At 39.0% G+C, this 240273-nt stretch overlaps 22 protein-coding genes across 63 annotated transcripts; 13 read left to right on the top strand and 9 right to left on the bottom strand.

Annotated features, from left to right (window-relative positions):
- Positions 1-210: 210 nt before the first annotated feature.
- Positions 211-7656, bottom strand: LOC117208337 (Na(+)/H(+) exchange regulatory cofactor NHE-RF1). The gene is made up of 2 exons (XM_033449440.1): positions 6685-7656; positions 211-889 (listed from the first exon to the last, which is right to left on the bottom strand). Exons 1-2 carry the CDS (start codon positions 7108-7110, stop codon positions 545-547), a joined length of 771 nt encoding a protein of 256 aa, XP_033305331.1. The 5' UTR covers positions 7111-7656; the 3' UTR covers positions 211-544.
- Positions 7657-9702: 2046 nt separating this feature from the next.
- Positions 9703-16255, top strand: LOC117208335 (rab11 family-interacting protein 2). Its single transcript, XM_033449437.1, has 7 exons — positions 9703-10015; positions 12768-12806; positions 13814-14060; positions 14217-14595; positions 14672-14946; positions 15026-15470; positions 15580-16255. Exons 1-7 carry the CDS (start codon positions 9985-9987, stop codon positions 15754-15756), a joined length of 1593 nt encoding a protein of 530 aa, XP_033305328.1. The 5' UTR covers positions 9703-9984; the 3' UTR covers positions 15757-16255.
- Positions 16256-16567: 312 nt separating this feature from the next.
- On the top strand, positions 16568-20047 carry LOC117208333 (dnaJ homolog subfamily C member 2). 2 transcript variants are annotated; one of them, XM_033449436.1, is made up of 5 exons: positions 16568-16757; positions 17130-17438; positions 17517-17901; positions 17981-19085; positions 19164-20047. In XM_033449436.1, the coding sequence occupies exons 3-5, from the start codon at positions 17561-17563 to the stop codon at positions 19212-19214; spliced, it is 1497 nt and encodes a 498-aa protein (XP_033305327.1). In that variant the 5' UTR covers positions 16568-16757; positions 17130-17438; positions 17517-17560; the 3' UTR covers positions 19215-20047. The 2 variants fall into 2 exon arrangements, with proteins under 2 accessions (XP_033305327.1, XP_033305326.1); XM_033449435.1 differs by having other exon boundaries at positions 16572-16757; positions 17130-17399.
- A 452-nt stretch (positions 20048-20499) lies between these two features.
- On the bottom strand, positions 20500-81129 carry LOC117208331 (muscle calcium channel subunit alpha-1). Of its 20 annotated transcripts, none has more exons than XM_033449415.1 (44): positions 80627-81129; positions 62146-62772; positions 60676-60781; positions 58111-58250; positions 56079-56185; positions 55814-55966; positions 54116-54312; positions 53928-54031; positions 51550-51713; positions 50952-51054; positions 50669-50814; positions 50454-50527; positions 50232-50383; positions 50014-50131; positions 49838-49930; positions 49626-49746; positions 49359-49450; positions 45839-46011; positions 45655-45761; positions 45433-45553; positions 44880-45009; positions 44652-44818; positions 44230-44317; positions 43495-43602; positions 38908-39015; positions 35294-35346; positions 34940-35086; positions 34468-34669; positions 33729-33998; positions 33545-33628; positions 33261-33449; positions 32862-32964; positions 32365-32519; positions 32045-32269; positions 31764-31968; positions 31552-31685; positions 31288-31389; positions 31112-31210; positions 30831-30949; positions 30582-30728; positions 29496-29824; positions 28390-28905; positions 27064-27191; positions 20500-26784 (listed from the first exon to the last, which is right to left on the bottom strand). In XM_033449415.1, exons 2-44 carry the CDS (start codon positions 62454-62456, stop codon positions 26419-26421), a joined length of 6756 nt encoding a protein of 2251 aa, XP_033305306.1. In that variant the 5' UTR covers positions 62457-62772; positions 80627-81129; the 3' UTR covers positions 20500-26418. The 20 variants fall into 20 exon arrangements, 19 of the variants coding, with proteins under 19 accessions (XP_033305306.1, XP_033305307.1, XP_033305325.1 ...); XM_033449416.1 differs by lacking the exon at positions 80627-81129 and adding an exon at positions 79435-80243; XM_033449434.1 differs by lacking the exon at positions 43495-43602 and having other exon boundaries at positions 29496-29761.
- A 1963-nt stretch (positions 81130-83092) lies between these two features.
- On the top strand, positions 83093-86705 carry LOC117208336 (RNA-binding protein squid-like). The gene is made up of 2 exons (XM_033449438.1): positions 83093-84190; positions 84298-86705. The coding sequence occupies exons 1-2, from the start codon at positions 83819-83821 to the stop codon at positions 84802-84804; spliced, it is 879 nt and encodes a 292-aa protein (XP_033305329.1). The 5' UTR covers positions 83093-83818; the 3' UTR covers positions 84805-86705.
- A 759-nt stretch (positions 86706-87464) lies between these two features.
- Positions 87465-92417, top strand: LOC117208328 (E3 ubiquitin-protein ligase SIAH1-like). Of its 2 annotated transcripts, XR_004487671.1 has the most exons (6): positions 87465-88009; positions 89180-89531; positions 89624-89863; positions 89937-90129; positions 90221-91524; positions 91617-92417. XR_004487671.1 is itself a non-coding variant. In XM_033449410.1 (5 exons), exons 2-5 carry the CDS (start codon positions 89303-89305, stop codon positions 90396-90398), a joined length of 840 nt encoding a protein of 279 aa, XP_033305301.1. In that variant the 5' UTR covers positions 87465-88009; positions 89180-89302; the 3' UTR covers positions 90399-92417. The 2 variants fall into 2 exon arrangements, 1 of the variants encoding a protein (XP_033305301.1); XM_033449410.1 differs by having other exon boundaries at positions 90221-92417.
- A 1108-nt stretch (positions 92418-93525) lies between these two features.
- LOC117208324 (transketolase-like protein 2) lies at positions 93526-98894 on the top strand. Of its 2 annotated transcripts, none has more exons than XM_033449405.1 (8): positions 93526-93751; positions 96115-96260; positions 96349-96538; positions 96655-96889; positions 96974-97117; positions 97193-97366; positions 97449-97664; positions 97727-98894. In XM_033449405.1, the coding sequence occupies exons 1-8, from the start codon at positions 93645-93647 to the stop codon at positions 98396-98398; spliced, it is 1884 nt and encodes a 627-aa protein (XP_033305296.1). In that variant the 5' UTR covers positions 93526-93644; the 3' UTR covers positions 98399-98894. The 2 variants fall into 2 exon arrangements, with proteins under 2 accessions (XP_033305296.1, XP_033305297.1); XM_033449406.1 differs by lacking the exon at positions 93526-93751 and adding an exon at positions 95087-95307.
- A 319-nt stretch (positions 98895-99213) lies between these two features.
- Positions 99214-155910, top strand: LOC117208322. 7 transcript variants are annotated; one of them, XM_033449397.1, is made up of 8 exons: positions 99215-100556; positions 136389-136998; positions 141457-141599; positions 141808-142025; positions 142722-142948; positions 143135-143461; positions 143578-149287; positions 150016-155910. In XM_033449397.1, the coding sequence occupies exons 2-8, from the start codon at positions 136957-136959 to the stop codon at positions 151842-151844; spliced, it is 8496 nt and encodes a 2831-aa protein (XP_033305288.1). In that variant the 5' UTR covers positions 99215-100556; positions 136389-136956; the 3' UTR covers positions 151845-155910. The 7 variants fall into 7 exon arrangements, with proteins under 7 accessions (XP_033305292.1, XP_033305288.1, XP_033305291.1 ...); XM_033449400.1 differs by having other exon boundaries at positions 136389-136986; XM_033449403.1 differs by having other exon boundaries at positions 136389-136986; positions 143578-149194.
- Positions 155911-157002: 1092 nt separating this feature from the next.
- On the bottom strand, positions 157003-158725 carry LOC117208327 (cell division cycle protein 123 homolog). 2 transcript variants are annotated; one of them, XM_033449409.1, is made up of 7 exons: positions 158575-158725; positions 158272-158488; positions 158110-158217; positions 157827-158049; positions 157620-157742; positions 157262-157521; positions 157003-157163 (listed from the first exon to the last, which is right to left on the bottom strand). In XM_033449409.1, exons 2-7 carry the CDS (start codon positions 158476-158478, stop codon positions 157101-157103), a joined length of 984 nt encoding a protein of 327 aa, XP_033305300.1. In that variant the 5' UTR covers positions 158479-158488; positions 158575-158725; the 3' UTR covers positions 157003-157100. The 2 variants fall into 2 exon arrangements, with proteins under 2 accessions (XP_033305300.1, XP_033305299.1); XM_033449408.1 differs by having other exon boundaries at positions 158272-158491; positions 158578-158720.
- A 155-nt stretch (positions 158726-158880) lies between these two features.
- On the top strand, positions 158881-162880 carry LOC117208323. Its single transcript, XM_033449404.1, has 4 exons — positions 158881-159366; positions 159467-159747; positions 159837-160143; positions 160218-162880. The coding sequence occupies exons 1-4, from the start codon at positions 159363-159365 to the stop codon at positions 161852-161854; spliced, it is 2229 nt and encodes a 742-aa protein (XP_033305295.1). The 5' UTR covers positions 158881-159362; the 3' UTR covers positions 161855-162880.
- Positions 162881-163555: 675 nt separating this feature from the next.
- On the bottom strand, positions 163556-169282 carry LOC117208325 (probable E3 ubiquitin-protein ligase makorin-1). Its single transcript, XM_033449407.1, has 6 exons — positions 168828-169282; positions 168061-168348; positions 167526-167850; positions 167122-167444; positions 166905-167061; positions 163556-166809 (listed from the first exon to the last, which is right to left on the bottom strand). The coding sequence occupies exons 1-6, from the start codon at positions 168860-168862 to the stop codon at positions 166675-166677; spliced, it is 1263 nt and encodes a 420-aa protein (XP_033305298.1). The 5' UTR covers positions 168863-169282; the 3' UTR covers positions 163556-166674.
- Positions 169283-169929: 647 nt separating this feature from the next.
- LOC117208398 (zinc finger MYM-type protein 3) lies at positions 169930-177740 on the top strand. Of its 3 annotated transcripts, XM_033449579.1 has the most exons (13): positions 169930-170084; positions 170789-171150; positions 171211-173006; positions 173091-173444; positions 173527-174362; positions 174430-174653; positions 174734-174969; positions 175053-175239; positions 175309-175434; positions 175505-175626; positions 175704-175851; positions 177199-177298; positions 177389-177563. In XM_033449579.1, the coding sequence occupies exons 2-13, from the start codon at positions 170811-170813 to the stop codon at positions 177561-177563; spliced, it is 4644 nt and encodes a 1547-aa protein (XP_033305470.1). In that variant the 5' UTR covers positions 169930-170084; positions 170789-170810. The 3 variants fall into 3 exon arrangements, with proteins under 3 accessions (XP_033305470.1, XP_033305468.1, XP_033305469.1); XM_033449577.1 differs by having other exon boundaries at positions 170789-173006; positions 177389-177740; XM_033449578.1 differs by having other exon boundaries at positions 170789-173006; positions 177202-177298; positions 177389-177740.
- Positions 176207-177204, bottom strand: LOC117208405 (histone-lysine N-methyltransferase SETMAR-like). Its single transcript, XM_033449590.1, has one exon. It carries the CDS (start codon positions 176970-176972, stop codon positions 176370-176372), a length of 603 nt encoding a protein of 200 aa, XP_033305481.1. The 5' UTR covers positions 176973-177204; the 3' UTR covers positions 176207-176369.
- A 68-nt stretch (positions 177741-177808) lies between the features above and the next one.
- Positions 177809-179279, bottom strand: LOC117208403 (39S ribosomal protein L19, mitochondrial). Its single transcript, XM_033449588.1, has 4 exons — positions 179083-179279; positions 178495-178936; positions 178158-178433; positions 177809-178080 (listed from the first exon to the last, which is right to left on the bottom strand). Exons 1-4 carry the CDS (start codon positions 179147-179149, stop codon positions 177951-177953), a joined length of 915 nt encoding a protein of 304 aa, XP_033305479.1. The 5' UTR covers positions 179150-179279; the 3' UTR covers positions 177809-177950.
- A 7-nt stretch (positions 179280-179286) lies between these two features.
- Positions 179287-181244, top strand: LOC117208402. 2 transcript variants are annotated; one of them, XM_033449586.1, is made up of 3 exons: positions 179287-179480; positions 179759-179856; positions 179935-181244. In XM_033449586.1, the coding sequence occupies exon 3, from the start codon at positions 180084-180086 to the stop codon at positions 181188-181190; it is 1107 nt and encodes a 368-aa protein (XP_033305477.1). In that variant the 5' UTR covers positions 179287-179480; positions 179759-179856; positions 179935-180083; the 3' UTR covers positions 181191-181244. The 2 variants fall into 2 exon arrangements, with proteins under 2 accessions (XP_033305477.1, XP_033305478.1); XM_033449587.1 differs by lacking the exon at positions 179287-179480 and adding an exon at positions 179498-179654.
- Positions 181245-182084: 840 nt separating this feature from the next.
- LOC117208401 (oxysterol-binding protein-related protein 9) lies at positions 182085-187034 on the bottom strand. 3 transcript variants are annotated; one of them, XM_033449583.1, is made up of 13 exons: positions 186867-187034; positions 186116-186331; positions 185812-186042; positions 185622-185697; positions 185466-185555; positions 185202-185322; positions 185026-185129; positions 184017-184046; positions 183781-183943; positions 183427-183692; positions 182955-183349; positions 182650-182877; positions 182085-182580 (listed from the first exon to the last, which is right to left on the bottom strand). In XM_033449583.1, exons 1-13 carry the CDS (start codon positions 187017-187019, stop codon positions 182488-182490), a joined length of 2166 nt encoding a protein of 721 aa, XP_033305474.1. In that variant the 5' UTR covers positions 187020-187034; the 3' UTR covers positions 182085-182487. The 3 variants fall into 3 exon arrangements, with proteins under 3 accessions (XP_033305474.1, XP_033305475.1, XP_033305476.1); XM_033449584.1 differs by having other exon boundaries at positions 185026-185126; positions 186867-187022; XM_033449585.1 differs by lacking the exons at positions 185026-185129; positions 185202-185322; positions 185466-185555; ... (2 more) ...; positions 186116-186331; positions 186867-187034 and adding an exon at positions 184300-184722.
- A 236-nt stretch (positions 187035-187270) lies between these two features.
- Positions 187271-190701, top strand: LOC117208404 (protein sarah). The gene is made up of 6 exons (XM_033449589.1): positions 187271-187575; positions 188238-188507; positions 188580-188769; positions 188854-189006; positions 189741-190065; positions 190133-190701. The coding sequence occupies exons 2-5, from the start codon at positions 188250-188252 to the stop codon at positions 189866-189868; spliced, it is 729 nt and encodes a 242-aa protein (XP_033305480.1). The 5' UTR covers positions 187271-187575; positions 188238-188249; the 3' UTR covers positions 189869-190065; positions 190133-190701.
- Positions 190702-191231: 530 nt separating this feature from the next.
- LOC117208400 (cullin-5) lies at positions 191232-196398 on the bottom strand. Of its 2 annotated transcripts, none has more exons than XM_033449580.1 (11): positions 196316-196398; positions 195360-195569; positions 195103-195282; positions 194894-195035; positions 194499-194813; positions 193951-194423; positions 193596-193859; positions 193355-193510; positions 192795-193075; positions 192592-192715; positions 191232-192501 (listed from the first exon to the last, which is right to left on the bottom strand). In XM_033449580.1, exons 1-11 carry the CDS (start codon positions 196346-196348, stop codon positions 192307-192309), a joined length of 2373 nt encoding a protein of 790 aa, XP_033305471.1. In that variant the 5' UTR covers positions 196349-196398; the 3' UTR covers positions 191232-192306. The 2 variants fall into 2 exon arrangements, with proteins under 2 accessions (XP_033305471.1, XP_033305472.1); XM_033449581.1 differs by lacking the exon at positions 196316-196398 and adding an exon at positions 196087-196287 and having other exon boundaries at positions 192307-192501.
- A 905-nt stretch (positions 196399-197303) lies between these two features.
- On the top strand, positions 197304-200245 carry LOC117208314 (ero1-like protein). Of its 5 annotated transcripts, none has more exons than XM_033449378.1 (9): positions 197304-197411; positions 197915-198176; positions 198349-198552; positions 198659-198816; positions 198901-199086; positions 199172-199218; positions 199302-199650; positions 199735-200028; positions 200187-200245. In XM_033449378.1, the coding sequence occupies exons 2-9, from the start codon at positions 198051-198053 to the stop codon at positions 200236-200238; spliced, it is 1416 nt and encodes a 471-aa protein (XP_033305269.1). In that variant the 5' UTR covers positions 197304-197411; positions 197915-198050; the 3' UTR covers positions 200239-200245. The 5 variants fall into 5 exon arrangements, with proteins under 5 accessions (XP_033305269.1, XP_033305271.1, XP_033305267.1 ...); XM_033449380.1 differs by having other exon boundaries at positions 197305-197411; positions 197915-197974; XM_033449376.1 differs by lacking the exon at positions 197304-197411 and adding an exon at positions 197633-197814.
- Positions 200246-203187: 2942 nt separating this feature from the next.
- On the top strand, positions 203188-209906 carry LOC117208386 (tubulin polyglutamylase TTLL13). The gene is made up of 18 exons (XM_033449560.1): positions 203188-203476; positions 203854-204066; positions 204136-204361; positions 204426-204493; positions 204588-204705; positions 204784-204885; positions 204962-205069; positions 205695-205980; positions 206042-206123; positions 206214-206504; positions 206585-206741; positions 206809-206909; positions 207060-207188; positions 207261-207486; positions 207590-207771; positions 207849-208080; positions 208163-208324; positions 208399-209906. Exons 1-18 carry the CDS (start codon positions 203292-203294, stop codon positions 208765-208767), a joined length of 3237 nt encoding a protein of 1078 aa, XP_033305451.1. The 5' UTR covers positions 203188-203291; the 3' UTR covers positions 208768-209906.
- A 783-nt stretch (positions 209907-210689) lies between these two features.
- On the bottom strand, positions 210690-216631 carry LOC117208312 (protein pygopus). Of its 3 annotated transcripts, none has more exons than XM_033449374.1 (5): positions 216313-216631; positions 215320-215552; positions 214215-215234; positions 213986-214131; positions 210690-213906 (listed from the first exon to the last, which is right to left on the bottom strand). In XM_033449374.1, the coding sequence occupies exons 2-5, from the start codon at positions 215533-215535 to the stop codon at positions 213786-213788; spliced, it is 1503 nt and encodes a 500-aa protein (XP_033305265.1). In that variant the 5' UTR covers positions 215536-215552; positions 216313-216631; the 3' UTR covers positions 210690-213785. The 3 variants fall into 3 exon arrangements, with proteins under 3 accessions (XP_033305265.1, XP_033305264.1, XP_033305263.1); XM_033449373.1 differs by having other exon boundaries at positions 215320-215567; XM_033449372.1 differs by having other exon boundaries at positions 215320-215617.
- A 6148-nt stretch (positions 216632-222779) lies between these two features.
- LOC117208361 (allergen Tha p 1) lies at positions 222780-228612 on the top strand. Its single transcript, XM_033449509.1, has 3 exons — positions 222780-223129; positions 227509-227698; positions 228126-228612. Exons 1-3 carry the CDS (start codon positions 223112-223114, stop codon positions 228269-228271), a joined length of 354 nt encoding a protein of 117 aa, XP_033305400.1. The 5' UTR covers positions 222780-223111; the 3' UTR covers positions 228272-228612.
- Positions 228613-240273: the final 11661 nt, after the last annotated feature.

Raw genomic sequence — 240273 nt, forward strand, 5'->3', positions numbered from 1 at the left:
GATACGTTAAATTTGATAAGGAATAATGAAAATTGCCGATGACGCGCGCGCGCGTTACGCGTCGTACGTCGCGCAACGTTCTACACTTTCTCCCGCGTCGTCGTGAACGTCCTTGGTGCGCGCAATTCTCGCTGTAGTTAGCGGGACAGCTGTATATCTAATGTAACAAGAAACTATTTTAGCGTTCGATCGATTCGCAATACGTTATTACGTTCAGACTTTTCAGCAATTTAGAAACGTTGTAATTCGTTCTTCGTCCTATCTGTAGCAAACCATCGGATTTTAATGGACTCGCAGGTACAAGCAAATACACACAAAGATACGTATATCCGCACGCGTGTATATGCCCGGTTAGAATTTCAAAAATGTCTATTGCCTCGAGCTATTTCTGTCTATACAGTAACTCAGAAAAATATCCGACAGTGTTTTGCGTTCATCCGGATCAGTCAGGACACAAGCATCCTGACTACTAATAGCGAGACAAGAAACAGCACCGCGCAGCATAGCCGACAAGACTATCGAACGAGACGGACAAGAGCAACGGTTATAATTTTTGTACGATGTCAAACTTGTCCTTGAAGCCGATCGATTCTTTCTTCGGATCGTATTTCTTGCGCGCAGCCAGCTGAGCTCTAAGTTCTTTGGCGCTCATCTTCAGGTTCAGGCCCTGTCGTGGCTCGTTACCGGTGACGCTGCCGTTTCCGGTATCGTGCACGTGCGCCATCGTCGTCTCGTTCCTGATGTTCCCGTTCCCGTTCTCTCGGCCAGACTCCTCACGTTCGCTCTCGTTCTCGTTCTCGCTCCTGTTCGAAGTTCTCGTTGCACTTGCCGTCAGCGTGCTGCTCTCGCTGTGCGAAGTGTCGTTCGATCCACTTGACTTATGCGCGTTCTGAAAAGAGACATTTCCTTTTATAATTTCCTCGTCTATAAGCGCAATATATATTTTTAGACACACGCGCGCATTTCTACTTGCATATTAGCTACGCTATATGCACGAGGAGAGACAAAGACGTATAGACGAGTACAAGGCGGAACAAAGAAAAAGCGTGTAAATGGTAGGAGGAACTCTTGTCACGTATCAAGGCCGGTGGTCGGCGGCGCGCTACTTTTTTCCGAAATATGCGCTTCGAAGAGGTTGAAAATCGGTCGCTTCGAAGGAAATCAGCAACGCAAGCCTGGAGAAACTGTTTCTCTATTTACCAGTTTATCTGTTATTCCGAAACTTCTATGATTATTCGACTTTGGATGTTTACGCGAAATCATAATTTGATGAACGCGACCGAAGAAGCGACATCTAGGCTGACATTCCTGTCACCTGGAAAATATATTACAATGAGTAGTGAGCTTTGGATATTTTACACATTTTTGTATATCTCTGGTTAAATTTCCTATAAATGCATGCAAATTTACGACGCGATACGATTATTTATAAATGAAACGAATTTACATTGTTTCTAATTATTTATCTTCTATAAATAGAGAAATTATCGTTGGAACGAAGAGTCGACACATTCTGCCGGTTAACGCTGCGACTAAATTTTTCACATGAAAGAAAATTTACGTTAACGGGGTGCGGTCGAGCGAAACGCTTCAATTTTCCGTTATACAACAGAAAGTGTTTCTCCTTAACGCCCGCCGATAGAAAGTAAGAGCGTGGACGCGGCAATTAATAGACGCGTTACATCGGTCGCAGCATTGTTCTCTTTTTCCTGGGTAATGAAGAGATACGCGCGATTCAGACAAGTTTCACACGGGTCAAAAACGATGGACAAATTCGTGGAAGGAACTCATAATGACCTTGGCTCCTGATGCAATATTCCGAACGGTACTTAAAGGAATTCCATCGGCAAAAGGCAAGCGCGATGGAAAACCGGTTCCCAACCACAGGCCGTTTAAATCTCTTCGAAATAATGTTAGTCGGTTTGTCCTGCTGCGGTTCGCTGTTATCGCCGCCGCAATTGAAAAAACTCGCTTCTATCGAAATTCCCTTCGATTACGATTCGAACGATCCTCGAATCTTCGTCCCAGAACTTTGCGAATTCTTACTACGCTCTGAATTGTGCTACTTGGCATTTGTTTATAGCAGCCAAGTTACTGGAACTCGTGCGACTTGGTTTAAGCTTCGTTCGAACAAAGTTGAGATTCTTTCAACTCGAGATTTCTCTAACTCGAAACGAACAGCACGGTCGTTAGATAATTTCCAATTTACTAACATCAATGCTTTAAACCGATTTGACCTTTCTTGAAATTTATATTTAGTATTAAATTATATGTCAGATTTATAATTATGATTAATGTCGTGATTAACATTTATATACCAGCAGATATCCTCTTGAAATCAGGTTATTCAAATTCAAACAGTTTGGATTCACGTAACTTGGCTGATTTAAACGGGACTATAAGCCAAGTTCGTTAGATCACTTGAATTCGCACGACTCGTACCTACCTTCAAGCAAGTCATTACATTTTTCAACCACTTAATAAGTTAAATAACTTCGCTAATCCGAGGGCGATTTCAATAAAAACGAGCGTAGAAATACGAAAGAATATTTCGAGTGAAGTAAAAAAACAGGTGCACGTTGAACAAACGGTCTCAACTTGTTTGTCATCCTCGAGTGATTTGAATTCGGATAACCTAACTAATACGAACGAGGCTTTGGTAACGTCGAAGGACTGATCGTGATGATGCAACGAACGAAAACGTTCGATATAAACATGTGAGTCCAATAATGCTATGAATACCTAATACCAGCATAAATCAAGCTGAAGTAACTTTCCATAAAACATCGAGAATCTATGTCGTGGCATTGTTGCGTCGACACCGGCATCCCGCGATTCAATTAATTCCAGCAACCACGAGCTTATATCGTATGCAATCGACTAGAATCGCGACTAATCGTAACTACGATCTTTACAGCGAACGACTAATTTCTTACGTCGAGTATCCCGTTCGAAGTACAACGGAAGCGACGTCCTTGTTAAAAAGGTGCGCGCGCGCGTTTCAAGAACGCACAAAAAAGTATGTGATTATTATCGGAGGGCAAGAAAGGAAAAAAGGATACGTAGCCGGGATTGAATGGCGCGTAGTCGCCGGACTGGAAATCATCGATTCGTCCTGTGTTGTTTAGTCGCGCGTATATTTAATTATTGCTGAGCAGAGAAACACTATGCGCGACCACTGTCCCGATTCCTTTCGGGAGGGGAATCCCCGTTATCTGTATATGCATTCGGCCTGGCTTTTTGGCACGCTTTCTTTGAAAATCGCTGCACACGGAAACCGAATAAGAGCAAATAACGGGCGTTCAAAGCTAGTCGTTGCTACGAAAGTATTTCACCGATTTGACCGTCGCGTCGTTACTCCGCTGCATTCTGCCACGTTCGTGAAAATCTTCGAAGATCAGACTCGCACGACAAACGGTTTTCCCTCTCATTCGTGTACCGTGCATGCTACACGGTTTGCTCTATTGCGCAATTGAAAATGGTGACAGGAAGTTTGACCAGCAGTCTGCACGGAGGCAATTAATTATTTACTATACGTATGATCAGGCTTGTGACAACGCAACCTTTTAGCTCGTAAATTACGATGGACGATCGATTAAATTGATCGTGGGTCGCGTAAAAGTGTAAAATTAGCATTCGTGGAAACACGTTAATCGATTTGAGTCCCGATATCCTTTTTTTTCCCCCCGATGCGCATACACCGTATCTCATAACTATGAAAATGGCCTAAGAGTTTCAACTATTGCGCGCCGTACCACGCAATTACGGAATTTAATGGCTTTAAAATTTGCAATTCTTAGAGAAATATGAGAAAGAAACGCGTACTATGCGTGTAATATGCGAAAGTATATAAAATATCGAAAGTATCGTTGCAATTAGTCCGTAAATGCAAACAGATATTTTTACAGATACATCTAGACAGACGAAACGTATTTAGAGATTCGTTTCACCTACTAAATATCACAAAGAGTATTATATTTTGGATTTGTTTGTTTTACATATTGAAATTCCTTATAAATGCATAAACAACTGCAATCCGATTATAATATTTGACAGGTAAGAACAATTCTCTGTGCATAGTTTCAGTTTACCAACTATATTCGTGAAAACGTGAATTTAGACAAAAGTCCGACTTTATCGACAGGTTCGATTATCTCGCGTACTTCCAACTTGGTCGTGCCGTCTCTCGTATCTGGTACTCGTAGAAGAACATTTTATGGTGGTTTTATAGCGTACGAGACAGCATGTGCAACACGATCGCGGATACGCGTGCGTCTTCGATTACGTAGCTCGCTAGAACGCGAAATTTACGTAATTTTATGCCGCAAAAATGACCGGATATCCGGTGAGTCCTATCGACGGAGGACGAATCTTCCGATCGCGAGATAGTTGCCGTGATCGGATTCGTGGCGCGAGCGTATCGCGGTAAGACGATCGAACGCGCGGATCCCATGAAGACGAATTAAGGCCAGTGACGTGCCATTTTGTAAAGGAGCAACTTCCGTCGATTAGCACCGTAATTGTTACATCCGAGAATGCTGACGGTGATATCGTTCAACGATAGCACCCCATTTCTACTCGATAACCGAGCAAACACGGTTGAAACATTCGTCCGATAAAATCCAATCGGGCGTCTTGGAATTTCTTCGCGAGAACCTATCGTATAATATAACGAGCAAGAAACGAATCTCGTGATACGCTTTCCTACGTGTCTTATCGCTCGGGAACAAAACGAATGAGTCATTCGGTGCTCGTGAACGCTCACCTTCTAGCAGCAGTGAATCAACCGACGGAAACAAGGAAACTAAAGCCGAAACAGGAAAATTGGTTTTTCTAATAATTCCGCGTCTCGAGAGAAGGAGCTGAAATCGTTAGGAAGGAAACGAGATGGAACATGACTCAGAGACCTTGAGAAAAAATCCCCGAGTATTTGATTTTGCTTCGTACCAAGCTGAAATTCGCGGACGTGACGCGATGAAATAAATAACGTACAAACGAAACGTTCCATCGCGTGTTAAATTTCAATCCGCTCGTTTACCACTAGGTGTGGCAAAAGTGGATCAACGGATAGATAATTGCGATTCGCTTGATTCGTTCTTTTCCATGATCGAATGGGTTATGTTTTGCGTTTTAATTATGTTTCTACATATATTATCAATATGCGATCTAATTCTTCTTAACGTTGGAAGAAAATTTCTGGCGAAAAATTTCAAGAAAATATCGCACGTATCGATAATTTCTCTTCGTACTTAAGAAATTTGTGAACGATAAATATACGACTGGTGTAATAATACGCGCATGTCGAAAATGACTAAAACAACGGAGCGATGTTAAAAATTAGAGAATAAGTTTTATCGAGTGAGAACAGTACACTGGTTGCACGTAGGAGGCATCCCGCGAGGAAGATGAGTTCGTATTCATTGAGGCTGCGATAATGGTATCAAAATCTAACGTGTTATCGTTCGACGGCGCTTTACTGGAAAGAAACTAGCGAAAACACGAGATACTGTATCATAGTAGCCTTTTTTAATGTAAAACATTCACCGTATCGAAACAATACGAACAAGTTCATAAACACTTGCGAGCATGTTCATACATATGTATCTGATGCGCCAATTGTACTATATTATATCGTAACATCTGTTCGCCAAACGTTATATTTTTAGCGTAGACAATCTTTTCACGACGTTGGACAAAGTCGATTTTCGAGCGAGTTATCAAACAGAAACGATGACTCGATAAACGTATCGACGAATGCTAGTTCCGTATTGACGATATTACCTACACGCGTTACACAAATAATCTCGTGCAATTCGTCGGTATTAATTTTCCGAGTATGGAACAAAAAATCGAAATTCCCCGTTTCTACTTATTTGTTCATGCGTTCGCGTATTATACGGCGAGACGACGAGGCAGCGTTCCACGTATGGCGTGCTAACTTTTTCTCTCGCTTCTACTGGCCAACTGTGGTAAACACAGATGTTCAAGACCGCAACCTGGTGAAACACTTATCTCTAAATATGTAATAAAAGAAGACTGTTATTTTACTGCCTTGAAAAAACAATGATCCTAGTGCATGTCGCTAAGATGTTGATAAGACGAATCACGATCCAGATATTATGCCAAGATTATTTGTAAAATCAAAATCTATCTTCCTACCAAATTGGATGTTCGCAAAGTGAGAAGCGGGCAACACATCACGCGAAACACGGTTTATTATTTTGGCCAAATCGACACGTTCCTGTGACTCACGTTTAAAGATATTATTGTAGAAAAAACAGTACGCTAATTCTTAACTAAACTGTACCATTACATACTAATCGGCGTTTAATAAAAAAAAAAAAAACTCGTACGTTTTCAAATTGTCGAAGAGCGTTTTAAAACTCCTTAAATTACAAGCTTTATCGCGACTTTTACGACGTTGATAACAACAGATAATTTTTTAAAACGTTCTTGAGAAAAATTCGCAAAGATGCATAGAAAACGATCGCCTACCTCTTGAAGGTGTGATTCTACGTGAGGGGTCACGACAAATAGTCGAACAACCGATACACGTACCGAAGCAACAGGTGGATCGACCGACTCGCTCGACTCAGTGAAGATTTCGCTGCGTCGGGCAACAGGTAACTTCCAGAAGGTAATTGGGATTTGGAGAACTGTGTTCGCGAACTAAACTGTACGCACCTCATCCGTGGAGACATTGCTGCCGTTGAGCTCTTCTTGTTCGATACTATTCGGGTTCTTCTCTGGGGTCTTGTTCACCTTGACGTTCGCCATGGTGCCCTTGATAACGATGTTGTTGGCCCTGAAATATTCGTCGGCCTCTTGGTCGACCACCAGAAGTTTCGTCTCATTGGGGAAGGCCTTTATGCGTTCAACAACCTGCTTGTGGGTCTCGTTCGCGATGTTGATCTCGTTAACTTCGATGATTCGATCACCTTGTCGCAAACCAGCAGCCTGACTAGGAGAACCATCGTCCACCTTACCGATAAATTGACCGTTCTTGCCCTTTTCCGCGTGTAGATTGAACCCATAGCCGTCAAAATCATCCCACTTGATGATATGGCAAAGTCGTGCACACGGAATCTTATCACCCTTGAAGGAAGACATGCTTCACCCTCGTAGCGCACTAAACGAAACAAAAAGCGACCGAAACGAGGGGAATCGAAGCCGACTAACAACTAGGCGAGGAAAGAAGACGAGGAAAAGTAACGCGTTACACGGATCGCTACGAGAAAGTTTGCACGCCGTGTCGAACCGCAATCGGTAACAAAATTTTCTGTGCAAGATCGACGATCGAGGCGCGGTCTCACGGCTCGTCCGTACCTCATACGGCGGCTGGTTGACTAGGTGATTGGATAGCTGGCAGGCTCGGCTTCGCCGATTTTCGTCTTCACCTGCCACGAGGCGATTATTCGAACCGACTGGCGGTATGCACTGTCGTGAATCCAAGTGAATCGGTGACCACTAGCGTGGGGGATTCGAAACTTAAAGGTTGGTTTACGCACACGCCAGGTCACGTGACCAGTAGCCGCGAACGAATTGACAGCTGGAACTTGGAAATATCAAGAATTTAAGAGCAATCGATCAAAAACGACGCAGTAATCGACATAACCAAGAAGCAATCCGTGCGAGACGCTGTCGCTGACTTCGGCTAAAAACTAAGGTAAGTAAGCGAGGAGGAGAGAGAAAGATCGAAAATCTTAGGAGAAGGGGAACTAGGAGAACGAAGGTGAACGCAACTAACTGATTGGACTAACGTAGTGGGGCGGCTCGGTGATATTGTTGCTTGCGTGACAACTAATATAGCACCATCTATCGGTAGATTAACAAAATCCAGATGAATCAACGGGCAAAATGGGAAACATCAAAATTTATCGAATTTTATCTTATTATAACGAATACATATTGTTTCTTCGATTATATTGCTTCAATGAACACGTTTCCTTATAGAAATGTCACATTATCAACCAGAGTTATTCGTTATAATTGTCACTTTATGAGAAAAGATACTGAACACCTGTTGCAAGTACATGTTTGACGAATTAAGAGTCGTATTAAGACATAAAATAAATCACAAAATAGAATTATCTTTCCACGATAAAATATAGGTAAAAATATCGTCAATATGATAAAAAAATAACAAACAAAGAAATTACTAACGATTAAGAAAGAAAGAATTATGTATTACAACTTTTGATATTCGTAGAAGAACCTTTTTATGTCGTAGTTTGTATCCGATATAACTGTTAGATGACCTTTATTACCCATCAAACTTGTACTGGTATGATTTGAAATTTTATAAACATTCAAGAAACAATTGATTGCATGAAATATTACATTATGACATATACGATATTCGACGCTTGTTTCTGAGTGGAAAAATTTTTGAAACTCGACATATTTACTGTTGTTTGAGAAATGACGTTGTAGTAAACGGTTTTATAGTTCCAAATACTTGAATGCTGTACGTGCATGTTTTATACATATAAGTAAGTATTTATACATATGTAATAAAGTAAACGGATCCACATTTTAGTAGTCACAAAAAATATCTTTCTTAATTTTTGCATTTTAATTGAATCTCAAAGAGATAAAAGTTCGTAACGCGATATGCTTCAGTATGTTACAAACATACACACGTGATGTATAAGATTCTTTTTATATTAGAATTTGCACATATAAATTATAAATTATAAGTTATAGAATCTATTTTTATTTAAATACAATAATGGATGTTCAAAGTCAATAAATAAATCGTTATTATAGTAATTATCAATAGTAAATAACCTACGATACGTGAACATAATGTGAAGGAACAATCGCCTTAATTTCAATCTAACAAATAAAATACATATGTGTATCGTGAATGATGATAAAAGGAGGTAAATCACGCGATAACATAACGGTGACAAATCTGTGATAAAGTGGGCGTGAAGCAATTCGATCTACAATAAAGAATTTTCCGAATACTTGACGCATTAATTACCCAAGTAAAATGTCTTTTCCCAAAATAGCCGCTTTATCTTCTGTAAAGGACTTACCTGTATAACTTGAATGTAAAACTATTTTATCTTTGTCGATACGCGAACCATCTAATTATTTAAGTATAAAAATATCAGTTTTGTCAAGATAGTATAAACATCATGACTAATTAATTAGAAGCACGTATACCGTTTACTTATTCATCGTTACAGCATTGTTACAGTACTGTACATATGTTTGCATATTCAGATGTCTAATTTCTACTTCTGTATCTTCGTATTTTGCCGATGACTAATCGCGATGATTGTACGATGCATGGACATATATTGTTTTTCTGTCCTCTACCAACTCCATGCTTTTGTTAAATATGCGTATTTTATGTTTTTTTTTTTTTTTTAATGAAACCTTAGACAGAATAATTTCGCTATCCAACATAGACAAGAAGAATGGAATAGCTTACTCACTGAGAAAATTTATTTATTGTTAAAATTAATAGCTCATAGCAGGGAAGTATTTATAAAATCTATATCAATTTTAGACAATACTATATTCTTAACTTTGCTTTGTAGATAATATTTAATATAAATAATTCCTCAAACAAATTAATTTTCTATTTGTTTTCAAGTTCAACTAGCAATAAAGAATCAGCTATATTTATTATGGTGCAGGGCTATTGAAATGCATCGTACGAACTTGAAGCACGAGCGTAGTGGATGCGCGAAACTGGATGCGCGATGGTTACCGTAATGGTGCGCGATGCGCGAGGCAGACGTAGCGGTTGTTCGAACAGTAGTCAAGTATAGTTGTCGTTGATACGTTGGGACGCGGTTAGTTTGTTGTTGACGTGGTTTGTTTCTGTAACGCCTACGGTTGTGCAAATGAAAACGCGTAATGCCAGTAGCCGGCATTAGAATAGTGATAGATACGTAGATCGGTTTCTCGATAGGAGGAACAACAGATGAATTATCGTAACCGTACGCTGTAACCGAATCGAACAAAATGTGGAGTCCGACGCACGTTCAAGTGACAGGTAAGTACATACGAACCTGGAAGCAAATTCCTTGACGTAGCGGATAAGAAGGTTATTTGTGCGGCAGGTGGTTCGTATCGAAACAGATGTACCGTAAACCAATTACCGCTTACACGTAGGCTAGGTTACGTAGGTATCCTTCGTCGAATGTAGGCAATCGAAACCTTGCAATCTCGTTAATACGTTCCAGAAATTTATTTACCGGGACTCTACTAGGTGTTTCTCGTGCTGTCGTCTACCAATGTATATCTTTATAGTCAACGACGCATGTCTTACTCAAGCGACCTCAATTGTCACGGTATTTTTAAATGGTTAATGCGGATCATGTTGCGACGGTGTAATTTTTCTTAGCCAACGTGTGCCATCGCAAACGTTGGCAAAAGCGAATGTCGAAGAAAATTTTCATCGCATTCGAGTGCAGCGTCGCGTAACGCGATAGACAGATTGGGAAGAGACGGTGAAAACTCGAATACTTTAAAAACACGAACGCTGCTCCAATCGAAAAGATAATAATCTTACATGTGCACTTGCATGGTTTATCACATATATGCACGAACTTGCGCATTCTAGTTCCTTGGTGGATGTAAATATTTTCACTCTAGACTTTAGACGGACGTCTCGTATGAAAATCGTCTGCCACGATTTTGCGACGTCTCCGAATCGTGCCAAATTAAGGACGATGTACATATTTAAACCGCGCGCGGCTATCCATGGCTTAAATATACGATGAGTCAACTTCTGAAAACTGGTCGGCTTATTTTGTTTGTTAAAATTCGACAAATTAGCACGATAAATACACGTCGATACAACTAATTCGATAAAGTATCATTACTGATATTAGACTATATTTTCGACGTGATTTCGTTTGAACGTTTAATGAGATTGTTTCTCTTAGCAATTTTAACGCATAGAGCATTTATATGCGAGTTGACAAGCATTTAATACTTTCGTTTCGATGCAAAATAGGTAGAGTGTGAAAGCATATGTAGGAGCAGCTGATGATGTTCCCCCTTCTTATTCGTATATTCGAGTCCTCTTTCCAGGATCGTAGTTATATCCTTGAGTGCCCTTTAGTTTTCTATCCTGACTCCTCATTTTCCTTTATCTAACGTAAGCGACATTTTAAGTTATACTTTCTACTTTATCACAGCAGATAATCGCAGCTTCTAAAAAACGGTTAATGAAGAACTTTATCTCCTTTATTTACAAAGATAGAAAGATATTTCCAACGGTCAATTTAAGGATTTGCCCTATGTCGTGTGATAAATCATTGCGGAATTTTTCACTCGTAGAAAAAAGAAGTATACCAGCTTAATTAGCTGTGATCTCGAACCGTTAAGAATGTTCCTTTCCGAGTAAACGGTATTCGGCTGCAGCTGTAACGAACGCCTCGCTTCGTCTAATCGAGTCGTGGAAGCATGCAGCGAGAGAGTTGATTTTCCCATCCAATTGGCTTTGTTCGGCGAGAAATCGAGGAAAACGATACATTTTATGCGATTGTAGAAAGAATTCTAGTCATCGAGTGCATTTTATGCATCGTTGTCTCGTGACTACGGTACAAAGCAAATATTATTATAGCAGGCTCGAATCTAAAATTCTCTCTAAACGTTAATATTTATTTTTGTAAACCATTGCCAGAGTATACCATTGTTTAAAATATACAATCAGACTGTGAATGTTTATGCATTTGCGGGAAATTTAAAACTGTAAAAATGCACACAACCCGCGTGATATGCAAAAGTACATAAAATATGTAAAGTGAAGCGTTCGCATCGATTAGCAGTTTAGTACAGTGCGTAATAACTACGAAAACGGAATCTATATATAAAAATTCTGTACGGAATTTCAATGTAGAAATAAATCCCTAATAGATCGTAATTTAATAAGTTGGTATGATATTTAAAAAAAAAAAAAGAAAAAAACTAAAGCAATAGAATCTGTATAGAAAGTTATTTTTATTCTTAACGCTAGCGGCGCTAAACATTAAAATATGAACTTTACTTCAGACATTTCATGTATTTTTATCTTCATCTATAATTTATACCTATGTTTACGTAGAAACAAATTTTTATATAGCTCCCTTTTACTTGCTGTCTCACTTAGCTGTCTTTGCTTACGTACGTACATTAAAATATAGAATTGCATAAAAATTCGAAATTTCCACACGGTGCACACAACCAAAAGAAGAAGATATATCAAACGTAAGTTTACGTGCCAGCGTTACGATATACGTATTGAGCGTAGAATTTATTTCTGACGTTGTACATATCCTCCATAAAAAGAAGTACGTAGCGCGGGATAGTCAAAAATAGCAGAATAGCAATGCTATACAAGCAAGATTTCGCGGTAAGAATGCAATAGAATAATGGAACAATAGGGAAGCGATACGTTCACGCTTTTACCGTGATAGGAAGCTATGTTGTGCTCGTCAGTCATGATGCGTTTTTACAAAATGCATATTATCTCAGATATTCTAACGATGGCTCTGTACTCTGGCCAGATGCCATTTCGTTTTATCGCGCATAATAAAATATGCGGCTGATTTGTCCGCAGCTACGCCTCTTTCTCTTTATCGTATTTTTACAAATACGCACAAATACTTTCGCGGACAAAAGACTGTGAAATTTTAGCATTTATGTATGTTTTATTCGAACAGCTGAAATATAATAGAACTTTCTGTCATCAAGGAATAAATCATTCTTTACTTTTCCCTTTTCCCTAGAATTTAACAAAATGTTTTCTTTGTTTGCAGTTCAAAGAGCGAAGAACTTATTAACCAAAGGAAAACACAGTGAGTATCCTGATTGATCGTTACGACAACAATGGTACAACAACAATATTATTAGCGAAATGTTATAATACAAGAGTTACGTCGTGAACTTTGAATTATTTTCTTTTTTTCTTTTTTTCCTTAAGCATTTGAATTTTCTTATTTTAGCTGTACAATATCTGCATACAGACGAAATGCGCATAACTAGAGTAGAGTATACTCGTATAGATATACAGCGTGTAACTAGGGTACAATATCTGTATACAGACAAAATGCACATAACTAGAGTAGAGTATACTCGTATAGATATACAGCGTGTAACTAGGGTACAATATTCGTATAATTGAAGGGTATATGAATATTTTTAATAGCGTTTACAATTTTTGAGGAGAGATTGCAGGTTTTTAGAAGGTTGTAAACATATAAAGCAAGCGAATATATTTGGTTGCACGATTACAGTTTCTATCGTCGGAGGCAAGTAAGGAGGAAGTCCCGGTAATCTGAGATTTCCTGAGTTAAGAGGTTAAGATTATCGAGCCTTTGTACGTTGCTTTATACATATGTTGTGCAGTTTAAACGGTTTTGCATGGTTCGCGAAATTCGATTCGAATTTAGCACAATGACGAAACACCGGTAAAATTTCGTCTTCCATTGTTTTGAAACTAGACACGCTTTAATAAAAAAAAAGATACTGACATCAACGAATTGTTACGTTTCCCTGCGCAATCTGACATATATGACGTAAAAAGACGGCTAAAACGACTACAATTTCAAAGACACTTAATATTAGGTCATTTCACGAGTAATGTCACGTTCGACGTATTGCGACAAATTAAATATAAATAAAAGAACGATTAGGGCTGTCTGGACGGGAGAAGAGAATATCGCGAATGTAATTTATACGGTCAATAAGTAGACAATAAACGTGGCCTGTGCGACATTTTTAATATTCGTCGCGCGGCTTGTTAATCCTAACCTTGCGGTTAACCGTCACCACCCACGTTAAATGCTTCGATCTAACAACGCAGAGACCAACGATTGTTTCGTGACGATCGCGCTTGGCAAGGAAAAATACCAAACGTCTGTGAAGGAGAAAGCGTCGAAGGATGTGGAATGGCACGAAGAATGCGAGCTACTCATACCGGAACAAGGGAACACCGCAGAGATTATCCTTACGGCCCTTCATCGCAACTTCTTGGGTGTCGACGAATTCCTCGGCACTATCAGCATACCTCTCTCCAGTTTCGATGTTTACGAGAGACCAAAGAATAGATGGTACGTTGTTTGATATTACATAATCATTTTCCATCATTGCATGAACATTTTTGATCTATTTATGACACGGAGTAAATGAAACGCTGAGAACGTTGATAAAGTTACACGAGAATTAAAAAGCAAGATTTCGTCTGAAAAGTTTCTAATTATATGTAGGTACACTCTTGGGAGTAAACCAGGCAAGGAAAATACGAAAGAGAGAGGAGAACTTGAAGTGAAGATAGGTTTCATCGTGAAAGCTGGTAGTTTGACCGATCTGAGCCACAAGGAACGTCACAAAAGTTCCCTTGGACAGTTATCCACGGCTGCCCATTCGATCGGTGGAAGTTTACTCAGTATAGGCAGCTTCGAGAAGCGTAAAGGTTTAAAAAAATTAGCCAAATCGATCGGGAATCGCGTGAAAGGAAAGAGCAAGCATAATTTGGACAAAGGAGATGACCTGAACGAAAAAGACGAGCGCAAGTTCCGCACCACGAGACAAGAACCTGGAGAAGCTGACCCTGGTGTTATTAGCGAGGACGAGGACGAATTTACGGTAACTATGAATCTATCGATTTGTTGTTATTTAAATTTCCTGTATAATAATTCACAGTTACAACTGTATATTTCAGTTTGACGATTTGTCCCACAAGAGCTCGGCATCGTCTTTAAATGCTCCGGTTGTCGCCAACAGTAACAGTGTAGCTTCGATCGCTTCGAGTAACTCGTCCAGTAACAATTTCGAGGCACATCATGTACCACCAGCGCCAACGAACGCAGCACCCAACAAACCACCACGATTCTCTATGAGCGCTTCCACTACCTCCTTATCCAAAGTGGACAATATCAAAGAAGATGAATGGGGTTTGAAGCTTTATGGCAAACAAGTTAATAATAATGTTAAAAGGTGAATAAAATTGTTCTTACCGTGTGAAATCTCAATCTGAATGGAAACGATTGTATTAATACGCCGTTGATATATTTAGATGGGATAGCAAAGCAAGTCCAAAAATTGTGATAGACGAACCAAAGGATGAATATCGCGAATCGTCGCCCATAAATTCACCTTCTTCGACTTTGAAACGTCAAGAACTTCCAGAGATTCCGAGCCCTGCACCGCGTGAGGTACTGCTAACAAAGAACAAACTTGAAGATAAGTTTGCATCGACGAAAGAGAAGAACGTAAAAGAAGAGAAACTCAAAGAAAAGAAAGAAGATAAGTACAGTTGTTGGAGTCCTAAAGATGAAAAGCAATCGAGAAAAGACAAGAAGAAAGAAAAAGAGAATAAATTTAAAGACTTTAATGACGATAATAATTTGTCCGGGGAGAGAATTATCATCGGAGGTGAAGACGCGATTAAAACTACAGCATCGGTGAAAAGCCACCTACCGCATGAAATTCTCGCACAATTCGAAGGGAAATCGAGAGAGGTAAATACGCTGTGGTATTACCATTACTATTATTATAATAAATCGTCGGTTTTTAAATTATAAAAAAGAGATCTGCATAATATGCGACGATTAAATTTTTTCAATACAGGATCTCATCGAATTGACGCTACAGCTGCAAGCGGAAGTAACAGATAAGAAGAAACGTCTAAACGACTTGGAAGATTATATAGATGCGCTACTACTACGAGTAATTGAATGCTCGCCACGCTTACTGCAAAACCCATATCAATCACAGAGACGTTTGTCATCACCTGGTCATCAGTAGATAATTAAACAATCTTCCGTTCTGGTATTTTCAAATGTTGATGTTGAGATTAATTATGTGTTCGAAATAATTGGTGATAATTGCATACTGCTCGTTTAACCTATTTCGACCATTTCATACATTTAACTGCAGCTACTTTGTAGTTCGCGGGCTTTAATTTATTTTCAACTAACATTTATAATTTTTAATTTGCACGTACTTCGCAATGACATCGCTTCTTAAAATGTATAAACATTTGTTGAATTTTTAATGTTTTTTTATCGTTTCAACAAAAAATGTTTTATTAAAGTTTATATATATTATATATATTTACACATATGTATAGTATATTTTAGAGCGCGGCGAAAAAGAGCGGTGTTTGTGCCAACCGTTGTAAAATGAGAACGAAAAATAACAAATACCCCTAGTCTTCCCAACAAAAATGATTGATCCAAAAATGTTATTTCCGTCCAAAGTACGATCCCAACAAGTATGATTAAAATATTTGTATTTTTGAATATTTACAAGAATATTTCTTCGTACAATATGTATCATATTTTCACAAATATATTTAAAATAAACATTAAACTATTTCACAATCTAATTACTCGTGTTAAGTTATTTCTAATCTACACGTATATATACATATGTCTGTACAATCAGATAACCTTGAATTACGTAACATTTCTCAAAAGTACAATAATTGCATTATGTACTAATAGTACAATAATAGTATGTACTATAATAAACATACAGATAGTATAGTTACATAGTCGAATGAATATTTGTACGTGGTCGATGTTTACAGGTTGTATAGTCGTTATTTATTCTAACGTACCCGTGGAGCGCCAAATAACGTGGTCGTTTCGTATTGAGATGTCCGTAGTACGATAGTCTGTTCGCTTATGTTTTCATTGGAGTTCCTCTAGTAATTTGTTTGTAAAAGTTAATATCCTATCAACGACTAATGATGAGGAACGATATAAATGATGACAATTCAACTAATTTAAACACAGTATCCGGTAAGTTTCAGCAGTTTTGTTAATATTTGCCTTTTGACATCGACCATGTGAGGTTAGATTTCTCGAAATAGGGTCGTTTCAAGGGGCACATAGAGGCATTGCAGAATTTTAAAGATACTCTTTTTAATGTTCACACTGTATATACATCAGTCAGTTCTATAATTTATGAATGATTAGAGATATTTTAGTTGTAACAATGATGCTGTTTGGAATAATTAAATTATGAATATTTCGCTGCCCTTATATATGTACCATGTGGTCGAAAAATATAATTTATTTTCACATATAGGTTAAATGAAAAGTCTTTCAACTTTTAAGTTTGAGTAGAGTGAAGAAGTAAGAAGTTTAACAACTGCAAAATATGATTTATAGATTCATCCATGGAAACATGTACAGCAGGTCCCTTAGTCCTATATTCCACCGCACAAGCATGGGCAGCTCAGTTTCATCGCAGCCTTATGCCTGCCAGGATATCCGACGAATCATCTGACGAAGAAGATCTTTCACAGTACCAATTCGAAGATGACTTGGAGTATCTTAGGTCATTGGACCCAAAGGAATGGAAAGATCAAGACCATTATGCAGTGTTAGGCTTGAAAAAGCTTAGACACAAAGCAACCGAAGATATTATAAAAAGGGCTTGTACGTAAAGAAAGTTCAAAGTATACTCTGTAAAGGAATGTAGGTGTTATATCGTTCACTGTCGTGCCTAATACAATGATTAACCCGGTTGAGGAGTATTTGATGTGTGAATTACAGATAAGCAGAAAATTCTCAAACATCATCCCGATAAGCGGAAGGCAATGGGCGAGGAAATCCGGCCAGATGACGATTATTTCACCTGCATAACAAGGGCCTGGGAAATCTTGGGAAACCCTATGAAGCGGCGGAGTTACGACAGTGTGGACCCGTATTTTAGCGACGACTTGCCAGATGAAAAAGATTGTAAAAATAACTTTTACGTGCTAATGGGTAAAGCGTTCAAAGAGAATGCTAGATGGTCTACGAAGAAGCCGGTACCGCGCCTGGGTGGATCAGATACACCTAGGGATAAAGTAGAAAAATTTTATTCGTTTTGGTATGACTTTGATTCGTGGCGCGAATATTCTTATTTAGACGAGGAAGACAAAGAAAGCGGTCAAGAGTAAGTATACCACGATTAAATTTTTTCTGTATTTCTTTACCTTCTAACATATTTATAATCTGTGTAATTATTTTCCTAGTCGAGATATGCGTAAGTGGATCGAGAAAAAAAACAAAGCGACACGAGCAAAACGAAAGAAGGAGGAAATGGCACGTATACGTACGTTGGTCGATATGGCTTACAATATAGATCCCAGAATAAAGAAGTTCCAGCAAGAAGATAAGGATAAAAAGACAGCAGCAAAAAAAGCAAAACAGAAAGCTGCAAAAGAGAGACAGCAAGAAGAAGAGAGAATAGCGAGAGACGCGGCAGAAAAGGAAAGATTAGAAAGAGAAAAACGGGAGATTGAAGAAAAAGCAAAATTAGATGCGCTTAAACAAGAAAGAGAAGCACAGAAGAAGGCGCTTCGTAAGGAAAGAAAGGCATTGAGAGATTTTTGTAAAGCCAATAATTACTTTGCTCAAAATTTAGAGGAAATTATTAGACACATGGAAAGCGTTGAAAAAATTTGTGAACTTTTTAAACTGGTTCAATTGGAGGAGGCGATGAAAAAATTACAGAGTGATGGTAGAACCGCGTTTATCAGTATCATGGAAGAAACTGAGAAGAAAATAGAAGCAGAACGTAGAGCCGGTGTTATCTCTAGTGATATGCGAAATACACCGGAAAAGCAAGTAAAATCTTACACCGCACCATGGAGTGAAAATGATTTACAGCTTCTTATAAAAGCCGTAAATTTATTCCCAGCAGGAACGAATCAACGTTGGGAAGTAGTAGCAAATTTTATCAATCAACATAGTACTTCCTCCACTGGTGTTACACGCGATGCAAAGGAAGTTCTTGCAAAAGCTAAAGATTTGCAATCGACTGATTTCAGTAAATCTAGTTTAAAGGAGCAAGCAAATAAGAAAGCGTACGATAATTTTATTGCCGAGAAGAAAACCAAGGAATCGGTTGAGGACCGAATGCCAGCTGTTACTGAACGTCTGGATCATCCTGTTTCTAACGGTGTTAGTTCCGAACAAAAAGATTCTAAAAAAGAGGCACAGCCTTGGACTCCAGCGGAACAAAAACTGCTGGAACAAGCGTTGAAGACTTACCCTACAAGCGTGCCTGATAGATGGGATCAGATAGCAGCATGTATTCCAACTAGGACGAAAAAAGAATGCATGAGGAGGTATAAGGTACGTTTCGAAAAAGATATATTTGCAAATTTATTGTTTTTCTATATTTCTAAATTTCTATATTTCGATTGTTTGCAGGAGCTGGTCGAACTCGTCAAAGCGAAAAAGGCGGCACAAGTGATGAAATAATATTAGTCTGTCCTTAACATGAAAATTGTTTTTAACTTATTAAATTACAAACAAATTCATAATTGAGTTTGGAAGAAGAATGAATGTTAGCTTTTACCGAACGTCGGCTGTTGTATATACTTGTGCCTTGGTTTAATTTGTACATGCACAGTTTGCAACGGTTCTAGGAATTTTCTGCCACTTATACGCAAGAAAGCAATTACTGCACCTAGTGACTACATTAATCGCAATTGTTAACTGCATGGAAAATCGTGGTCCCAAGGTTCGAATTGACGCTCCCGAAAATTAACCTTTTTTTTTTTATATATAACAATTCTTCTGCAATCGTGCGATCGAAATGTCTTGTAAGTAATGTAAAATATGATACTAGAAAGCAATCGTCGTTTAGGTCGAAGCATACATACTTTATAAATAAAGACGATCGATATTTCGAAAACGCGTGTTTCCTCGATCTCCATTCGAACACAGAACTAGAACATGGGATGTTTGAAATTCTTATATTTTTAATTTGACACATTTTTTGACAACATTAACAACAACAATTGTTTGTGTTAGTTCCTTTCTATGCAGCGAATACTGTCCATGCAGTTCCTTCGTCGTTCTCGCCAGTCTCGTTTACACAATGTCGGAACCACATGCACGTATTTAGCATTCGAATGCATCTGCGCTCAACATTTCGCTTTACCCAAAACCGGTTTAAAATCTCAGTTAATTATCTTGGAAATCACATTGGACGAAAGGGTCGATTTGTTTCGAGTAAACGAAGCAAAGTATCGAGCGTAGAGGTTCATCGTAGATAAATCTTCGCGTGTTTGAAGAATAGAGAAAAAAAATATGAATACCGTAAAGCGTAAGCCTAATGGCTAAGTGAGTTTCGGATTTTTAACTTGCTTGGTTACGTGCCTTTCGACACTTTCTTCGAAAGAAATGTAAACGCAGAGTGACCGATGATTCTTTACGATCACGGAGACGCTTGTTTCTTCATTTTTACTCATTCATATGACAAATAAGTTGCGTTGTCTAGCTTCTCGCAAACGCAAGTGTCGCATTTCTTTTCCTATAAGTGTCACTGGTGCAAAAGGAAACTTGGATTCCCGTTTCGAGTTGCACCATTTTTTTCTCCTCTTTCCCTTTTTTCTTTTTTCTTTTTTTCTTTTTTCGAAGACACGGACAGTTTTGTAGCGTGCGATAAAAATCAACATATATTCCCAAACTATGCTCCGCCATCGCGTGTAATTTGTATGGTTTTGTTCCGACAGCGAAATGGAAAATCATTTTTTTTTTAAACGATGTCTTTGTTCATCGTGCGCTACAAATCATCGAGGACTGTTTACGGAAATAGGTGTAAAAAAGGAACGTTTCTTGACACGAGTAGGAAGCTGAAGAGGAGCCAAAATGGAAAAAAAACGGCAGTATTATCGTGTGCGTGTCTGTTGGTTGTGCATCTTAAGGTTGTGGGTCTTAACTCTGTAAAATTCCTACTGGACTAACGAGAGTCACAAATGCGCAAGTATTAGTTCCTACCCGTTTCTTTTTTTTCAACGAGATACATAGGTCGCCAGATCTGGCATAGGAGCATGTTTCCTCGACTTGAACGTTTGCGAACAGAGCTTCGGAAAATGTAAAAGTTACGACCCTATCGGTTCTAACATCGAAACATACAAATAATATCGTTACAGAAGATACACTTATGAACTAAGCAACAAAGAGAAATGATCGAATCGAAGATGGTTAAATTTAGCTAGATAGAAGTAGCCACATAAATTTGCATGATGTATTTCATTAAATTTTACTTTATTTTTAGTATTGTGAACTCTATCATTGCATTAGTAGTTAAAACACATTTAATTGTATTGTACGTATTATTTGTGTATCGTAATGTAACTGTATTATTCGTATAACCGGTTACTGATAGTTCGTAGATCGCCACCTGATTTACAGAATTCCGAATGTTTGCTTCTCAAGACCGTTATTTCTAATAATAATAGTCGTTAAATAAGAAAAGAAAGTGAAACTAAGTAGTAATAGGGAATCGATCTGAGAATCGAATGACGTTTGGCGCAATCGAAACATCTAGTCACGTTTTCGATATAACTAGCATTGAAAGATTCCACTTAACCAACATAAATTTGAATAAAATTATAAATCTGAGTTTTGAAGCGTTAAATTTTGAAAATTAAAACAGAGAAATTCGCAAGTTGACATTTAGAGAATGTTATTACATAACGGATGTAGACAAACAAAACGAGGGAGAAATCACGTCATCCTTCATTATCGAAAATCGATGATCGAGAAGCGTCTTTGTCAACGTGCGTCGAGTGTGTTTCCTAAAAACCGATGATAAGTTTACGCGAGCATCGTTCGTTACCGTGCCGATATAAGAACGTTTAGTAAAAATAAACGGTGCAAGTAGCGTGTGTGAGTGCCAAAGCTGTGCCACGAGATCGGTAGCACGGGTAAGAACGCGTCGAAGTGCAAGATTCAATTTTTTGGAAAGCTCGATCGATTGTTTATTTTATCTTGGGTTTCTTCTGAATTTCAGTTATTCCATTCTTCGGTGTATATTAACGAGCTAGGACAGTAAAATACGATTCTAATTACAACCGTTCGATACACGGTTTGTTATACGGTTCGTTACACGAATTGGATTTTTCGACAACGAAGCGATCGTAAGTAAGTATTTACTTAGGTGTAGGATAACGAGTGATCGTACTTGCGTCGTTAGAAACGCGAATCTTGCGCGTCGAACGTTTTATCCGATCGCTGACCGTTTCGATCATAAAAGATGGTCAATACCGGTTGTGTATGGTGCATGTAAAGTGTTTAGTAGTGGCACGATGAACGAGTAAGTTGGGTTCACTGGGCCGCAAAGGCTAGCGAGACCGAAGAGGAAGGCATTAAAAGGACTGGTTTCCCGCGAGTTTCGCGTCGCTTGCCTCTCGTTCAGTATATAGTGTATAGTATATACATACGTCATACGCTTCAATGATCGTCAGTCTCGTAACATAGAAAATGTTGGTCTTCCTAAACGCGTCTATCAAACACTTAAGCGACAACGGGTTATCGCGCGCCGCTATTAATCCGACATTACGATTTAAAGGTAAGAATTTTTTTTCTTCTACGCGTATATTCTACGGATCGGTGTAAACGCCACTTTACAACAGTATAAAAAGATCGCTATAGACAAATACATAATTGTTAAAAAGACGCTGGAAAAAACGAATACGAAAGGTCGACTATATATAACGCGAGTAGCATCCTTAGGACGATTAGTAATATCGTGCGCGACTCATCGTGGCAGATGTCGCTTCGTACGAATATTCGAGATCTTCGATATCCGTTTTTACCGTCTGTTCGATTTTTCTCGATCGGATACACACGGAAGTTGCTCTCTTTTATTCCCTCGCTCGAAATTACCGATTCGACGAAGCCGCGCGCGTTATTACACCGACTTGTCTCGGCTCCTCACACACACCACGTACCTATATTATCGTACTCCTAAGAAAATGTCCAAAGACGTGTCCTTCGGTTTGTTTGTTTGTTTGCTTGTTTCATTTTAAATATCGTTTTAGTTTTCTTTGGTTCCCTTGTCGACGAAGGGCTCGCGTCGGCCGCGGCTCTTCGAACGTATTCTTATGTCTTACTCGAATGCGTACATGAATATACAATACCATTTACTATACATATACGTAAAAAGATCGGCCGTAAATATCGACATCTAATAAACGAACGTAAACGAACGAAAGATATAAGAAGAAACGAGATGGTCTCCGTTTTTCGAATCGGACGAGCGGAAAAGAAACGCAACACGGAGAAACGTAAAGCGCGATAAAGTGGGTAACGCGTTTGCGACGAGTCGAAGGTAGGACGCTTAGAATCGAAATGGTGTCGAGAGGAGTTCCAGAGAACGTGGTTCTGAGAAATATCATCGATGAAGATTATTGTCGAAGTCATTTCAAGGTACACGAGAGATTGAACGACGTTGATCGTTTCGGGCTTCCTCGATGATTCCGATACGTTCTCGACAACCACATCCGCCACGCTTTTCTACTTTAACCTTCTCGAGGATGCATTCAAACGAAGAACGGTGGATTCAGATCGTACTTTTGTCTTCGATCAAAAATCCGTGACATCGCTTCGCACGATCTACGTACCAAGCGTTCACGATGAAGTATTCCAAGTTGTATCACGATCGTTTTCGAATCAAGTTCTCGCGTCGACTCCCGAATCGGACGTACCCGGGCGACGGTCGGCGCGGAACACTTTCGCTACGTTATGGCGTTTTCGTAAACAAGCTACACGCACAGTCGATCCGAAATATTGATCGGAAATTGCTCGGCGCGTATAGGATTTTCGATGCGCAAAATGGCGTAATTAGTCGGTGGAATATCCGCAGAACCACGTGTCTATTGGATGTCTTCCACTTTCTTTCCTTTCCTTTTTTGTTTCGTTTACTCGGTTCTAGAGGTCGCGGTTTTCAACGTGTAACTAACATACACGTGCTTTAATCCGTGTAGCTTTTAATACATGGGCGCACACGTATCGAAATATTTTATTTCGCGCGATTATTAACGAAGCACAAAATAGCCGAATATTCAAGTACATCGATGTCAGCGGTTTAGAGTTTCTTGTATCAAAATACGATTACTCGATTATACTTTGCGAACCGAAAATGCTCGTTATTGTAACCAGCAATCTAGAAAACCGTATGCTCGTTTCGCGAATTAATCGCACAAATGTGATCAAACGTATTTTCATACGCATCGATGCTCGAATGAAATAAAATACGACTGTACGTCGAGAGTTACTCGGATCAAAACACGGATATAATAATTACACGTGGGATGCAGACCCAATCTCTTTACTCGGTACCCAATCTTTCCTCCGATCGAATCCGATACTCTTCACGCTCGTCGTCCAAGCGCCTGCCCCTGGCTTCGGATGTCGCGTTTTCGCGAGGAACTCGAGCACACGAAATTTGCCGATAATCGCTTGGCCAACTATCGAACGAAAGATCGACGATCACGCGACACGTCGTTGCACGACTTCGTGCGTGTAAGGGAACGACTGCCACTCTTCACCGATTCGTTACTCGACCATGCCATATACCTAATTAATACGTAAACTATAGCCAACTATGCATACTGCGACAGATCTGCAGAGGCAGCTGTATAATTAGTGGAAACAAAAAACGTTAAATAATCGAGAGGCTCGTGCGACAGAAACGATCCTTATTAATAATTTAAATTTTTTAAATAATGCGTTCCAATGGTCGCACGCGTTACTCCTAACGTTATGCGATTGGTATCGTAAAAAAAGCGACTCGCGTGTTGATTTATCGCCGAATGAAAATGAACCGGTTCTGTGGAAGAAAGGTTTTGCCACGAGGTTCGTAACTTGGCGATTCGATTACACGCGTTTCGGTTTGTCCGTTCGGGCAGGCCCTCCCTAGCACACGCACACGCGTCAGTGTGTAGATACGCGCGTGCGTCTACGACGATATACGCGCGCGGCTGGAAATTTCGTTGGGACGTAATTCGTAAAAATTGGGAATTTTAGAGGAGAAGAGCACAGGCTGGAATTGTATGCAATAATTGTAGACGATACGCGTGAGTTATGGACATTTGGAGATCTGAACGATCGGGAGCAGGGGGATGAGAAGATTACGCGGACGCGAGACGTGACAGCGAGCTGCGAAAACGAAACTCGAGTCTAGCTGCTGCGTTCGAGTCGCGTGCTACCGTAAGTAGAAATATCGGCATCGGTGCGTAAGTGTAAATATAGAAGCATCGTTCGATCGTCCGGCGATCGTTCGGCTGTTGCCTGGTGATCGCGCCGTATTTAAAGCAATTTAAAGTTGTTCTTTACGGATCGTGCGCGTACACCGGTTCACCCTCCGACGTACAAACGAATATCGCGGCAGTCGCGTTTATCGGCCATTCATCCTCGCGCATCAATTATTATACCCGCAACGTATATGTACAAGTACGTACGAATAATAATGGTAGTAATAATAGTAATGATAATAATAATAATAATAATAATAATAATAATAATAATAATAATAATAATAATAGTAATAATAATAATAGCAATAATAATAACAATGACTTTATGTGTGTGTACGTGTGTAATGTTTTAACGTGTATGCTTGTGCGTGTGTATGCGTGTGATGTGGCGTGTGCGTGAATGTGTGTGTGCGTGTGTAAAATATATATAACGATATATATGTATGCGTATATACATATATCGTTACAATACCGTAGCATACACACTCGCAACATGTTTTCGTAATTCGCGGTAATAGTACTTTGTCTAAGTTGATAAAAGTCTTCTCTGGTCCGAAAGAAGTTACAGATACTTAGGCACTTGTTATCTCATCTAGTAATCCATCGTACGAAGAGCAATAATGAGTTCAATTATATCCTAAACAACGGTAATCGAAGGAATAAGTGTTTTACGATAAGAACGAGAGCAATAAGGATTTTAATCGTTCGCGTCTCGCTTCGCGCCAGTTCTTTTCTCATCTGTTTCCGCGCCGTCTCGTTTTACCAACGAAGCTCGAAACGCGACACGCTCGCTCGAATCGAGAGGATCGCGCGCTATTCATTCGGCAACATCGTCTTCGCTAACGTTCCCAATTGTTCGATTCGCGATCGTGTCGGAAGCCTGGCTATCCCGATGGAAGCGTTCGTTGCCTCCACCCTTCGAGCGTTTTCGCCGCTTTTCGCAGTCAGCGTTCCAGCCCCGATGCTTTTCCTATCGACGCGCGATCGGTCGTTGCTCTCGTTGCTTTATTGCTTGCGTCGGCCGATCCTCTTTCGACCGCGTCGGAAGCCTTCTTGCCACACTTTTTTACCACAGTCACCCGCCACGTCTCTTGACCCGCTTCACGCCGCAAATCCTACAACGGCAGAAACATGGAACCCTCGTTTCCGCGGCAAAAGCTGCCAAACGAATCGAGGAGGTTCATCGCGTCTGCGACGAACGTATCGATCGACGAAACGTGCTTCACCGTTTCGTTTCGCTCCTCGTTTCGCTCCTCGTTCCGCTTCTCCATCCACTTCCAATTCCACCACCTACAGAGGCATCGAACTGCCTCGTATTTTCGGCGAAACGATAGACGATACCTGGGACGAGAGTGGTTCTCGTTCGACTAGATGAACGAGTTGGGAACACGATCTACGGGATGGTCGTCGCGTCGCTAAGACGGCGGCGGTTGTTGCTGTTGCGTCGACTGGTCGGAAGTGGTGCCCGTTGGCCCTCTACCTTGATAGTACGATCGATACTGTCGCGGGCCGGACGGTTGTTGCTCCTGCAGCGGCTGGTACCCGATGCCTGTCGCCTGTTGGCTCTGCTGGATCGGCTGATAGGCCGGCGTCCATTGCTGGTCTGCGCCCTGTTGTAGCTGATACGACAGCGGTTGTCCACGACGCTCTTGCAGAAGAAGCTGATGCGCCGCCCGGTCCATCTCCTCGCGCGTCATGTCCAGCGCTTCCTGCATCTCTCGCGACGTGTATCTGACAAAGTCCGGGTCGCAGTACTTGCCTAGCCCTTGCTCCACGAGAACCTACGGATAACGAAAGATCTCGTAGCGTCGATTGACGTGTAATCGCCTGCTGACTCGAGTAACGTCACGAAGATTATTTGAGTCGTACGATTCTTCGTATTTTTCCTTATCGCGGCTGAAAAACGTCACACGCTTCCTTCCTCTCGCCGTTAGGTCGAAGGCTAACAACCAACGCACCAAGTATACGGCGAGTTTGATCGTTTCTACGAAAAGTCGAGGATCGAAGCTCTGGCGACTCAAATAATTCAACGTTACTATTGTAACTGGAGTAACGCTTACCCGGCCAACCAAGCTTTCCGCGCTTCCGATGACCTCGAAGTTCGGCTTCCGATCGGCAGGACTGCCGGGTAAACTGTGGGACAGGCGCTCTGCGCCGATGCTTCCGTTACTCTCACCGGCCCAGGAAACTGACGAACGAGGACAGTCGTCAAGGAATTAAGCTCGCCGCGGTACGCTCTGCCTCTACGATCTCAACAGCGATTCGTGCCATACCGAGCAGTTGCGTGGTTAGTCGCGACAAGCGAATCACATCGCAAACGGTTACACGTTCAAACTGTTTGGCAGAACGCATGCTCCGAGCGAGAATCTCGTCGTGCGATACACACGCCATACAACGACCGCGTGTATCTTCGTGTCTGTGTGTTGCAGCGTCGCTGGTGTATCGCTGGTGCATCGTTGGTGTGTCGTTGGTGCATGGACGGTGCATCGTTGGTGCATGGTTGGTGCATCGTTGGTGTGCAATGATCGGGTAGGGAAGAAAATGCAAACTGTTTGGGTGCAAGTCGGAAACGCGCGTGCGTGCGAGCAGAGGATTACGACCGCGTTTCTCTTAACAATTAAATCCGATGGCTGTCGCTGACGAGCCATATTAGACCAACATCGATACGTTCACACCTATGGTCCCGCTATGGTGGCTTCTAACGCAGCAACTAACACGACAACGTTCGGTTGTTCAAGCGCCCGGATGCTATGTTCGTTCGAATAGACAAGTTTCAGAAAGCGAGGATCGATCAACGACAGATCCACCAACATTTTCCAGCAACTTTTCCTTATCTTCCTCGAACATGCATCGACGCGTACGCGTACGAACGGCATGCGATTGTCGCCCGATCAACGAGACAGTTCATGCTGCTACGAAGCAATGCGGAGGAGTGTCGATGCCGTGCTATCGTCGTTAACCCTTTCGCGTCTACTTTGACGATCCGTCTAACGATTAATCGCACGAAATGCAACGCGTACACGCGTTTACTCGTACATCCGATTCTCAGAGGAACGTTTCCATCGTGCATAGTAGAGAGAGAACGATTTTTCGCGAGATGAAGAGAAATTCGGTGGCGGAAGGGTTAAGCGGACGCACCTCCGACACACGCGCAACGAATACGTCGATGCTGATCCGACGTCGTTCATGCATTAACGTAGGTAAAAATGGCAAGTGACAAGCACGTTGGCGTCGATCGGAAGCAAAACTCGACAGAGCCGGAGTTTTCTTCCGGATCGAGCGGAAGGCAGTCTGGAGGCGAGCGTATGAGTTTGGAAGGCGGGCAGACAGATGGGAGCCTTGGCGATAGGCGTGTGGATCGCGTGTATTAGTCGAGGATTAGTCACCTCTGCCGTGGTAAGAGGCCCGATGCGATAGACAGGAGACGCAGACGCGGTCGTGTCGCGAGTCGACGTCGGCGAGGAAGCCGGCGACAGCGATCGCCTGGGTCTGGGCGAGCTTGAGGCCGTTGGCGACGCTACGCGCAAATCCGGTACTCGCCGACGTTGTCGAGCTGCTCGACTGTCCACCACCACCGCCGCCGCTGGTCTCGCGTTTCCGGAAACTGGACGGCGCCGATTTAGCGACCGGCGGATCGCGTCGACCCCGAACACGGCACCGAGACGCTACCGTTAACTCCTGCCTCAGCGACCCTCCGCGAAGTTCTCCGACCTTCTCCGAGTTGCTCCAACTAGACCCTCCGGAACCACCGGATCCTCCTGAATCTCCCGAACCTCCCGAACCTCCTGAACATCCTGAACCTCCTGAACCTTCTGAATCTCCCGAACCTTCTGAACCTCCTGACCCGCCGGACTCGCTATACTCGCTCGTCGCCGACGAATCTCCGTCCTCGCGATCTATGGCTGTCGTGTGTTCGGACGACACCGTGTTTTTTTTATTATTCCCGCGAACTCTCGATCCCATCGACTCTGAATTTCAACAGGGTTGAAGCGCGTCGTAACGCAACGATCGCCACGATTTCTCGGGCCGTTTCTCCTAATTTTACTAAACGATACGTGTACGATTGCTCTCGGCGTATTCAAATCCGTCTAATAAGTCGAAATCCACCTCTCGTTTCGAATCGGCTGAGAAGCTAGTCTCGATGTTTTTAATACAAAGCAGACTCGCGCCAGCGAGATACCACGGCGAACTCTTGAAACTCCTTTAACTTCCTTCAGATTTCTCATCCGTCCACAACTCTGGCTGAAACTCGCGTACCGTAAATCTACCGACTTATTCCTCTTTTCAACTACCTTGGTCTTATGAGAAACGCCTGAACAATCGTGGCGACTATTACCACTAAAACCCTGTTGTACACCATCGTTCTATCGTTTCAATCGATCGATGGGAGACGAGATCACTTTTTCATAGAGAAAATAGAGAAAGAGAGAGACAGGAAGGAAGAGAGAGAGAGAGAAGAGAGAGACAGAGAGAATGAGAGTGTAAATCGTACCGTGATTACTCCAGACGGCACAATCGACGCAGCAGCCTCTAGTCGCGTAAGACCGTGTCCCGTTGGAGGATGAACCGAGGCTCGGGCTGGTCGTAGCGGTGGACGTGTTCGTGTACGTGGCGATCGACGTCGTTGCACTGGCGGACTTGCCGGATGAGATTTGCACGGAGTGCAGGGTGCCGGTGCTCGGATCAATGGACGGGGGTGGGTTCCTTCGGGGTGGTGGCGTCGGTGGCGTCAGCTGCCGCTCGATTCCGTCCTGAAGACTGCTTCGAGCAGCCGCGACGAGGTCGACGCGCGTTGGACGCACCGCGCGACACGGGCAACACCAAAGAACGGGCAAAAACCACTCTCTTAGTTAGTTACTGGCTTTCGACGTGTCGGCGAACCCTTGTCGCCGCGTCCTCGAGAACCCTTTCATCCAGGCACTCGACGATATCGCAGAGTCGGCGAAATTATTGCACCGTACGTGTACATATATATATATATATATGTATATATATGTATACAAACATATACATTAATATATATAGAGAAAATATTATCGATCAGGCGCGAGAACATGCAGTTGGTTGAGCAACGTAACGAAAAAAAAAAAAGAACCGAGCTATCGAGAGTCGATCTCTTCGGTACCTGGGCTAACCTGGCCGATCCCTTGTCGATTCTCGGATCCATCGGCGCGCGTGGTCAGACGCCATACTCGGACACGGTGGAACAAACTCGGCGATAATCGTCGAGGTCCGGTGGTTAGTGGTTACGCATGCAAGCGCGCAAGCGAAAAATGCTATTCGATCAAGTAAAAGCAAACTATCGACTCCCATAACCCTAACGTCTCTTACCATATTCGCTATTCGGATGAAGGTAATTACCGCTACCTGGACCGCTGAAACGTATAATTCACCGATCACTAGGACGATCATGCCGTTCCTTTTCTTCCCAGTTTTCTCTACTTTCGACACGACGCGATCTCTCATGCGGCCCGTAAACCAGAAACTCTAACCGCCGATCATTTAGCAACCGATCGCGCGTTCATCGACCATAATCGGCGCCAATCAGGCGCGTTTCTAACGATTCTTATCTACTTACTCGAATACTTTGTAAGGTGTGTGATGATAGGATTGCTGCTGGACGGGATTTCCGAACACGGCCAATGGTCTCAGTGGTATGTTCTCCTCGATACCCGTGAGCTTAGGATCCATTCCCATTTGGTTCATCGCACTGTCGCTCAAACCGCTAAATCACGTTTCGTATGATTTTTAATCGTCGCTTCGACATTCCGTCGCTCTCGTTTATCGTTCGTCACGCGTATCGTCCTTTACGTATATCGATACTAACCCTGCTACGTTTGGCACAACTTGATGAGATCTCGCGGTAATCTGATTCGGCGGGTCGTGTCCGCTTCCTCTCTGAAGCGACGAGTACGGCAGGAAGTCTATGGAGTTTGTCGGGGAAGCCTGCGGATCCAAACGAACGACATTTTAACGAATCTTCCGTATCTGCGCCTCTTTCCTCTCCAATTCTTGCAATTCTTTCGATGGAGGAAATTGTGGAAATCGCGCTTTACGTACATATATTTTACTTACTTTTACGACTTGTACAGTCCTCTGGATATTTACCTTAGTCGTGGAGTTCACTTTGAGCGACCTGGCTCGGTTAAAATTGTGATGTCCCTTCCTCATACTCGACCAAACGCTGCCGAACAACGAGTGGTTCCTCTGTAAAGCGACAAAGAGTCACGTTAGTTCGTGTTCGAGAAAACGAAATTTACTATCGCGTATGCGAGCATCGATACCCTGTGCATAGGTTCCGGATTGTCGTCGAGCAGTTCTTCCAAGTTTCCGGAAATGGCTCTCTTCAGTTCGGGCCCGGCTTCGTGCAACGTTCTCAGACCAGCCTTTAACGAAACGATAAGGCGATTAGACTACGACGCCGAACTGACACGCGTTTATCCTTCTTTCTCAAACGTACAACGTAGAAATTGTACGTTCGCGTTTCCGTCGTTACTTTTCGACAATCGTACGTCGCCCAGAGAATATACGTTTGCCACAAGTATTACCTGAAGCGTGACGGTGTTGTGGCTCTCCTTATTACCGTCCTTCAATTCTTGCTCCTTGCGCTTCTTGAATCTTCTGAAGTAATCCTGGATCAGGAAGGTGGCGTAGAATTTGCCCACGGTCACTTCGTCGTCGCCTAGAAGATTCGCGATCGATCAACTGATCCTCGATGAAACACAGTGGCTAACTGAACTAAAGAGCAGCGAGAAAATACCTCCGGGTGGCGGCACCACCTGATCCAGAAGCTTCGGGCTGGTCCTCTTCCAAATTTTCTTGATCACGGCTCTCAATTCTGCGTTAGCGTCGTCGATGTTTCCCTCGGTTTTAATTCGCAACGACGTCCTCACCACGGCGAACAGAGTCGCGTTAAACAGCACCGTACCGTCGCTGTTCAACGGCATATTCATCGAAACCAGCCTCTGCAGAATTTGACAAGAACGAGTTTCGTGTAGAAGGACGAAACGATTTAACGCCAAACGATATCGAGACACTAACTTTACAGGCGACGCGATGAGGGCAGAGTTTACCGAAACCCAAGGGCGGAGATATCTTTCTGAGGAGAGTGACCACGTCCAGATGCTTGATACGACCTTTCGCATCGGGATCGTACTCGGACCACAAACGAATAAACTCGTCCAAATGGTGAGGACCCAGGATCGACCAATCCCTCGTCAGGTAATCGAAATTGTCCATAATTACAGCGACGAATAGATTGATGATCTGCGAAACAAGTTGCTCGTCAATGTCGAAACGAAAAGAAGTACGAGCGACCTGAGACTTTCGCGCGATACCGTAAAACGTTGCAGGTTACTTACGAGGAACGAGCATAAAACGTAGAAAGATATAAAGTAGGGAAATGCAATGTCGGATCCACAACCATTGTGATTATTCACCTCGTCGCTGTTCGGGTCGCATTTCACTTTACCGGGCTGCGCCGAACAGTCCAACATGATGTCTTGCCAAGCTTCGCCTGCGTCGTGTAAACGTCGATTTAACGTCGATTTAACGTCGAAACGTTTAACTCTTAACGCTCCAAGTTTGCCTCTCAAGCACCACCGATGTGCGGTGTTAGAAATATTGTAATGAAAATGATGTTACTTCTGGGACGAATGAAGATTGTCTTTCAATGACTCTGATATTATTATTTACACGTCACTGTAGCATCTAAAATCCGACACTTAAAAACTTCGAAAAGTCGAAGTACGATGAGAATAAGTTGGAGTTGCCGTAAGTTAATTGACAATTAAAAATCGGAGCGTTAAGGGTTAACAGACTCGTAATTATTCGATTGGAAGTTTCGACGAACACGTACCCGTAGCCGATCGAAACAAGACCAGCACCGCTTGTGGGAACGACTGGAAATTGTTGTTCCGGTCTATCGACGTATCGTCGTCGATCGCGATTTTTCCAAATACCTGAAAAAACGCACGAGCTCTTTCTCTCTAAACGTACACTGCGTTTTTGCCGCTAATCATTCGGGATACGATGGTATACGTGGGCGATTTCGCTAGACTCGAGATACGGTGACTGGTGAAAAGGCGTACCACGGCAGATTTTTGCGAACTCGTTACACGTGTCGTAGAAACGATGATCGTGATAGAAAGTTCCTATAAATATCGGATTACTTTCGCGATATATGTAAAGCGTATTCACGAGTCTTGGAAATTGGCGCGCCATTCCGAGTAATTGCTTTCACCTCGTCGTGTCTTACCTGCATACCTATCACGGCGTAAATGAAAAATAGCATTATAATTAGCAGAGCTACGTATGGCAGAGCTTGGAAAGATTTGATGAACGTCCAGAGAAGCGTTCTGATGCCTTCGCCTCTGCTCAGCAATTTCACCAGCCGCATCACTCGAAACAGCCGGAAGAAGTTGATGGAAATGATGGTGGAGCCAGGCTGAAAGTATAAGATTTTAACGTTGGCCGTTTAACCGTCTGATCGGATAAAACAGTGATACTCAGTGCGAGCAGAGCTGTCGCCGAACAACGTACATTGACCTCGGAGTAAACGATGTCGATGAAACTTCCAAGCACGATAATGAAGTCGAAAACGTTCCAAGCGTCGCCAAAGTAGTTCTGTAATTAATCGGTTCGCGTTAATTGGTACGATTTGTCCGACTGTAGAGCGACGGAACATCCATTATAATCGCGTTGTTTGTTTCGTTTGACTTTCTACCTTAAATCGAAAGGCCGCCAACTTAAAGATAAACTCCAGGGCAAAGACCGCGGTGAAGATCATGTTAAGAACGTCTAACGCTTCCGTGTAGATTTCCGGTTGTCGATAAAACTTCATCGCTAAGGTCACCGTGTTAATCATGATCAGAGTGAAAATGGTGTACTCGAACGGCTGAGATGTGACGAACCACCACACTTTGTACTGTATTCGATGCTTCGGTATGTATCGTCGCACTGGTTTCGCCTTTAACGCGAACTCGATGCAATTCCGCTATGCAATCACGTGAAAAGTTTCTACATGTATACGACACGTACACGAGATGTACACTCCCTCCCGTTCATAAGTATGCGTTAGGACACCCGATGGTCTCGTGCATTCGATTAATTTCGAAAAGACCAGCGTGGCACTGCTTTCAACTTAACTTCAGCTTTAACTTTTAACTTAAACTGCCTTTGCATCGATCGCAGATAAACAACGGATCGATCGAGAGTGTCGTTCTACGTCGTTGTATCTGTAAATCCCTGGAAACGTTCCAAGATTATCGGATAGAGACGATGCTGGAAGTATAGGCCGTGTACAGTGCGAATCGATGAAATTTTGATCGCAACGTGAAACGTACAGGCTCTGTGTAATGGAAACGAGAGAAAAAGTGTCCTGATATTTATGAACGGTGGTGTATACGAGACGTAGGTATACGAGATATCGTGGTTGGTAGCCGGTTGGTATTCGGCAAACTTACCTGATTCTTATCGAGCTCGCAGTTTTTGTACTCTTGCTCACCCTCGTTCTGGAAAGTGACAATAACGAAACCAACGAAGATGTTCACCATGAAGAATGCTATGATAATGATGTAAATGATGTAGTACGCGGCCACTATCGGCCGAAAATTATGAATTGGTCCATGATCCTCCTTGTTAGAGTCGATCGACACGTCTAGTAATCTGTTGGGAGAGAAAATGCTAAGCGGTGTGCACCGTGGCTGGTGGCATCGAGCTTGTTCGTTTATCTTTTCTTTTCGTATACCGCTGTTAGCAATGGCGCAACGAACGATTCGATATTGCGAGAAGAAAGAAAAGAAACCTGTGTGTCCCGCTGGAAATACACTGGTTTTGTCGATTACGAAATTCGAAGAGGAGCGGAAGGAAGAAAGAGAGGAAAGTAGAAGAAGTAGTGGTGCGGGTGAACGCGGTAGACGACGCTTGGTTACTTACGACGGCCAGCCTTCGAACGTGGACACGGTGAAAAGCGTAAGCATCGCTTTCGCAACGTCGTCGAAATGGAAACGTTGCTGAATCCAACTTCTCTCCTTCATCACCGGCTTATTGATATCGCCGTTGTCGTACTCCAGGTACGTACCCCTGAAATTATCAACGCGACCACCAATGTTATTCGTTGTGGCTGTTTCGCTTGACCGATCCGATTTGCGGGAATCGTCGATGTCGCCGTTACTGGGAACGATAAACCGCGGACAAAAGGAAAACCTTCGTTTTACCTCGATGTACGTAGCGACGACACTGAACGATATCCCACGTTTGGGGCTTGCGTTTGTTTGCGAGATAACTTACTGGCATTCGTCCTTCGTCATTTTCGATGCATCGGAACAATAGAAAAATTTGCCCTATACAACATAAAAATTCCATTAATGCGAAGCAGATCGCTGTCAATTAGAGGCTTCGCGCAACCTTTTTCAAAACTGTCGAACGTATCGATACTCTTGATATACTTTTACTCCTACGTTTCTTTTTTTTTTTTTTTTTTCTAGAATTTTTAACGCGTTTCCAATGTATCTATGGTCGTCACGGAGATCGTGGAAAATCCGACAAATCGGTCATTCTTTCCATACGATATCACGAGTGTCGATAAAGTGGACATAGCGTATCGTTAATTGGCCATTCTCTGAAGCAAAGTCAGTAAGTAGCTAGTGATCGAGCAAAGTAAAAGGAAAGAACAAAGAAAAATTGAGAACTGGTAGAATGAAATAATAATAAAAAAAAAAAAGATTAGAAAATGAAAAAATATATACATATACATGTATATATACATATATATATACACATGTATGTCATTCCGTTAAGCGTGCACGATAATACGAGTCTATACGTGTGAAATATATACAAAATGTAGGCCGTGGTGCAGGCTGTCTCGTTTGGCCTACGTCGATCGAGCGACGTGGCACGTGCGCGAGTAAAATCGAGAGTCCAGAAAATAGTTGTCGCAGGTTCTTCCGATCAACACGATCGACGATCCGATCGTTTCGATCGTTTTCGACGGAGTATCAGCCGTCGAGCAATTGGGAACAAAGCTCGTCGAAGCATCGCGACGTGTTTAATTATCAATGGGGCAACTGTTGACGTTTCTTCGCAGGAGTTTCGTTCGCGAACAGACTTTAACCCGTTAACCGGACAAGACGAGATCGTTTGCGATTCCTGGCCTCTGCTAGACGCAACAACTGCTTCTTTATTCGTAGATATTTTATTTTTCAACGTTAGAACATTAGAACGTGGACTTTTAACCTCCGCCTAAATATACACCGTAGGTAGACAATTATAATCGGACGATTGGTAAAAATAAATAAATATACAGGGTGAGTCGATAGGAAGTACGGACCGTTTAAAATAAGCGGTTGTATTTAATATCTGTTGTATTTGTCGTGATATCTCTTAGAACGTCCGAAGGCCCAAAGCTAGTTAGTTTGGCAGATATTTTAACTTTAGTTTGTCAAATTTCACGCTAATTTGACGAGTTAAAGCTAATAAATTGTTCGCCAAACTAATGGTTCTTCGGTATAAACGGAACAATGCTCTTTTGCGTTATCGTCCGACCGACGTTGGAAAAGCATATACGGTGTTTAAAAAAAACCAGCGTGTTGTCTCGATATCTCAGAAAACAAGATGTTGGAAAAAGCATCTGAAGATCCAACGTGATTCGTTAGAGACTTTTCTCTACGAAACCAATAGGAAATAAAATAACGTAAATTTCGATAGTGCTACTTACCGACTCACCCTGTACATAAAACGATGTTTCTCCGTCTGAAGAAACTAAAATTCGAAAACGTGCATCTTCAAAAATCCTGAAGAATCTACGTGTTTTTGGCGATAGACGCTTGGGCCAGTGGCAGTTGCAGCGTCAACGAGTCGTTTCGTTTCCATGGGAAATAAACGTACTTTGACAGAGACTGGGATCGACACTCGACTCGATTCGTTCGTCTTAGCTTTAGCTTTCTCGATCGTAGAAGCTTTCGGTTAACGTGTTAAAGAATGAAATTTCGTATTCGATGGAAGCCCTACGCGCGATAGCTACGATTTCGACTTTCTGGTTGAGTGTTTTCGAAAAGAACCCTGCTCGAGATCCACGCGGTTTAATCGCCTAGAACCAGACTCGTTGCAACGACTGTTGCAGCACGACGAATCGTACGTTTCGAAACGACGAAGCTGCGCATTGCGATTCGTTCGATTTTCCGGATAAGCCGTGGAAAGAACACCGAGTGCAGCGTGGGTTTCTTGATCGTTCGTTTCGTTGCCCCTTTAAGAGCATCTAATAATTGGATCGTACGAAACGTTTGGATCGAGGAGTCTCGTTTCCTGATTTCGTGAAACCACGTTCGCCTTCGATGCGAACCACGATCGTTACGATAGAAAACGAGTTCACATGCATTCGTAGGTTTTCGTTGGCCGTTGTCCCGAACGGCAACCACGAGATTTCCAGGTTGGCTGGCGCTACACTTGCTTCTAAGCCGCTTCTACTGACAATCTACGACTATATATCTGTGCATCTAGACGGGCTGCTCTGTTTCGAGCTTCGTTATCACGCGACGCGATACTCGTCTACTCGTAAGGTTCGAGCGATAGCGGCGAGTGTCTTCCAAGGCGATAACTAAAGGCGAGAGAAAGGCTGTTTGCAAGTGTGCAACTCGATAACGAACGGAGTTGAAATTTTGTTGGGACGGAGAGCAGTGGAGCTTGGCGATGGCGTAGATGGACCAGGCTAGGTTTGACTCGTGGTTCCGGTATATTTGCGCGTTCGATCAGCATGCACTACGATCAAAGCTTCATTCTCACATTTACAGCGAAACTTGCATGCCGATATGTTAAACGTGTTGTCTATCCGATATGTTCGATAGCTACGTATTCGTTAAAGCGTTCGTTAAGCGACGGTGACGAGTAAGAACGTTACTCTCGGTGGATGTTACAGCCCCGGCTGGTTTTCTCGGTGAAGCGTTCGATCGTTTAACAGCGTGTGTTACCGTGCTCGAGGGTGTTATCGTGAACGCAGAGAGCGTGTCTCTGCAAAGGGTAATATTGGCAGCAACGAGGTATCCTCGAATAGGTTGATCGATCAACGTGCCAGTTTCGTGCTCCACCTTACCACGATCCTGTCCAACGTTCCGATAGAGCATTATCGATTCGTAAGGAGGACACCGACTAACGCGCACGAGGAGCAACCGATCCTTTCACCGTGTACACGAATTGGCCGTGATAGCGGAACGTTGCAAGGCGATAGAGTTCCATCGATCTTATTTACGCTCGACGATTGCCTCGTTTGCCGATATTCTCCTTTGTAGAGTCGAAGAAGGATCGAGAAAAAGTAGTCGGATCGAACGAGTTTCGATGGGCCGATCGGAGTGTGCAGCGCGTCGCGAAATTCGGGGTTCGCCGAGAAGGTAAGTTAAATCGTGCGAAAGAGGAGAGACGCGAAATTTTCCACGGCGACTAAACGGATGGCGATCGGACGGCGGCAATTTCCGTCAACGCGAATGGCACCCCGTATTTCGCGAAGGAAATTTCCATTTCCGTGACGCGTCCAAAACTTCCGGTTGTAACGCGAGGCCGTCCGCGTCGCCGAACAACCGACGGCCAAATAAATCAAACGGAGTAAAGAAAACAAGAATAACGAAAAGCAAAAAGAGAGAGCTGAAGAGAAGAAGTAGTAGTAGTAGTAGTAGTAGTAGTAGTAGTAGTAGTAGTAGCAGTAGTAGTAGTAGTAGTAGTAGTAGTAGTAATCAAAGAGTAGAAGTAAAAGATAGAGGTAGAGGTAGGAGAAGAAGAAGGAAGCGAAAGACGAAGACGTAGAAGAAGAAGTAGAAGAAGAAAGAGAAACGAGATAGACGTGGTAGAGAGAAGAAGAGAAAAGTTCTCGTTGGCTTAGTATAAACTTTCTAAGTGGTGGTGGTTGGCTTTACCTTAAACAGCTGTACCCCGATAACAGCGAACATGAACTGTAGGAGATAGGTGACCAACATAATGTTGCCGATCGTTTTAATGGCGACAATCACACACTTCACTACGTACTTTATACGTAGTTGGTTGAGGGCAGGCGAGCAGGGCGAACGAGCACAGCGGGGAACACGGGATCGTGAGACAGACAGACAGAAAGAGAAAACAAAGAAAATACAAAGTAGCATTAATCAAGGGTTTGGCTAGTTTCGCTCGTGGAGCTAGGTATCTTAATTACGAGGGGCTTTAGGGCTGGGGCAACGGGAATTTCGCTATTTGCCAACGTATCGTCGTATCATTTCGATCGTTGCACGCTTTTCCTTCCGCGTTTTCTCTTTTTCATTCAAAAACTTTCTTTCTTTCTTTCTTTCTTTCATTTCAATTTCGTTGCTCGCGTTCGTCTTCCCTTAATCTCTCTGCAACGCATCCCTTTCGTTTTCCTACCCTGTTTTCTCACCACCTCTCGGATCGCGTACGAACGGGCGTGCGTTTCCTATTACATTTTCGCATCGTAGCATCGACTTGCATCGAGACGTCGCTTTCGTCGGCTTTTCCCTCCGCGAATTCGTTTCGTTCTCGCGACACGGCGTTTCTCGACCACCCTCGTTCATCGTCAACGATAGTCCCGTCTTTCAGCCAGTCTTTTCGTCCCCCTTTTCCGTTTTCCTGGCTTTCGTTTCTCCTCTTTTTATGCTCTCTCTCTCTCTCTCTCTATATATATATATAGTTTCCTGTTTTATCTATTCCGCTTTTTCTCTTAAAATTTCTCTTTTCGTGAATCGTGAACTAAGCCCTCGCCATCCATCCAACCCACTAGTGCTCGATGTTTTTCCTCGGCAATGCACCTATGGGGCCTCGTACGGGATAACGTATGTTCTCGTCGAATCTAATCTTCGGAAACCTTCGATCGTAATTGTTTCGCTTTCGATCGTCGTCGGCTAGGCAAAACTTTCGTCGCTGTTCGTCGCCGAATCGCTTCGCGGATCTCGATCGCGATCTTCTTCCTTCGGCCGTACGTTGCCGTCATGTACGCTGGCGTCGGCACGCCGATAACACGATCGACTCGACGTTACGTTCGACCGCGCGCAAAATAAAAGAAAAGTCGAATTTTCTGACGACAGAGTAGATAACGGTGTACGTATCGTAAAAACTTGTTGTTCCTTTAAGCGCTTGGTTTCTTTAGTCGATGGAAGCGCTGTGTCTGAGATACACGAGCAAATCAAACTACAAGAACGTTCTTCCGGTTCTGACGACGGATCTGTTCGATCGTGAAGAAAAGTGACTGGCATCGCAGACGCGTTATGCGTAACTAACACCTTCTGGGATATTTCATTCGCGATCTACGTTTCACAGTGTTTCTTTGTAAAAACCTCTCGAGTTTCATCGACCGAAGCAGGACTTTTCCGACTGCCAACCCATGTAATTTTCACCCTCTCGCACTCTTTCCAGGCACCAAGGACACGTTTGTCACTCGCCTTTCGCCTCTCGTTTCGTCGACGGAACGCAACCGACGCAAATCGTCGGAGGCTCGGCGATCGAACCAAAGGAAACTGCATCCTTGCAGCTTGAACAATCGCTCGTGAATCGAAGGAAACGGCGAACTAAAGCGTCTGGCTACAACTATCGGGTCGTTGACGATGCATCGACGCGTGAGAGACGCGTCGAGGCTCGTGCGTGTGATCGTCGATATCGTCGATATCGTGGAGGAGCGCGTAACGACGAGGGATCGATACGCGGCGAAACTACGTGGTCCGCTTCTGTCTAACCATTCTAAAGCTAATCAAACGAAGCAACCAAGGTACACTATGCTACGACTCGTCTAAGTTTGCTCGCTAAGCGTTTCCTCCGCTGTCGAACTTTATTTCTAGCGATCGCGACAAACACCAGCTACGTTCTAATCGTAGCGCGCGAAAATATTCGAACGCGTGGATAATTCTTTCGGAATATACGCGAAATTGTCCAACTTGGTGGAAATTATGCTCATCGGTATCGCGACGAAACAGCGTGGCGATTCTCTCGTTGAAATTCGAAAGCGATCGTCCTTCGTCTTCTTTTCATTTCGATGGAAAAGATAGAGACGCGACTCGAGGCAATTCTCGCGACGCGTATATTTTTGTCTACGTATTTTCGTAAAACGTTCAGCAACGAGCGTTCGAATATCTCGGCGAGCCTTGCGTAGCTAAACGAAGAAAATGTAGAATCGTTTTGTGTTCGAGCGACGATTATACGTACAGTCGATACGATGAAATTCCGATCGAGGACGGGACGAAAAAAATTCTGCGAGTAGACCGGACAGAGAAGTGCCGTGATGCTTCGTTTCGAGGCAATTGCGGAAATCGACGAGACAAAAGGATAACGCGTTGTTCGACTCTCTGCTTTTTCTACGATTCTGTCTGGAATCTCGAGCTCGAGACCGATGCTTGCGAAAAGAGTGGCGGAACACCGAGTCCTTTCCTTCTTTCCCTTTCCTTTCTCTCGTGTTAATATAGCGGCACACCACTGCAACGCTCAGCCGGCACAAGCATGCAATTTTCAAACAATCCTCTACTATCGGTTTTAACCACGCAGCCTGTAAACGTGAGTCTCTCGGTGTCGTGTCGTGTCGTATCGTGTCGTATCGTGTCGTACCGTGTCGTACCGCGTCGTATCGTGTCGGTGTATCGAAACACGCGTACGATCTGGACCAACCATCGTCGTCGGTAACATCGCCGGTATACATCGGATCGATAGATATCCTTCAATCACGCGGCCTTTCGTTTCACCACTCGATTTACCCGTTTGCGCGCGATATTCTTCCGCGGCCTTTTTGTCATCGCGTCCGACAACGGTTGTCCGTTTCGTATCCGCGTGTCTTTGATATTTAGTCTTCCAGCTACGGAGTCTCGAACGACCAAGTAAAGGCAAAAATAAAAAAAAAAAAAGAAGACAAGGGAAGAAAGAGGAAGAGAAACAGAGACAAAGACAGAAGTAGAAGAAAGAAAGAGAGGAAAAGAGAGACAAAGAAAGTCGTAGGTGTCCAGACAAAGGAGAAATAAACGAAGATACGAAAGCCAAAGTCGAAAGACCAAAGACCATATAATAGATCTTGCGAAAAGCCGCTTTCTGTAAAATTGTTTCCTCCGAAAAGTGGTGACGTACACGCATACACATATATAGATAGTATGTAGATGTATGTGCGCGACAGCGAACTTCCATCCCGTCTCTATCTACGTTCTTTTTTCTTTTTTCTTTTTTCTTGTCTTTTTTCTTTTTCAGCTACCATCTCATCTCCCCCCGGTCACTCGTCTATTACGTGAATCGTTCGATACGTAAGTATACGTTATAGTACGTATAGATATGTTTGTTGCTCGAAACGTAACAAAAGGACAAGAAAATGAAAAGAATCGGCCGCTTCCCGGCCAGCTGTCGATTACGATCGTCTTTCCTATGCTAGCACGATAGTTTAGTAGAAACAGTGTTCCATCAACGATCTCGCGAGAAACGATCCGCTATCGATCGTCAGCAACGATCGCGACAACTCTCGCATCATTCGGCTGATTCGCGTACGCAAAGAAAAATAAAGCCTCGCCGCGCGCTTCGCGTTTTCTATTATTTGCAACGAGTTGCCACATCGTTGTGCCACGAACGACGCGTAAACACAGTGGACGATCGTTCGTAAAACTACGACAAACGATTTTACTTTCCTGTTAAAGTGATCGCGATACAAGCCAACGGTCTTTCACGCAACGGTAACAGTCTTTTAAGGACAAAGAAAGTGCGACTGTTTACGCGGCAACGTTCGAATCGATGGTAAACGCTCGTGGAAAGATCGCGAATGTAAATGAACGAGTTGGACGCGTTCGCGTAAAAGCGATCATCTCGCTTGAAACGAAATTCGTTTACAAAGAGCGTAAAAGTGTCGCGAACAGGGGCAGTCGTTCGATCGTTAGGCTACACGTAATATCGATGGAAAGAAAGAAAAACGTTCGAGGGAAAGAAGAAATCAGGGTAATCCCAGTGAGAGGTTTCGGGGAGAGAGTGTCGAGACAAGAAACCCAATGAACAAGTTACACGCAAAACAGTTCGTTTCACAGGGAAGGTACCCAGAGGTGCATCTGTCGGAAAAAACAACGTTTGCTTCGTGCCCGCGCCTCTCGACGATTATTTCTCCCAGTCTTTCTTCTCCGTTCTTTCTTTTCTCTTTGTTCTATCTATTTTCTTTGACTCGAAACGACGATACGCAATGCACAGAAAACGGAGAAAGTGGCGAATAATCGTCGAAGAAGGCTGTCGGGATGTCGAGCAAAGGCGTACCGAGGTGGTAGACGAATTGGTAGTAGTGAGTTTGGTGATGGTGAATTATCTCGGCGTTGCATCAAACGTATGTGAAGTAATGGATGAACGAGAATGACGATAATATATGCATATAATATCGGATCGTAAGAGAGGGCTGAGGGGTCAATGAGAGGGGGGTATCGAAGGTTTTGGTTGTATATTATGCCACTCTAGTGTACTACGAGAGGTTGGAAGGAATGTCCCAGGACCGTTTAGTGTGCGGGGCCTGGCAATCCTACCTTGAACAGTTGTACGCCAATGACGGCGAACACGAACTGCAGGAGGCTGGTGACGAGGACTATGTTTCCGATAGTCTTTACCGCTACGATGACGCACTGTACTACGTGCTGGGTTCAACATTAATTATAATGTAGATTCGCTCCTTTACAAATGAGATTACGTGTGCCGACTAATTTATTACGTCGGATGTCACTCGTTTTTTTTTTTTAATCAGTCTTTTTTTTACTTCTTACTTTGTTTTTTTTTTCTCAGAATCGTTTACGTTTCTTTTTCTTTTTTTCTTTTCTTTTTTCTTTTTTTTTTCTTTTTTTTTGATACTACTCTCCGAATCGCAATAGGAAACTATGGACGTAGAAGAATGGAAACAAGATAAATTACACATGGACGCGAAGTAAGTTATATCGGTTCGTTGATCGAATTTATGAATTCGTTGGAAAGAGTTTCCCTTGCAATACGGAAGATTCGAAATGTTTCACCAAAGTATCGGTAAAAGTATCGACTTTGAAAAGCAATCGCGAACAGTCTGATACCGTGCAGACTCGATGGATCGGCTTTGCTAGCTTCGAAAGAACAATTGCTTGAATTTTCACGTAACTCGAATCTAAGATCGCAACTGAAAGCTACTTTGGTATCAAACGTTATTCGTACGTCTACTTCGGGGCATGTGCTATATCATCCGGGACCGATTTGGCAAGTTCGCTAATTGTTCGTGGCTAACGAGCGAAGAAAGATACCTTTAATCCCTTGGCACGATTGATGGCGCGTAGAGGTCTCAACACGCGTAATACACGCAGTACTTTCACCACTGAAAACGCGCCGGAACTGAAACAGAAATGGTGAAATAAACGTCTGGTTTTACAGGCTGTCGCAGAAAGTCGATGGTGAAAAGTGGCGGTCAAACTTCAGGAGCAGACGGTAGTATCGACCGAAACGATTAAAAGAATTCTTTGTGAATTCTAACGTGAAAAACGTACTCGAAACGTTAGGAACAGATATTACGTTTTTCTTCAGAAATTCGTTTCTTCAACGCCAAGTCGATGAAGATAAACGCGACGTAAGAGCAAAGCGCGCTCGTGAAATTTGCCGCAGAAAGCTTTTTGAAACGTCGAAAAGTAAACGTTATTTTACGGAGAAGGAAACGTCGTATAATTCTTACCTGAAAGACATAGAGATGAGAGAAGAGCACACGACCAAAAGGTCGAGCAAATTGAACGCCGACCGGCAGAATGCACCGTCGTGTATAATAAAACCGAACGAGATCATCTTTAAACAGATCTCGATCGTAAATACCGTGGTGAAAAAATAGTCAAAATTCAGTAAAATCTACAACCACGAACAGCATGGTTACGGTGGAATTTAAACGAATATTCGTCGGTCGTCTTACCTGATTTCTATAAGAGGACGCGCGTAAAGGATCTTCGGCCGCTAACATGGCCGAAGATATCATGATACATACGAGGATCATGTTGCTGAAGTAGCTGTGGTTAGACAGCCAGTGGCAAAACACTCGAAATCTGAAACACGAACGACGGAAGTCGTTGGAATAGAAAAGTATCGCGACCAACTACGATTTTTGTATACAGGGTGGCTGGTAACTGGTGGTACAAACGGAAAGGGGGCGATTCTACGCGAAAAAGGAAGTCGAAAATATACAGTAAAAATTTTCCGTTCGAGGCTTTGTTTTCGAGAAAATCGACTTTGAATTTTCGCTCGGTACGCGTGCACTTTATCACGTTATAACGTACCGCACGCGTACCGAACGAAAATTCAAAGTCGATTTTCTCGAAAACAAAGCCTCGAACGAAAAATTTTTACTCTATATTTTCGATTTCTTTTTTCGCGTAGAATCACCCCCTTTCCGCTTGTACCACCAGTTACCAACCACCCTGCGTATAAAAAATATGTTTTCGAAGAAGCACGGTAAACGTCGTTGGTACCTGTTCGTTTGCGAGAAGAGGAAGAAAGACGAACCGGCTGGAATCGGTTCTGTCTTCGTAGCCATGTTGAATTCGGACATTCTTCGTGGTCTAGCCGATACCTCGTGATCCGCACCGTCATCTGGATAAATGAAACAGCAGGTAATTGTCATCGACGACGAACAAAGTACAAAGAGTGAATTTCCGAGACGTTTGACAAACGAAAGAAGAAAGCGTAGATACCGTGCATCTCGTTGTGTTCGACTTCCTCCTCTTCCTCCACTTCCTCGTCGGATTCTATGTTCAGTCGCACCTTGGCGTGATTGTTCGTATCGTCGCTTTTCTCCGACCTGAGGACACGTTAATCGAATGAATCTTAAATCGTATTTATCTATCGATTTGCATATTATACAGGAAGATCGCTTACGTTTCCGTGTCCACGGCTGCCTCGTAATCCTCCATCGTTTCGTTAGGATCGTGCTCGAGGTCGGTTCCACCGCCTTCGTCCTCTGCACCGGTTCCTTCGCCACCGTCATCACCCTGTTCCCCGCTCACTTCGTCTCTACTCGCCGAGGCACTGTGCTGTTTATTCTTCTCCCCCTGAGAAATCCACGAATTCGTCTGTTACTCGCCATCTATTTGTCACTAGTTGGATAGGCGAGTGAATCTTTGAGCAAAGATTAGGATTCGTTTTGAAAAATCGTAGGGTACCGTGGCGGCGCGACGAACGTCCAAGGCCGGCGGAAACATATGCCGATCGAGAACGGTTAATTAATACGGCAGGAAAATCTAGCGTTCGTTTCGCGCGAGATAGTTTGTCTATTAATAAGCAAAGAGAGACGTTGACTCGACGTCCTATTTAAAGTAGAAGAAACTCGAGCCGTGGATCTCGTCGAATTTCATGAAGCATCGAAGCGGAATCAACCCTCGCCCTCGGGTTAATACTCGAGAGCGATCGATTTTTCATTAGCTTATCGAAAAATCACGAACGATTAAACCTTCTAACGCGAAGCTGTACACGGTAGACGCGATGATACTTCGCCGTGAGGGTTCGTTTGTTCGATAACGAAGACGACACCGATAGCTCTCTTTCCTCCACCTTTGCCACCGCTTTTCACGCTCGAGTTACTTCGCGTATTTACTTCGAAACCGTTATAGAATTTCGTTATATACGAAATGTGGTCAAAAAGGCGGACGAACGAATAGAAAACGATAGCGAACAATAATGGAGCGAATGTTTCTGGATAACGGTTTTAATTTCGGAGTATCGGTATTCGATCGGGATGACCCCGATTTCGCGTGCGTCCTTTGTACGCGGTACGTAGTTCGCAGCAACAGTTGGAGCAAACGAGGCGTTCGGTTTAAAGGAGATGGCATAGTTGTGGGCGATTTAGCGTCGTATTAAAAATCATTTGCACAGCGACGTTCAACCTGCTCATAAAAATATATCGCGGTAGATCTAGCTCCCTCCAAGGTCGCACGGAAATGTCTTATCCGTTAAATCTTTCAGCTCGTAAAACGGTTGACCGAAGATTCGTATCTGCTTGGTAAAAATACCAGCAAATAAATATACGCGAAAATGTACGTTTCGTTAGTCGTGTGCCAATGCGGTACCCGGCGTCAGGTAGAAAAAGTGTTCTATAGAAAATGAATATTAAATAAATAATTGCGTTTCGTACGTTGATATTTCTCGCGTTACGCTATGAAAAGATTCGAATCTCGGACCAAGTGCAACAATTAAATCTGCTTTCACGTTGCCGCGAAATATCTTTGGAAACCATTCATCGGCATTCGGATTTATGCTGCGCGTTAATTGCAAACATCAAGCAGGTCAGCAGCAGGTTGAATATCAACAACTATGGTTTTATGGCGCGCAATTAAAAATTTGTTACGACCAGAAAACAGCGATATTTCTATCGGGAATTCGTGGCCGCCCTAGATACGCGGTCGGATGAATTACGGCGCGTCGAATATTCGCAAGGTACGCGCTTTAAGACGCGTAACGGGCAATAAAAAGTCGGTCGAACGGCGTCGAAGCCGGCGTCAACGCTGGCGTCGCGACGCCTTCTGTCGAGGCAGTCGTGATTACCAGCGCGTCGGCAAACGAGCCTTCCCACTCGATGCTCTTTGAGAACGATAAAACGGCTGGCATTCTAATTTTCTTCGCCCTTGCAACTATGTAAACGCGACGACCAAACGTTTATTCGCGCGACACCGTGACGCTCGCTTTTTCCAAATGCGTCGAACGTTTCAACGTACTTACCAGTGCTCGTTTAATCCTTGGCATACCGTGGAAGATGATCGACGTTTTTTTACCAAAAAAAAAAAAAAAAAAAATAAAGAAAAAGAGATTTTTAAAAGATTCCGAGGATCTTTCGTCCTTGTCACGTAGTTTTTAGTTATTTTGCAAAAATGACCGCGATCAGTCTTTTTACGTGTCCGTTTCTACGAGTCGGAACCAACGACGTGACGCGTAGAAAAGACGTTTGACACAGCTTTGGAGAAAGATATTAGGTTGTCGGAAAAGTTTCTTTCGTTTCCATAATAGATGAACAACAATTTCTGTTTTATATTGTTTTATTGAATTAGGCATGATCCATTTCGTTATATTTGTAGTCGCGGCAAAGTTTCTGATCGGGCAGTGTCACCCGTATTCGGGTGACGCTTATTCGACTACTTGCGAAGGATCGTCGTAAGTGTTTGAAAAGATATTCCACAGAAAGTTATAGAAGTAATACGGAGATGGTTTATTAAGAAAATTATTTAGAACGTAAAACTTTGAAGCATTCTATACAAAGCTGAGGTTGGTCTGGACAATTTGGACAATAAGTTGTTGTTTTCTTTAAATTCCCTCGTGTGTTTGATCGGTCCGTTCGACGTCTTTATCCGCATAACATAGTTTGCATGCGCGTCTAATGCTTCTTCCGGAATCATTTTTCCGAACGATGATATTATACCGACTCCGTCGAAGACAAGGATTTTCTGTATTTTCAGACAACCCTAATAATTTTGCAGCTAATAATTCTCTAAATCTTCTAATAGTTACATCCTTCCTTGTTGCAATTTTGTAAACCGTCAAAGCGTTTACAACAGAAATTCCCAGAAGGAGTTGAATGCCAAGTTTTCGATACTATTTGATTCCTTTTCTAATTGTGGCGATGTAGCTGCACATGCGCTAGAGGACAATTCGAATCATGTTGTTTTGCCTCGGAGTATCAACACCGTTAGGACATACGTAACGTAATAATAAATAAACTCTGTTAAACAAAGAGGAACTTAAACTTTCCGCTACTCCCTTGACCAGTAAATAAATAAACGCGATCCTAAAGTGAACAGTTTTTCAGTCTCGGTCTCGAGCGATTTTAATAGCGATCAATAACAGTTTTTAGCGAATCAGTTAGTACCGAGCTTCTCAGCGAACATTCTCCGTATTTATTCATTATTTTCAAACACATTTGACGGTTTTAATATCGAGTCATCTCGTCGTTTAAACCGACCAACCATCCTCTACATATTTCTATCATTACGTTCGCGCATAATTCAATAACCCAATATAAAACAAAAGACATTGTGCGTCTATTTTATTATTATCATAACTTTTCGGACAACCTAATAGATAATTGAGAGACCAATCGATATTTTACGAACGTGATAGGATAAAACGGAACATCGAATAGACGATCGTTCGACTCACTGGATATCGCAAAAGATACTGTTACGCTCGTACGCTAGATACGGGCGTCCTGTGCATTTTTGCACCGCGAGATTTGCCGCAAATGCGTCAAACTACCTACGAGTTTCGCGATATACTGTTTCGATTCGTATGAAAAGAGTCTACGCGATTGCATCGATGGCGGATGACGAGCCAGCCGTTTGAATTTAGACGAAACGATCTCCATGGAAATTTATGAGAGCGCGAGCGTATTTTAAAATTGAGAAAAGCTCACCCCCTCTTCGGCTTCTTTCTCGATGGCAGTTAACGATTCGGCATCGGCGAGGTTGTCGACAGCGATGGCCAAGAAGACGTTCAGTAGGATATCTGCAATTGTCTTGGTCAAGGAACGTTAAACGAGGATAAAAATGTGTTTGTCGCGCGTAATATGTACCCTATGGTCCGTAAATATTGTCGGATGGCGTATCGAATGGAGGATGGAAAATTACGTAATTGGACGAGGCTCGTCGCTGTTTGCGTATTTTCACGGTAAAAAGGATACAGTTACCGCATATAAAGAGAATGATGAAATAGAAACAGGCGAGCATGCCAAAGCTTGAAACACCGCCATAGGCTCTAATTCCATCGTACATAACGGCGTTCCAATCTTCGCCGGTTAATATCTATAAATTGTACGACGACGTTCGATAGTCGGATATAATCGATTTAAGCTTCGACGACGCGTTCAAAGCGTTAAAAAACGTACAAGCTTACCTGAAAGACGGTTAACAAACTTTGCCAAAAGCTGTCGAAATTGTGACGGGGCTTGTTCTGTAAATCGCTAAAATTGAATTTTCCACCAAACACCTGTGAAAAAAATGGAGAATGTTAGAGCCTCGTTATCCATCGACGATGGACGCGGAGAGACGAGAAAGAGCGACGAACCGTACCTGCATGCCCAGCAGGGCGAAGATCACGATAAAAAGGAAGAGCAGAAGCAACAAAGACGCGATCGATTGTATGGAGTTTAAAAGGGAAGCCACCAAATTCGACAACGACCTCCAATATCTGTAAAATTGCATCGCGTTCGTTTAAGGTAAATGCGTGTAGAAATGCGCAGCGTGTTCCTTGTAGCGGGTGGCCGACAGACCTCTCCGTGTAAACTTACTTTGTCACTTTAAATACCCTGAGCAACCGGACGCAACGGAGAACGGAAACGCCGAGCGGTGGCATCACGTGAGTATTCGTGAGGATCATCTCGGTGATGGAACCGATCACGACGAAACAATCGAACCGATTGAAGAGCGAGACGAAGTAACCCTGTTCGGATAACAAACGTTTTTATCGAGAGAAATTTTCCTTGAGAAACATCGTTTGCCGTGAAACTTACTTGAAATCCTAAGCTATACATCTTCAGCATCATCTCCATGGAAAACAACGCGATGAAAAACATGTTTGTGATCTCTGCGTAACCGAGAAGCAACGGTATTTTAAATGGAAAAGTAAGGTGCAATGGAACGGTAAGGTGCAGTAAGGCATAATGAATCTGCATATTGGAGAGAATCGAATGTTGGAATATTAAATAGCAGCGAGAGGATCGCGTACCTTGAAAGTCATCCAACCAATGAGGTTGATTGTAGTGTTCGGTGGCCAGAACGCCGGTATTCAGGAAAACCAATACTATGATCAACCAGTAGAAAACCTGCGACTTGACTGCTTTTCTGCACGCCCTCCTCATTCTTCTGTTTACCCTGTGAATTTCCATTGCAAATTCGTGCGATCAAAGGCAAGCTAAGTAGCGAGGCTCGCTTTTCCACCTTCCGCTTTCCCCTTTATTATAACTCGCTTCAACGAAATAAAACAAGAAAGCGCGTCTCCACCCTCCTACCTGTCGAAATCCAGCTTTTTCCTTCTCCACAACGATTCCTGTTGAACCCCTTCCTCGTCGCCCTCTAACTGATCCGTGCTTTCCATCTCGTTCTGTTGTTTCGCTGCGAAAGTCGTTTTATTCTTATTATCCGTTTGCTTCGTACACGAGACAAACATCCCTATACCGTACAAAGCATCAGCGGAAAGTAAAGAAAGAAAGACGGGTAGATTTTGCAGAAGTTTGCGAGTGGAAATTCGTGGAACCAACAAGCTGTTTAAATAACATCGTCGTTCCTAAGTAACGGAATATATCGATAGATTTGTCGCTAAAAGCTAACGATCAGTCTGCATTACGAAATTAACCGTCGATCGACAATTAGACGAACAACGTAGAATTTTAACGATTTTGGCGCGTTTAAAGTTTTGCAAAGTCGTTCGCGATCTACGTCGTCCTCTGTCTCGTTAAACGTAAATCGAAATCTCTTGTATCTTTAGGGACACGTTATCGAAGGTATCGAGGGAACAGAATCGAAACTGAGATTCGTTTGGCTTCTTAAAAATCGTAATCCTCGAGTTTTGCATAGATGCGTTTAATAAACCGCTCGTAGGTAACTCACTTTTGCCGTCCTGCATCTTCGGCTCGTCGGTTTCCGGTTCGATATCCTCGGCCTGGGTGATCCAGTCCAGATAGCCCCTCAGGTCGTCCTCGATCTGCTGCTTCTCTCTGAGTTTGTGGAAGTCGCCTCTCGCTTTTGCTTTCTCTCTCTCCTTGGAGAATTCGCTGCACCGGGCAAAGGTACGTTGGTCGCAACGCGATATCAGAGACGCCGACGAGAAGTGTAATTGAAACGCGCGCGAATGAAACGGAAATCGAGAGTTGCGTGCGAGTTTCGCGTAAATAACAAAAGGAACGAGAGCAACAGCGAGTTGCTGGTACAAAGCGAGGGGACTTGACTCGCAGTCCCTTGTCCCGTGATGCGACACAAGCTGACAATCTTCCAGATTATCCGCTCTATTTTTCTCCCCGGGGCATTCGAGCCGTTTTATCGTTTAAAGCGGAACGACGACGAATTCGCTGTGCACTTTGATAAGACGCGCTTTTACGGCTCGGTCGTCTAAGCCACCGCTACGTAACGTAGACAACAAAAGGGATGTTTATATTTAAATCTTTCTTAGGAGACTGCGACACTCGAGGATCGATATATCAACCATACATATAATACATACGTCGGAGATGAAAAGATATCGGGGCTTTTCTTTTGGAATTTTTGGGAACACCCGTAATACTCTAGTCTAGACTCTTCATTATAGCTGCGCTTAAATAATAAAACTTAGAAGTGGTTGTTTATGATTTAATCGGATTATGTGCGCCCGAGAATTATGACAATAGGCTTGGGCTCGAAGTGACACAACGGGTCGCTGAACGTAGCCACGGTCACGGGATGGACGTTTTTACCTAAAAGAGGTATCAAATAGTTGTACAGCTCTCCTTAAAAATACAGTTGACCCGAGGGATACAGAGAGGGACGGAGAAGAGTACATAAGCGCAGTTTGACTTGGACTGGAGAAGTTAGTTGAGTTCTACTTGTACTGTGGGCAAATTAGTTGAGTTCTACTTGTGGACGAGTAAGTTGAGTTACACTTGAATTGTGCGCCAGTGAGTTCAGTTCGACTTGCACTTTGGAAGAAAGCACATTTGCTACCCCGTTGACCGTGGATTCGTTATTGAGCCTAAGATCATTGCCATTTGCGTCTCGAGTATCTAATTACCACGGTTATTTGTCAAATTCTGTGATGATCATATTTGTACTAGTCAACATCTTCTCTATTGCATAACAACAATGTCTAATCCAAATGAAGATTCGTTACACGCCCCTAACCCTAATGAGAACTCGACACACATATATATCAACTATATATACAAGGTGGTTGGTAACTGGTGGTACAAGCGGAAAGGGGGTGATTCTACGCGAAAAAAGAAGTCGAAAATGTAGAATACAAATTTTTCATTTGAGGCTTTGTTTTCGAGAAAATCGACTTTGAATTTTCGCTCGGTACGCGTGCACTTTATCGCGTTATAACGTACCGCGCGCGTACCAAGCGAAAATTCAAAGTCGATTTTCTCGAAAACAAAGGCTCGAACGAAAAATTTTTATTCTATATTTTCGACTTCCTTTTTCGCGTAGAATCGCCCCCTTTCCGCTTGTACCACCAGTTACCAGCCACCCTGTATATGTATGTATGTATATATGTATAAGAATAAACTCGGTTTTACGAACTTCACGTGTGGCGAGGCCGAGTAAGAGTTTCAGAAAATATCGTAAAACCGAGTGGGGTTTCGAACCGTAACGTGGAAATTAGATAAAACGAAGATACGTTAACCGTGGATAATTGAAAGGAGAGACAGACACGGCCGGAAATGGAACAATTCCGTTGGTTATTTCGGTAGCGTAAAAGTCGAAAAAGACGTAACCCGAGGCAGCTGTAGCGTACGTACGCGCATTGTACGCGTACGAATACGTTGTATTACGAGCCCGAGGAGAAGTAATTTTAGTAGCGAACAATGAATCCGTTATGCGACCAGCCCCTAACGATTGATGTACGTGTATTTATACGACTATTTGTCGCGTAGTTTTAAGAGGTAGAAACACGCTTTATAAAAATAAACCGACCGTATCGTATGGCCGTGTTACGTTCGCGTAATTCGAAAGAAGATGGAAATGCGAACAAAATTAGAAAAGAAACGGGACTCTGTCGTAGAAATTGCGTTTCGCGTCTTAAAATATACCTGGCGAGCAAAATGAAATCGTAATCTTATCGTAATTAACGTCGCGTTGCCGATCAACCGTTTCGCCAGTCGCTTTAAACCCGTTTCTTTCTATCTACTTGAAGAGAAAGCTTGTTTACTTCTCGTTCTTATCTTCCCTCGCGTTACAATGACTTCTCCGACCAATTGACTCGGCCAACTCAATTTTCCTGGTCGCTTAATACTCACCCGGACAGTACACCGAGAATTAGATTCATCACGAAGAAAGCTCCCAGTATGACCATGGAGATGAAATAGATCCATTGCCACGAGCTTCCCATCGCGTCTTCGATCTAAGCCAGCAAACAGACAGAAAGAAAGTATGAGATCGAGGATCGTTCGCGAATCGTATCCACGTTCCACGAAATCGATCTTACGTTGTAGAGCACGTCGGTCCAGCCCTCGAGCGTAACGCATTGGAAGACCGTCAACATGGCCAAGCCGAAGTTGTCGAAATTTGTAATACCCCAATTCGGACCTTCCCAGAATCGCCTGCTACAGTAGTACTCGGGTCCCACGTTATCGCACTGGAAACCGCCGGACCCACACGGAATTGGGTTGTCCATGATCGCGTCTGTGAATCCATTTCAAGAGGATATTTTCTTTCTCTACTCTTGCTCCGCTGCCTTGCCATCTTCCACACCGTATACAACTGAATCGCGATTATACAAATGGAATCCAAGTAGAAAGCTGATTCGACAGTCGAATATTTTAACAGCTGCTATTTTTTCTACGGTTTATATGGTTTAATTATCGTTATACATATTACGCTGTGTATTCTGTACTTTTTATACACCGTCGCAAATTTCCCATAAACGAACGAAGATCCGCGAGTTGGGTCAGTTTAGACCCGCGGTGAAGCTAGTCGCGACGCTAGAGCGAGACGTTCGAACCGAAAACCTGAGACGACGCTAGCGAACCAGGTCGTGCGACAGCTTTCAGACTTTGAAAAGTATCATTCTTTAGTCGAAAATATGGTCGACGAAAGACGATGATCGATACAGAGCGATGGTCTCGTAATTTCTCACGTTTTGGCGTCCTACGCTATCGTCACCGGTTCTTGCAACTCGGATCACCCAGCGAAATTGACTCGTACTGCTATGTTACAAAGCTTGCAAAAAGTATTCCGATCGTTCTATTCGTTGTAGCATTTGTACGCTGATTCGTTAAATGTTCGAGGCTTTTTAATTCCTTTTAAAGTTTATTGCTTTACAAAGCACAGTCTTTCGGTCTTTTCGCTAAGCCAGACAAAGTACAAAACGTAGACTTTGGCGGGTGAATTATCGCACGGAACCAACAGGTGTCCTGATATTTACGAAGCGTGCTCGATGAAACTTTGAAACGCTATTTTCTCAAAAAACGAGAAGCGTCTTGGTTTTGCGTGGAGCCCGTGGTAGCATCGGCCCGACTACGATCGTACCAGGAATCTGCGCGCGTATCCGGCTCTCGCGCCTGACCTGTCAGGCAAGTACAGGAATTCGCAGATTCTCGTGAATCAGCTGTTTACCGTGAGATACGCGCGGGCCACGCAGATCGCGTACCACGCGCTAAGAATAATTAGACGTTAGTTGCGCCGCGGCTGAATCATATCTAAAATAGCGCCGGTGCAAACTGTGTTTCGGGGTTAGGACGGGAACTCCCGCACCAACTTTGCCAGCTTCACCGCGATATTTCACGTTTCGAGAAATTCTGTCCGGTCCGAGTCCCTGTCCACGGATCATCGTCCTTTGCCTTGCACGTAATTTCGGTCTCTTCGAGAAACATTCTCCCGTCGAATCTCGAGGAAATAACACGCCGTTGCGTGGTCGTCGATGCCGATCTGTCGCGTATTTGTACGATACTTCGCGAAGTTTCGTCTTTCGAGAAATTCCTTCCGGTCTAATTCTATCGGTGGATCGTCTTACTTTTCCGCGTTATTTCCATCCCTTCGGAAAGATTTTCTCGAACAAGATCGAAGAAAGTCACCGAGTGCAGATTTTGCTGCGGTACATCGCGTACGCTGTCGTTGATGCAACGAATACCCACCTTCACGTTACGTGCGTGTCCCAAGCGCGTCGTAAGCGAACGATACTCACCGGTGACATTGTGCCTGCAGGTTTTATGCATTTTGCCGGAGAACAGCTCGAGGCCGATGATAGCGTAAATAATGATGACGAATAGAACCAGCAGAGCGATATGGAGAAGGGGTATCATCGCTCTCAAAATAGAGTTTAGGACTACTTGCAGACCTGCACAGATCGACAGAGACATTCGTCACGTCCCGTTTCTTTCGCTGGGCTCGATCAACTGGTATCGAGAAACAATCGGAGTAAAGACACTTGTTTGACATGAAAATCTTACTTGGTACGCCGGAAACCAGCCTGAGAGGTCGTAGCACCCGAAAAGCCCTCAACGCTTTCACATCGAAGCCTTCTTTCATAAGTATCGACAATACCGTGCTCACCATTCTGCAAGGAGACGATGTTACGACATCGAACGTCAAAAATCATCTCGTCGTGGAATACGTTGCTGTATATCGAAACGTGCTCCGTCAGAGACAGAGACAGGCCACCGAGTAATTTCAAATCAAATTTCAGACGAAATTATTTTCTTGTATTTGCGACACAAAACTGAGCGACAGAAAGAAAAATGGAATCGACCGTGACGCGTGTGCACACTCAGCTGCGAAGAAACCTACCAACGTCGGTTTACGGCCACGAAATCGAGCGGGCACGAAGCGCATCTTTCTATCGTCTATCGTCGAAAGCGAGAGAATTATTTAGATTGGCATAGTTTTAAATCGTCTATTTTTATCCAAACGAAATATTCACCGTCTCTGGACGAGTAATTCCGTACGTTTCGCCGAATTCCCTCAACGAGAAACTTCCATTTCTCTGCTTTGAATTTCGCCTCGTTTCCCCTCGATTATTCCATCGTGGGTGCTCGTCGCTGCAAGATTTCGCGTACGGTCGGTCGACGATAGACGATGCGAAGTGGAACGATGCTTGGGAGAGACGACGACTCCAGTCGAAATTAAAACTATCTTAATTCGCAAAGCGCAGCTCACTCGGTGAAGCGGAGAAGGAATCTCTCTCGTTTCGCCAAGTAAGCAGAACTTATTGAATCAAAGTGGAATGCGCGACAGAGAACAAAGGAAGTCGCGTGCCGATTCGATGTCATCGTGCCCAAGAGACGACGCGAACTCGCGACACGCTTTTGTACGACGATGGAGGATGCAGGGGTAGGGCATTCTCGAGAAATAGAATAGGACGGAACAGCGCGATGAAAGTGTAGTCATGGGATTGGCAGGTTGATCGGGAAATCTGCGCGCAGTAAAATTTCCGTTATTGGCTCTAGCGATTCCCATAATCGTCGATTTACGAGCTACGCGTGTTCTCCCTTCGGACAGATAAACTCGCGCAACATAGCAATCGACTCTGCGTAAATCTGTTTTTCTTGCGAAGGAGATCGTCGTCGACAGCGGACGATTTTCGATGAATCGATGGGATGGGAAAGTCGCGCGACGCACGAAACCGCGTGTTTCGTGTTTAACGTATTACAGGTACTGACGCGAATGTTTGTTACGCGGTGAAAAATGATAATTAAAATGAAAATGTACACTACCGTACGATTAACACTAGAACTACCAGTCGAATTGACTGGTTTTACAATTTTATTTTGAAATTCCTACTTCGTGTTATATATTATTTTTCCGCAATGATGTAACGACTTTCGCAACGATAACTAAAAGGATAATATGATGAATTTTATTTTGTCTTTTATGTGTTCAAACTGAAAATAATTTCGTATCAAGGCTACTTATACCAATACCAGAGTCAAAGTGTAAAAGGGTCCTGCAATCTGTTTATCGAACCTCAATTAACCAGTTTCCTCGTTTTATACAACTTGCCACATGCTTTTCAAATTTTTACCGCGTATCATTCGATATGACGATATGAGTTATCAGGAAAATTCCAGATCGATCGCTAGATCGCTAGATGCTAACACTGGAAATACCACATCAATAAATGACTGGTTCTACAATCTTATAAATGTGTCAACCCTCGTTTAGAGATGATTGTCCTGGATGGATTAACAATACCAAAAATGTACTACATAACATGGAATTCCCTCTGTAAAAAAGTAATAAATCAATAAATATAAAAATATTCTATTATTACGTATTTTTTAAAGACCAGTCATTTTCACTGGTTTTGGTAGAAATAGCTTCGCGTTAACTATCGGTGGTTCTAGCGTTAACAGCGTTCGAATTTCATCGACGAGTATGGTGACAAATTAATAACTGGAAACAGTGGTAACGATCGGTAGGGTTTTACGACCGTATATCACTATGTGCAGCTGTGGGCGCAAAATGAAACGCAATTGTACTCACCCTATCACTACTATCGAGAAGTCTAATATGTTCCAGCCGTTTCGAAGATAAGCGCCGGGATGAGCCACGAAGCCGTAAGCGATGATCTTCATGACGCACTCGAGCGTAAAAATCACAAGAAATATATACTCTATTTTTTCCTGAAACATAGTGAAAGAAAGTGCGACATGAGTCGTCGACGGAGCGTCCGAGCTTCCTCGAGCGACATCGTCGATCGAGAACAAATCGCAAAGGAAGCGCTCGTCCATTCGAAGGTAAAGTTCACGCGTTCGAAAGTCAAACGCGTCGTACGTTGTTTCTTGTCGCGTTTAACAGCAACACACAGGATAAGTCGATGAGAAGTATGCGCTATCCAACGTATTTTCCAAGCATCGAGATTCTCTCGAAAAGCAACGCGATTCGTTTAAAACGTTTTTCGATGAAATCGAAATAGACGACGAGTTACTTTATACAGCACGTACCTCTCGTTGACTCATCCTGCCTACGTACAAGAATGAAAGGTTTCTGGCTGGTTTTATCGTCGCGAGAGAACACAGTCTATCGCTGTTATCTAAAACCGCCAATACTTTTGCATTCGATTAATACGTATAGGCAAGGTGCAATGTTGGAAGCAATTTCTCAACTTTCGAAAACTCGTTCAGACCAGCTACCCGCTTTAATCTGTAAACTCGTCGCTATTTTGGCTAACAGGTTCTCGTGACAAGAAATCACGCGTGACACTGAAAATTCATTTAGCAAAGAGTGGAAAACCTTTGATCGTTTCGACACGTCGATCGATAACCGATCAAGTTTGTTCGACGTTTGCCAGAATGTAACTAAAATGTAAACGCTTATACCGCGTGTACATTGTCGATCGAAACTGTCCACAACAACTTGCGCTACGCTCTTCTTGGCACACATCGGCACGGAGAGGATTCCGTGACGTAAACGTTCCATCCGGAAGGAAAATGGTCGGTGACGAGCTACGACGACGAGCGTCGCGTTCCACGTTCGCCATGAACCCCAGCAAAGGTCAGATCGGAAAGAAAATTTACGACACGCGATTATCATGTCCCGTGCATCGAAACGGCGCTCTTCAAACTCCGATTACTCGATCTCTATCGAAATTGAAATTGTTAGAACTGAAATATCGATAACGATACGTAACTTTGGAAGAAAACGCTTTTATCGTATTCTTTCGCCAACGATGTATCGTCCGTCGTTTCTTGCGCGTAATTCGTAAAATAAATCGAAGAATTTTTAAGATTCCGACGCAAAATACTCGTTTATCGCCTAAAGTTTCTCGTTGGCTAAAACTCGTTACGTTTAACGGTATTTTATTGAGGTGGAAGCAAAGGAAAATTTGTAATTGAAAATGCTATGAAGGACGACGAATTAAAATCGAAAGAACGTAGAAATTTGTTCGACGTAGAAATCGAGCGAATCGCGAGCAATTTTTTCTTATTTTTGTGCTCCGAGTGCAGCCTTGAAACGGAACTCGCGCGTCAATGTACGCTCTTTACGTAGCCAAATGCTTTTTGCCAAAGTTTCCGGTCTGACGCGGCGCACAAGCGTTTACCCTACCGGCAGCGGTAAACCCGTGGAAAAAGGCCAACCTTTGATAGAAGGTTTTATACTTCGTCTCGAAGGTTAGGTCTTAGCGTATTATCTAGGAAAACCTTTTATCCATTTTCCGGAACACGGGTTCGCTAGTTTCGATTCTATGCAAGCTCAAATTCACCTCGACCCTCGTACGTAGCTCTTTCCAACTATCCTCGATCGCTTTTCTTTCATCGGCAAATATTTACCGTGACCGCTCCTTATTTTCTTTTTCTCGTCTTCCTTTATCGCGCTCGTCTTAAATAGCACGCGCAACGTTCCATTTAAAAAACAGAGCGCTGCCAATAACCACGAAATTATTCGCGATTCTGAAATTCTAGAATTCAAATCGGCGATTCGTTAAACAGCGAAATTTATCGGCTCGGCCTCCCAGTGACTCACAAAACCGTCGTCTTTCCGTTCGACCCGTATACACTGGCCTATATATGAATCATATTTTCCAATAATAGCGAGGAACGATGGGTGCCGATGTTAGCAAGATTGAGCAATTATCGAAGTTTCACCTCGAATAAGTTCCATGCCATCAACCCTATCTCTTGGACGTAGCGTTTATTTATCGATAACCCAGCCGGATCGCGTGGTTCGACGAACGGAGCTTGTTATTCCTATTATCTTCTCTATTATTAGCTTAATCGAAATTCCTTGGTCGGAATTCGTCGTTCGAACGATATTTCTGTTGAACTTCGATCCGGGGGTCTGGCATCGATCAATTCGTTCTCCGTAAAATGTACGAGAATAAGAGACAGGGAAGAGGTCCTGCGAGTTGTTTATCCGAGGCGTTCGACTTCTCGATCGTTGAAGCGCTTGGCACGTGGCGTAAAATTTTTACCAAAGAAGCACAAAAATAGCCGTGCGAGGCCTTGCGAGTGTGCTGATCGTATTAAGGGAACACGAAAAGGAGGAGGGGGAGGGAAAAGGATTCTCGAAGCGGAGTAAAAAGCGCTAAGAACAAAAGTAGGTACTTACCAAATACTGGTTGGTCAAATTAGAATCGCCAAATGGGTACGGTGTGTAGACTGCCAGGGCGATGCAATTCGCGAATATCGTCATGAGAATAAGCCACTCGAAAGGTCTGAAAAGTTGCGTCGAGGGATCCGGCTAAGGAAAATGAAAAGAATCTCGGTAACGCGGTCGATGGTTCGCCATGCTGGCTCGCTATGCCGCAACTCTCGTTTTACTATTTTCCGGTCTTCACCGGGTAGCTGCAGCGCCGATACTTTTTTTTTTTTCTCTCCAACATCTTGATAGCTTCTAACCGGAAACGAAGTACGAAAAGCTGTAAAATTTCTCGTCGCGTTCCCACGGTTATACTATCGTTACGAAGAATATCGTAGCGTTTCTCGCGTAAAACTTTCCCTCGTTCGTTTCCTTCGTCTAATCAGTAGCATCGACGAGAGCGAGAAAACGAACATTGGCCTGAATTGATAGAGGCAAACTTCTTTTCACTGCACGTTGTATCGAGCGTACAGACAACACGGCGTATGTATACGTTTTACGTAACAATGGAAAAGCGGGGGTAGGTAGGCTCTGAACAATATACTCTAGAATGGGTTTGTCAACAAGGGTTGACGTTCCCCGGCAAGTTCCCCGGCATACGTTTCCACCCGCCTCCATTGGCCTATTTCGCTCTCGAACAAACACGGTACGTTTCCCGCGACAGGTTAGACGTTACGAGAGGAAAACGAGTGGAAACGAATAAGCAGAGACGAAACTTTGAAAGATAAGGCTGTGTGCAGTTACAGCGGTGCGTGCTGCGACCAACTGTCGCGTCACTCTGACATGCGGTGGGATACTTTTGCGAGTATCTCGAAAACTAAATTCTCGGAACTTGCCGAAGGAATTGCTGCGAACGTTAACCTTGACAACGCGTATATCAAGGCCGATCTATATATGCGAGGGGAACCTATACAAAATTACCCCTGTTACTTCATTTTCGTTGCGAAGACATTTAACAGATACAATTTTGATTATACAATTCGTTTCGTAAATCGATTTTTACGCTCCAATTTCTCCCTCGCGTTTTTACTAATTTATCGTTTATTTATTCGGACAGAATTATTCGGACGGAAAGAGAGGAAATAAAAAAGAAAAGAAATGAAAAGAAGCGAAAAATACGTACGTAGAAAAGGCGCAAGGATATAAAAGACAAGTTTCGATGTAACGCTGTCGTAAAACACGGTCAGGAGAGTATCTCAAAGACGTTACAGACCGGCCGAAGATTTCCATGCTCGCGCCACAAGATTCTTAACGCGGAATCGAAACGAGAAACCGTACGCATCGACGAGATCTCTCTCGTATTTTTCCCGAGACCAAGATACATCCTAATATCGGAGAAACCTGACTGAACCAAAAATAACCGGAAGAACGTGGCAGGATGAAGCCAGGTCTTGCTCCTGTAACGATAGGAAAAAAGTAAAAGTTTCGTAAAAAGGATACTTCCATTCGATAACGTCGATGCACATTTTGCGCACGGGATTTTTCAGGGGTAAACAAAAGAGAGCCCTGAGTGGTCTGTCGGGTACCGCTTTGCCACCCCTTCGAGCCGGCCTTTTGGTGGCAGATTTGGCGGCACCGGTGCTGGTCCCGTGTGTCTGGCCCGTTTGAGACTGCGCGGTAGCTGGCTGTCCGTCCTGGGCAGTTTGGGAGTTCCGGTGCTGCCCGAGGATGGGGGGGGTCGCGGCAGTCGGCTGGGCCCCCGGCAGCTCAGGGGGGCCCAACCCCGAGCCCCCATCCCCCCCCGCGCTCATCGGTCCCTCCTCCTCGCCTCGATCACCGCCGTGCTTTCTCTTCTTCTTCTTCTTCTGATCCTTCTCCTTCGCTTCCTCTTGCTTCCTCCGCCTCCTCTTCCGCCGCCTCCTCCTCCTCCTCCTCCTCCTCCGCCTCCGCCTCCTCTTCCTGTTATACTCGCGTATGCACGCTTCTCCGGCCCCTGCCTGACCACGCAGACGCCCAAGTAGACGCCTGACGACGCCGATCGACGCGCTCTCTCAGAGACGCCCCACCACCCGCTGCAGCTCGCCGGCATGCTACGGCACTGAGCTCTTTCGAACCTCCCTCCGTGACCTAAACGTTAAACGTAAACTGTTAGTGTGCTTTCTTCTCTCGTATCGCCGCTTTTCACTATACGTATGCGCTATATATATATGCACGTGCATATCCAATTGTTTTACTCCAACTTTGTTTCACGTCGCATCGAATATCCGACTTGTTACAACACGCGACTGATCCTGACGAGTAGAACCTTCGGAAACGCGTAGCAGTTTCAAGGCGTGCAGACCGATTGTTTCGAAAGACGCGCTTATATCGAGTGTGCGCGTATCGCGTGATTTATTTGCTACGCGTATTACGACACATCCGCGTCCTGATTAAATTCTCAGCAGCGCGATTAACGCAGCAAACTGGTATAGCTTTGGATTAGGTTTAATCAACCCTGTTACCGCTGGCTCCAAAATCTCTAAACACTCTGCACGTAGACCAACGAGATCGATGGATCGACCGGTGGTAGTTTTCGCGCATACACCCAGAGTCGATATATCGACCGGCTGGCGGTAAAAGGGTTTTAATAACGTCAAGAAACACTTTGTCGTCAATACGTACAGCGACTAGATATACAGGGTGGTTGGTAACTGGTGGTACAAGCGGAAACGGGGTGATTCTACGCGAAAAAAGAAGTCGAAAATATAGATCAAAAATTTTTCGTTCGGCGCTTTGTTTTCGAGAAAATCGACTTTGAATTTTCGCTCGGTACGCGTGCACTTTATCACGTTATAACGTACCGCGCGCGTACCGAGCGAAAATTCAAAGTCGATTTTCTCGAATGCAAAGCCTCAAACGAAAAATTTGTATTCTATATTTTCGACTTCTTTTTTCGCGTAGAATCACCCCCTTTCCGCTTGTACCACCAGTTACCAACCACCCTGTATAGAGTTGCAAAATCCACGCCCCGCAACAGACTGCATATGTTACGTAGCTTTATCATTTCTTGCGTTTGGGGGAAAACGCGCAGCTTCGCTGCTACTACCATCGCGCTATTCCTCGAGAAACACCTTTCCACTTTGTTTCTCGAACAGAATTGTTGGCAAATCTGCACGGTGTTCGCATTCGAAAGCAGCGAACGCTATACGCGATGATCGTCTCGTAGGTATCGTCCGTCTGCCATTGAATTGATCGAGATATTCGCGAAAATGGGAAAAAGTGGCGATAGCTGTATAGATTGTTCCTCGAGAGTTCACAGCGGGCGCGATAAATATTTACGAGCGTAAGACGAAGTAGTTTCGCTGCTTGTCTCGCGCCTCGTTAACGTTCGAGGCTGTGTTCGTGGATGGGGCGATTTGATGTTGCCAGGCTCTCGCCAACGAGTTATGGGATGACGGAAAAGGGATCGAGCGTAAAAGCCATTCGTTGTTCTCTTCTTTGTGTTCGGGTTCAAGCCTGACATCGGTCTTTCTTCTCCGGTTGAACTAGAATTGCCGTTTTGCGTTAGCATTTCCACGTTACACGGCCGATTCTCTGAAAAACAGCTCCGCTAAAATGGGTTAAATCGTAACAATGGAGAGGAGATTTCTCGCCGCTCGAAAATAAGCTCTCGATCGAGCGACGTAATTAATTCGACGACGGATTGTAAGCAGAAAATATTCGAACGATAACCTGGAAAAATATTTCGAAATTCACTGTACAAGCCTCGAACGATACGATATATCGTGCGCATTGTACAGAACATTCCAAACGATCGTCGTAATTACGTTGATAAAGTTTCAAACGAATCCAAAAATGGACACGCGAGTTACGAGATATTTAACACGAGCGTGTACTCGCGTACATCACAAATAACGTTCGAAGACTCAAGTATTCGCTGTCAATTAATCTAGCGAGATCGTCTTTGGTCTGACGCATCGACTATGCATTTAGGACGCCTATTCGCATTGCGTTATATAAATACCTTTTTCGTCTCTGCAAAACGTACGACGACGACGTTGGTAATGCGAGAAGACGAAAAGTATGAAAATGAAAAGTTTCCTAATTCGCGTTCGAGTAAGTTTATTGGTGAACGGTACTCGATTTCGTCGACTTGACGAATCTTCTCTCGAAACGGTCTACGCAGATGGAATCGGATGGAGACACCGAGCTCGCGAACGCGCAAATTCGTCTTTCCGATGGCATCGATCGGATAAAAAATGGAACGGTTCGGCGATAAAAGCCATGGGAGGAGAAACGGTTGAGTTTCGACAAGTCCGGGAGTCTGGGATTTATAATGGACTCGCGCGCGCTATATTTAGTGAGCCTAAATACTAGAAAGCTCTACCTACGAGCGAGTTTCTCGTGCGCGTGCTTGTTTCAATCTCGTCGCGTGAACTTGTCTGAAATCGTTTGCCCCGACTGATCCACTGCTCCCTTTAAACTAACGCTACGTACGTACGTTTATAGTCGTTCGTAGTGCCGCCACGAGCATGTGTAGCGTGTACCTTAGGTGCGTTTAATCGATCGTAAATTTCGAGTCTCGTTATCGATCGGTCGCGTCGAAACGTTACGGTAATTTTGAATAATTGTCAACAATTTTAATATCATTTGATATTAATATTTTATTTGATAATAATAGATATACTAAGATTACTAATAAGCTGTTTCTCGTAACAAATTCGCCGTCAAGAAAGACGAAACTCTGGAAATAAATTTTACCAATTGCCGATCGTTCTACGCGACGTAAGACTTTTACAAAGTTGTAAGCTAGAAAATTAGAATGTACGATCCGTATCTATGGTGGCGATTCGCGTTAAAATAAATCCTCGTTTGGAAAACGCGAGAAACTATTTACGAGAGGAAACGAGTGGAAGAACGTTTCTTCCAGAAATCGAATTTTCCTCCTTTCATCGGGATGACTCGACAGTTTCTCTCTAACTACAACGCGCAATTTTCGGTTTTCCATTCGCGTATTCCATTATGCAGGTTCCAGGATCGAACAGGAGCACGATGTACGTATATCGAATATTCGTACGATCGAGTTTCGCGCTGTATGTAGGTTATCGGATAATTAATGAAAGCAGCGAGTATAACTCGTTCGACCATCGAAAAAGTTGATGTCAACGAATTGTTCGTTCGTTAGGAAGGGACAGCTTAATGAAATTTATCGGATAACGAGTTTACGAGAAAAGATATTAGCATCTATTCAGAGGCGGTAATTGTCGAGAAATTAAAGAGGCGAATGATCGGTGCGCCTGACGAAACGAACGTTTCTATTAATTGATCACATATACCTATGGTTTCCCGGGTTTCCATCGAGTTTCTAATAACGCGTTGCACTTTGGAACCACGTCCTGTGAACGTTCGCTCTTTCCAGCCAGACTTTCGTTTCTTCGCGCTTTCCAGTGACACGTTTATAGTTTCCCAGCTTTCGATCCTACTTTTAACGATGCATTGGCAATTGCGAATCCGTGGTATCCACGAAACGTCGTACAAAGTGCAACGCGCTATTAAAAACACCGATGGAAACCGCGAAAACGTGGTCTGATGATCAACGTGGAACGTTAAAGTGTAAAATTCTCGTCGATCGTTTGCTCGGCGTTAAACGTTTCGCAACGAGAAGATAAGTTCGCATGCCAAAATACAGCAACGGAAGAATCTTATGTCTTTCCTCTTCTTTGTAGCCTTTCGATCGAATATCGGTCGGCGCTAACAAAGTTTCCTCGTGTCGAACGGATATAAAGACACGCTCGTTCGTAAGATAGTAGCCGACTGGTGCTAACGAGTTAAATTTAGTTCGCCACTTTGCTGCCACGGAAGCATCGGGCAAGCTGGGCCGCTTACCCGTTTACCTCCTGGCATGAGCTTCGCTCCGGCCTCCTAGCAATCCCTTTTCGTTCGACAGATTCCAGCCCTTTTCTCTCGGTGAATGTCCCCCTCGAATGGCGCTCTTACTTCCTTGCTTCGACTCGTCGCTCATACGGCCAGATCGTTTTGTCAATCAGGATACAATCAGAAATATATTGTACGTATAAAAGGCAGCGTAGTGAGTTACACTGCTCTCCCTTGATTAAAAGATATCCTATATGACGCTTTGGCGGTCTGCTAAACGTGATTTCGATCTGCTACCTGTAGACAGCCGTTTACGTAACATCAGCTTCTTTTTTTTTTTTTAATTTAATTTAATCGGCACTTACACGCGAGACAAATGATCGTTGCATTTGACAGTGTTGTATAGAAGCGAAACGATTTACAGATACACCGGGAAGAGCGACGATTTGCGAGTGCAACGATTCGAACGAGTGAAAGCGAATGCTCGCTGAACGTAGATTATAATCGCGATTGCTGTGCCTGTATGGCACGATGATCACGGGAAACAAACGAACGCAAAGCGAATCGAGATAGTACGATGATGGATTCGGTAGAATTTTCTGAAAAGGCGCGTCGTAATTTGGTACGAGAAGTGCCGGCGATTGATTTCCACCGAAATCTACTGCAGTCGAAGAGTCGACGCTGGGACATGGGACCGTCTAACGATGCAATTTATTAAGCGATAATTATTTGCCAAATTAACGAAAGTAAAAGCTCGCTAGAGTTTCGTCGCTTCGCTCCGTGAATCATGTATGTAAGGTTCAATTCTAGGATAATTCAGGGATCGATTCTGAAAATCGAGTTTATTGTGAAAATACTTGAATGAAATACAGGAGTAAACAACAACGAATAACAGTAATAATTAAATAAACAACAACCAATTAATAACGGTAAACAATAAATAGCAAGTTCTGTCTACCTGAAAATCGAGAATCGATTTTCAACGTCCTCAGCTACCGATCTTTCTCCGTCAATCTTCAATGTTTTAAATAATTACTCTTTCTTCTGTGATCTTGTCTATCTCCGATGTTGATCTCTGTCCGTCCGTTTGGGAAATACGCGTCTCTCAAAATGGCTCTCCGTAAAACAAAGAAAGCCGCTCTGTCCGTGAAACAAAAGGAGTCGTGCTGTCCGTAAAACAGAGAAAGTCCCCTTGTTTATCAGCATTTGTACTCTTAGAGAGTTTACATATATATTTATAATTATAAATTATTTGTTAGAAACATCGCGACACCCCAACGTGACGCCATAGAGTCAACCTACGCGTGATAAACAGGGAAGAAATCGATATCACCGTAATAATAGGCGTTATCAGGCTTTTCTTTTTCGCGCGAACCTTGCTATATGGGCTACCTAATGGAAATAAGCGTAAAAGTAGGTGCGACGTCGAGGTACTTGGATATTTAATCAGCCTCGTCCGAGGTGATACTTTACGATCAAGACCGGTGCCAATAATCTAGTAATGGAGAATCGATCGTATCGGTTAAGCACCTAGCTTGATTGATGTTTACATTAATGGAGAAACTAATTGCCAACTGGTACTAACAAGGATTCGCGCGGCCGAGCTCATTTGGCTTCCATTAATTACAATTTTATAGGTTAACGATATAGAAATCGATAATCACGAAAGAAGGTAGAAAGCATCGCTCTTAAGAAAAGACACGCTGCTAAGCCCGTGTCGCTAATGTTCTATTTGTTTATTTGCTTATTCATTGGTATTGACACGTTGTTGACCGGTTACGAGTTAACTCGCGTTTCCATGGCCAAACGTTGCCGATCGGCTACGAGAAAATTCGTGATGCGCTTTCCTTTCGCATCAGCGTCGTTTAACTCTGAAATGGTCTAAAAAATTAGCATTTTTTCCGATAAACTACACCTTGTTCGATGCGTATAAAACGTACTGTACCTATCTGCCAGAAAATAAAACGAGATACGACAAATTTCTACTGGAAGTAGCCAGGGAATGGATAACTGTGGATTCCAAAAAACGCAGCATTGCACCTGACGCTTCTCGAATTTCTAAAACAGCTCCTTATGACGATGCACCTTTCGGACTTCTCGGACAACCAAGAGGCCACGTCTTAGAAAAAATAGTCACTGGCAGAGAAACAAATCTGACTAGAGCGTGTAGAGTATGCTGTTCGAGAGGAAAACGCAGCGAAAAACTAGATATATTTGCAAAAGCTGTTGTGTACCATTACACGTAGATGACTGTTACGCTGTTTATCGTAGGGAAAAGAAATATTAAAAGTTTAAATAGGAAATAAAATTTATTAAAATTTATTCATATCGTTTTACTTGCACATGCAATTACGAAATAATAGCCAGTGATATGAGATAAATTCTCGGTAAAATTGCCGCTCAACAATGTGTTAACAGATTCCGGCTTGGTATTATTGTACATAGACCGGATCGAGAATTCTACGAATGTAATTTGCACAAGTTAATGTTGATGAATGTCGATTCTAAGAACTCTCTGATTCTATTCTAGTTCCGAGAAAGTGGAAAAACAGCTGCTGTTTAACTGCAACAGTTCTATATGTTATCACATACTTATACAGGATGCGTCATTTAAATGGAAATACTTAAATATCTGCGTTATTTATGCTCGCCGATACTAGACACTAGTATGAATGCTATTCATTTTCTCACGAAACTTTGTTCGCTGTTTCTAACCGCGTTATATCGAAGGGTAAACTGACTATTAAATAAATACGAAATCAGAGAATCAAGAAAACCGCGCTTGTCGTATTTCTGCCCTGTGGTCTTCGTATTCTAAAGGACGCAATGGTACGAGAGAATCGTGCAGAGTATTTAATGCACAAGGCTTCTTAAAATCTTTACAGAATGGGAATACGCGCGTGTACGTTGTTGCAACGATACAAGAATTCCAAACGCAAAACGTTTGTCGATCGATTCGACTAATTACAGTCTCCTGATGAATATATTTTTGGCTCGATAGATGTCGATTTTCCTTGAACGAAAGAGCGATTTTGAAAAAGAACGGGCCGATACGGTCGTGTGTCATGACATTGGCTCGCTTTATGTTTTCCAAAGTGCCACGTGTGCCATTTCATCGACGTGTTTCGTGTTACGAACGATCGCAGTTTTCGACAGAATGTTTACGTAACTCGTCGAAACGGATTTTGGCAGCAAGGGCTAGAGGGGAAAAAAAAATAAGAACATCGTGCATCGTAGAAAACGTGCCGCTGGAAAAAATTGGCCCTCTTTGAGAAGAAGATGGGAGGAATGACGCGCGAGGAAAAAACGAGGTAAAAGTTGGAAAGGGTATTTATGGAGGAGGAACAGAAAGGAGACACGGATGAGAAAGGAAAAACACGGAGGAGCATCGATTCCGGTGCAATGCGTCCTACGTGATTCTATTGTCCGTTAACCGGAGCCGAGTTTTCCGGCCTGATATCAATATTTCAGCATCACAAAGTCGTCCCTCGACTTTCGTGAAAGAAGGCCGATTGTTCGTGAAATATGTAACTGCCATTCTATGTCACTCGTCCCTTTTGTTTCTTCGTCCTCGTCTTCTGCGAACTATTCGAGATATAATACACGATATACCAATGCAACGAATCTAGAAAGGAGAACGATCGAATCACATTTCATGTCGTCATCAATGAACTCGGTTACAACGCCAAGTACTCCGAATAGAGAGAGAGGGAGAGAGAGAGAGAGAGAGAGAGAGAGAGAGAAATATGCTAATTGAGGATCTACTTGAAAAAGGACCTATGGTCAATGGCAAGTAAACAGCGTGGACCTAAATTTGTGACACGAGCGAACTGCCCAAATTTATGTGCACGATGTATAGATGCCAGGTGTATTCGTTTGATCAAATAGCTAAATTACATATTACGAAATTGTCGTTTATTTCGCTATCGTAATTATCGATCGGAGTACGCAATGTCAGACAACTAAAATTAAAAGGTTCGTCGCAATTTTGTCTTATGGACGCGTTTTCCCAGAAGCTCTTTAATTGGCGGAATATCAATCGTAAGGTACACGAACACGGTTCGTTTGATTTCTATTAAATCGACCAATTTGCTAATGAGATACAACGGACGCGACTGTGAAACAAACTGGATGGAAATTTATTCGCTCAGCGCGTAATAACGTCATCAAAATACTATTGCCATTTCCATGCAAATTTTTCTCCATATTTCTAACGTTATCGACGCGCGTTTCGTCTGGCGGCCGTAAACAACCTAACTGTCAGAAAACTAAAAATTGCTCGATTCTGATAGATCGCACCTTACCAGTTACACCAGTGAAATGGGAATAATGTCGCAAGTACTCGAGATCGAGCATTTGGCTAGAATATCCCGCTCATCCTGCGATCCGAGCTTCTCAAAATCGTACTCGAGATATTTTTACTCCTAGACACATGTCCGGGCAGCCATCGAGATCGTCGAACTTTTTCTTGCCTTTCGTTCGAAATAGCGTTAACTCGAATTTTACGTTCCCTCGATCTATAGCGAACTTTTGTCCTTTCGCGAGGTCTCGCTGCCGCGGCGAAAAAGAAAAAAGAAACAGGCCTTTAAAAATAGTTGACACTTTGAATGACGAACAGCCGAGAACATTCCGGATGATATCCAAACAGCGAATCTGCAGAATTGACGTTTCTACCCTGCAAGAGACACTTGTAATACATCGATGACTCGCCATCTATCTTCCGTTCCTCCGCATCGAGTGGATGATGCCCTTGCGGCTCAGGCGAAACGCTCGATATTCGTGCGCCCAAGTTCGTGGTTAAAATCATAAATCACAGCAGGCAAACACGATATTCGTATTCAAGGATATTTGTTTCGATTTTCTGATTTTAACGCCGGTCCGTGATCGGCTAGGAGAATTTCGATACGACGTAATTGAAAACGAGGGCAACCTGTTAGATTCGAAGATGCAGATCATTTCGAAATAAGAGGAAAACCGGCGAGATTTCACGGAGGTCGAAGATACAGCTATTAAGACGAACGATATTTGAATGTTGAATCTCATCGCGAGAGAAATTTCGTCTACTAGTTTCGAAACTAGCAAATTGCTCCGCTCGTACTTGGCTCGTACGTTTCAAAATTGATGAAAACAAGCCGATGGATATCGAAGATACGAAAGTGTACCGTGTTCACTCGGCTCGCGTCGAACGTATTAAAATGTAAAAGCCAAGAGGAAAGAATTTCAAGCGATGCAACTTGAAGGACGCTTGGAATTTCTAATCGGCCGAGTTTAAGAAGTACGTATTATTCGTATTATTGCAGCCATAATCTATTCCTTTTAACTCTCGGCTCTTTCATGCCGGAACTCGATATACGATCGCTGTCTCGTTCTCTTCTTTTATTCACCCTGCCGTTTATTCTCGCGGAGATAGATGGTCGTGTTTTCTTCGACCATCAAAAGCGAATCGTACGTCGAAACTGTCAAATTTTACCGGTCAAAGAGTTTCGAAGTATGTTTCGAATGATGAAATCGCGTTTATCGGAAGAGAAGGAACGATGTAAATTTCATATTCAAAGGCGCAAACGTTTGTTACTACGAATATTAGTTGACCATGAATTTACAGCGCACTTCAGAAACTGCTCCGATTTTGATAGACTCTGAACTGATATTTGCCGGTTTATTCAAATTACCAGAGCGTGCATATTTTTCAAAATTCGTATCTTTATAGACACAAGCGGAAAAATTGTCTCGTGTAGCGCTGTTACGACAAGTACCGTTGCTTGCAACGCTCGACGTATTTTTACGCGTTACGCGCGTCGTATGCTTTTTTCGCGTCTCAACACTTTGCACTCCGAATTTTATTTCAATTTCGCTACCAGCAGCTTTTAAGTGTTTTATTTGAAATTTACTTTGACCAAAAAATAAAACAATTTAAAAAAATAAAGGAAGAAACGAATTCGCTTAAATACCAGTATTGAGATACGTATAATTTTGTGCGCTAGACTAGATTGGCCGCGTAGTAGTGACACACGTATGTTAATATGAGTGTGTGGAAGTATGTGTGTGCGCGGTGTCTCGAAAAACAGATGAATGTAACTGTTTCGTTGACAGTGTGATATGGAAGATGGTGAGACAGAGAGAGTGCTGAAACGCGTGCAAATGTATATCGACGAAGATCCTGGAAATCGTTTATTCAATAAATCTAAAACTATTTTAATATGAATTCTAAGTGTAACCTTAGTGTTCCTTTACTTTTATTTCGCCGATTAAGATCCACAATTCTCAACAACCAGTTTTATTCACACTATTGTTGTATTTTGTAACGTTTAAGTGTATGGTATACCTTGAAACAATTTCCTGGATCCAATGTTGCTTTTCTTTCGCACGTTTCACAAAAAAGGTGGGACTCTAAGTGTAGCCTTAGTGTTCCTTTACTTTTATTTCGCCGATTAAGATCCACAATTCTCAACAACCAGTTTTATTCACACTATTGTTGTATTTTGTAACGTTTAAGTGTATGGTATACCTTGAAACAATTTCCAGGATCCAGTGTTGCTTTTCTTTCGCACGTTTCACAAAAAAGGTGGGACTCTAAGTGTAGCCTTAGTGTTCCTTTACTTTTATTTCGCCGATTAAGATCCACAATTCTCAACAACCAGTTTTATTCACACTATTGTTGTATTTTGTAACGTTTAAGTGTATGGTATACCTTGAAACAATTTCCTGGATCCAATGTTGCTTTTCTTTCGCACGTTTCACAAAAACAGGTGGGACTCTAAGTGTAACCTTAGTGTTCCTTTACTTTTATTTCGCCGATTAAGATCCACAATTCTCAACAACCAGTTTTATTCACACTATTGTTGTATTTTGTAACGTTTAAGTGTATGGTATACCTTGAAACAATTTCCTGGATCCAATGTTGCTTTTCTTTCGCACGTTTCACAAAAAAGGTGGGACTCTAAGTGTAGCCTTAGTGTTCCTTTACTTTTATTTCGCCGATTAAGATCCACAATTCTCAACAACCAGTTTTATTCACACTATTGTTGTATTTTGTAACGTTTAAGTGTATGGTATACCTTGAAACAATTTCCTGGATCCAATGTTGCTTTTCTTTCGCACGTTTCACAAAAACAGTGGGATTCTAAGTGTAACCTTAGTGTTCCTTTACTTTTATTTCGCCGATTAAGATCCACAATTCCCAACAGCCAGTTTTATTCACACTATTGTTGTATTTTGTAACGTTTAAGTGTATGATATACCTTGAAACAATTTTCAGGATCCAGTGCTGCTTTTCTTTCGCACGTTTCACAAAAACGGTGGGACTCTAAGTGTAACCTTAGTGTTCCTTTACTTTTATTTCGCCGATTAAGATCCACAATTCTCAACAACCAGTTTTATTCACACTATTGTTGTATTTTGTAACGTTTAAGTGTATGGTATACCTTGAAACAATTTCCTGGATCCAATGTTGCTTTTCTTTCGCACGTTTCACAAAAACAGTGGGATTCTAAGTGTAACCTTAGTGTTCCTTTACTTTTATTTCGCCGATTAAGATCCACAATTCCCAACAGCCAGTTTTATTCACACTATTGTTGTATTTTGTAACGTTTAAGTGTATGATATACCTTGAAACAATTTTCAGGATCCAGTGCTGCTTTTCTTTCGCACGTTTCACAAAAACGGTGGGACTCTAAGTGTAACCTTAGTGTTCCTTTACTTTTATTTCGCCGATTAAGATCCACAATTCTCAACAACCAGTTTTATTCACACTATTGTTGTATTTTGTAACGTTTAAGTGAATGATATACCTTGAAACGATTTTCAGGATCCAGTGCTGCTTTTCTTTCGCACAAAAAAAGGTGAGAATCGACAAAGAAGCTCCTGAGATATAAACTGATGTCGACGTAGGAGTGCAAAGGGTTAAAATTGTCCATAAACGAACAAAAATCCGCAAGCTGATAATTACTCGTCGTCGAGTTGAATAAAAAATGACGAGAATGTGAGAATCGTGGTCGTCTATGGATCGGGATTGGATTAGAACAGATCGATATCGTTAAAGCGAAACTTGGAACGTTTCAACGGTAACAAACTATCCAGACAGAAAAGGAAACGATATTTCCTTGCTGCTGAGGCAATCCGTCGGCGGAAGCGTAGCGAAACGGAAACCCGATGCAATTGCAATTCGAACGTCATCGCGCTAATCCTGCACCGGCAAAGAACGTCGTATCGTTGTATGCCACGGTATTACCCCGAATCTTCTTATCGCCGCTTAGCAGACTGTATCAACGGATTTACGTCTACAAAAGAAAATCACAAAAGATGGACAATTTTTTATTTTATTTCTCATTGCTGTTACTCTTGCATAATGCGATCCGACCAAATTCTACTACGTTCGTTCTTCTACGTTCGCATCCTTCTTGTTCATTTCGTTTTTATCGTGCATCAAAGTTTTACGAATCTCAGGATCGAGTTTATTCCCCGTCTCTTTTATGTAAAGAAACTTGACCACTGTCTGCAGCTTTGCATATACATACAACGTACATGCGAAGGAAAATCTTCCGCCTTGGAGCGATGTAACTCGACTTTGATTAATTTATACGACGGTGCTACGTATACAAATGTATTAGACCAACGATATACGACTCCAAAGTGCAACAAACGACGATTAATCTAGACACGTTGCTGTATAGTAAAAATCGTGCTACTTTTGTCTTGATACCTCCGCGTTATCGTAAACTTGACGACGTTGGAAGATAGGTGATCAAATCTCGAAGGGAATATCGCTTGAATAAATATGGAAAAAAATATGGTTGATCGAAAGTGACAGAGAACGTGGAAAGAAAGAAACGCGAGAGTAAGCTGCGGATGAAATGGAAACGAAGACGCGTTCCGGTATCTGCGGCGCGTTAATAAAGTTTCTTAACGGCGTGGCGCAACTTTCATTAGGGAAATGACAAAGTAAGGGTGGCGGCGACGGTGACTGGCGGCCTTTCGAAGAAAATCAAAGTCGGTCTCTCTTATACCTCGGCCTGTTTAGCTTGCGTGACTCTAGTTGCGACGATACCGAATATCATTAGCCTGAATATCGAGCGAACACGCCCGAACCGAGCTTTTGTTTTTCGTCGCCGGGATCAGACGCTCCTTCGTCGAACTGCACCGTCCTCGTAAAACCGTAGGACGACGTTCTTCCCTCCTGTTCGCTGGCGCCACTCTCCTAATAATGGATCGGAGTATCTTTTCAAGGTTTCCCGTTTTCCTCCGCTTTGCCCATCCACCCGACCATCTTCTATTTCTTGTGCCGTGTGTGTACGTTCAAGCAGCATTATTTATCTCTATTCCGTTCGCTATTCCTGTTCGCCTCGCAAAACAAGATCCAGATTTATTTATGGTGCGTTAAGCTTCGCCGGCCGTGGAAAACCTTCGCTGTGGAACAACTTGTCACCGGTTCGTATCTAACCCACTAACGCAAACAGAAAAGCGACGAATGCTACGCGCGTCATAGCGCGATTCTCCGTGTGTCGAAGTTGACACGATTGACGTTTCAGCGATATACAATAGCCAGCCGACGAGCTGCCGCGTCTCTGTGAATTATGTTCTAATGGCGCTACTTCGAGGCACACGCTCCACGCTCTGTCTCGTACGAAAGCGCCTTGTTTCACGGTGTCGTGTGCAATTACTAGACGTTCCTCGTGTCTCGCGCCAGATAGGAAAGCGCCGTTGAAGAATTTTCCAGTTTGTTCGACGTACGCTGTCTTTGGTGATAAAAGGATCGCATTCGTGCGAGGATCGTGGCAGCAGCAACGTGAAAGCGCGGAGTTTGTCGACGAAATGGCAAACGGTCCACTCGAATCGAAGAGCCGGTACCTGGGCAAACGCTCCAAGTTCCGGGCACAGGAATTCGCTGCTGTGATCCGAACCCACGTCGAATCGTTCGAACGAGCAAATTTTATTTTCGTCGAAGGCTGACGATAAGAGACGTTACTCTTAGAGAAGAGAGGAAGAATTTTTGCGGGCAAACGAGGACACCTCGTATTTACAGCGAACATTTTCGAAATCTGAATTATCAGCAAGACGAATATCTCTGACGTCTGACCGATCGATCGAACTGTTCGCGTCAGAATTGAAAGTGGCGCAATTAGAAATTCATCGATGGAGAGATACGCCGGCTATTACGCGCGTAAATACGTAAAACTGCATCTTCGCATCCCGTTTGATCCCATGCGTGGTGAACCTTCCTCGATTTCAGCTTGTCAGCCGTTCCTTCTAAGAGTACGGAAGTTTGCATCGAGCAAAGCAAAGTGGATCTACGCTTTAACGCGCTCGCTGTTATTTTAATGTTGCGTCGGATCGCAACAACGATTGTCGCTTAAGATAGAGACAGTCGCGTGATTGAGAACAGTACGCAACTCCAGCGGTACGTCCGTAGATGGTTTGGCATTTTAGCATCGTTGCAATTTACTCTCACTGCGTTCGCTTTATGAGCAAAACCTTGCGTTTCACGCGACTTATAAGATAAATTACGATCATTCTGCTGGTACGTACACGTTCGTTTCGTTCGAACGACATTTTCAGGATAATCAGTTTATCGTCCGCGAAGGGAACCTTCTTCCTAGTACGTGACTTCGCGTTCCTGATGATGTAAGTACTTACGTCATTCAGTAGCCTCTAATATTGCGAACTATCAACCCCAGGGAAAGATAAACATGCGCTAACGTTTCCCACAGGATAATATTGTCACGCAAGTTGGCCCACTCGTTACCATGCGTCACGACATCCGCGATAATATCGTTTGGTAAGAGCAGCTCGAAACGACTATTTTATCGAAGCTATTACGACAATAAGTTCCGATGCATGAACGGTGAAGACACGGCTGATTGTTAGCGAGCGAGTTCACAAAAGATATCGTTCGTGAAAGTCGACGAACCTTGGCTCTTTCGAATACGATCGTCCTGATTATTACGTATTATCTCTGAAACGTGCGTTGAAAGTCATAAAATCATACAAATACGAATAAACGTCCGTGATCCAATTGCAACGACCCAGTGATTTTTCGAAAAGTTACGTCCGAGCTTACCGTGTCGTTAATCTCGCGAGGATTAAATTTCCTCTGTAAAAACTCGTAAATATCCACGTACCGGACAATTTCGCTGGATTTGAACGTGGAAAAAAGGAAGAAACGTTGGTCCACGTTGCTTCGAAACGACCGCGAATGACGAACAGATAGATAGAGAGAGAGAGAGAGAGAGAGGAGAAGGAGGAATTCATTTCTTAACGCAATGACGTCCGTCTGAGTAATCTACGCTTCAGTAAGGAAGGCAACGTTCCTGGCGGAATGCCTTGGAATGCCGACCGGGAATCCAAGGTGGAACCTCATTATGCATCGACCCGAATTTCCTTGAGATTAGTCCGCGAGTATGAACCGCGACAAATCGGACCGACCTTAACAACAACTTGCCCGAGAAACTTGGCGTCGCCTTCTCCGACGGATTCGCGGCCCAACGACCCGATCGTTTCTGTTCAACCTCGAAATACCTATGTGACCGGCAACTTTTCTTCCAAACGCAGAGTCACGGGAATCCGAGAACAAGGAAAATCGATGAGGAGCGACGCGCGCCAGCTGGATTTTCATCGTTCGGAAACGAAATTCCGTCGAAATGGAAACGTTTAATTTCTGGTGAACTTCGAACGAATTAACGACGTGGGTCGAAGTTACACGCTTGAGAATCGATTATTGTAAATGTCAGTGTGGAAGAGGGTGTGCCGTGGGTCGAGTAATAAAGAAGATAGCTGGCATTTTTACGACACGTGTTTGCAGGCTGTCCGAACGAAACGAGGCTACAAAAGTTCATGGTGGATTACGAAGAAGAAGCTACGCGCAACAGTCTTTCTACGTTTTACGAATATTTCGCATCGCCAAAGATTTCTTCAGCCTGTTAACAGGCTTATTTTTCCGTCGTGCAAGGACTTGCGCCATTTCAACCCTTGCGTTAATAGATCGAGGAAAAACTCGTAGCCAAAGAAATTGGACGATTTACGTGGCTCGATACTTAGGGAGAAAGATTTATTCTTACTCGTCCGCGAAAGATGGTCGATGAAACGAACGATGCGTCGATACGAAAGCTCGTTTTGGTATCTTCTATGAAAACAACTTCGCAGAAAGGTCGTACGGAAGAGATGGCTGACGGTGATACTCGGGGTGCCGGTACTAAAGAAAAAACACGTTGGCCTTTTAGTGGCATTTAGGTATTATCCTTTTTAACTCGAATTAACGATCGAGCTTTTACGACAGTTGCAACACGAAGGCTTTTCTAATTAATAACAGACATTGCACGAAGCGTTCACAAATTTTTTTATCGATTTTCCATTAGCCGGACTATCCGCGCTAACAACTCGTTAACATCGTTCTCGAAAATTGGAGCGATCAAAGGTGTAAAAACGCGAGAAAAGGAATCGCGTAACGAAGAAATTAAGAGAATGGTATCCGAAGCTCGTCGATTCTGTTAAAGGTTAGGCTTCCTCACACCAACTATCCGCTAGAAGCGCGTGTTTCTTGTTTGTTTACGAATCAAACGCATCGTCCACGTCCACCGTCCAAACCGAGAAACTTCGATCGGATCCGTATATAAACCCTACTATATAGTCTATCGTGATAAAGAATAAGCTGCTCCGTCGACACGAAGAAAACACAACGACGATATCGAAACGACACGACTCTTGCAAGAGCACGTGTTTACGGAATCGGAACCGATTCGTTCTCTAGTTACCTGGTTGACTTTAAAGAAGATTCGAGCCACGTACGCGCGTATATTTTATTGGAAGGAAAAAAGCGATGCACGGTAACGGGGATGAAGAATGGAAAGCGCGTAGTCGGGCAGAGACTGAACGACGAGCAACAGAGATGTTGCTCGTTCGAGAGGGAGAATCTCGCGGTCGATCGTTAGAAATTCGACGACTTACCACATTTTTTGAAACAGAGGAAATATCGGTGAAGCGATTGTGTCGCGTATCACGTGAGCCGGGCGTATCCGCTAGTCATATCCGCGTTGACGCACTCGCGGCGACCACGATCCCTCAACGCCAGCACTTCTTCCACTCTTTTCGCTTCCTATACTCAGCACTCTTGTCCTCCTTCCTCGACGACTTCTTCTTCTTCTTCCTCTTCTTCTACTTCAGAAGCTTTACTCGCCTCTGTTCGCGCTACGCGACAAAGGACCGACCACGACGAAAATGCCGCTTAATACGCGCGCTAACCTTCCATCCAATGGGAAGCCAGCCGCCTTTTTGGTCCCCTGGTCGGTACAGTCGGTCGTAATAGTCGTTTGCACCGAAGCGGGAAAACGAAAAGCGGGCTTTTAAATCGGTTTCCACCTCTTCCGTATTACGTTGCCTGGTACACTGTCGCTACCACTAGGATCGCTAGGATCATCAGCACACGAGTAGCAGCATCACCGTGGCATCACTAGCGGAGAACACCACTACCAGCAGCCGCTTGACACGCACACGTATCTACCAGCGAACGAGCATCGCTACCACCGCTACGGATTTCCACCACTCCTTCTTCTCGCCCTGTGTTTAAACTTATAAATAGATATCTGGGTGCGTTCGATTATATTTATATGTACGCGAATATACGCGTATATACGCGATACATCGGTGTATACGTTTCTCTACACCCTCACGCTTCCACGAACGCAGAATCGTACCAGCGTGTACCTGTTCGCGAGCTGCGCGTATTATTCATGATGCACCTAGTTACGCGTTCGCTCGTTCGTCTCTCTTTCTCTCGCTCCTCCTTCGCCTCGTCTGCGAACCACCACCACCTCCACCACCTTCTTTTCCTCCGCCTCCACCGCCTCTTCCAACCCCTCCCCTCCCTACCGTTCTGAGAAAGCTTTCCCTAACCCTCGTCGATCGCGTTCACGGCGCACACCGATCGGATGGATCGTCCGGTCTTGCCGAAAGAAACTCGCCAACTATAACCGAGCGAACAGCTCGAGGAACAGGCGCGAGAAACGCGATCGGTCGAACCGATTCTTCGACTCGACCCTCCTCTCCTTTCATCGTCACGAATATATCCGACAACGGATCGGAGAACTAGGTGGAAAAAAGGCGTCGTCTACGTCGACGACAAATCAATCGAGTACCTTACCTTCTCGCTGCGTGCCGCTCTTCTCTCATACTACGGTTATCGTCCAGCTCGCACCCTGGCCAATCTTCTCGGCGATCTTTCGTGCAAATGGATCAACGCAATTCTGATGGCTCGGTGTCGTATCGTAAACGATACTCCAGGATCCAGACGCTCTTCTCTTCCGGGTTTCTCTCTCTCTCTCTCTCTCTCTCTTTCTCTCTCTCACTCAGTCTCTCTCTTTCGCCCTCCCTCGGTCTGCTCGCGTTCTCTGCCTAGCTCGCCTTCCCTTCTTCAGCTTTCCTCCTGCTCGCACTCGCGAAACATTGGCTTTTCCGTTGCGAGCATGGCCGTACACAAACTCTCGTCAAACCCCACTCGTTCCAGTTCGCCGTAACGCGTAGCCGTGGCCCCTTGTACTCGCGCACTTGCTTCTCGACTAGATCGTTCCGTGACCGTTCTACGACCGGGAGTTGCTCGGGCGTTGATTCGATCGGGGGGAAACTGCACGCAAACGTTAAAAACAATTTTACCAAAAATATTCACCCCCCGACCGGCGACGGGAAACCACCGAGCTTCGGCTTTCTCTAGGGTTTTCGAAAATCCGCTCGATGAAAAACGGCGACGATGACGACAACGACCACGGTGGCGATAGCGACGGCACACGACACGTTCGACTCAACGATATGCTGCCGGTTCGACACCAGCGACGCCTGGCGTCGCGACGCCCCGCTACCCTTCCTCTCTGCCTATGCGTCCCCTCCACCGTTCCGTCAGAACGGCTACGAGCACGGCGTCGAACAGCTCCGCGCCGCGTCCCTTCGTCGCCGCTCTTCGGCCACCAGGATCGAGCGAGATCCATCGAAGGACGAACAGAGAAAGCCGAGAATCACAAGGGAACGTACTTGACAAAACCACCGACGAGAAATAAACGCGTTACGAATGGTGAAAGAGGATCCACCTAGCCACTGGATGCGTTTCGATCAGAATCAGCTACGAGAATATAATTATTATGTTTTAATCGGTCGTAACAGATATCGGAAGACTACGACGATTCGTGAGCAAATGAATTTATCTCTTTGATATTAAGGTTATAGCATTTAGGCAATAACACGTACAAGTATCCACGTTTAAATGTAAGTGTAAATGTGGTCATCGAGAGGGTAGAAATTTCGTTTTAATCGCAGAAACATTAGCAATTTGTCTTTGTATATGGGTATACGCATCGAATAAATCGTATGTTTTCTATTGCGCGATTCGGGTGTCTATTTATACGATCGATTACGGACAAGATTGTTGCTATTTCAACAACATACGACAAAGCGTTAACGCATCCTAGAAAAGGTGATGAACGCAAGAAGTACGGTACAACTGTCGTAATAAATATAATGCCGCATCACGCGCAAGGTAAGCGTAACATAATATGAATGATATTAATCTGTAATTAAAAACTAGATTTGGAATAAATCCTTTTCGAGATAGTCTAGTATAAATCATACTTAACGAAGAAACGTAGAATTTTACCTGTCGTTAATATTTCATTGCCAATCTATACCTCTACCTTTTATCTTGATAATCTTTAGTATTAATATTGATTTTATTGAAATTTACAATGCGAATCGAATCGGAAAGGGAAAACTGGGAGAAATCTGATATTTGATAAAGTCTTCCCTAATTGCTAAATCAAGTGGCGCCATCGAGTGAGTTTACCGGCACTTATTTTTGTTACTGGATCTGCGATAAAACAGTGCAAGAGGAGGAACGTTTTTTCGATATATGTACGTATGGAGACGTTAGTAAACACTTTTATTTTCTAATAGAAGGAAATTACATGCCCACCGTTCCGTAGTCAAGTTTTTATATGACAATTTTTGTACCTTTTTTATGTACGTACAAATAAGTGTGTTCTATAATTAACAACGAGTCAGTCTACCCGTAGAACCTTATTCTATTCTTAAACTGTTCCGACTGAAGAGAAAAGATAAGCCGGGGTTGCCGAGGGTCTGTGTTTTATTTATACAACCTTCTCTGTCTGACTATATTTATATACGTATATTGAGAAAGCAACGACTTTAAACGGTGCACAAACAAGTAAGAACACCACGTGTTCCTAAATTTTTAAATAAAAATTCGAAATGCATAAACGCTACGTCTTTTAACATTTGCAATAAAAAAATTTCGATTAGGCAATCGAAATCGAAAACAATTCGAGTTAATGCATTATATATGAACACTTAATACGTTACTATTTTCATTTTCATTTCTTATTCGTTACATACGTTTATATGCTGATAAAATTAAAAAATTACACAAATCTTATACGCATTACTGTTACATGTACCATGTAAATGTAAAGATTAAATGAATTACACATCGAATTTAATTAAAATGTGTGCTTATAGTGATTTGAGTTTTACAGCTTCATGGATATATTAAGCAATTTTTCCTGTGTGCATCGATTATGCATGTTACGATAATTTGCAGTAATTTGCAATAATAGAATAAATGGTATCATGTAAATTTGATATCATTGACAAAAATCAATTTGACAACCTATATAAATGTTAACCTAACCTGAATCGATCTTTATGCGAAAAATGCAGGGAAAAGTTATTGAAGCACGAACAAAGTTACGATAGAATTTTCGTGATGTCAACTGGAAATATGCAATTTTCAGCTTTCAGCGAATAAAGACCCTGATCTCACGGTTAGGAACAAAGGTGTTCATGTATTGTTCAGGTTCAGCAATGTTCAAGGACTTTCGGTAATCGTCCACTACGTGAATATGAAATCGATTAAAAAATAAGTCGAAAATTTAAGCAACAAATAAGTATACTAGCCTGTCAATTTTCCAGCTTGTTGGAAAATTGATTAAAGTTAGTAATGAAACGACCACCGGAAATACACTGGAATTTCCGGCGTTGTCTGTTGGATCTGTCGTTGTGATTGGAGAGATGAATTGCGTCTGAGTAGAAAGAACGAATAGCGTCGTGTTAATAGAGGCTTAGAGGGAATCGGAAACTGTTGCTGACTCTCTTTCTTTCGGTCGTAAGCCGGCACCGGTTCACCATAAGAACCGACTGTGACGCGTGCCAACTGTTCCGAAATTATTCTGGTGCGCAGTACACCGTTGCATTTACTGATCTCATCGGTTCCACCAGCCTACCTTGTATCTTCTGACGTGCTTTTAACGCGGTAAGCTCTAAACAGTACGCGATGGCGGCGGTTGACTGTTACCAGAATCAAGCCCAGACCGAGGGTACCGGCCAACAGACACAACAGCAGTCTCAACAGCAGCAGCAACAACAATCACAGTCACAGCAACAACAACCCCAGCAACAACAAGCCACTGCCGGAATCCCAGGGAAAGATGACGAACGCAAACTTTTCGTCGGTGGCCTATCGCGTAATACCACCGACAAGGAATTACGGGATCATTTTAGTAAATTCGGAGAGATCGAAAGCATCTCCGTTAAAATCGACCCCTACACCGGTGTTTCAAGAGGTTTTGCGTTTATGGTATTCGCCAATCCTAAGACAATCGACAAACTTCTGGCTTCTGGCGAGCATTACATCAATAAGAGAAAGGTTGGTTATACTGCCAAAATTAAAATCTATTGCTAAAGCTTAAGAACTACTTTCTAATTATTTTTGTATCTTATTCCTTCAATGAGATTTCCTTTGTTTTGGTGTAGGTGGATCCCAAACGGGTGAGTAAAAAGCCCCAACATGGTAAAATTTTTGTGGGTGGCCTTACTCCTGAAATTACCGATGAAGATATCAAAACATATTTTGGACAATATGGTACAATTGTCGAATTACAAGCACCATTCGATAAGGTAAAAAATCAGAGAAAGGGATTTTGTTTCATAACATTTGACTCGAAAGAAGTAGTGTACAAATTACTTAAAACACCTAAACAAACGATAAATGGTAAAGAAGTGGATGTCAAGAAAGTGAAAGTTAATCCAGACCCAAGGAATCAAGGATTTTGGGGTCCAGGCTATGGTTATGGATATGGCGGAGGCTATGGTTACATTCCTGAATACTGCAATGGCTATCAAGGAGGATATGACGATATGTATGCAAACTATGATTATGCTGGTTATGATGGGTATGACAACATGGGATATGGGGTTCAAGGTAAGCCAAGAGGAAATGGTCAGGGACCACGTCAATTTCAGAGACATCAGCCGTATTAAAAACAGATTTATAAATCCTACATACTCAAAATTTGGTGATAAAGCAAGAATATAGCAAGGAGTAGACCAACTTTGTCTGAATGCAGGCTAAGACTGAGATAGGGAAATTTGGGATAAAAGAGCTTGTAAGTAGAGTCATTGGGAAACTCTTATAGAAGCACCAAATTCCCTGATCTTTGTACATTGGGTCTGTAAAATACTAGATAGCTCTATGTACATTTACTAAAAGAGAGGAAATGAATTTTCAATTGATTTACGATTGGTATAATTTAACGAGTCAAAAGAATCATGTCTTTTTCTATCTATGCACATTTTATCACTTACTACATAAACAAGCTATTCATGAAACTATTAAAATAGATGTCCAAGTATTTTTATTAAAACCCAATACTTTATATATGAAGCTGTTTCTCTTACATAGGAACCATACATAAGCTAAAAATTGAAACGATTGATTTACTCCTATTTTCTTGTTATTCATGATTCATAATACTAACATGTATATCTTATAATTTAATACTCTAATTATTCTTTAGCATCTTAAGTTGCATTACTAAAGTATTGTTTATTATATGCTTGGTGTTAATCTTATTAGAGAACACAATGCTGTGTTGTTCACGATAGGACTTTATGTTGATAAACAGTTTCAGTTCAGAAAGCATGTGTCAGTTAGAGGTAATTGATAGAAGTAAAACAAAATACCATTCATGGACCAATGGTTCGTACTCCTAATTAAATGTACTTCTTCCTCATAAATTTATAACCTATACGTATTATCTAGTATCATCCATAATTGTTTGTACACTAAAGTAAGTTCTGTAACTTATACGAATCATAAGGTATTGTAAGAAACATACGTATCCTCGTATGTTAATATGTATATACGTGTACACATACATATGTTGTACACGTGTGCGAATTAGCATATAATGCAGTAGGAATTAAGAAAAAGATAAAAATATTTCAAAATGAATATAATTAAAATATGAACGTCCTGGGTAGATACGCGAAGAGTGCGCGAGTGGTAGAAGATGGTTACAAAATATTCTAAAACAATATTTGAAATCACATCAGAAGAGCAATAAATATACCGTAATGTACACAGAATTTTATAATGAGTTATTTAGTATCTTTCTTTCTTTTTTTCCCTGTTTTCTTTTTGTTTTTGTTGATATTTTAATGATATTTTAATTGTCATGAAAACTACAGCTCCAGAAGTACCTTTAATACAATTAATGATTTCCGAATGTTGCTACACTCGTGTACTCCTATGTCTCATAAAACTCAAGTATAAATATAACAAAACTGATCATGGCTTGTTATATGAAAAATGTTTTGAAGACCCTGAATCAACAGAATGTTTAAGGCATTGAAACTAGCAGAAATATAACTTTTGTATAATTTAGGCTACTATGACATTTTTTGCATTTGCATCAAACAGTTGTTCCTGTCTGGTGTACAAAGACTGCTCTTCATATCGCAAGAAGACTGTTAATGTGTAGAGTATCATTTGAAATGATACAAATACTAGAGAATTTGACAGCCAATACATCTTGTGATCTTCTGGACTAAAAAAAATGTTTAAAGATGACAAAATAAATACATATAGCAAATGTAAATATGGCATTGTGAGGATTACATTTAGGTACATCGAAATTATATTACACACAAGGCTGATAAGGCTTTAAACATTCAAGTTTTTCTCAGATGTTACAAAAGTAACGACAGTTTGGCTTAAATAAATTTCATAATACACATATACACGGAAAATAAACCGTTTTCTAAAAAAAAAAAAAAAAAAGAAAAGAAAATATTTTAAGCCAAGCTAATTGTGCTTTTGGAAAGTGAATCTGTATACTATGTATACCATATTTGCTGCGTGTGGAAAAAATATATATATATATAAAAAAGAGATCAGATTGTGAAATTAAAGCAAATAACACAAATATTTTGTTACTATTGATTACTATTCGCCTGTTTCACCCATGACACAGTGTATATTTTAATTATAACAAAAAATAAAATATTCATTACTTGAAAAGTATTTTGTGATATTCTTCTTTCAATGAAAGCTTATAAATAAATAGAAAAGTACTCTTCTAAAAAAATTTATACAATTATCTTGAAAATGGTAATTTGATACAAATCCTTTCTCATCCTGACTTCGAATTAATTTTAATAAAAATATGAATTTCAGTTTTGTAGGTTATTATTATAGCTTTATATTGCTATAATTAGTATCATCAACATTATTTTCTATATATATGTACCCTTATATATCCCTATATAATATATATATATATATATATATATATATATATAGGAAGATTGCATAATCATAATAAATATAAATAAATATATATCTGAGCAAATAAAATTAATAGTGATACTTAAGATATGAATCATCGATTAATTTGAACAAGTTTTCCGATCATTTAATCCTATAGTGCTTTATCTGTAAAAAAAAATTAATAGAGGGAAAATATGAAAATATAATATAACGTAATACAAATGTTAGAAATACTTTGTCACATATGTAGTATTTTATATAAAATATTTCTATAAAAAAGAAAAACAAAATATTGCTATTTATTATTTTTGAAAATGAATGTTACAGCATGAACAAAAGTGTACATTAAAAACGCGGCTTAATACTCGTTGATGGCAGTTGCATGCGTTGCATGGGTGTAAACGGACGGACGTACAGTCGGACAGACAGCTGCAGTGTCATCATCTTGCTCTGTGCGTCTTATTGTACGGAACGAGCTTGAAGTGTCGGAAGTTCGAAAAGGAGCAAGTTGCTACTATGCCTCAGCGAAAACTAACCAAAGTCACGTTACTATTAATGTTGCCTGTTTGGCCAAGAGAATTCGCGATGTAGCCTCTTATACAGTCGATCTCATCGCGTTCGCGTTTATTCCTCATCCGATGTACCGAGAAGTATCGGGAGCATTTCGTGCAACATTTTCAAAGCCAAGTCGCATGAAATCTCCTGTTGTTGTTCTCGTAAAAACATTTGTCTATTGTCGTGTCACCCTTTGTCGTTATTCTCGACCTTTTCATCTACGTTCATATCTCCGTTGTCATCATTCTCAAGTGCCTTCTCTTTCCCTCTTTCACACTTTTAACTCACTATTTTCTGATTTCAACCACGCGAAAAGCCAGTGTATGCATCGAGTGACGTACTAATATATTTGTTATTTCGGTAAGTTTAAACATATATTTTCCATAAAATTACAAATTCATATGCTTTATCGTATTTCTTACGTAGAATTTTCCGCGAGAGAATCATCCGCTTTCTTATTTCTTGCGCATTGTTTATTTGTTGATCGCTGATTCGTCGTGACTCGTGATTTGTGACTCTCTTCACAATACTATTCCGCAAAATTTTCCCCTGATTGCTACTCTTCGGATTAAACAATCCGCGAACAAGATACCATTTGAAAATTGCTTAAGTTGCTCGAGAAAAATTTGTCAAGCTTTTTCCTGTGACGGTATACCGAAAAGACAACGATAATTGACGCAAACGCGATAAATGGTTTTGCGATCGATGCAGCATAATCCTCGTTACTTATTCTGCTTTATTGATTCATAATTATAAACAGCGTTTCTTTTATTAAAATGTTGATAAGAAGTTTAGCTTTTTCTTTGAATTAATTGATGCAAAAAATGCAAATTGTACGTATATAAAACGTATATTGAATTATCTTGTTTTTGCATAAAATTAAGTAGGTAAATGAAAGTGTTTTAAAAGAAATTGTAAATGTTTCGATTAAATGTATATTCATATAACATGACAATATTATGAGTATTATGATCCTAGTATTTTTTGACAATAAATTTCATAACATTACTTAAGTAAAAATTGATTGAGTAAAAATAATAAAAGGATTGCACTGACCAAAATTTTTATTGCATCATTTCAATGTCGAATAAACATCAATATATGTAATGCCTTATAACACATTGTTTTCTTTCTTTTTTTTTGAGTTGAAAGGTAGAATATAGTATATCGTATAAGTGATAAAAATATAGAAGCCAGATATATTCTGTAAAGTTCATTTTATCCTTACATAATTGTAAATAATGTATTAACTGAATTAATTATAAAGTTTAATAATTAAAATTATCATGAATACCCCATTATGTAGAATGATATATATAACAAAAAGTTCGTTATTTTTTATAGAGATAAAGTATAATAACACTGACAACAGCCAGATTATACACATTGCAAGATAATTATATATGTGTTAAATATACATTTCAATATATTAAAATAATTTTATATAAAATCATAATAATAAAATCATAAAATTTTTTTATTTATAAATATAACACTCTGTAATATCTCTGAAATTCTAATAATTTGCAGATATGAGGTGGATGACTCATTCCAAAATGCATCGCATTTATTAGACATCTTCAAAATAAATGGATTTTTTTGCCAACTAAAAGGCAAAGTGTTCTTATTTGATATATAGAATAAAAGAAAAAGATGTCCCAATTAAGTATTAGTACTGGGAAGAGAGGGAGGAGTGTTGCAAGCTCCTCCGCATCTACTGTATCATCTCTAAGCAGCTCAACTGACCTAGCAAGCCTATTTGAATGTCCAGTTTGCTTTGATTACGTTCTTCCACCAATTTTACAATGCCAGAGTGGACATCTTGTTTGTAGTAATTGCAGACCAAAACTTAACTGCTGTCCTACCTGTAGAGGTCCATTAGGTATGTAGATAGCAATAAACTGGAACTTGTACAAATAAAAGTAGTTTTTAATATTGTTTTGATGAGAAATTCTTTATGAATCTGTAATGCAGGTAATATCCGCAATCTGGCAATGGAAAAAGTGGCAGGTAACGTGATGTTTCCCTGCAAATATTCAACAAGTGGATGCACAGTGTCGCTAGTGCATACTGAAAAGGCAGATCACGAAGATGCATGTGAATTCCGTCCATACAGTTGTCCTTGTCCAGGAGCTTCTTGTAAATGGCAAGGATCTCTCGAGCAAGTAATGCCACATCTTGTTATGAGTCACAAAAGCATTACAACTCTTCAAGGTAATTTTACCAAATAAGACACGCATTTGTGTTTCCTTTTATTACACAAATGTCTAAATCACTTTCGTTACAGGGGAAGACATTGTTTTTTTAGCAACAGATATTAATCTTCCTGGTGCAGTGGATTGGGTAATGATGCAGTCTTGCTTTGGTCATCATTTTATGTTAGTGCTTGAAAAACAAGAAAAGTATGATGGACATCAACAATTTTTTGCAATTGTTCAATTGATTGGTTCAAGAAAACAAGCAGAAAATTTTGCTTACAGGTATGTATGTATTATAGCGTAGACAGCAGTTAAAATAACGATTGTCAATTGGAACACGTAATGATAATATGTAAATGCTTATGTTCAACAGACTAGAATTGAATGGGCATAAAAGGCGCCTAACATGGGAAGCTATGCCACGTTCTATTCACGAAGGTGTTTCATCTGCAATTTTAAATTCAGACTGCCTTGTATTTGACACCTCCATCGCGCAATTATTTGCCGATAATGGAAATCTAGGAATTAATGTTACAATTTCTATGGCATGAGGAAAGCTGGAAAAAGCAGTGTAAAATATTTTAAATGTATCAAGCAGTCTTTTGATTGTAATTCAGTCTTTGCACTGAGGATTGCCCGTTATGTACATATAGCATTTTTTTACGTTACCACAGATAAATATTAGCAATATGGATGTTAGGATATGTTTGGAATGTGTTGATAAAGCACAGCAATCAAACGCTCAGTTACAGGACCTCTCTTTAGAAGCTTTAAAGTGTACTTGTATGTGATATTAACATTACACATGGAAACAATAAACAATCATTCAGTATACTTATGCTGACTTTAAAGCTTTAGCACTGAGTATAACATCAATTCCAAAATGTACCTGACACCTATTGCACACTGTTATCATGTTCTTTTAGTCACTTCTTACTGAGCCAATTTAAAAAAAAAAAACAATTTCTTTAATTTTGATGCTTACCAATTTAATTCTTTATAGAAATAACGTTATATTCTATAAAAAAAAGTAGTTTTCGTCGATAGATCAATAATGATCTGTTGATATACAGCATGGCATTATAAGTAAAAATTGATGGTACATACCTGAAGAAATCCTCTATACGTAATTTTTTACTATGTAGTAATATGTACTAAGCTGCATCAGTCATTATTTATTTTCATTTAGAAATTTTGCGTGGTCGCATATTTATTGTAACCTCATCTTTGTCTATAATTATAGTTAAAAAATAAGTTCATTTTAATAAATTTACTTTCTTTTTAATTAAGACACATATTATAATTATTATCTATACTTGATACTTTGTATTTAACTTTTCATTATTTTTCAAAACTTTCATTAAGAAACTACAGTTTGAGACCATACAAGAACTCATATAAAATCAAAAGTTAGTTATAAGTTTGCAAATATACTGCTGAGAATTTATGATTATTAAGATATGCTCAAAGATATTCAGAAAAAGTTGTTATTACTTTATTACAGGAAATCTTCAAACTTACGCTAATACACAGTGCATTGAATTATTTCTTTTGGTGAGCATTACAAAGATTGATAACATTATTCCATCTACTTTAATTTTATGAAGAAAAAGTATTAGAGTATATGTATCAGCAATATATACGGGAACACGAAAGTAGTTGGTATACGATAAACAGGTGCAAAATAATAGAATAAAATTGCGCAATTTCATCCTTTTTTACTGACATAAAAATGAACAAACTTATATAAGGAGAAATTATAATTTCAGAAATACATAGTTTCACTAAATTGGTGCATAGTAGTTTTATAAATAATAAGTGACATTGTAAATAATTTTCAAACTATCGTCCGTATAAATTTTTCGAGTGTCGTGTATCAAATTTGAGGAAATTCGATGATGATTATACAGTTAAACAAAGTTGATTAACGTTTGTGCATTAAGAACAAAAGAGATTTGTGCAAAAGAAATTAAAATTGCATGAGCTTGATCCTAATCAAATTTGAAATTCTCAGGTCAAACCAAAATGTGGAAGACAACCGTTTTTACATCACCATGAATAAAGGCATATAAATTGCTTAACATTCCAGATGTAAGTGAAAAGTTATTGTAAATAGAACAAATTTGACATGTGTGATAAAATTATTAATTGGTAATTAAATTAACATGTAAACATGCATATGTATGAAGTTCGAAGGAATATGGGAACCAATTGCATGTTATGCATATGTATAAGTATATATAAATATATAAGCGTGACACACACACATGATATATAACTATATGAAAGTGTATTTATATATATGTATATATATGCGCATATTAAACTTATACAATTACTTTTAAGTTTACATAAGTGTACTGCAAAATGAAATACTTAATTTTGATGGTTTTAAAGTTTCTGCAGTTTTGGCGGTTACTAAAAAAAAAAAAGACATTCGAATGTAACATTCACGTTAATTGTTATACTATCAGACGATATCAGAATATCCCTCTCCCCTATAGTCGTAATGCATCAATGGAACCGCATATTTTGCACATTTAGATGTAATTAAAAATATCTGTTGGAGAGCTATTATATTAAAAAGCTTGATGATAGATCTAGAACAGAACTGACCGGATAAAATATTACTGAAAAACAAAGTACGCTAGTAATTAAATACGATCTTAAATACGGTCAATAACGATCGTTCCGAGTATTGAAGTGCGAATTTCGTTAAAAGGATGATATGTGTATTATTAAGATGTATATACATATAATTTAATGATATTATTTAAATATTTATATATAGATATAAATCTAAAATTCATCACAATGTAAGGTTTAATTGTTCATTATAGCAATTTATTCTTACAGATAATGAAGGTATATACATATTTGTACCAATACAATCACTAAAAATAGTTAATTCACTCCTTAATTGCATACGTTTTCGAAATGTTGTAAGAATACGTTAAATTCTTAAATAACATATTCGCTATAAATATCAAGCATTAATTAATATTGAAATTTTTATAACGATTTAGTAATTTTCATTACGATGTGAAAAAAGAAACAATGTGTTGAAAGTAATGTTACATTAAGCATTAAATTATATGTAGACATTGTAGACTCGTATATTATATTATAATCTGTAATTTGGTTCTACATACAACATAAACTTTTATGGACGACGATTTTTTTATAATATAACGATAAAATTTCTATATATTCCCCTAATTTTAATTGAATAATTTATTCTCAGTTACGTATAAGATTATAAATGAATACTTCGATATTGGTAGTATTAAATATGATTAAATATAATACTACAGATCCTGTTCCTAAACGTCGAATAAATTTGTTATTACATTAATATTGTATGTGAAAGTTTGTCAAGGTACCTCTTCCATATTTGTATTATATATAAGTTACGTAATTTACCGCGTATACGTTAAACTATTTGAGAAAACAAGACCTCAAGATAATTATGTCAAAATGCTCTTTTAAATTTATAAGTAGCACAAAAACTTATTAACAATACACGCATTCTGATCTTTTTTATAATAAAAAAGAATTATGACTGTTATACGTACTATCAAAATCGATACAGTGCCATCTAGGAACAATACGAGAATATGCTTGAAACAAATCGCGCTCGAATCCAGGGTTTGAATTCTTCTCTATATTCAAGCTAGATCGTGCTTGCGCGAATTCTACTTGTTGCTCGGAAGCACGTTTCGTGGTCAGCATTTATCCGAAGTTTTCTTAAAAGATTATTACAGTTTTAAAAAGCCGTTACATCGTACACGAAGAAAATGGCAAACTATCACAAACCAGAATCGAAAACCATTCTAGAATTGAAAGATATTGCGACAAAGTTGAGAATTCATTCGATCAATGCCACACAAGCCAGTAAATCCGGGTATGTGTGATATCCTATGTTATAATAGCAATACCATTAATTAATTATTCATTGTATAAATTTCTTATAAATCAACGTAGATCGATGCACCTTTACTAATTTTCGATCATCTTTATATTTAAGTTCTAATAAAGTTTGAACACTTGTAAAATCACGCGCGAAGATTATCTCAATGAAAACTGCATGAAAGGAGAATGTTTGCTTTAGAATCAATTATGTTATACAATACATGCACGATTCTTTTTCTATTTGATACTCGATATTTAATTACTATTCGATAGTTTCTATTATTTTTATGTGGTATGATCTTAATTTTTTTTTTACATGACTCGTTCTTCCGAGTTATCATATTTAATGTTATATCACTTTTTTACATCTTCCTACATTATGTTTCATGGATCAAGGTAGTTTTATTATTGCACTTCATGTTTATGCATAGAGTTTATATCTATACGATAGTAAAAGACTATATTTTAAAATTGTTATGAACTTTCACTTTTAATGATTATTGATCAATGTGGGATAAAATGTTGGAAAAATTTTCCAGAAAAATCTAATTTTGGATAAATAAATTTTTCAGTATATTTTTTCTTGAAAAATAAAGAAGAATCTATAGATACCTAAAACCTATCATATTAGAATTATCTAGGTTTCGTGTTAATCATAAATTATACCTTTATATAATTAACAATAACAATACTTTGAAGAATGGTCAGGAGTTGTCGCATCATTGCGCTGTGTATCTTGTAAAAAAATGTTCAAACTTTTTAGAAGGACAGTTATAAAAATAGACAGGAAATCATACCATGTTTTCTTATGACTTATGCAGAGCAGTCGCATAGTCAACACGTGCATAATACCAAAATGCACGCTATGAAGTAGTTACGTAATAAACATACGATAGTGTTGAAGAATCAAGAGCACATAGAATGTTGAAAGAGCTGGACATACCATATAAAATTATTTATCCTCGAATATGATAAAAACGATTGCTACATAGTCTAAGAATTTGATTCGTCTATTATTCGTCTTTTCACGATACCTGTAACTTTTGTAATAAAGTTCATGGAATTATCAAAAATTTCCTTCACTATATTATTATTTTAATTAACAATTATCAATTAATCGCGATTAAATTTTTCTCCATTGGTGTCCAGAAAAACGTTATTAATTAGTATTTTTGAAATTTTCTAAGGAAACTGTGTTGATAAAACATGGTTATTATAAACCAGATATTCTTGCTATCGGTATGGTAGTTGTAGCGATAGTACGAGTTCCAAAAGAGTATCCATGAAACGTAAACGTGTCGATTTTGAAATCTACGATAGCCTGTCTGGAAGAAAGTAGGGAGCGCGCAGTTACTCGCGAGTTGCGAATTATTGTGTTCGATGTCCCTTAGTCAGTCCCTCAGTTGCTATCGAACGTTCGGTGGGAAACGACTTCCGAAATTCTCTATAGTTTAAAATGGTGCGTGATACGAACATGGAAAAACTCCAAGACCTTGCGACCAGGCTTCGTATTCAATGTATTCAAGCAACTGAGGCATCAAAAAGCGGGTATGATACGAGTGAAATGTTATTCCAAAGTTTTTATAATCGCTTTGGCAAAATCGAAATACATACCGTATCTTCCTCATATCATATTTTTTTTAAAACCTCGCTGTCGTGGATAGATTTGTACTATCAACACGCTGATTTTTCTTCTTGGCATGTTCAAAAATTTTCTTTGAAATTTTTCAGGAAATCAGAATTTTGCAATAATTAGTAACTTATTACATTAAAATTAAATAATTACAAATTAAAGCATCCTTGTAGGTATATCTTAATGTTTCATTGCATTTAAATATGTTCGCTATCAATGCGAAGTCAACAATTGATAGTGCTTTAACATTTATAACATAATTGTAGATAAAATTAAAATATGAAGAACACATAATATATAAAAAACAATACATTTAATTAATAATCTATTTAAGATTTTTATATTATTCCTACTATGTAGTTTACGTTATCTAATCAATGTAATTTAACGAAGTAAATTTTGCTGATAAATTAATTTTAGTATAAAAAAGTATAATAAAAGAAGAAAGATAAATTTATTCTTTGCAATGCAGTTAATGATTAGTGTCTTTTTTGCATATAAATCGTATTACATAACTACGGCTTTTAATAATTATTCCGATATTCAATGATCGTATGATCAAGATTGATATCCTGTATGACCTTTGAAGATAACAGTTTATGATTACGAAACTTATAATTACACGTTCCGATAATCTTTGTAAAGTCGGTGTATTCAAATTATTCTTCATTAATATCGTTATGAAAATTTTCTAATCTTATATATTTTTTTACTTTACATAGACATCCAACATCATGTTCTTCTATGGCAGAGATTATGTCCGTTTTATTCTTTCACACAATGCGTTACAAAGTATCGGCACCGCGTGATCCAAGCAGTGACAGGTTTATACTGAGCAAAGGTCATGCAGCACCTATTCTTTATGCAGGTAAATATTTGAAATTTATGCGCATTAACTAATCCTTATGAAGTTGTGTCAAATTCCGAGGTAACTAATAATATTTATATGGTTACAGCATGGGCCGAAGCAGGACTTTTCCCAGCAAGTGAATTATTAAATTTAAGAAAAATTGATAGTGACTTGGAAGGACATCCTACTCCAAGACTAAACTTTGTTGATGTGGGAACTGGTTCTTTGGGACAGGGCCTTTCAGTTTCTGCTGGAATGGCCTACGTAGGAAAAAATTTTGACAAAGCAAATTATCGGTATGTTGATATTGAAATAATTACCCTTTATTGTTTGTTTTATATAAAGCAATGTTGTACTTATGTTTTCAATGTATGATAACAATTATATGAATTATTTATCAATGTTTATGTAGCGTATATTGTTTAATTGGTGATGGAGAAGCAGCTGAAGGTTCAGTATGGGAAGCACTTCACTTTGCTTCTTACTATAAGTTGGATAATCTTTGTGCTATCTTTGATATTAACCGTCTGGGTCAAAGTGAACCAACATCTCTTCAACATAATATGGAAGTCTATCGCAAAAGACTTGAAGCTTTTGGTTTCAATGCATTGGTAGTTGATGGTCATGACGTAGAAGAGTTGGCCAAGGTTTGTTAGGAAAAATACATGTTCACGTATAAATAAATATTATTTATGAATATAAGAAATTTAAAATAACATTTTGTTTATCAGGCCTTCCATGAAGCACAAAATACAAAAGGGCGACCTACTGCCATTCTAGCAAAGACGTTTAAGGGCAAATATTTCCCTAATATTGAAGATCAAGAAAATTGGCATGGAAAGCCACTTGGCAACAAAGCAAACGAAGTCATTCAAGTAAGGATCGCATTTCCTACATAATAAAAATAATTTTACATTTCTCTTAGAGATTAATAAAATGTTCAATTGCAGCATTTGACTGGAATGTTGAAAAATCCAGGTCCTTTAGGATTGCATCCTCAAAAACCATTAGTCAACGATGCTCCAGCCGTAGATCTTAGTAATATTAAATTAGCATCGCCTCCGAATTACAAATTAGGAGAACAAGTTGCTACCAGATTGGCTTATGGTACTGCTTTAGCTAAGGTTTGCATCCTTTTCTTTCAGTTAGGCGAGTGTAATGCGTTTTGTTGTTACCTGTGTGTTATTGTTATATTTTTTGATTTAGCTGGCAAAGAACAATCCTCGCGTCGTTGCTCTAGATGGAGACACAAAGAACTCTACGTACGCAGAGAAAATCAAGGCAGTTGACCCAACTAGATTTATCGAAGGGTTTATTGCTGAGCAGAATGTTGTTGGAGTAGCAATCGGTGCAGCATGCAGAGACAGAACAGTCGCATTTGTATCTGCGTTTGCTACTTTCTTCACTCGTGCCTTTGATCAGGTAAAGTATGAAAATGTGAATAGAAAAAACGACTATGTTATTTCATACTTTTGATTTTGCAGATCCGAATGGGCGCTATTTCACAAACGAATGTCAATTTCGTTGGTTCTCATTGCGGTGTTTCTATCGGAGAGGACGGCCCTTCGCAAATGGGTCTGGAAGATATAGCTATGTTCCGTACAATTCCTGGTTCTACCGTCTTTTACCCATCCGATGCTGTTTCTACGGAACGTGCCATTGAATTAGCAGCTAATACAAAGGGTATTTGTTTCGTACGCACATCTCGTCCTGCCACGGCAGTTATATATGAAAACGAAGAACCTTTTGCCGTTGGCAAGGGCAAAGTGGTTAAATCTTCTCCTAAAGATCAAGTTCTCGTGGTTGGAGCTGGTGTAACTTTGTACGAAGCACTTAAAGCTGCTGATGAATTATCTAAAGTAGGAGTAAATGTTCGAGTGATCGATCCATTTACAATTAAACCACTTGATGCTCAATTGATTGTAAAGAACGCCAAAGAAGTTGGAGGTAGAATCGTTACTGTTGAAGATCATTATGCGGAAGGTGGTCTAGGGGAAGCAGTTCTTTCGGCGGTTGCTCTGGAAAGAAATGTTGTAGTTAAGAAGCTAGCTGTTACTGAAGTACCACGTTCTGGCCCTCCAAATGTGTTGTTGGATAAATATGGAATTAATGCAAGCAAAATTGTTGTTGCGGTTCAAGAAATATTGAAATTGTAATCGTAGTGATTATATAAAGGTACTGGTATCGTTTTGATGTTAAAAAGATTACACAAAATCAACTGCCATATCGAAATGTACGCAAAGCTACATAATATTTTGAAAAACACATATATGAGGAAAACAGTGCATTCCGTTTGTAAGCATTTACCGTACGTTTAAAACGTCGAAAATTTTGTTCTTGTTATTATATTAGAGAAGATGGTAGAAAAAGATTGTTCTTCTTTGTACATATACGTTTCAAAAGAAAAATATTAGACTTGAAAATTGTATCAAATTTTGATACTGAAGAAATATAATTTTATATGAAAGTTTGATACGTATACTGTTTATAGATTAACACTATTTTGGAATTATCATTCTACACATAAGTAAATAGATATATCTGCAACAAGAATTTTTTATTAACTTTATCGATACCTACTACCTCAGGCGCACAATTTTTTGATGTTAAATGTTATATTAAATACAAATAAAAGTTTTATGAGGACGTAAATATCTTATTTCTGTTATTGAATACAGTAATATATACCTATATGTATAGACGACTAACAAAGAATAGACACATCGTTACGCGATCAAAGAAGACAGTTTAAAAAATTGCGCGCAAATTACGATAGAAGGAAGTTTCAGCTCCAAGAAATTGGAAGAGAAAAGATTCGGAGGTAGGAAAATCCCTAGACGATGAAATCAGTTCAGTAAGAATGAGATTGTGATTGGTCGAGAAATTGTATAAAGGTTATGGTGAGAGACGAATAAAGAGAAAGATAACAAACGAGAAGAGACAGCAGCGCCACAATTCCCTGTTAAACAAGAAACGTCAACCATTCCCTGTTCTTCGGTTCGGTGTCTGGATTGCCGTTCGCTATCCAAATATCCAGGCTAGTACGGTCAAGTTGTATATGTGTATGTGCGCGCAGGTGTCTCCCTCGCTCTTGATTCTCGTTGTTGGGTTATACGTAGTAGAGTATTGCGTGTACATAGGTGAACGGTGGCACGTGTATGCATGTGTTGGAGGTATACACGCGTGTGCGTTTCCCGTTCCACGATTCGCGTATCCCGAAAAGATGGCCGCCATGAAAGCGTACGGTTGTGATGTTGACGTCGTTCACAGCAAGGCCGCGTCACGTCCTCGAAAAGCGTGAAAAGAAGGTGATTATTCGAATGCTTCCACGACTCTCATGGTGCTCTCTAACGAGAACGCGGTATAGCGAGAAAGTAGTTGATAATTCGAAACGCGAGTGCGGTGTTCGTAGGATCCCTCTCGCAGTGTTCGACGAAAACGACGAACAGAAGAGAGGAGAAAGAAGAGAGGGAGGACGAGCGAGGAACGTGCCCTGTAAGGGGTTGAAAGGAATCGTATGTGACAGAGAGAGGAGTGGACGAATAGCCTGTCGAAGAGCGGAGGTAAGAAGAAAGGAAAGAAGAAAAATAGGAAAGCGCGTGGAGAATACAACAGGGTGATACACGGAAGTTAGTGATAGCTAGAGAATCGCGGGTGGTTTATGGTGTCGCGAGTGAAACAAATGCGTGCGCGTCGTACGCGAACAAGCCTCTCTCTTGCCAACAATATCCCGGTCAACCTGTTTTTTGCATTTCCTTCGGGCTGCCTTTTACGTGTGACTCGAAACATTGTGTCAACGAGGGACGGCCATATTAATCCGTAGCCCCCGCCGTCACACACATATTCCAACAATCTTAACTCCTCGAGGTGGTGCCTCTAGTTTTACGATATTCGCTACATTTTTAGTGCGTATCCTATGTTGCGACCAATCTTCTGTTAACCGTGTCGTGTCGTATCGTGCTGTGCTGCTCCGTGTAGTGTCGTGTCGTGTCGTGTTGTATCGTGTCGTATCGTGTCGTGCCTTGCCTTCTAGCACCGTACCGTACCGTACCGTACGTATCGTGTCGTGATTCCTCGACTACTTGGATATACGCGTAAGATAATGTTCAGATTTTCGCCGGATGACGGTGCGTGTACCTAGTGCATGGACGGTGGTACTAGTGCGTACGAGGAATATAAACGACCGCCACTACGTGAGTTCTATGCCACCCGATGTTCATGTATCGTTCCGAAACAACTCAACGGTTCTCCACCACTGTGTCTATCCAGTTCACCAGCAGTACCACCCTTCCTAAATTCTCTACTATCCGCAGAGTAAGTAAATCAAATACATTTTTCTATGTATCTTTATGTTTTTATTTCTTTATTTATCTTGAATAACATACAATGGGAGAGAGGAAGGCTATACCTTGTATAAGCCAAGATTATACAAGTCAGAAAAAGATAGCAGTAATCATTTTGACTCATAGCACTCATCGTGGTTAACATATGAAGGATCATTATATGTATTTCAAGCCAGTGTTTTATAAAACAGCCTGTTTCAAAGTTTACGCATAGAAGATACCTGTTAGTAATACATGCATTTAACGATGATCAGACGATAAGTTTTTCCTTAAACCAATGTGAATCTTTAATAAAGTGTTTAGATCCTAACTACTTTTTGAATGCTGTTTTGCTAGTTTATATATGTTATTGTTCTGTCGGATACAGATTTATGCTACGCGTGCTATGTTATAAAGAATGATTTATTAGATTAAATAAATTAAAGCGACTTTTAGATTCTCTTCCAAAATTATAGACAAGTCGTCAGAGAAATTAAGTCTTGTCATAACGATCAAAGATATCGTTTTGCTCCAAAGACAATGTAACGTCTCAACTACTTTATTAGCTTTACAATGGTACATAATAAACTACTTTATCAGTTGTTTTGCTTGGTAATATGTTGAACAAGTGTTGTTATTCAAGATGATAAAACAATGGGTGGAAGCAACAGACAACATAACCTCATCTTGAAATGACAGGAAAACAAGGTGTCTGACTTAAGCGGATGTAATAATGTTATAAACATTTAATTTAAGAACAATAGTAATCTTAATCCACGAAGTTATCAATACCTGCTATTATTAACTTTAGTTTTTCTAGAATATATGTTTATATGCAAATACAAATAGTTCTGTACATTTTATTAAATATTACTAAAATGAAATGGTAAATACAAAAACATAGAAACGAATGTACAAAAGTATGTATATAACAAACATGAAAATAAGCTTAAAACAATATTTTCAAAAAAAGATAAAATGGCGAATTACTTTCGCTTCCTCGTTGTGACGAATGCGAGCTAGGTCGAAAGAGAAATAATAGCATAGGAGAATCAATTGATCACGTTTGTCATGTAAGTAATTTTTAAGGTAAAAAGACAGTTTTGTGGTGATTAATCATTCCCCTCGTAGCAGCTCGGCCTATTTAATAGCGTGTTCCAGTGGCCTGTCGCTCGGCCTTTTTTATACCGGTTTCAAAGGCGGTCGAGTGTACTTGGTATTTCGTAGCAATGTGTCGTTACGATGATACCGTGCGAGGTTTCTGCCAGTATCTTTCTTTTTTCTTTCCTTTTTTTCTTTTCTTTTTTCTTGAAAACACTTTTTCTTGTATATGTGTATATCGTTTCGTAGTTTCCCATTCGCGATTACAAGTTCTTGTCACATTCGGTATCATCGTGCCCTAGTGTGGTTCGTGGTCTCACGCTTAAAAATTGCTCTCGACTAAAAGTCCGAGTATTCGAGTCAGTCAGGTAGCAGGAAAATAGATGATCGTTTTTGAAGTACATGCTCGTACCGGCGTACGACAGGCAGGATTATTAAGGCACTTAAGCTCAGACTGCTAACTTGTAACTTGTAGTTTGCATAAATGAATAAATGTAACTGACAAGTAAAAAGTTTCTGCTAACTTGAGAGAAGCGTTTTAGTGGATTTGATTTTTCGCCAAACATCTTTTCTGTTTGGGAAACTTCAGTATTTTACGACGAAATTCTCCTGCTTTAGAAGATTCTGTCACTCGCGAAGAATTTTTTCGTATTACAGAAGATTTTATCTTTTCCAAAGAATGTTTCCTCTTTCGAAGAGTTTGCTTTTTCGAGAATCTGGTTTTTTCAGTTTGACTGAGTAAACTGCTTATAAAAAAAAACAGCGGATTAACGTTTTGAAGAGGGCTATTGCTGGATCTCTAGCAGTTGGAAGTAACAGCTCGTGCTCGCTGTAATTTATTTGCTTTTTATTTATCGGCCTGCTGTTCATTGTTTTAGAGCAACATCGATTCACTTGTACCGATATTTATTTTCATTTCTCGTTTCGCTGGTCCATTACACTCTGCACGTAGTTTACAGTTCCTATAACGAAAGCACATAATTTACCTTTCTTTCAACGAGTGTATATCGTTTGATCGTTGAAATTTCGTCGGAATTCAAACTAGATATCGGTCGGCAACATAAACGCGTACATAGTTACCGGCAAATAGCTACAGGTGAATTCGTAATTAGCCTCGTTCTCTTTTCACGTTGAATAGTAGTAGTTGAACTATGACAGTTGTAGAATATCGAGCGAACCGGTTGAACGTTACAGGTTACGAACTCGATCGTTTTCAATTTTTATCTTATCTTCGTGTTTTGATTTTTACCACGCGATAAAGCCACGAGTACTCGTTGAACATTGCTTTTGTTTCACGTCGATTAGTGAGAATGGTTTATGATTAACGCGTTATCGTATATTAATTCCTTTTGATCCAAAATCTACTTTCCATAGATTTTATCCTCTTTTTTTAGTTAAAAGTCGATAATGATAGATCGAATTATCTACCATTGCACAACTAGAGAAAATGGAAGTTTCGTTATTTTCTTCCGCCAGTTTTAGTTCGGTTAGTAGAAAAGTAACGTCGATTTTTGATCGTGTACTAATCGTGAGACAAACAGTTTCAAGTTGTTCGTATTTCGGTTAGTTCGCTATGAAACTGCGCCTGTAAAAACGCACTCCTTTTACGCTATTTTTGAAAATCATTTTTTCCAACTTTCCAAACAGTTTTTCTTTTCCTGAGAAACACTTTCGAAATTGCATCGACTACATTACGCTTGCGAGATACACGCGCATTATGAATATCTCGAAGAACGAGAAAATGTTAGATGGGACGCTTTAACTAAGGAGGGCAGAGTTTCATCGTGCCGGAGCGAAACGTTACAGCGAATCATTTAGGATTCATTTCACACAAATTGAAGCTGTTTGCACGAGTGTAAAGTTGCAAGGTCGTAAGCATAAAGTTATTAAAGGGGTTAGTTCGATCTAATCGTTTAAACATAGCAGTGGCTAATTGCCCGCTCCAGGTAAATAGAAAGAAGAAAAAAATAGAGAAGGAAGTGAGAAAAGATGGTGGACTCGGTAGATTTTATTCGGTGCATAGCTTGTTTTTCTTCTCCGCGCGAAAGAACGACAACGTCTCGCGTTCTCCTCGCCACTTTCCGCGGGTGAAGTCCCCTTTGGAGAGTTCTCAGGCGTAGCTTCGCAACAATACGAACTACGTAAGATTCGTCTTACAAGCGCTTGCACTTACACTCGAAACGTATCAAGGACGACGGAACTCTCTCGCGTTTTCCGTAGCTCCGTACCCAGGTGTCGAATCGGTTCGAAAATAGTTCGATTCTCTTCTGTCGATTGGAGCTTGGTAAATTAGAGAAGATTCATAACAAAAGCGACCTTCGTTCGCGCTTGTATTCGTTTCGGAAGAGCTCGCTCGTTTGTGTTTCTTCGGAGTTAAGTAAGATGCGCAAGGATGAAATATTTTCCTGTTTATACCTTCTGCAACGCATCTGGAAAGAGTAAGCTAGGCTAAAGTACGTTATATCGTAGAATAACAGACAAAGGGCAACGAGGTCGTTGCATTTTCATGGCAGCGCCGTTCTTTTTCTAACGGTCAAGGGATCGTATCGTACGTATCGTATTGTGGACAGAAATTGGCCGAGGGTCTCGAAGTATTCCGAGGAAGCGTAGTTTTGGTCGTACGAAGCGAACGAAATACGGTGCTCGTTAAAGCGTATATTTCTTATATGATGTCACGGCAATTGAAATATGCTTCTCTAACCACGTTCTAAAAGCCTATATATAGATTTTATGAAATGTCAGCGGTTTGTTAAAGATAAATATGGAACTCGAGGAACGTAGATATATTCTTCGCTTTGGTCTAAATTTAGCTCATGTGCAAATATTTCTTTATTTCCACCGTGACTTTATATAAAATACCAACGTTTTCATCGAATCGCGCCAGATGTCCGAATACTTACGAGCCACGGTGTAAATCATTTTTGTCACGAATTTCATAATTTCACCGGGTCACTTCGCGATTCCGATATATCAGATTACGAAGGATCGATATTTACGCGATTCACTCGAATTTTTTTTTTTTTTTTTATTTATTTATTTACATTTTACAATTTGTCCAGTAGGACATTTGGCAAAATATTACAGCTTAGTGGTATAATAATACAACATGTGGATGGCTACCCCCAGTGGGATACCATCTTCGAATTTGATTGATTTATTTCTTTAGTGTGGTGAGTGTTTGTTTGTTAGGTTATGTTCTTTGTGAGATCTGTTGGGTGTTTCCTTTTTAATCTTCTTTTCACTCGAATTGAACGAAAGTCTGCAACGTTGTTCAAAATTCTATCGAGCTAACGTAGCGCCGGACTTTTCCAAGTTTTCCGAAGTACGTGGAGTAACGAAGTATTGGCGAAGCGGTTGCGTGATGCGCGCGTCCGGTACACAACTGAGGTTAGATCGCGTTCGAGAACACGTACGTGAATCGTTTGGGGTCGGTGCATTAATTAATGGCACAGAAGCAGAGGCCCGTTATCTCGTCCGAGTGACGATGTTCCCGTCGGTTGAATCGCGAATCCGTTTATCTCGGTACCGCGACAAATTTCCTGCGTTAAAAGCGTCGTAGAATCGCCAGCTTTTCGGTAAGAGTTGCGCATCCTGACTGGAAGAGCGGAGACTCGCGTGACGCGACACAGTTCCTCGCTTCCGGGCTGTACTCCGCGAGTTTTACGCGAAATAACGAGACTTGCTCGGCAAGTTTATTACTCGGCCGCGCTCTGTCTTTCGTATTCGCCGATTTTACTGCCGCCCATAGTTACAGTGTTCTATCTGCCATCTCGAAACATCCGAGAGAACTAAAATTTTATAGTTTTCTTTCCGCCATCCTTGTTTTCTTTCGTGCGATTCGAAATTCTACTCGGTCATTATTTTATGAGACAGAGATATCGCAATGGCATTTGCTACGGCACGATAATATTAAAACGAAGTTCGCACGAAGTAAAGTTGCCATCGTAATAGGTTCCGAGAGTTAAGAAAAATACGTGGGAAGAAGGAACTCGGCGTGCCATTTTAGCGAATTGGCTCGTAAATATAATATAGCGCGCATCTACCGTATAACCGGAGACTTTGTTGACTTTGAAACGCGCTCTCTCGAAGAACGGTGTTCAGACAGTTGCGTGACGATCTCGAGTTAGAATAAAAATAAACTCGCAATAGAAGAGACGATTTTTTCGAGCCGAGTCCGGATCGTACGTAGAAACGCGAGGCAATTACGACAAATAATATCGTTGGTTTGGCGAAGCCAAAGCTATCGAACTCGGGAACGAGGAAAATATTCTCGTTCGATTTCCATGATTTTCGTTTCGCGTAAGATCAACGTGCATCCGAGCTTTCGGTAAGTGGCTTTAAATCAGATTAGTCCAGTTGCCCGATGTAATTCCCTTCGATTTCGATTACTTTGCTCGATTCAGATTATCTGGATAAAGTGGAACGAACGTTTACCGATGTTGGGGTAACGCGTCTGCTGTAAGACTGACGGCGACGACGCCGACTCTATACGCCGCACTACGGTTACGCGAAAGGCGAAATGAAAATACGTCCCGTCTGTCGTTCGCATGACCGCCAAGCAGACTGCACGTGACGCATCCGAGCTGTGTTGCGCCGTAGTAGTGTGCTTTCTAGGGAGGCTGCAACTCTTAGACGCCGGTCGCGCCTCCCTTCGCTTCCTTCCTCTCTGACCCAATGTTTGTTCTGCGTTCTTTCCAACTGCTATGTATTTAAAACCACTTTTTACGCAGAGAATTATACAAAGAAATTCCTGTTGTTCTCCAACTCGATTATTTATTCCTCCCTTTCTCACAGTTATTTATTCTTCTTTTGTTCGTAAAACTGCTTTCACAAGTGTCAGAGAGTATTTACGAAAACAGATTAGCATTACATGTGTCACGAAATATACTTTATTCTCCGTAGTTAAAATAGCTTGTCTAATATACTTTTCCGTTGTTCAAGCTACGTTAAAATATTCGAAGTACTCGCGTCTTTTTACCTCCTTTTTTTGTCTTTCAAGTAAAAACGTATTGTACAAGCTGTTACGAAACAATCTCTACGTAGTTGACTTTAAAATCGAACCAAGCGAAACGAAAAACTTCGGTTCTTCTCAGTTCCGATGGCTACTACGACTGGCTGTGAAAAATATCGCCGCCTCGTTGTACTTGTTGCAGCATCTACGGATCGTCGATTAGGTTCAAATATATCAAATTTCGTATCGTTTAGCAGATACTCTCGTACGATTGTAAAAATTCGATATCGCGGAAATGAAATATATAGAGCCTCGGGAAAATCGCTTCATTGGAAAATAAGAGCGCGTACCGATAATTTTCCCAGCTACCGCAACCGCAATCTCATTTATCCGGGAAATGTCGTAATGGCGATTTCGTCGCTCGACGAGATTAAAGCACTCTGCATCGTCTGATAGCGACATTGTAACTTCCGTTTTTCCTTTTTTCTTTCTCTTTTCTCGATATCGCCGCTTTCTTTCTACGCTTTTCTTTCAAAAGTATGCATCGGACTGGGATACGTGCCAATTGGAACTTGTAACGACGGGGGAAGGAAAGGGGAAAACAAAAGTGGAAAGACCGATGGAACAGAAAAAGGCGAAACAAGAATCGAAGTATCGATGAAAAGAAACTCGTCCAAGACTGTGTCGGCCTGACGCTTATCGTTACACGACTTTCGTACGAATTTCACGCGCTTCTCTTTTTGTTACAAATGGGATTACGCGAGAGTACGAAGCGTTAATAGAGCGACGGTAGTTTGAATCAACGACCAACGTTGATGGAGATACTTGGTTGCCTCGGTTCGCGTTCGAAACAGAGTTAATTCGGGGTAATAATCGTAACGATCGAAATAGCTGGAACCAGACGAAGAAACAGCAAATGGCAAACGATAAAAGTCTCTTAACGTCCACTTTTAAATAACTATCCTTCGACGTCTCAAGTTTGCCAACTGTTCACGCGTTGATTGCCACGATGGTTATCGGTGATGCGTGTTTTACTACAATTTTTAGAGCAATTAAGATAGGACGAGTGTTACGGACTAGAAAATTGTCAACGATGCGAGGGACGTGATTAAGCGAATGAGTCGGAAATAGGTGCCCAAATGCGATAGAATATTTTGCAACAAATTAAATGTTATGGAGTAGCATATCCCGTTCTATCGCGGTTCTCGGGGCAAAATGTACAAAATTCGCGCGGCAATCGGTTGATCAAGTTTCTTCAAGCTTCTAAAGGGATGCTTTACGGATCGATGATTCGTCGATCGAACCATGTAATTAGAGTGTCTCAACGCTATAGGCGCGTACTCATCGGCAAACACGTTCACGAACGGTATTTACGAACGGTGTTCGCAAGACGTTCCTAAACATTTTACGACCATTCTACGATTTTCCCGCGACCTGTAACGAACTCGTGAACGGTTCTTGAAAGCTACATAAATATTCTATGTGGCTCTTTATATACCGTGTTCATAAAAGCTTTAGTATAGACGCTCTTGAGAACTAGGTACGTTTCACGAACAGTATGCAAACAGATGTCAAACAGGCTACGAATTATTCACGCACAGTAAGTGTTTGTCATCTGTTTGCGTGCTGTTCGCGAACATGTTCGTCAAATACAGTTCCCTGAAATGTCTATACCAAAGGTCTTGCGAACACGGTTAAATATTTTTGTAGGAATCGAGAACAGTTCGCGAATCTGCGTTGTTGGAGCCGAACACCTGTTCGTGAGAGCCTGTTGAAAGTTCACTGGCGGATCAGCAGGTTTTTTTTTTTTTTTTAGCATCGCGGAGCCTACCTGCTCAATGATAAAAATCCATTTGAACTTAGTGTTTGTTTTTCTTTCTTTTTTTTTTTGACGTTTGTTTTGCAAAAGATTTCCGTTAATCCGTTGGTCCGTAACTCGTGGAATTTCGCCAATAATGCTAATCTAATCGCGCGAGATGGCGCCGATCGTTCGAAAGTATCGTATTACAAAGACACGATTGGTGAAACGCAACGATCATTCGGAAGACGTGTGACGTTCGGATATCGTTGCTCGAACGGGCGGTTAGAAAAATTGTTGAGGGCAGAAGAAGGGAAGACGCGAGAATGAAAGAGAAACATTGGTGGAGGAAGAAATCGATGATACGATTGTTTTAGAGAGAATGGAACGAGCTGCTTTGTTCGACCAGCGTGTTCACGAACGACGTAGAAATTTCTTGGCTCGTCCATGATGGATCTCGCGTTCGACGCGATAACGAATCGTATTTTTCAAGGAGAAGAACATTGCGGGGAAATTGCTTCCAAAATTTTTCGACCGCTGCTCGTTACCTTGAAACGAGTCACGCAACGTGGATAAGTGAGCCTCGACCTTGTAATAACGTATGCATAAGAGCCGCTGGCTATTATCGTGGCTTAATTGTTCGCCGAGATAATTAAAACCGGAGGATGAAATTTTTCTAAGAATCGGATGGATCGCTAAATCCTGAACGCTGTTGGCGACTAGCGCGTTTCCCACAGGCGTGGCGGTTAACGAGAAACGTGCTTCGATTTATTCCAGAGAAAAGGTTAAAAGCAACAGCGAGCGCAAGTAAAAGTAGTACAGCAGAGCTTTGCATATTGGAGGCAATAGGGAGACAAAAAATTCTGGATAATGGAATTTTCCGGATTAACCGGTTAACTGCGCTCGACGTGTATACACGTCAATCTGAAATTTTATTTCGGGGCGATTGACGCGTGTACCCGTTGTGTGAAATAAAAAATTGCCATTTACTATAAAAAACTCGAGAATTTTTTAGTAAAAAGTAATATAAACGACATTTATATTTGCGGTAAATCTATTATGTATTTTATAAAAATATGTTTGATTATTCGGTTATTCTCTTTGGCTCGTATACCGGCTATTCCCCGAATTGTTTTGTGTTTTATACCAGCTTATATAACTTTGTACCAGCTATACCATCAGAAGCAAAAAACGGAGTCCGTAAGGAGTCAGGTTACTGGTGCTCGACCTGCGAAATGCCACTTTGCGTGGTGCCTTGCTTCGAGAAGTACCACAGTCAAATCAACCGAATTTCTTGCATCTTTTTTCTTTCATTTTTCTCGTTTATGAGTTTTATTATTTTTTAAATAATTTTTAAGTTTTTTTAATGACAAAATCTTTTTTAACGACGAATCGTTAATTTTTTATCGAATAAAAATTCAATTCTTCCTCTTTTTGCTTTACTTCTTTCGTAAAGCTTATATAATAGGAGCATTTGCCCTGTATTCTACGCGTATACTCGTCGTTGCTTGATTTCATCTGCGCATCCCGTAAAGGATTCTTCGAACTAAATTCCGCGCTTAATAGGTTAATGGACAATAGTCCTTAAATGGTTAAAACTGTGTTGAAGATAAAGTTGGTATTGTGTTGAAATATTTCGTTAAATTCATCGTACGTGTGGTGTGTAATGCTCGAATGGTTTTTTTTTTCACCGTTAAATTATATCTTAGCATGAATAACTCCGCGGAATTATGTCGATTTTGTGTCTCAAATTTCCTTTTAAATTCCTCGAATGCTTCAGCCTAGAAAGGCATATCCTTTCGTTCTCCGTTTCAATCTGTGTAAGAGTGTATCAACGAAATTTTTGTCGTGGATGAGACGAGATAGTTCGCTAACGGGAAATCGATGAAACGATGATTCACAGATCTTGGAAATAATTATGAAACGAACGTAACACGTAATCGAGACAGGTAGTACCATGTTGTTTGAAATAACATTTCAGATGATATAATTTCAAATGCGCTCGGATTTGATTAAAACGTAACTAGTGGAAATTAGAATACGAGAAGCGTAACTACAATACATTTCGAAAAGTGGGAGAAATGCAAATCGGTGAATAGAAAGTTTTCGTGAATTCGTAAGGTACATAGCGTGAAATATGTAAGTTAACCGAGGGCTGTAGAAAAGGATGCACATTTCGAGTAGCTATTATATGCCGCGGAAGAGGATAGTCGGACAGATAGTAATCGATGGATCCCACTTACGATATCGAAGTTAAATAACCGATGCACCTTCCAACCGTAGCAAGGCAGAGATAAAGCGGTCTCTGGAGATCGCGTAGTAGTTAGCCACGGATTAAAAACCACTGTCAAGACTTTGTTGAATAAAGGTCAGCTTAAAAATAAAGCTGTAAATGTAGGAAGAACTCGACCTAATTTCGTTACCATTGGAATTTTTCTATGGGAATCGAAGTCCTTTCGACTCGAAAGAGACAGAGGGAACCGCTGTACCGTTCCAAGCAGCACCGGTCTATTCATATTCTTTCTCTTTCACGATAACCAAATTTTCTCTAACGATCGTTGCCATCCTTCGTCTCGGCCGATAACCTGGAAACGATTTTCGTGCAATTCGTAGATCGTTTCCTTACGGGATACGTTTCTATTTAAATTTACCGACCGTCTATAAAAATCCAAGCTATGGATAATGGTTTTTTAAAGTAAAAGATTCCTATATATTTATTTCGTGGATGATTATTAAAGACTGGTTTTCAAGCTTCGTCTTTTAGTTCTGTAATTTTAGCTTCTATCAGGGAAATTAAAACTTGCTTTTTAACTTTTATTTCTAATTTGTCAAATGACAAATTACTGCTATTCTTACTAGTTTCAGAACTGTAAAGCTTTATTATCGCGTATATCGAACCTTTGAAAATCAACTTGACCGTTGTAATATAATTTTGCAATAAAAATACATCTTGTCAAAATTAAACAAATGTCCGCGAAGCTTCTGAATGGTAACATATTTGTTAGATCGCTCCGAAAGACCAAAGATACATGCAGTTTATTGAATTATCGACTCTCAACGACATCATCGTACATCGTTCGATAAAAGACCGAGTCAGAGTTGGAAAGAAATAAAATTACAGACTCCTCTGTTCAACATCGGTTCTCGTTTCGCAGAGGGTAAAATCTATCTTATCCTCCACGGGATCGAAAATATCTCTCGGAACGAATCGATCGCCGTAATCCGATTAGCAATTTTGAAAACGCGGTTCTCTCCAAGTACGCCATTCGAAACTACGTACATTCTCGTCACGGGAAAAGTATCGATGCGAACGTAACGCGAACGTGACACGAGTCGAAATAGTTTGAGACGAGCGCGTTTAAGCCAACCAATGGGGAGTTACAGATGAAATTCGTGTCAAATAAATCATATTACATTTCTGGTATAATTAAACTGCCCTGTCGAAGCAACGCTCCCCGCGTTTTCATGTTTCTGCCGTGAATATTCTAATTACGTATCTCTGCGCGTAACACGCGCCTGTTTGTTGCGGTTGGTTCGCATCGAACAACGTTTCTCGTTTTCTGGTCTCGTCGAAATTTTCTTCTTCCGTTGAATCCGCGATGAAAACTCACTTAAACCTACCGTTGTGTTCGCATTTATACGAGCCAATCGTATTTTTAGACGCGATTTTTCAAACATTCTCGTATCGTCCGCGAGATGCGTGTTTCCAACAAACGTCTCGCAACTTCTCTTTCCGTATACATTTCCGGATTTCTGTCTCAAACTTTTTAGCCACGTAATCGCGGTAATCGCGCCCGTTTACAGCGTAATTGTACGCCTCGTATCAGGCCGAGTTAACACTAGAACCACCGATAGTTAACACGAAGCTATTTCTACCAAAACCAGTGAAAATGACTGGTCTTTAAAAAATACGCAGTAATAGAATATTTTGATATTTATTGATTTATTGTTATGTAGTACATTTTTCGTATTATTAATCCATCTGCGACCATCATCCCTGAACGAGGGTTGGGTACATTTATAAAATTGTAGAACCAGTCATTTTGACCGCTGTGGTATTTCCAGTGTTAGCATCCAGCGATCTAGCGATCGATCCGGAATTTTTTTGATATCCGATATCATCGTATCGAATGATACGCGGTAAAAATTTGAAAAACGCGTGGCAAGTTGTACAAAACGAGGAAACTGGTTAATTGGGGTTCGATGAACAGATTGCAGGACCCTTTTACATTTTGACAAATACCAGCCATTTTAACTGGTGTTGGTATAAGTAGCCTTGATACATAATTATTCTCAGTTTGAATACATAAAAAACAAAATAAAATTCATTATATTATTCTTTTAGTTATCGTTGCGAAAGTCGTTACATCATTGTGGAAAAAATATAACATGAAGTAGGAATTTTAAAATAAAATTGTGAAACCAGTTAATTTGACTGACCAATTAATTTGACGATAGGAAAAATACCTGAAACTTCCGAGATATATAGTGCTCTCTATGATACGTAGTAGGTAAAACAATTTTCCACCTACGTTCCATTTCTTTAAGCCTACGTATCGTGATAAGAGTATAGCTGCACGTGAGCTAGAGGACAATTCGAATCATGTTGTTGTTTTACCTCGGAGTATCAATATCGTTAGGATACATATAATGTAATAATAAATAAACTCCGGGTAAAACAATGTCGCCGCTACGTACAACCATCAAGCAAACTCGAATTCAAATTCCCCCGACCAGTATAAATAAATGGACCCGATCGTAAGGTGATCAGTTTATCAATGAGTCAGTCTCGAACGATCTTATTGGCAATTTATACACTGTCTTTAGCGAATCCGTCTGTACGAGCGTCTTAGCGAATATTGTCTGTACTTACTTATTTATTATTTTTAAAATACACTTGACGGTTTTCAACAACCAGCTATCTCGTCATTTAAACACACTATCAACCATCCAACACACGAGTTTGCATAAATAGCAGAGTGCGCGTGCCTCGCACAGTCAGAAACTTTGGTATTTTTAGTTAGCCGACTGTTAGTATTATTGCGTTCGATCGAATACTTATTACCAGAGTTAGTATATACGTATATGCTTGGTTCTAGGCAATAACAGCGTTCAGAAACAAGAAACAAGTTTGTTCGATGAGTAAAACCACAGGATCCAGGCAACTCTTTCTCTCCTTTATACGTTCAAGATATCGAACATCGATATTCGTCCTCTTTCTCTCTCTCTCTCTCTCTCTTTCCAAATAACAAATTCGATCCTGAATGGCTCTCGATGCGGCTCCATTAAAATACCGATAATAGCGAGATTCGCTGCCCTTTGAAATCAAAGCGAACCACGGCTTCTGGTGAATTCAACGCAACCGTTCCTCGTTGCCTATATTATTTCAGGCATTTAGTATCGCACAATAACAGCGTGCACCTTGTTAATCGTCGAGGAAGTTGCAGCGGGTTTCGCGGACTAAGCTCCGTCAATTATTTCGCGGTTTCGCGAGATACTAGGCGCACGTCGATTCGAGAAAATATTGCTGGCACTTCGATTTGCCGATACATCGAAAATTCCCGTTGCTGTACCAATCAGTTTTCGCCTGATAATAACTTTAACCATTTGCGAGCGACTCCTGATTCCTGAAAGGTTCAGGACGTTTTCTATACGAAACGAAATTACAAATTGATCCTCCAGTCGCGTACTAGCTCCTTTTCCACTGGTAATTTCAAGCAATTTTTCGTGTTGCTGGTATCTTTTGCTCGAATGTTGCTCCATTCGACAGGATTAAGACGAAACGCGCAGCGATGAATAAATACGTTGGGCGATATTCTAGGAACTTGGAAAATTATCGAAGAATTGTGTGGAATTTTTTAAAACACAAAGACGTAGAAGCACCGCGTGGATTTAAATGACCCAGTATGCAAACGACCTCGGTGAAAATAAGATTGCAGACGGAGGGTTAAAGATTTAAATACCAGGGATAAAGAAAAACATGTACACAGAGTTTTATGCAAATTTTATTCCCGGTAATCGAACATTGAATATATTAGAGTTTAATTTAACCGTAAGTTAATTTTTACATGCTTTCAAAGCGTGATACGTTTCGAAAGAATGTTCAACGTGTAAGCTTACCGAGATTACTTCCTCCTGCGGATTATCTGTCTGAGCACGCTATACGATTCTTCTCTTTTTGTCCTTTTTCGCACAACGTGTACGTCTCATCTAGCCTTTGTGGTTCAAAGAAACGGAAGACGGTGGAACAAACTGCTCATGGCGTTTCTCATTTGCCGGCCGGTTGTAACGGCGGTATTCGTCCACAAAGTACTAAGCAGTCTTTCAATAAATGTAATTTAAATATTGCTGCCTCGTTATTGCTCCAAACCCGTCAATTAGCGAGGACAACTGCGCGTCCACTGACACGGCAAACGGAATGAAAATGTGTCCATTAAACGATCGATACGGCGTTTCTTAAACGCATCGCAGAACGTAGTTACATCTGCTTGTTCCACGTAATACGATTTTACGTCACCGACGTAATATGGGGCACAACACTGGCGTTCCGCGCCTTCGCGTTTCCTAAGCTCTTAAAAGGGAGAGACTGGACTTGTAAAAGGGACACGCGTAAGCGCATAGGGAGGGCAGGCGTAAGCTCGTAATCTCGATAGCGATCTAATCCCCAAAACCGCAGCAGGCAAGAAGAAAGAGCGCTGACGACACGTAGCAAATATAAACGAGGAATCGTGCACACACGAACTCGACCTGATGTCTCTCACGTGCTGCCGTCTTCCGCGATTCTCGCGTGACCACAGCGTGCCTCGATTCGCCATTGCACTTGAAAGATCGCGATGTCACGATCGCCACTCGACTCAGTCGACCCACGGTACAAAAAATGAAAACAAACAGAATACGATACTGGTTGAAACGAATAAGTGAAAAAAAAAAGAAGCAAAAAAGAGAAACAGAAAAATATTATGGAGCGAATTTTAAAGCGAAAAGGCCAACGACGACGGATCACGAGAAGCACGGTTCGACGAATTTGATGAAGCTCGTGTGTGAGAACGCGACCAGTCGTCGTTCGAACGTTGCTAGCTGGAAAAATAACGGTCGGATGCGCGAGAAAGGTAATTAGAAGTTGTGGCTGGAGCGGCGTCGATCAAATCGATTCGATGATTTTTGTCCTGACGCGATAGAAAGCAACGCGGTGCATATGTTCGACAGTCGAGCACGATGACGCCATGTGTTTCCAGCTGGATTACGACCAGGGAGGGTTCGATAGACGCAGCGAATTCTAGGGGCGCTATGTAGGGTGCACGAAATGTTTTGGGTCTGTGGGCTTTCGTGCGCCGAGTCGGTGGAGGGTGGCCGACACACAGCCATTCGGCTACCTTCCTCGTTCGGAATCAACTTATGCCTAGCGACGGCTTCGACACGCCTCGAATCCCATTTAACGTTCAAACGAACATTTCGCTCGTCTCGAATTTCCTACGAATTTGTATTCGTATACAACTGTTCGCGCAAGCATTCGACGACACGACGTAAAATATTTCTACGTGTACGTAAAATATTTACGTAAAATATTTCCAAATTTCGTCAGTCGATAAGACAAGGATTACGTAGGTAAAATTTAAGGGTAATCAGAGAACGTATATGATACAGGGTGTTGGACAAAATAATAATATTTGTATGTGTAATTTCTCGAAAACGGCCTAGGATTTCTAAATGTAACAAATACAAAGTAAATGTCGCGGCAACGGCGAATTGTTTTCTCCAACAATTTTCAATGATATTGGAATCTGGGGAGCGCGTGGGCCGTCAAATAACCGATACGTTTTCTCCTTTAAAAGATATTTCTACCACTTTAGCTGGCGCTTCATTATCACGCTGGGAAATTGCGTTCGAAACCAATTAATTTTGCCAAATGAAACATTTTTCCATTTTCCACAGTTTCAGAGCTATAGCCTGCCCCGATAGAAATACTCCGCATACAACGTAGCAGTAGCGGCATGAATGGTGGTTCCTGAATCACAATGTCTCACAGAGACGCATTGTATTCGAACAATATCGTACAACTAGAATAACAAGTAGAATAACGAGCGGCAGATTATCCTATTTTAGCTTGAAATATTCCTTACGAAAAGAAAAGGTCCGATTAAAAGGTCAATGCCTTTGGTTGCTCGTTTTGTTTGGCGGTCAGGTCCTTGGTCGTCCGACTGACAGCGAGCCGGTGATAAACGGTTAAATTGCAGGTAGACGAGCCAGAAGGAGAGAAGGGGATATTTTGTAGCGGGTTTCCGTGAAAGGTACGGGAATAAGCGTGGCTGCATCGAACGTCGAATGGTCGTATCGGTGGAGAATGAACAGCCAACAAGGAAATTGCGTGGATATGTCGCCGAGTGTTATAACGGTTCCCTGACTACGAAAAAGCAACGAGACGATACGCATGACTAACGTCTTCTCTACGTCTTAAGTATTCTAATTGCTATTTATTATATGCGAAAATGTTCATTTCACGAATGCTTTCGACGTGTTGAGACACGCATTCTTCAAATGTACCGTAATTTATTCGTTCTCGACCTTGTTAGGAAAAAGCAAGTAAATATATACAGGGTGGTTGGTAACTGGTGGTACAAGCGGAAAGGGGTGATTCTACGCGAAAAAAGAAGAGACAACGATCTACAGTGAGATCCGTTATAACGTACCGCACGCGTATCGAGCGAAAATTCAAAGTCGATTTTCTCGAAAACAAAGCCTCGAACGAAAAATTTTTATTCTATATTTTCGACTTCTTTTTTCGCGTAGAATCACCCCCTTTCCGCTTGTACCACCAGTTACCAACCATCTTGTATATATGTAGCTGTACATGAGTTAGAGGATAATTCAAATCATGTTGTTTTGCCTTAGAGTATTGGTATCAGTGTATCAATAGGATACACATAATGTAATAATAAATAAATACCGGGTAAAACAATGTCGCCGCTACGTGCAACTGTTAAGCAAACTCGAATTCAAATTTTCCGGCTTTCCCCCGGCCAGTATAAATAAACGAACGCGATCGTAAGAGTTTTAGTTATCAGTCAGTCGTGCGAATCAATTTGAGTTATCAACGAGTTATCAGCGATTATATTAACGATTATACACTGTCTTTAGCTAATCCGTTAGCGTCTTAACATTATCTGTATTTATTTATTATTTTAAAATATACTTGACGGTTTTCAACAACGAGTTATCTCGTTTTGTAAACAACAAACCATACAACTATCCTCTACAAACATATATATATATAAATGCAATATTAGAAAAATTATGGACTATGCAGGGCGTCGCATAAAACAGTGACTCTACGTGGAAAGATAAATAGACGTATCTCACATTTGAAGAGTGCATGTAGATTTTCGCGTCTGATTGTATATACTACATTGAATCATTATAATTACAACTGAGAACATTAACGTTGTTTACACACTTGTTTCCTTTCAACGAGTAAAAGCTATATATATATATGTCCCTCATGGAAAACTGTGACCGTCGATGTAAGTACACGGTGTGATGGCAGTGTTTTCGAACACACCGTGTATCGTGGTGGTGTTGTGAAAGTGGCGCAATACGTGCATTAGATAGTAGGCAGATGTGTATTTGGTTGACGTGTGATCGAGACTAGGATAAAAACGGAACAAAGTTTAATTACACTTTAAGACGGATCGATATCGCGCGTGTTATTCTTTCGCCGCTACCTCGCCATCCCAACCGTATTAAATATTTCACTCCGTGGCACATTTTATCTTTGCTCGTAGCGCGAAACGCGTTCTCTGGCCGTTCTGGCGCGCGTTTTACTTCCTCTCGGTTTTAACTCGTTTCGCTAAATTGCATGTGAAATTCGTTCGAGCGTTTCCCACCATCGGCCCTGTTTATTCTTCGAGTAAAGCCATTTACTCGACGTTCTTGCAATGCTGCCGCAACATCCATAGAAAACTCGAATCTACGAAATGGTGGCTCCTTCTGTCTGATTTTAGTATATTCCTTTATCCACGATTTCAACAGACTGTTCGTTGCGTTCGTTCGTCGTCAGAGGCGCACTAATTCGACGTCCAACCTTGCGATCGAGTCGAGATCCGCGATTAATCACGAAACCAACTAATTCGCTGTTACTTATCGAGCCGGTAACATAGCGCTATAGGAAAATGTTTCGATAAAACACGTATCTTCGGTGAAACGCCATGAATCATCTATTACAGTTTCACGCAGGTCTACCGTGTATTGTTAATATCGAAGCATTAATTTTCTTTTTTATGTAGCTTTTAACGTTGTTGAGGTTATTCGGTGTGTAAACAGAGAAAACACGTGGATAAATTGTAAGGTAGAAAATATATTTAAATAGAAGTGTAATAAGTAAAAATACAATTTGAGCTGGTCCAGATCCGCACGCTAGCTGTGTTACCTAATAACTGAAAACCCCGAAGCCAACGTCGCCTGTCTACTGTTTATGGCCTGACTTCGTCGCAGTCTTTTGTCTACGCGCTGTCGATGGCTTCAGTGCTTGAGAAAACTAAAAAAGACCAGATGTAGAGTTTTCTTAGAAGTGGTAACCACTTCAACAAACGTCGCATCAATCGCACCTATATGGCTATTAGCGACGACGATGCGACCAGAGAGAGCTTTACTAGTTAGATTTCGCTAAATGACGATATATTTAAAGAAAAAAACTCTCGAAACTTGATTTTTATCACAGAGATATTGGCTCGATACGACAGCCGCTCTGAGGCAAAGTTTTGCAAACAACATTTGTCGCGAAAGTAATCGTATTTAGAACAATTTAAAAGGATATGCTTGACGATAATTTCACACGCCGCAGATTAGATTTTCAGATATGCATGTGCGAGTCTGACACAACGAATTCTAAGTCTGTTCGATACAACTTGATGTCAACGATCTTGATGGCGTTTCCGGTAAATAGGTGCTCGTTAAAAAAAAAAAAAAAAACATTCTTCGTTGATGTCGACTGTATACGATGCTGTGGAGTTTTTTCTACACGCGTCCTTCCGGCTCGGGTTTCCAGGGGTTTTGCTCTGGTCGTAACGACGATGGTAGAATTCATTTACATTCCATTGGAGAATTTTTAGCCGTACAGCATATCGCTGTCGGTATCAAACAACCAATCTGAAGGAGCTTCGTTTGTACGTTGTGTACAGGTTCACGGATCAGAGTTTCGCAATGTTCTTTCTCCAGTTTCCTTTTGAGCCGATGTAATCTGTTTTTTATGCTCCTATCTATCAATAGAGGGTATACAGTTTTGATCATGTCTGTTAATGCTTTGATATCAACAGTGTATTCCTTGGCGATGGCAACTGGATTTTCTATACCAAACGTGTTTTCCAGGAAACTCTGAAATTGGTTATAGCTCAATACGAAATTGTTCTCCGCTTTGTCGAACGCTGGTTTAGCTAGTTTCAGCGTGTCGTCGATTTTTCCTATTGTCCTGTTTAACGACTGACTGCGTTTAGGTTTCTTATTAGCGTGGTCGTTGGTAAGTTTTCTACTTTTAACGGTGATACGATGCTCGGTATTACATGCTTCGCCGTTAATATTTTTCACGGCGGACAGAGAAGGTGTCCGAGATAATTCCGATAGGCATCTTTTGTAACTAGAATTCTTTAATCTCTCTTTGATACTTTTTAGAACTGTTTCTACGAGACTGTTTACGACAGTGTTCTTCGTACAAGTATCGTCGTCGTCGTTAATACAGTTATTTTTCGTGTCACTATCGATAACCTTGGTGGTTGAAGCATCGTCGTTCGATCGTATCGTATTACCGACGATAGTTTCTGTAGATTTGTCGTTGATATAGCATCGTTTGGTTACGTGGCCTTGCCTTTTGCAAAGAGAGCGAGCAACTTTCTCGATAGATAAAAAAATGCGATAGCGTATATCGTCGTGATAGATTACAAAGGATTCAGGAATTTTTGCCACGTCGCCTGCGTCGATGTAAATTTGCCTCCTGAAGCTTAGAACATGACCGAATCCAGGCTCTCGAATAATCGCTCTGAGGTAGCTGAGCTTCGACGTGGCTTTAATATCACTGTCCGTTAGGAATTTCTCGATGTACTCGTTAGGGATAGACGGTGATACGCCGGAAAAGATAATTCTTTTCGACGAAGAAATTAAAGGTCTTATGCCAACGATAGTGTCCTTGACAACGATCGTCGAGTGTTTGCAGAGAAGTTGAAGAGCGGATTGTCTACTGTCCAGATACACGCATACACGATCGTTCGATATACGAGAAACGAAACGAATAGCAGATTTGCTAGAAAGCTTCGCAATGGCACACGCGTAATCCGTTATAGATGTTCCTTCGATGCTATCGGCGATAATTGCTACTTCTTTGCTGGGGTAGACTCGGTGCATGGTTGCAGAGGCGTAGGTTAACGCAGGTGTAGATATCGGCTGAGCGATCGTTTGGTTTCGAACCTGCTGTACTCGGCAGACCTCGGGTAGCTTCTTACGAATTAGAGTCGTGTTTACGATGGTTGAGAACTTAACGTGACGCAAACGTAAAACGAACAGGAAAACAAAGATACCGACCGATAGATACGACGGCTGGTAACCAACTGAATATTAATAATCGTTGTTGAAAATTTGTTGATATCGCTTCGACGAATATCGTAGTTTGTTATGGAGGAAAATTCTTTCTATTCCAAAGTCCCTGACGATGTGTATTTACAGAGAGACATTTCAGTTGTACGCGGTGGCCAATAATGTTTCGTCTATTTGCAAAGTTATTGCACATCACGTGGCTGGCAACCTCAACGCCGACATCAATGTCAACGTCGCGCTTGATTTCTTGCTCGTGCAGCACGTGCGTATAATAACACGACCGCGATATCAACGAACCATGCATGTCACACAGCGAAAAATGGTACGCGAGAAATGCTCCTAAACGAATAGCAGATCAAAGTGCACGTGGCAACGATGCATGAAACGTGCACCGGGTTACGCTCAAGCTACGTGAGAATGGAATCTTCGGACTTAATTACCTGTTCGTCGATGTTGAAGCCTTTCCAGATAACGTTTCGCAACGGTAATATAAGCGCAGACAGAACTAGCAACAGTTAGTAGAGTTACTTGACACGTAAAATAACAATTCTCTATCTGGATTCCGTTTTTTCCAATTATCTTCGTGAAAATATACATTTGCATAAATATATCCGCTGCCTAATGATAACGCTGGCGTTGAATAACAGTCAGATACGAAAGTGTACATCGACGTTAACGTTAGACGACAGATTACGCGGTTTCATGGAACTTAGAAGTCGATACGTGTATCGTAATGTGTCTCGATGTATTGTACTACGTGTGCACGCGAATCCTTTAAGATCCAGTTTCGTCTAGGTAAAGCGACTTATTCGGCGAGATAACGAGCAGGTCTATACAAATTGGCGGAATTACGTAAATCAGCTCTCGCGATTCGCCCGATCTTAAATTAGAGGTCTTCCAAAGTAAACTACGCGAAACCTGTTCAAGTTCGTAAGATATCAAGCGCGAAACGTCGTTTATTTTCGTCGCTTAGTTTAATCATGATGAATAAGGTTCGGAATTAGGCTACTTATATCGAACTTTGAACATTTCCTTTAGAAATTTCAAAGTGTTGTACGAATAACCAACCGAATGCGTAATTCGAACTCGCTTCTCTCCAATTTTCTGCGAAACTTTATCTAACTAAAGACACAACACAAGTAAACAGTTTGTTTGTTTTTTTTTTTTTATCAAGTTTACAAAGAAGAACTAAAGTAGCTTAAAAGATATGGCTCTCGCGTGGAAGAGGGACGTTAACGGTCAAGGTGTGAAGCTTATCTCGTTGAAGATTACGCGACCGATTGATTGGCTAAATGTGCGCAGGTCATCCAGGAATATACTTCCGTCGTTCACGTTTTTATAATAACCCTTGTTCCTAACATGCGGCTACTCGATCGCCCATAGATTCCCGCTCACAGATGCTGTACGATTAAAGGGGATGCACCCTGCCTTTTGATGGCCAACTTCGTCAAGTTGGAAACCCAACGAGTTCGCGATTAAGTTCCACGATGAAACAAAATCATTCCATTGGAACTGGAAAATAGAGCAATTTTATTATTTTTCATTGTCGTCTTCTTTCGAGCCATCGAATCTCTTGCTTGCACTAAGTGTACCACGGTTTTACCACGAATTACGTGCCACTATGTATTCTCACATTAAATATCCTGCAGTTTCTATGTACATTATCGTACATACGTTGTCAGATTTATTTGGAATTTTACATTATTGCACATAGTCCTCGGTTATCGGCTTACGGCGGACTTACGGCTTTACATTTTCCGTTTAGGAATTTTACTAATATAACCGTGATACGATAGTCTCGTCACACTTGCGGAAGATACGTATAAGCAAAGAGATGTACATATGTACACCGGATGATATCTTAAGCGTGGCCGATATATAGAAGCGTGATGCGACGTCGTCGATGAAATTGAAACCCGACAACAAACAGCAAAGGTTTCGAGAAGAGTATCAAGGAGGTGGAGAAACCAGTCTCGGTTACTCCGAAGAGTTAAGAGTTCTGCACCTTTGATTAAAGCGCGTCGTAATATCGCGTAAAGAGACGTATAGAAAGCACCGTAATTAACATTAATAAAAATTGTCTACGCGGTGTTCGGGAAATTTCGAAAAGTTACGTAGATAATTATTCATTGAAAGTTTACTCTCGACACCGATTTCGACGATTTTTTAATACGTCGCAAAACTCGATTTCAAACGACTTTCACGACAGTGTTGGACTCTCTTAGCTTCCCAGATATTCGCAAAAAAAAAAGAAAAAATAAAACAAAACTGCAGGGCGTAAACTTTTAAATAATTACCGTTTTGCACGACACACGAGTAACGTATTCAGAAAAATTGTACACGATAACCGTTGAAATATTTTTGCAAGCTGTACTGTGTTAACTACACGTCTGAAATAACTTCCAACGTCAGTTCGAAGAATTAATTCGATAAGAGGAGTCAAAGTACTTGATAGTAGGTAGACGTGACGATAACCAAATGGAAGCGTGTTTAAGCCGGTCGAATAACATTTCGGATTTAGGTGTATGCAGTGTCGCTCGTCTTCAGGATTTATCCTTGTTCTTCGCTGTTGATGGTTCATTTGCATGATAAAACGGGGAACGATGTAACACTCGAGGACTTTATAAGCTAACGCAAGCTCGAATCGTCTCGATGCACCTCGATGATTGTAACTGTGGTTTAATTCTTCTTGCGGTATTTGCATATGCTCGTAATAATGTTTCTTTGCTGCTTTCTCGGCTCGTTGTTTCTTCACTGAGCGGCCAAGTAGTTTGCTCGTTCTAAGGGCCGAAGAGGCGAGATTACCTCGACCTTCCGCTCGAATCGATTCGTCTTCTATAATACGCGCGTCCCCTTCGTCGAATTCAACCGAGAATCCTGCAAGCAAAAGGGCAAATAGATTAACAATTTTTTGTTCTCTGAAACATGGTTGATCGCCTCGATTTACAAACAAAATTGGATCGATAAGGGGCCGTGCTAGTTCGCACCGGATAGAATTTAGGCGAGAACTTATGGCCAAAGAGATTAAGCGGTTTAAAAGTTTCTATTCGCTTAAACGTAGTTGATAATTATCGCGACTCGTAAACAAAAATTTGACACAGGGTTCGTCCCAGTTTCCCAGATCGAATATAAACGAGAATCTTAAAAGCAAAGAAATTAATTAGTTGGAAGGTTTTGTGCTCTTTTAAACGCGGTAATTATTCCAATTTGAAAAGAACATGGATTGAAACGGGTTCTAGATTTTCTATAAGCGAACATTCTATGAGCAAAATTTGATCGATTAATTAAATTCAGTCTGTTGAAACGTTGAAACGTTCGATACGGCAAATACACGCGTAACTCCGAAACCAAACAGAGCAGCAGTTTTGGTAACGTGAAATTAATTATCGATTTGGCTATTGAACGAAACCGGTCCAACTAATTATCGAATTTTTTTACTTCTTTATTATATCGTTCAAATTGATTGGATACACGGCCACTTGTTAGCGAGCCGAAACGAAACCGAATCGAAATAAGATCTTTGAGTTTCTCTTAATTATTCTCCGGCAAGTTTTTTTCTAGTGGTAGCACGACGCTGCAGCACTGGAGTTTCTCGGCCGGGATTCAAGTTTCTCGACGGAATGGAAATCTAATTCCGCATCCCGGCTCTTCGCTTAAGGAAGACAGCGAAAGCACATCGACGCGGCTTCTTCGAGGAATTAGAAACGAAGCGACCGGCTCGATGGAACAACTATCGATCTCTTCTGCCGTTAAATTTTATATCTAAAAAGCGAGAAGAGAGGCGGGCATGATCCGGTGACCGATGAAACGACGTTCTCGAAATACGTTCTAACGCGAGGCAAGAAGAACAAAGGCCTCTCACGGGGACGTCTTCTTCGCGGGTCTCATGGGAGAAATTGAAATTTTCCCGCATTATATTCCTAGCTTGGAATTTAATTAAATCTCCTTTAGGCGACCACGAATCGTGTTTTACCGAAATGAAAACGTAATTTAGACTTTTGTCCATGTCGAAGAGGACGAACACCGAGATATTTTCTTCTTTCAAAGCTTTCGGCTTTCTCAACGATGGTTTTGTCTTTTCCTCGAGCGATAAAACACGCGATACGAGATTTTTCGTTCCATCTGCTTGTCCGTATCTAAGCGTCCTAGAAAAATATTTTCTTTCACATTCTCGGTTCATTTTCGCGTGTAAAATAATCTCTTGTCGATCGTTCGCGCCTTAATCGAGTACACGAAAACGGTAGCAAGTTTTTAATCGCGCTATCACGCGATCGAAGGTACCCGGAATTCTCTTGGAGCAATTGATCGTAAACAAACGATAAACCACGCAATTAGAAATAAAGAAAAGCTTCGTGCCGCTATTCCAAATTGCTTGTAACATTATTGGCAAATTCAATCGGTAAAAGGAATAACGCGATTTTAGTGTTGTAAATTGTTTGGCATAATTGGAGAATAATTTGACCGTCCGTTTTCAAAATACCGTTTGCCCCAATTAGCGGAATCTGCCAACGTGAAATTCATAAAATTCAACAGAAAACGTACGTCGCTCGGAGCAACGAAAATTTCATCGAAATTGCCACCGTTGATTCCATGTGACTGTCCTTCGCTTTTCAAAGGGACAACTATTGTCCGAGCTTTCTATGGTGTTTCTTGTCTACCATTCATCCGGTCCTGCCATTACGATATCTGTATATCCTGCCTCGGGTTTCGTTTTGTCTCCGAATATCCCCAATGCAAACGTTTTCCAACGTGATATTTAACGACACAATGTCTCCACTTTTAACCCCGCACGCATTTCGCCTCTCTCTTGTCTTTCTTTTTCTTTTTATTTCGTTGCTTAACGCTTTATACCGTTCCATGGCCTTGTCGCTCAACGCGCTGCTTTTATTCACCGAGTATTCCCATCTCGAAGAAATGATTCACGCCACAACTGGGGATACGCGGTGTTAGGATCATCTGTACTTGATCTTTTAGTAAGTTTTCATCGATTTACACGAATTATTGAAAAGTGGAGCTGTGGCCGCTTCGGTCTAAAAAAAACCGATCGCTACTCGATTCTTAGAAAAAATATCCTTCGCGCTGGTAAGCTCGCGTATCTTAAAGAGATAATAACAAGCGCAAATAAGAGTAAATTTTTAGGTAAATTTTCAAGAATAATTCTTCTAACGCTATCGTTGTTACCTAGTTTGTAGTTTCCCAGTCGATTATCGTATGCCTCGAATGACCTCAATTGCTCCTGACCATACTCTGACGTTAGATAAAAACGTAAGCGCGAACTGTGACTCGCTGGATCTCGAATTCAACATTTCGTTTTCAATAGAATCTACGGGACGTCCGTTGTCAAAAGTTCCGAGATAAAGCAGCTCTGTATTTTATTACGCTGTCGTTTATTCTAAGCCGTAGGTCCTTTGAGTTCGCCGACTACGAGTTTGGAATCCTTAGAAGCTGCGACACTCTTTTTCTTTTTTTTTTTTTTTCTCTCTCCAAGTTCTTACTCGATGGACATCAGGAGATTTCACGGAACCGTAAGGTTGATTCAAAAGTTAGGAAAAGGCAGGACGCCAAGTTCGGCGTACGCTTTCAAACGAGGGAAGAAAAAACACAAGAGTAGGCGGTGCTGCGAGCTGTCGAATAACGCGTTTAGTCTCCACGAGCCTGGGAAGCTTATTACCAACCGCAATCGCCTAATCTTGGATAAGTGGAAAGAAGAAGTACTCGTGGCACTTGGAGGTTAAACGCACACTTGGTTAGGATTTTTCGCGCGACTACCAGAAACTTCTTTCTCGAAGTTTACCTTTTTCTCAGTCGGATTAACACCTTGATGACGCACGTGCACGTGCAAAGTTGAAAACTGCGTTTTGTCACGGATGACTCAATGCTGATTCAAGTTTCTTTCGAAGCGGACTCTTCTTTTGAGAATGAACGCCATAGCACGCGCATGACTCACTTAAGTTTATGATCAAAGTATACATTTTAATTAGGTCTAATTTTTCAAACGGAATACGTAGCTCCGTTACTAACGAGATTCTATATGGCAAAATGAATCTCGGTAGTTCCAGGAAAATTAGAATAATTTAATCTTCTTTCTGTAATAATTCTTTTGAGTTGTATCGTACCGGTACGTTAGTCTCGTAACAGTTACGATTCAATGTTTCGTTACTTTTCGTATTAGCTTCCTGCGATCCTACGTCGAACCGAATTCGACACTCCGTTTCGTTCGACTCTCCTCATTTTTTACGCCTAAAGGACAGGTTTTGCTGGCGTTACGCGTTAACCGGTTTAACTGAGTTCGTATACACGTCGATCGAAAACTTTATTTCGATGTGGTTGACACGTATACTCGTCGTGTGAAATAAAAAATTGTCATTTACTATAGAAGCTGAAAATTTTAGTAAAAAGTAACATGCATGGCATTTATTTATGGTACGTTCCTTTTATACTTGCAGTAAATCTATTATGTGTTTAAAAAAAAAAAGTTGGATTATTTGATTATTCTCTTTGGTATATCGTATCGTGGTATCGTACAACGTATCGCTTTTTCTGAATTGAATCGATTATTTTCCCCAATGTATCCCCATTTTACCGCGTATATTGCCTATTCCCCGAATTGTTTCCCGTACTTTACCGCGCATTGTTTCGACGTTTCGTCTACTTCACTGTATTATTTTTTGGCAATTTTAAAATGTTTAATAACGATACCTGCTTCAGCGACGAATCGTTAATTTTTTATTCAATAAAAAATGTAATTTTTCCTCTTTTTGCTTTGCTTTTTTCGTAAAATTTATAATTACCATCATTTGCCCTGCGTTCCACTTGTACTCATAAACGTCGTTGCTTGATTTCAATTATGCACCCCGTAAAAGACTTCTCAAACTAAACTTCCCAGTTAACAGGTTAAAGATATTCGTAGAACTAACGCGTTCGCTGCGATATTTTTCATCTAAGGGCTGTATTTAGACACTTGTGCCTAATTTGTTTTTTGTTTTTCTCTCGTTGTTCGATTCGCAAGGTAAACAGAAACCGTGTTTTCCAGTGATGTCTCGGAAAGATTAAAGGTTCCGGCTGTAGCTTAGCGACAGAGTCGCACGTAACGGGACGCAGCGTGTTTGAATTCTGTGAAAAATGGGTTAACGTAGCCGCGGGCGTTGGAGGTTCGCTTGAAAGAAGACTCGGAGTAAAGCGAGAACGTTTGGTCCGCTGGCAAAGCTTCTTCGTTTTACACGATATCATCGCGCATTAGTTCGGCCGTGAAAAAGTAGTATCGTCCATTGCATATCGCGTGCGGCACGTGAGACGTCACAGCGGCTGACCGGCTAACATGCGAGAGCTTAGATTTCTGCGAACATTCGCAACTTCTTTCCATCTTCTACGAATTGTCCAACAAAGTTCGCGTCGCGTTACGTCCACGTGCTTCGCAATTTTTTGTCTTGCGAACGTTTCGTGAACACGATAAGAAGTGGCTAAAATGTCTTTACTTACACAAAGTGAACTGAAAAGAAAATTTTGATCTCGAAGATCAGCCACATCTTTCCGGATGTCTGCTGGAAATCGAGCAATATTTTCACGCGAATCAAATAGAAATCAAAGAAATTTACATAATCACGGCGTAATTTCTCTGCTAAAATAACAGGGAAATAGTGGAAGAGGACGTATGATAACATCGTTTCTTCGTAGATCCAATCCAACCACAAGTATCGAAGCACCTGTTCGTTAAAGAAACTCAAACAAATTTTACTTTAGCCGATATCGTACGTTATAAGGCGCGTAAGATACGCGTGAAATGAGAAATAAATAGAAAATAAATGTAGTAAAACGCATTCGATTTGAGTGTCCCAGGACACGTGTCCTGATACTTACGATCGGCAGTGTACGTTTCCTTCGATCGCAATCTTTTACGCAATCGCATTCTCAAACTGTCGCGAGAAAACACAAAGGAAACCCGTTCTTGGCAAATTGCGGTTATCGGCGAATACTAGGAGGAAAAAACTCGTTAATGAAAATTAACATTAATCGCACGGCTGATTCTATATCGATGCATCACCTGTTACGTGGCAACAGGTGGTCTTTTGTCGAAATGAAAAAAAAGGGTACAGTTTTTTAACGCTTTTTCATTCGGTCGTGAAACGCAGCCCACGAAATTTAGGACGCTCCTTTCTGCCTTCGAAATTTTCACGACTGTCACTCGTCGCAATTCCAGTTCGTTGGATTTGTTCGAACGTCTGGACGCTCGGGTTTCTAAAAAAACTGTCCTTCGAAAAGGAGCTCGTACGCGAGTTTCGAACGAACGTGAAACGATTGTGGGAAAATCTCGCATTTGTATATCTTCTCTTTTGATCTGCTCGTCGCAAGCTACACAATGTATATCTTCTTGCGTAACACGATTTTCGTAGATTTCGAGGCGACCTTGCGGACGCGTATCGAGATCTCCCTCGCGCAGAAATTCTCCAGTGAAACGACACGCAACATCCAGTAACGGGACAAAAGCACAGAAGCGATTCGACTGAATTTTACTTAACGAGACGTGTAACGTCCATTGTTTTCTGTAGATTATCGCCTCGATTACCTTCGTATCATTTTCGTGGCAAGAGGCTGATTTCCATTTACAAAAGCGTCGTACGTACCGTTCGACTTCAAACGATCTGCTCATGCCTCGTTCACTTAAAATAACTTTATAGCAAAAAGCGGTAATAGTCTAGTGATGCCATGTATTTATATCTCCTTCTTTTCTCTCTTTCTTTCTTTTTTTTTTTTTACGTTCAATGCGGCACACAAAATCGAAGGGAGAGCCTGGTGTCTGAAGTCGATCTTTTCATAACGCGCGTCCATTTATCCAGTCGCCAGCAGCAAAAAGTAGGAAATCCCGATGACGAGTTTCACGTGTTTCACGCTGACTGTGTTCAATTTATATAACGTAATTGTCGAAACACAGATTTCGCCGTGTTTCGCATGCAACTACCAAAACTCGTTTACACGAGTTTAGTGTTTCATAAATATGGAACATCGTCTTTAGAAAATGATGCTATCGCGAATTGATTTTCTTCGTTCGCAACTATCGTTCTTAGTACGATCGAGACACTGAAATTACACTGCCACAAATCCGCTAGAAAGAATAGAAACGATATCAACTGGCAATCGCGTCGGAGATTCGTATCTAACTCGTTACGTCGTTTTTTTCCTACGAGTCGTTTCGAAACGCGAGGCGAATTTTCGATCTACGAAAAGTTGTTTGACGAGTCGGCAGATCCGCGGCGATATAATGGCCACGTTTTATGAGAGTAACGTGCCGGCCAATAGCCAGCCGTGCTACAGAAATACGTCTATTTGCGTGCTTGGTCACGCGAGAATTTGCGCGCTACGCAAAATGCAAAACGGCGCCTAACTGCGTCGCGAACGCTGCCGGCCGAATTCGAGCAGAGACAGAGCTCCGAATCACTGGTACTTTGCGTGGAATCGTCTGGACGATAGTCAAGTAGCGTATCGTTAATTTCCCCGTGGAGAAGCAACGAATTTCAAAGGCATTTTCCTTCGGAAGATGCCATTAAGTACAGTTGCTATGCAAATGACAAGGCCTTTTCCTTTTTCTTCCTTACCTTGTCTCTCTTTTACTTCGCGACGACGTAGGAAAATGAATTTCGCTAAATAGAAAGGACGGCTGAGCGGAAGTTATTGCTTACCCGGGACGTGCAACGATTTAAGCAAGCCGTCTACGATATCGGAAATGAAATCAGCCGGTCAGTCGGTTGACGTTGTAGACGTTTCAAGCATAATGAAAATTCTATTTTGCCTGTTAACGCGCATCGATATTTGGACGCTTCGAGATCGTTGCGAATATATAAAATGTACAGTTGTTCACGGCAGTGCTCGTACGCCTGCCATAGGAAGGTTTTATGAATATATTACGCGTATTACGTGGAACGTTTTAAAATTTTATTGTTGAGACCAATCTCGCAATATATAGAGAAGTTACGAGACATTTACTGCGAATATACGTGTATCTAGTAAAAAAAGAAAAGAAAAAAAAGAATAGTATATAGCACGAATAGTCGTCATGAACATTACCTGGATATCGAGACTTATTAAATCTAATTGATAATTGTGGATAATTGTGAATAATAATGAGATTCTAGCCGCGTTTGCAAAAAGTTTATAAAAAGTTCACATAGTATGAACCGTGTATTACGCATAAATATAGAACTCGAGCGACGCAGAATAGACATATTGCCTGTTCCAAATGAAACATTGCAAAGCAATTCGACGTAGATTATATGAAAAAGCAAGGAACGAAATTAACAGTAGATAAACGTTGCTCTACCACGACGTTGAAAATATAGGAAAGATATCAATCTTTTGATCGAATTGCAGCAGGTGCCTAAAGACATACTTCAGCACGCTAACGTATATCGAAGTTTCGCTGTATCTCAGCTTGGCAAAATTGGACAGGTTTTCGAGTTGTAGTTAACACGAGCGTGGAACAAAGTTGCGTACGGAAGAAAGCGACGAGCAGAGGGTAGCTCGCGATCCACGCAAACCCACAGAGAGGGATGATTTGCGTGCTCGGTCACGTGAGAAGTAACGCGTAGCACGGAATAAAGCTCTGTACAATGTAGACATGGTAGAATCGCGCAATCGATAGATAACTCGTAGTCTGGGCTGGGCTCTAGTTTGGTCGGGAGACGTTGAAGGCAGAATAATAGCTATTCGTCACGAAGCGGTGCAAGCCTCCGAGAGAAACGGCAGCTCGGATTAATCTTATGCAAAACATCGGAAAGAGAGAATCTATCGAATCGTGCAATTTCCACCGCGTTTTCCTTTTTTCCCAGTTTTGTCCTGTGGCTTCGTTACCGTTTATCTGACCACCGAGTCGATCGTCGCGAGTTACGGATTTCACCGATCCATTGATTCTAATCCTTGGAGATCCTGTATCGAGCTGGAACCCGCGTTATTTCGCTCAATTTTTTTACAATTCTCCACTTGCGAGATACGTTGCGCCGTGTTACGCATCGACGCGTTAGCACGTTGACTGCCGCGCGTGTTTTCAATGAAATCCATCCTTCAGGGATTTGTGGTATAGATTATTCTGACCAAATGATTTCTTATGCCACTGTAGAGCACGGTTGGTCGTGAGGTTTAAATGACGAGATAACTCGCTGTTGAAATCATCAAATGTATTTAAAAATATTTAATAAATTCGCTAAATAACAGATTTAGTAGATTCGCTAAAGATTGTGTATAGATCGCTAATTAGATCGCTCGAGACCGAGACTGGAAAACTGTTCGCCTTACGATCGCGTTTATTTATTTACTGGTCACGGGAGTAGCGGAAAGTTTAAATTCCTCTTTGTTTGACAGAGTTTATTTATTATTACGTTACGTATGTCCTAACGGTGTTGATACTCCGAGGCAAAACAACAACATGATTCGAATTGTCCTCTAGCGTATGTGCAGCTACATCGCCACAATTAGAAAAGGAATCAAATAGTATCGAAAACTTGGCATTCAACTCCTTCTGGGAATTTCTGTTGTACACGCTTTGACGGTTTACAAAATTGCAACAAGGAAGGATGTAACTATTAGAAGATTTAGAGAATTATTAGCTGCAAAATTATTAGGGTTGTCTGAAAATACAGAAAATCCTTGTCTTCGACGGAGTCGGCATAATATCATTGTTCGGAAAAATGATTCCGGAAGAAGCATTAGACGCGCATGTAAACTATGTTATGCGGATAAAGACGTCGAACGGACCGACCAAACACACGAGCGAATTTAAAGAAAACAACAACTTTTTGTCCAAATTGTCCCGACCAACCTCAGCTTTGTATAGAATGCTTCAAAGTTTTACGTTCTAAGTAATTTTCTTAATAAACCATTTTCGTATTACTTTTATAACTTTCTGTGCAATATCTTTTCAAACAATTACGACAATCCTTCGCAAGTAGTCGAATAAGCGTCACCCGAATACGAGTGACACGGCCCGATCAGAAACTTTTCTGTCGGCCGAATATGAGTGACGTGACAATCAACGTGTTAGGAACACGTGGATGTATTGGGTTGGCAACTAAGTGATTGCGGATTTTGTCAGTACCACCTAATGACAAAATCCGCAATCACTTAGTTGCCAAATCAATAGTCACGATATCGGCTACAGAGACGTACAGATGCATTGAAATTTTAAACAGCTTGTTGTGGAAATAGGCGGAACTCGATTTGTCTAAAAACTGGACCCTCTGACGTAGTTGCGTTATTCTTGACCTGCCGACTACATTTCTGTCGGGAATTTAAGCTCTCGATGTATAATAAAACCGAGCAATACGAATGACGATTGTTATCCCTTCGTTTTCTTCTTCAGCCTCTTTCAAATTGACAATTTAGAGAAGCTTTCCTTCGTCGGAACGTCGTTTGATTGGCCCCGAATCGATAGGATATTGGTAAATATTTTTCTCCTTTTAGAAGACGAAATGTTTTACGACTGTTGCAATACGAAATTGCGAAGGTAGGAAAAAGGAGCCGTTATATGTACTTTTCGAATAAAAGACCAACTTTCCGAGCGAGAGAATCGATCTCGTTCGGCTGGTATCGAGATTTCGTCCCCGTAGACGTCCTTTACGTTCCACGAGCGACACAAAACACATCGTACACACGATGAGTACGACATTGCGTCATTTCGTTTCCTTCGGAGAGGAAAAACGACATATAATTTTATATGATCGCATTTAGACCACGAATTGTTTCCCGCCGAGATACCAGGCAGTAGCACGAACAGCTTAATCATAGTTTCTTCGTCGGTTCGATGCATATTCAATTACCTGAGTCATCGAACTGTTTTTGCAGAGCCGCGTTTCGTATACTCCACATTTTGCAACACATATTTTTAATCATCGCTAGACTTGCCGACAAAAATTAATCGTTGTGTATAGGATAGCGAGCGAGCGTAGAGGCAGGGAAGCTTCTTTTACATCAGTTTCAACGTACTTTTCTCATTAAACTGTAATCCATAAGAATCAACAGGATCCGTAATTGTAGCGCGAAATAAAAATTCCAATGTCATTCTATATCCGTAGGTAAATTCAAGAAGGAATGTATTTCTTGAATCTTACAGACATATAACGGAAACGAAACTCTTCGATTAGTTGAATTTACGAACGAGCATTTTCCCCTGTACACATCCGTCGCCGTATGTACACGCAATAAATAAATATTTATGTTGCTCGTCGGCCGCCACTGGAGAACAAAGGAGGCAAGAGGGAAATGGTGAATATAGAAGGGGTGAGAGGAAAACAGAGTGTACGAAGAGAAAGGGAAAGGAACAGGAAGGACGGGATAAAGGTAAAAGCGTGGGCGGAAGCGTAGAAGGTGGAAAGGAAGGAAGCAGAAACAGAGGGGAAGGGAAAGGGGACGAGAAAGACGGAAAACAAACGACGAGAGGGCGGGAAAGCGGGAGGCGAAAGAGAAGAGGACGAACTAAAGAAGAAAGGAAATAAAGGGACGAGAAACGAAAGGTGGGGAAGGAAGGGAAGCCCCATTATCTACTACGCGTGGCTGGAAAGTTGGCTAGCAGGATGACACGCGGGGCTAAGAGACGTATTTTGCTGGCTCTTCGTTCGACTTGTAAATGTGAACATTTCGCTCTCTAACGAAAATATGTGTGCCTTATTTTTGAGACTGTGTCAGGAAAGCTGCTGCTATTACGCTATAAAGCGATCCGACCTGAAATCCTAGCCAACTTTCCAGCCACGAATGGTATACGTGCGTACGTACTTGTTGGGAACGATGTATGGTTGTTCTCGATATTATACTTGGCTATAGACAAGGCAGGGAAATGTTTCGAGATCGATGGAAACTCCATAGATTGATTCTAACAATAATATTTAATCGATGAACGCTTGGACGAATCGTGCAATTTGAGTTTACCATTGCAGTAGCGCTGGTCGTTAAACAAACTATTTCAACTTCGTACGATGCATATCCGTGGATTATGTAAGAAAATAAGACGCAGTTACTTTCGATCGTTAGTTTGCTATTAATTCGTACGCGTTAATTCGCGTACTTATCGTTGGTAAGCTTTAGGCATCGGTTAATACGAAGCGAACTAGTGCTCACGTACTCGTTGCGTATGCGTCACGTCGTACATCTGAGAAAAAGTCTCGATGGGACGATGTTTGGAAATTCACGAGGTAGCCAAAGTCGAGATAAAATTCATGAATTCTGATCTTCGGCTCGATACATCGACGTACGAGCGACAGTGCTAGCGGAGCGCCGTAAAAAAAATGTTACGGCTTCGACCGACAACTTGACGATATTCTGTGGAACGGCGATATCCATTTCGCTAGTGTTGGCAAAAATAACGATGGGAAAGGAATTTTTCGCTGTCCAAAGTGGCCGAGAACCGGCTGTCAGCGTAGACGACGGAATACGATGAAAAAGAATCGCGATAACAAAGAGGCGCGGGTCAATCTGCATGCCCGGGGCAACAGTTTTCATCGGTGGGAAGCAATTAGAAAAGTCCTCGAATAAATCCGAGCTTTTAAAACGCGTCTCGTTCGCGGTCGTGTTTCCTCGTCGTGAAAAAAACGATGGAAATGGCCGTGGATGGGGCCAAAGAGACGATCTCGGGCAATCGGACAGCTTGGACTTTAGTATCGGAAGACAACGAACAGAAAGAAACGCGCCTCGTTGTGTTTAACCCTCTTTAGACTCGAACTCTCGAAATACTATCGTTGCGTATACCGTCGCTCTAATTGCATGTCATTTCAACTGGAAAGGAATTTGCAAGCTTAAAACTCTAAAACCCACGATATTTCGTAATGAATACATTTTGCCGATACGTTTTTATCAACTTGGAAGCTATCAAGAAACAATTTGTCAAGCAGTAAACTGCTCTGTTTCGATAATCCATCCTCGCTCATATATTTGAAAATACACTCTCTATAAAACAAGAAGAAAATAGATGCGATTTATTATATCCTTTCTGAAATAATATCGATATCGATACCAAGTACCGCAAATCGGATGCTTTTCGCTATATTTGTCTTCCTATGGTTCCTTTCGTAAATTTGTTATTCCGTTCGAATCGGTTCAGGTAAATGTGACGAGTAGGTAGGTGTCCTGATACTTACGGGTATACACGCAGCAATGCGAATACCTTTGTTCGCGTGTTTCGTCAAACCACCTGAAGTCTGTCTACCTATTCAGTTTGCGCTAAATCAGCAAAAGAATCGCGTTTTAGTCGCGGTACCACTTGACTCGAGGTGTTGGTAATCAACGACGAAGCGAATCGCGTGACACAGCTAACTCGAGATTACTTTAACCGCGTTGAACGTACGAACTAGTCGAACGTTTGAGAGGGCTGCTTTCTCGCGAACGAGTGGAAACGATTCGATTGTAGTTGTTTTGAATTGCAGATGGTAGTGGTACAGCAGGCGCTGGAATTCGGTTGGTAGTGGCGCGTCCCGACTGTGGAGACCACCTGGTGAGAGGAGCAAGAGAAAACCCGGGATAGCCGGGTGAAGCGAGAAAGAAAAGGAGGCGGAGGTGGTGGCGGAGGAGGAGGATAGTGGAACAACTTTGCGGAGGGGACTGACAGTGACCAAACGGAAGAAAGTAGGCAGCGGGAAGGGGAAGGGAAAAGGAGAAGAAAAAGATAGAAGGCTCGGTCTCGTGGAAGGACATCGTCCACGGATCTTCCGGTAATTCAGGATATCGAAACTTGAAGCTGCGAAGGTCGCTGATGTCCGCTACGAGCCCTGCCCCTACCCCTGCCAGCTCAGCGTCATCCTCAGCTCAGAGCGGAGGAAGAAGGTCTTCGCTGCCATCGACGCGGAGGAAAATCCCGTCGCTCGTTAGCCTAGGCCTTGATCGAAGAAGAAGGGAGATCTTTTACCAGTGTTTCGACGACCACCACGCGTTCTTTCGACCGAAACTTCAGTATCGCTGCTGCTGTATCGCCGATCAGCACGACCACCCCTCTGAATGTCTTCGCACATCCAAAAGTCGTGCGTGGTGAGGACACAGGTCCATTTTCGGTCCTTCTTTCGCAGAAAAAAGAGAGAACGAAAGAGAGAGAAAGAGGGTTCGTCTCACGACAAACCAGCCTACACTGTCCTAGCTTCGTTTTCTTTTCATTTTCATCAATGGTTCGTACCATCTCTCGAACCTTTGTCTTTCGTATCGTTTACTCGACCTCTATTCGTATTAACACTAGAACTACCGATAGTTAACACGGAGCTATTTCTATCAAAACCAGTAAAAATGACTGGTCTTTAAAAAATACGTGATAATAGAATATTTTTATATTTATTGATTTATTACTTTCTTACAAAAGCAATTGCATGTTATGTAGTACATTTTTGGTATTATTAATCCATCTGCGACCATCATCCCTAAACGAGGGTTGGGTACATTTATAAAAAAAAAAAAAAAATGTAGAACCAGTCATTTTGACTGGTGTGGTATTTCTGGTGTTAGCATTTAGCGATCGATCCGGAATTTTCTTGATATCCGATATCATCATATCGAATGATACGCGGTAAAAATTTGAAAAACGCATGGCAAGTTGTACAAAACGAGGAAACTGGTTCGATGAACAGGTTGCAGGATCCCTTTACACTTTGATAACTACCAGTCATTTTCACTGGTATTGGTACAAGTAGCCTTGATACATAATTATTTTAAGTTTGAATACATAAAAAACAAAATAAAATTCATTACGTTATTCTTTTATCGTTATCGTTGCGAAAGTCATTGCATCAAAGCGGGAAAAAAATATAACGTGAAGTAGGAATTTTAAAATAAAATTGTAAAACCAGTCGATTTGACTGGTGTGGTAGTTCTAATGTTAAACTCTATCGCGTTGATCAATTACCGTGCAACAACGTTGATCTCGTGAGAACGATGTAACACGCGTAGTTAGGATAGTTGGCGTAGATTAGGAACGGAATGTATCTATCAAACGTTCGATCGAATAGCCGCTTGTCCGACCAGATTTATCAAAGCACGGGCAATTAGACTGGATCTGCTGTTCGTTTAATTTTAAAGGCGCTTACGCTCTCGTTGCGCTATACCCGTAGTTGACCTCTTATACCTAGGTTTTCCAGAGCTGTGGATTTACCGGAAGTACCTAAGTCTCGAGTTCAATGTCCAACGACGTGTAAAGTGGTAGAAGAGCGTAAAATGTACGACAATAATATTTGATAGCGATATCCTTTGTGTTTTACCAAAGTTTTACGATTTCGAAACACTTGCATTACGTCGATGTATCTTTTTAAACGCGATAGAAACAATTGCCACGACTTTTCCTTGTTATTCAACGTGTTTCGTTCGTCGAATAATCGATGAAATAAGAAGAAGCGAGAAAACGGTGGCAAGGACTCGAATAAACAGTCGAATCGAGAAACGCGGCGACGAAGCTGCATGTTCGCTGGAATTCGATTTGATACGAGGAGGAAGTTGATAGAATTTCGCGAAAGCCTGACGGGCTATATAAAATCACGTTATTGAAAAGCTGCGATGTAAAAGTTAATATCGGAAATACTTCGCCTGCTACTATATCCGAGCCTCGTTTTTCGTTCTGCCAGTTTCCGTTACAGGGTCACGACTATACGTTGTTACACCGTAAGACAGAAACTAGAAAACTGCAACGATCGAAACAGTAGGAATTAATCGACCTTCGATTCCTTTTCCACTTTGTGAACAGAGAAAAGCTACAGTTTCCCTTTTCAATCGCGCATTAGAACCCATTAAGGACCGAAGTAACAGCGAAGCAATACGTGAACGTAATATGATTGCGATATGTAGAGTAATTCGAAATATCTTTTGTATCGAGGTATAAAAAAACGTACTGATATAGTTACGTACCTTATTGGAAAACATTACGCGAATCAGAAACGCAGGAGTGATTTTCAAGATTTATAAAAAGTACGTACAAGTGGCTTAATTCTTTTTTTACATTTCGCGTAAAATCGTAAGAGACGTAGATGGAAAATGAAACAGCGACGAAAGAAACGTTCAACGTATCCTTGGACTTTGCTTTCACGATCACAGTGCTAAAAGGTAAAATCCGGTAATACGAAATAACTGAAGAAGGAATTGTAAATGAAATGTATGTTACGTTAACGCTGAGATTTGTCCTTAATGGGTAAAAAGGAGGATTGAGAGAAGAGAGCAAGATTTTCGCAACAGATACGCGCGATCTTACGAAACGAACGAATTTTCCAATTTGCCTGGGGAAACGCGAGTAGGAAAATTTTATCGGTGAGAGGTGTAAAATTGGGGGTGAGTTACCGTAGAACGAGAACTGGAATAAGTAAAGAAACGAATCGGGGATGAAACGAGGGGTATCTGCATCGCGGAGTTGCTCGTGAACGGGGCACAGAAGTTGCAAATGGGGAAAGTTACGCGAAAGTAAGATCAGGAAGTTGCCCGTAAGAACCGATGGTTGAGCTCGCAAGGTATGCCTTCGAAATTAACTCCTTTCCAATTGGAAGTTTTCCTCCCGGGTTCGAGGAATTTTTCCAGCGACTTCTTTTATCTGCGAAAATTCTGTCGGTTGTTTGCTTGATACCGTTAATGCTTTTCCTTTTTATCAACGCTTTTCCTCCTTTTCCCGTTTGCTTTTAGAATGTAATTGATTTTGCAAAGAAATAAAAACATCTCTAGCCAAGGTCGCTTGAAAAGTTACCTTGTATTTTAGCGTTGCAGATTTAAATACCGAATTAAATGGCTGAACAGTTGACGCTTTATTTGAATCAGGTAATTTTTGTTCTTATTATGCTTTCTCTTTCTTATTATTTTCTTATTATCTTTTTTTATGATAATGCTTCGCGGCAACCATAGGATACGTAGTTAAGGAATAATCTGTGAGAAAGTAAAAACTGTGCACATTTTCTACCAGTATCTTGTAAGCGTTTCCATGAAATAGTAAATTTTCATTCAAACGGAGATTCGATCTTCTACACTGTCGAGTCTCCGATATTTATTGCGCATTGAAATCATCCGTTCGACCTATATACAAAAATCGTTTCTCATGCATCTACGAAAATACTTTTTTTCATTCGTTTGTTAACGAACAAAATTGAATTGTAACGAACGCGCTCGTAACTGAACGCGTCAATTTTTCCTGCTTTCTTTTCCTCCGTTAGAACTATGGATCGCCCTTTAACGCGCAACTCATTTCGCCTTCAATTTCTTAAATCGCTTTTGTATTTGATTTCGTTCGGTAGCATTATTAGTCGTGTAGGCACGAGCGTTGGTTCGGCACTTCGCGATCGTTGGCCTCTGGATCAATCAAAAAGAGGATTTCATCGGCCAGTTTTCAGATACAGCGGGAAATTCATTCCGGTTGCCCAATATTTGCGGTTTAATAGGAGGATATCGTTTCCGTCTTGTTTTCGCACGTGGTTCTCGGCCACTGGTCTTGCTACCTGCTGAAAACTACAACCCTGCCGCTTTTCCAGCGATTAAATACCTTCCTCGGTAATTAATAATTATACGCTGGATTATCAGTCGGCCTTTCTTCAACGTCCTATGCTTAAACTTTTAGAATCGTAACGGAAATCTAACAAATGTGAAGTTATTTAACGCATTGGTTTTGCATCGGTTCGATCGTTTAAGGAACGCTGACGCAACTGTTGAATTCTACATCTTTTCGTCATTTTAGTATCTCGGTATTTCTCGGCGAGATAACTTTGACAGACAAATAGAACAGTGGACAAAACGTGTTGAAGCAAACATTATTAAAGCGAAGGCATTTCTGATGAACAGAAGTATGCAACGCGTTATGCGATGCAATGTGTTAAACAACGGAACATTTTCGTCGGGAAAATTGGACATTCTGACGGCGAATTCTTGGATCAGAGAAAGACGCGATTTCGAATCCTCGAAAATGACGAGCTCGGTTAAAGTTAACGAATTATCATCGCGAAACTTTGCAGTTAAATATTTCGCTGGTCCTTTGTAACTAACATTAGCCAGAGGAAAACTTTCTTTCTTCTAGGTAATGATAAATAGTAGTAATCAATTTATAATTGTGAAATACGATATAAAATTACAATTATTAAATATATAAATCGCATAATAGTAAATAATTTTGTTGGACGAAAACGAAAACCTCGCTGTCTATCCGTTCCTGAAAACGATGTATCGTGCGTTCTCTATCTTACATCTTCCTTTACCCCTTTTTCCTTTTCAATCTCCCGTCGAAAATACCCAGCAGTTCGATTCTCAAATTGGAAATACGATGTTCTATATTTTCATCGCGATGATATCGTTTTAGGTGGCGCGGATAATCAGTTGTCGAAAACGATCGGTTAGAAGTAGACGTACAAATTGCACGATGCAGAGACAAACGATTAAGACTCGGACAGCGGTTCAGAGTGTCGATTAGTCGAACCATTTCCCCTCTTTCTTCTGGAAAAGTCTATGAACAGGAGGTTTTACTTGCGTTTAATCGATGGCTGATTTACCGGGTTGCAGGGGCTTGAAGCGACATTGAGTGACAGCAAAAAGAAGTACGGCGACAAGGTGAATGCACTTCTGTCCGCCTGGGAGCATGTCACCAATTTCATTCCCGGGGCAACGCCAGAGGCCACCCAGTCTCTCATAGAATGGGCTCACAAGTGAGTATTTCCACCACCGATAAAACTGTGTTTCCCTTTTTCATCATCGAAATCCAAGGGTTTCTAATGAAAATGATCTTTACCTGTGCTCGTGTTCCTCTAAGAGGTCAAAGATGTGGCCTTCCACCTCGTTAATTTCTCTTCGATGAATTTCACTCTTTGTTAAACGCGGCTTAATTGGTCGTATCACGCGTCTTTATCGTTGTAGACACACGTTGAAATTGGTACTGCGCGGGGAGTGGCCGAAGTTGTCACCCGCGACGAAGACGCACCTCAGTGTAACGTTACAGAGGTGCGCGTCACACCTGGTGCAACACCCCGCTGCACCCAGGTGCACTGCCCTGATAGCTCTGGTGCACAATCCATGGACTCATCCTGCTCTCGACAGCATACTTAACGGCCAACCGGATTCCGAACATGAAGAGGGTAGGTCGCGCACCTACTTCCTTTCTTCTTTCTCTTTACGCAACGTGGGTTTTATATTCGTCGTTGTACAAGTCACACAAGGTGTAACCAAGAAGATCTTACGGCCTGGAATAATAAATAAGACGAGGATCACATATAATGATACAATAAAATTGCGTTAGTGTTATTCTTTCTTTTTTTGTTTTTTTTTTTTTTTTGGAAAATCGAGTTGAAAATTGAAGCTTATAATACGAACGATCCTTATCCGCGTTTGTATATTTTTAGAAAAACGAAAGAATACCCTGGCGTTTTTAATTCCTATGTCAAGAACACGCTCAGACTATATTTTGTTCAAATTACGTGGCGTTGAACAAATTTCATCCTATTGGTTTTAAGTGATTGCGGATTTTGTCATTAAGTGGTATTGAGTTGCCAATCGAATACATTTTCGACCGAGTTTGTTTTGTAGGATAGCATCCTGTCGATCGTGCGTAGCCATGCGTAGCCGGTAACTAGGCAAATTCAAAGTTGATTTTCGCGAAAACGAAACGTCTGACGCAATTCGGTTATCGTTGATGTTCGCCTTACGTTGAGTCATAGAATCTTGGCAATGTCAGTTGCACCGCGAATATAGACTCGTGACGTTGATGCAAAGTTCGCCCGTAACTTATGAAAGATGTAACAACGATCTAACGATAGATTATCCTCGATTTACAGAGTTCTGCTGTTCGGAGAAAGGTGAATTACTGACAATGAGGCTGAAAATACTTTGCGAGGACCGCTGCGAGGACATAGCGGTAAAACTCGCCGCTGCTTGCGTACGTTCTCTGCGACGGAGCGATCGGTTGCGCTCACTCTCGGATTCTCATCACGTTCATTACATGATCGACGTTTATATCGTCCTCTTGTATAAATTGAAACGCACGCAAGATATATTCGCTCAAGTGAGTATCGTTTGGGAGGAAAGGTGGACCCTTGGTTCGTTTTCGTGATTACACGAATGCATGTTTGGTCGCGTCGAGAACAGGCACAAAATATTTTGGATCCCGAACTGTGCCGCACGTACTTAGATTAATTTTCCGATGTTACAAAAGCGTGCATGGGGTGGTAAGGAAAGGCTTTCTTTTCAGCTAAAATTAATGGACCTCAGCGACGGATTGGAATTGGTCCAACGTCTCAGTGGTGAAAGACCGACGAAGTATGGAACTGCACGCGTTTGGAGAAATTCGATAAAAGCTGCCGAATTGGTTGCACAATATCTCGTTACAGCTGGTATGGTACGCCCTGTGCCGGAAACGGGTGCAAACATTTTGGAACAAATTCTAAACTCCTGGGCATTGTTGCATTCGAAATTAAAAGACGTAGTACCTACGTTGCCGGGGATGATAAGGAAATTAATCGAACCCGCTGAGAGTGCTCAGCACATTTATATCTTTTGCGCGGTACTTGTTAAGCATGTGAGTATATCTAGGTTCTTGTTATCGTTGCGATTTCATTCTCCAAATTATTTAATTCCGACAATGCTCGAGAAACAATTGAAAACCCTTTTCGTTTGTTTTTCTTTTAATTACAGTTCGGCGATAGCATAAAGCCCGTGGTAATCGAATTGTATATCAGGGCGTTGACCACGGATATGAACGAATTGGAGAGTCAAAAAGCAAAATCCGATACGGAGAAGGTTCGCGAGACTGCGAAGCGTTTGAGCACGCAATTCCTCAAGTTAGCCGATGTCGTTGGTAGCAATATCGGTATTGCCCGAGAGTGCGTGTTGACAGCGTTTTCTCTGCATCCTACCAGGGCTTGTTACGATAGGATCAAGGAAATCGCTGTTGCGTGCGGAAAAACGAAAGAGGATGGAACCTCCGGTGATAACGTCGCCAGTAGCGAGAAACTAAACCACATCCTTGAGAATAATCATTCTAACATAGGATTAAAAAAGATCGATAGCAATACCGGAGAAAAGAACGGAACAAAAGTGGCGAATACGGATTCGTCCTCGTCTTTATGCAACTCTTCGTTATTTCCCGTGTCGCCGTCGTTGTCCAGTTCGATCGCGGGTATAACAACACCAACGAAAAAGAATATCGACTTCCAAAATGGACAAGTAACCAAGAACTTTGAGCGAACGGATCAACTATTAAAGAGCCTTTTAACTCTGAAAAAGGGAGATACGACGAACTCGGCAAGCGACAGGTGTCCTTTGCATCCAAAGAGGGATTCGTTATCCAATGGTCCACTCGGAGAGCTTTGCTTCAATTGCGGAGAGTTTATCGGGAACGATATCTCGAGAAGCAAGACTCCAGAATCGAACAATACGAACTCTAGAAACGTGGAAAGAACGCTCGATGCTTTAATTCTGATCAAAGGCGACGCTGTCACGGGTTCTGCGAATTACGACGAAAAATCCGTGCCAAATCAAGTGCTAGACGCGGAAAAACTCGGTCTGTCGCCACAGCTTTGCGACGACTTGGCCGTGGTTTTGAGCAGTCCTCGTTACCACATGCTTAGCTGGGTTTTGGATTGGAAGGAGCTGAAAAGTCTGTGCGAGAGATACTTGGAGAATGCCGAGGAAATGAGAAATACCAACAAGGAGTTGAAATACCTCAATATCGATTATTCGCAGTTTAAAGATTGGCCCTCGGAAGATGATACCAAGGATATCTTTTTTGGAATTGAAAAGGGATACGAACAATGGGTGGATTTACCTTCGGATGGCTCGGAACAGTTTGGTAGCTTCCAGCCTGCTGGTAACTTCAAGAGGTCGTCGACGAGAAGAAGCCTCGATGACGCTACCACTACCGATTCGGATAGCGGAAGTGTATTACAAGTGAGGAGAACAGGGAGACAGAGAAAAATGCATAGATTAGAATCTTCCGAAAGCGACTATGACAGCACGGAACGTAAACCGAAACATTTTAGGAATAGGATCAGTTCGATCTCTGATACCGATAGTAATACGCAAGACAGCCAAACAGACAGCTTTGGCAGCGATGGATGCCGATTGGAGGTAAAGAAAAAGTTGAATAAATCGTCCAATAAGGAGTCGAATAAGAAACGTTCAAAAGCTTCAAAATTAACTGTTGATTCCGTCTCGCATTTTCATATGCTTGTTAATGAAAACGTTCGACATACAAACACGAACGAAGACGCGAGCGGTTCCGACGTAAGTGGCAACGATATTATAACTTTATTTTCTGCCGATATGGATGAAAGCAAACGTGAAACAATAAAAGGTTCGACATACACAGCAACCGCGCCATTAATACTTACAGAGAGAAGGAGCGACCCAGCGGTACTTAAATCTTTGAGGATGTTCAGGCCGCAAAATTCGAAGAAATCTGCAAGGATTTCTCAGATACTGCACAAGAATCTTCTAAATAAGAGTAAAGACAATAATAACTTAGAGAATAATACAAACAGTATAACGAAATTTGCTCCGATGCTCAGCACGCTCAACCTGAACCCGAAGATTGTATTAACCAGAGCGGACGAGATCGACAACAGATTGATACGATCGAAAAAGCAGCAACGATTGAGTAGCGGCGATATTACGAGCGAACTGATGAACATTCAGAAGAATATGCCGTTCTCTCCGAACAAAAACGCATTATCCCCGTATCAGAAACAAAAAGGAAATGGAGCAGCCATCACTGGTAAAACGGACTTATGCTCTGCCGGTGGACGGGACTTAAATTCTAAATCGAATTTGGGCAAAAGAAAGTTTGATATTCTTGCGAAGGTTGTCAGGGATTCGGATATCTTGGCAAAAAATGTACCGGGTCTAAATTCATTGGATATGATGGTACCGCCAAGAATGCGACCCACCGTAAACGTCGTACAACTTTCAAGAAACATTCCACAGAGTCCGAATTCGGGCTCTATCAACAGCGGAAATACTCCCCCGCGGCCAAATAGAACTCCGAGCGTGGCTGGAAATATTCAATTACCCGGTACACCCTCTTCCGGGGGGCACGATAGTGGCGTTGGCATGAGTCCGGCTGGTCAAACCCCTCCTCCGAGATCGTCGATTCTCCCCGATGTCGGTGAAGAAACGAATCAACTACCCGATAGTTCACCAACCTCTTCTACGACCACGAACGTTTCCGGTCAACTCGAGCCTGACTCGAGTCCTAGAACAGTGCCAATTCGGCGAAATCAACAGAGTCAATCGCCCAAGAAATCTCCATCTCCTTGTTCCACGGTCACAACTACCACGACGACGAGCACGGTAGTCGCCTCGACGACCATCGCATCGGAGCAGCTACAAATCGTTTGTAAACCAGACGGTACATACCAGTTGGCCTCTGTAAATCCGAACGTAGTGTCTAATCAGAGGAATGTCCTCAATCTGCAGAACATCGACGATGGAAACGTTGGTAATTTTTCGCGGCAAAACCAAAGAGCCGAAAACGCAAACGCGAACAGGAGTACGTACGAGAGATTAACGTCTGCGAAAGTGACGGCGCAGTCTGGACAAAACACCGGTTTGCCCAAATTTCAGCAAGCTTTCGGCAAAACTATATATACGCTTTCCACGGACACGTCGACGGGCGGCGTAACCGGCGCCTCATCGGAAACGCACGTACAGACGGCGTCCCCGCAGAAAACGGCAAACCTATCGAAAGCAGTACAAACATCCGTACCTAATGCACAACAAACGAACGCGTCTACAGGTATAAACGTACAGTCCATTACAAACATTCCAAACACGTTACAATTATCCACTAGCAGGCAAATCTTGAATATCGTCCAAAGCTCTGGAAATAACGCGAACGTAGCGTCTAGTCCGAATACGAATCAAACGTTGACGCAGCTAGTACAAAGCGTTCAGAATGCTTCGCCGGGTGTGATATACACGCACAAAATTCCTGTTACTATATCCACCACAAATCCGAGTCAACTGAACATTATACCGACTATATCGCATTCAAATTCGATACCACCTGGAAGAACACCGGTGGTCAAGTTGAACATCATTCGTGCTCCTTTGAGGCAACCAAACATTACCGGAGCTATTCAAGCAGTTTTGACCACGCCAAGATTACAACAGCAGCAGCAACAACAACAACAACAACAGCAGCAGCAACAACAACAACAACAACCACCACCACAGCAGCAACAACCAACAGTTAGGACAGACAGTTTGCTTGGTTCTCCTATAGAGGTACCGAATCAAGTCAGCTCAACCACTTTGGAACAATTGAGAGAATTCGAAAGCGTCCTGGAGCAAGTGAAAGAGAGGAGTACGATTCAACCACAGTCTCATCAAACGATATCCACCGCGGCCACTACCACCGTACAAACGCAAACCACTACGCAACAAACGCAAGCTACCAAACCACAGCAAGTTTCTGTGAGCGCTCTCACTCAACAGCTTTTGATGCCGACGCAGCAAACCACCAACAACGATTTTGCGAGCAACGGCAACACAGTAAATTTTCAACAGGACGTTTTCTCTCAGAAAGTTTCTCTAACTTACGTAAATCAAAGCGCAGGTTCCGTTGCCACGAAAACCCCAAATTCGACTCCGGTCGTTGTTGTGACCAGCTACTGTCAACCGGCCGCTTCGCCCGCTCTCAGTGTCACTTCGCAAAGTTCTTCCAGCCCGTGCGTCACCCCGGCTCCGACGCCTGCACCATCCGCTGGAAAAACGCCTCCAACTCCACCTTCGTCGAAAACGGTGAAAAAAACGGCGCCCAAGACGGTGAAAACCAGCGCGACGAACACGTCGAAGGCTTCACCAATACCGAAGCCGCAACAAAAGCCACAGGAAGACGAACAGACCGCTCAAAGAATCTACGCTATATTAGACGAGTATGCGGAGCAATTACGAAATTCTCCTGATCTGAACAATAAACCCGCCCCGAGGAGAAGATCAAATCCACCAACGAATCCAAGTCAATCTTCGAAGAGGAAAAAGTCGAATGCGAGCAAAACGAAACCTGGTGGTCAACAGAGTTCGGAACTCAGCCCGAGTACAGACGATCTCGGAAGAACAATGGGCAGCGAGGATTCCTCGAGCGGCGTTGTTCACGTGCAAGACAGTCCTGCTGGTTTCTCCGCTCCAGAGGAACCGTCCAGTAACGTTGGAAGCGCGACGGACGCAACTGCCGAAATTAGGAACCTGACGAACGATTCGAACGACAGTGTGGAATTAAACGTTAAAAGACGAAATCTGATTTTCGCGGAACCTGGTTCCGGGCAGTCGAGGGCGGTGATCGTTCAGGAAGCTGTGCAGACTGGTTCCGTGAGCGTCAGCGAAGCTCTAGCTTCGGTAACGGGAAAAATGGGAAGCACAGCTGTCTTGGTCCCTGGACCTAATTACATATTACCGATGAACCTAGTGAAAGGTCAACAATTCACGATAGTATCCAGCGGATCGAAGCTTCTTGCAACGGTGCCCGCAACCGTACGAGCTACTGGAAACACCGGTGTATCGAATACTCTCGTGCTTCAATCCTTTCTAAATCAAGCAGGAAAAATAATTTCGCAACCGGGGCAAGTCAAGCAAGTTAAAATACCAACGCTGCAGACTCTGTCAGGCAATCAGACTCTGACCACGACGCAAAACGTTCAGGGTGCGTCGGTGGTCATTCCTCATAGTGGAAATCATGCTCAATTTACGAGCGACGTAAGTACAGAGAAGAGTAACATCATCGGTGACTTGACTATGACAAAATCCGACACGGTGGCTGGAGGAGTTACCGTTGAATCCGCGACGAACACGATCGTCGTGAACAAGAGCAATTCTACGATCGGTCTGATACAGCGTAACTTGAACGAGCCGTCAGAAAATCAACCGATATGCGGCGTGATCACCAGCAATCCTAATTTAACTCTTCAAGGCGCCAGACTGTTCAACTCTTCTATACACAAACTGACGACGCCGGGGCTTAAATCTGACAATGTGGTGTGTATAACACCAACAGCTACGATCGCCCATAGCCCAGAAAAGAAGTCACCGCAAGAAAGTCAAATGCATAACGACAAACCTGTCTCCATTCAAACAAGTGCAACGATTGCTCTCGCTTTTGCCACTCAATCCGATGTTTCCTTGTTGAACGACGCTCAACAACATCAGCAGCAGCAACAACAACAAAAGGATATGAAGGAAATATCGGCGGAAATAATCCCTGGTGCCAAGATCATCTCCCCGAAGACGGTCAAGAGAAAAATCGACGACGCAATGGGTATGTCGGAGAACGTTCCGAAAACCTTGATCACTTCCAACTCTGTCGTTTGTTCGAGCAATGCCACGCCATTACAGAGTAACGAAAAGATTGGTTAGTGTCTTTTTCCAAAATTGGTACGATAATTGGACAAATTTTCTAATCTTTACAAACTTTACCGCTCAAGTGATATTTAAAACGCTTCCGCCAGACATCATATACATGTTTGATGTAAGAATTCCAATGGTATTACAGTATCGTGAAAAGATTCGTCGATTTCTTTGGTAATCTTCTTAAGTATTAGATTGCTACGTAAATTCAACAGGCCAGTGTATCTCTATATCCATTTACAACGTTCATTCATAGTGGCTACGAAAACTATTTGTATACCACTACGTTTATAGTTACATTCGTACATTAACCGATCAGATTACTTAACAGACTTAACACTCAGTACTTGCGTGTGATTACAAAAATTTGACATCATAAAAATGAAACATAGAATCTAATAAAGAAGCGCTTCATTGGAAAATAATGATACGTATAAATATGGTTTGTAGCCACTGTATGTGATGTTGCGTTATGCCTCTTTTGCATAAATGTATCAATTTATCGTTAAAAATAGAATACGTTGTTGCATTTTTACTGCGTCTAAACGTTACAAAGAGAGTAGAAAAATACACGTTTAAAAAGAGATTTTGATAGCATGAGATTGGTCGACTGAAACTGATTCCCTGTAAAAGTGTAATGAGGTAACGATGTAAGAAGAGGCATACAGGATTTATACAGTGTAGTGGTAAGTAAGAAGAGCTTAAATAACGTGCCTACGTATCTGTTCGCAGACTCTATGTCCACGATAACGGTTGCGAGTAAACAGTCTGGTGGAATCGACCACGCGACGCAGTTCCTGGTAACTGGTGGACCAAGTAGTTCGGATAGTCAAGAATCTGCTGTTCAGCAGTCTGCCGATGGTATCGAGGTATCGTGCAAGATTGGAAACGGCTTACTATATGGAAATGCGCGATTGCAAGAAGCTTGGGAACCAGAGGGTAAAGTGTCGCCCGATACACCTTGGCGATACGTTCCTACGTCTGCGAATTCTTTAAATATCGAACCTTTGAATTCAAGATACTCAGATAATTCAGAGAACGTTCAAAGCGTTCTGCAGATTATCAATAAAGGTCAAGGTATCGAGATGGCGAGTGGACAGATCTATCAAACGAACACGAAAAAGTACTTTATGAATCATACGTTAGAACCATTCCAGCAATACTCGAATAAGAGCAACATGATGAAAACGCCGTTAAATCCTAGATTAGATCGAGAATTGTTACAACAGAAGATGGAGAGGAAAGCAGCCGCAATAGAACGCGAGATGAAGCTACAGAAAAGTTTATCGGAGGAGTGCGAAGACTTGGGCGTGGATGAACCAAGCACCAGTGACTTGTTCCCAGAGGCAGATTTGTTGTTCGATACGAATCATTCGCCATCTTTCGATCATTCTTCTCAGGACGCATCCTGCAGTCAGCCGCTGGGTATGAAATCTTACGGTGGTTCCTACTTTCGTTCGTTAGATTCGTCAAGCGGTAGCAGAGACGCCAGTCCCGTTGCCGATTTTAAGCTGAACGAACGTAGAAAAAGTAGCAGCCAGCGAACCAGATCCGCGAAAGATTCTTTGAAGAAACTGAAAAGAGACAAGATAGACGATCTACATTTAGAAAATCCGTCGAAGCACTTGCGGCTAGCCTTGGATAATTTAAGTCAGGACGAAGCATCGAATAGTAATTCTGATATTTCGAGATTATCACCGACGAATCTGGGGTCGTTGGAGAACGATTCGTTGAAGGATACGGGCCGGACAAAAATGATGTCTAGAAATGGTTCGAAGGAGGGTTCGCCTAGTAGCGTATCGAGCATTCCATCAAACATGAAATTGGATATCGACTTGGATTCGGAATCGCTACCCCCAAGCATCAATGTAAATAATACCTCGGCAGCAAGCTCGGGGGACGAAAGTTTAACCTTGCTGAGCGGTAACACCGCCGATGTCACGATACCTTCACCACTCTCGCCGATCGCTGGTCCCATGCTGTCGACGCACAAGTATACCTATACCAATAAGAAGCGAATTCCGTCGAAGGTGACGAGAATGGATTACCTTTCTTGGGAGAGTCCAATGTCCGAGAGAATGAGATCGAGCAGCGACGAAGAGGATTCTAGTATAAGCGAATCGATCAGCAGCCAACCAGAAGACAACGCTCTGAGCAACGGACTCGAGGATAGTGTACAAAGTCTGAAATCTCTGTCGAACGAGCGACGCTGCAATTATCTAAAAAAAAAGGAAAAGTTACAGGTGAATTCAAGAGTAGTATTGAATCGAGCGGATCATAAAAGTAGTCTGTCGAAGCGTACCAAGGTGAACGAGTCGATTCAAGATTCGGTCACGGTTTCCAGTGATAAGACCTCTGAGCCCTCGGACGACGAAGCGAGCAATATCGCTTTGGTCGAGCCGGACTGTCGAGCTAGACGATCGAGTTTACGTGGACACGTTAAAAAGGGATGTGCCTGTTGCAACGGATCGCCGGAAAGACCCAAAAAGAAATCGGTCAAGCCCGAACATTCGAAATTAAAGAAGCGACTGCCCTCGAAACAGGCTGGAAAGAAAAGGTAGTCCTAGCGTTCGAACGCTCGACGGAGCATCGCGTGTTCAAACCTAATGGTGTATGCTCATGCCTGGCAACACGTGTCCAGTGACAAAGGAGCTTCCAAATGTACGGGCGTCGTACTCGTACTTCTCGTTACGAGAACGACACAAAACCTATAACTGACAGCCGGAAAGCGCATCGAAGGGAAACCAAGTCGCGTATGTAATTCGCTCGGATTGGATGATGAGATACACAAACTACAAACTTGTACATAATATATTAGCGAATACGGGAGTTGTTAGAGACGAACTTTTATCACACACCGATAATTCGGAGTGCGTCAGTTCTCGATACAGCGTAAACACTAATCCCGTTCCATCTATGAGAGAGCAAAGGAAGGAGATAATAAATAGAAAGAGCGAAAGAGGGAGAGAGAGAGATAACAAGCAAACAGTTTATTAGCGATTCTTGAGGTATAGGGCATCCTCTTACCACTAGATGTTATTATGATAACTAGATGTAAGATGCAAATTATAATGAATGGCAGACTTAAAGTAAATCGTTAAGGATATTAGAGACGCAATCTAGTCAAAAGATAAAGAAATTTGTGGCGGGAAGTAGGCGTGCTCGAGAAAGTGAGAATGAGCGAAATAGTGTGAGCGCGAGAAAGAAAAGCATAAATGAAAAAATAGCGCAGGAAAACACGAGTAAGAAGAGAGAGAGTGAGAGAGAGAGAGAGAGAGAGAAATAAGCGTATCCGACTGTCGATAGATCCCTCGCAGACTAAAGAATTTATAATTAAAAGCCTGAATTTATAACTCTGTCTACTGTATCTATCATGACGATACTATTCCACGTTCTTCTACATGGTGTGGTCAGACTGAATAGACGAATTATTCTATAGATCTCGGTAAATTAATGTAGTAAAACATGCATTTTGAACTTTTTGCCTTTCCGCGTAATGCTTCTCGATAACTTAGAACCTTCACTTTATAATCGAGATGATTCTTGTAAATTGTAGTGTCATACCTTCATGCAAGGGAATAGTAGCGAAATGGTTAAATGGATGAATAATAGTAAAAAAAAACCAAATAAAGGTGAACGTATTTAAAAGAAAAGATATCGAGAAGGAGAGATGATAGAGAAAAGAGACGAGAAAATATATATAACTAAGGAGAGTAACCATGTGTGTCGTACAGGCCGACCATACCTTGTCACGGTGCATGTAAAAAGTACCCAAAACACTGTACATTACGTAGATAATTCATTAAAAGTATAGTATTATATCGCTGCACTTTAGTACAAAATCGCTTCACCTTGTTTCAGAATGACAAGTTTATATCATCTTTCGGTGTGCTGTCGTGACGCGTGAATGCCTGCAACATATTATAAAACTATAAACAAAGATAACACTTGTAAAGGTTGTGTAATTAAGCTACGAAACACTGATTAATTTCCGTACGTTTCTTTCGCGCCTTCCTCATAGTGTGATTGGAGGTTTGTCCGCGTTAAAGGCTAATAAAACTCGTTAATCGAGGCGTTTAATGTATTATCTCTGGCGCAAAAAACTAAGAGTTAAGGATGTTGAAAAGTAATGTTCCTGTGAATAGTCTCCTTTCGTGATACGAACCAAAGTGATTCCGTTTAGAAGCAAAAGATGGAAGAAAATAAACGATAAACAGAAATAACCTTAAAGGAGAAAGAAAAAGATAAAATGAGAGAGAAATGAAGTACGAGATATAAGCGTATTAAATTTATTATCTTTCTTATAATCTCATGTAAATTGTTACATTAGTTGCTTCGATCGTAAGATAAAGTATCTTCTTCGTTTTTCCATTCTGTCAACGATTAGTAAAACTCTACCTCGTGCACGCGTCGATCATTTTTCATAATTCTCATCATGTTTTTAAGCAATTTCTATACACTTCGCCCGCTGTAACTTGAACGATTTTAAATAATATCTTTCACTTTGAATCGCATGAATAAGTGGGTGGAGGTGGAGGTGGGGGTAATATAGACAATCTGTAATTGCTGCTGCGAACATTTAAATTTTTATCGGAAAATAATTTATGTTTAAACAATGTCGTATCATTAGCAATAACAGAACGCGTACAAAATCCAGGTCTAAAACCCGGTGTCTTAGCCATTAACGATATGTTTCACTAGACGCCCTATGAATTCAACCGCTTCTCTGAGTTTAGTTGTCTATCTTATTCCATTTTAATCGCCCAACACCTTCTTGTAAATAATGTACATTTCATACTTTCCGAATCCCTTTTCAATCGTTCAACGAATAATCCCACAACAAATTTCAGCGTGATCCGACGAGTTTTCAGCGGGGCGAGCCAAGGAAAAAAAATGTCAAGTTAATGTTATCGTCTAAACGTAAGCTCTTATCTTCCTGTAAAGCTAAAGCGATGTAAGAAAACGAAAGACACGAAGGAAAGGGATGGAAATGAAATTACGGAAAGAATCGGACGTACGGGCAACAAATAGACACGAACGGATGGAGACGTTGAGAAGATGCATCTTTGTGAGTAAGTGTAAATTTTGGAAAAACGTCACACCAAAATAATACGTATTTTTTGATGGGATGGAAGAAGAACACATTACATGTAGCTTATACGTTAAAGCAAAACAAGCGAGAAACAGACAGAATGAATGTGCATGTACGTATGAGTGAATGAATGGAAGAGAAAAAACGAGGAAGAAAATACGATTGTCAGTGATAGCCTGGCCTTTTTCGCCACCTTTAGTCGTACCAATCGCATTTATAATAGAGGGGTAACTGTAGTCTTCGTAAAAAGAACTCATGAATGGACTTAAATAAAGAAAAAAAAAAAAACGAAAAACTAGAAGAAACACTTAAGGATAAGCAAAGTTTTCCAGAGCCGAGAGCTTTTCAGGTACTTAAAAAAAAAAAGAAGAAAAGAAGAAAGAAGGACAAAAAAGCAAACGAACAAGAAGGAAGAACGGAGAGATATAGTAAAAAGACAGAAGAGAAGAAACTAAATGTAGAAAGAAACAAAACCGCTTTACACTGGCCGTTAAGTGATTAACTTAAGAGTTTTTGTATCGTACGTTTATTAAGACTACTGTTTTTTCTCACTCGAACCACCCCTTACTACCAGTATTCGAAAGGACGATGTTTGCCGCGTCACTTTGATATCTGTAAACAGCAACGTGAGAAAATAATGTAGGGAAAAGAGAAGAAGCATTATAAAAAAAGAAAATAAGGAAAAAATAAATAAGTAACAGATAATTCTAGAGAGTGGAAGTGGAGAAGCGAGCGGAAGAGCGAAAAAGGGAGAGAGGCAGAGAGAATACGTATAAACGAAACGGCCGTGCACTGCAAAACGTACATTGATTAAAATACGTATTGTCGTTTAGCACAAATCAGTTGAAAATCAAGAGATTAAGTAATTAGAAAACGACGAACGAAACCGATGAGGGACGGGAAGCCAGATAAACCGAGGACGAAGTTGTTAAAAAAAAAAAGAGAAAAATCAGAAAAAAAACGAAAAAAGAGAAGTAATAGACACCAGTACAGTCATGTCCGAAATATAAAGTAAAAAAAAAAAAAAAAGAAAAAAGAAGGAGAACAAAAGAAAGAGAAACGCGTAAGATCGGCTTCTCTGTATATACGTTTAAAAGAATGCAGTAAAGGAAAAGCACGAATGAAGGGAACATTTCTTTTCTAGACATTACCATTATACATATGTACTGTAATTATATAAAACATTAATAATACATATTTTCGAGATACACGACCAGTCGGAAAAAGTTTGTTCGGTGAAGGCTACGGTTCGATCTAACGCATCGTTATATTTAACGTAGAATCGATATTTACATGTGAATACACTTGCACCAGCATTTATATGTAAATATTTGACTAGCGTTAAGTGAACAAAATCATGCATAAACTTGCAATCTTCGTAGTTCTTTCCATGCGATACATATTATTCCTTTGTGACTTCGATAAATGCTAAAGGCCTCGTTATTTTCACACATTTTGACAAACGCATGTTTCGGACTGAAAATATTGAATTTATATTTTTAAGATCGTTCTACTGTAATAAACGCGTACAAAAAAGCAGCGGTGCACTACAACGCTAACAATTGAAACTGAAACTGAAAGGTCTTTATAGAAAATTACGTGATCTCATGCAGTATTTTGTAGGTACTTCTGATTTTGCTGTTCGCTTAATTTGTTAAAACAGAAAATTTATTTTCATATTACTGGCACATCTCTTTGCGACACTGATACTACTAAGTCATTAATGTTTTATGGACGAGATTGGTCATAGCAATGTTTCTTGTTTTTAAAGGTGATTGAATTACGTATGATCGAGAGTCTGGTCGTAAAGAGGTGAAAGAGTAAATTATTAAATTTATAAATATTGGATGATGATAAATATCGAAACACTTGAATAGTCGTCATATACGTCTGAACGGACAACCAAATTATGACTATATTAATGAATACGAACCCTTACAAATTAAAATTTGAATTGATTCTACGTATATATTATATACATCTATTAGAATTCTATTTTTGATATATTTTAGATTTATTTAACTAAACTGTTAATATTGGCAATCAAATTTCTCTTCAAATTTATTTTTTTCTTTTCTTCCTTTTAATAGTTGCAAAATAATAAATGTAAAGTAAACAAAAATTATATCGAATTACCAACAATTAAATATCTGAATATCTAAATGATAACAATCCTGAAGAACATCGCACATAGATGAAACATTAAAAATAAAGAACAAAAAAAGGAGTTAATTACATTTACAGTTGCTAAAAGTTACCATCAAATATTTTTCATGTTCAAATGTATCAAGAAATGTAAAATCAGAAAAAAATGAGTAAGGATCAATCAATATAATTGCTCGAACTTGTTGACTTTTGTCAGGTAATAATGAGAAAAGAACGAAAAATACTCCGTGGATATGACTGTACAGCGTATTAACTTGTCCGGAGGTACATATATCGAGAATCCTTTTTCAAATCGAAGTATTAAGGATTGCATATTGTACATAAACAAGACATATTTTCTATATAAAGGACGTCGCTCGGTAAGGCCGATGGCTCGAAAAATATTGCAATATTACGATAATTCTTTTAAGCGGTAGGATAGCCTTTAATCGTTTTATGTAATGTAATGATAGAAGAGGGTCTGGCAGAATAAAAGTGAAAGTTCTGTATTTAAAAATGTTTTTAAGTGTACAATTATTCATTTGTTATTAGCTTTTTCGTTTTCCTTTTTTCAAACACATCAATCATGCTCTAAACTATTGGAATTTGCGCTTTCGTATTCTTTCCTTTGACTTTCCACCTCCTTAAGTAAAAGATATTGAGTTAATATATATATATATCTTTTTAAATATAACTGCTTCGTATATATGTTACTACTAATTTGAGAAATCATATACTTACTCGCCGAATAATATCTAGCAACGTAGAACTTTCGTTAGATTGAAAAAATTCATTTATTTCCTGTGGAATACAAAAATGATTTGGAGCTTTCGGTTGAATACCAATTTCCTCACCGATAAACCTAAATTCTGGAATGCTTTCTTCTAGATTCTGTAATTCTTCATATGTAAAAAGAGTTCCTTTGGTAACAGATTCATCCAAAGGGCCAAAGTCAACTATTTTTACTTTCTCTTTTTTATGCCGTATAACATCAAATGAATCTATATTACAGTATATTACATATTAAAAGATATAGACTATAGATATTAGGATTAAGAAGTAGACTTTAATTTAGCAAAAATATTCCACAAATACTCACAATTATTCAGTGGAAACCTGTTTTTAATACGTTCCATAAATAAGCTTTTTATATCTGTCTGAATATTATATTTTTCCGATTCATTGTAACTATGATATTGTGATATATCCCGTTGACTAATTGCTGAGAGAAATTAAAGCAATAATCTTTGATAAATATATAATTATGTAACATAAAACATAAATATGCTAAATTTAAATTTGTTACCTATAAGTTCATTTTGTATTACAAAGCACCGAAATTCTGTACAAGGATTAATATCCTTCCATTGCTTTAAGATAAGAGAAGATTTTATAGGAGTTTCATGATTTATATAATTTTTTGTATTATTCAAATCTTTGGCAATTCTATCTGAACTTTTTAGTAATAAGTATACTTCTTCCAATGTCTTGCATTTCAGAGTTTTAGTTGGTGCAACCCAGGTCGCATCCTGAAAATATTTTCCAGTTAAATTAAATATTTTCCAGTAGAAGCCAAAATTTTTACATACCAGAGGTGAACTCCAATTACTTTTTATGAAAACTGCACCATATTCGTCTATGACATCTTGAATTTGTTGACTGAATTGTGGAAATGTTGGTTGAGCCTCGAGTGAATGCTGAAACAAAATAATTTCTAATTGCTTTTTTTTATGTACACATTTTAAACCTACCTCATCGTTTACTACTGGAGATCCATCCATCCACTCTGTATTCTGCAATGTGGAATCTGTTGCCTCAACGGGTAAAACAAATGCATCGTGTTCCAAGTACTTAAGTACTTCATCAGGAATATGAATAATTGTAGCTCTCAAAGAATCTTTAGAAAATAGAGGGTGCCATGATGTAAATGAGCATTCAGGTTTTAAACTGTTGACCATGTTGAGCCTACACCTAATTGATCAAGAGCTTTTACTGACAAATCAACCGAAAGTTTTTAATTTAAACTTTTTAATGAACGCATTGTACTTGCTACTTACTTAACTTTAGAATTTATCGAGTTATTCTGTAACTCAGTTTTGTACAAATTTAATGTAAATTCTGAAAACTAGTAAACGTCAAATATTATTAATGAGTGAAAATGAATTCCAATCAAACAAATGTGTTTAATTTGGTTTAATTAGTGCAATTCCAATAACGCCGCTAGATATAATTGGAACTATTATTTTAAAGTGACAAAAACAATGCAGTCAAAAAACAAGTTCATATGAATTATAATAAATATTTACGAAAATTTGTATAACTGAAAATAAAATTCAACTACACCAGATCACTATGTAGATTGTAAACGATATAGAGTATAAAAGATGGCAACTATATAGAGGCAATAAGCGTCGATTTCTTCGATCATATTTTTCGTTCCCATAGTAAAAGATATATGCTTTTGTGTTCAATTAGTGGAAATATTTTTATTTATTATAGGATGTTCTATAAATATCAATAAAACAAGTTTCAGGATTAGTTATTATGACGTAATAGTACAAATATGTAATCTTGATTAATAGCTAACCTACTGTTACTAGTTATTATTATTGTGTTTTATCGAACTTATAACGTAAGGCAGTTTAGAGATGATGAAAATTAGGTTCTCAAAGAAAAATTTTCCAAGTAATGCAAACAAAGGAAAGGTCAGATGTTACAACATACATGACTCATTAAATGTGTCAACATTGATATTTTCTGTCGCATCTCATGCAACTCAATTATATAAACATTCCAAATAAAATACCTGTAGTAGAGAATATCAATATATTTTGCTAATAATATGGGTAAGCAATATGAAATAGAATTATTATAAATGACTTTGTTGCATTATTTAATAAGAGGGTGAATTATGTTCGCAAATTATAACTGAATTTTTATTCAAAGTGATGGCAGGGAACGAAAGCACACCTGGATCTTTGGCAGAAGATTCATTATCCACAAGATTACAATGGCTTCGTCAACGTAGGGAAGCATTGCAAGAGAAGTTAGCTCAAAAAAATAATGAACTTAAAAATCTATGTGTAGAGGAAGCAGAATTAACTGGTGTTTTGCCACCAGAAATTCCATTAGAACCAGGAGAGAGTCCACCAGCATTCCGTAAAAGAGTTGGAACAGCATTTACATATCCACAAAATTTAATTAATAAATTGAAAACAAATGAAGTTGTATGTTTTTAAGAAATTTTAAGAGATTAGTTCACTAAGTTCAAGATTTCAAAGTAGAACTCAAGTGATTTATTGTGTTTTCTTTGCAGGAGGAATCTGCTTTAGAATTAGAACGACAAGTTCAAATTGGTATAGTAGAAGCTGCTTTAGGAATTGTAAATGATCCTACAGAAAGCAAAGCAGTACGCCGTAAACATAGACTTGTTTACCAACAAAGCCAACGCAGGCTACAAGAATTAGAGGCACGTTTAAATTTCCTAAGACAAAGTCGTAATAAAACTCATCATTCAACTCCAACACAATTCCAACATCCTAGTATTTGTAATGCCCAGCCACATTTACATGCAAACGTAAAGCATAGAACAAAAAAACCTCGACCACCATTAGATGGCACAGGTACAGTAACTTTTTATTCTGATATGAAAACGATTAAACTTACTTAACTTTGTTTTAAATATACTTTTTCATAGTAAATGATGTAAATTCGAAAACTACAAGAGGATTGCTTCAAGAAGGTGGTATAAGCTTAAGTCCGTTAGGATCAGAAGAGAAGTGTAGCACTTATCCTAATCATGGATATGATGATCAGTCAATTCCTAGCACTTGTAATCACAATCACATTGGTACTTATTGCCCTACAATTTCTGATCAGCGACAAGGTATTAAAATAATAGAACATGATCATAACGATAATCAAAATGTTTATATATTATCCGATCAATGTCGCACGCGAACGTATTCTCACGGTAGTGGTAGTTCGCGTAATCAAAATCACTATCAAGATAGTGAACGAATGTACCGACCACTGCCAAATGCATATGCCGAAGACGAACGACAAATAAGATACCGCCAATTTCAACCAGAACAAATGCATAATCATCAACAATATTCTGACTATAAGCATTTAGATAATGACGTCCAGCGAAGATCGGGACAGGAATATTACGAAAGAGACTTTCGTACATTACATTATACCCATATACCCGAGTTTCCAATATATCATAAAAATTCACAACCACAACCCGTACTAAGACGAGACCGCGACAGCAGTACAAATAAAAATTTGCGATATACAGATTCACCAAGCGAGTCACAATTACCATCAGGCTATTGGATGCGATATGAAGACGAAATTGTTTGGTGCACAGATGATCAACTTGCTTCGGATAGATTTGGTAGTTTAGATCGAAGGAAACGCAATGCCGTCCAACATACGAGTAGTATTGGAACCGACATACAACCACGATATCGCACAGTATCCGTAGGTTGCAATAAGAGTCCTTCTTACGTTGCGTCTCATCAAAATACTTCTGTTCATTTACTTCCATTATCTGAACAACCGTCAACTAACAATAAAATGTTACTACGTACGCAATCTTTAGGAAGCGTCGAAAAATGGCATTCAAATCATTTACATGAACTGCACGATGGTAAGGATACAACGGATAATATTAGTAGAAAAGGAAGAGAAAAAGAATGGTATGAAACCTCTTTGGATTCAGGTACAAGTCCAGGACCAGATGTTAATTTAATATCTTCCCATAAAAATATCCACTATCAGTCTACTCTTCCTGTGTGCTCTAAATCATCCACTAATAGTAATGGCGAAGATGGGAAAAGTAATTACATTCCTTCTGTAAATCATCGTAAAAGTGATATACTAACGATTGAAACTGATCAACATTTACAACCATTATCATCTCGTTACGAGCCGATACGAAAAAAGATACTTGAAATTCCAGCCGAATCGAAATCACCTCAAGAAACAAATGAAGAAACAATTATGTTAGGATCTTCTCAGAATTGTACAATTGTACAAGCTGGAAAATATCAACCATACAGAGAAGTTACAAAGCCTTTTGAAATGTCTGATTTTTACAAATATTCCACCAAGTTTCGTAAAAGGAACGAAATAAATGGACAGAATATTTCAAGTGAAATACAAAATGATTCTCGAGGATCGCACTATGTCGGAACAACCGATCTTGGAGAATCTGAATCTTCGAATACGATTCACAATGGATCAATTGCTGGTTCAGTTCAAAAAAGAATTTATCAGCCTGTTCAAAGAATGACGTGTCAACCTTATCTCACATCATTAAGATAACTTTTGACTATAGATGAAGTAGGAATAATCTAACAGAATGATGTGGAAAAGACAAGATAGGCTGGACCTGTCTAAACAAATATTCAAAACTCATTTTCAATTTGTAATAGATTTAGGAATGGCATACTGATTGCAGTAATTTTTGCCTTAATATCGCATTACAATTTGATAAATCTTATAACCTTCTGCACTACAATGCTGCCAATCGACTGACTGCATTAAAATTAATATGGAGACCTGGAAAGTGCCTTATTTTAACAAAAAATTGTTGAAATTGTACGAAATTTTACGATTACATTATTTGTAATATTAACATACATAAGATCTTCTGAGATTTTTGAACATCATATATATATATCTAAGTACAATTGATAACCATCGCGTTTAAAAGTAACCGATATTTTTCATTTAAGAAAATGGCAGAACATGCCAAAAGTGATCATATTTTGTTGAACCGACTGCTTAGATTTCTATTGTAAGATATAAATAAATTTTTTTCATAATTAATTTTTTTAAATATTTACTATATAATATATAGTATATAATAGCAAAAGTTACATTTGATGTAATGTAAAAAGCTAAAAATACTTTTAAGACAGAATAAAAAAGTATAAGACTATCACAATGATACATTGGAGATTAAAGCATATAAACTAAGTAATATTAATAAGGAATGATTTTCATTTATTTCATTATAACATATATACATAAGAATATTTCTTTTAATAAGTATTTGTACAACAATAGGAAAACATAGAAAATGTTAGATTTCATTACTTTGAGCTTATTCAATTTTAACACTTAGCCAAGCGAATAGGGAGATCTCATCCCTCTGTAAAGTACATCGCTGCGTGACCGAACGGGATCTCCCTTTTTGACTTTTGTTTTCTTTCTCGTTTTCTTTCTTTTTGTTATTATCAGTTATTGTTTACCTGTAATTGTTCCCAATTAATTGCGCCACTTTTTCTGCTTTTATAAAGTACAGTATATAATAAAATACACCAATTTAGTGGTGTTAAAATTAATAAAAAAGTTACACTGTCAGTTATGACTAAATAAAGTTATAATTGAACGATACCACACTGTAAAAAAATATTAAAATGCATTATGAATTTTTAATTTCACGTTCAAGTTATGTTATTTATCTTTAATCATCTTTAATATTTTTAATTTTACTTATATTTTTTATGCTTTTAATATATACGTTTAATTTGATGTTTTGCATATACAATATATGAAATCGTTAAAATATAGCGCAAAATATAATTGACCACTTAAATAATTTTTAGATTTCTTTATTTTTTAAGTAGTGAATATTAATCCTTGATACTTGGAAAAATGCGCGGTAAGAAACGTTGTGACGCGCGCGGTTGGCTAAGTGTTAAAAACTAAGATTCAAATGATGTAAATACTTCGAAGCTTTTATATTTATTGAAACAAAACATGTAAACGTAATGAAACTATATTTAGTTCCATAATATATTTCTAGTATGTATACATTCTACTTAATTATATTATCTTCAGTTTCATATTGAACAACTGGAGTGTATGCATAGTATGTACTCAAATTAATATTTAAGTTATATAAATGTTACAAACTCACAGAAATAAATAATTCGCACACTTCATTTAGTTTCCACTACTCACTAAATATATTGTCTAAAATAAAGGTATATTTGTTAAAAATAAATAAATGATTGATTGTCTTAACTTTATCTTTAATGCTGTTTAATGTTTCCTCTATTACAAAAAGCAAATGTTACATTTTTTTATAATAAAATTATATTTTGTTTACAAAACGGTAATATTCTTTCTATGAAAAATATCTGTAAATAAAAAATATCCCTAAATTTGAGAATTTTAGTTTTTATTGTATATAGATTTATCATAAAAACTAACATTTCAAATTAAGTTTACAATTTATGTATAAATCTCTAAGGCTGCAATTTATGCTACTTGTATGCTTGAATGAACTATCAGATGTTAAATATTATAAAAAAAGCATTCTCGCGTAATATTTTTTTACGTAATTATTGCAAGAACTTTAGAGGTATTTATTATCCTATTCATAATTAATATATTTAATAACTTGGAAACTGCGGCACGTATTAATTTTTTAACTACTACATTCAATTTTTTTATGTAAGAAGTAATAAAAATTATTGTAGAGCTGTTTTGTTGTACTTTAGCAATATGAATAACATTAAACAACGTGATGATCTTCAGAACAAGAGACTAATAACGTCTTGTTTTACAATAAGAAACTCGTTTATCATAAAATTGTATTAATTTGGAAAAAGATCAAAATTTATAAAAGGCAATACATCAATGAATTAGATACAATGAAAACTTGTATTGTATCTTCCAATGTGTTTACATTCAATAACTTAAAAAAAGGATATAATATTATTTCCCTATATGATGTATATTTTTTCGTAGAACCTAGTAGAGCAAGCCATATACATTAAAACGAATAAAATAGTTATACAATGGAAGGAAAATTAAATTTTGAATTATGTAGTGATTAAAATCTTATCTAGTAAATTCGTAGATATGGTAAGAAATAAAAGTAAATGTAAATTACATCTAAAATATAATACCGATTAAGTAACTTGATCTTAAAAGTTTATGTCTTATAATATCACACAAACTATACAAAAATTCTACTTCCATGCTCTCGTGTAGTGCAATTGCAAATACACATATACATATACATGAATGACGTATTATTATCCCGTTTACAATTGCACTTCATAAAAAAAATTAAATATTGAACTTACAATTAGACCCATTGGCACTCTATATGTCCCTTTTTTTACACAACACTATAAGAGACATATATTATTGAGAAGAAAAACACATTAGAATCTACAAGCGGTTACACCCAGTGTTGACAAATAGTAGTATTGTTATTCTTATTGTTAACGCATGCACATCAATTGTTGAATATTCACTAATTAAGATGAAGAAAAGATAGAGAATAATGAAAGATAAGACAAAAATATAAGGCAAGTGGTTTCTATATAAAAAACAATATACAAAACGTTCCGTTTATTTTTATAAGCAGCGTTAGCAATAACAATAAACTTTTAATTACAACAATTCACTATAAAATTAACAATGTAGAAATTCTATAGAAAATATAAACAACTTGCATATTTTATCATGGAAAGATTGTCTGAGAAAACTTCGAATAATATTAGCTATCTTGTTCTTTAAAGGCAACACTGAGGACAGATAGTTTTGATGAAGAAAAGTGCATCCTATAACTATATGTAATAATAGCTGGAATTTATATGCGCAAAATATCTCGAGACAATTCAATCACCTAATGCTTATACAGAAGCAATTCTTTAAACAGATTAAAAGATCATTTTTATAAAATAGTTCTATCAAAAAAAAGATTGATACCATATTCTTTGGCTTTCATTTCTGTTTATAAAGCTCTAATTGCTTTCATTCATTAGTACGAATAATGTATCCTTTTAAATAATTATTAATTTTTAAAAATTTAATTTTTTGAAAAGTGTCTAAAATACAAAGATAAAATAAAGATTCCAAATAGACAGCTTTGAATTCAATTGTCGTTTATAAAATAATTTTTATTTGTTATTTTTTTTAAATCTGGAATTCGTGCATACTCGCTAAAAATGGTTTCCTTTTATTATATTTAGCAGTACACACATTCAACCAGATTTTCATACTATCGCCCAGACATACACTTATTACATGGAACACTCGATTTGCGCAATTTATCACGGTCTTAAAACTATGAATTAGAAACTAACGCTATACAGTTCACGATAATTTAAGGAAATTTGTTAAATGTTCGCAAAGCCATAATAGGAGGTAGGACGAAACTTATTAATTGAATGTTCAATATGAATAATCATTAATCAAATAGAGAGTACTAATACTAATCTTTATAATCTATATAGTTTACCATCTCATTTATATAAACCAAAATTCCATATTCTATAAATTCTTTATTCCTCAAATTGGATGACAAATAAATGTAATCAAGTCCAGATTTTTTGGCAGAATAAGTACCCAACCAAAATTAAAAATAATTCTAAACTACTAAAGATATGTTATACAAAAAGTAAGTTTGTATGTTTTTATTTTATTGAACTTGTCTTTAAGCAAACATTAAGTTTCGGGCCAAGGGTTAATAATGAGAATATAATAATATTTACGAAAACAATTTCATTTAAAATCTTGGACAATTTTGCTTAAAAAAGTAAGGAAAATTGATTTCTTAATAAAAACGTTTTTAAATGTATAAACTTATTTTTGCATATATGTATATTTACCTCTTTACGTAAAAAAGGACTTTATTCAAGACAAATTAAAAAGAATAAAAACAAAACCTGTTATTTTCAAACTACCAAACGATTATTCTATTAATGTGTATTCTATATAAATCGAATTAATTTGGACCACTGATGTAATAGACTTGATGCATATTTCTTATGATTGAGTACTAATGTAACAATATTGGTCAAGGTACACAAACAGAAGCGATTACAAAGTGGCTATGTAACATTTAAAAACTTGCCATTGTACATGCGACTGCAACCTCCTCGTTATTATTTTTGTTATTATTATTAACTTGATATTATTTACATATTTCTCACGTAAATATCATCAAGCAAAGCACACAAATTTTTTATTAACGTAGCTGAGATATCTTTAAATCATAACCATTCAAACAATTCATAAACTACTTGTCTATTCAGCCATTGAAACCACATACAAGTGGTGGATGAGATAGATGGTACAGTTAACAGCAACAGTAGCAGATTACTGAATTAATACAACTACTCAGGCTGAAATTCAAATTCAGACCAATCAGACTCTTCTGAGCCTGAAAAAAGGGAAATAATATCTTCAAGGTCTACATCATATATCCAACGGTTATCCCTCTCTTCAAAAAAGTCCCACAAAATTATTTGCTGTAAAAAATTGTGGTTTTTTGTACATTCCTGACAATAATGTTAATAATTGAAAATCTAAACAATATTATAACAAAATAAAAATTTTAACTTACACGCAAAATATCGACATCTGCATCTGCGTTGCGTCGTTGACGAACAGGAGGGCCAACATCTGTTTTAGTGCCATCAGGTAGTGCATGTAGGTAAAAACACTTATTGCCAAATGGACATTTTCCTTGTCCTTTATTGAAGTACTTACAATCCTTAGTGCTACAATATATGAACGATTTAATGTAATTAAAAATTATAGTAGTGCATGTTTTATCCTACCTTAACGCACATTTGTAGTCTGTTATCAGTTTTTCTTTTTCTTCTTTAGTATCTACCCAGTACATACTTGGGCATACAAAGTCAGAGGTGGCACGACATTCTGGACAAGCTCTAATAATTTTATTGTCAAACTGTTTAGCTTGTCTCCATTTCCTAATACAACTTAGACAAAAACAGTGATTACAATTTGGTAAAATGCCAAATCTCTGTTCTCCAGATGCTTTTTCCATTATAACTTCAAAGCAAACACCGCAAGATTTTTCTCTGCTACGTTGAATAGCAAATGAAAGCTCCATGTCCACTTCATGTTGTTTGACACATGCCTAAAATATTAATATTAATAATGGAAAATTTTATATAGTTGAAATATACTATTTAAATAATGTAATATTACATGTAATTACATTTGTATGTTTCTTTCTAAGTTCTTCGTTGTACGGATGAAGTGCAGCACGATTACACAATTCACAAATATCTCCATGTAGATATGTACAATTACGTTTTTTGCAAATTCCAGTTGCTTCTGCATATGGACATAAAGGTTCTGAAGATGGACTGGATGCTTGATCAGATGAATTTACAGCTTGAGCATAAGATATTGACATTGAAGAATTTGTAGATGTTCCTGAGGTTGTAGAAGCTTCATTCGTAGAAGATGATCCAGCCACGTGTGAAGGTACAAATTCTGGTGCTTTTACCCATTCTTCAGCATTACGAATATTGTCTTTACTGGAAATATGTAAACACATTTTAGCACATTATATTTTCTATTACCCTAATATTATACATATATATGTGTGTGTGTGCATATATATACATATTTATACATATATTATATATCACATATTTTTATATACCATATTACAATGTATTACGTGAAATGCAAATGTTATTACAACTTAAATCCTGCCGAAATAAGATCATCTGACAACAACATACGCGATCTTTATTGTTGTCGAAGTTGAAATATTTGAAGTGTGTTGTCCAGCTGATGAATTTTCTACCGAATTTGCATTTACCACATTATTATCAAGACTTTCAGTAGTATGGCGAAAATAGCAGTGATTTCCAAATTTACAGATACCGTGTTTAAAAAAGCGACAAATATTGTTCATAGATGGAGCAGAAGAAGATATTATTGTTTCATTATTTCCATCATTCCAAACTCCTTGAGTATGACGGTATCTACAATTATTTCCTTCACGGCACATCCCATTTTTGAAGTATCTATAACAAAAAATCAAAACATCGCATCAGCTCTAACATCATTTTGACATCAACAAATTTCACAAATAACGCAAGTGTCTATTATTTATATTTCATACAGATTATTTCAATAAAATTTCAAAATATAATTTGATGACATGTAAATGCTCACTTGTGCAATATATAAGTAACATGTGTTTTAGTTTTTATGTAATTTTAATCTACTTTTACTGAAATAAAAATAAATAATACATAAATGAAGATTTTGTAACATAATCTGTTTATGACTAATAATTTTTTGATATAGTTCCAAATACAATTACTTTTGGTTAGTAAAAAAAAAGAAAACAAACGCAAAAATTTAAAAAATACTGATATTTTCACAGCTTAATATGTTGGCGCACTATATTCTAGTATGTGCAGAGGTTGGTCTCGATACTTGAGTATTTTTATATTGTTATTAAAATTCATTAGGAAGTAATTACGGGACAATTTCTTACCGGCAAATAACGCTCTGTGTCCAACTGTCGGCCATTTTCTAAAGCTTCCACTTTAACAATAATCGACAACGCGTCCTGGAGGATCGCGTACGACTTTTTTAACGATGGCAATATGAAGAACAACAGAGATCCGTCTCGATAATCGTGCACTTTACACTGCACGATATCTCATGCTACATCACCAATTTTATTTAACAAGTGTATTTTTACAGGTCCTTCGAAAATTCTAAAAAAAAAACACCTCTTACACATCAATTTTCTTTTTCACTCTGTTCTGTTACTTCGTTTTTTCCTTTTTGACGTCGTTCGAAGTTTAATTTTTTACTAAAATTTTGCTATTGTATATGTGTACTATCCGCTTTTAGGCACTATTGGACAAATATTTAATGTGTACTGAAACTCATTGACTTTACGCGTGAAAGCACACATATACGTCACGGGCTAAACTAACAACAGGCAAATTCACATTTAACCGTTATACACAAGTCAGAGCATGCGCTCAAAGTTTCAAGTGTTCAAAAACAACTTGTAGAATTAATAAATTCAATATGTACGTTTCTTTTTTTTTATCCTCAAGGAATACAAACAAAAACATACAATTATAGAATGTTCAGTTAAAATCAAGTCTAAAAATAATTTTATATTTAAATAATTTTATATCTTATTTAATATTGTATACTGTTTGATGTTTTTTTTTTAATTATATTATATAATTTAATAATTAATTAATTCATTATTTATTTTAGAAAAATATGTGTTCATTCTTTAAATATTTATTAGTGTTTACTTAATTAAAATCAATATACTTGCACTCTTGACATTATTAATATTCTATTAACAAAATGTTATGTTATTATCTCATAAGTATATTGGTTTCTTCATAAAAACAAAGATATTTTCAAAAAGTGTGTATACATAGAAAATTTTTTAACGAATATTAATTTGTAATCCATTTGTAAAATATACATATATCAATCGCACTTTAATCATACTAGTTGTAACAATATTTGATTCTAAGTTTATTTTAAAATATTTTCTTACGATATTCGAAAGAAATGAGAATCAAAACAATATGATAACGCAATTTTGAGAACGAAGCTTTATTTAGTTTGATCGAAATAAAATTACAATCATATGTTGGTAGTGTACACTATATACGGATTACCGCCACGGTTGTTGTGTTTCGACAATGAATACGGATTTATATTTTTAACTAAAAATTGAGAAGATAGTGCTATTTAACATTCAGATAAAAAGGTGAAACTTATTTTTTAATATTTAAAAATCTGAAAGTGCTACATGTTTTTAAATAGAATGTCACGATTTCAATCAATATAAGATTTTGAATTGTACACAATATTTTAGTTTGAAGTATCAAATGGGAATTGTTGTTTGCTCCTTTATTCGGAAAACGTTATAATTAATTGTTATGAAACATAAATATGATTTTTCTTATCTATTTTTATTTATGTTTTGCTTCTACTGACAGACTTGATATAATCTCAAATGTAAAATACAACATGGCGAAGTAAAGCTACTTTTTAGAATAACCTCAATTTTTCATAACCACAATTGTTTATTATGTTTGTAGAAAGAAATGCAATATTAATTATTTTTTAAAACTGTTTCATTGTCTCTTCTTGTTATGTAGTACTTCTTTTTTCAATGTAATTACTTTATTGTATCTATTAATTTGCGCTTGTAATATTCCCTCTATTTATATTTGTTTATATAATTTGAAACGAACTTATTTATGTATTTATGTTAAATGAATAAGACATTTAATACATAATACTTTCTCATTTATAGTTATTTTTCTTTCCCTTTCTCTATAAACTTTTTTTTTTATTATTTTAGAACTAGTTTTTGAGGATCTAAATATATTTCCATTTTTCTTTCCATGACATTGCTTTATATATAATTTGTAATAATGTAAGTAATAAAATTATTACTTTGTATAGCTAATCATATAAATAAATACACATGGATTCTAATATTGATATGGAATTATCAACTAATCAAACTCAAAAGGATTCAGATACAGAAAATGAAACAAAAACTAAAGATATGAATGAATCTAATAGAAGAACAGATATTACTACAAATGAAGAACAGAGACCAGTAATCTCAAAAGAAGATGAAAATGTTGTTGATAAAAATGAAGGTAATAATAAGATTAAAAAAAAAAAAATAAATATGGTAGATGAAATAGAAAAAAATTTATCTGATGAAAATTCAAAAAGTATTCAATTATCAACCACTACATCATGTCAAGAGAATTTATCAACTACTAAGTCATGTCAACAAAATGTTTCTGGAGAAGGTAACTTAATAGTAAAGGAATTATCTTTACAAGAAAGTAATACAAGTACTGTGGTTACGGACTGTAATGATACACATTCATTGACTTTACATGAAAGTACTACAAAAAATGTTTCACAGGAAAAAGGTTCAATAGAATTAATGATATCCAATACTATTGACAAAGATGACATAGATAAATTATCAGATAACGTCAATGTAGTAGAATGTACAAAATCTAAAAAATGTTTAGGAAATATGTCAGAAGAAGTGGAAAATGTCAATATAGATGGTTCATGTGACTTGCACTTAGCAGAAAAAGAAATTGTTGAAAATGTTTTACAAGATTCTCAAATAAACAAACAATTTTCAGTTAGTGAAAAAAATAATTCAGATAATAAAAAGACTGACCCAATGGAGACATCAGAGAGTAATGATAGAAATGTGACAGAAAAAAACATTATAGAACCAGAAAATACTGAATTTGTGCAGTTTTCTCAAGAGAAACACGGAGATGCACAAATTGAAAGTCAATCTATGGATGCTGAAGATCCTTTTGGTGGAGATAGTCTTACAACAGAAAATATTGAATCTATGGAGGCTGACGACCTTACTGAAACTAATATAGGATTTCCTAAATTGTGCAGTCAAACTGATAATTTACCAGTTATTGTAAGTAACGAGGAAAGCAGTTTTAGTAATAATAAAAATAAAAAGGATAACAATAATGGAGCAAGTAAAGATAGTTCCATTGATATTTTACATTCTCCAAATGTTAGATTGGATTTACAAGATACTAGTAAAACTGGTAATGAAAATTCAGTTCAATCAGAATGCAATGAAGATCTACATATAAATTCCACTGAAAAGTGTGATAATCAAACAAAGAAATCTGTCGATGAAATAACACCAATGGATACTGAAGAAGAACAATCTAATGTTTTACCAGGACAGGATGATGAGTTATGTATTATCCCAGATAGTATGAAAGTCATAATTCCTGAGCAAACAGAAAAATCAAACTCTAGTAATAAAGAATCAATACATAAAGATAACCATAAACAAAATGAAATTAAGCAAACATGTGAAAACTCCGGACCAAATAATGATGAAAACAAAGACTTACATCAAGGCCTGAAGGAACAAAATACCACAAGTGAATCCATTGTAACACATGCAAAAAATATCAGAACAGAAACAGATTCAACTAATAAAATCACAGATATTACTACAGATGTTATTAATATTGATGAAGAGTCAAAAAATTCCGAAATTGAAGAAATCACAACTAAAGAAATTTGTAAACAATGTAACGAAGAAAAATCGTGTAAAATTAAAGTAAAAATTGGTTTTGATACTTACAATGTATGTTCGAAAACCTGTAAAGCATTATTCAAAGTTGCTAATAATAAAGCGATGGATATACCAAGTGATGGAGTTAATTCTAAGAGAGAGAAACGTTGTGCGAACTGTTTGCTAATTGTTGAACCTAATGATGAACGTAATCTTTCTTGGGAAACAATGGAGTTCTGTAATGAGGAGTGTCTAGGCAAATTTCAAACAAAATATGGAAGTTATTGCAGAAATTGCAATGGTTCAGTACAAGCAGTAAGTTTAGGAAAATATTGTGTACGATTTGGTTATGATGTTAGACAATTTTGTTGTTCCACATGTTTGGAAGAATTCAAAAAGGGCCTAAAAGTATGCAGTTATTGTCAAAAAGATATAAGCTCTAGTGCAGAAGGTTTTCTTGCACCAGTTGGTGAAAAAGGACAATTTAAGGATTTTTGTACTCAAGATTGTATGGAAAAATATTCAAAAATGAGCTCTGTTGAACCTCCAAACATAGAAAAAAAATGCTGCAGCGTTTGCCAAGAAGTAAGTAGTCTTTTTTTTGTATTTGTATTTTCAATACGAATTCAATAGAAACTTTCTAAATTAAAGCTTTATTCTTTACAACAGGAAAAAATTGTTCATTGTGAGGTTCAAATAGACAGATCTGATCCAGTAGCTATATGTAGTGAACCATGTTTTGCAGCATTCAAATTTGTGAAAAAGGTTGATCCTGACCAGTGTTCTACCTGCAAAAAATTTTTTGAGTTACCTAACAAAAAAAGTTCTGTTGTGTTTTATGAGAATGAAGCTCATACATTTTGTTCTAAAACTTGTTTAAATGTATTTATTATTACCAATAGGAAAATTGTTCCTTGTAATTGGTGCAAAGTAAAAAAATATAATTTTGACATGATTAAAAAGGAACTAAAAACATGTCAAGTAATGATGATGTGCAGTTTAAATTGCTTAACATTATATCAGGTATAAAATGGTCACATATTTTTTTTTGCTTCAAATAGTACTACATGTAAGACTGATGTTACTTAATTTTAATTATATATAGGTTTCTATCAACGCAGTTTCAGCAAAACGAATAAACTGTGACTTTTGTAAAGAATTTTCGCAAGCACAATATCATTTAACAATGTCAGATGCAACAATACGAAATTTTTGTTCTTATCATTGTGTAATGAATTTTCAAGCTCAGTATACCAAATCTCCGATTACGATACCAACTGGCGATGATCCTGTACCTACTGGCATGCCCAAAAGAACGTTACCTCAGAGAAACACAAATTCCAATAATCAAAAAGTTAATGATATACAAAACAAAAAGAATATGCCTGTAATTTCTTCTGTGACAAGTTTAGCCACAATTGGAAATGGTCAATCCAGTCCAACAACTCAACAAAACAGTGTAAATAACATGTTAGTACCTTCAGTTGCTATCAGCCAAAATCAAACACAGCAAGTAATTTATAAACAACATATTATAACAAGACCTCCAAGTCCAATCCAAATTCACAATAAAACAACTCAGTGCAAACCTGTGATGCACACAAAAGGAGTTTCAGTACGTCCACATCCTTGCACAAAAGCTTCACAAACAGATGGGATTCACCAAACAGTTATACCGATACCAGTTCCAATTTATGTTCCATTTCCAATGCATATGTATACTATGCCTTTTCCAGTTCCATTACCTTTTCCATTACCAATTCCTGTTCCTATCTTTATACCTACAACAAGAAATAGTGCTAAAGGAATATTTAAAGAAATCAAAAGAATACAGGAAAAAATACCAGCAGATCCTTTTGAAGCTGAACTTCTCATGATGGCAGAAATGGTTGCGACAGAGAAAAAAGCTAATGAGACTGACTCGGATTCTACAGATGATAGGTAACTTTACTATCAGTGGTTGTTATTAAAGCATTTTTTCTGTTTTTCTCCTCTACTGTTCTTACAGAGATGAAGATACTGGCGACCGTGATCATTCACATAGTGGAGTTTTCAGTCCAGAAGGTGTTGATTCTAGTAATACATTTGGCGATGACATGTTACAAATGGCTTTGAAAATGGCAACTGGAGAATTGGATGAGCCAGCTGTTGACTTAGAAGCTGCTTTAACTCCAAATACTATTACTGCTACACAAGCACCGACACAATCTGACACAACTATAGAAAATGATGGTAATGGGAGTGTGCAATATATATATATAGTAAGTAGATGGAAAAGATAATTAATAATGAAACGATTATTTAATATTCAGTTCAATCGGAACGGCTTATTGTTCCCTCTCGGGGAAGGAAACGAATGGTTCCATATAAACCACGATCTACGCCAAATAAACGAGGAAGGCGCGTATCTAGCACAAATGATATGCCTTTGATGCCACCCCCGGAACCTCAACCTCCACCTCAACCGAGAATAATAGAACCCATAGAAAAACCAGATGCCAATATGGCTCTCAAATATACTTTTGGAGTAAATGCTTGGAGACAATGGGTAATTTAGATATATCGTATTTTCGATCTCAATTTCGATTGAAAATATGGATATTAAAAATTAAAAATTTTTTTAAAATATAGGTAGTTACAAAAAATGCTGAATTAGAAAAACAAAGTACACCAATTAGAAAAATGAAATTATTTAAAACAGATCTTTTGCAACTCACAGCTGACGAATTAAATTATTCATTATGCCTTTTCGTGAAAGAAGTTAAAAAACCAAATGGAGCAGAATATGCTCCTGATACAATATATTATCTCTGTTTAGGTAACTAAGTTCGTCACATATATTAATTGAAAGAAGTTTATAATTATTTATAATTATTTTATATTACAGGAATTCAACAGTATTTATTTGAAAATAATAGAATAGACAATATTTTCACAGATTCATATTACGAAAGATTTACTGATTGTTTAAATGAAGTTGCAAAGAAATTTTCTGTTCTTTATAATGATGCACGTAAGTTAACTTTTGCTTTTAATATCTATGTAGAAAATTATATTGTAAATAAAATATCAATTTTTCGTAGAATATATTGTAACAAGAGTTGAAGAAGAACATTTATGGGAATGTAAGCAATTAGGTGCTCATTCTCCTCATGTCCTTTTAAATACTCTAATGTTCTTTAACACTAAACATTTTAATCTTGTAGTACGTATAAATTATTTTGATTTATTATATAAATACTAACATTTGTTTTAAAATACTTAAAATTTAATATCATTTAGACAGTAGAAGAACATATGCAATTATCATTTTCTCACATCATGAAACATTGGAAACGTAATCCAGCTGCACAACTTACTACAGGAGCAGGAAAAGTTCCAGGTTCCAGAAACGTTCTTCTTCGTTTCTATCCACCACAATCAGCATTGGGTGAGTATCAAACAATTTATATATTGAGTCTCTCGGAAAGTTTGTTCCGATTTTTAAGGAAGATTTAAACACAGCACATTTAAATTTCAATATACATTTATTGAATTATATAGGTGCCATTTTGTTCCACAACCTTTTTCGATCTTTCATGCAACTTGAATATTCTATCCTCCCAGAACCTTTCAGATTTTTCGGTGAAAAAATTTTCAATATGATTTTTTATGTTGACCAAAGAGGTAACGTTTTTACCATTAAGGGAATTTTGTAATGACCTAAATAGGTGAAAATCTGAGGGTGCAATGTCTGGTGAATATGGTGGGTGGAGTAGCACATCCCAACCAAGCTCCAACAGCTTTTGTCGAGTAGTTAGAGATACATGAGGCCGCGTTTTGTCCCGATGAAACACGACGCCCTTCTGATTTGCTAGTTCTGAACGTTTTTCTTCAATTGCTGTCTTGAACTCGTCTAATTGCGAGTAACACTTTTCCGAATTTATCGTTTGGTTGCTTGGTAGAAGCTCATAATACAAGATTCCCTTCATCAGACACAGAGCATGACCTTTTCGGATGAAGACTGGCTTCTGGGATGGCTAAAGGTGATTCATTCCGCCATCCCCGAGATCTTTTCTTCTCAACATTGTTATAAATAATCCATTTTTCATTCCCCGTCGCTACTTGCTTCAAAAATGATGTCTCCTCATTGTGTTTATAGAGCGAGTTGCAAATGGAAATGCGATCCATTAGTAGATTTCTTTCCATTAAATCGTGAAGAATCCATACATCAAAACGGTTTATATAGCCAAGCTTCACAAAATGCTCATGGATGGTGGACCTTGATATTTTTAATATTTTTGCTAATTCACGTATCGTATAGCATGGATTATTCTCGACTAGTGTTTTGACCTGATCTTCATCAGTGGTGGAGGGCCTACCCGGGCGTTCTTGATCTTCAAGGTTGAAATCACCAACTTTAAACCTAGCAAACCATTTCCGCACAGTTCTGTCAGCTATAGCATCGTCACCATAAACAGCGCATATCTTGTTTGCTGTTTGTGTGGCATTTTTGCCTTTCCGGTAGAAGAAAAGCATCAAATGCCTACAATGCACTTTGTTTCCTTCCATATTTAAGAGCGCTAAAACTAACAAAAGTTAATGTATCCTAATCAAATTTTTTTCTAAAGGTGTTTGAAACATCACCTTTTAGGATATGTACACATGTCATTAGTTTTCAATCATTCTAATATATTCAGACATGTCCTAATACCACCTATCGAATATCGGCACGAACTTTCCGGGCGTCCCAATAGTCAAGAAGTAATAACACTCTAAGGCCTTAATCTTTTTTCAGAAGGTAATTCACGTAAAAAGAAAGTATATGAGCAACAGGAAAATGAAGAAAATCCATTAAGATGTCCAGTCAAATTATATGAGTTTTACTTGTCTAAATGGTACGTCTATTTATTTATTTTCTTATTTCATAAATAAACATTATAAATAAAAAATATAATAGTTATGTTAATTCTGTACTGTTATTTTAGTCCAGAAAGTGTTAAGACTCGGAACGATGTATTCTATTTATTGCCAGAAAGAAGTTGTGTACCGGACAGTCCAGTATGGTATTCAACATCTCCATTGGCTAAGGAACATCTCATAAAAATGTTATATCGCATTAAAATGGTTAAAGAAATCAATGTGGCATTATTAACTAGCTAATTTCACGTTTGCATATTTATCTTTAATATCATGAATACCATGATATGCAAAAAAGTAATTGTTCCCTTATACGTCAGATAAGAATGTTCAAAGAATGTGTAGTCATTGAAATTTTTATAATTTCTATTGTATATTTTTCACTTCCTAATAAAACAGAAGAATGTATTATTAACGAAATTTTTTAGAACTTTCAGTATGAAACATATCCAAATGAAGTTGTTATTTCAACAAAAATGGGCAATATGTATGTTTATAAATTATATATGATCTATATTTTTACAAATAATTAGGACCTATGTAAGAAAAATATGTACATTACACCTCTTTTTAATATACAGATAACACATAATTGGAAAACAAATTTTTATTAATAATTTTAAAAAATATTTATGAAGTTGGTTTACTTCTTTGTAACATATATTTGCGTTTTAATATAGTCTTCTGTATTTCTAAGTGACGAAGTTCTGTATGTACATCTGAAAATATTTCATTTTGTTCCTCTTCTGGAATGGTCTCCCTATTGAAACAAAATATATTTGAATACATTTTCTTTAAAATAGTAAACATTATTTTAGTGATAATATTCGATTTTACCTGTAGGTTTTCATCAAATCATATTTCTCCCATGGTTTAGCGAGAGCTGCTGCCTTTTTTCGACGTCTTTCATTAACAACTATATCTTTAATTCCTTTTAAATTTTTACGTTCCCATTTCTCTGACCAAGGTAATGGCTTAAGAGGGACTTTAATATCATTTAATGGGACAGATTGTGAAACTGTTGTTTCTATTTCCATATCAAAAGGAAATGTACTATATTCTAATGGTGCATCTCTGAGGTAAAGTAATTCATCGTCTAATCTTCTTTCTAACCTGCAAATAAAAGGAAGTTTTTATTCCAAGTTCTAATTACATTTCATTAATTAGTATTTACCTCAAACAATCAATTTTCTGAATAGCAGGATCATATAAATCATAACGTACTTCCACACCTTCCCCGTTAACAACATTTCTTAAAAGAAATGAACTTCTTAGACCACAGCCCTCTCTTAATATACATATACCAACAAATCTATTTAGTTTTTCAACTGCATGTGGTTCTGAATAAGTTACTGCTAATATTGAACCAACATAAAATTCAGGAATACTTATTACTGATCTTCTACTCAACATATCCATGCGTTCTAATTTCTCTCTCACACTCTGACGATATAATGGATTAGGATCTGGTAAAAATTCAGGATATATAAATCTATAATGTGCAAATGATTCAGATTTGGTTGATTCATTATTAGGTTGAGTTTGGGAATCATTATCGTCATCTACTCTATCATCTTTTGGTTGTGCCAAGGTTGAGAGAGCTTTAGGTTCTTTACCTAAAAATGATAATATATAGTAATATTTATATGTACTAACTAAAATGTAAATTATTTAGAAATATTTAAAATGTGTGTTAATTGTTAATTATTAGTACAGTACATTTTTCATGATATGTAAAGCAAAATACGATAACAGAAAATACCTAATAATTTTATAAAAGTTAATTTTTTCCATGTTTTTTGACACAATAATCTTGAGGAAATACTCATGCTTGTTGATACTAATCTTAATTTGTTGTCACTTTTAATTTACACCGTTCACACGAGCTGTGTGAGGTTATGTTTTGGTTAATATTTTTTCCAATAGGTAACACTACGGTCGTAAAATAAACTAAGATGGAGGATTCATTTCTGAATTTTTGTGATTGTGTCTTCCAGATTAGACTCTCAGCTTTCTTTTTATATTAATTTTAATCTACGAGATGCGTGTATAAGGACTTATAGATTCTATTCAACAAATCGAAGCATTAACTGGAATAATGTGTATTTTCTTACATGAGATAAGATCCAATTTATAATAAGCGATATTTGGAAAGACAAGGTACGTATATAGTGATTGCCAAGAAACACGTGGTATACTAGACAAAAAAGTTGGTATACTAGACAATTACATTATGAATTGTAATTGTTTATTTATTCGCGTGGAATATTTAAAAATATTAAGATTTAAAATAATTAGACTCAGACTAAAACCATAGTAGACAAAATTTTTTTGGTAAATTCTATTTATTTTGTAATAAATTTTGATACTTTTATTTATTATAATATTCCACTTAATTTTATGATATTTCACTAATTTATAAAAATTTATTCCTTTAGGTGTATTAATAAGCTACAGAATTAAATTTAGTATATATTAAGATCATTGGGTTCAGAAGATTTATTTGCTTGTATATCAAAAAGGAACCATTTTGAAGGTAAACTTATTAGAATTTTGTTACATGCCTTAGATAAATTGTACAATAGGAAAAATCAAGTTTAAAATATATTTTTAGGTTTAACAAAATATAATTAAAATATAAAAAAGAGAATTCATATATATGGAGTCATATATATTGGATTGAATTTGAATCAGTGCGAAGGAGAAATTATTTACATTTTTATCTAATTGAAAAATTACAATTTAATTTTTTAAATTTTCAATATGATAGAATCTATAACATTAGAACTACGACCTAGGCTTCAAATATGCAATGTTTTTATTCATTTAAAGAAAAAAGTAAATTCAACAGGAGCTAGAATAAAGGTTTCAGAAGAAAGTATAAAAATAACTATAGAAAATAATACAAAAACATTTTTAACAAAATTTGTAAAGTTAATACCAGATTCATTATCAACATTAAATGTTACAAGCAATTGGATTTGTTTCCGTGTACAAACAATATCTGATCCTGTATTTGGATCTTTTAAAACGCAAATAATTACCAATCCAGCATTCAATGTTAATTCTTTGAATGATTCTTTTAAAACTACTGAGTTATTTAATACTGGTAAATGTCGTATAATGTGTGCTTGTTGCGAAAACATTGTTTCTAAAAACATGTATATTAAAAGGATTTTACCTTTACCAGATATGAATTATGATTCAAGCGAATGGTTTTGTTGTAAACATAATCATAGTAATACTATGCATAATTTGATTCCATCAGAGTCTGAGATTTTCTATGGGCCACTTTTCTTCATCATTCACTCAAATTTACTTAATCACAACTTAAAAATAGATGAAAATATTGTGATTTGTAACAGATGTTTACAATATTTAGGGAAAATTCTTCCAGATAATTCACTTAAATTATGGAATTGTGCTGTGGATTACAATTTATTAAGTAACTCACAAAGTAAGACTGCAACAGATCCCTTTAATGATTTTTTACTTGCTATTAAAACTTCAATGATTGGTATGATTGGTGAAGAAATAATTTTGCAATGCTTTATAGGAAAAGAAATTCAGTCTCTCATTTTAAAACCAATGGATTGGCACTTAAATTTAATGATTGAGCCTAAGGAAATGTCAGACGATAATGTAACTTTGCAAAGAATATCAGTTGTCAAAGTATTATATAAATATGAAACAGACAAAAATATTATTGATTCTGTAAATAAATCGTATTGTGAAGTTAGTTTTTCAGTAATAGCAGCAGGTTTGGAACATTTAATAGCATCAACAAAACGATTTCCACGGCTTCATAGAACTGTAACTGATTATTATATTGGACATATATGCCTAGAAAATTTTACAGACAATACTTAATAATAAAAAATATCTTTTGTGTTTTTTAAATATAACAAATTTTGAATATTTCATAAATAATTTTTTATAAATAAATGATGTTTCTTAATAAATGATTTCTAATTTACTTTTAAACCTTTTAATGAAATTAAAAATTTCATAATTTTAATTTATATTAAGAGTGTGCGTTATTTTGATGCATGAATAAAGTTTTATTTTATCAAAAATTTACATATATTTATTCATATATTACATGTTATATTGAATAGGAATATTTTACAATGCGCTATCTATGGTTAATAAAATTTGGATGATTATAAATCACGATTTTACTTAATATAAATATCTAAGCACTGTAACATAACTAAATGAAATTAATCTCATGGAGATACTCTAATACTCTGTGGTTAATTTAAAAACAATTAAAACATGTGGAAAATCTTATACATAACAAGCTATGAGGGAGATTTATATATATTTACATTATGTATGATTAATGCTCTGTGTGTGTATGTGTGTGTGTGTTTCATGGAAATTAAGAACAAACAGTTATGTACATAAATATAATGTACATCATATATATGCATATTATTTTTACAATCACGAGTACAGTTGTCCGTTTTTTAAATTTATTAATTAAATCATGTTGGATACTATCTGGAAGTAATTATTTAAAAATATCCAAAGTTCAATAACATATATAATTATTATGGAATGAAAAAAATTCGTGTAATTAAATTTCATTAATGTTCCATTAATGCTATATTATGGAAACAGCTAAAACATATTAGAGAAGCATGCTTTATGCATTAGGTCTATTACTACATAATTAATATTTAACTTTTATTTGTATTGTGTTATGCTAAAACTGTATTGCAATTCTTCTTAATAGAAACGATAAATCATCATCAGAAATATTGTTTTTATAGCTGTATATATTTTTTTAACAGTACATAAGCTTGTATGTCGATGTCAACATATAATATATAGCACAATACTATGTAAACTTGTTTCCTTTAAAGCAGTAATTATATCTGTGATAATATATTATAAAAAATAATTTGCCTGCTATCAAAATACATATGTACCTTTCAATGAAATCTTAATATTGTATAGTATTTAAATATTTGCTATTGTACTTAATCAGGTTTATATAAAAAAAAAAAATGTTAAGGAAGGAATTTATAATACCTTTCAGTTTTGTTCTTCTGCATAGCACAGAGTCATTAGATTTAAAATTAGTAAACATATTATGAATCATATGTGTTAGGCCTTAAATTTCTAGTACTGTGCAATATCTAAAACTGCAGCAAATCATTTATGTTGTAGCACTTTGATTGGAACAAGAATGTAATCTGTCTGCAAGTGGTTTTACATAGACCCAACTACCATCTTTAGTTTCTTTGAACAACTATTAAAAGATAAGACTTTATATAATCATTTGAAATAAAAAGTACGTAATTTTGAAAGAAAAATGTACCTTAGTTTGCCAATTAATATTGTTTTCTTTTCTATTACGTGCTTCATCTCGTTGTTTTTGTTCGATTGCACATTTAGCAGCTGTTGCCTTTTCCATGTCGTTAATCCTTAATCCAACAGTTACATCCCGCCAAACTTTTCGTGATTCGTGTTCTTCTTGTTCACACACTGGCTTCACTAATTTTCTTTGAGTGTAAAGTTCTTTAACGTCCGCAAAAATTTCAGTTCTCTATAAAAATTGAATTTATAAATGAAAAAAGAATAGAATGAGAAATTGGTATCTTTTATAACATCTTGTGTACATACTCCATCAGACCACTTTGCTTCCATGGCACCACTCCATTCTCCGTTTATAACAACAAATGGTTTCTTATCTCCTGGTTGTGTAATTTGACATGTAATTCGATTACGCTTACCGCCATAAAAAGGTTTTGTCAAAAATTCTACAGCAGCATGGTAACCAGTTTGTGTACAATGAATAGTTGCAGTCCCCCCTAACTCTATCCATGGTACAGTAAGAATAGATCTACCATAACCATTTGGGAAAGTCAATACATATTCTTCTCCATGTTGTAATACATTTACCCAACCCTTTCCAACATTATGTACTCCTATACTCAGTCCAAGGAATTTGCTTTTCGTCCATACATGCGCACCAAAACTAATCTTTTTTGCATAATGTTCAGCATAAAATGCACTTACTATAATACGAATCATGCTTATTTATCTAGAAAAATATTTTTAAAAGATTTTAATAAATAAATATAAGTAAACTTACTGGGAGGATGATGAGAAACTTGTTCAGCAATAAATGAAAGCTGATTTTCTTTGCACCAAGGTACAGGACCTCCAACAACTAGTTTTGTATCATTAGAACTATCTATAGCATCATTAGGAATATCCCAATGACATCTAAAAATTTCACCTAATATTGGATTATATGGTTTCTTAGCTACCCCTGATTTACGACCTGCATGGAAACTGCATAAATACCAACGAACTACTTGAACCATTCTATCTTTAGGAGTAGACATATCTGCTATGCTAAAATATGAAATACTATAGTGTATAAAGAGTTTCAACAAATAATTTTGAAAAATATTACTAATATTATTTATTTCATAGAATATACCTTACAAACTGATTTGGATGAGTAAAATAGTCTGCATACATTTCAAGAAGCGACCTGCGCTCCAAAATGAATGTAGGTAATGCTACTTTTGTTAAATCCATACCAATTTTTACTTGAGATAGAAGATGAGTCACTACAGATCCATGGGATTCCATGGAATCCACTAAAAAGTACCATAAAGATAAGGATTTAATCTTATTTAAATAATTTATGTTATTAATATAATAGTTACTAACTTTCTGTTTCACTTTCCTCTTCATAAAGGGCTGTAACATGTAACAAAAGCTTACAACAATAATTTATAAACAATAATGTATAGTGATTTAAAAAATGAGAAAAAAAGTAATTTCTTTTTTTAATATAATTCGTTTTAATGTTTCTCTTAAGTCAATAATAGTTGTAATACCAATTTAAAACTTTAAACTCAAAAAATACAACCTATAAGAACAGAAATTTTCGCATAAATATAAAAAGATTTCTTTTGTTATGTATATATTTTACTATAATTTAAAAACTTACTATTTGAAGCTGCACCCAGCATATTGTGTTTTTATAAAATGTCAGTTAAAATCCATTCCTAAATACGATCATTATATGATATTGACTATACGCAATATAAACGTCTTTTTCTGAGAAACAAAATTTTCCAAGAGGGGAAAACTATTCGAAGTTGATTAAATTCATTTTTCTGTAATTGTGTCATACTAAAAAATATTCACACTTGATTTTAACTACAAATTTGATAATGCTTTACTACGAGGTTCGGATGACACGACAATTCACGTGTATAATAATTGTAGTTGTGGGTTAAGTCGACTGATATCGAACCTCTATTATCGATAACGAATGCAATTTATTATGGATTTTTAATGTTTATGTAATTTCTTTCTTATTTAAAATTTGAATATGCTTTATGCTGTGTTTTATTTGTTACTCTGAATTTGTAATATAGATATATTTGTTATAAATAATTAACAATAATCATAACATATTTTAATGTTTTTATCATTCTTTTAATTTGATTAAATATTTATATAAACTTTATTTGAATTTCTTTCTTAATTTTAAACATATACACACTAAAATTATATATAAATATATGTATAATAAAAAACTGAAAACAAATAAAATACAGTTATCATATCCTAAGAAAAAAGAAATGTATACAAAAAGTTGATCTTATATTTGTTAAACAATATATGAAACATATCAACTTTTAAGCATTTAACATAGATTAATACTTACCATCGTAATCAACAGAGCCATCACCTTTTGTAGGTGGCAACGGATTTTGCTTCCGATTTTCGTTCGATACATCCACATGTGAACGTTCACTATCTCGTCTTCTACTGAATTACAAAATATATCACATATTTCTTAAATTTTATATTAAAGATTCACGAACCCTGATAAATACTTACATACTGATATGATTTTGCATTGCAGGAGGTGATATTTCGTCTGCTGCATCATAATAATCTTCGTCTTCATCCGAAGATGAATAAGAGAATTGGGGTACAGGGAGATCCCTATCCACAACAGCTTTACAAGTAAAAATCAATGAAAATATGTATTTTAAACCATTTGTCTACTTGATTGATAGTTTTATTTTTAGGAATACTATAACTTAATAATTTGACATTTATTTTTAATTTAGTACACATAAATAAGAAAAAATAAATTACCATTTGGCAATGTAGGTACTCTTAGTTCTACACATTCAGAACCTAATTCAATACCAGTCTGTACAGTTGCTTCTGGTTCTCTAACAGCAACTAAAATTTATTATATTGCATGTCTTTCATTATAGGTGTATTTTATACTCACATTTAAATACATACCATGCGATAATGAAGACGAAACATGTATTGAATCAGTGGGTCCCCTATATACTCCATTTACAGGTATTGCTGTATTCTAAAAGTATAGAATTTTTACTGCACACAAATTATACCTAATTCTATTAAATGTATAAAATTTAATTATAAAGATTTATTAATATGGTGTCTTATATTTATAATGAATATTTACCTTTGCAATTTGTAATTGAACAATTGTATGTTTAACTGAATTAAGCATTGCATTGGCTTGAGTTAAAATTGCTGTATATTTTTGTTGCTTTTCTTCATCTTCTGTAGCAACAGATCTTTGTTTTGTTTCAATTAATTTTATTTGATCAATCAACAATTGAAGGTAAGCATCTGCTTCAGCTACTTTGCGATCAAAGTCTTGCTTCGGAGGAGATTTTTTAGGATCCCATCTCTAGAGTAATTTAAATTTTACTTAAGCATTAAACTAAATGTAGATTTTGTCCTTAATATCTAAGTAACCATACAGCATGTGAATGACGTAATATAGTGTCTTCTAAAGCACGAATCCAACGTTCTCGTTCCTCTGCATTTCTTGTTTGAAAATGAAATGTTTTTGGATCATCTTTGTATGATGATGTAGTAATTGTAAATGTGCTATCGTCCTCATCATCAATACCTATAATAGCACCCCTTAAACGTACACATCCTCTACGTGCTCCTCTCATCATTTTTTCTTTACTCTGCAATATAATTAAGGTATAACATAACAATTTATCATATTCAAAATATAATATTTATAGCAATTGTAAAGAAAATATCATTAATATTTGCAATTTAAATATATATTTGTTTAAAAATTAGATATCGAAAAAAGCAATAATAAAATTTTCATGTAATATCAATTAACTATTGATAATTAAATTATAATTGATATAACATGATAAAATTTACATATCCATAATAATTCTTTTTGAATATGATTTAACTTTACCACATAAAATTGGTAATTACTTTTGAAATTAAATGTAATTTTGTAACTAAATATTTAGAGATCAGCTGACTATGACAGATGTGCAAGATATTTAAAGAGATACAAATAATGTTTTAAAGCAACTAATAAATAAATTCAAAGATTACTGATGCATACAGAAATTTATATTAAATTATAATTTTGAATTAAACATTGCAGAAATGTTTAAAAAGAAAATGGGGTGTAACCTATTAATGAACAAGAGAACAGTAAATGTTACAATTACAATATTTAAAAATTCTTACCGTATAATACGATAGAAGACCAGCATTATCATCTAAAACAAACCAACGATATTGCCATCCATTAACAACATTTGTCCATTTACTAAGTGAACCTTCCATCGTCGACATTGTTATTTGTTGCTCGCTGTTATTTATGAGTGTATGTGTATGCATAAGGCAAGCATATAATTGTATATATATATATATTACATTTGCCTAGTGTGTCCTGTATGAACTCATAGAGAGGTAACTCGATAAGAAAACTAACATAAGACGAATTTCCAAATATCTTCGTCGTATTTAAAACAATTTACATGGTATCTAAAAAATATAATTTCGAAACTCACTGTGAATTTACAAAATTGAATGTTCTAAATAATACAAAAATATCTTGACATGCGCAGTCAATGAAACAAATTTTTCTTCGATAACAGATGATTCTACTGCAAAAGCTTGTCTATACTGATTTGCTTATCTTTCTAGTTACTTCTTATAGTCTACGATTATAAAAGATTACATTACGATAATAATAAAATAACGAATGCAACATGTAACATCGAAAGTTGTATAAATGAGTAATAATAACGTTAATACAATGAAGGATTTTATATATATATGAATGTATGAATGTATACATAAATAAATAAGTAAAGAAAATAAACAATTTTCTCTCGATCTGAATAAATATTAAGAAGGCACACATTCGATTTAACTGCTTAAGAGAAAACATGTAAGTATTATCTGTTCTCAGTCAGCTGATTAATTACTTTACCTTTGACATATTATGTCTCTACACATTATTTATTATTTATTATTATTTATTATACATAGTCCTCGCTTAATATTCTTATTTATTTTAGCATGATAATACGTAATATTACCTTGCAACTAACAATTACAATTAATTGTAAATAAATTCGTGGTTTGTAATCATTTTGCAATATATACATTTCTATTATTCATAGTTTATGAATTATTTACCCTAAGAGTGATTCGTGACATAATGTTTATTTTAAAAAATATGCAATATTTGATTAACTGATTTAAAAAATTATACGTTATACTATGATAATTTGATTAACGTTGTAGATACCTACTTGATAAATAGATTACAGTATTATTAAAGTTTTGGTAATATATTAAAAGTCATTAACTGAACATATAAGATCATTTATAATAAAAGAATATTGCTTTTTTGTAAATTAAAATATAAAAATGAATGAGAGCTATATATTGAAAATATTCGTTCAGTAGACATGCAAAATATTTATAAGAAAATATATTTTTTTAGTTAGTTTCTGTATTATAGATACTATATATATATATCTTTATTATATCTTTATGTTAATGTGTAAATTCAAATAAATTACAATTTAGTACTTCTATATGCAGCATAGAACAGATATGGAGAAGAAACATGGTTCTAATATAGTGGAAGAGGAAGAACTAGAAGAATCTGAAAATATAATTATAAATGAAGTTGATGGATTACCAAATTTACATCCTAATTATCAACAATTGGAGCTAGAATTTGATGTAGAAAAAAATCGTTCTGATACAAATACAAGGACTATTGAAGATTTAGTACATGATGAAGATTTACCAACATCAGTTATTGTAACTAATGTAGATCCCAGAGTTTTTAAAGATGATGAATTAAAGGTGACAAAAATATATAGTAAAATTGAATATAATAAATTCAATATCTAATAAGCATATGTTTTGTTTCTGTAGGAAGAAATACAGAATCTCTTCAAACAGTTTGGGGAAGATGCTACATTTCAATATTTTAGATCATTTAGAAGAATGAGAGTGAATTATAGTTCTCCAAGTGCAGCAGCAAATGCCAGAATACAATTACACCAAGCTCATTTTGGTGAGACAGATATCAACTGTTATTTTGCACAACCTGTTACCCCAATAGGTTTGTAAATTTATTTTTTAATGAACATTATGTTATAAGAATTAACGAGAGTTCTATCAACTTTAAAAATAATATATATTTCAGATGTAGAAGATCAACACCTTCACCCACCAGCATTAACAAAACAGTTCCTAATTTCACCACCTGCTTCACCACCTATTGGATGGCAGCCTAGAGAGGAAGGCGAACCTTTAGTTAATCATGACTTATTGGCTGCTATAGCAAATTTATCTGCAGGTTCTGTCATTTAAGGAGTTTATAGCATGTTTTTTCATGTGTATTAGTACGAAAATCTCCGATAACTGCCAGAAATTCGGGACCCAGGTGTTGCAAACGATTCTATTCCTTGAAACTGAAATCTTAGTTGTACCGAACATAGAAAAGGACAACGCAAGTAAAAGAGGAAGAGGAACTGAGAGCCGAAGCGTTCGGCAAACATTAGAGGCTCGCGATAAGTTGAGACCTTTAATTAAAAAGATCAAAATTTTTTATTTTTGATTCGTGATCAATGAAGCTTTTACTAACATATTAAGATGACACCAAACACGATATAATTTGGAGCATATTTGCATACTTAATGATAATTAAATAAGTGATAATAAACATCAATAAGTAAATATAATTCAGATTTTATCGTGTTCCGTTTCATTTTAATCAGAAAATTCCCACAAATACGTTTGTAAAAGATTAATTTAAAAAAACGTTAAAAATAAAAAGGTTTAATTTTTTAATTATTATCTAAATACGTACATTGTCTCAGCAATATCTGGGATTGAATCATGTGAGACTAATCGACCCTTCGCGGGTCGCTGAGCTTTCCAGTGCATTGAGGGGAACCTCCCCCCAGTAGTAGGGATGACGAAGATGCAATTATCGAGAGATTCTATTTTGGCAGTTATCGGAGGTTTCCTATACATGTATATATTATGTACACATGTATGTATATACCAATCATACAAATAATTTTACAGGAGGCAGTCATGAATTACATCCTGGTGGTTCAGGACAACCTGGCATAGTTGTACATGTTTGTGAAACAACAAATCCTATGAAAAATGTTCCACGTATTCAACATACACGTTGTCCAGAACATTCATAAACAGCTCTATTAGAAATATTGTCCACTCATTTGACAATGAATTATTTATCCATCCAAGAAGCAATTAGTGGCATTACAAACAATGATATTCAACACTCAAAAATTTATATTGCAATATTGCAAAATTAATACTTTAATTTGAGATCACAAATTCACAAGAAATAATCTGTAAATGTGTTTTGCTCAGAGTAATATATGTAAGTATTTAAAAAGATAATAAATAGATAACAAATATTTTATTAAAAGTTATGTTTTCGTTTACAGATAAATAATATTTTATGCTGACATTATAAATATATAAAAATACGTGATATAATGAAATAATTTAAAAAAGTCATCGAATATTAAATAACGTACAAATAAACTACTAGAAAAATCTATATAATATTTCGGAATAACTTTACACCAATTCTTATCCTCTTTTAATTTAAAATCACAATTTAAAATATTAGATGCTTACTTACAATTATAAAAATTAATATTACAGTATCAAGGGTAAACGATATTGAAATTAGCGATATTAACGTTTCACTCGAAGTATCGATGTTACAAATACTTTTAAAGGAAGTATATAAAATTTATAATCTTAGAAAAGGCAATTAGAATTAAATTCTTGATTTGTTAATTATCTCAGAATTTCAAGCAAGAGTTACTTGAGAAATATAATTTGTTACAAAGTGGGTGTGTGTGTGATAAGTTTGAGTAACATTGATATTTAATGTACATACATGTGATTATAAGAATGTACCATGCAACATATGAAAAGTGGTATCAATGATACTGTTTTCTGTCATATTTTAATTAATCAATATTAAAATTTGGAAGTGTGTGAATGATTTTTTTTCATTAAAAAAAATAAATCTTTAGGGAGAATGTATATTTTATTAATTAAATTTTTAGGATATATATACTTAATAAAATTATAAGTAGTGTTATCATTTCAGGAAGAATTCTTTGCAATAACATATTAATGTGTTATTCAAAATGTATTAGTGCTACATGTTTTTTTTTTGTAACAATAATGTTTATGCATCTGTATATGTAAATGTATATAGTGTTCCCACTTGCATAAAATATATTTCATATTGATGTAAGATTTAAAGTAATATAGAATTGTTGAAAATTTATAAATATGTTATAGCAAATTACTTTTGTGTGAATAAATATGTTACTCAAAACCTGTTTTTATGTCTGAATCTTACAGAGATAAAGAAAATGTCTTTTTATGATCTATTTACTCAATTATTTAATTTAAATTATATTAGATATTCTAGCTTAATTTTAAAAGGTATTGTTTTATTCATGAAAATTTGTGTATTTTAAAATAATACTTTATAGGAAAAATGTAATAAGATACATCAAAAAATATAAAAAATCCTTTTTAATTTCGAAATTGTTCACTTTTACACTTGTCAATCGCACATTGAAATAATATAAAAGCTTTATACACATAAATGTTAATAGTAATGCGTGTGTTGAGTAAAGATCTTATCGTTCACAATGCAATTATGTAAAATTTCTTTAGTACAGGGATTATACAACGTTTTATTATTAAAATATAAAAGAATTAAAATTTTATAACCTTGCATTTATATGTAACGGTATAGGCCATTTCTTATATTCTCCCTTTGTATGAATTTTTGTTCATTTTACATTTCTTCAATCAAAAATTATTAATATTATTTCGGTTAAAAGAAACATAATGTAGTTCATAAAAACAGAATACAAAAAATATTGTATACAAAAAGTTCTGTAATTTCTGTACTTTCTACAATTCAAATAAGTCAATGAAAAACAATCATATTTGGAAAATATGTACACTTGCAGTAAATAAACATATCTATGCATTTACGTTTAGACGTGTGTTAAAATGTATAATGTACATATCGTGAACATCGCCATTGAAAATTAAATACATCTGTGACGAGTTTATAGTATTTATAAATATTTTAAACAATTTGCTTTATTTTTGTATAAAACAGAAGGTATAAACTATATTTATGAAATTGTGATTACATCAAAAGTAAAAGACAACATAATGACATATAACGAAATAAAAATTTTTGATCTTGTACATTTTTTCCCTTGATGTTTTCAAGTTTTGAAAGAAAGAAGAGAAGAAAGAGAAAGAAAAAACTAATCAATTTTATAGTCCGAGTTTTTGAATTATTATAATAGTTACCTGTTTAGTAATACATATTTTCATGGTCGAAGGCGATATCATATTCAATCATAATTTATAAACGATATGACTCTGTATGATGGTACTAACTTTTCATTTAAAAGATGTGTTTTTTGTGAACATGTTACAAACAACGTTAACATCTTTCAATTACATTGCGATTTTTGAGCATACAATCTGATAAACAAGAACTGAATTTTTATAAAAATATAATATTAATCATAAGAACAGTATTATACGTATGTATAATCCCGACCTATGCCATATACACAAAGGTGTTAATGTCATCGTCGTGTCTACGTATATATTTATGCTCAATAAGCCACTCAATTTGTTCTTTTATCATCTTTTTACTTGGCAGAAACATGTTCTTTAATATATCAACTAATTCGGTTTGTAACTGAGCATTACTGATTTTTTTACGCATCTTTAAAATCTTGATGATTGCTTCCTGTTAAAAGATATACGTAAAAGATATATGTATCATTAATTTTACTTAGAGGAAGGTAAAAAGACAAAGTTAACTGAATAGAAAGTGTACCTGAACTCTTAGTATTCTAAGTTGTACAATGGATTGGTTGTCTTCTTCTTTACTTCGTTCAGTTGATAATTGAAGTCTTCCTATTAAATTAATTTTACCTCGTTTTTGCAGTTTACCATTTTTCCTAAGAATTAAAAAGAATTAATTATATATATTTTGAGTAAATTAAATTATTGCGCGATTTTTCAAAAAGTATTACTAACACTATAGCGAATTCTTGGTTCACCCAAAATCGTGTATCATTTGCAAAATCTTTGGGACTATGCGCATGTGGTTCAACTAGAAGAAGTTGACGTTTGAGTTTTGGAAAGGCACACAAAGACCATAAAGTTCGTCTGAGTTCCGGATCAGGAAGTTCTGTTGCCAATCGCAAATTTTCATATGATATCTTTTCAAACGGCCGCTGATTCCAAGCAAATAAAACTGCCATTTGAAATGTTGTTACATCCACATCAAAGCGTCCCACTTGGTTAGAAAATGTTATCTGGAACACCATCCAAATTGGTTGCAAGGTGAAGCTGAAAATTAGAACCGAGATATTGAATTTTTTGAAAAATTTTACTCTATACCCATGTTTACTGCTTCAGAAAAATTTATGTTATTCTGCTTTAATAAACATATACATAGTTTCTGATCGAAACTTAACACTTAACACTTTTATGATTATGGCCAAAAAATTTCCTTTTTAAATCATAACAATACTTAAAAAGATATAAAAATATCTTTTTCTAATATTTTGTTTACAAGACATTTTCTTTCTTACCGTGCCATTAGACATATGATGGTACCACTGTAATTTTCTTCCACTGTGTTTTTTTTTATAAAATTCTTCTACTTCAGGAATATAATCTTCCAGTTGCAGTGGTAAACTTACGGTGACACGTTCACTACCTCTAGCCCAAGCACCTGCATTTAATATCTATAACAAATTATATTAATGCCTTTTAATATATATGTTTCACAATATATAAACCGAAATATTATTATAACATCTTAGCTCATACCTTAATGTTAATACTATCTGCAATAGCAGCTCTACATTGCTCTTTAAATTGTTGATTTAGATCTTGTGACACTTTAATGTCTTGAAACATTCGTGCTAATTTATTAACATAATCAGCAGGCATTCCGACTTCACGAAGCCATTCTACCATATTTTCCTCTTTCTCAGAATCAGCGGATGTATCTAATATTAAACGCCTTGTTAAATGAGCTTTATGATAGCGCATAAATACATCCTTATTTTGAACATATTTTAGCACTAATAACTAAAATAAAACCAATATAAGATAAGTATGAGATAAAATGATTTTAGATATTAAAAATATAATAGTAATATATATAAGTTAAGGTGCATACTACATCTTTGAGTTTGCTTTCAATTTCATCAGAAGTTAATTTTTTACTGAGTGGTGTTTTCCTAAGTAACATATCACAATAATTAGCTAGAAGTTCTGGACACTTTGATTCTGGCTGTCCATTATTATTGTTGTTGGGTTTATTATTTAAAATCGTTGTACCAATACCAGAACACTGACGTGCAGGTAATTCTAATCTGAATACCGTTGCATCATTTACAACAAGTTTGTAAGCTTTATCTCGAGCAGTTAGAAATCGAGGATCATCATCAAATGCTTCTTTAACAAGAATTGAAAACCGACGAAAAAGATCTAATAATCTTTCAACGTATTTTTCAGAATCTTGAGTAATAACATCCACAGCTGCCATCATATCAGCTAAACCTGCACTTGCTATATGTTCTTCTAAATTTCTTAACATTGGACCAACTCCTTCAGGAACTCTATCCATTAGTTTTAGCATTAACCTAAGTTCTATAATTGTAATTCATTTTATACCATTACAAAAATGCTATTATAAAAATATAATTCAAATTACATTATACTCACTATCTGTTTGACGATGCTGAATCATTCGCGGACATTCTGCTAATATGGCTGGCTTAAAAGTTGCCACTAATACACGTACGCAACAATCAGTTAAAAGCTGTACACTAGCACTGTTTGGTTCTAAGTATTTTTGGGCACGAAGTTCTTCTTCTTGTAACTTTGCATCAGCATAACGCATATAATTTTCTACACCATGTAATGATAGCTGTTCAGGTGCTTTAACCCAGTAGAATGCTTCTGTTGCTTCTATATATGCTGCTTCAAAATTCTCTCTATAGATTTGAAGCTTATCAATTGCATTTGAACATAAATTTACTGTAATGTAATTCAACACAACTTTAAATTTATAAGATGTATAAGGAGATAATTTATATAAACAAAAATTTGTTATATACCATAAGATTCTCTAACACCAATAACGAGTTGTGAATCAAAGGCTTCACCATTTCTTTCAGCACGAACAAGTCTCATAGCTGAATCTTGAAGTTTTTGTTTTATTTCTCCAAATATACTTTGATTCCAACTATCCAACATTAGCTATAATAAACAAAAAAATGTATATTATGGAATTATATTATCGAAAAATTAAAAAAAAGAACTTTACTTTTCTAACAATATCATCAGGTTGGCTTTTTTTTTGAACACTGGATGGTGCCTTTCCAGCAAGAGACGTTTCTAATTGTCTAAATGGTGTTGGCAAATAATTACATTGTGCAAAAAATTTTCTCCATTCAGCTATATATGCTTTCAATAAAGCTTGCTCTTCTTGGTGTGCTAAAACTCTCTAGAAAGTGCATAAAACAGTAATATTTTTCTGTTGATAAAAATATTTTTTTTGTATTTATAAATTATAATATGTACCTGCTGAGCTTGTTTTATAAAATCCATTATGTCTTCTTTGAGCGCATCTAATAATTTAAGAGCACCTTTGTCATTCCATACACATACTGCATGAACTAAGAAGAATAAATCTTGCCATTCTGCTTGAGTAACAGGTTCTTGTTTGAGTAATTTCAAAATAGTTGGTCTCATACATGGCCATTTATCTTCAAACATAAACTGATTTTTATCCTAAACACATAATTTAGTACAAAATTAACTTTAATTTTATGTTTACATACTAAACTCTTATTATTAACACGAATATTATCTTATTCATTGTGCATTATTTTTTTTATCAAACATAAAAATTAAAATATATGTACAATACCATCTGTGAAAATATTTTTATTAACTAATGATTTATAGTTCTACTACATAATCGAAAAATTAGTATCTAATTGTTGAAAAATAACAATATCTAAGTTAATCATTAGTATACTGTATTAGTATACAGTAATATTGCATGAATATTTTCAAATATTTTTTATGTACAATTTTATAGATATTTATATATACATTAAAGTTCAAAACGTTCTTTGACAATTGAAACATTGTATAGGTTATAAAGATTTATATTATATTATCGAAAATAAAACAATAAAACAAAAATCTTATAAATTTAAGAAGTTTGAAAGATCATTCTCAGATTTATTCCTCAGTGTAAATTGATTTTAAATACAAATATTATTATTCAATGACAACTAACCATCGGCACCTTCGCATAAAGTTTTGACATGTCCTATACCGCAATGAGTCTACGCCAATGAGTACAAACAATAGGTATTACAGTGAACAGTACTGATTAATTATAATAAGGATTGTTTTAAACGTCAATTTATACTTTAATAGATGTTTATTTTAACATTAAAGTAGATTTTACATTTATTTATCGCGATATATCATATATATTTAAAAAAAAGATGATATATACATACCATTTTTTCTAAGGAAGAAACGTAATACAACATAATACATACATATAGTGTACTATAATGTAATACTATAATGAGAGACTCTAATAAATGTAAAATAGTAAAAACATATATATATATACAGGTAGATAGATCACATGTAGGAATGTTAAATAGGTTAAGGAAAAAATAAGAGGAATGTAAGATGTAGAAGATAAATGTAAAACCAAGTTCATTTCCTCTTATATATAAAAAGTTCACATTAATTTTTGTATACAATACAAAATTAATGTCTTTTATATATGTTTCCTTATTATTTAAAACGCTGTTTTTTAAACATTGTGCAAGAACTTCACAGTTTTTGTACTTTTAGTATTAGAAAATTTCGAATAAAAGACAAATATTTTCTTAATGTATAGCTTTTATAGCACTGATTGCAATGTATGTATATTAAAGCGATGTAATAATAAAACAGTATATATATATATATATATTAAAGCGCAAATTTGTATAAAACGTTATTCAGAAATTAAGTTTTCTAAACGAAAATAATATATAATTATAGATGAAAAGTAGCGTTATTTAAATGCTGCACAAAATTTAAAAAAGTAATTTTTCATCTACGTATAATAAAATTATATTTTACATTAGAAATGTATTTTAAATTTATATTGAACTATTGACATTCTTTTATATTATATTTCTTAAACTTAATTTCAAAATTAAGAACATTTTATTTTGTATTTGGATAATTTATGATGCCAAGTTATTTATTATGACATCTGAATTGTGTGAAATGAAAAATGTACATTTTAAAGGAATAATTTTATATTATATTATATTAAATTCATTTTGTTATTTAATAGATAATCGACGTAAATATTTAAAACGGCTAATCTTTAAGATAATGTTAAAGAAAAGTTAATACTTTTCTCGGTTCTTAATGACTCATTATATCATTCTAACACTCTATTTTTTACATTTAAAGTCAGTAACAAATGTTATAAGTACACGTGGAATTAAACTTGGATATGGTTAGCTAAAAAGAGGGGAGTAAACATCTATTATTTATATATATTTATAGAAATGAAGTTGTGTTAACGTTTTTCTGGGTATAGATGTGAATTGAACATTTTGAAATCATATTCATTATTATTATGTAAATAATGGTAAATTAAAAATCTACAAACATTATAATTTAAATATATTACTATAAGATTTATTTGCTACATACTACATATTCCACATTCTTTATTAGAAATTTTACATTTAAAATTATGACATTTAATAAATGACTATTTAATGACTATTTAATAAATAGTTAAATATGTATTACAATAATTAAACTAAAAAGTTAGTAAGAAAAATACATGTCTGTGGCAGCGTGATTGTAGTCACGTCACGTTAAGATTACAGGTCGTCTGCTACAGATGAGATAAAACATTCCAGATGTGTGAAATACCGTTATACTTTAGCTTGACTTAAATATGTAATAGAATAAAAAATATAACACTTGTATAAATGTAGGTGGATTTGTGTATATTTAATAGAGGAACATTTAATGGAACAACATTAATCAATAAGCAATACAATGAAAACATCAATAAAGTTTACTTTTGACAGGGTAATTTACGTTTCTGGTGGCACGTAGTCTAGTCGGTGTTATAAAAGGAGGAAACCTCGGTTAGTACCGCGGTGACGTACGATAACTATTATCAATTAGAAAACGTGATTGATAGGTATACCAGTGAATTTAATTATGAAGTGCGAAACCAGTGAAAATATGCTCGGCATATTAATATTATTTGCGATGTGTTTACCTTCTATTGTACATTCCAATTATTTTGGAACGAACAATGAAAAGAATGATCAATGCTTCTGTAAGGTACTATTCTCGTTGTTTTCCCGTTATTCAACTTTTTTCATAAAAAGTAAACATAACCTACAATCAAATCTGTCAACTTTAACATATGTGAATATATGTTATCTTATATTATCTTTAACTTAATATCTTTTTCATAACTTTAAGTTATTAAATTATGTTTATAAAAATTTAGTTGAAGGGATCAATTGATGACTGCAGTTGTAATGTGGATACAGTGGATTACTTTAATAATATGAAAATTTATCCAAGAGTTCAGAGTCTTCTAGTCAGAGATTATTTTCGCTTTTATAAAGTAAATTTAAAACAAGAATGCCCTTTCTGGGCTGATGATAGTAAATGTGCTATAAGATACTGTCATGTGCAACCTTGTCAGGAAGTAAGTATTTAATATGTTAGTTTGATTTATATGCAAAGATATTACAATATCATTTTATACAAATTGTTGAAATTTATGTATATTATATATATTTTTATACTTGTAGGAAGACATTCCAGATGGTTTAAAAGGAGATATGTTAAAGAACAGTCATTTTAATGAAAGTCCTGCGGATAAATACAAAGCTTCTACACAATATGATGATTGCTTACATAGGACTAAAGATCATAATAAAGAACTGGGCTATTTAAACACAACAATTAGGTAAAAAAGAATATTTCTAGCACATTCATAAATAGAATTATTTATAAACAAGATTTCAAATTCATTTTGATATATTTTGTTTAGTTCAGAGAACTACAAAGATTTTGAATTATGGAAACAATATGATGATGCTCAAGATAATTTTTGTGTGAAGGAGTCTAGTCCTGGAGAATATGTGGACCTTTTGTTAAATCCTGAAAGATATACAGGTTATAAAGGACAGAGTGCACATAGGATATGGCGCAGTATTTACAAGGAAAATTGTTTTAGGTAAAAATATAAGTTAATGATAAAAAATGAAATAGATATTAAAAATTGCTGCATTTTATATTTATATACGTATACTTAATTTCAGACCTGAAAATTCGCCACATAATTTTATTCAATCTTCAAAAATAAATGGTGAATAGTTTTAATTCAATAGTATACTAATAATATATTTCAAAATATACATTGATTTTATTGTGATATATTATAATTTGTAGGGATGTGTCTGGAAAAAAGGGTATTCTACCGTGTTATATCAGGGCTTCATACTAGTATTAATATTCATTTGTGTTCAAAATACTTGTTGACACCAAAAGACAATTTAGAGATAGTGCCTGGTGGCCGATGGGGCCCTAATTTGCAAGAGTTTCAAAAAAGATTTTCACCAGAGGAAACAGGAGGTGAAGGTCCAAATTGGTTAAAAAATTTATATTTTACTTATCTGCTTGAATTAAGAGCTTTGGCAAAAGCTGCACCATATTTGGAAAGAGAAGAATATTACACTGGTAACAAAGCACAAGATAAAGATACCCGTTTGGCAATGAATGATATTTTAAATGTTGTTAAGTAGGTATTAGTCTTAACTAATCAATTATATTAATTTATAACTAATGAATTGATGCTTATAGATTTAATATTAATGTGTTTTAGATCATTTCCTGATCATTTCAACGAAAGCGTTATGTTTACTGGTGGAGCTGAGGCTCAGTTATTGAAGGAACAATTTAGACAACATTTTAGGAATATATCTCGTATTATGGACTGTGTAGGGTGCGATAAGTGTAAACTTTGGGGAAAACTTCAAACGCATGGTTTGGGCACAGCATTAAAAATTCTATTCTCAGGAAAATTCGACAGATGGGAATCAACATTAAATAATTTTAATAGAAAGAAATTCTTCTTAGAAAGAAGCGAAATTGTTGCACTTATAAACGCTATTGGAAGGTAAGCAGAACAATTATGCTTTTTATATTTATTCTTATTTTTATCATCGTTATATTAAGCTTTTATATGTATATGTCATCTTTTAAGGTATTTTGCAGATTATATAAGGAGAGAAATTATTATCAGAAAATATAATTAATTATTTTGTAATTTTGCAGATTGTCAGAAAGTATCTTCGAGTTGGATAAATTTAGACAAATGATGAGATAGCAGAATACAGACTAACAATCAGATGATTAAGTTACTTTGGTAAAATACATCACACAAATCTTTATATTTATATAACCCTTGATTATTTAGATTTATACATTTAATTATATAGTAACTTTATAAAATAACTGATTTTTGTATCAGTTATAAATTATTTAAAAATTTTATATTTATACTTAAAATGTGGTATAAAATCGCAATAAAAATTATTACATTTAACGCGTAATCTTTTTTATATCTTTTATTTATAATTAGAATTAGTTTAATATTGATAAGAAAAAGAAGAACTATCATTGAATAAATATAATGTTGATTGAATTATTAAAAAAGTATCAAATTTCATATGATTGCACTTTGTTATTTTATTGCGATTTTAATGATAACTTAACTCTATCTGTGATAAATATTTCTTCTATAGAAAAGATTCTTGTACCAGTTTTGAAACTGCATATAGCATATTTAGTTTCGAAAGAACTTTCATTTATCGAATTCATAAAATGTTCAAATTTTCTTACTGATATATACACAAGTATTTCAAACTTTAAAAATTATAGCTTGTCTTTTTACATCTACTTTTATTTTAATAAAAATTGTTATCAATGTAACCATTAGTATATTATTCTATTTACAAAGATAATGTTGGTTATTAAGGTTCTACAGGCAAATAGACTGTAACGTTTGAGGTTCAATAAGATATTATAAAAGTCGTCCAAGATAAATCAATTTTGTATAATATTGTGTACATTTTTTGAAAAATGTTTTTATAACGAAGGCGACAGAAGGTTTCACATTATTTTCCGACAAATTTACATACAAAGAGAAAACACCAGTGTATTATATTTCTATATACTAATTCATAATAGTTTATAAAATATTTAATATTATTGTATATAGGCGTAAATTTAATTTATTGTCGCTAAATTATACTACTTGCGGATTATAAAATAACGAGTTAACAGCGTATTAAGTTATGGATTACAAAAATGTATTAAATGATAAACTTTTTCCATTACATTTATTTATAATGAAATAATTTATCTAAATAGGTCGTATATTATACGAAAAATTTAAAATTCTATTATGAATTCCTTACATGAAAACTATAACATGAATTTGATTATAGTGTGGAAGAATGTATATTTTATATACAGATATGAATTAGTGTGGTGTGTCTAATTTTTACGGATTTATTTATAATCTAAAGTAGCAAAATTATTATGTAACCTGCTTATTTCTAAGAAAATATAACACGTTTCATTTCAGTAGAAGATTTGATACATGCGATTATAAAAGATAACGAAGTTTCAAATATAATATGAATTACAATACCATCAATATTTTATGCATCGTAAATTATTTATATCCCCCCTCTTAACGAATATCATTCCTGCGTGTATGGTTTAACGAGTAAGGCTTTTTTCTCGATTTCTTATCGTTAGTTTTTAACCATATATACATATTTTCTAATTTTCTTTTAATAAATCATTTTCTAATCATTAGCAAGCATTTTGTAATTTCTTATTCCGTTTTATTTTAACTACAAGGCGAATCTCCGAGCGAATATTGGTACGCAGAGTACGGTGTAATATCAACGTACCGAGTCGATAATCTTCTCGGATAACAGACACCTAAGCGTCTGTTATCCGAACCCATTGAACCGCGAAAACAGTCGAGAAAGATCGTTGACCACCCTGGCGACGATCTCGAAGAACGATTCAGGTGTTTTATGATAATTCATATTCTAATATTTAAGTATATTCGATCGAGTATTCTTATTATCGTCGCATTTGTGTTGCAACCAGCAATGTTTATAGAATCTAGTATTTTCGAATAAATTTATAAAGACACGTTTCTTGTCATAACCCAATACTTACAATAATTTAACAATTAATTTAACAATTATCGGACTTGAAAGTGAAATTTTATCTATCAGCTCGCGTACTGGATAAATTTTCAAATTTGATTTACCAAGATTGCAGCCTTATTCTTAATTTTCGTCTTACTTTCAGCCATAGAATTTTTTTCACTTCAACTGTACCACGAATATACGCCTTCGGTGTATCGTGATCCTAAGAGACTCGCACAATCGCAAGCTCGAAGAATATGTTGTCGATTAATTTCTCGAGTAAGATATATAGACGCGAGTAAAATAACTTTCTTTTTTCGAGACACCAAGAACATTACCGTCTATCCTGTCATTTTATTCTTTATCGCATTTCCGGGCCGTATTATGTCTATGGTATTCGTATGCCATGTAAACAAATACTCCATATCACGAATTGTCATCAGGCACCTCGGTCAGCCGTCTTGTGGGAGGCAGATACGTGTGCAGGGCTCAGTCGATGGATCGTACGTCAAAACGACCGCTTCAAAATATTTCCTTTTGATTAGCGCTACACGATCCTTCTAGGATCGCCTCGGGGCTGCGATGGATCTCGAGCACGAAAATGTCATATCCGTAAAAACGAAATCGTGTGTCGTGCTATCGGTAAGCAGAGTATAAGACCTTTGAGATGCGAAATTTAAAGTATTATGCTCCGTTTATCGTTGGTGCGCCACGAAACGAGCATCGCTTGGACCTCGACATGGTAATTTTTTCACAACAGTTTCCGCGCGCTGACTTCCTCGATTCCCATATTCTAGCATAATATTGTCGGGCTGTGAAGTGGCATTATGCTAGGAATATGTGGTATCGTAAGTTCATCGTAATCTTCCATTTAAAAGAAATTAAGATAAATCACTGTTCGTTCTTGAAGACTTTATAGCTTAAAAATTAATCGGTAGTTGGATGTTCTTCAACACCGAGGAATCGTAGTGTTCTTAACGTGTATAGCTAATCAGTCGATTTGTTTCTATTTATCTTCGCTCGATGCAATTCGAAGAGCAGCGGTTATTTATATACCGCGATTTACGAATACAAAATGACGGGGTTATCGTTCGAGTCATGCAATTTTTATTTTTTTTAAACATCTTTGACGAATGCTGCTACGAGAAGCATTAGTAGTTACGTTTGGAGGTTTGTCGTGAAATTATATATCGGATTTGCGTTTGAAATGCGCGTGGCAGTGGTGGGCGCCGGTGTGATCGGCATGACAAGTGCGTTCGCGGTGAAAAGCAGTTTTCCACAATTCGAGGTGCAAATATTTTCGGATAAATTTTCACCAGCTACCACCGGCGACGGAAGTGCCGGTATATGGAGTCCTTATCTTCTCGGAAACACTCCTTCTGACAAAATATCGTGAGTATTTAGTATTTTGAGCTACTGACAGCTGTCTCTAGCTGGAAAAGTGAACTATGTACGTAACTCGAATGCACTATGTTAAAATTCATTATGACGAAATCAAAGAGAAAGGATCGATGAAGTTTGATCCTCGGTGAAACAGCGAAGGTTGACTTATGCAAACATTTTACGCTTATTACTCTCCGAGTTACGTTTTATTTTTATTTTTTAATTCAGTTATCACGTAGAGGCAAGCAGCCTTTTTTAATTGACCGTGTTCACTTAATCGCTATAAAATAAAGCGTTCAACGATCGTGACAGCAATGATCCAGCCTCCGCTGACGAGGGTTAAGCGTAATTTATATTCGTTTTACAACTGCACTATACGCTAACAGACAATGGAGTGAAATCACGTATCGATGGTTGGAAAACTTTTGGAAAGCGGGCTTGGCTTCTGAAATAGGACTCTCCTTGATACCGATGTACCGTGTTACCAGTAATCCCGATGGTTTCCTCGATTTAGCCTGGACGAAAGTGGTGTACGGTGCGTACGAACTGAATCCCAGTGAATTGGAGAAACTAAACGCAGAGTGGAATGCCAATTATAAGTACGGTATTAATGGAATTCACTTGCAATCTTTCATGTCATCGTAATTAATTCGTGTGACGAATTATAGACACGGATGGATGTTCCTGACGTATACGTGCGAGCCAGTTAAATTGTTGCCTTGGTTAATGAAACGATTCCTCCAAATAGGCGGAAAACTACGAAACAGGAAAATTCACACGTTCAACGAACTAACCGACGATGGATACGATTTAATAATAAACTGTAGCGGCCTCGGTGCACATAAACTCGTGGGTGATAACGCCGTGAAGTCTATCAGAGGTCAAGTTGCTAGGGTTGGTAGTTTTGGAGATTGATATACCACAGTATGAGATTTCCTTACGCATTGTATCGTTTAAGGTGACGGCATCCTGGGTAATGCACGGGTTATTGGTAGACGACGACGATGGGAATTACATAATACCGAAGTAACGAATTAAATCGAAGATATATTTCTAAGCGTTAATCGTACGACGATTTTGTATTTATTTATTTATAATGTCGACATTCTTTTTTCGAAAGCATCGACAGTGTAGTGTTGGGTGGTACGCACCAGGAGAACGATTTCGACCGCACACCACGAAAAGAAGACTCAGAATTCATTTATAACGGATGTGTGCGCATTTTACCTGCTCTGAAAGTATAGCTTTCTTAAAATTTTTAACTAAATCGAACACGTAATGGAACGTAATTAATTATTAATCGTCCTTCTTCGAAGGGATCTGAAATAGCGAAGGAGTGGGTTGGCCTGAGACCTGGAAGGTACCAAGTTCGTATTGAAGCTGAAGTTTGCAGGTCTTCTCAAGGCAGACAAGTTACGGTATCGAAAACAAAGCTGGATGAACGTGAAACGTATAAATTTTTCGATCAATTGAAACCGATGTGAACCTTTGCAGGTAATACACAATTACGGACACGGAGGGAGTGGCGTGACGTTGTGCTGGGGCTGTGCTTTGAACGTTGTGAACATCGTAGAGAATACGACGAGTTTGAAATCGAATCTGTAAAGTTTTAGATAAGCGAAAGATAATAAAAGATCTTTTTCCAAAGAATATGCTACGTTTGTTACGTTAGGCAAGCCTGCGCGTGCTCGTGATAATCCTACGGCTGACAACGCTGTTTCATACATACGTAGCAAGTTTTCGTGATCCCTTTTGCGTTTGCACGAACTTTGTAAAGCAACGTTGCGCCGTAATTAAAGTAACGAAAAGTTTCTCGAGCAAAGGTTTAACACGAGCTGCACCGCAGTAACCGTCGATTAACCCGCATTGTCGCATGCATTTTGCTTGAAAAGTCTTGCACCGTTTAAATTGAAATTAGGATACGAGGCTGCCTTCTTGCCTCGAGAAATGGAAAAACAATTGAGGCGAGGTGCGATGCGTGAAACGAGACGATCTATTTTGGAAAGGGCATTTCTGTAAATAGCATCGAATTTTGGTTTCTTGTACGTCAATAAATTGATCACAGTCGAATACCTTTTTCACCGAGGATATTATTAGTTTCTCGTTTGTCTAGGTGATCGGTCCCGCGTACGGAATAAAATTGACGGATCGAAGTATAATGCAGGTCTGGCTCGACATATGATCAAATTAAAGCCATGCGACGACAGTTCGTTTAGAATAATGCGATACGCCGGTCATGAACCTCATCGAACGCAGCAACAAACGTCCTTTGATGGTGGAGCGCGAGATCGAAGCCGGCGATACGAAGAAGAGTTACCCGATAAACAACGAGATCACCAGTGAATCTGATTCCAGTGCCGAAGTGCGATCATGTAAAACAGTGTATAGAAACCGGTGCAAGAAACTCGTGGTATCTGATACTTCGTTTAACGTTCTTCCATCTACCGATTCGACTAAAAATGATCGGGAACCGATTGCTTCTAAATGTTTCGCTGATAAAAAGGACGACAAAGGTATTTGTTCCTAAGCTTGCGCGTCGTGTAGACAGTTCCATTTATGCACACGATATTGCAGCAGATTTGTCGTTCGTGGAGACCGACGTGGAGTCGCGAAAGGAAGGAACTTCGATCAAGGCGAAGAAAAAGAAAAAACGGAGGTATAGTAGTTTGTTATCAAAGAAATCGAAAATATCATTCTTCGCTTTCCTCTTTGTTTTCTCGTATTTGTTAGATGTTTACGATTACAGATACTTGACAATATGCACGAGTAATTGCAAATACGACGCGGTGAGACGAGTGGCGGCTCGTTTCGGGATGAAAGAAGTTACCGAGGATAGCAGCTGGAACCTTTACTGGACAGACTTGAGCGTGAGCGTGGAACGAGCGAAAGATATGAAAAGATATCAGAAGGTCAATCATTTTCCAGGAATGACAGAAATCTGTAGAAAAGATTTGCTTGCTCGTAACTTGAATCGTATGCTGAGGCTTTTTCCAAAGGACTACAATTTCTTCCCCAAGACATGGTGTTTTCCCGCAGAGTAAGAACGTTCTGTCCTTTATCGAAGTAATTGATAGTATCATTAGAAGATTTACGTTATCTGTCGATCAAAACGTCTAGCCACGGAGAGGCAATAGCCTATGCTAAATTGAGACGCTCCAAAACTTTCATCATCAAGCCTGACACAGGCTGTCAAGGGCGCGGCATTTATTTGACAAAAAACTTAAAAGATGTTAAACCCAGCGAGCGAATGATCTGCCAGGTTTACGTGGCTAGGGTATGCATTTTCAACTTTAATCGTTCGTTTCTACTCTTCTTTTGGTGAAGATCATTCGTGTCTGTAGCCCTTCCTGGTGGACGGCTACAAATTCGATCTTCGTATCTACGCGTTGCTCACCTCGTGCGATCCCCTTAGGATTTACGTCTACAACGACGGTCTTGCGAGGTATATAGTCACCATTTTGCCTTTAATTAATCCTTTGACCTTTGCGACGTACGAAACTCGAGCTGTGCTGACGGTCGAGAGCAGACGTACGATCGTAAAGAGTGCAATGATTAAATTCGAGTTATTTATTCTGTACGTGCCGCGTTTCAGGTTCGCCACGAGCAGATACAAGGAACCAACCGGTCACAATACGTCCAACGTGTTTATGCACCTAACGAATTACGCTGTCAATAAGCACAGCCGAATGTATGTAATCGACGATGAAATTGGTAGCAAAAGGTTGGTGGTATGTTCTTGTAAGCGTCGTTTCGTTCGACCCCCTTCAGAATGACGAGAATCTTTCGTATGCAGGAAAATATCCACTCTGAACAAGTGGTTTAAGATGAAGGACGTCGACGTGGATGAACTATGGCGTAAGATCGATGAGATTATTATAAAAACGATTTTGGCAGCACATCCTGTTCTGAAGCACAGTTATCACACGTGTTTTCCAACGCACGATAAGACCTACGCTTGTTTCGAGCTACTGGGCTTTGACGTGTTACTCGATTGGAAGTTGAAACCATATCTTTTGGAGGTAACGATCGAGGTCTCAATTTTAATAACGTACCAAAAGTTACACACATAGGCGCGTATGCACACACACACCTTTTGTGCTCATGGGAAAAAATATACTTCAGGTAAATCACTCGCCGAGTTTTCATACGGACGCACAAATCGATAAGGATGTGAAGGAAGGTCTGCTGATGAGTACGTTCGAAATGTTAAATTTACAGCAATGCGACAAGAAGAAAATTATTGAAGAAGATAGAAAGCGAGTTAGGGATAGATTGCTTCAGGGAATAAACACAAAGGACGGCAGGTAAATTAATGGAAATGTTCTCGTACCATAACTTGTTCCCGGGTAAAGGGATAATTCGGATCGTGAATTCGGTACAGTACGAATGATTCGACGGTCGGCACAACGAAGCTTGACAAACCGGAGGAAGACCTGCAGAAGCAATTTAAATGGGAGGACGAGCATATGGGCAATTTCCGCAGAATCTATCCATGTTGCGACAGTGAAAGGTACGAGCCATTCTTTAAACAAAGCAGCATTTCCGTGTATCAAGATACCGCGGCATCCAGAGCTCGGGAAGAAGCGTCAAGGATTCAAAAGGAGGAAAACGAGGTGTTTCATCAGTTTACGTAAAAGTATATTTAACGAACAGCTCGATTCGAAAAGCGCTCATAAAAGCGAATTTTATTGATAGATGAAGATAAAGGAACAAGAAAGCAAGAAGATTTCTGGCAAATGGAGCGATTCGAAATTGCATTCAGAGAGTCCAAACGTAACGCAAAAGTCAACAACGACGCACGATCAGGATAGGAACAAGTGTGCGAATGTATCGAGAAGGAATTCTTCCCATTCGAATGTCGGTTTTTCAAAATAACTAAGTGTCGTAAAGCATTGAATTTTAACGAAATAATTTTCCAAACGTATGTATAGACAAAGAAGCAGGCAATTTCGGCTACTAATACTTCGCACTCGTTCGAGCCAGAGATCATTTGCGAATCTGAGGAAAGAGAACGCGTTACGGCATTGGCTCAACGAGATTTCCTGATCAAGAGTTACGGAATGTTGGAGCAAATCTATATGGCAATGAAAAAGAACGGTACGTTGCGAGCTATCGACGAGAAGAAGTACGGATTGTACGGAAAACTCGGGTATGCGGATAGTACGAGCAAGAGCGCGTCTATTTGTAGGCACAAGTGTCATCTTCATCAGCATTCTGGAATGGAAACTAGATACGAACCGTGGACGAGTCAGTCGCCACAATTTTGCCTGAAAGCAAGTAAAGTAGATAATGTTCCATGAAATTAATTAGTTATTATTTGTAAGTTTATATAAATATGTTTTGTTTGTTTCCCATAGGGTAAAGTGCCGGATAATAATTTTCTATTTACGGGTTTAAAAGATAAGAAATTATTATGTGCGAGGTGAGGTATACGTTTGAGTGTCATGAGTACAAAGTACAAAAGCAGTTTCTTCGAATTACAGATTTCAAAGTAATTTGTAACGAGGTGCCGGTTTATATTCGACCGAGGATACCGGAGAAATTTTGGATGGATAATCTAAATTCGAACGATCAAAGCTGTCGAATAACGAAGGCCCACGTGGCCCGTACCTTATCGAATATCGTGCGCCTTCATACACTTGAAAAACGTGGAGAGTTCAACTCGTCGAAATTTTAACAAGTGTACGTCGCGATTCATGAATTCAAAAACACAATGAGATTAGATATAAATTTGAAAACGTTTGTATTTTACAATTACTTTTTTTAAGCAATCTCTAACGAGTGATTTGTTAATATCAAACTGTATACTTCATGTTAAAGGAAAAAGATTCCCCATATTTAAAAGTAATAAGTCCAAAGACTAATACGTTAAACTATGAAAATAAATTGTTAATTTGAATCACTTCAAAAAGAGGGATTATTGTAAACTTTAACTATGTTTCGATTAACGGATGGCATTTCGCAAGATATATACAAGAATAATTTAAAAATCAACATATATGGATTTGTTATTTAAAGTGACATATAAATATGTACACACACACGCGCGCGCACAAACACACACACACACACACACAATGATTGAACATATACACGCTTCGGTAATCGAAATTTTCATCGCACATCTTGATTGTGTATCCTAATAATGACATACGTATATACATGTAACGTGCCTGCAATATGTATAATAATGTTTATCGTTGATGCGATATACATACACGCTATACACACATGTATCTGTGATGTATGCATATATGTATGTAAGCATTCACATGATAAAAAATAATCTATGAACAATTTTGGCGTGTATACCTTTCGATCATAATAACACGTAGACATTTCTTTTTCTATTAATGTGAGACATTGTTGTCAATTTGTATGCCCTGCATTGTTTCTTTTTTTAATTTCTTCCGTTTTCAATAGTTTTTTTTTTATCAATGGAACCACAGCTTTCAATTAAAAATCAACGATCGATTCGTCGCGACACGTTTCTTGAACGCTTATTCAAAATACAGGAGCGTTAAGATTAATAATGAATGAAAATTCAATTACCAATGTTAGATATTGATCTTGTACAAAGTAATAATACAATAATCATAATAATAGTACTTAATTGATAATAGTCCAGAATAACAATAATGATAATAATAATGTGCTGCATTCAAATCGCGTGTTCAAACGCTCAGGTTTTCCTTAAAACTCAAATAATAATCGAGTCCTTAATTTAGATGTAAAGTGATTGTCTAGGGAAGGAATAGGAACCATTACCTTCCCCTATCGTCATTACATGTGTCTCGGCAAAAATAAAAAATGACCCGATAAACGCATATAACGCATTCTTGGCTCGATTTAACACGATACAGAAGATATTTACAAATCTGATACAATAAATTGATAAGTATTATAGTCATTATACGCGCGAATTTAATGTCGCTTTGATACTATCGCTTACCTTCGAAAGAGTGTAAATGACCTATATACATAAATGAATACATACAAATTCGATAAAATTTTACAAATGTTTAAAGAACAACGAAAGAGTCGAATATTTGGATATTTATGTAATATCGTATTACATAAGCGGTGCCTATTTTCGTGAAATCGTTGATCTATAAATCGTCACGCTCTGAGTGTTACGAGAACGTCTCGGTTTTGATGGTAAGATAAAAGGCTGAAAAACAACGAGGTGACAGAATTTGAAGGTAGTATAATGAGACAAACATTCAGACACATAAGAAATGCATTTGCTTTGAACAAATTGTACAGGGATTAAGCTACTGTTAAACATAAGTTAAAGAACTTATTCTTCCCATTTAGACATAAGGTTTCGTTCTTAGGCGTGCGTCATGTTCAGTGATCGCATAACGGTTTCGTTCGCAAACGATACAACTTACGTAAATTACCTCTGAAAAATAGAGCAGCTACTAGTAGTTACTTAAATTACGATTCATTCGTTTGTACTAGAAAACCATTATCTTTGATCCTTCAAATACCTAGCATCGTTCTCGATTGCATGCCCCCTCCCCCTCTCAACCGTCACGTCAAGTAATATTTCTCTTCTCGTTATATGCTTAATCCCCTGCATTCCCATATATAATTTTTCGTAATAGAGAAAAAAAAGCAACGTTAACGCGCGAGATCTTCAGCGTGCCCCCCTCCCCCTCGCTCCTCGTTCCGTCATAACATGACAAAATATAGGATGAAGATATGTGAAGATGGTATTCTATTCGTTGTAATACTAATATGAGCATTATGTAGTTATAGGATCCTGTGTACATTACTCATGTATAATATTTGTTAAAAAGGATTACAATAAAACAAGCTTAAAGCGTGAATTATACGGAGAGAAACTCGAGAGTTGAAGTTTAGAAGAATAACTAGTTAACTCTGCCGTGTATTAGAGATACTAGTTAATCTGAGATATTCTAGAAATCTTCAAAGTCAGTCCTCCGTATAACGCAGGCATCAAGTAGTAAAATGATAACTGGCTATATTTATATATATATATATATATATTTATATATATATATATTTATATAAATAAAACTATACAATCCGTGGACTTGTTAATTTTACATTAGTTGCCGACGGAATTCAGTTATTCCTTTCCTTTTGCATTACATTAATCATTCACGTCGATAATATATTCAGTTCTTTTTCAATATACTATTATATTAGTACTGACACCAAATGTCTGTGGCAGATATAACAATAAACCTTAACTTGACGAAGAAGAGCGTGAATGTAATATATGTATGCGTGTTCATATGTGTGCACAAATTTATTACTGCAACTAAATACGAGACTTCATTCGATATATATACGAAGTGTCTTGAGTTTAATTCATATTTGTACGAATTTTCTCTTAAGTTACGGCAATTATTGCATCAAGAAAAGACGGATTTGCAGAAAACATAAATGCATCACATATTTTTGACATCATGCTTATCATTATAATTCAATAGTATTGATGTTTCCACATTTTATTCCGTAAGGTTCGTTTACACGGTAATCATTCCTGCATTCCCTGAACACCAAAGTTTCTTATGAATCTGAGTCTTTATGTTTCTGCTTAAATGAACATACGTGGTTTGTTCATCGTATGATCTTATATATAATACAGAAAGACCCTGCAAATTATCCATCAAACGAATTCGTGCTGTTTCTTTGTCAAGGTATATGAAGAATCATACAGGTAAAAAATTTATCATTGATAAGTGCTAAATTAAACCCCAGCATAAACCATGGCAAGAAACAATACATGATCTTTGATGGAAAAAAAGAAGTTCGACTTTTCAAGCCTCCTTTCTCATCACGTAAACCGTTGATTGATCTTTGTAAACAGATAGAAATATTCTTTATACATGCTGTGTTAAAACTTCTCATTAGTGTTGGTTCTATTTACATTTTGAATATATTCTAAACTATAACACTAAAGTAGCTCGAAAATATATAACTGACCATGGTTTATACCAAAATATTTGAAATATAAAAATACAAGAACCGCAGCACTTTTATTTGTAACATTTGGGAGCAAAAAACGGCGTTTGAGAATAATATATGCTTGAAAGTATTAGCAATACTTATTCTTTACATAGCACACCATTGTCAAACGCATTTTTTAGAAACCTAAAATAATTCGGTAATATTTCAATTGTACGAACGGGTTTATAGAAATTTTTTGTTGTTCTGGTACTTGAAGATAGTCATGAACATTTGTAATCGCGTTATGAGAACAATTTACATCGCTTAAAATTCATATTACTCTGTTCTTAAATAGTTGCTAGATGTGCATTTGCAATATCTATTTTTTTTTTAAATACCACTTTAATCCTTAATCAACGTAACGAGCCTGATGATAAATGACAATGACATAACTAGAAATAATTGATGAAGTAATACACGTTGTTAATTATTTTTGAATATCAATTATAATTTAGCAGGAACGTTCACCCAAAGCTAAATAAAGTAAACAGAATATATGTATTTGTTTCATTTGCTACTAATATGCAGTTCCAGCAATTTTCGCTGTTTATCACATATACATACATATACGTACATATACGTACATATCTTTCTATTTCATGTATATAGGGTTGCGTATCACGCAAATGGGTGGTGCTATATACATTTTATGATTAGAGATAGAGAAAATATTTTACAAGACAAAATTAGATGGTGTTATGCATAATCATTGAGGCACAAAATACGTAAAAGTACTGTAGCAATATAGAACAGATAGCAATATTTAATTTTGTTCTCTGATAAATTGTTCTATCTCTACTTATTTTAAAGAAATGGTTTCGTTTAGTTGCATGATGCATCTTGTATAATTATTCTTTAATTTTGTATCAAATGCAATTAAAAATAACAGATCAAACGAAGTTTACAGGTGACTGTACAGTTTTTAATACCTATAAATCTTTTTAAAATTTTTATGCTTTCTGGACTCCGATTTCATTTATACTTCACAGTGTTGATTGAAAACGGGTCAGGAATATCAAAAGTTAAAAGATAAATTACTTTGTAAACAGACTTGTAAACAGACTTAAAAATTAATATAACTTTTGAACATATGTCGTTTTTGCTATCTCATTCACCAATACGACTCATAGCAATACCCTAATATTTCAACAAGTTAAAGCTAAGATATTAACAAACAGCGCATGTTTATATTATATGCACGATTTTGCTCGTGCATTAGTGTATGTCGTATGTGTTTATGTGTGTGCAATTACACGCGCACGTGTGCGTGTACAAGGTGTAAACGCTAACAAAGAGTCACTCGTGTGTCGCATATACGACGAGTCAAGAAGTGTTATGGTTTAAATTTAACCAAAGGTATATTTTTCGATTGCAAACACTTATCACACACCCATTCGGCATAAACTTCTGCCGTTAATAATTGATAGGCAGTTTCCGATAATCCTGTGCATCCCCTAAAACAAATTCTTACATGTTAAGTATATGTTTTTTTATATGATAATGTATAAAGAAAGAATATAATTTTTTACGTACCTGTGAAACCAAAAATTACAACCGGACTCACAAAGGATCGCTTGATCGTTATCATGCACTTCTTTGTGACATACTCCACAAGGATAAATAGGTGGAGCATTAGGATTTTGTGGGTTAAACACCATTGGCTGATCTGGAGGATATATCTGTAATATTAGAATGATATACATTTAGATGCCATCGTAAATTTATGACGCAATTGTACGATGATATTGATAAATTAATCTACCTTTCCTGCAGAAACTGGCATTGGTTTCGGTCCCATCCCCGGTGGACCTTGAAAACCATGAGGTGGCATGGAACCTCCCATGTTAATAGGATGGCCCATTGGTGGACCTCCGCCTAAATTATTAGACATTGTACCCATTGGACCAGCTATGTGACTCATTTGATTATGATGATTAATACTCATATTAGACATGTTATTCATTGGTGGCCCACCCATATTCATATTATTTATTTGATTTGGGCCACTCATATTCATATTATTGGATACCATTGAACTCATGGTAGTCATGGGTCCATTCATGGGCCTTCCTAAGTTATTAAGATTATTTCCCATATGATTTGGATGTGGTTGAGATCCGTTGTGTCCAAGTGGACTGTTTACACTGTTCATAGATGGTCCGTTCAGTGGGCTATTGGGTGGTATATGGCTATTAATATTGTTCATATTCATTGGTCCATTAGGCATATGATTTGATCCCCCCATTGTATTCATAGGAGATCCCAGCGGACCACCCATAGGACTTCCCATACTGTGTCCCATGTTATTCATTGGACTACCCATTGGGCCACTGTTCATATTATTCATTGGACTACCCATAGGTGGGCCGCTAAGTTGAGAATTACCCATGTGACTCATATTCATATGATTGTTCATGGTATTCATCGGACCAGGTGGCATGCTGGGGCCCATATTATTCATTGGACTCATACCACCTATTGGTGCATGATTCATAGGAGACATTGCTCCCATGTGATTCATGTGATTTGTCATGGGCGAATTTCCCATTGGACTCATACTACCCATATTGTGAGGCATCATAGGACTCATTCCACCTATAGAAGTTAAAGGGCTCATGCCTCTCATAGGTGGTCCACTTATATGATGTGGGTGATGGGGATGCATATGAGGCGGTCCACCATGCATCATTGGTGTTTGCGTGGTTTGCGGTGGTGTATCGTCAAAAGGGTTACTTGCTACTATCGTGTCTCCATAGCCAGTTAAAGGTGGAGGTAGTAAATCCTGAAAATATTTTTAGGGTATAATAAAATGATGAACTATAACGATTATTAATGGTATGCTGATCAATTATAGCGTAAAGAGTTACCTGTACTATTGGAGGTTGTTGCGGAGATGGTTGAGCAACATTTGCATTTGTACGTCGTTTCTTTTTTGGATTGGCACCAGACGGTGGCGGTGGTGGAGGATGAGGGTGAGCAGAAGATTCAGGATGTGGGCCACTAGGACCCATATTCACACCCATACCCATACCCCCCAAAGGCATCCTTGCAAAGGGTGGCATGCCTGCAATATTGTGGCTCATCTCCCTCGTTGGCTTGCCTTATTTTAACATGCCTTATCAGCACCACAATAGATTTTGATGATAAGTCTTTATTACTGCTCCACTAGTATTTTTAATTAAAGAAATACTATGTTTTATTTTATGTTTTACAATTAAAACAAGTAAACTTAGAATATATATTGTTTATGTCAAGAACACTTAGCTTCTCAATTCATGAAAGATCAAAATTTGTACAATTGTTAATTGAGATAAATTATAAAGTAAATTATAAAATAAATACTTATATGTGACATTATTTGAATATGATATAAATCTGACTGAAATTTCAGCATCTACATCCATTATATTGTAATTTAATTCAGTGGGTAATTTTATGAAATTTAATGGTTCTTGTAATTTAATGGGTATAGTATGCACACATTTCTTGAAGATATATTTATAATCTTACATTCTTAAGTGTATACATTCAGGTAAATACATGTATAATCGCAAGTTGCTATACTTTGTATATTGGTATAAATACAGAATATTTCAATATGTTTTGTTTAAATAACCATCATTCGAATAAAAATAATACACGACATTGAACGACAACACGTTTAAAGCGATAAAAGTAATGTAAAAAAAGTAGACAATCTTTTAAAAAGAAAACAAAATAAAATCCGCCGATGCCAGTTTCTCAGGCCAACCTAACCTACACATTTTTCTAAATCATTTAGTACGTTTAGCAATACATAAGAGATGTGCGGTCGATAATAAACGGCAGTTGTAAAGAATAAAAATAATTCGCATATTTACCAACGCATTATATTCGGCAAGATATCGTTGTATACATGGCTTTCCCGTTTTTTCGGCAGAGACTAACACCATTGAATTATGTCGTGCGCCTAGCTAGCTTCAACGGCTGAATCCGCGCAGTTACTCGTTTTTAATGGTTCCTCTTCACCAGTCACATATTTTACGCTAGCACGAATATGTTTCACATTCACGAACATGCAGAAGGAGTACGGTAAACACTGGCGAGATGTCAGAAGTATATGGAGCAAGGAAGCGCACGCCAATGTTTCAGGTCGCCATTGTCGCGTTACGCGTGTCCCTGTGGTTGTATTGTTCGCGTAAGAATATTGCACAGTGTATTCCGCAGATGGCGGTACTAGCTGCATTCCTGAAACATCAAGACAATCAACGTATTAAGGCAGCTTCGTATTATCGCGAAGCTTTCTTTTAATCTATCTAAGAAACTATATTGGTTATTAACACTGGTGAATACTAGTTGCGTGGATCCAATGCGCGAATGTTTCTTTCGAAATCATCCCGTATTCAATCATATTGAAGGTGTTTTTAACCAAAGAAAATTTATTTCCCAAGAAATGTGAAATCTACAAAAATGAATCGTTCGGTCGTAATTTGTCGTGCTGAGTACACGCACGTTATATGATAGAATGAATAGGATGAATATGAAGAAAAAGCTTCTGTGATTAACTTCTGAGCGAAACGTTCACAGTTCAAGGCAGAAGTTTGAGAACAGAAGGAAGTTCCTTCAAGATGGAGCAGTTTAGTATAAAACATACGTTACTTTGACGACGCTATTACCTGTGCTTGAAATTCTCCTTCTCTCCTTCTCTTCTTCTCCCTTTCTCTCTCTCTCTCTTTCTCTCTCACTCTTTTTCTCTCTCACTCTCTTTCTCTCTCTCTCTCCCTCTCTCACACGGTAGTTTCACGCGTTATATCTTCCATTCGCATTAGGATCCAGGAGTTGTCCCTGTAACCTCAGAGTAGGGCCTGTACACGTCACTTTAATTATTTGAGTTACATTAGCAAGTTAGTGGGGTTTAACAACTGGAAAATGGGTTTCGCGCATATCTACCGCGGACAGTTGCTTCGTAGTTACTCGTGATATAGTTCACGAAACTGCAATAAAAATATCTTATCTTTCTTGAATTTTATTTCGGTAAGAATTCATATGGACAAACTGGATGAACCGCGTCATTATTAACACGGAGAACGGTAAATCACTGTCAACTAAGTAAAAGTGAAACTCAAGTATCATTTAGGACTGAGAGTTTCTCTTTGTACTCTAACATATTCCCGCGTATTGTTCATGAACGTTAAGCAGAATAGACATATGTATATGTGACTCTTGATAAAAAGAAGCGTAAGTCTTTATCGATGTCTTAAGTAGGGCGCCATTTATTATAATGATACACATACCAGTAATAGTATAATCTTATAATATTAAAAAATATATTGATCGTTTTATTATTTTTTATAATATTATAATATTGATAGTTTATTATATGTTTATAATTGTTTAACCATTTAAGATTTACCACGAGCCAAGAACGGTGTTATTTGTTAGAAGTGATCGGAGGAATATCGATCATGAGTCCAGGACAAGAAGGATCATGACAGTCTCGTGAGAAAAATGCAGAGAAAACGTTGAAAGAAGAATGGTAGGATTACAAAGCAAAGGGAAATAGAAAATACAAAAGAAAAGGGAAAGGACGAAGGACAAAGGATCGAAGATCAGATGGTCGCGAGATGTGGCAATCGAAGAACAATGTAAATGGATTCCACAAATAGCGGCATTTCCCAAACAAATACGGCATGCCAATCAATCTGCCGTGCGCAGACGCGTGTGCTGAATAAGTACGAGCGATTATATTTTCGCGAATTACAGAGAACCGCAGTTACCGATGAACATCTCATCAAAAGAACGCATCGAAACGTCTTAGTCGTGATCAGACTTTTCAATGTTTTGCTCGCATGTTCGTGCTCCACCTTTATTGCGATTCGCCTCTACCTCATTATAAAGTACTTACACCACCATTCATAAATACTCCAATAGCATGATCGATTTGTAGTAACAGCGTGCAATTTTTCTTACGCCCTTTATGGAATCGTTGTACTGTAACTTTAAATTATCCTTTAAAAAACATAGTAGCAATATATTTTACTGCTTTTTATTACATAAATCAATGTCAATGGAGGCTATAAAGAATAAAAGAATGCATTTTTGCAATTAAAATTATACTTGCAATAGCATTTATAATTTTACATACATTTTATCGAAAATAAGCAGATGTGCAGATACTTTTGAACGCTACTACGCTAGAATACTATACACATCGTTTTCCTTGGAATGTTCATGATCGCAAACTTCGTCACGCGTCGCGTAATGCATGAAAACATCCTAATAGAAATCATCCTTGACCCAATGCTCTCTCACTCGTCGAGACCCAATTTTATTATTATCGTAGAAGATTTACATCGTATGTTACTCACCTCGCGTCAGCAAGATGATTTGAATCGGTGATACGAGTTGTTCAGATCCGTATCAATTTTAGAATCTATCGTATATTTCAAGGAATAAACGGAATCCATTGGTTGGTCGGCGAAGTGCATCGAATACAAAGATCGGTATCGAACAGATATTTCGACGGAGCAATTTTTGTCCATCGCGTTAGAGGTCCGGCAATAAAGTGGGAGCGCGATCGAGCGAAATTACAGTGGCGATTGTTCAAACTGACAGGTACAAGGCGAGCATTGCGGCTTGATGCGGGGCCGATTTTTACGCGTCATCGTCCCGTGTCAGTGTCCATACTGTCCATCGACCGCGTTCGATTGCGTTTCTGAAAGCATAGTAAAATATGTCCCCCCCCCTCCGTGATTTCGTTCAATATCGCTACTGAAAGTTGCAAAGAATCAAAATTGCTCGAACCGTGATCGTATCCAGTTTATACTCAATGTTAATTCGTTTTTCGTCACTTATAACTTGTAACAGTTATATGCTTGTTTTCTCGAGATGCACGGCTATAAATAAGCGAGTTGCTTCCAGGAAACCAGCGTTCTATCGCTTATTCAGCGTCACAGAGATTCAGGCTTTTCCTACTTTCTCTCGCAGGCCAGCAGTTAGTGTATATGCGCGTGTTCGACGGACCGTGACACGTTCCAGCATACTTTCATCTTGGGATTTCTACTTTGGCAATGTTTGATATTGCGTCAAAAACGTCCAATCAAAGCATCCAGCTGAGAGACGTAGTTCTACGTTTGACACCAACCGCTGTTCTCCACGGTTCCTGAAGCCACTGGCGTGCACGCGAATTTTTTAAATAATAGTTGGAATCGGGACAGACGGAAAATGAAAGAACGTTTTACTTTAGTAACATATATTTTGCTTTTAATATTTAATGTATGCTATATATACATACATATTTGTCATAAATGCATACATAAATATCTGCAGTCTAGTTATGATATATAGATACGAAGAAAAAATTGACGTATAAAATATGAAACAAAACTTTGATAATACCGCTGGGGAATTCGCGTCTACTATGATCGTAGCTTTATTCTATCAACGACGCTCGCTCCGTTTCGATGAACTGATCAGTGACCGGGGACATATAGCATCAGAAAATTTTCACGCGCCATCGCCAACCGACCTAGATATGTGCTCGATTTTAAGCTCCAGGCTTCGTGAAATTTATTAAACACGCTTGCATTATCGACTTTCTTTATTCTCGTCGTTTAATAATAATTGGAAAATTAGGAGGTTGCCTGGAAAGTAAGGGTTTCACGCAACATTTGAGCTCGGCGACGCGGCACGTAGAGCGGTCGGACACGTTGATATTCCTGCTTATTCGCTCGAAACGAAGCGAATTCCACGCACACGCCACGCTACCGTAATTTCACCTGTAACAACGACCACGAAGAGAACGACGCGCGACATTACGTCGTCGTTTCCTGCCTCAGCCACGCACAGGCTACGGCGATACGAGAGAAAGTGAACAAACAGCGAACCGCTTAAAGTTCCCGCGATTCAAACGAAATCAACGTAATTCCAGTGGAGTAGAAGGAGAAAAGAACGACCGTAAAACGAAATTTATATTCATAGCCGTTCACTTGAACATTTTCATCGCTTTCATCGCGTATACTCTATCGCGTCTTTTGTCGCGTTTACGTAGGAAAAAAGCTATTCTTAGCGTCTGCGCCTTATTTATTTAATGATATGATTCGTTTCCATTCGTTTCTCAACTGATTACTATCTAATTTCCCTTACGAAATTCGAGCAACTTGCAAATATGAGTCAGAAGCGAAATCGCTTATACTTTTTCGATACTAGTCGCTTGGTATTCCACGGTCGCAAGACGAATTATGAAAGAAGATAAAAATTTATTGCACGATGATATCGATAGATAATTCAGGAACCAGCAGAACTTTTGTATCTATCTAAATAATTGTCTGCGTGCGATTCGCGGTTGATCAATCAGATGGAAGATTTATTTGTCAGTTAAGGATATATGATTTGCCGGAATTGGCGAATACGCGTGTCCTTCCAAAGTGACGGGACTGCTGAATTTCGTCGTGAATTCCGGTTGGCGTTAGGTGGTGCGTGACCTCCGGAAACTTGGTACTTAACGTACGATGTCCAGCCGTTTCGGATCGCTGAATCGTTCTCACGTTTCGAGCAGACTCCCGCAGAGATGTTTCGCGCGATTCGCGTTATCCTCTCCTCTTGAAACGCGTTCGTTTCGTTTTTCTTTTTCGGCGAGCGAAACGGGAACCGAAAGACTAACAGATCCATTATGATTTTAAAGTGTCTAGCGCGGAACGGCGAGATAAATTTGCCGCGGGACGAAATCAGCCAACGAGGAATCACGATACGTGACTCTCAGGACAATGAGCCATATCAATCCTTCGTCTCTCTATTCTCCTTCGGCTGGTCGCACGGCGAATTCGTTTCGTTCGACCGATGGAATCGAATCGCCTCGAAAACGATCCGCCTATTCAAACGGCACTCGACAACGAATCACCGAAAAGAGGAAAAAGAAGGGACGAGGCCAATGACAGAGAGGTGACTCGCAGGGATGAAAAAAGAAAAGGAGAAGAAGAAATAAAAATAGGGAAGAAAAAAGGGACGCGAGAGAGCGTGGGAGGATCGGGTGGGGGCGACGCGCGTCGACCAGAAATTCCCTCGACGCCGCAAAAGCTTGGAACCTCGATACCTCGTTCGATCGAAAGTAGATCGACGAATGAATCCTGCCCGTGTAATCTTTATCGATACAAGGCACAATCTCCCCTCCCGGTCGTTGCGTTTCGTATCGCCCTGGATCGTTTCGTATCGCTTCGTATCGCTTCGTTTCGATAACGCGTCGGACTTTCGTTGATCCGCGTTCTCTTCGTTCAGCGTCAGTTTCTCGTTACGCTCTCCTTCTCCCTCCGACCGTCTACCTTCGGTGAACAGCTTAATCGTATTTTACGGCAGATCAGCCTGCTATTCTCTTTACTCCATTTTTTTCACACCAATTCGCCGACTGTTATCATCGTGGACAGGCGCGCACACACACGTACGATCGCGGTGCGCGGCGACGCGCCGGCTCGATCGTCCGTTAAATCCGCGGCTTTATCGGAATTTCTCTTTCCTCCTGTCGTTCGCGACTTCGTTCCCCCGATTTTGCTAGAAAAACGAAGGTTCGATCGTTTCAAGAGTACGCCGGGGCCCGATCTCCGGCCGGTAAACAGCGTAAACGTTATCCAACTTGCGTCGTTTGGAAATCAGAAATAAGCATGGTTCGCCGGAAATTGTCGACGTCGCGGTGATCGAAGCCTTCCTGCTGGATAACGCGGAAGAAGTAAACGAGTGAGGACACTGAAAGAATATTTAGTTACAGCGCCGATGCAACCGGTTTTAACGAGCGGCATGATCGATATGGGTTTTCCTCGACGAGGATACCTCGAGTAATTAATAGCGGAGATGAAAATAAAAATGTACGACCTGGGAGAACAAACGGTTACGCGGGTCGTCGCCTATGCAAGTTTCTGGATTAAACTAAATCCATAAATCTACACGGATGATCGAGGTCGGTCGTGGTGCAACGTTGGCAGACGTCGTTGGAAACATTGCGCGTGAAAGATGACGAATACTATAGGGGACGCGTGAAGTTTAAAGAAAGCAAGCACGTGGGAATTGGGTTTTTTTCCACGAGATAGGAAGGCGCGTGAACGCGAAGGAGGTCGAGAAAGAGGTTAAACGTTTGGGAAGAAAGCGTCGGAAAGCGGACGCGTAGAGACGCGAGTAAAGTGGCGCGCGGAGTGACGCGATTCGAACGGCCGAGCAAAGAAAGCGCAGCGGCTCGGAAGAAGTTTAACGAGCAAAGTGCAAGAGCGAGAACGAAGGGGAGAAAAGTGCAACTTGTACGGCGCACACTCACGCACGTCTCAGCTTCCCCTACCTCGTAACCGTCTGGTACACAGAGAGGTGTCCGGAGACGGAGAACTACCGGTATATATCATCACGTCGTCGGCCGCTACACACACTTTCGTATTTATCGGGAGAAGAAGGGGAGGAAAGGCTACGGACGGTACATTCGGGCCAGTGCGTTGCGAGATTTCGTGGTGAAAGGACATCGTAAGCCAAGTGGACGATCGTAAGCCTTTATTCTCGGTTTTATTTCATTTCTCCAGCTTACACCGAACAGCCGCCGGTTGCACACGGCTCCTCTTCCTTTCTTCGATCTAGCGTTTATCTTCGCGTCACGTGATTCGAAAAGGAGCGCGATATCAGGAAATCTATCGCGCATCAACGAGTCCCGACATGGCTTCGACAATCAAGGTGAGTGAGTGACGAACGTGCAACAGGTAGATACACGCGCACCCTATGTACACGTACGCCCGGTGATTTAAAGTTTCGCAGTATCCGGAGGGGCTCTCTCTGTTTCCCGCTGTCTTTCTCTCCCTATTTCCGCCGTCACGGGATCCGCTCCATGCTCCCATAGGGGTGGTTGCCTGGCGAACTCGATACCGTCACCGATCCTGCCTTTCTCTATCTTGAATATTTAGAAGACGAGACGGGCTATCGCCGTTTTCGAAGTCACGTACCTCTAACTTTTCCCGATCAAGTCTACGTACGGAGAATACCGATCGCACTCTGCCTAAATGGTCCATTACCGCGGTAATCCCTTCCGCCAGAATCTCGCCTTATCGGTTACGATTGCACGTTGTTTCGCATCGATATTTTATATCGGTCACGTAAGTTCGCTTTCTCGCATCGAACTTCTGTTTTGCTTTTTTAAACAGCTCTGTCGCTATTCTTACCGAAACGAACAAACGTCGTCCGAGACGAAGCAGTCGCAACGACCGTCGCGTTAGATAGATTTTCGTGATGCGAATCGAAAGTGCCACTGCACACGCGTATCGTGATACAGAAAGCAGTTTTCTAGAGCGCAGAACCGTGTGCCGTTTGGATTAACGTATATACGCGTTTCGCGGGACGATAAGAGCTCTCGGAAAAAATTCGCGACTGGCTCTGACGGAGCCGAACAGTGGAAATCCTTGCGATATTAAAGAGCCAATAAACGTCAAGAGGCAACGAGTTTCCAGTTATTTCGTCGGAAAGAGGATATCGGCTAAGTGCGCGCGCGTATTCATTCGTTTCTTTCGCGATATATTTCCATGCAATCTGAAAACAGCTGTAACGTGTTTATTTCCTCCGATTGAAAAAGAAGCGAACGAAAAATCGAGCAAGATGATAAGCGACGAACATATCGATCCTGATATTTCCCTGGTCCGTCAATCGGGAAAAACATGATTAAGTTCCGGCACGTAGCTCAGCTTTGCAGCGATCCAATCGAAATCCATTTATCGAAGGCGTCGCAACGTTATAACTTATGCGTGTCGCAATCGTACGTTCACGAACAATGGCATGGAAACGGCAACTGCACGGAATAACAAACCGATGGAAAGGGTTCCTTCGTCGTTTAGTTCTACTTAAAACTCGATCGTCCTAACTAAATCGTATTGCGCGTTGTTCGAAAGCTTGGGAGAGAATTGAGAAATTCCATTACACCCGTTGCGTGTGTTCGCGAGGAATTCGCGTTCAACGGTGGAGGATGGCACCCGTTAATTCGCTACAGTTCGATATTTACACTGGCCGGCATTCTCCTCCGTACGGCGAATTACGATTCATTCGGCGCATCGTCGATATCGAACGGCAGTCACAGAGTCGTGTAATCGTTGTCCATCGGATGCCAGTCGACAACTAGGCGATTGTAAATTAATTTAATAACTGAAACGGCACGGCATTTCGGCCAGTCGTATATGAACAATAAATTATTATTTATCGTGCACGGGGCTTGCAAAGTCGCGTGCTCGCGCGCTTGCGTACACGCGCGTCCACCGATAACTACGGCGGAATATTACGGCTACAAATGGCACGAGTTTTCCAGGCATCCCCCGTTTAAGCGGTGAATTATCATTCATAGACTGTGACGACAATTAACGGGCCATACGTAGGATCTACGCGGAATGCATGGACGAGAGGAATCGTCAGCATCGTCTAGCTCGGACGTAATAACCCACAACGTTATGGTTACTATCGTTACAGCCGACGTGACAGCAATAAAATCTATATCACACCCATTTGCCATTTAGAGCGGCCAATAATTCTTATAATCCACATCGATTTGCGGAAGTAAGCGGTTTGCGTGCACGTACCAGAGCCGGCATCCAATCCACAAATCATCCCTGACCGTGTATATACAGAGACGTGGTGATTTACCGAACCGTCGCGATTATTAGCACGCCTATAGGAAAATCGAAACTCACCGCTGATCCTGTTCAAGTATTCAGCCGATTATAGCGGATAGGGGAAACCAATGAAAAGTCACGAAGTTGATCGATCGAGCCTTAAGATTTAACTTTTGGCAAGTCGACGACTGTTCGTTATCGCCAGTGATATCGCTGAATATTTCATTTTATAGCGATAAAGGAAGAAGACCGAAAGGCTCCTTACCTCTATGCGATAATCAAATTTACCTAATCTCGTTGTGCGTTTCTTAAATTCTTGCGTCTGAATCTCACTCTCGTTTAAACGAATAAACTAACGTTTTAATGAAATTTCTAGCAAAGCAATTGGAACGAAGAATCGTGTACGTTGGTAACGATTATTTCGTTATTTCCTTAATCTTCCCTCTGCAGCGAGAAATGTCCCAACGATGGAAAACTAGGAAAGGCAAAGTGGTTAATATAGTTTGATAGAATTAATACAAAGCGTAAATGTAATTTAGAAGGAAATAAATGCGAGATACTCGCGCGAGTCGGAATTGATTCAAAAAGGAAATATACACGGGTCTTCTATGAGCGATTACCGTTGAAGATGTACAAATGGAAGAAAAATCGCGCGATTCACGTCAATTTTGAAATCTATTCTCGAAATTCGCTAGTAATTTAGGATAAGAGGTGGGAGAGGGTAATTGGAAAAAGTACAAAACGACACCGAAGAGGGAAACAAAAAGGAAAGAAGAGAAGGACCGCGTGTTCCGGATTGTGATGCGAGTTGTTTAAAAACGAGGTTGATCGTCAAGGGAGGTGCATGCAGTCGAGAGGTACAGCGCGACGAAAATAAAATCGAACTTTGAAATATTCGTCACGGCCGGTGTCAAAAGAATGAAAAAAAAGAGAAGGTGTGTCGGGCATAGGATGCCGAATATACTGCCAAAGTATATTCATCTGTCAAGCAGCTGCGATCTAATCGGAAATATTTTTTACGTTTCTCTTCCTCTTTCACCGACTAGCTCCATACTTTTCAGATGGACAAGCAATCGGACGATTCGGCAGCAAAGCTAACAATAAGATCGTTTCTGAAAAAGATCGTGCAAATATGACGCATGGCGGGGACTCGGAACGATCGAATCGTTTATGGTGACTATGGTGACTATTTCGGGGAACTTTACATATACATACGTATATTTGTTACCGTTGAAGAATATCGAGGAAGTTGCTTATTTTCGGCAGGATACAATCTATAATATAATTTACAAGTTTGTTAATAAGTGTAACAACTAGGTATTATTTTATCGCTACGATATGATAACATTCGTTTGAAATAACCGATAGTTTGAAATAAATAAAATATAGTATAAATAAGTCAGGGTACAATTCTTCGACGAAACTTATAACAAACTACGTTGGAAAGATTAATTACCCTCGGACTATTTACGTAGTCTACAAAATACCGGATCACAAAGCTTTATCTTCGTTCCAGTTCTTACTTCGTTCCTGTTTTAAATGGGACCGTACAGCCTCAGAGGATAGACTGGTCCTGTGGCGAGAGATTAATGAATTACCTACTTCTTTGACCACTCCGTCTACTATTTTATTTCTTTCGCGAGAAAGAATCCGGATTACGGTGAGAACAATTTTCCTCTCTGTTCTTTCGCGCGAAGGCAAACTCACGTGCTACGTGGACGAAGCAAATAGTATTATCGTTCGAGTCGATATCGTTACCGAACACACCGTTGCCTGGAAAACGGCGAACGAAGGCGAACGAAGTAATTTAAAAGGCAACTCGTTAGTCAGTCGCCGTACACAATGTAGAGATGCAACGAAACACGGAAGCGTGTTGATAGGAGCCGGGGTGAGTCGGCAGACCAACGGAAGCAAACAAACGAAAGTCGTAGGTACGCGCATGCCTTCGTTACTCACGGTGGTTACTGCTTGTTTAGCTATGTTAGCTTTGGCGTGCTTCGCCAGGGCAGCGTATAGTCGCAGTCTACAGCTAGCCTTTCCTTATCCCCTTTCGCTATTTCACCCTAGGTATACTCGTGTGTTCCGACCTTTACCGCGGTAACATCCGCCAATTCGCTTCGTCCTCGTTGGCTCGGTCTATCCGTTACCTATCCTTTTATTATATTCCAGTTCAATTTCCTGCTTTCAACGAGTCATGGGAACTTTGGATTCCTCTCTTTCGTTCCGCGACGCGACTCGGTGTGTACCAATTAAATAAACGACATCGATCGATCTAGAAACTTGGAATTGTATCATTATCTCGTCGTATCGGATAGGCGCCACTCAATCTCGTTAACCGTGAATTTCCTTAATTGCTTCGTGCCCAGATGTGCGGAAAGTGCCTCGACCTTTTAAAGATAGTTCCCGTAACGTCTATTTACTTAGAGCCCCGTGTGCAGCACTTAACTATCTCCAACTATGTTTCAGCTGCTGCTGGTCGCCTGCGCTTTCCTCGTTTACGCTGTTATGGCAGAATCGGAAGAAGGACAGACTGCAAGATCTCGAGTCTCCGACGAGCAACTAAATATGGCCCTGAGCGACCAACGTTACTTGAGGAGACAACTCAAGTGCGCGTTGGGCGAAGCTCCTTGTGATCCTGTAGGAAGACGTTTGAAAAGTACGTGTTCGTTGGACGTGTAAATCCATCGGGCGAAGGGGCGGGAGGCACGCACAACTCACCACGTCTTGTCTCTTGCGTAACCAAGGTTTCGCGATTGTCCTGAACGAAACACGGTACAGTGTGGAATTTCCAATGGATCGCGTGGACTACAAAAAAAAAAAAAAAAAAAGAAAGGTTGTCGCGAGTAGTCGGGAGGGAACGCGGTGATTGGTATTTTCTTCGATTCAATGGATACGTTAACGTTGGGTGGAATTAAATCGATTTTATGGGAAAGTTCACGTTGTTCCGAACGGCGAGTCATCGAATTGCTTAGGTTGGATTTATATCCGTATTTCGAGAGCCGTGTGTTTCCTCGGAGACTTTGCCGATAAATTTCTGTAAAGTTACCAGCAGAATTCGATTTAACCCAGGCGTTGTTATCCAGGTTTAGCACCACTGGTTTTGAGAGGCTCCTGCCCGCAATGTAGCCCCGAGGAAACACGACAGATCAAGAAGGTCCTTTCACACATTCAACGGACCTATCCAAAGGAGTGGTCGAAGATAGTGCAGCAATATGCCGGAGTTTCGTAAGACGTTGGGATAATGGGAGCAGCTGAGGGGAAAACGGCGATGGTGGATACGTGGATAAAAAAAGAAAAGATAAAGTACGGGAAACAGGAAAACGACGATCTGCCTACAATAGCCGTTTAAACCATCGCTCAATTGTTTTCTTCCGTACGTTAGAGAAAGGTACGATCGTATTCACATCGAGTTCTTACGGCACGCGTTATATCCAACACCTCTTCATCTTCCTTAATGAACACGTTTACTATCGTTGATCGTTAACACAGCGTTACACACATAAGGAGTATTTTATACACATCGAGACAATCGTATTATATACCGCAATAAAGTTTGTTTTCCAAAATACAGAATAGAATCGATTTTCCACGAAGACACGTTTTCGCTCGGTTCGAGCTCGCAAGCGAGCAATATGTGTTACCGGGTATGGAGCGAATTCACGCTGTTCAGCGATCGAGACTAGTTGGCGTAGCGAAAAGTCACGAATCGAGAGCGGTATATAAAAATGAAAAGAGCGAAGAAAAGTGCAAGAGGGAATGATCGTCTACGATTATGACGTTAGAAACGGGGACAGTAATAATAGCGGATGCAAGTAGCGGGAAAGTAATAAGCCGGATTCATATTTTATATTTTATTCCGGCGTCTCGCCTGGTTTCAATTTCGCTGTATTACAATAGATAGCTTTATTCCCGTAAACTATACGAGAAACTCTATACAGGCGGCGTTTTATAACGTCTGAATTTCTCGTTGAAACGTTTCCACGAATATTTCTCGTCGCCGGTTTTCCTACTTAAACGCCGCATCACGAGCCGACGCTACGCGCAGTTTCACTTTCTATCAGCCAACCACGAAAGTTCGTTACTCAACGATCGCAATGTATTCTTCGTGACATGTTGCGTGGCTTGCATACGGTATCGGAAATATTTGAACGACGCAAGACGATGCAAGGCGACGGCATCGCGAGCCAACGATTTCCAATCAGGTCGTATAACCGTGGAAACGTAATTGCCCGATATCGTAAACATAGCGTAAACATTTATCCCGTTTTATCGAGAAATAACGACAATCAACAAGTTGATAATTACTTGGAATATAATTAACGATATATTCCGGATCGAGCAATTTACAGGAACTTCGAACTGTATCGCGATTCTGGCCTTAATTTATCTCCATTTCCGTCCCTGCTAAATCCCTCCTTTCGTATTTTCTCTTTGTGCCGCTTCGTTTTCATTTAATTCGGATGTTGACGATATTACGAGTCTGACGGAGTTCGATCATCGGCAAATCAAATTAATTCGATTTCTCGTCTGTGCGTTCTTCGTCGATTAGATTTGCGGATAAATGCGGAACGTCTGGAATTTTCTGCTGTCCGTAATTCTATGTTATCGCGGACTTGGCGTTTCTGTTCGTTGAAACCCGTGTCGCAGACCGTGTCGCCGATTTCCAGCAGGATCGATTCACTGGTCGAATTAACGCGTGGTTGACCGATGTAAGCCAATTAGCCAGATGTCTAACATCGTTTGCGCGTTGTACCATGCGTCGTATATAGAATGTTATTTCCTTACGCGTTTACGATGGTCTGACGCTAGGGTAATAGGAAATAGCTGAACGGAATCCGATGCACGTCTATAACGTCTACAACGTTCGCAACATGATCGAGCAACCGCGATACGCTTTTTCAACAAAGATCGAGACGTCGTATCTCGATCTGCAACGTTTCGGACGTTGAACAAGCAGCGATTTTCTCTCTTTTATCTTTTTACCGAAGGCAAATTATAGGTTGCGCGGATCCGCGCCGATTGCGATATCGACTACAAATCGACGTTTCTCTCTTCGACTATTCGCGTGGGAATTACCGTCAATAATATTGATTTCCGCGAAGTTTATAATTCGTTTCACGGGAAAGCTAATTTTTCTTCGAACGAGAGTCGTTAATTCTTCGCCGTTCTTCGTTTGGGAAACGTTTTGTAGGGCTAACAAGCGGTTGTTTTGTAATTATCGAGAGAAATAGGCGGAGGGTAAAAAGAATTAGCGGGCTGGAAGGCGCGTAAAGTGGATGCCCGTAAACGACAGGATCGAGATCGCACGATGTACATTTTGGCAAGCGTTTGTTCTTCTTGATTGATGCGCGATGATACACTTTCATCGGGGAAATACAAATATTGAATCTCGTCGGAGGGAGCCGAGAATCAATGTTTGTTTTCTCGGTACCTCATAGACGACAGGGAACGTATAGATCATATATACATGTATATTTGCGCATTCCTCTTCAAATTTATCGCTCATTCGCCAGTCGACTCTACCTACCAGCAGCTTAAATATTATAGTTCGATGGTGGAGCAAAGGGTAAGTAAATGTATATAAGAGTTCACGCGCCAAAGTACACTCCATATCGAAAAACGAAAGAATCGTACCTCGAAACGAGGTACGGGAACGAGGTGTGCGAAACTGTCGTTTAAAATCAGAAGAAAAAAAAAAAGAAAGAAATAAAAAAAGAGAAGACGGCGAAATAACCACGTAATGATACGAAGAAGGCGTACCGGCGTTACCATAATAAAACGATAGAAGCCTCGTTCGTAGTATAATTTTACATGCATGTTCCGTGACGTTGCGGAATATTTGTACACGGCGTGTACGCTTATCTTTCTCTCGTAACAATAAAAGAATAGAGTCGAGTAGAAAGAGTGGCAGGATCGCGCAGCTGTTTGCGGTCGTTCGATCGCGGCCCTCGTGCCCCATTATAATTCGTTATACGATCGCGGTGAAACGACCTACTCTGAGCTGCACTCGTTCCTTCCGCTAGATCCACGGTGTCGTTAAAATGTTGCACGAGGATCGCGACCGAACTCCCTGATTTTATTCGATACGCGGCTCATCAGCTTAAGGGATCAACGTTCCACGAGTCTATCGACCACCCGAGACCGTGAGAGGCCGACTCGTTTCAGTCGATGGAAAACAGATAAAAAAGCACCGTTAAGTTGCTATATATACGTACTTTGGTATATACGGTTGAACGACGATATACGAAACGCGGACGAAAGAGGCGTGGGAGACGGAATGGAAGATGAGAAAAGAGAAAAGAGGAGGGGCAAAACGGTGAACGATAGAGAAGAGTAGGCCACGAGAAGAAGTTTCGAAGGGAAGTTTTCGACGAGAGGGAGACGTTATGGGACAAGAGTCCGATGCGACTGATTTGTTCGGTTGGCGCGGCGTTGGCATTTTCGCACGTACCGAATGCCGGTGCATACACGACTACGCTTTCCTCCATATTTATGTACACGCGAGGAGAAACAAGTTTCCGGCTCGCTCGTTGACGCTGCTGGCGGAGGAAAATTTTCCGCGATAAAAGCATCCGTTTATTTGTACGTGTATCGGCTCGATACGCATTGTTTGGAGAAATATTGTAACTTTCACCGGGCACGGCGTGGGCCATCGTAACGCAAACAAGGTAGCGTTTGCGGCGGAATAAGTAAATCGATAACACGGTGAATCAAACACCGATTCGTAACGTTAGTTGGCTATTTACGCGATACGCGGTGGTATGATAAAGCGTCAGTTTGGTTCGATTCGATTCGGTTAAGGCCGGCCGTCGGAAAGTATCGAACGTATTTAAATTTGGTCCGCGCGAACGCCGACTGGAATATCGAAGAGTATTCGTTACTGGAGTATCGAGCGGGCTGCTATCGCGAATCAAAGTAGTATTCGTCTGGTAATCGACGTCAGTGTCAATCATGCCATGCATATGCAACCCTCTTATCGCGATTCTGCTACGGTTCATTAACAAACAACGAATTCGGTCGTGTTACCGTTAACGTTATGCAGCGCGCGTTTGTTAACGCGCGAGTGGGACGGCGTGCAAAACTAAAGGAATTAAAAGCGGAATTGAATGAAGAGAGATGCTCGGCCGTGGAAGATAGCATTCGAAGTGGTTGATAGAAAGGGAGTGTTCGCCGATTAGAGGCACATGGTTCGATAGAGATCGATGGAAATTACGACAGAGGAAAAGAAGGGAAAACTGGGAACGGAATTAAAGGATAGAATGCTAACGAGATTCAAGCGCACGAGGAATGCTCAGTGCGTCCAATACGCTTCCGGCAACTCTTGCCGCTCACAATGCCTCAATACAGACGCACCGATGACCCGAGCACTCGCTACACATGTAAACGCATTTTGTCGCAGAGGGACAAACGCGAACGTGATCCTTCGGTGTGTATAGTTCGTTTCAAAACCTGAAACGACCACCGACGTTAACGATACGTCGCCGATCCACCAGCAACGATAATTTACACGGAAGAATCACGATACAAAATGTTGGTAAAATCTAATATCCGAAGTGTTCTCGCGTTTTGAAGATATTTTTGCCCCAAGGAACGTGTTCCACGGCCGAACAAAAACAAGCAATCACGGCCTTTATCGTGAAACGCGTTACCTTTGGAGCGAGCATTTTCCAAGCTTTTGTTCGTCCAAGTCTTGTTTTAGAACACGTTGATGCATTTTTGAGCCGGCCTGTATTACGAAGCCCGATTATGCGGCTCGTTTCGACACGTGGTGAGGGGACTACGCGATAGAGCCAAAGAGAATACGATCGAGAGAGAAAGGGAAAAGGAAAAAGGAAAGGCAGAGATAACAGAGAAAGGAAGACAGATAGGAGAGGAAGGTAGCGGCTCGAAAAGGCTTAATGAAAGTTGCCTGTTGCTCGTACAAATCGTCGTGTCAACGGAGAAAATCTCCATTCCCCACTCTTTGCTTCGACCTATAGCCAGCGAACGAGTGGCCTTTCACGTGATAGTCGCTCGTAAGGCCGGATCAATTCCGTCCCATACTACTCGTTCTACTCGACTCGCTCCTAATTACGAGGTATTTTCGTCGCGGTGGATTTCCGAAGCTTCCCCATTCACTTCAACTAGCGGTTAATTCGATAATTAGAAGAGCGCACTAAACGTCTAATCTGTCGCAAGGTGAATCGGCGGCCGATTAAAATTGCCGCTTATCGATGAGATCGCGATCGTACGTGTAACGTAAAGAAAATCCATTGTTTTAACTATCGTCAAAGAGATAAACGTTAAATCTTGCGCAGGATTACGTGTTTCGCAGGACCGGTTGATATTCTTCGATGGCGAGTTCGCGGCTTCGGACCGACTTTGCGTCGTATTACTGGTGACGTGACTGTGGTATAAGCTGGTCCCTGGTGAACGCGGCAGCTTTGCTACAAGTTTCCATCGGAGACAACGGGAAACTTTGTGGACTTTCCGAGATAATTGTGTAACCTCTTTGTACGCGTCACCAGCGAATCCATTTTGTAGCGTCAATATTCGCTTTTGCTGTTGGTACGTGTTCAAATTTTTTCGCCCTAATTAAAGCAACCGCGACTGTCAACGTTCGAAACGATTACGTTCTTCGTTAAGCTCTGTATTCGAACGTTACCATGAAAACGAGCCTTTAAACTGGAATTTTGAAATCTTAATTTCGATCTGAATCACGAACGTGAAACGCGTACGAACGAATTTATAAACGATCCTCTTACATTTTTTAACGTTACAAACAATGGTTAAAACTTTAATAGCCCATAAAGATAATAGCAAAGGTTACGACTAGCATACTTTCTGCAATAACGTCTCCTTTCGATGGTTACGTTAAAGTCACGCTAATGGACGCGGTTGAAGAGGATTAAGCATGGGAAACGTAATTCGTCCGTGCCAATGGTGACGTACGGGCGAATCTTTCGCGACCGCTGATTTTCGATAACGACCGCCACCGTCTGATGGACTTCCGGAAGCGTGTCACATCTCTCAATAACGCAGTAAACACAAAGACATTCCTGTCCGTTCTACGCGTCGTTTATGTATACATAACACATTCTTCGGTGCTAAGCGTGGTTATGCGCGTGGACCAATTCCATCCCTCTTGCTCCCGCTGCGAATGCAAACGGAGAGAGACACTCGGTGGTACACGTTCGGGTTCTATGTGTATGCACGCCAGGAATTCGCCGCGGGAGAGAACGAGAGGATCCGAGCGAGAAGCTATAGCGCGAGGGGGAGGACGGGGAGGAAACCAAAGGGGAGGAAACAGAGGCAGAAAGAGCGAGAAAGCGAGAACGAGGGACAGCTGGACCGACGCTAGGACGCGCAGGACGAGGAGAAACGAGGAGAAACGAGGAGAGCGATCGAGACGAATAGAGACGGGTTTGATCCGAGACGAGAAGAGAGACGAGGACGCAAAGACAAGGAGGCGGTGAGCCGCGAACAGAGGGTGCAAGAGAAAGGAAGATAAAGAGGAGGAAGAAACGATTGAGAATGAACGGGAGGGCGTGAGACGGAGAGGACAGGAAGGGGAGAACGGACGAGGAAGAAAAAGAGACGCGAAGGAGGAGAATGGATAGGGATGGAGAGATTGGTATATGTATATGGCAGATACATAGCACGGCTTGCGGAGGGCACAAGTTAGTGTCTATATACGCGAGAGATCGATAGAGGACAGAATCCCGGGACATCCCCAGCGATCCTGTTCTCTTATTCTTGCAAGAAGCATCCTCGGGTAGCCTACGTCGTGCCTCCGTTGCATGTCCTCGCTTTGCATTAATGCGAGACTGGTAAGCGAGCAGAGGGTTGGCAAGGGGTGTGCTGGCTGGCCAAGAGACGTCTCGGGCAACGAGCGGCAAAGGAACGAGCATTATCCGGCATACATTACGCGCTCGTCGAACGTACTCCAACTTTCTTTCTTGGTCCCACGACTCTCGGTAGCCGCTGGTGAAATTACCACGGGGGCGGACTCGATTTCTCGGGGCTAACGTCGAAATCGTGTTCGAAGGTGGGACCGGCGCGCGCTTTACGCTTTCTATCGCCGAGCTGAGCGCAAATAATGATTTCTTTCGGACGAGATCACGGTTGAGATCTCGTGTCGCGTATACGTTAACGTGTCGTGGAAACGGTTTATCGCTCGATCGTTACCTCGATACGCTCGATCCTGCCGGCGCGGCATCGTCGCGGATTCGCGCCTAAAGTTTCTCGATCCAGCAGTTTTATTCGCGCGCGATGTAGAGAACGCGCGGCAATCTTGTTTCGTCGAAAGGCGTATCTTTTAATTTAGCGAGGAGACAGGTTGGCTGGCGAGGGAGGGAAATTTCGAGCAACGAGTCACCATTATCGTCGCCTATGCTTCCCCGAGGCGAGATTTCCGCGCAAGATGCGCGCCATCCTGATTGCATTACACCGTATTAGATTATGCCATACGGTAGTCTTCGAAATGTCAAAATGTAATTACAAGAGGCGCAGATAACAGCGAACTTGGCCGAATACAGCTGGAAACGCGCGTGCGTTGATACAACTATCGCGTTATTAGATCGGTAAAACTGGCCTCCTGCTGGCGTCTTCGGTGAATTATCAACCGAATTGTAATTATCGAGAAGTACGAGCTGCGTCGTCACGTATCAGTCGCGACGTATCGCGCTTTGGGAACATTCGTCCCTCATCTTCGGAGAGTTCGAGTAACGAGGTTACAAGGATCGAGAGATAGGAGGAAGCAGAGGAGGTCGGAGGTTCCTTCCTTGCTTCTGTCGAAAGGATCATATTACTCGACGCGACGCGACGTGGCGAGGGATCTCCTACTGTGTAATTTTCTCGGCCTTGATATTCACGGCTAATAATTGTCGTGGCAATTCCATTGTTAGATCTTCCTGTATATATATATATATATATATATCATATACTATATAGAGAGTGATCCTTGGTACCGTTGCCAAATTTCCAAATGTACCTCGTGTTACCTCGAAATTCCTCTATACCACTAACTGAGACATTCCTTGATGCATCACAACCGCGACACAATAATAACTAAACGTATATACGCGTAATAGCGTAAATGGATACCAGATACTGCTACTAATACGCGGTATATAGATCTTACCATGAACGTTAGGTCGTCCAATAAGTTCTTGCCGCTTATCAGATATTTCTATTTCTTCAGTTTCTTTGAACGCTCGATTACGCTTGATTCGCTACTTTAAATACGTTCTGTGACGATAAACTTCTCGCTTCGTTCGAAGGATCACGATTTCCGTTTATTAAGACGAAGTGCGGAACATGACCGATGTTTAGAATCAAACCGATTCTGCGATACGATTGCGAAAATCTGTTCGATCTAAGCCCATTAGAGACTGATATCGCGTTAGAGAATCAGTTTACCGACGAGATCGTATTATTTCTCAGGTACGTAAGAGCGAAGCTGGCGAGACGCGATATCGTTGTAAGAAGTTCCATATGGACGCGAGTATAGCGTAAACGATAGACCCAGAAACCATTTCTTCCAATCGAATATCCGGGAAGAAACCATTCCATCGAGCCTTGAAATAACAGCTATGTTCGCAGTTGCTTAGAACCGTATAAAGTCGCTTTTACGCTCTTCAACGGCATCCATTGTGTTGGTCCTGTGTAACGTCGAGCTGCATCGCAGAATTTCTAGGAATTCCACACTGACTTCATGCATTTTTATGCGCTCCGATCGGTGTAATTGTCCCCCACCCTGTTGGCCGTGGAAGCAAGCGTATCGTGGCTCGTTCGTTCGCTCGTAACGACTAAGCGACCAGACAAAATGGAAATTCACGGTTTTCAAATAATCGTAGGTTCACGCGTCGGAGATCGAATACTTTATCGGTGGACGTCTCGTTCGATCAATGATACGGCTACGTGTTACACGTACCGGTCACCGATACGAGACACTCTCGGAGGAAAGACACGCGAACGAAACGTGTACTCGCTCGACCAAGTAGCTTGACCAATTTCGTAAATGGCAGCGATTCATGCGTCCAGTCTTAAGTGGCTCTTTTCTTTAATTTTTTCTCTGTCGCGGTAATGGCGCGTCCGTACGACTCGGTGCTTTCTTGCGACGACCATTCAACGGCATTTAAGGGAACTGGCAGCAATAGCCCGGTCGTAATAAACTGTAACCCGGGCGCAAATATCATTAAGTGCCACCTTTAGCATCTTACACCTTTATATAGCGACCCATAGGCATTCTGTCGGCTTTCGTTTTATTTTAAAAGTCAATGCCCTGTCGCGAGCCTTTCCTCTTCCACCGTTACCGTTTTATATGATTTCGCCTCGATCACCGAGACTTTTAATTCAATCTCTATTACATACAGCGACGAAGAAAGCGTACGAACGATATTACAAAATTGTCTGAAACGTCTTGGTGACAGATTCGAGCGCGGACACGGACGGACGGCTTGATGAAAATCGGAATTCTAAAAATGTGTTCGCGGGAAAACAATACGAGATTCCATTAGGCTGTCTGCGGATGGTCCGATTTTCCATTTTCCACGGTGACACGAACATGCTCGGATGACACTCGGAATATCCTGGTGTATTCTCTTTAGACCGTTGCCACGTCGGTTTCCAAGTTATACTTGCAAACTCATTGCACAGGGCGTCGTCGTGCTCCTCGACGTTGGCGTCGGCGTCGGCGTCACCGTTGGATTCGGCGTCGGAGTCAACGTCGGAGTCGGCGTCGACGTAGTCGTTTCTGCTGTTCTACACTGCAGGCGATGTTAATCTACGGAGCTTTGGCTGCGCGCAAGTGAATTTCATAGATTGTACCCGAGGACGATTGCTACGACGCCGGTACATACAATAAAGTTACCCGTTGCAATTACAGGCCGAAACTTTCCTCGGAAACCGAACCTGCTTATTGGAAGACTAACGTAGTTAGCTCTATTCACGGGCGGCTGTTAAGCCACGATAACTACGTTATTACGTGCTGGGAAATGTGAAAGTACGCAGCGCGTGTAAGCGAGACTGTACGCGCGTGTCGAACGTATCGCAGGCAAGTGAGAGAGCTGGCAACCTGTCGTTAATATACGTGATTGAAATTTTTAATTAACAAGGACGAAAATTATTTCGCGGCGAAACGCATCGTAAGCACGGAGAGGCGTCGAAGGATTTCACTTTGCGATTGGGAACGCATCGCGTGATCGCATATCGCGGCATCGCATCGCGCGAAGGAAAACAACGACGCGCGACAACTCCGTGGTCCCGCTGGGCCGGCGTGAAACGACGCTCGCCTAAAGGATTTCTCGTCTCTCGTTCCCGTATCGAAAGAAATTTTCGTGTACCAATAACCTTGATAGGTATCGGAGAAAAAGCGGAACAACCGGCTGGCTGCCTGGCTGTCAGGTTGGTTGGTTGGTTGGTTGGTTGGTTGGCTGGCTACGGCTGGCTACAGCTGGCTGGCTGGTTGGCTGGTTGGATGGTGCTAAGAGCAGCTCGAAACAGATCGGCGGCGCGGCGTTACGGGTCTTCGAATATTAATCCAGTGCCGTTGGAATGCATTATTCTCTTTTTATCCCTGGTACCGCGTTGTGCGTTATTTTTATTTTTAATAAACGTGACCGCCAGAGATTTGCTCACGAGCTATGATGCGGAGAGACATTTTCTTGATTAAAATCATCGATCTCGCTGGGATTACGAACACGTACTTCCGGAAATGAACGCGCGCGTATCCAGTATGCGCGAGTCTAAACGCGTCCTACACGCGTATTTACCTACATTAATTAGCCTTGCGTATCGATTCGAATTGGATAGTCGAGTCACGCGACCGTACGAAAGATTCATTACGCGGGTCTTACGCGGTTGACGCGAAGCTCTGCGCGCATTCTTCGCTGTAAAGGGAGCTGGTTTCGCGTTCGAGAACAATTAGAGTCGGCGGATTAATGGCAGATTATTTCGCAAGACGAGGCGAGGATAAAAGATTTTAATTGTTCGGGTTACATACGGATCGGTTGGTTCGCTTGTAGGAAACAGCAAGAACAAAGCGATTGCGGCGCGCGCTTTGAGGTGAAACGCGCGAGTCGCGAGCATTCATTAAAAACGATGAAAACGGTCGATTTACCGTTCGCTTGTTTTTAATACTTCTTTTGGCTGAGCGGAGAACACCTTTGCGGTCCGGTTTAATATTAATGCGAACGAAATTGAAATACTAATTAGTATTCAGTCGGGGAAGGTGCTTTCCGCGGTCGAGTTTCACCAAGTGACGGTCTCTTAAAACGAGACAGGGCACCGCGCCGTTCGAATGGAAAGGGTGAGAGCGCGAGGGCAAGTTTCGTGTCTGTCGTGTCTGAGGAAACTCAACACTCGCGGGAAATTACTCGTAAAATGGCTGAAGGGAAACGCGAGAATGTTCGTACGTTTTACGACTTCCGAGGATTCATCCGACAATGTCCGTAAACACGTCAGATCACCTTCTATCGGTCTTAGTTCAACGTGTAATCCGAAACGCGGCAAGACGTACGACGACGTGTGTATCGTTCTAAACGGGCCGAGGAGAAGTTGACGCGCGGTGTCGCGTATGTTTACGCGCGCATCTATTCGCCCTACGGTTTTTCTCTCGGTTTACCCAAAAATTTCTATCTTTGTTCTACGCGTTTTACACGCTCGCTGCTTGTCGAGCGTTTCGTCGCGTTTACGGTAACCTCAAGCCGCTTAAACTCCGCTTAGCACCCCCGCGGTTGCGCCGAATCGTTTCGGACTCGTTTGCCCGAAAGTGTGTGATCGTTGGTCGTGATCGCTGATAAATAACGTTCCCTGCACTTTGTTACAGTTTGTCTGCGAGAGCGCCGCGTTTCTTTCGTCTCGTCGCCGTTCCAATCGAATATCGAGCTCGACGTTTCAAAGTAACTACTAAACCGATCGACTAACTCGCAACCACCCCTGTAGATGAGCAACGCGCCATTTAACAGGCAACCTATATACCGCTGTATATTCCGCACGCGCACACGTGAATCGAGCGTAGGCGTACAGACTGACACGCGTACACGTAGTGGACAGCGTGACACGTGTGGTGGCAAAGATAAGCCGGTGAAAATACGCGCAGTCACGTATTTTATGAAATGTACGTAAACGTTTGTCTTCTGTGTGCGCGGTTGGTATACACGCGCACACGCGAACATTACTATGAAAGTTTTAGCGGCATTAGTGCGTCGCGCGTACGATAAACGAATTTTCCGGCGAGATACACCGAAG

The sequence above is a fragment of the Bombus bifarius genome, unplaced genomic scaffold (genome assembly GCF_011952205.1).
Source record: "Bombus bifarius isolate JDL3187 unplaced genomic scaffold, Bbif_JDL3187 scf7180000008062, whole genome shotgun sequence".
Lineage (NCBI taxonomy): Eukaryota > Metazoa > Arthropoda > Insecta > Hymenoptera > Apidae > Bombus > Bombus bifarius.

Bases quoted from the DNA above. Each gene is read 5' to 3' on its own strand.
- LOC117208402 (XM_033449586.1), top strand. From the start codon at position 180,084: ATGATAGAATCTATAACATTAGAACTACGACCTAGGCTTCAAATATGC.
- LOC117208324 (XM_033449405.1), top strand. From the start codon at position 93,645: ATGGCAAACTATCACAAACCAGAATCGAAAACCATTCTAGAATTGAAA. The intron at 96,539-96,654 runs GTATGTTGATAT...ATGTTTATGTAG, and splicing joins TTTGACAAAGCAAATTATCG to CGTATATTGTTTAATTGGTG. The intron at 97,367-97,448 runs GTTTGCATCCTT...TTTTTGATTTAG, and splicing joins ATGGTACTGCTTTAGCTAAG to CTGGCAAAGAACAATCCTCG.
- LOC117208314 (XM_033449378.1), top strand. From the start codon at position 198,051: ATGAAGTGCGAAACCAGTGAAAATATGCTCGGCATATTAATATTATTT. The intron at 199,087-199,171 runs GTAAAAATATAA...ACTTAATTTCAG, and splicing joins TACAAGGAAAATTGTTTTAG to ACCTGAAAATTCGCCACATA. The intron at 200,029-200,186 runs GTAAGCAGAACA...GTAATTTTGCAG, and splicing joins CTTATAAACGCTATTGGAAG to ATTGTCAGAAAGTATCTTCG.
- LOC117208328 (XM_033449410.1), top strand. From the start codon at position 89,303: ATGTCCCAATTAAGTATTAGTACTGGGAAGAGAGGGAGGAGTGTTGCA. The intron at 89,864-89,936 runs GTAATTTTACCA...CTTTCGTTACAG, and splicing joins AAGCATTACAACTCTTCAAG to GGGAAGACATTGTTTTTTTA. The intron at 90,130-90,220 runs GTATGTATGTAT...TATGTTCAACAG, and splicing joins GCAGAAAATTTTGCTTACAG to ACTAGAATTGAATGGGCATA.
- LOC117208323 (XM_033449404.1), top strand. The intron at 159,748-159,836 runs GTATGTTTTTAA...TTTTCTTTGCAG, and splicing joins AATTGAAAACAAATGAAGTT to GAGGAATCTGCTTTAGAATT. The intron at 160,144-160,217 runs GTACAGTAACTT...ACTTTTTCATAG, and splicing joins ACCACCATTAGATGGCACAG to TAAATGATGTAAATTCGAAA.
- LOC117208333 (XM_033449435.1), top strand. From the start codon at position 16,703: ATGATGAGGAACGATATAAATGATGACAATTCAACTAATTTAAACACA. The intron at 17,400-17,516 runs GTACGTAAAGAA...TGTGAATTACAG, and splicing joins AGATATTATAAAAAGGGCTT to ATAAGCAGAAAATTCTCAAA. The intron at 19,086-19,163 runs GTACGTTTCGAA...GATTGTTTGCAG, and splicing joins AATGCATGAGGAGGTATAAG to GAGCTGGTCGAACTCGTCAA.
- LOC117208335 (XM_033449437.1), top strand. From the start codon at position 9,985: ATGTGGAGTCCGACGCACGTTCAAGTGACAG. The intron at 12,807-13,813 runs GTGAGTATCCTG...CTAACAACGCAG, and splicing joins ATTAACCAAAGGAAAACACA to AGACCAACGATTGTTTCGTG. The intron at 14,061-14,216 runs GTACGTTGTTTG...AATTATATGTAG, and splicing joins GAGAGACCAAAGAATAGATG to GTACACTCTTGGGAGTAAAC.
- LOC117208403 (XM_033449588.1), bottom strand. From the start codon at position 179,149: ATGAGTATTTCCTCAAGATTATTGTGTCAAAAAACATGGAAAAAATTA. The intron at 178,937-179,082 runs GTATTTTCTGTT...TATCATTTTTAG, and splicing joins AACTTTTATAAAATTATTAG to GTAAAGAACCTAAAGCTCTC. The intron at 178,081-178,157 runs GTAAAATCGAAT...TTGTTTCAATAG, and splicing joins GATTTGATGAAAACCTACAG to GGAGACCATTCCAGAAGAGG.
- LOC117208312 (XM_033449374.1), bottom strand. From the start codon at position 215,535: ATGAGCCACAATATTGCAGGCATGCCACCCTTTGCAAGGATGCCTTTG. The intron at 214,132-214,214 runs GTAGATTAATTT...CTAATATTACAG, and splicing joins TGCCAGTTTCTGCAGGAAAG to ATATATCCTCCAGATCAGCC. The intron at 213,907-213,985 runs GTACGTAAAAAA...AATTTGTTTTAG, and splicing joins TGTAATTTTTGGTTTCACAG to GGGATGCACAGGATTATCGG.
- LOC117208331 (XM_033449415.1), bottom strand. From the start codon at position 62,456: ATGAGCGCGGGGGGGGATGGGGGCTCGGGGTTGGGCCCCCCTGAGCTG. The intron at 56,186-58,110 runs GTGAGTACAATT...GTCTCCTTGCAG, and splicing joins TTCTCGATAGTAGTGATAGG to AATGGTGAGCACGGTATTGT. The intron at 30,729-30,830 runs GTTAGTATCGAT...AACGTGATTTAG, and splicing joins GTTGTGCCAAACGTAGCAGG to CGGTTTGAGCGACAGTGCGA.
- LOC117208404 (XM_033449589.1), top strand. From the start codon at position 188,250: ATGGAGAAGAAACATGGTTCTAATATAGTGGAAGAGGAAGAACTAGAA. The intron at 188,508-188,579 runs GTGACAAAAATA...TTGTTTCTGTAG, and splicing joins TTAAAGATGATGAATTAAAG to GAAGAAATACAGAATCTCTT. The intron at 189,007-189,740 runs GTTCTGTCATTT...ATAATTTTACAG, and splicing joins TATAGCAAATTTATCTGCAG to GAGGCAGTCATGAATTACAT.
- LOC117208327 (XM_033449409.1), bottom strand. From the start codon at position 158,478: ATGGTCAACAGTTTAAAACCTGAATGCTCATTTACATCATGGCACCCT. The intron at 158,218-158,271 runs GTAGGTTTAAAA...ATTTTGTTTCAG, and splicing joins CTCCAGTAGTAAACGATGAG to CATTCACTCGAGGCTCAACC. The intron at 157,743-157,826 runs GTAACAAATTTA...AATTTCTCTCAG, and splicing joins AATACAAAATGAACTTATAG to CAATTAGTCAACGGGATATA.
- LOC117208322 (XM_033449396.1), top strand. From the start codon at position 100,455: ATGTTCATGTATCGTTCCGAAACAACTCAACGGTTCTCCACCACTGTG. The intron at 142,026-142,721 runs GTAGGTCGCGCA...CTCGATTTACAG, and splicing joins GGATTCCGAACATGAAGAGG to AGTTCTGCTGTTCGGAGAAA. The intron at 142,949-143,134 runs GTGAGTATCGTT...CTTTCTTTTCAG, and splicing joins CGCAAGATATATTCGCTCAA to CTAAAATTAATGGACCTCAG.
- LOC117208336 (XM_033449438.1), top strand. From the start codon at position 83,819: ATGGCGGCGGTTGACTGTTACCAGAATCAAGCCCAGACCGAGGGTACC. The intron at 84,191-84,297 runs GTTGGTTATACT...GTTTTGGTGTAG, and splicing joins ATTACATCAATAAGAGAAAG to GTGGATCCCAAACGGGTGAG.
- LOC117208400 (XM_033449580.1), bottom strand. From the start codon at position 196,348: ATGTTGTATTACGTTTCTTCCTTAGAAAAAATG. The intron at 195,283-195,359 runs GTACATATTATA...TGCACTTTCTAG, and splicing joins TTATAAAACAAGCTCAGCAG to AGAGTTTTAGCACACCAAGA. The intron at 192,502-192,591 runs GTACACTTTCTA...ATCTTTTAACAG, and splicing joins TTAGAATACTAAGAGTTCAG to GAAGCAATCATCAAGATTTT.
- LOC117208401 (XM_033449583.1), bottom strand. From the start codon at position 187,019: ATGCATACACATACACTCATAAATAACAGCGAGCAACAAATAACAATG. The intron at 185,556-185,621 runs GTATGTATTTAA...AATAAATTTTAG, and splicing joins TTCGTCTTCATTATCGCATG to TTGCTGTTAGAGAACCAGAA. The intron at 183,693-183,780 runs GTATATTCTATG...TTCATATTTTAG, and splicing joins CATCCAAATCAGTTTGTAAG to CATAGCAGATATGTCTACTC.
- LOC117208361 (XM_033449509.1), top strand. The intron at 227,699-228,125 runs GTACGTGTTCGT...GTTGTTATCCAG, and splicing joins TGTAGGAAGACGTTTGAAAA to GTTTAGCACCACTGGTTTTG.
- LOC117208398 (XM_033449577.1), top strand. From the start codon at position 170,811: ATGGATTCTAATATTGATATGGAATTATCAACTAATCAAACTCAAAAG. The intron at 173,007-173,090 runs GTAAGTAGTCTT...TCTTTACAACAG, and splicing joins GCTGCAGCGTTTGCCAAGAA to GAAAAAATTGTTCATTGTGA. The intron at 175,852-177,198 runs GTGAGTATCAAA...ATCTTTTTTCAG, and splicing joins TCCACCACAATCAGCATTGG to AAGGTAATTCACGTAAAAAG.
- LOC117208325 (XM_033449407.1), bottom strand. From the start codon at position 168,862: ATGGCCGACAGTTGGACACAGAGCGTTATTTGCCG. The intron at 167,851-168,060 runs GTATGTTGTTGT...ACATATTTCCAG, and splicing joins TCGACAACAATAAAGATCGC to TAAAGACAATATTCGTAATG. The intron at 167,445-167,525 runs GTAATTACATGT...TTAATATTTTAG, and splicing joins TTAGAAAGAAACATACAAAT to GCATGTGTCAAACAACATGA.
- LOC117208405 (XM_033449590.1), bottom strand. From the start codon at position 176,972: ATGGAAGGAAACAAAGTGCATTGTAGGCATTTGATGCTTTTCTTCTAC.
- LOC117208386 (XM_033449560.1), top strand. From the start codon at position 203,292: ATGCGCGTGGCAGTGGTGGGCGCCGGTGTGATCGGCATGACAAGTGCG. The intron at 204,067-204,135 runs GTACGGTATTAA...GACGAATTATAG, and splicing joins GAGTGGAATGCCAATTATAA to ACACGGATGGATGTTCCTGA. The intron at 207,189-207,260 runs GTTGGTGGTATG...TTTCGTATGCAG, and splicing joins GATGAAATTGGTAGCAAAAG to GAAAATATCCACTCTGAACA.
- LOC117208337 (XM_033449440.1), bottom strand. From the start codon at position 7,110: ATGTCTTCCTTCAAGGGTGATAAGATTCCGTGTGCACGACTTTGCCAT. The intron at 890-6,684 runs GTGCGTACAGTT...GTCTCTTTTCAG, and splicing joins GCAATGTCTCCACGGATGAG to AACGCGCATAAGTCAAGTGG.